Genomic DNA, 285033 nt, shown 5'->3' with positions numbered 1-285033 from the left:
TCCATCAAAACCTCTTGGAAATTTAGTTTCTAGTGCACCACAGATAACTCTTCCAGGTTCTGAGGAGCCACATCATCATGCCCTCAAGGTGATGCTCCATATCCAGTTTGAAAGCAGTTTTCCCAGGGCATCACACAGCACTACAGTAACCCATGCAATACAATCCCAGAATCAACCAGGTTGGAAGAGACCTTCAAGATCCTCAAGTCCCACCAATAACCCTATCTAATCAACTAGACCATGGCACTAAGTGCCTCATTCAGTCTTTTCTTAAACACCTCCAGGGACATTGACCCCACCACCTCCCTGGGCAGCCCATTCCAATGGGCAATCTCTCTTTCTGGGAAGAACTTCTAAGATCAAGCCTAAACTTCCCCCTGCACAGCTTGAGACTGTGTCCTCTTGTTCTGTTGCTGGTTGCCTGGGAGAAGAGACCAATCCCCACCTGGCTGCAACCTCCTTTCAGGCAGCTGTAGACAGCAATAAGATCTCCCCTGAGCCTCCTCTTCTCCAGGCTAAACAACCCCAGCTCCTCACAGGGCTTGTGCTCCAGACCCCTCACCAGTTTTGTTGCCCTTCTCCGGACACGTTCAAGCAACTCAACATCTTTCTTGAATTGAGGGGCCCAGAACCAAATTATTCCAGAAGTTACTTTTTGACCTTGTGCAACTCAGTAAATGCAAGTACAACATGACAAAGTATGCCAGTTTAGAATGTCTTCAAGATCATCCACCCAGCTCCATGAAACCCAGGAAATGGTATGAGATTATAGGCATATCTTCTACAGTCACTGGCAAAGGTGGGTATCCTTGTAGAGTTCAAAAGTACATGTAAACAATTTGGATCTATCCACCACCTATATATCAGGTATGCAGGGAAAGCATCTGGAACAATGGCAGGATAGAAACTAATTCTAATGCCAAAGTTGGGACATACAAATCACCTCACCAGCAGAGATGTAGTATAGTTTTATTTTAGCAGACAAGTTCTTGTAGATAGCCAATGTGGATGTTTACAGCAAGCCCAGACAATTCTGATATTCAATGATGACTACACTATGCATAGTATAGGTAGAAGTTTCTGCCAGCACAGGACACCAGCAAAATGTGTGTGTTAAAAGCAAAGAGATTTGCTTTCAGCTGAAGTTAACCCAAAAACCCTTAACTGTTCTCACATTGATCTGCCTCATTTCACATGAGCAAAGAAATAACCTACTATTGCTTTGAGACATATCCCGTTCAAACTGGAGGGGGGAGAATCCTCCCCAATTAACAAGCTTTATGCAGAGCCTTAGCCTACTCTATCTTTAAAAAGCTGAAGAAATAGTTTCCCTTACACTTCCATGGAAGTAAAGTTACTCCTCATGCATGTAAGGCTGCTCTTACACTTGGCTGGAACATCACAGCAGAACACTGCAGCTCTCAGCACAAATGTGGGTGGAGTAGGTGTCTTTTTAGTAGACATTAATATTTGTTCCTATGCTTAGCTATCATAGTTCATGGTGAGTACACACAAGCCCTGCTTTTGCCAGGGAAGAACTTCAACAACAAGAAGAACAAATACACGCACACAAAACCCACAACTCTTTAGTCTGAACAGAGGGTAGGAAGCATAACTAAGTTAGCATGGCTCCCAGGTGTACTCTGCAGGAAAGGAAAGCAGTGTTTGATCTTTAGAGTTTAACTTGCAGCAGAGACTCAGAGTGGTAACTACTTTTTTCATAAGGTTTATATGATGGGACAGCATTAAATTTCACTACTAGCACTTCCAGACTTTGCTTGGAGTTCTTAATGATTTATTGCAAGTTGTGTACCTACCCAGTGTCAGTATATTATGTTATTGCCTCTTGCTTAGGACTAAATACCAGGTACTACTACTGATCCAGTCCAGCTATGGATGAAGGGAAGAGTTAAACTAGCCTTTGAAAGCAGGTAAGAAGCTCAGCTTCTGACACAGCAGAGGTGTACCTACTGTCAAGTTGAGTGTCCAGTCACCAAAAGACAAATTGCAAGCAGACAAATTGTTTTTATTAATGATTAGCTTTTAAGAAGCTATTTCAAAAGTTAACCTTACTCAATTCACTAGAAGGTTTAATGAAAGAAAGAGCTGAAGCAACTACAAGCATCTTAGTTGGTCAATCACCAGAAGTGCTATGTCAGTAGGAACAGAAAGAGCCTGTTTTCAGCATGGTCCACCCCTACAGCTAGCACAGGCTGGCTACCAGGAACTGCAGTATTATAACGAGTTCCTATAGCCTAAAAGCTCCTCACCTTTCAAGGTAAACCAGTGCTTCAGCCAGGAGGCTAAGACTGTCCTCAGTAGCTGTTCTTTATCCACCATCTTCATCTACAGCTGTCCTTGACCACCAAGGCAAGCAACTAAATCCAGCTTCAGCCATCCGATTGTTAGGCAAAATTTAGGTGTCAGTCCTGCCCCAGCCAGACTTGTCTGGCTGTAGTTCACAGTAGGCCAAAGCAACAAGGTCAACATACTTGGATCAGACAATACACTTGGACATGAGCTTGGAGACACAAGCTCAAAGTATGGAGGGAGCATAAATGAGAGTTTTTTGGGCTGAAAATCAGACTGGAACCAGGGTGCTGCAGCTTAGGAGTACCCAACCCAGCTTGTTGTCTGTTGCCCTTAACTGCCAACGATCTTAACACAAGCAGTGGTGCTTCTACAGCTAGGATAGACTTGGGTTTTTTTTCATAAATTGCTTTGATTTATTTAAAGCTTGAACCTTCCATAAAATTCTGCTAAAAGGCAGCAAGTAATTCAAGAAAATACAGTTCTATTATGTTTTAAAGTGTAAGGTGAGTAAGTGCTTGTGAATTACTGCAGTGGCACAGCCTTCATGTGACACTGAGAAACAATTTGATGAAGCCCTAAACCTTCAGATTAAACTGTTTGAGAGGATGGCTGATTCTGGAAACTTTAAAAGGTTTGTGACCAAAATGACTAACTTCTTGCTGTCCAGCAAAGCACAAAATTTCAAAACAAGGGAAAGTTTTACTGTTGCTTGACAGTAAAGCAACAATAAAAAACACACTTGTTAAGAAATAGGAGAAGTTTTGGTCTTTGACATACAAGTTATTTAAGCAGATAAGCTAAGTATTTGGGCAATAGCTTCTCCCTGAAGTCACTTCTGTTCAAGTATTTCATATTCCTTTCCATTATCAAGCACAGACTACTTGCGCTATTACATATCAAAGTTTCAGCACCTGCAACTTTAAGAGAAGAAAACTGCTCACAAATTAAAGCTGATGTAAAGTTTTCTCATGATCCTATGCCTCTCTCATGGCCTCACTGGATAGCACTGACAGAACTAGCTAGGCCTTTTGCTGATAAAGGCCAAACATACTTTCATCAGGGAATCAAAGCATGGGAGCTTTGGGGTTGGATTCTAATGATGTAGACACCAGATCCAGATGTTATGTAGATGCTTCTCCAAGTTTATGAGGTTGAAGTTTGTCAGGAACTACAGTATCTGACACTCCTCTTTCAGAATTACTCAGTACCAGTAATAGCACTCTGTGCTCTTCCAAAAGGGAAAGATGAAAAGCAAACCCCTAGGTTTGGCTGTAACAGCATTGAAATGTCATGCCAAGACTCATAGAGGCTCCTCACTGAGCCTCACTAATACAGAAATTAATAGCATCCAGGTGCTTGAATTCCTGTGGGATTTAGCACCCATCACCCACCCAACTCGCTGCAAAAGAACTTACATCAGTACCCCACAATCAGAAACATTAGTAATGTGTAGAAACTCAAAGAGCTTCAAGTAAAGGGATTAAGCATTCCCCTCCCTTACTACAGAAGTGACACACATGCCTACAAATCAGCTGTCCACAACCAGTACAGAACTGCAGTACTCTGGAAGCAAAGGCACTCCTATGCAAAAAAAGAGGAGCACAATCAATACCTTTCTGGGAAGAGAACCTGAAAGTACTCAGTCAATGTTAGACTACATCTTCTCCATCTTCTCCAAGTTTGTTTAGATGCATTTGCACATTTCACAACAAAACCATATGCAGCCTCTGTAAGAGATCCACACAGCATTGAAAAGGATTGAAGTAGCTGTCTTCAGGGCACAACCAGTTTGACTGACATGTGAACTCCACATTGGTGTTACTTCCAGAAGTACAGGCACATCCATTGCTGACTGTGCTGGAGGCTTTCCAGATCAAGGCAGCACTGCTCCTTCAGCCTGTAGGCTGACAGTGTAGAACCTGGTCTGACCAACTATGTTGGCTCTACATGTCTCAGTTTAAGCCCATGCAGCCAGCAACAAAGCAAGCCACTCAAATCAATCACTCCCACCCCCTTCCAGTGGGGTGGGGAGAAAATACCACAAAAGGCTTCAGAATTGAGATGAAGAACAAGGGCAGCACACTCACCAGTTATGGCCAGGGACAAAAAGACAGACAACTTGGGGTAAAAAAAAAACCCACATACAATTTAATCTAAACAACAAAACCACCATCAATTCACCAATTGAATCAGAGCAGGAAGTCAAGAAAAATCCCTGATGTTAGAAAATGCCTTCCCAGACTCACCTCTGCTCCTGATTCACTACCACCTCCCACTTCCAGCAGCACACAGGGACAGGGAATGGGGGTTGTGATCAGCCCCACGATGTTCTGTGTTGTTTCTGCCACTCCTTCCTCCTCAGGGAGAGGACTCTTCACAGTCCTCCCCTGTGGCTGTCTCCTAGGTCCTACCCTCTCCAAAACAAAAGTGCACCCTTAACAGGATATTCCCCTCAAATACCTTATTGCAGAGACACTGGCTCAGACTTGGCCAGAGGCAAGTCTGAATTGGAACCAAGGGAGCTTCTCCAAGCTTCTTACAGAACCCACACCAGTTGCAGCATGGTGCAGAAGTGGCCTCTGTGAGAAGTCAGGGGCTGCCCTGTGCTGGACACAGCTGGTTCCACAACATACCCACTGAAGACCAGAGGTGAGCCCATGAGCCAAAGTGGTGGTGCTTCTGAACACAGTTAAAAGGCAAAATGTCACATGACAGGGAGAGAAGTGAGAAGCCACCATATGAACGAGGTCAGAGAAGGAAGTGCTCCAGATGTCAAAGCAGAGATTCTTCTGCAGCCCATACATGAGATCAAGGTGGATCAGGTATTGCCCTGCAGCCTGTGGAGAAGATGCCATGCTACAACAGTTGGACATTTCCTGAAGGAATCTGCAGCCCCTAGAAAGCTCATGATGGAACAGATTTTTTTTTTCCTGAAAGATTGCAGTCCAATGAAAGAGACTCATGCTGGAGCAGGCAAAAAAAAAAAAAAGTGATGAGGGGTCTGGCAGCTGGGCAAGGTCAATCAACACCACCAGCAAGGAGAAAAGCACAAACCTCTCCAGCTTGCAGATTTCAGGCACCATTCTCACTTCAGCTAAGAACTACTCATACCATACAGTCCTGTGGATAACTTAATGCTATCTTACTTGTCATTAGAGATGACTGTAGCATAAGTAAGAAATAGACATCATTTGAAATCTGAGGAAGGAAGCTTTCCCTGGTATAAATTAGTAAGTCAGAAAATCAAGCAAGGGAAGGCACTGAAAATTAAGTGAATGCAAATGATTACAGTTCTGTCTAATCCTGTCACATTGACCCAGTCAGAGGTTGAGGAAAGCTGTTGACCTTTCAGGCTGATAAAGAAACATCTGCCTTTTGTTTTTCTTTTCTAGCCTTAGAGTTTATACTGCAATTACCAGAGGATTCCAAGCTTCAAGTAAGACAGACACTTGCCATTTATTCATTCAGACCTCCCCAAGTGCCTCTTTCATAGTCTGCAATGTTTGTTGAATCACTGCCATTTGAGTTTTAAAGTGGGATGATTTTATAATCTTAGTCAATTTCCACAAAAGACTTCTCCCAAGGGGGAAAACACACTTAAAGGGAAGCTTTCTTACAAAGTCAGGCTCACCAGCTGAAAGCAGATTGTCCAACTAAAACTGTTTAAGCTGAGCAGCCTCTGCATACAGCACCAGATTTATCTTAGATGTTACTCTATAATATACCTAAAAAGATTCCCAAGAGCCAGCTGTATATACTAACCATTATGAACTGTGAATAAGATGACAATAGATATCATCAGTTTCCTGCCCAGAAAATACCTAAGACAGAGGCATGTCTCTCTCTAAAGTAAGGGGAAAACTTTCTGGTATTTTCCCTATACTTCAGGAATTTAGACCTCCAAGTCAAGTACTCAAGATGAATAGAAGCCAGACAGCAGTTTGACAAGAGTTTCAGTTAAAGAGTTGACATTGCAGCCCAGCAACTGCTTTATCACCAAAAATAATGACAGAGCTGGGGAATGAGGAGGAAGAAAATACTCTCTACTCTTCAGGAAATAAATTCTTCCTCAAACCCTGCCCCTTGCCTATTTTAGGGTTTCCTCTATTCAGAGCCATCAAATCCTGATTGCAATTTAGTATAGGGCATTAACTAAACAAGCTTCATCAGTGTCAGCATTTATAAATGCTGTCTTCAGTTAGCATCTTGTTGAATCCAGTACTGATTCATTCAGATGCTTTCTGTAAACAATGCCTAGCACTGGTGTCAATCACCTCACAATAAAACAGATGCCAAGAGTCTCTTGTATTCTTACATCAGCATCTGCTAGTGAAACAAAAGCCACTAGCAAGTCCCACTAAAACAATTTTAGATAAGCATGGTTCTACCCATCAGAACACTGGCATGAGATTTAACAAGATTATCTCTTCTCACTTGATCCTAATTGGTTGCCTTAGGAAATGCATGGATATGCATGAACATTAGTCTACCATACAGTGAAGAGTTGACATGCTTGGCTTAGGCTGTTTGCAGTAATTCCTAGGTTTGCTTTCTAATAAATACTAACCAGAGTACAGCCAAAGATAACACCCTGGTTTGTCCTTTTAATCTAAGCTGACCTCATCATGTCTATCATCAACCTTCTGGCACTTCCCAAACACAAGTGCTTGTAACCTCCATGGTTTCATGCAAGGTGAAGACAAGGAAAGAGAAGTGAAAGTCTCTTTAGCTTTTGCTCCAACATGCTGCACTTAATCATTGCACTGAAAGGCTGGTTACACCTCTACACCTGAGAAGAGTTTATCAAAGCTGAACAAACTGAAAGAAAACATGTCAGGTGGAAAATGTATGTTCAGTTTAACTTGATTTACTGCCCCAGTGATTTCCAAAGAAAAGCATGAATTCCTGAAGTAGGACTCACCTTTGCCAGAAGGAAGGCTTCAGGCAAGGTTCAGCAAGAACTACCAAGTTCAGAACTGTTCTCCCACTCCTTGCCCTGCCCGAATAGAAGCACACACAGAGAACATATCTTGAAGGGTATAGAGCAGAATTTGACAAGAGTCTGGATGTAAGGAAAAAGTAGTCAGAAGGGTTTTGTCTATAGGTGTGACACCATCAGCAGGCTTTAACTTGGAAGTAGTTGTCATGGAGGGTCTGCATCTAAGGTCAGAAGTGGACATCTTGAGGCAAGCAACAATAAGTTAAGAGTTGCATGAGACACTTGAAAGGTATCAAGTTTAAGAGGAAGCACAGATAGTGAGATAAGATACCTACTTTTAACATAGGGAACTCAACATTCTTTGATTAAAGAGGAAAACATGCTGGCAGATGAAGTTAGACTTTCTATTTGGGACTCTTGCTCACTCAACAGCAGAAGTTAAGCTTCAACTACAGTCAAATCCTCCTCTTTGCAAACTGCATGGGATTTTCCTACTGATCCCTTCCCATCTCTTCTGGAGCTCTGGGTGAAGGGGAAGTCTCTAGGTTATGTGAAGCAATTGTGGAAGCTTTTCCGGGTTTAGTTTATCTTTATGCCACCAGAACTAGAAGCATATCTTGGAGGTAAATTCTTAGAGTTCCAACAGGAAGCTTCAAAACTTAGTTTACTTCTGACACTCACCAGCTATTCAACCTAGATCAGAATCTCAAATAGTACTTGCCTCATAACTGGGTTAATTCCAGAGATGTTGAAGGGCAAGTTTTAAGAATGCTCAGATTTACTCAAGTGTGACAGATTTTTTTTTTCCTCCCACTCAGTTCCAATTTCAGCACTAAAAAACCCTAGTGTGCTAGTAAACATACTGAGTTTTTCTGAAGTCAGCTTCACCGGTGAAACTCAGTTTGGGAGTTGGGACTTCTTTAAATTTTTAACTACTTTTATGCAAGAACCACACACAAATGAATCATGACAGCTTCATCCTCCTAGGATAAGAGCTAACACAGCTACACATTACAGGTGTTTATACACTGACATACTTTACAAAACAGAGCAAATGAATTAAGGTGCTTTGTCCTGTGGGTGCTTTTCCATCCAGAGTAGAAATCTGCAAACCACACATTGCAGAATGTTTGAGCAACAGATAGTTTCAGTTCCAACACTGCTGCCAAAGTGCTTCAGGTAAAGAAGCCCTTTTTCTTTTGTGGTAAATAAAAGATCATCTTCTTTCTGTTCTCAGTCCAGGTAATTTGGAACTACTTTAGGTATCTATCATTCACAATAAAACTCCTGAAATTCAGATAGCCTCGTTGGCAACTGATAAAGATATGAAAAGCATCATCAGCCCTAGTTTCACACTGATAGCTTCCCAGCCCCTCCCCATCCTATTCACCATCAGGAAGCACCTATACTAGTGACAACCTGGCAAAAATTTAACTGGACGATTTATTTAAAGCTCTATCAGCCACCGTCTTAGTTTAAACAGAATCCTGATTTCCAGAGTGTGCATACCTGATAGGTGAGCTGTGAAGTTCAAGAGAGTTCCTGCTGCTAGACTTTTAACAACAGCTGCAAGTTTTAAGAAGGGTAGTAGCTTAGATGACAGCTCTTGTACAGCAGAATACAATTTTTTTTTTTAATGCCAACACACTTGTTACTTGAAGTGAACTGAGGAGAGGACAAAAACTGATAGCCTTGGAAAACTGAAGTCTTCAACGGGTACAGCCAGTAACATCCAGAATTCTTTGGAGCCAACTGGCCCACTTCAGTATGAGTCCCTAATTGAAAAACAAAACAAAAAAAAAAAAAAAAAAAGAAAGCCCACCACACCCTACCCAAAAGGTTTAACCATCACCAGTGAAGTACATTTACATGCATTTCATACATGTCTGTAGAAATTGCAGCTACTGCTACTACTCCTACAGTTTAAAATTGAACTAGGGAAAGTAAAGAGTGCAAGACCAGTAACTGCCACTGAAGGAACCCTGTTGCCTCTAATGCTGCACAACCTTACTAGCTCTACAGAGCACAGAGCAAGCTAGAGCCTATAGAAGACAGATTTGACTTTCAATCCTGCACCCAAGGAGTCCTGCTCCTAAAAATACTGGCTGTACCTTTATAATAGTAAAAGATGGAAAGACAGCTTGTAGACACTGACAAAGTTAGAGCAATGCTGTCAGCAAACCTGGTAAAAATTCATAACACACTTCTTCAATGCTTACCCCCTTATGGAAAGCACAAGCCCTTCGTTAGGTGGCACAGCCACCAGCCACCACTGAAATAGCTCCTTCCACCCTTTGCTATTATCTGTTCATCTGCCATCCTCACTTCAGATTTTATAAATAAAGCTGCAGGACAGCTTCTGTAGAATTATCTGAGGCCTTTAGGTACAGCAGCATCATTCTCTTTGAGTCAAGAAGTAAGGCCATGAACTTGCACATATGTGCAGTGCACTGAAAATATCCTATCCCATGGGAACCACTTTCAAAAGCTGAGCTAAAGCTCTAGCTTTAACAGAGTTCTGTATTCAGCATAATTTTCAGAACTATTTCAGATGCATCGCATCTAAGTGAGGTCAAATAACATCATGAGCAGTGGTCCTGAAGAATCCGATTGGCTGCAGCTTACTACAACAGCAGGAAGACATGGCAGCAGTGCTGCATTACTGCCTTACATCAGATCCCACACCTGACAGAACTCCAAAGCCTTGGAGGTGGACAGTGGTACTTTTTAAATTAGAAGGGTGGAGCAAGTTCTTCTAGACTCACATATTTTCAGATCAGGACAAAACAGGAAACAACAAGTCAATCCCTAGAACTTTGTAGAAAGAAAAGCAGTGTTCATTGCAAGAAGTGCCCTGTTCATTTCATACATATAATTTTTTTATGGACTTAGAAGTACTTCGCTTCCACTGCGACCGAATAATGCACATGTTAAAACTCACCCTTTCCTTCCAAGTTTGGAGCAGATTATCCTCTCTGATGTTCCAGACACATACAATTTTAAAAGCTACTTTTGCACACAGCTTATCTACTTCTGCCACACTTGGCTGCCCACCTTTAGGTAGAGCAGCAGAACAAGCAGAGGAACAAGCCAAATGCAAAACTCAAGGCAGAAGCCAATGAGACTTACCACCATTTTGTATGGTAACTAGATCCAAATTAGAAGCAGCTACTTGATTTAAACAGAAACTCCTTTATGTGGCCTGTATCCACAATCTCCAACTCATTTAATATCCTTCACTTGGAAATTACACCCAAGAACTTCTGGCTTTTTAGTTCTTAACTTTTACATCATTCCACCAAGTATTTGTTTAAGCCTAAGTGCAGACTGCATGTAAATCTGCTTCAAAGAAATGGGAAGGGAAATGGTTTGATGTACCAGCTACAGTAGGCTCTTTAATCTTCTTGCTACTCCAATCTAAGCTTCAACAAAAGATTATCATCCTATCTGCTTCTGACTAGTGTGTAGCTGGTACACACAGAAGCAAGATCTAGAGATAGTGTACATCTGGACATCTTTCCTAGGCATGTGTCTCTGTTGTACATTAAAGGGTATCACCACCTTTCTTTACCAGGTGTTTTCATTTCAGGATGCTTCCTTATCTATTTGATTCCTAATTCACTCCCCCTCTGTAGAGAGGGAGCCACACTGCTGCTTCTGCAGCCCAAGAAGCAGACATCAGTCTACTTAGTTTCATTCTGGCCACAGAACAAAAGATAGTTACCTTTACATTAAGGCTGTATTGGACTGGTTTAATTTACTGAGCTAAAGCCTAAAGTATTAGAATTAGGGCTGAAGGATCAGATCTCATATTTTGAGTTCTCTGTATAACCCAATAAACAGTTCTTAATCCAGTATTCTGGAACTCCACAAGAGCATAGTATGTGCACTATTCCATGCATCACAACAAGCTTCATTATAGCAACTAAGATAGTGGACTTTTCTCATTGGAAGGCTTCAGCATGCCATTTAAGTGATTGATCTCAGTCATGGAACAGGGTAGAGAACAAGGACAGATAACATTTTCCACATTCCTTCTGGTCTGTGACCTAGCTAATGGGAACAGAGGACTGGTAGCCAAGAGAAACTCTGAAACAGAATCTGTCCACTAAGTGTTTGGAACCTCTCCTCCCTATTTGAGGATCAGCACTTCCCTCTGGATATGATTCCAATTATCATCAACTAGATCAGCAGCTAAGAAAATTCTCAGAAAACCAAGTCAGTTGATCTGTCCTACTCCCCCATTTTCCTTATTCCTATGCACCTTCACTTCCACTTCTTATGATTCTTTTTCTATCAAAATCTCACCCAGGAGAAAGCCCTTACCTTCACCAGCCCCTCGACCCCAGCTTTAATCAAATGTCTCAGCCTCACAGAAGAAAAGGCATCTTGCCTCTAAAAAGGCTGAAATCACATTATTTCACTTTGTCACATGGCTCAGAATAGGGAAAATTGTTAGGCCAATGCTCTTCCAGCAGTGGGTCAAATATAACTTTGGACTAACAAGGGCTGTCATGTAGCCCTGCTGGGCCAGTCTCAATAGGATGAGAATGCATTGCAGAGAAAGAATGCATGCAGATAGTCTGCTTCTTTCTCCTCAGCCACTGCAAATCAAAGGGGCAAGGCAACCCAGTACACAGAACCATGGCACAATGTGTAAGTCCTTACTCAAGTACTGTGCACTTTGGTACTCTATGGCACTTACCTACATACTACTGTTCTGCTCCCAAGAATGAATGTTCTCCATGCAGAGGCAGCAGCTTCTCATCAAGAACTCCAGCTCCATCTCAGGAGAAGATTCTGGGTGCCCATGGCAGAGCAAGCTACCTGCCTACACACACCACTGTCTGTATGGCTTCCTCCACCTGCAGGGAAGAGTCTGCCAGCAGCACTGATGGGTAGCTTGTCTAGGTTTTGCTGCCAGACCCTACTTGACAAAACCCTGAGCCAACTTTCAATGATGAAACCTCCATTCCTATCGTATCTAGTGTTATTTTCCCATCTTTAGGCACAGGTGCTTCCCCTCAAGGTCTAAGTTTGCTCTCATTTCTCACCTACCACTCACTTCCTTGCACAGCTACATGCCACTCCAAATGAGAACACCTGTCAGAGGGCCCTCCAGAGCAGCTGGTTCAGCCACAAGCCAGTGGGAGGCAAGAATGCACAAACCCAACACACAGGCATGTCCTCCCAAGTAGTCTACAGCTAGGAAACTGCCAGGGAGGTCCAACAGTGCAGGCAGTCGGAGACTTATGGAGGCTTCTAAGGCACTGCTCTAAGGAGAGAAGCACAACTGCCCCAGAGAGGCCAGCATGTGAACATCTGACAGGACAGCCTTCCACTAAGGCTGCTACTCCAGGGTGCTTCTGGCACCTTAGAGTCATCCAGTCAGGCCCAGGTCAGTCTGAAAGCTACCCTCAAAGGGTCACAGACCAGCATGTATCCTTTCATAAGCCAAAGTCAGTTTGCTCTATCACCCCTCCCCACACTGTAGGGACTGCATTTATAGCATGTAGGTCATACATGTACTCAAATAGTTCAGGCTTTCCTCAGAGCAGTTCTTGGAGGAGGTCATAACTAATTTGTCTCCTCAATTCCATAGGGAATAGCATTTGTGAGTGGGCAGGCCTGCTGCACAAGGCAAAGGAGCAGATGATTCTTAAAAATGCTCACAAATAGGAGTGACACTATCTACAGTGTTACCACAGCATCCCACAGGGGTCTAACTTCCATCAAGAGCCTACTGTGATAAGGAGAAAAGCCATCCAGGACAGCAGCCATAAGCCTGATTTCAAGGCAAGGCCTCATCCTGAGGGACCTGACTGCTCTCAGGCTGAAGAGCTGCTGATAGCCTACATAGAGTCACATACAAAGAGCTCCTTTGTATGGTGGGTGGTTGTTTTCAAGCCTTACACTCCTGTGTGACTAGCTGTGCTTTCCTCTTGTTATTCTCCAATAGCTACAACGCTTCTGGGGGAAAAAAAAAATAAGAAAAGGCAGAAATGCGCTCTTGGTCATCACCAGAAGGGCTTCAGTGCCAAAATACTTTCTCAAACGTTTCTATCTATCCAATGGAAGTGTTTAGAACAATCATTATTATGCTTTCTTACACCCAATAGTGACTTATTTACACTCTTTCTGCTTGAACTTTGCAAAGAAAAATTAAAAAGACCGTTTCAAACCATCGCACTCCTACAGGCAGTAAAGCCACCACACAAAGTTTCACAGGCTCAGGTGCTGAACACACACCTTAACTCCTCATGTGAGAGTTACATCCTAGTAGCTTCTCTGTGAAAGCATCTTACACACTGACCTTACCCAGAAAGATCCAGTGCAGAAGCAATTCACCTACAGCAAAGGCAGCCCTCAGTGCTGGGGCAAGAGGCTCACAAATGGAAGAGCTTCTCAAAGAAGCACAGGAAGCTTAGAGTCCTACCAATGCAACAACAGTAGTTAACCTTGTAACAACAACAAAGGTCTTCGTAGTTTAAGATGCCAGGTACCACATCTGCTTCTCTGCCAGAGCTTCACTTGATGATAAAACAGTAAGCTACCATGACTGCACACCCAGTTTGGAGCAAGATCTGCTGTGCCACAAAATCCCTGGACAATGTGCCAGCACCAGAGAGCTTGTGGCAGCTGCTGGGGAGCTCTGACAGGAAGCCATCAGGCTGTCACACAGCAGGCTAAGTGTGACAGTCAGCACAGCAGCCTTTAGGGATTAGCTTCAGTTTCACCTGTATTGCCTCTGTTTAGCTTTCAACACAAGCCTGAAGTTTATTGTGTAACACTTAACTGCACTGTCAGACGTGCCAGCCCCAGAAGAACTGGGAATTCAGCAGCCAAGAAGCAGACAAATTGGGTTTTGTTTGTTTAGGGTTTTTTTGACATAGTAATGTCACAATTAGCTCGAGATGGCAGGATAAGAACATCTGAGGTATTTAAACAGCAGTATTAGTATTTCAGAGCTACTCTACCACTGAAATTAAGTTTACAGTCATCTTACCAATTGCTTCAGGCCATCTGGAAATGAAAGAAGCCAAGACAGCATCTGCTCTGCACTGATGGCAGTGAAGATTACCTTAGCACATGACTACTGCTAGAAACTTGAAAACTAGTCCAAGAGGTTATCATTGTACATGTTCCACCAGCTACAAAGCTTGCCGCCACCACCCGCAGAAATACACAAGCAGTTTCTTTTTCTGTATCAAATCTTCTGGTGGCCAGAAACCTTTCATTAGCAGCAGAGGTCACCAACATGGCTATTCTCATAGCCAGCTCAGAAGCTCAGGCAGTTAAAACACCAACTCCAAGACCACACAGAGCAAGTCAGATGCTACAGTGTGTTTTCTCCTTTTTAGAACAGGACCCGCTGTTCCCCTACCAATGCATCGGAACACAATGTTTCAATATTCTCCAGCAAGTACTAATCCTGATCCCCAACATGGTTGCATAATGTATAAAAAGCAAGTCAGACCACTTACTTTTATACAGATCAGAGAACTCAGCTGTCTAACATTAAGATCTAAGTAAGAACAAGGAGAGGGACAAATAATTAGTATACCTCTAATATAAAATTAAAGTTTCAACATAAGCAAGAATATCTCACCCAACCAAAACAGAGTATCTGTAGCTAAAAGTAATTGCCATTGAGTAACAAATCTGTCCTGTGAGGGGTACTTACACCTTCCTTAAAATGAGTCTCTCCAACAGTAAGGAAAACTAAGACATCGAAGTCCTTCAGTTGCTACTTGTCAGTGTAGACCTTTGAGTAGTTCAAAGAAACAAAAGTCAGTCATTGAAAACCTAAGTTTCACTCTCTTGTTCTACATTTACTTCACATGGAGCCCTTTGCTTTATATTTTTATCATATGTCCTTTTCTGATTTCTTCCCACCACAAAGAACAGCCTCACAAATTTTAGTGGAGCATGTATAAAGACACCTGCTTCACGGAACCCTCCCAGCAGGGCTGCAGTGAGAACACACAGCAGATATATGGGATCCTTGGCACAAACTGATGCTGCTTGCTCCTCCAGAGGGAATGGCAAAACTGCAGGATCCTTTTCAGCACTTTTTATCAAGGTTCTTATTTGGAGTTCTAACTAGTAGCCAGCTGCAAAAGGGAATTCACACTGCTCTGTGGCACTCCAATTTATGCATCTGGATCTGTGGGGATCTTAATAGCTTTACTACCTACTACTTTCCCAACAGCACTGAACTGGAAGGCTCCCTCATCTCCAACTGGAATGCCTCTCAGGAAGGGATATGGCATACTTCCATGCACAAAACTAGGAAGAAAGTTAGTTCTCTGCCATAAGTGGAGCAAACTGATAATGATCACACATCATCCTAAAAATCAGGGGGCCTGCATAGACCTATCTTTGAGCTAGGAAGACAAAGGTCACAATTTGTTGTCCAGATGAGAGAAAACAGAGCTTAGTTGCACAATCTATTTAATCTGCTATAAACAGTACTGCTCAAATACACCACATGGTAAGAGATGCAGGAGCCAGCCCAGTCAAGCTTGCCATCTATCCCTTTGGGGTCAAAGAGGGGGAAACAGCACTCAACACAACTCCAGATGTCATGCCAGCAGAGAGAATATGACTGGAAAGCAAAGCCTTATTGTCTTTTTCCAGAAGGCAACACTTTTCAAACATTTGCTAAGCACAGTGCTTTTCACAGCTACAAGAGCAGAAGCAACCAAACAACTGCATAACACAGCAGATTAGTTTCTAGAGTCTGTGAAGTGAGGAAACAAGTCATACAACAACCTTGGGCTTCCAAGTTGTTTCTAGAGCATCCAAGATACCATTTCACTTGAGACAGTTGTTATTTAGTGTCAGTGGACCACAGCATATGTACAAAAGCCAGATGTTTCCTACAGGTCATTGATGCTCCCCAAGTGTAAAGGATTCATGTAACTGCCCATAGTTTTACTGTAACAGGAAACAGCAAGCTTTGTACATCTTCTGAGAGCCCAGGGTACCTCAGTAGGCCAGTAGATACTAGATGCACTTGTTATTTACTTTGGTAAATAACAACTCCATTCAGAAGTTTGATCCCTTATGGGCATAATAGATGTAGATATACCTGTTTCTCTTCAATAGTCTTAGGTTTTCATCATTTTCTGCAAGCAAGCCGTACTCCTCTTTTATACATTCAGAGACAGTCCTGGCTGCCCAGCTTAGCAACACCACCACAGTAGTAAAGGAAACACAAGGAGAAAGATCAAGAACTTGATTCATGCCTTATTGCCGCTCATTTAAACTCAGCAAGTAGGATTCAAACCTACTGCTCACCTTTAAAAGCATTTCAGCTTGCAAACAGCTTAGTTCTAATGCTTACCTTACAGAACAGAGTGTGAAAGGATAACCTTCACATCTATAGGATCAGACCCCACAACTGCAATGACACACCCCCACCCCCTCATCCAGGGTGTGTTCCTGACAGAAACATGGTCCTGATCACAAGTCAGTATAAAAACCACTGGTATAACTGGGTAATCATAGTTTAAAAAAATAAAGACATTTCTTGTGTACATTGGACTCTAAAATATGGCACCTTTATACTAATGACAACTTCACTGGCAATATCTAATCACTAGAGCAGCTGAAGCTCTGGGGCTTATGATATCAATCAACGTGGTTATAAAGAAATGTGGTAAACTCTCCACCTTCACATGGGCTCAAGCATGACACTCAGAAGGGTGAGAAAACAGGCTTCTCAGAAGCTCAGAGCCTTCCAGTTAAAAGCTTGTAAGTTAAAACTTTGAAGCACATCTTTCTACAGAACTGAAGACATTGGTGAGACGTACTCTTCCCCAGTCATGAAGGGAGAAAAAGCAAAGTCAGAGAAACAGCAAAGTTAGTTCACTTACTCCAAGCAAAAAGCAAATCAGTAGTCCTTTGTATATGGCTTTCCACTCTCCTGAAGTAGCTCCTATTCCAAAGACAGCACAGCACAGGGAGCAGTTAAAATGCCTGGTGAAGTGCAGTATATAAAAATGGCACATATAGAGACCGTTTGATAGACAGGCTTGTTGTGCAATTATTCACTGCCATCAGGAATTTTTTATTTTGTTATTTGTTTCACTTGCTCTTAAAGCATTTAGATACCAGTGCTGATGAAGGGCCCTAGTCATCCAGCCAGACTCTTACATATCACCTCAAAGCTCCTCTCTATTTGGCACCACTCCAGTTTGGAAGTTTATGCTCGATGTCAGGCAATACAGATATATGCATAGGCACTCTTATGTTTCCCCATCATTTAAAGCAGGTTTCCAAGAATTTATGGCACACACTAGTTCTGATCTGCCACATTCTAACAGTCACTGTTACACATCTGGCCATAAAAGAGGCTACACAGCACAGCTGAACAGAAAGACACCAGTGCCTCCAGTATAATTTCCATATCTCTGTGAGGCATTTAGTAGTCATCTTACTCATACAGCACTTCCATTAAAAAAAAAAAAAAAACAACCCACAACCAAACAAAACATTGCACTGAAGTCCCTTATTGTTATACTTGGGCTGAGCAGGGATTCCAAAGACTCCTGCTCTTGCCTAACCATGGTGTAAGTTAATTAAGTACCACATTTCATAGCATTTTAGACTGATCGGTCAAGAATGCACATGGTCAACTCATCCAACACGCCTGCAGAGAGATCGAGTTTTTCCACTTCCCCAGAGCTGTGCTTTCAGCGCAGCATTGGCTGAAGAACAGCTACTGTTTTGCAGTTTTGTAATTTAAAGCTCTGCTGCTACTCCGTAGTGGTGCTGCAGCAGTAACATTAGCTCACAGGGAGGACCATATTTAGAAAAGATGTTGGGTTCTCCCCCAGAGCAATGTAATAGTTTGGTAAGTGAAATTAACAGCCCCAGCAAGAGTCAAACATTGTCAGATTAAAAACACAGAGCTAGACTCCTACGGGGCGAAGTCTGGGCTGAGGGCATTGAGCTTTATTGCAGGGATTCATTTAATCCCTACTTGGGAACAGGAGAAGAAAAAAAAAAAACGAAAGTCCTAAAGCTATGTACTGGGAACAGGGGCTACATTAAATGCAAGAGGAGCACAATAAAAACCCAGCCTGCCAAACTCCCCCCTGCCCTTTTTCTTTTTTTTTTTTTCTGCAATAAATACCAACCAGTTAATACCAATGTGCACACTTCGTGCCTCCAGCCGGTACCCCGGCTTCCAACAAGCGAGGAGGCCCTTTGGAGGATCCGCGCCCGCGGAAGACGGTCGGGAGGCACTGGGGGACGGACGGGGCTCCCCAGTGCCCACCGCCGGGGCTTCACCTGCGGCGTAGGGATCGCGGGCCGGGAGAAGGCCAACCTGCCGGGCGGGGTGAGCAGGAGAAGGGCAGCCCCGGCGCCGGGGCGGCGGCTCAACTTACCCGGGGCCCCGTGGCTCGGTGGCCGCGACCCTGAGGCAGATACACCAGCAGCAGCAGCGCCAGCAGGAACGGGCGAGCCCCCGCGCTGCGCCAGGCCCGCGTCACCATCGTCCCTCGGGGGAGGGCAGGGGGATAGCGGCGGGACTCCACGGCCACCGGCGGCGGCTCTCCCGGGCGGCTGCCCCTCAGCCTGGCAGCAGCGTGTCCGTCAGCCCGGCTCTGCCCGCTCCCGTCGCAGCAGGTTAACCGCCTCGGCCATGGGGATGCCCGTTATAAAGCCGCGGCGGGGCGGGGCCGAGCGCCACTGACTGCGGCACGCACCTATCCCAACGCGGTCTCTGCGGACTGCAGCCAATAGCAAGGGGGAAGCGCTGTCCGCCCCGCCCAGCCCCGCAGCCGCTGCCGGGCGGGAGGCGGGAGGCGCAGGTTGGCCCCGGGCGGTGCGGTACTGCCGGCGAGGGGTGAGAGAGGCGGGCATCGTCCTCTGCCCTCGACTGCTGACGGGCTGCGCGGCTGCCAGGCAGCCCCGGGACTGGCCCCCGCGGAGGCCGAGACAGCAGAGCCGCGCAGACGGGTCGAGCAAATGTGTTAAGCACATCTGGCGTGGGAAGCTGGTCCACGTACCGCTCTCCTTCGGTGCGGCGCTCTTGGGTCACGGCTGTTGGAGAAACAAGCTCATGTCTCAGTATGTTTAGGTCCGCTTGTCGCCAGCATGCCAGAGCTCAAAGCTTGGCTGACACGCAACCACCTACACTATTTGCCCTCACCTACCCAACTCCAGAAGTAGCCTCACAATCCGTTGCTCTACACTGCCAAGCAAAGCCTAGAGATGCTGTTGCAGAGGTAATGTGTTTAGGGTCTTTGGTAATACATATCTTGCACCTGAAAAACTGTTACGAGATTAAGTGTGACATCTCTTGTGACAACAAACCTTATCATCCCCAGCTCAAGTTTGATACCTCTTTGAGACAAGCCCTTCTAGGCTGCAAGTGTGTCCCAGTAGATAACCAGGCACTCCAAACGGGAATCTTGAGTAGAAAGTGAGTGTTACACCACACAATAGGCAAGTGGGTGCAGCTGTGGAGCAGGAGCAGAGTTAGAATGGAGACACATCTACTGAAAGGGCCCAGGCTCTGCAGGTATGTCTGTCCCCTTAGGAGCTCAAGAGAGCAGTACTGTGGCAGTGTAATGGCAGTCAGCTGTAGACTCTGAGCAGCAGAGATGGAAAACAATACCAAGCCTCTATCTGCTTGAGTGAGTGGCAGAGGGATCTTGTGAAACAGACTGACTTGCACTTGCATTGAGTCCTTAATTTTTAAATTGCAACATGAATTTGATGGAGGGCAGGGCAGAGGCCAACATTTTGCAAAATAATGTGACCAGCATTCTTGAAAATAATATGCATAGGAGGTCAATGCTGTGCATGTAATTGTGGTAATAACCTTTCATAGGACTGTTTTGTGGTGTTCTTATGGAAACACCTAAGACATGCAATTTCTTCGTACATCATAGTTAACTTTCTCTACTCAGTGACCTTACAAGAGGCAATACTTACACTTGTGAAAATTCCCTAGAGTGTATCCACTAGGTATGGGGAGAGGCTGCTACACCCACACAAAGAACCTTGTTACACAGTAGAAGTCATAATTCTGGCATCTTATCAGAGCGAAGCAGGGTGTTTAGCTATAGTGGTTGCTTTAATGTTTCTTTTCTTTAGGAAGAAAAAAAAATTAAAATGCCAGGATGTAACATTTTGTCATTAGCCTAGGCAGGATAAGACATTTGTTACTCACACAGAGTTCTGCCAGTATTCATTATTCTTGGCTTGCAGATTTCTGGAGCTCCAAACCTAGCACCCCATACAAGCTTACCAATGTACCTTAGCCCTTACCCTCACCACTGTGCCATCCCAGTCCTAAGATTTGCCAGCTCTTCTTCAATATGGCCTTGCAGTATCCTCTGATTTTCCATTTCAAAGTCTCTCTGATCCACACCTGAACTTCTGCCATTCCACATGACATGAACAGAGACACCCTGAGGGAAAGAGTATAGAGAGAACTAGGAAAGCTGAGTAAGTGTCCTTGTGTACATCAGTATCAACTCTCTTGAGGTTGGACAAGTTATACCAGTGCACACCTGACATCTGCAAAAAGACAGGCAGAATCTAGTACAGTTTTGTGGAGGCGTTGATCCCACCACTGAAGCACTACATCACCTCATAGTTAAGTCTTGATTAAATTCCAGTCCAGATAATAATATCCCACTTGCCTACATTCCCTTCTCCGATTTCATAAAGGAGTTTTTTTTGCATCTGACCTATTTTGTTTGATGCCTTCATGTATTCTTTATGACTTGTACTTTAAACACGCATGTCTTTGTTAGGTGTCTTTTCCACAGACAAATCCAGGTATTCCAGGGTCTCTCTGCTATATAAATGCTCATTACCACAATGAAAATATGTTTGTTTTTCTATTGGTTAACAGAGAACACTAGTTACACTGGAAGCTTACCATCGTCTAATGCCTCTGAGACCTTGACACCAACAGCATCTTAATACCAAGTGATGTTCCAGAGAGGGTTGGAATTTCCCAGTAACTGAGCCCTTTTGTTCCTTTATGGTCAAAGTTGTTCATAATCTTGCAACATGCAATATGGCTTGACCAATATTCCCATAGCCAGGCTCTTCTCTGTAGGGGTATATCCTTCCTTTGCAGAGAGCAACTGCCTTAGTGCAATAACCAAGCCCAGAAGAGACTCCATAACCTGGCCTATGTACGACAACCATTATATTTCACTGGGCTGCTCTGCAACTAAAAACCTGAGCAAAGCATCATCCAGGTGGATGGAGCACATCCAGCCCCAGTTTAAAGACACCATCAAGAGAGAGAATACATGTCTTTGTTCCAGTGGTGAATCACCTTCACTGTTGAAAGTGCATGCCTCACTCTTTGGCATACTGGGCCTGGTACTCCAGTTGGCATAGGTGCACTTTACTGGTGTGTCATCTTCAGAGAAAAATCTGGCTAAATAAAACAGAATGCTGAAACAAAGTTGTGCCACTAAATCGTCTCTTAATTCTCTCCAGGTTGCTGGCAAGCAGGAAGTCATTGCCTTGGGCATCAGTGGGATTCCAGAGTTGCTGTGAGCCAAGAGAAGACTTCTGTCCAAGTGTAAGGGCCTCCAACCCTCACTTGAGCTCTTCTGAAAAAACCTCTGCCATCACTCTGAGGATGCAGTGCCAAACACTGCACTGGCACTGTGCCACTTTATTCAGTGGTGTCTCACCAGCAAAGAACTTGCCCAGGGTGTTTAACTGAAAACTACAAAGAGAAAAGGGCATGGAACTAGAAGAGAAGTTGTTCTTCATGTCCAGGCATTCATATACCAGGCCCAACATTTGGATCTTTTGGAGAAAGATAGCCATAATAAATTCAACTATGCAATGCTGCTGGAGGTAGTGCTGAAACTGGTACCGTTGGGGCTTGTTGGGTATACCAGATACAGCCTACAACTTGCACCTCTGAAGACTTACCCCAGCATGTGCCTGTAACTGTTGATGATTAATATCTTGTTGCTATGGCACCTGCATATCATGTGCACCACCACAAACCCATGGCACAGGATGTGTATATTGGTGGTCTTGACAACTGTTCTGAGAGAGCTGTTTGATTGCTTTGATTATTTGCCTCTGCATCTACTTGTCTTGTCCTCAGACAAGTTTCAGAAGGTCAATGTCCTCTTTTGAACAATTATTGGCACCCACAACAGAACTGTCATGGGATCTGTCTGCCACAGCTTCCATCAGGGAGTGTAGCCCTTCTTGTAGACATTTCGTAGAAATGATTACTCACACTTTCAGTAAAGAATAATTTGCTATCTCCAAATAGGAGCCAATTGCTTTTAGGGACCAAGTTAATGTTAGTGGCTCTTTTTTAAGTCAGTGGATGCCACAATTTCTCCTGAGGCAGGACTGAATTTAGTTCACTTTCTGTCACAGAATTAGTAAAGAAGAATAGGGGAGTGTATGTGGGTGTGGGGATGTGGGTGCGGGGGTGTGTTGGTGAGTGTGTGGGTGTGGGTATGGTGTGTGTGTGTTGTGAGATTAATCGTTACAGGTTGTAGAATTTAGAGAGTTGGGTTTTTTTAACATTGTGTTTAATGGATCATTTGGATAATCATAATCAGAGAATTACCCACTGCTTCCAGACCTTAAATTCTGAGAACCTGCAGCAGTGGAAGAGCATAGTAGAAAACTACTATGCTGGCACCCCCAAGTCTTCATCCAATGGCAAATTCAGGGTAGCCCCAAACAAAGACTCAAAAGCCACAGCAGAGCACACTTATGCCTCTAAACCTGTTGGAATAGCAGCCACAGATCGAGAGAGCCTGTGCAGTTACCCTAAAAAGAGATGGAATACAATTTCCCCAGCTTCCCAAATCCAGCCTGAAGATGAGGGTAATAGGATGAAGTAAGTGTGACTCAGTGATTATGAGACTGAAAATCAAAAGTCATTGGCAATTTTACACTCATACTACTGTCAGCACAGTTGCTGCTTTGGGCAAAGTATTCACACTCGCTAAGATGTAAAGACACATTGCTATTGGTATAACTTGGGGTGTACTTCTGGATTATGCTACCAAAATGGAGGCTCTGCCTTTTATGAAAGCTAATTATATATATGCCTGAACGAAACAGAAACCTCATTAGCAAATGTCCTGTTAGGCTTTTCATCTCGGAAGCTGTTTGCAGAATGTTCACTTACCCTTGAACAAAAAGCCTGGTTAAAAATGTGACAGTGTATTGCAAGTCTTTTTCTACTAGATCCACCTCGAGCCCACCACTTCATTCATTATACTCTCTACTGTCTGCAGACCTTTTCTCTAAAAAGTGTATTAAATTGTGTGGCTCCTGGCTGTTCTTCTTTGTTTTCCTGAAGAGTTGTTAGCAGCTCAGGTTATTTCCCCATCACTGCCAAACCCTCACCTCTCCCTGGTGCCCATCTATCTGATCCTGCTAGCCAGCAAGATCTTCATGCCCTGATGTTATTCCACCACAGGAAGAGGTTGTTGGCCATACACCAGTATTGTTATGAAAAACCCAGAAGAGGAATGTAGTGAAGTGCAAGATGTAGTAAAGAGGCAGTAAAGCCCATTTGAGCTTCAGAATGTTTTTTCATGGCACTGAAGCACACACCTATTTTTAAGGGTGAAACCTCTACAATAACCTGGCTGATGTTAGCCTGTAATCTGCCAGCTCCTTGAACACAAGGGTAGTCTCCTATTTTGCCTTTTTACTCTCACTTAAGTTTTGCAGATTCAAGGCTATAATGTTGAGAATCAGTATGAGACTCAGTGCAGTGCTGCTGAATGTTGGGTATTTTTGTAGCACTGGAAAATTAACTGACTCTTCCAATAATTTAACAGATTTCTAATGTTCATTGTGCTGCCCTTTTGTGTGTGTGAAGTAAATACAATATCTCTCCAGGCTGTAAAAGAATGTCAATTGACCATATCTTTAACCCTTGGAATCTTTAAATCTTTAGGTATTTGCCAGGTGGTTTTGGGTTTTGGTTTTGTTTGGTTTGGGCTTTTTTTTTTTTTTTTTTGAGTCAGCTATGAGATTGAAGTTGGGTTCATCTCCATATGGACTCCAGAAGAGAACAACTCTGTTCCAACCTCATTTATCAATCTTATCAAGGCAAAGATTCTTTCTGCTCATCCTGTCTACCTGGGTGGGATAGATGGAAAGTGGGTGGAGAAAGAAATACCTCCATGCTAAAATTTTGAGGACTGGGGTACTCTGGGCAGCAAATGTGAGAGAGAGCAGGTGGTGAATTTCCCATACACGAGTGTGTTCAAAAGCGCAAAAGAAAGAAGTGCGTGTGGGGGAATCGTGCCAGGGCACGTGGAAGGCAGGACCCCCCCTCCGTGTGACCCTACACCAAACACAGGCAACAGCAGCTGAGGGAGGAAGCAGCTGAGTACCAGGCCCTCTGAGCTCAGCTAGTCATGACATTTGGATTACTTTTTGTTGCTTCTGCATGTTTACCTTGCTTCAGAGAGATGTTCAGATGAAGGGAATGAAGTCTTTTGTGCCCCAGGTTAGCACCCCCCCTCCACCCCCTGCCCCATCCACCTCCCTCTATCAGCACTCCTTATCCTCAGGAAACTCAGAATCAGAATTGCGTCATAAATGGCATGAAAGCAGCCCAGAAATGCACTCTAGAAAAGCTCTTCTTCTGAGCTGGGGAGGCAAGGTGGTGACAAAACAGCAGAATACAAATTCTAAAATGCCTCGATCCTGCAATTTTTTCATTGGGGCCAAGAGTAACACTCGTTATCAGGCAGGCAAAGTTTGTTTTTTAATTCCCTACCAGTTTCTTAGCACTGATTTAGGCTCCACACTGACACCAGCAATACTGCACTTAAATTACAGCCCTGAGAACATGTATCCAAAGCTGAGCAGAGTTCAAACCTCAGCCCTGTGCCGATACAGAGTCTTTTCTGTTTTAAATTGCCCACCCACTCACTATTCCCAGCTGCCTGAGCCACATAACCTTCAAAGACCACACACAAGGTGCAAGAGCAATAGGGGCCTGTTGAAAATTAAAGTGTAACAGCTTAGTCAAGAGGATAGGCTACAGCATTGCTGCCTAGAAAATGGGGGCAAGGAATGAGGATGGAAGGGCAGACAGAGACCGTGGGAGATCTGTAGACAAAGTGATGGGAACATACATCAGAGTGTGTTTTACAGAAATCCCCTACCCTCAGCTCACAGATCAGCAGAAACACATCACTTCCTGTATGAAGACAGGCAAGAAGCAGATCAGGAAAGGAGGTGGTGCTTTCCAGAGGACAGAGAAGATACTGGGGTCCCAGGGTTTGCTCTCAGCTTGCTTGTTGGCTTGCTAAAAGGACCTGGAGCTGGTAAAAAAAAAACATCTCTATTCCTATTTCCCCCTCTTGAGCAAGCGTCAAGAAGTATAAAAGCCTCACGTGAATGTTGTGCTCTCTGCCACAGCCCCTGACAGACTGTGAAATTGTCAAAGACCTCCAGTTTCTTCTCTCCAGTGCTTCTGCTGCAGGAACCTTGCTCTGAAAAGCATTTGTTTGAATGCCATATAGTAGCATTGCCTATTCCTCTCCACCCCATTGTAAGAGCACATCCCCATCAAAAACTAGAGAGCATTGCAATACCACTCAGCAGTGACACAAAGGCAGGAGCAGGTCAGCACTGTCACAGCACCCACACGTTCAGAAAAGCATGGGGCCCTTCTGCCCCTTGGGCCCTTGGATTCCCAGGGTCCAAGGCAAACTGGTGAAACTCAACCTTATCCCAAGCATACCTGCTCAGAGGGCTGAGTTTGCCAGGAGTTTGCACGAAAAGTTCATCCCCAAAGTGCTTTAAAAACATTCTTAAGCTCTGTCCCCTTGCTTCTATACATAAAGAATGTATGTTTGTATGTTTATACATCAAGATGTTGTGCCTAGTCGCTAACCAGGGCTAAATACTTGAAGGCTGAGTCAAGCTGTCCTCTAAGTGTGGGCTGTTTTACCCATCACTAAATGAAACAGCTTCACTGCTGAGACAAGGCAATGTTGTAACAGCGCACGGCGCAGCCCAGCCGTCGGAACAAGAAACAACGAAGGTGGTTTCTGACAGAAAGTGCTCAGGGTGTTTGAAGAGGCAGACTGCCAGGGTTCTACGGGTATCATCCTACTCCCTAGGCCTCAGTTGGGACAGCAGCTCAGGAGAGAGGAAAGGAGGAAGGATGAAGCACAACATGCCATGAACTTTCTCACTGCCGTTCTGATTACTGCTGGCAAAAGCAAGCAAGCCAAGGAGGGAGTGGAAGGAAAGATTCAGTCAAGTACCCTGAAATGGTAGTCTGACCTCACAGCCACATATGGTAATTAGCATGCGTGCCTGTAATGACCTGAACTAGAATCACAGATACAAAAGCCCTTGCAGCATTTTCAGGCTCTGACATTCGATCCCAGATTTGGGTTTCAGAACACATTCAACAATAAACAGAGCAAAAGATACCACGACTGGAATGTTGGTAGCTGATGCTGTTGCTCTATTGATTTCATCACCTTCCTTAGAAAATGGCAAAGGCACCAAAAAAGTATAGGTGTGCATGCACGACACTTCCTTCTTCTGACCCCTGCCGCCGAAAGAAACCTTCCAGCACACAATTGCCTGCAACCAGGTTTTTGAAACACCCCGCTGGGATACGTATCAACCTTTTCCTTTTGATTGATAGACCTTGCTAGGGAAACACGGTGGAACAGATGTGTATGCATGGGTGCCATCAAATGAATTTTAATGCTTTCTTCCCTCTAACCACCCCCCTCCCCCCCCCCTCCCACCCACAGGCTTATAAAATTATTCTGGAAGACAATAATGGGGGAGGGGAGAGCAGGGATTAAGGGACATCTGAAGAAAGTAGTATAAAATTGCACTGAAAGCAAAAATCCTCCCACCATAAGCTACCCTTTTCTACCTCTGTGTCAACAAATATGCAACCAATTAATGTAATTGCAGAGTTATTTATGGCTCACAGGAAAGTTTAGTCAGGGACCCTGAGAAAAAAGGTTGTAGGGATAGGAACGCCTGGGTTTCCCCCCCACCCCCTTCTTTGCAGATGTTTAAGTTGACTTGTGGTGTCCATGTGTCTCATAACCAAGAGCCTGTCTACTTTGCAGGTGTGGCTTAGTGCATGGGGGTGGGTAAAGAGGATGAAAGGAGACCTGGAAAAGAGTTGGGGTCTTCTGATTTCAAACTGTGACCAAAACATATTGGTTGGGTTTAGATATTCCTCCCCCACGACCCCACCCCCAAGACTTTGCAGCCTACAAAAGCCCCATACTTAATCCCTTCAGATGACCCTTCCAACAGCAGCAACAACATTTGAACACAATAGGGGAAAAAAAATTTCTTAGCTCCATGATTTGATTGTTCAGGGTGACAGGTTTTTTACTGTTCAGTGCCCTGCACAAGAGAGGTTTTAATTAGAGCTATTGAGTGGTTTGAATTGGCACAATTAGGGTCAGCATTAATGACTGCTGCATGTGTTCTTTTGAACAGTAAGGGCTTTTTTTTTTTTTACCCATGGACAGGAGGGGGTAGCAGCTAATGAAGTAGGAGAGTGCAAATTATCTCTGCAAAGCTGGGGCAAGTGTAATACACACTGGGGATGAAGCAGAGAGCAGGATGAGAGACCACAGCATATGGGGCTGATCTAGCAGACTTTCCAGCACTGTGCTGAGCACCATCATGATCCACTGCTTGCCATTTGCTTCTTCAGGGGCTGAGGCTATATAAATCACTAACAGAAATGTGTTTCTTTCATTGCAAGTAAAGACTTCGGAGAGGTAAAGCATATTCAGTGTTTTCTTACTGAAAGAAAAACATCGCCTGAGAACAGCAGTCTGCTTCAAAGACAAGGACGTGCTCATTCAGATTGGTACTGCTATGAGTAGGCTTGTAGGCTTTAACATCTCCCGTCCAATTCAGTGGGACACTGGATCAGTTCAAAGAAACACAGCCACATAAGTGAGATACACGTATATACATATGTTTGTGTACAAGTACCCTTCCTCCCTGTGTATAGAAATGCCTCCAAACATGCAGACCTGCCTTAACAGCACTGCAGGTGGATGCCAGCAAGCTTCATGGATGTGACAGCTGTGCCAAAGGCTGCTCCCATCCCTACTGAGAAAACAAGAGTCCTCACAGCACATGTAACTTGACTTCAAGAGAAGATTACCTGGGGGCATACCTATGGTCTCCTCAGAACTTGCAGATCTCCTGAAATGTGCTCATGACACAGCCTCTTCCTGACTCACACAGACTGTGAAGGTGTGCAGAAATGCTCCTGGGTTGCAGGAGGAATATGCTCTCAAGCCACTTCAGCAAAATCAAAGAAGCCTCACTTCCACTTAGCCTCACTTCCACAGCTCTTGGAGAAAGGGCAAGTGACAACAACCAAGTGGGTGCAGGGACTGACTGGTGGCACAGGACCTGTCCCACTCCTGTAAAGAGCCTCTGTTGCCTCTTGGCCATGCAGATCCTCTCTAACACATGAGCTTTTTCACTCCCAGCCTGAAACAAAACTTCGGAGTGCTCTCCATTTGTTAAAGTGAGCTTTTGGTCATGGGTTATATTAGAATAACAGTTCTCTCTGCACTTTCAAACTACAGAAAGAGTTTGTTTACCTGCCAGCTCCCCAGCACAGCAGTTCCTCACTGCCCTCCACTGTGTGCAGCAAGAGACAGCCATTTCCCACTTACATACACAACCCTGTTCTTCACTGAATCAACCTACAACTACCTTCTGGCCTCTGAAACACAGAGAGGACATCACTGGCAAGGGTGCCTGTGGGTCTGTCTCAGAACTGGCAATACATGCTGAGCCAGATTTTATCTGCTGTAGCAATGTCTCCTGAGCATGGCCCAAAGATGGAGATATTTTGTCAGACAATATGCATCAAAAAGTTGATTCTTTTTCTAAGTTTGCAGATGACACCAAGCTGAGTGGCTGTGTCAATCTGCTAGAGAGTAAGGAAGCTTTACAATAGAGTCTGGACAGGTTAGACTGAAGGACAAAGGCTAATTGTATGCAGTTCAACAAGGCCAAGTGCCAGGTCTTCCACCTGGGTCACAATGACCCCATGGTAAGCTACAGACTTGGGGATGTGTGGTTGGAAAGTTGTGACTCAGAGAGCAAGCTGGGGGTATTGGTTGACAGTCAACTGAATATGAGCCAGCAGTGTGCTCAGTTGGTCAAGAAAACCAGTGGCATCCTGGCTTGTATTAGAAACACAGTGGCCAGCAGGAAGAGGGAGGTGATCATCCCCCTGTACTCAGCACTGGTGAGGCCACGCCTCAAGTACTGTGTTCAGTTCTGGGCCACTCATTACGAGAGGGACACCGAGGTGCTACAGCATGCTCAAAGAAGGGCAAGGAGGCTCGTGAAGGGCCTGGAGCATATGACCTACGAGGAGCATGTGAGGGAGCTGGGGCTGCTCACTCTGGGGAAGAGCAGGCTGAGGGGAGACCTCATCATGCTCTACAACTACCTGAAGCGAGGTTGGAGCAAGGAGGGGGCAGCCTCTTCTCCTTGGTGGCTGGAACAGGACTAGAGGAAATGGTTTCAAGCTGCACCAGGGGAGGTCCAGGATGGATATTAGGAAATACTTCTTCACAGAGAGGGCTATCAAACATTGGAATGGTCTGCCCAGAGCAGTGGTGGAGTCACCATCCCTGGAGGGGTTTACGCAACGTCTGGACCTGGCACTTACGGACATGGTTTAGTGTTGACCTTTCAGTGCTGGGTCGAGGTTTGGACTGGATAATCTTTGAGGTCTCTTCCAAACAGATGTTTTCTCTCATTCAATAAATGTAGCTAGTTGGTAGAGCAGAATAGAGCAGCACCTCTGCATGTACATTCTGTTAAAGGACTTACCCTCCTACACTTTTCAGAAAAACATTTTCAGGGAGTCTTTCTGCAGCCATCCCAGAGCCAGAGTGTGCCCACCAACAACTAACCACTCAAATTTTTGAAGCCAAGCATTAGCATCAGCCAGGGCCGCATGCCCCACCAGTGCTTTCGTTGGCAAAGCAGGTAAAGCTGCATGCATAAATGGAGCATAGAAGCTGGGTGGAATCCTGGGTGTGCAATCTCAGTTGAGCACTAGCCAAATACTTCACCTTTCATATCTGCAGAAGAAGACAAAGGTACCCAAAATATGGAGAAAATGGGACTCTTTGGTGTGGTTGAACAGAGGTTTCTGTGTATATCTGTTAGTAGGTGTTCTCAGATGTTTCAGTGTCTCCCACTATCTCTAAACATAATCTACTTCTCTAAAAAAGAAATCACAGTTATCTGGCTTTTTTATGTAGGTGATGCAAATTACATTATTCTTACTTACATATTTACTTGCAGAAGTTTAGTCTGTAACAAGAAGATTAACCACGGATGCTGTTGCAGTCCATTTGTAGCCTCTGAGTAGATGCAACCCTGATGGGTGCTCACAACTGTGACAGTTTCACTTAGTTCTCAAGGTAAAAAGCAGTAGTCTGGACTCGTTTTTCACTCCTGTGGCTTCACAAATTCTTTACCCTATTATTTGTCAGTGTTGGGTCAATGCCCGAAAAGACCCCCAGGATCACCAAGTCCAACCCATAACCCTACTCTACAAAGTTCACCCCTAAACCATATCCCCAAGCACCACATCTAAATGACTTCCAAACACATCCAGGGTTGGTGACTCAACCACCTCCCTGGACAGCCCATTCCATGTCTGGCCACTCTTTCCATGAAAAATTTTTTCCTAATGTCAAGTCTAAACCTATCCAGTCACAGCTTGAGGCTTAAGATCTTAAAGGTCTTTTCCGACTTAAATGATTCCACGATTGTCAAAAAACTTTGCAGTGCTAATGTCCACAACCCGTGAGAGTCAGTCTTGTAAAAGATCTTTACCCAGATGTGCCAGCCTCCAGGACACACAGAGCCCAGGCAGGCATCTGCTGTTGCTGGCAGGAGCTGGAGTCGAGCAGGTGGGTGGCAGGAAGGTGAGAGCATAGCTGTGGTAGCTGCTGAACCATGGCAGCCACCTGGCACAGGGCTTTACCCCCAGCAGGGCTCCATCCCTCAACAGCAGCGTGGCCCTCTCTTGGGAGTGAGCAGCACAGCTGCAAGTGGCTTCATCTCAGCTGGCACCCCTGAGTGAAGACAACCCCCTGCCCTCAGCTGGCCAAGAGGAACGAGTTCCACTGGCACTCAGCAGAGATGCGAACTGGAGCACCAAAGAAAGGACAGAGAGCATCTCATGAGTGCTTTTCCCTTTTGCCATTGGTTCCTTTCACCTCCTCTCCCTCAAATCTCTCACATAAGGCCTTCAACTGTTCCCACAGCCAGCAATTTGGTTTGGGCAGACATCCAGCATCGCTTAGCAGATCCAAATGACACCTCACACATTCTTGAATGTGTGAAAGAAACAACCAAGTTGAATCACTTCGCCACTCCTGGGATACTAGAGGTGATACTGTAGACCTGCCAAGGAACAAGTAAGGACATCCACAAACATTTCATGACCACCTTCTTTGAGCCTGCTTTGTTATTAAACAGCCATAGGGTTTGGTATTAGCTGGAAAGCTGAACTTAGAACTGCTCAGAGGTGACTTCTGCCTTGACTTCCTCAAAAATTCCTTGAAAAGGCAAGACTTTACAATAACGATTTAGATTTACGTTGCCAAATAAATAGAGATCACTTACAAGCAAATAATAATGTTGCAGCCTAGAGCATGGGGATGTGGACAGTACTGCAGCCACCAGGCTGTCACCTGGACCCACACCTGAGGTTGAGCTACCTGGAAAGGGTGTGGAAGCTAACAGACATGAAAGTGTATGTGACATGGAAAGCTGGATGTGAGAGGAAATATTGTGAAAAGCTGACAAAAGCTACAGACGGTGGTGTGAGGGCTGGCTGCACCCTGGACCCCTCAGCTGGTTAAGGGGGGACATGAGAGAGCAACAGCCAAACGACACAGACAGCTGGAGTGGAGCACTGGGGACATTCTGGGAAATATTGCCAAGCCAATGTGCCTGGTGTCCCCAGCCTTATGAGCACATGAGGTCAAGATGATCTTGCTAGCAGTATCAGAAATAAAAAATCCAGGTATGGATGTGGCAAGACTAGGACAAATGAAGGAAAAGTAGTTAGATGCAGGTTGTCCTTCTCAATTGAGAGAGAGATGCAGGAGTGGCAAAAAGAGGGGTCAAGAAACACAGAAATAGATCTGCAATTCATGTGGCCAAGAGGGCCTGGGAGCATTTGTCAAGCAGTCTTAGGCTTGATCACTGCAGCTGGAGCCAGACAACCAACCAAACCCAGCAAGAGGGGTTGGCAGTGCTGGGGAGGTGCTTTCACTTGCTGGAAAGTAAACACCAGACAGACTGAGCTTCCCAACATGAGCATGTTGGTGTGCATTCCTAGTTGAAAGGCATTAGCAACTGCTCACCACTGTGCAACAGATAGGATTTAGGGGGTTTCTCATTTCTTCATTTTTGGTTAATACAGATAAACTCTTGGGACTAAAGAAAGTGCCTTATCTACCTTCAAACTCGTGGTCAACACCCAGGAAAAGTGTCTTCCAGGAAAACAGTTTGAACTGAGAAACCAGTATTGCCTCTCCTCTGCCTTAGTGCATGCACTCCTGGGGAAATACAAAATGTGCAAGGAGCCTATCTCTGCAGTGGCACTTACTAAGCAGTTCAGCAAGCAAGCCCTCCCAGTGGAAGCTATGAATGCAGACTTCACAAACATGTCCAGAAAAGCAGACTACTCAGAATCTACTTACTCTGAGCTTTCACTGAAGGTTTGATCCAGTCTTATTTTACCAGAATCAGTCAACCCATCTCCAACTTAAAAGAAATACATTTGATTATAAGCTTCACAACATTCCAATCACTGTCCCTCAGATCACCTATAAACCAGCAGAGACTTTGCTTTTCCTAATTTCTCTGTATTGTTTTTTGCCACACCACTTCACTTCTGTGCTGCAGCCAAAGCAGCACAACTTGTGAGCTGGTGGTGGTAATGAAGGACCATTGAGACTAGGCTGTGAGACATCTCTCACTGGCCTGAATATTGAGCAGGTTCAAGGCCTTCCCTCTATGTTCTCTTTCCCCTAGCAGGTTCAGACTTTGTTGTAGCTTGGATCTTGTGTAGGAAAACCAGTAGCCCTCATCACCTGGAGCTTTAGCTCTTCTTTCCTAGGACAGACTGCTTTCTCTTACTCCCAGAGCTCCTGTTTCCTTGCCCTCTGCTGTAACCTCTTCTAAAGGCAGTGTGTGCTCCAGCCTCACTACAAGGAAAATTCTGTACATAAGAGCACTTTTAAAAACTTGAGTGTTTCCATGACACTGGGAGGAGGATGAAAGAAGCCAAATATTCTGCTGAATGCTCCCTTGCTAAAGAGAAATATGCAGAGCCATACTCAGTACAACATCAAATTCTTCATATAACCAATGTCCACTGCATCGGTGTTTGTAAGAAGGCAAGAGAGAGCTGGGAACCTTTAATACAGCTGGCAGAGGCAATAACTATGAAGAATTCTCCACAATTTGAACTATTTATCCAGTTGCTTTTTTATTGAATCCCTTTTGGTCACCCCAGGGTTGTGGGTTTTTTCTTTCCCACTGTTATGGAGATTTTTCAATATTGTTGCCTCAGTTTGGGGGAAGGGTAGGTTTCTCCTTTTGTCATATCAGGCTCTCTTCTTGCACAAAAGAGCAATGTCAGGCAGACATGTTCTTGGTGGCCTTGAAAAATGTGCAGCTGATGGTAGGAAAAAGCAATGAGAAGAGCAAAATGAACTGCACAATTATTTAGGAATATAACCGGGAATTCTGATGTAAACTGTTCAGAGTTTTGTAAGTAAATCCATCACTCAATCCATAGCCACAATGAGCTTGTATGCAAGGGTTTCTGCAGTCTAGAAGGACAGCAGATCTTCCCACCTGCAGTACAAGCTGATCAGCACCTTTGAAAGGTGCCCAGCAGTCCAGCCCCTTCACCAGGGGTTCTAATCCCATGGTAGGTACCACAGACAGCAGTGGAGCTGGCTGGAGAAGAGGGACGTCCACTTATGACTTCTAAACATCTCAGAGTCAATCTTTGCACCAGTTTCTCAGCAAGCCTGAAAACATCTGCCACTTATTGGAAACCCTACAAGAAAGGGCAATTTGTCATCACAGAAGAATATTTCATGTTCAGTATCAGTTTAGCGTGGTGTGAAGAGTCTAAAAGTTCGAGCTACAGCTATGGTCTTGAGTTTAACACAATCAGTTGGGGAGCCACATCCTCTTTTTTTTCATCTGTACCATTTTCACTGCCTGCAAATCATTGACCTTCCCCTAGCCCCATCTCCTCCGCTCTTGAACAGAAGCAACTCAACATAGCCTGCACTGGATTGATGGCAACTAGTGTCTGAAAAGCAAGATCTTGCACAAAAACTGTAGGAAGTCCTGAAAAATCAGCCTTTTATCTCAGTCGTCAGTTGGCAAACATCAGCAAAGCTGATGCTGGTGATGTGACATCAGGTCCTTTAGCTAGGAAGGACCAAGGCTGAGGAATAAACCAGCACAACCCTGCTATCCAGGCGGTCCTAAACCAGAATGCCTTAGGGCTTCAGCACTGTCATGATGGTCAGGCTCAAAGAAAGCCTCCCACAGGGTGTTACAGCAGGAGTGTAGGTAGATGGTAGAACCTGAACTACAGTGCAAGTAAAGATACAATAGTCCAATTCTAAGTAAAAATGTAGGATCCTCTAGATGATGAAGTATTGCAGCCTTTCTGAGAAACCAGTCTTTGTTGGTGTATCATGTAAGGTCCAGTTACCTCATGCTGCAAGAGACACAGAGCCTGTTTGGAGACAGTCCTTCATTGTCTGCAGTAGCTGCTAGGGTCAGGTGTCTGGGGAGCTGATGTCCTTGGCTCCTGCAGTCCACTCTCTTCCAGTGGTTAAATTGATAGCTGTCCAACTGGTGACATTTCCAGCACATTAAACTTCCTCAATGAAAAGCAAAATCGTAAAGATGAGCAAACGCCTTTCAAAATACTGACTCCACACAAATGACAGGAGAAACAAAACCAACCAACCAACCCAAACAACAACAAAAAACCCCAAACAACAACAAAAAACCCCAAACCAAACCAAAAAGCAACAATAACAACAAAACCAAACAAACAAAAAAAGCCCTAAACAAAAGGAGGACTTTAAAAGCATGAGCAGCAGCTGGCCAAACACGGGCACCCGTGCATGGAATTCAGGGTGCTGAGAAACAGCCATATTGCAGCAAACCCAACACTCTTTCCTGAAAACTGCATAAAGCCAGTACCTTGGGATTTGTCTGGAGCACCAAGGCTAACTCATTCTTCTGATAAACATCACATTCACCTTGGTGAGAAGAGCCACTACAGAATCAACTTATTTCCAAGAGTTTTAAAAAGAACTTCCATGCACAGCCCACAGGAAGAAAGTCTTTGCAGCATGAGCTTTCCCAGAGGTAGCTGCACTCCAGAAGGGAAATATCTTGATGCAGGGAGGCAGAAACAATGAGGGGGGGGGGAGGGGCAGGCTGAGGGAAGAAGCAGCAGTGGTACTGATGGTCGTTTTTGGAAACAGCAGTCCCTCAAGGAGGTTATAATGCAAAAACTGTTATTCATCCCTGCTGAGGGCGTGTAAGATAAGAAAGGTTCGGCACACTCTGGGGTCCCAGAGAGAAGCAAGATGAGTGGCTTCAGCTATATGTCCCCAGCTTTTGGGAAGCTCGTTAGGCAAGGAGGGTCCCATCTCAAGAGCTGCAGGATTGGACTCCCTGAGATGTGCACTAGGTAAAGCCTGTGTCATGCTTTCCTGCTTCTTATGAATTCAGATATCACTGGGCTTACGAGCAAAGAAATTTTCCTCTTCTGCCAACAATCTAGCTGAGCATACAAGCATTGCAAGGTCACATTAGTACCTACACAGCATCTTTCCCACATAGCCACTGCTGTGAATTAACAGAAATCCTCTTTAACTGACACAACCAGAGCCAGAAGCAAAACTTCCACTGCCCGAGCTCAGTAATTGCCTGTGTAATCTCAGCCCCACATCATCCCTTGAAGGCAGCAATAACCACCACCAGACTTTTCTCAAAAGGGTGCTGAACTAGCCTGTCATATACTTGTAGGTCACTGAGCAATGTAAGTGGATGATCTTCCAACAGTGGTTAACTAAGCTCAACTCTGAATTGAGGTGAGATTTCTGCTGGGCATACCAGCCTTCATGGTTTCTCTGCTGATACTTCATGCCCCTTCCTCACTACCTACTTCATCTCTCCAAGCCAGAACACCCTGCCTTCTGCACAGCTATCTGCACTGCCAGACCAGTATCAGTACCCTTTTTCTTCACCAGGCCAGCAAGAATCCAGCCTCACTTTCACATCTACAGGCATGTTTGCAGTCATTCTGACTTTTCTAACTGTTACATTATGTGAGGGCTGCAGTAGTCTAGGGAGTGCAAAGCTGGGAATCTCAGCACACATCTGCACAGCACCCCTGCCAAGCTGCCCAAGCCAAGAGAGACAGGGAAAGAGTTCCCAGCAAACAAGAAAGAGCATAACAGAGTCCAGCAGAAGCACTGATATTCAGGCTAGACCTCATCAAGTTCTGTCTTTCTCACATCATTCTCCTGAATGGGAAAAAAAAATAATCAGGAACCTCGTCTGCTCTTCACACTTAAATCCTCTGTTTAGATACAGAGGACCAGGCTGGTACAGGGAACATAATTTAAGAGTGCTTGGTAGATCGGGTCCGTTATACAAGCCCCTGTCTGTATCACCTTACATATAGAGTACATATTGATGAAGGGGAATTTTTGCACACTGAATAATATCCATAGGTTACCCAGGAGAAGTTTCCTGTTCTCAGTGCTGTCTCATTAATTTTCCTACTTGTTTTGACTGTTTATCTCTTGAGCTGAAGTGTCCAGAACCACGAAAGCCACAGCCAAATAAAAAAAAAAAAAACAGTAATACAAACATCATCAATATTCACAAGGACACTCAGATCAAAACATTCCACGATGCAATGCCTTGTTTTCCACAGAGCTTGCTTAGGGCTAGGATGCCTTGGAGTTGTATTCTGCTTCGTCTCCTTTCCATTTTCCTCCAAGTAGCGAGGGCACTTCGAAGCAATGAGGATTCTCTGGCCCTTTAACAATCCCCTTGTTCACCAGACTTCCTCCTTTCATAGCCCCCCGTGTGCTCCCTCCCCTCTCCCCCAGGGTTAGTTAATATGTGCCAAACCCTGACACCCTGAATGGTTTCCCAGTGCCGACACTAATCACGTTTTCGGGAGCAGGTCAGCAGTGAAGGAGCTGAAATTCGTGTGAAAAAGTCCCCGGGATGGCCCCCGTGCCTCACACCTGCATGCCCTATTCATCTGCACTGTTTACACATTGTCATCCACAATTAATTCTTTCCAGGGACGCTCCACTGCCTGCCCTCCCATCGCACAGGGACCCCATTCGGAGCTGTTGTGTCTGTTAAATTGAGCATGGGGTGCTGCGATTAAATTAAGTTTTGTGGCTCTCTCTTTCTCTCCCTCCCCTTCTCTTTTCTCTCCATTAATAACGATGCCTGATAGAAGATTGCTGGCACTGGAGTAAAGAGGTAATTACAGGCCCTAAAAGTAGGGGAAGAAAAGTTTCTATGTGGAAACGTGAATGGGGACATCTCTTCTGGCCAGGCAACATCACCCTCAGCATGAAGTGGGAACCACAGCTCTGTGAGATGTCCAGGGGATGAGAGGAGAGGAGGGCATGGGGCTGTGCATGAAGGTCTTCCACAGACAGAGCAAGCCAGCAGAATTCATATCTATGAGAGCCTGTACCCACTGGCCTGAATACAGGCTTTCTTCAGCAGGTGGCATTCCCACCTTCTGCTACAGTTGTGTTTGCACCTGCATGTGCCATACACCAGCCAGACTGCTCTTCTCCCAAGATATCCAAGTGCACTGGCAGAAATTCCCTGACCTAAGGGGCTACCTCTCCACACTGACATGCTTCTGAACTGTGGAGTAAAAGACTGAACAAGAACTGTACACCAGAGATGAGGAGAAAAAACAAGATGACAGAAATTTGACCATATTCTGCAAAACCTCCACGAGGCAGCAACATTTTTTTGCAAAGCCTTTTCCTCGGGCACCAAGTGGACAACTGGTTTTTATTACTGGGATGTCTGCAAAGCCAAAGAGCCTTTCTTGGTGTCAGCAAAAACATGCAGCTCTCAGAGCAAGTGGAGTCAGGTAGATTTGACTTTACTCACCACTCGCAGGACTCAATCAGGCTGCAGCCCTCCAGCAAAGAACACAAAGTGTCCCTGTGGCAAAAGGGGCAGATCTCAGACCCTTCCATCCAGCAGCCTGGACCAGAGCTACAGCCAAGCTACAGAGCAGACTCCATTTGCTGTTTGCTCATGTCAGACAGAAAAAAAAAAAAAAAGGCCCAAGAATCACTTAAGTTCTGAGGCCCCAATAGCCAAGAGACACATTAAACATAAAATTCACTGGCCACAAGCACAGTGTTTTAAGGCTCGGAAAATTGCAGTCTCTGTGATTTTTATCCCTATGCAAGAAAATTGTCCCTCTAAGAGAAAAATCTTCAAGGCAACAATTAAAAAAAAAACCCAGCCTCCCCGTAAACACTGATGTACTATATTGATACATGCACACATGAAATGTGCTAGAAGCACATGCTACATCCCCCTCTAGTGCTGAACTGCTACAGAGGAAAGACTGACTCTTCCTCCTGCTTTCTTCAGCTGAAGCGTAGACTTTTTTGTGGCAATCCATGATTAAGCCAAATAAACAAACCAGGAAGGTGACTGCCACATGTGAAGGCATCTTCATGGGATGACTGCTCTGCAACAGATGTATTCACAGGGACTGTGAGGCCTGAGAGGCCTTAAAATGAGTAAGGTTCTAATACCTTCGACACTCCTAAGTATCGGTGTGGACCCAGGGCAAATCTATTTTGTTTTGCAAGTCTCCTTATTCATTCTGTGCTTCCACTTAAAAGCTAGAGAGTTGTGCACATCACACACCTGAGCAACACCCATCCCATTCCATCTACCTCAGTGCTTCCTACAAAGCAGTATCTGAGGAAAGCAGCCTCTCCAAGAGCATCAGCTATAGTTATTACCCTTCCAACCATCCTCCATCACTGCAGTTATGATCCTGCGAGCTTTAGGGAAGGAGCCTGCCTGAGTCAGGGAGCACCAGCTTTCAGCAACTGCCTGTATCCTATTGCATCAGCCCATCTCACCACCTGCACCACTAAGGAGAGTCAGGCTTGATACTGAGGTCATAACAGCCCTATGGGTCTCCAAGTGCATGACAGCTCACACCAAAGCAGTTCAGACTGCAAGTCTCATTTCTCAAGCATACAGGGCACTGTGTTGCATGTCCTAGACTCTCCTATGCTTGGCGAAACAAAGCTATTCAGTTTGCATTTGCCTTGCATCACACCTTGGGATAGTCTCAGCTTGTTAGCAGAAGGGGGAGGAAGCCAGAGAGAGGGCAGGCATCAGGGACAGGGTGCTACACAAGTGCTAGCTGATTTTGTGCATTTACAGTTAACAGTGTTTGAAGAAGGTCCTGGGGAGTGGAGGGAGTGGAGGGAATGGGAGGAAGGCTGGCTTGCACAGGTCAGGCTGGGCAGAGATGAGGATTCACAACCAGCACGATCAGCAAGGCAGACGCAGCACCAGCAACATGCTCCTGTTCCATACCTCCTCAAGCAGCCAACACAGCCTGCTTGTGCAGTCCTTCCAACCAGGCACAGAACACACAAATTTTTAGATTCCATAGCTTCCTGACAAAAACACTACCATTCAATAGGAGAGCAGCAGCTGAGCCAAGAAGTCTCCCTGCACCACCAGGCATGCTGCAGCACCAGCTGCAAACACTCCCCCAGGGCTCCTCTCTTTATCCATCCCCCAGAAGAAGCAAGCCTGATCCTTCATTCCAGGTGGATGAAATCTGCCAAAGAGCAGCTGAACACAGGTCGTTATAATGGAGTCACTGGAGCAGCCTCGGTGGTGGGTGTTGAGAGCAGCCCTACCTACCCCCCATCAGCTTCAGGGGAAGGTTCACGTTTAAATTATTCTCCAGAAGCAGAACTGCTAGTACTCTGGAAGATACAATGAGCACAAAATCTGCAAGCTGCCTGCCACCCAAACCAACGAGAGAGGAGGATGCTCAGCAAATCACACCACTTGCCCAGCCAATAAACAATTTACTGAAGGATGTGCCGTTCTGAAGCGCTCCATAAACATATATTAATCAATCATTAAATAATTAAGATGATTCTCTGTTTTTTATCTCTGGCACTCCCCCAAGTTGATAGATGTTCCTATAGCAACAGAGGAGCAGGGCTCAGGGCCGGGGAATGCAGGGCTTGGGGAGGCGTTGCAAGGAGGGGACCTTTGGTCTCCAGCCCTCCAAAAGTCATGCAGGGCAAGCGGAAGGGGGCTGCAAGAGGTGACATGCAGGAAGGAGGCTTTCAATTTTAATGGAGATTCTTACGATGACAGTCTATGCAAACAGGTACATGAAAGGGGAGAGGAAACGGACTGGGGGAAGGGGGCAGAAATTAACCCTGGTTCGGATTTCAAAGCAAAGCCAGGAATAATTTTCGTAGCTACGACTATTTGTGATGCACCTTGTTCTCCTTGGGTTCAAACCCTGCATAATCCTGAAGCTCGGGGTCTGAAATTACAGCCGTGGAAGAGGGACCCCAGCCTGGACAGTCCAGGAACTGTGGCTGTCCAGGCTGCAGCCCCATCACCTTTATGGTTCCTTTGTGTCCCCCAAAGCCACTACTTAACAAAGGCCCCAGCCTTCTGCTTGAAGGGCCCTTGCAGTTGTTTTGCAAATGAGATTACTTGATTGGTGAGCAAAATCGGAGATCTTTTGAAGCTGTTGCCCAGGAAAGGGGGAGGGAGAAGGGTTCAATTATCCCCTACAATAAGTAGTAGGATGTGCCTGGTCCTATTGAGAGCTGTTGAGAATGAACCAAGGCAATTTTTTGACTCACTTTTAGGTAAAATTCTTCAGAATTCTACATCCACTTCTATTACCAAAAAAACCCCCAACAACAACAATAACAAAAAAAAAACCCAAAACAAACAAACAAACAAAAACTCCTGAAGCACAACTCCAAGTCTGCTGATGTCCTAAAAGAAACTCCTGTTCTTATTCCAGCCCTCGAGGAGCAAGTGAGCAGGGGTCTTCAGCTTGTTGTGCTCAAGTGGCCCCTAAAGGACAGCTTCACTGCTAAGTCCAGGGGAGCAGTCTGCAGCCTGAGGAAGTTTATTGGCATAGTTCATGTCAACACCTATGCAGACGCTCACTGGGAGATCTCCTCCTTTTTACCATCGGAAAACAGCTTCTGCAACACAAAAAGTGCCTGTGGGAAGACAGGGGTGCTGCTGACAAGAAATGCTGTGCTGTTGGGGGTGAACCGGAACGGAGTGCTTTGCTCCAGCTGCCCCCAGATTTTTCATTTTAATCGAGCTCAGCATCAAAACGAACTTTCCCAAAAAGGCCTCTTCTTTCCTGTGCATGGGGCTTGCGGCTGAGCTGCATTTACTGAGAACAACGTGGACTTTGCCCAAGCTTTATGGGAGCTGGGCAGAGCTCCCAGGGAGCACAGCCCAGAAGAGAGAATGGGACACAAACCCAAGGAGAGGCGCTGCCTACTTTAATGTTAAGCAGACTTGAAACTAAGCATTTCATGTCAGTTCAACAAATTGAAACAAAACATTCCTACCTCTGAAACGTCAAAATGCTTCACTTTGATCCCAAAAATGTCAAAACAGAACATGGAGGCTTTTCTGAACATGACTGTTTTAATTCCAGGAAACAATTTTTTTCTTTTTCTCTCTCTCCTTTTTTTTTTTTTTTTTTTTCCCTTCTAGTTTGTTCTGTTCTGGAAAACAGAAGCAGAAATTCAGCATTTCACACAACTGTACTTAGACTCATTTATCACAGGAGGGACCAATATTGCCTAAACACGTGTGCACTCCCACTCACACATGCAGCACATCCATTGTGCCTTTCAGGCACCTCCAGGCCTCTCACCAGACTGGTTCCACCACCCTTATATCTGCCAGGCCTCCAGCCCCACAACCAAAGGATGCCTTTCAAGTCTGCAAGAGGTCCTAAGTTCCAGGGCATACCCAGTACAGCTGCCAAACACAAGCTGTGGCTATCCACAATGTACCCCAAAAGCAGGCTGTTTAGGGCTGGCACAGCCATCACTGCAAGAATTGCAGGGTTCACACACAACTTAGTTCCTTTTAGAGTCCTCCTGCTCTCGGCTAGGGCAGGCACAGGGTTTGGTCTGACCCATTTCAGACCCTGTAGTTTGGTGCCAATGTGAATAGCAAGGAACCGGTTTGAACAATCCACTGCTTTGGGGAGCAATGCTAAGAACAGCACTTAATGAAAGAGAAGAGGGAAGGGTGTGGGAATTTCACAACTTGAGCATAATTTGACCAGTGATCTTAATTTATATTGCTGAGGATTATGGATCCTGTCCCCTAGGCAGAGTTAAGAGCAGCAGAAAGGTGACTCGCCTCTAATCATGTGCTGCATGCCCAAGGTGGGTCCACAGGTCTATTTTTGCCTCAGGAGGTGTAGTCCTAATACTGCATCTAGTAACAGTTTGATGACTATGTGTGAACACAACCTGAAGCGTTCTTGCCCTCCAGCAAAGGGCTGCAAACGTGGCTGGCTCTGTCACTGTCCCCTTGGAGAAAGTGCTCCTCTCCTCTGTGCCAAGTAACAGCCAAACCAGGCAATAAAGTCTTCTTTCTGTGCTCCCTCCACTGTTATGTGTTCCTCATATGCTTGGGCTAGCCCTCTTCTTCCCAAAAGCTAAAAAACGTCCTAAAATATCTTTGTGCATTCATTTTTCACAGACTTTCAGTGCTGATTTCCTCTCTATCACGTATCTCCAAGGAGGGTCCCTTGATGCCAGGTGGTGGGACAGCTGTTGCAGAGGTGGGATAGTTGACGTGGCCACACTAACCAGGTACACCTTAGCCCTCTGGACCAGACTGGCCAGGACTGGGGCTCCACACTCCTCTCTCAGCACACATTGCCTAGGTTTCCCTACTACAGACCAATATTTCCTTGGTGCCTACATCTGGGGGAACTTTTCCATATTTTGGTGTCTTCCTTACTGGGGGAAAAAAAGCTTTTTTAAAATATTTCCCGATAGGCATTAGTGCAAACACAACGACTCCCATCACTCCTGGACATACACTGTCAGACTTGGAGACACATTTCTCTCACTTTTTATGAATAACCCCTAATAATAATTTGTTCTACTAATTTTCTGGTTCTCTCCAACCCTTCCAAACTCATTCACCCCCTAAACATGTAAAAATAAACTGCAGGAACAATTCATACTGCATCTACAGCTAAACAAACTCTCTTGGGTTCCACTCTTACCCAAACAGTACCTTCCAGGCTCATTCCCTGTGGGTTGGCAGTAGCTCAGCACTTTCAGGCTCCCTCAGAGGCTTGGATCCAGTGCAAAATCAGTGTTCTTGCTGAGACCTTGCAGTCTCTTCACAAGGCTCCTGCCACAGCCTAAAAAAATATCCAGAAGACTTTATCCATCACTAGGCTGTCCTGGGCTGGGAGAGGAGAGCGGATCTGAAATGGGCTGGCTTCCAGGTGATATTATTCCCACCTCCTAGGAACAGCTTGCAGCAGCCTTGCCAATTGCCAGGACAATTCCTAAATATAGGAAGGTTTTTAGGCTTTAAAATATGATGCATGTGATTAGGGATAAAAGTGTAGTGACATTTCATGGAGGCAGTGAGGCATCACCTCTGAGAAGCAAGGCATGTATTGTTTTTAAAATGAAAGATAATAGGACAAAGAACGAACCACAGGAAGACAGGAAATCAGCACATAGGTTATGCTCCAAAAGTCTCCTCAGTGAAGCTTCAGATGTGCTCTGATGCCACCATCCCCCTTAAGATTATTTCAAGGCTGTACTAATATGTGGATGATGAGTGTGGTTGTTTCCATGGGCACCTATCTAATCAAATGGGGCCTAATTATGCGTATTACCCAATCTGGCACTTCAAGAGCACTTCAGTGATGATTCTTCTGCTTGTCTGACAAACAGCACGATTCTTCAGCAAGCTGCATATGTTTTAATTTTCTGTATAAGAAACTGTCTAGCTAACAAAAAGCATTTTTCACTTGCAAAGGCACAGCTAATATTAGCAACTAAACTCAAACAATTATGCTTAATAAGCTAATAAATATATTTAGGGCTCTTTGTGCTATGCTCAGTCACCTTTAGCAAACACTTCATCATTAGTCACCAAAAATTAAATTATCTCCTTTCTCCAAGGATGAGAGCACTCTAAAAACTGCATCTTAAGATTATAAATTACAATGCAATTTGCTTTATAAATAGCTTTAGAATTGATGCTTCTCTTTAGCTTCAAGACTGAAAACAGATTCTTTATATGCGTCTGGAATTTATGGGAGAAGCAAGGAATTTTTCAGGAACGTGCCCGAAACAAGTCAGTGATGCTCATTCTTATGCCCCCACTAGATGAAAACAGTGTAAAAAAATCCTGCTCCTCCCACCCAGGTACGGCGCTTCCTGGCTCAAGCAGGAAACAAGGCTTTTCCTCTGACACCCATGGAAGGAAGGAGACTACCAGCAGGGCAGTGGGATGGAGGCTGCAGAGCTGAGCCATGCTTTAAGTCATCCATGACAATGAGCTGGGAGACAAGAGCCTGTCAGACTTGGGTCAGCAGGAGTCAAGCTTTCAGGGAGATGAGTCATGCCCACCTGCACAGGTATGGCTGCACAGGGCACCACACTTTCACTCTCTGCCCTTCTGCCAACATTTTACTCGCTCATTTTTCATGAAGTACACTCAGGGAAAGGACAAAGAAAGGTCCCTCCAGAATTTGCCCTGACTCCATGTTGGTTTATCTTCTATCCCCATCACACCCACACAGCTGCCAGGAGGAGGACACGCAGTCAGGAGAACCTGTGAGTTTGAGCAGCCTCTTCTGCCTCTTCCATGCACTGAACAGATAATGTGAGGAAAAAGAGACCTTGTAAATCCCCAGATCACCAGAAGCACACCACCTTCTGCACAGTTCTTCTTATGACAAAGATTCCTCAAGTCTGCAACAGACAAACATGCAAAGTGTGGAGTTAACATGCTGGGTATGAGAATGAAGTGAACTGCTGGACTGCAAGGGAACTGGTGTGACAGAGTAGGAAACCAACCAGACTGTGAGGGATCTAGTGAAGGCTAACAGTACAAAAGTGCTTTCAACCAGAGCCAGTGACAGCTAAGTAAAATCATGGCAAGAGGTCTTAGGAAGCACCTAACAGGATGAGCCACATGATGGCCAGACAAAAGATCAAGTGATCACAAACAAAAGGTTGTGGCAGGATGGCTTTGGGGAATTGTTTTGGAAATCCATTAGTGAATCCAATTACTGATCAGAGGGAAGACAAAGAACCTTTTGCCCTTGCAACCCCAGTGCAGATGGGCAAAAGACACCCAGGTCAGCACCAGTTGAGAGGTAGTGGCACTGCTGCAGCTGGTCAGTCAGTACATGAGGGCTGGGTGTCAAGAGGGAAAGGACAGGCTCTTCTCAGTTGCACCCTGTGACAGGACAAGGGGCAATGGATATACAGCACAGGAAGTGCCAACTCAACATGAGGAGGAACTTCTTCACTGTGAGGGTCATAGTGCACTGGAACAGGCTCCCCAGAGAGGTTGTGGAGTCTCCTTCTCTGGAGACTTTCAAAACCCATCTGGACGTGTTCCTGTGCAACCTGTGCTAGATTCTATGGTCCTGCTCTAGCATGGGGGTTGTACTCAACAATCTTTGGAAGTGCCTTCCAACCCCTAACATCCTGTGACCAAGCCAGTATGACTGGCTTTTGTATGGCTGGCACTGTAACATTTAGGTTAGGAGCTGTTTGTGTAAAATTGAAACACTACTAATAAACCACAAGAAGGTAGTTGTAATGTAGATATCCTGGTAAAAGATGGGATCTTGTCATTCAGCATTCCCTGTGCTGATCACCATCCAGTTTGGGCAGCGGGTGGCCTCTGTGCAAATCTACCTTGGATTTCCCAGCTTTACTTGCTCTGTAACACCAGCGACTGCACAGCCTCCTCTCCCTCCCCCACATCATTAAAAATAATTAAACTCTTGTCCCATGGTGTTCAGGTGTGACAAGACACCCAGTAAGTTTCGCCTCTAAGTACCCACTCAGCTGTGCTGGAATAGCAGTGCTGCAGATGCTGCCCATGGGGCTCAGCCCACTCCCTCCAAAGTGCTGCTGGTGGGGCACTCCCAGCTCTGCTCTGCTTCTGCACAGTAGGGAGCCACAAGTTAATCAGCAGTGCCTCACTGCAGGTCAGCATACCCAGCTATCTGTATTTTCCCTCGTTTGTCATTTTCCATCAGCTTCCATTTTCTTCCAAACCTCTTTGGATTAATGCAGAGGGTTTCCATTTGCTTGGGCTGTCCAAACCCAGCCATACACAAGTACACCACCCCCACCCCCAGTCACTGCCAACAGCTCGTAATGCATTTTAACTGCTCCTGGGCCTTTGATGTGTCAGCCTTCTGGGCAACGTTATCATTACCCTTCATATACCTCCGTAGGTGAATGCAGTGCTGTGTGGCAGCTCACACGTGCTAAGTGCGAGCTGGGGCTTGCTTCTGTCTGAAATGAAACACATTGTCCTAAGAACTCAGCCAGCAACCTGCCCTTGTGGCCAACAAGGCCAACCCTAGCCTGGGGTGTGCTTTAAGATGTGCGGCCAGCAGGTCAAATGAGGTTCTCCTCCCCCCCTCTACTCTGCCCTGGTGAGACCACATCTGGAGTGTTGTGTCCAGTTCTGGGCTCCCCAGTTCAAGAAGGAGAGGAAATTACTGGAGATAGACCAGTGGAAGGCTGTGAGGATGATGAGGGGTTCTGTAGCGTCTCTCTTACGAGGAGAGGCTGAGAGACCTGGGGGTGATTATCCTGGAAATGAGAACACTGAGAGGGGATCTCATAAATGTATAAAGAGGTGGTGAGGAAGGGGCTGGGCTCTTTTCAGTGGTGCCCAGTAATAGGACAAGGGCCAACAGGTACAAACAAAACCATAGGAGGCTTCACTCAAACTTCAGGAAAAGCTTCTTCAGTTTAAGGGCAACAGAACACTGGAACAGGCTGCCCAGAGAGGTTGTGGACTCTCCCTCTCCGGAGGCTTTCAAAGCCCACCTGGACATGTTCCTGTGCAACCTGCTCGAGGTGAACCTGCATTAGCAGGGCAGTTGGACTAGATGACCTACAGAGGTCCCTCCCAACCTTTATTATTCTTTGTGATTCTGTGAAGAACCATGTAAGAATTGTGGCCTCTTTGTTAAGCAGAACCCTAAGCAAGCCCAAAATAAACACCAATAACATCCTGGGTTTTGGCGAGCTTATTACCAAAGCACATGAGTGAGTTTTGGAAGGAAGAGGACAAAGCAAAAGAGGCACTTACCTGGGGAGAAGCCTTAGTGGGCACCAGGTTAGAGTGAGCAGATACTGTGCCTTGCACCCGTGCATGTGCTGGAAGCATCAAATACAGCCAAATTCAGGAAAACACAATAGCAGCTTTTAGGGAGCCTGGCGCACTGCAGTCCCAGACTGGGGTATTCTTTGCAACTTTGGAGACATTTAGGGCTTTGAGGGCTCTCTTAGTGGAAATAGTTACAATTGCATTGCTCAGGGAGCATAAATCAGCGTGGGTGGTGTCAGGCTGATGATTTGGAAGGGCGTTCAGCCTGACTAGGAAAATGTGAAAACGTTCAAAGCCCTAAAACCTTAGTCAAAGATGGTACAGGTTAGCTAAGAATGTTCCCCAGGGGCCACACAGCTTGGGTTTCTCCACCCTCTTCCTGCAAAAAGCTGTTTTTGTGAGAACTAACGGGTACACAATATTAACATGGGTGCACGCAGAGGGGTCAGGGGGAGGTGGAGCAAAGTTATTTCTATTGAGAGTTGTCAGAATCTCCGAGCTCAGGCAGTGAGGGGAAAGCTTCTGGCCAGCAAGGGAGGAGATCGTGGTCAGTGAGGGAGGAGAACCTGTCCTTGCCTAACCAGGCTCTAGCCTCTGAACTTTTCTACTCACCTTGCCATCTTTTCTGACAAATGGTGGTAAATGGCTCCCCTGGTCTCCACCACTATCCTAAAGCTGCAGAACAAAGCCCTGCTCATCATTGCCCTCCTTTATCCAGAGGGCTGACATTTTAATTTTTGTAATTTGAAACTATTTTTGGGCAGACCAAACACAATTTCCCTCTTGCAGACATCATTCTGAAAAGGCTGGGCTGTGTCCCTGCAGCAAAAAAACAGGCATAGGGAGCATGGCTAGCCCCAAACCCTGCAGTTCTGAAAGGGGCTCATGCTGAATTAAACTAGGACTGCCCCAAAACGCTGAGAGGAAGGCAGGAAAAGGGGCTGCTTGCAACATGTTGATGCATGGGCCCTTAAAAAAAAAGAGAATGAACCCAACCCCACTTCCCCCAAAGCACTGGGGGGTAAATAGATCACAGAAAGGAGCTGGGGGAACACGGTTTCAGGCAGAGCTTGGGACACTGAACAACAGGCTGCCATTTTGAAGCAGCTAGAGCCCAGGGTGTTCATGGTGATGTGGTGGAAAACAGCCTTGCAGGGTATGACCCTGGCTTGCAAAATAAACAGGCCCCTGAGGGTTCATTCTGCAGTGGTTGCTGACGTGCAAAGCTGGCACTGAAACACAGAAACTGTGCTTTCTAAAAATATAAAAGGGCAGTGCCCAGGGGAGGGTGGCTCAAGGTGGGAGAAGCAGAGGAAAGAGACCAGTGTGGTTACCAAATCTGTGTGGGATTTCGGGGAAGGCACCAAACCTTTCCATGCTCCACCAAGAGCAGCATCATGCTGGGGCACCTGCTCACAGGAGCCACCACACCATGCAAACAAGCCCTCCAAGGAAAGATCTTCTTCCCTTCAGGAGCCCTTGGAGTAGTTTGCATCCTTACAACAAATTCTGCAGGCTGTGGCGATGATCAGTCCTCCAACCAAAGCTGTTGGTTTCTGGAGGAGGAGCTGTGACCCCTCAGTGGAGCACAAGGGGTTCTGCTGCCTCTGGTGAGCTCCACAGATCCTTTCCCCACCAGGGCAAAGACCTTTGAGACCTTGGAGAGGTTCTGCTGCCTGGCAGGTCTGAAGCACATGGCCAGATGCAGGGCAGTCTGGAGCATTCCCAGCTGCAGCCACCACCTGCAGCTGCCCTTCTAAGCCCCCAGAGATGGAGAGGGCTCCTCAACTGCAGGAGGGGCCAGCCAAGAAGGAGAGGCAAGAACAGTTAAAGTCGATGGTAAATAAAATTACCAACAGAAAAACATGATCTGGGCAGAGAAAAACATCCTTTCCAGCACTGCCAACCCCACATACTCAAAAATTATGTGTCAGGCTCCAGAGAACCACGGCTTAAAAATCACAAGAGTTTTTCTTCTGGTTTTCAAAGAAAATTAGAAATGTTTGAGCTTTTTCTAACTGCACTCTGGCTTCTGGAACTTTATGATCACGTTTTCCAACTTTTCTCTAAATCCCTGAGGGCTACAAACTTCTATATTTTTTATTATAAAATAAAGTTGAGAAGCTCACCTAATGCCCACAGCTTTGGGGCAAACAGCAAAGATCAAAAGACTCATGCTAAAATGAGGAGAAGAGGAAATACTGGAAATCTCCAGAACAAACACCCTGCACTACACATGGCTTTTACTATTTTTCTCTAGCGTTGCGCAAAAAAAACACTTTAAGAAGATATTTTGCTGTTTTAACAAACATCATATTGCTCAAGTACTTTGTTTGCCAGCATGAAGAGCAGGTCTTCAGTGATGTTTCCCTCCAAGAACAATGTTGCTAGCAACCAAGGGCTGCAGAAAAGCTAAAACTGAGGCTGCTGTCCCAGGCTAAGGGGACCAGAGGAGCGCGCTGTTTCCAAGAGTGCGTTGTGTGTTCAGGGATGCTGCTGTTCACAGAGCAGGAAAGGTTGGGAAACATTATTCAACATCAAACCTTCCATCTTTAGCCTGATCCATACCAAAATTTGCTACCCAAAATGGGTAGGTGGGTGCCAACCAACTTAATTTCTTCATCTCCAAAGGTGCTGAAAGAACTGCCACATCTCCTTATGGGGATACCTGTGTTATGGGGCAGAGAGACTGCAACAAATAGATCAGCCTGTAAAGAGCTCAGTCATTCTCCAAGATTAAAGGCTGATCCGAGTGCAGATCCACTATTGTGCCTCCTGGAAGGATCTGGCTTGTAACAGACTGATTATTGATTGCTGCCTTTAAGAGAATGTGATAGTCTCTTTTGCACCAGTCCTCTTAGCTTTATTTACTGTCACACTTGCTGAAACATCCTCTTGTAGAGATAATGGCTTCCTTTCGTGGCTGTCAGAATGAACAAATGGAAATAAAAACATGCCACTAATAACTGTGTCCTACTCCAATTAAAGCAAGACAAAAGCATTGCACTGCTGGGTTTGGCTCACCATTGCCTGGATGCTGGGACAAGCCAAGCACAGGGGCTGACCACAAGAATGCCAATAACCAAAGGACAACAGTACCTAACGTGCTGGTGGAGATCAAAACCCTGAGGTTTCCACCAGCCCAGAAACTCAGCAAAGCATCCAAGAGGATGACAAAAACAGTTGGTGACCAGATCAAGATCCAGCATCTGGAGGTGCTGCTCTAGGGCAAAGCCCAGCACACATGGGCCTAATGGGCTGCAAAAGGTTTTCATCACCCATCTGCACCATGCAGAAAAGCCAATGGCTCAGTTCAGACTGGAGGCAACAGAACTTCTGCAGAATGGTACATCCCATCTCCCAGGGTGCTGGGGACCCTGAGCCCAACCCCTCTCAGACCAAAGGATGCACCTAGAGCCCTTCACAGCAAGTTCCCAGCCTTCCCAGTGCTGCATCAAAGGACATTGGAGCTCAATACCACATCTTACATGTTCCAGGGTCTTCATCCTCACCACCAGGAAGCAAAATGCCCCTGACTATATTGGTGGAAGAGAAGCAGAAATTCCTTGCCTGTGTGGTACAGCTGGGATATGTAGAGAAATAGGTCCAGCTCTCCTCTGCAAGTGAGCATCACAACTCTCTGTATGTCCTTCCTCTTCAGGCTGAATCAGGGTCTCATCACAACAGGTGCAAGTTGAAGAAAAAGGCAACAAAATAGGGGAGGGGATAGCAAAATTCCCCTCCAAATCCACACTAAAAATCTGTGGGATAACCATGTCACCAAGCACTCATAGAGCTTGCCCTGTAAGCAAACAGGTGACCACACCCAAGTACTGCTGTGCACCCAGATACTTATTTAGGATTGCTCCACATAATGATTGTGGATCATTCAAGAGCTGGGCCAGTATTCCAGCACTGACCCAGGGCAGCCAGGCTTCAAAGATCCCTTGGGACGTGGTTTCAGGTGTCCCACCTCAACTGCAGTGCTGCTTTATGAAGCCCTGCTGTCCCCCATGCCCACTCAGGGTGCTCCCTTGGGCTGGCACTTTTGGAGCAAGGAGATAGGGGTAAAGCAGGGAGCAAGACCTGGACTGACCTTAGCCATCCACTTAATGGCTTTCTTGGTCCTGAGCCTCATGAACAAGTGTGGCACATCCACTGCAGCTGTTTCTGCCTCTTAGAGAGATCTTCACTGCTCAGCAAGCTAGCAGGTCCTCTTCTTGGAGGGGCTAGCACACCTATGGGAGAGAAGTTTGACCTTCTGACATGCACAGCTTCCAACTTTCCCACACAGTCTGTGAGTAACCACAAGAGGAAGAGAGAAGAAAGACAAGATAATTTCCAAGCACTGCAGTCAACAATGCAAGGATGACAAAGGAGCAGACACAGAGCAGGCAAAGCCACAGGCTCCACAGTGGCACCACTGTTTTCCTCCTTCTTGGCTTTGTAACTCCAAAATGTCAGCTTGGCAGATAATTTACCCCAACTGATTCACAAGTGAGGGTTCAAGTTTCTAGGTGGTTAAAGCTGTCTCGTTGCTGGCTGGAGCATCATCTCAGCAGCTCAAGGATGATCTCCAGAGCTGTATCAGGACCCAGTCTTTGCTGGCATCCCACCACCACCTGTAAAGGCACTGAGGAGCATGAAATGCTCTCCTCTGGCACTGCATGCGTGCCACAAGGGAACCCCAAGCATTACCACTGAGCCCTTGCAAACAGGCACCAAGCCGAACGGCTCTGTGGCACTGCTGCTCTGCACCCACTGAAGAAGTCTCCAACACAGCCACCTCAGGGCTTATTCCTAAGATTAAATTCTGTTGGAAATTTCTCTCTCTTATCAAGGCAATTTGGCAGCCCTTCAGACAGAAGTTTGGGAAGCAAAGGGAGAGGAAAGGCTGGGTGATGAGTCCACCTTTTCACAGACCCCCTGGTTCTTCCCTGGGGTTTGCATAAGGGTCTCGGACTCCTTCACTAATCCTTGGCCATTTCCTACCACCTTCTTTCTTCCTTCCCACTTTTCTAGCCATCCCCTTTATTAAATCTTCATATTCATCGTGTAGGAAGAAAAGCTATTTCATGTCACTGATGGAGCAGTTTTAGAGCTGTGGAGGCAGAACCCAAGCACAATCTAACCAGTGAAATAATGTGAAATATAAGCTTTGACACAGGTGAAGTACACTCACCTCAGCTCCAGGTGCAATTGCCCTTCACCGGTGTACAGCATCCACAGCTGGAAGCTGGGCAAGGTACTGGGGAACCTTCTGCCACCCAGATCTGCTCTCCCAAGTCCATGCCAAAGAGGCTTCTCACAGCATTTTCTGAATAGCTATCGTCCTGCAAAGATCAGAGGAAGAGCAGACAAGGCTCATTTCTCCCATAAAGCTAAAAGCAAGAGATCAGATACAGGCTCAAGGAAGGTCCTGCTGGCCTGCCAACAGCATTTCACCAAAGTTTCAAGGAAACAAAAGCACTCAAATTTTTATGAAGCTGTCTCTGACATCTGGTCCCTGAGGAAATGAAACAGTCAAAATTAACTAGTCCTACTAATTACAGAGTTAACAAGTGACTACAATAGACAATAAATATATCTTTTCTCACTGGGAAAAATAAGCATCACAGATACAAACATGCTCCCTTCTGTGGAGTTGCTCCCCAAAACATTCACCCTTGAGGTGAACCCTTCCTGCAGGCATAGGTAGCAAAATGAGAGTCACCTTCTGCATCTGGGAACAAGGGGAGCCCCCAGTATTCCCCTCAATACATGCAAAAATCCCTCTCCCATCAGCAGGGGGTTTCCTACCCCAGACCTCCCCACCAAGGGAAAGCAAAGCCTCTCCCCCACGCATTACCATGTTGCACTGGCTGCTATAGGCTTCTTAGAGAAAAAGCAAGTGGCTGTTACTGTGGTCTGAAATCCAAGGCAATCTGGGTTTGCTAATAATAAAAATGACCCTTCTCCAGAAGTAGAGCTCTTTCTCTGGAATTACTTAAAACTCCTTAGGGTAGTAACACTGCTGAAAGAACAGGGCAGGACCCTTCTGTGATACCAAGATCCTTTGGCATTTCATGGTGCAGGTGGAAAGCTTTGCTCTAGAAGATAGGAGGAAGAGGCCACCTACTCTCAATGGCTCAGTGTTAGTCTCAGTTGCTGAAATGCCTCACTTACACTCTTGGGAACAGCTTTCCTTTCTCCAGAGCTCCCCACACTGCTCCAGGCATAAGCATGTCCACCTGGCCAGCAAGCTCAAGTTTAAAACCACCTTTCTAACACAGAGGAGAGGTTTCAGGGTCAGCTTGGTTTTCACTGCTGACTGATGGGAGCATGATCCAGCTGACAGTTTCAAGTCCTCTCTGGGTCTCTGGATTAGACAAAGCTGTCAGTAAAATCAGAGACGGGGTCACTATCCCCTCCTCTGGCTGTTTAAAGTAAGTGTCACTAAAGCAGCCAGATGCTGGCACTCTGCCTCAGCAGGTGCTAATTTAGCCCACACGGATTGCTCTTGCATCATTTGTTCTGGGCATAGATTAGTTGCAAAATTAATTATTTTCCTATCTAACAAAGTTGTAGAAGAGTCATGGGATTTTGAAGCCTGAGGGATGCTAAATGGGATTTGTATAAATAAAAGCAACTTTGACTCCTATCTGCAAAGAGTAGAAGCACTAGGACAGGGAGCCAGCAAACACACAGCTGTGGGGAAGAGGGCACAGCTGCCACGCAGAAGGCAGGGGTGTGAGGTCCCAGCCACCCTGCTGCAGGGCACTGGGATGGGGCCCTCATCCCTGCCAGTGTGCTGCAGCAGACACAGCCAGGCAGTGAACTGCAAATCACACCACTGCCCATCACCAGCACATCCTGGCAGCTGCAGGAAGCCTCCAGTAAATGCTGCTGGTATCACAGCAGGGCTTTCAGCCTTGCTGCAGAGAGCCAGCATGATGGCACAGAGCTGGGGAATCCTCTCCAGCTCCCCCTCACCCAGTCCCACTACGGATGTTCCCATTCCCTGCGACACGCTGGGTAGCCTTTACCTGAGCCAGATGCCAAGGGCATGTCTTGGATTATGGACCAATACAGTGCAAAATCTGACACAAATCAAGCCACTGCCATTTCTGTGGGGATGTCTTCTGGGCAACCACTGGGCTGAGCTCAGGTTACATTAAATTCTGCAAAAACAACAAAGAGGTGAGAGTCTCAGCTGCAAACTGGGAAACTGGACCTCACCTCCTCACCACTGAAAGGGGCCTGTGAGCCATTTCAGATTTACAAAGCTTCATTATGCAAGCATGAAACGGTGACTCCTTTGGTGTCTTTAAAATAACAAAGTCCACAACACAGCTCATTTTGAGCACCAACAGGAAGCCTGCAAACTTATATACATATTTTTTTTTAATATCTCCTTCAATGCCTCAGGCGTGTTAAGCATCCTGTGATGCCTTTTGTGTTAGACCGTGTCTCTGAATTTGGCAGTATCTGGCTTAATAAAAACGATCTAAGCGAAAACACCAACAGTGAGACTTGTTTTATGAGGTCTTTCATCCTCAGAGAGCGACGAGGCTCTGGGCATGCAACCACTGCCCTCAAGCGGCATGAGATGGGCAGGACCTTCCACGAAGCTCAGCTTTCCTCAGAGCAATGGCACAGGCAGAGCAAAGGCTTTTGCACAAGGGGCAAGCTGCTGGAGCGTGCTTGAGCTGTGAGGGGAAACATTTTAAGAATATCTGGAAATTTACTTTGTGAGAACTGAGGACAGGAAGCAGCCAAAGGAAGGAAAAAGCAGACATTGCATAGAGAGGGAACGAAGGGATCGCTTGCTCAGCAGGTGGCTTCTCCAAGGACAAAGCCTCCTCGGACCAGGAGTAGATAAATATGGCCATTAGGTCAACAGCAATCCATCATGTACCAGCCGCATGCCCTGCACCACCTGGGCCCCACTACCCCCAGGTGTGGAACCCTGCTCCTTCCTCAGGGAGACTTTATTGCTGTCTACAACTACCTGAAGGGTGGTTGCAGCCAGGTGGGGATTGGTCTCTTCTCCCAGGCACCCAGCAACAGAACAAGAGGACACAGTCTCAAGCTGTGCAGGGGGAGGTTAGGCTTGATCTTAGAAAGAAGTTCTTCCCAGAAAGAGAGATTGCCCATTGGAATGGGCTGCCCAGGGAGGTGGTGGGGTCAATGTCCCTGGAGGTGTTTATGAAAAGACTGGATGAGGCACTTAGTGCCATGGTCTAGTTGATTAGATAGGGATGAGTGACCAATTGGACCTGATGATCTTGAAGGTCTCTTCCAACCTGGTTGATTCTGGGATTCCTCCAGCCATGCTCCTCAGTGGTTCTTCCTTCCAAGTCCCACAGCACGAAGCAGCAGTTTGAGAGGTGAGATACATTTGTTTGGCCATGTCTGAGTGCATACCCCCAGCTGCAGTGCCCATGGATGTCCCAGCATGAAGCATGGTGAATAATGATCCCAATTTATTTTGTTTCCCTTAATGAGTCTGTCCCTTGGCTCTTGTGGTGTTTCCTACATTAACTACTGGGAACCAGCAGGAACACTTGGAGAGCAAAACACTAGCAGGCATTTTTTTAATTATTTGGGGTAGTTGAAATGTTCTTCTCCAGCCTTGCAAAGACAAAGGATGAGAGGGTTACAACATCATGGCTTTAAAACCCTGGGCTGCACTGAGCTTGCCAGAGGGTGGTCTGGGCACTGTTGAGGCAATGAGGCTTTATAACCACTTAATCGCCTGGCTTGACCCTTCTCACATCTCCTGACAGAAGTCAGTTTACAGCTAAAAGGCAAACACAGTGAAAACAAGCATTTCCTCAGGAAAGCTGGGGATCTGCAGGGGGAAAGAAAAGCCTGAAGGGAGGGCTGAAAGTAGTTGTGGGCTTTCCTCCTGTATTTTCTCCTAATTCCTATGGATCTTGCCCATATGCTACCTGGGCAGTCCTTACTTGTGTCTGGAAATCTTGTAGATATGCAAAGAAAAGTTGAACATATGCAGGCCCCCTCCTGCTTGCTCAGTCATGATCCCAGGAAGAAGGCTGGGCACTACCCTTTGCCACCACAGGGACAGGTGGGTCTCAAAGCACCACCTGTGATTTATGGGAAGGGCCCTTGTTCCCAGGCAGGGCATTGTGGTGCTCACAAGTGTGCAAGAGAAGCTGCAGGCACAGATGTACAGCAACCAGCAGCTGCTGGAATGGCTCTGTCCCACACGGCCGCAGGCACCACTCCTCCCACCCAATGTAAGATGCCTGTGATGGGCTCCATAGCTGTCAGTGCTTTTCTGGCCTGGCTGCTAGCCTGGAAAACAAAGTTCCCAATCAAAGTGAGAGCATGTGGGGAGGAGCAAGGAGAAGGGCTCTGGCATCGTTGCCTGCTGCCACGGGTGTTTCCAGAGTGATGGGGCTGGGGAGGCTGAGCCTGCTGATCTCCAGACGAATAGGAGTGATGGACACATCACTGCAGCAGCACAATGCCCTTCAGCAAAGGGATTAGAGCTTGGCCATATTGCACCAGACCTCCCCGGTTAAAACCCCTTCCCCTGCCTCCTACACACAACTGCCATATAGCAACTTCTCTAGATAGGAGGCTCTTTTAGAGACAGGTTTTGTATTCTGCAAGATTTTGCCAAGGGGGAAAAATTTTGTTGAAGCAGAAGGATGAAGAGTGCTATTGCTTACCAAGCTTAGCCAGGAAGGGATGAAGCAGCAGGTTCTCACTGAAGCCTTCTATAGCTGCATCCAAAAGCATGTAAGGTAACAGCATTTATTTCACTCTAATTGAATGTGTCCAGCTTTGTATGCTTCTAGGGACTCACACCATGCCTAGCAGCTGGTTTAAGTCAATTTGAAGGCAATAAATGCGTTCAAAGAAAGAAAAACCCTCAGAGGGATCAGGGAGTGCAGCACTTGGGGATGAGGTGGGGAACCTGTCTTTCCCCAGCATGGCAGATACAGGGAAGAACATCCCCTTTACAACCAGGGACAAGGAGCAGTGAAGAAATGAACTGAGGTCATCCCTGCAGCACCTGGAGGAAAAACCATCTTCAGACACCTCCTCAGGTCCTTCTTCCTGCCTAAGTTGCAGCTGCCCAGCTCCCATTTCACTGCACACCAGAGCACTGAGCATAAGTGCCATGCAGCCTTATACTAAATGCGCAACACAGCTACCAGTGTGGGGTGAGGAAAAGCTGCACGTTTGTCTCTGCTTGGAGAGCTTGGGTGATGCCTGCACCTCTGGTTGGGTCATAGTGCAAAGCACCTCAGGTCCTGAAAGCAGAGAACATTGGTTGAGGCTCCTGCCATGCAGAACTTCCTCCCAGTGCTAAGAAGGGAATAATATGTTGGGTGCTGCTAAAGCTTGGAGAATTCATTCCTATATGCAATCAAAAAATTTCTAGACAGCAACAGATTTACCACATCAGGAAAAGAGACATGAAGGCATCTAAGCATTTATAAGAGAAGTTACTCACCCATGGAGGAAATTTCTTCCCAGCCCTTCTATCAAGAGATTGATTTACAGCCAGAGGCACAAGCGTTTTATAACCCTTGATAAAAATCAAGTACCATGGATGCATCATATTTGTAAGCATTGCCCTTAGCAGCAGCTTGTGGACAAGAGTTCTTCTGGTCACCTTTCACTGTGCAAAGAGTCCATCTTTACCGGTTCTGAGCAAGTCTCCCTCTTGCTCTCATCAGGTATGTCCTCATTCTCAGAGTGCAAGCAGATGCTGCAAGAGGTGGAGGACCAGAGCAGAAGCTACACAAACTGCACAACATATTATTGAGGTGAACGTGGTTCACAAGTGATTGCTCAAAACACGGATTTCTTTTTCAACCCTGGATGGTACCCTGAAAGAGAGCTCATGCTTTGTTTGCATTGATTTGATGCTATTTGGACTTCAGAATCAATCTCTTCCTCACCTCTCCAGCCACTTACAGAAGAAGGGACATCTAAATCCTTCAGCAGGATGAACAAGACCACAGCAGCTTTTGAGATCCCAGAGCATTGGAGCTCAGGTCGCACAGAAAGCATCTCTGTGACCAGCATTTACATTCAGCAAGCAGATCGTGGACAAAGCCCGGTTGGGATCCTGTTGTGGTCCTCTTTGTCATGATATCTCTGGGGTGTACAATGGAGATAGCAAAGATCACAACTCACCTCAGGAAACCCAAAGTTTGCTGTAAGAGCTCAGTATGGCATCATGCCCTTGACAGCATTTACATTGGGCAAGCTCTTCCAGCTGAGTGCTACAGAATCCCTCACCATCCTCATCTGTGGCTGCTGGACAGGGCAAAAACCTGTCCGACATCTTCATTTTGGCACTGAGAGGGGACATGACTCTCATGTGAGGAAAGCTCATTGCCCAATCCAGTCATATCATTTGTTCAGAAATTAGTGTGATCGACACTAGCAATCTCCAAGAAGCTGGACAAAGACAGAAATACTAAGTCTAGAATATTTTTAAAGCACCCATATTTCTCAGTGAGCAAATTTGTCCTCATTTTAAAATGAGATGCGATTTTGTACCTTTCTCTGAAGCATATGGCATGCTACTTTTAATAAAGAGATGGGTGCAGGAACACTTTTTCACTGAAATGTGATTTGCATCTATAACGAGGGTCCCATCTGAGCTTGTATACAACTTGAGTCATTCTCTCCCTTCTCTATTCATGTATCTTGTACAACCTGACAGTGATGTTGGGAAAGAATGGTGTGAAGTCTTATATCAAAACTGTGTGTCCAGGTTAGTAAGAAAATTAGCACAACCCATTTAAGAAAGCTTCCTTCCTCCACTGAGGGGTACTTTCCTCATCTCAGCATTGTAATCACCACACGTTCAAAGGTCCTGGCAATTGGACTAATGCCTCTGCTTCTGGACCTTTACTCAGAAGGACTCTACAAGACTGATTTGGAGAGCAAGGTACCTTACAAAGGATTAATCACCTCCCTGGTGCTAATGCTAATCCCTCGTACCACTAGCATCACCTTGAATGAGAAGAGAACATAGTACCCTGGCTTTATCATCAAGGTAAGAAGTATCCTGTGCTAGCTGCCTTTCAGCCAAGGGCTGCAAGAAAGTTTTCACATATAGAGGCACAGAAATACTAACTTCTTTAAGGTACACCACAAATCAGTGAAAGGACTGAGGGAAGAACTCAAGACATTCATGTCAGCATTTCGATCATTAAAATATTTGCCCAAAGAGAAATCCTCCACCTTTTCCAGACCAACCACATTTTGTAGGCAGCTTCCTATCTTGCTCTCCTTTACTGGCTTCAGCTTTGTTTCCTTTTGCTACAAGCAGCACTAATGAACCTCTTAGGGACTGCTCCTGACTACTGCTGTAACTGAAGGATACCGCAGATTTAGAAAGCAAAGCCAAATAAAACCAGCCCACTGTTCTCAGTGTTCTAGCACAGGGCAAAAAGTCACATCAGGAAGCTGCTGCTTAAACCAATGAGATGTCTACTCAGGAGAAGATCTAAGCCAGTAAGCACCCACTAATTCCCCTGCCTCCTCTGTACTGTTCAGGCATTCCAACAGCAAAAGCAAAACCTGGACAACAAACTACACTATTGCTTAACTCCAGAGCTCCACTAGCAGTATTCAGAGAGCTGCTAACAACTTTGCAAACCTGTTTTTCATAATTTATTTCCAGAGGACCTTCACACACATGAATTCTGCAGCAGCTGTTGTCACAGGTCCTTCAGGATCCACTTTTTGTAGCCAGCTTACGGGTCGCCCGCAGTTGTGTCCACAACTTTTATCTACCTGTATGACTTTTCACAAGGCCACAGAGCTATCTGCACCCTCGGTTACTTCCTGCTCCAGACTAAGCTTCTCACAAAGGAGACTTCCAAGTCATCATTACAATCCTTTAGGACACCTTAGGAGCCACAATTCTAAGCAACTGCCCCCAGTTTTGTCTATATGAAAAACCACTGCCTGCATCAGTTCATTTGTTTAATGTCATTTACCTGTAATTGTCCTAGTGGCATGTGTTGGAAGCAGCTGTTGAGGACATCGCTGGAGATTAAAGCAATTTCTCTAATGAAGACCCAAAACGAGGTATGAAAGTTTCTCGGTGCAGGATCCACCCTGACCCAGCGTGCAGCAGAGCAGCCCGTGGACTGCCAGTCACCTCTGTTCCCAAAACCCGAGTGCTGTGCAGTGCACCACTGCTCTCCAGCCAGCAGAGGCCAACAAAAACTGAAGGTAACTATGCAAACTGCTGTGGTATGTTCAGTCTGGAGAAGAGAAGGCTCCGAGGTGACCTTACTGTGGCCTTTCAATACCTGAAGGGGGCCTACAAGAAAGCTGGGGAGGGACTTTTTAGGCTATCAGGGAGTGACAGGACTGGGGGGAATGGAATAAAGCTGGAAGTGGGGAGATTCAGGCTGGATGTGAGGAATAAGTTCTTCACCATGAGAGTGGTGAGAGCCTGGAATGGGTTGTCCAAGGAGGTGGTTGGAGCCCCATCCCTGGAGGTGTTTAAGGCCATGCTGGATGAGGCTCTGGCCAGCCTGATCCAGTGTGAGGTGTCCCTGCCCACGGCAAGGGGGTTGGAACTAGATGATCCTTGTGGTCCCTTCCAACCCTGACTGATTCTATGTCAGGGTTGGGTCCAGCAAGCTGTATATCTGGAAGCAGGATGAGCCTTGAGCACGCTCTTGCTTTATGTAGGAGTCAGCGCCCAGTGCAGTTTAACATCTTCGTCAGCGATATGGACAGTGGGATCGAGTGCACCATCAGCAAGTTTGCAGATGACACTAAACTGAGCGTGAGTGCTGATCTGCTGCTGCAGGCAGAACCAGACAGGTTAAACCAAGGGGCTGCGGTCAGTTCACTGAGGTTTGACAAGATCAACTGTCAGGTCCTGCACTTTGGTCCACAACCCCAAGCAACGCCATAGGCTTAAGGGCATAGTGGGTGGAAAGCAGCCTGGTGGAAAAGGATCTGGAGGGCCTGGTTGACAGGCAGCTGAACATGAGCCAGCAGTGTGCGCAGGTGGCCAACAGCATTCTGGCCTGTATCAACACCAGTGTGTCCAGCAGTAGGGAAGTGACTGTGCCCCTGTACTCAGCCTGGAGAGGCCACAGCTTGAGTACTGTGTTCAAATCTGGGTGCCAAGGGGAAGACATAGAAGTCCTGGAGCATGTCCAGAGAAGCACAACAAGGTTGGTGAGGGGTTTATAGGGCATGTCATATGAGGAGACGCTGAGGGAGCTAGGGTTTAGTCTGGAGAAGGCTAAGGGAAGATCCTACTGCTCTCTACAACTACCTCAAAGGAGGTTGTAGTGAGGGGGGTGTTGGTCTCTTCTCCTAAGTAACTAGCTGTATGACAAGAGGAAACAAGTTTAAGTTGTGCCAGGATAGGTTTGGATTGGACATTAGGAAAAACTTCTTTACCGAGAGTGGTGAGGCATCAGAACAAGCTGCCCAGCAAACTGCTAGGGTCACCATGCCTGAAGGTGTTCAAGAGGCTTGTGGATATTATCACTTGGAGATATGGTTTAGTGGTCACAGTAGTTAGGTTACAGTTGGACTCACCATCTTGAAGGTCTTTTTCAATTTCAATGACTCTATGACATGACACCAAGCTGCATGGTCTAGACAGTTGACATGCTGGAGGGAAGGGATGTCATCCAGAAGGACTTGGACAGGCTTGAGAGGTGGGCCCAAGCCAACCTCATGAAGTCCAACAAAGCCAAGTGCAAGATCCCACTCCTGTATCCCTCTTCTTCCACACCCCTTCACATGACCCAGTGTCTTAACTACCAACATCTAAGGCCTCCCACTCCCCAAAGCCATCTAGTAACAATGCAATTAACTCCCTATGTGACCAGCTCTCAGTGCCTGCTCCCAGGAGGGCCTGGCAGGTTGATGCGGTGTCCTCGTAAGAGACCAATACACAAGACACAAAAGCTTGTTCTCATTTGTTAGCCTGGCACACAAGAACTCTGCAGTTGTGTGGAGAAAAGGCAGCAGTTGGTGTCTGCTGAAGACAGAAGACTAACCTTCTCCAAGGAGAGACCTCGCTCTGAGCAGAGCCACCTTGCACTTCCTAGAAAACTCATCCAAAACCCAGCTTAATCTCTGAATGCTTTCTAAAAGTTTCAGTGAATTACTGGAGTAAGTTTGTAAAGCAGCTTAGAAAAAAAAATAAAACACACCTTAATTTTAATTTTCATTTAATTAAATTCTAAAGCTGGCTCCCCTAACTTGGGTGAGGGCTTGAAAAAACACAGCGAGCGCAGAGAGTTGCCACCCCTGCAAGGCACAAACATTAAACCAGTCTGCATTACTCCCAGCCCACCAACTGAAATCCCTCCTCATTCTCTGGAATAAAAACTAATGCCTATGAAAAAGCTTTATGCACACCTCCATTCTCTCTCACACGTGTATTCATACATACACTAAATCGCTTTGGATAATAAAACTTAAGAGACCTGTCCATTCCACTTTTTGCTGTAAAAATAAAAGATGTCTAAAGCACACAGCATGATGTGTTTACACACATACACATACAAGTATGTTAGCTCTCCTCCATGCTCAAATCACTCAGTGATTGCTTTATCTTAGATCCATGCTTAAGGAACACTTACACACTCTCCAACAACATGAGGCCCAATCACAATAAGACACTAGAAGCAGATACATGTTTCTTTATACTTCATCAGTTATTTAATTCGTAAGTATCAAGAATTAGGGTACTTCATAGAATATCATTACCACAGGGCAGTGAAATGGGCGTCTTTAGTGTAGTGCAAGTCATATTAAATGAAAAGCTTTAAAAATAGATTTATTACCAGTACTGACCAGCAGGTAATCTGCTGACCTGTAAGTGAAACAATGGTACTAAAGCACAAAAAAATACCCTCTGAAATAAAGCTTTATGTACAGCACATGTAGAGCTCTTAGATGTCTAAAGCTGTTAGTTTGAGATATTAAACTAATGTTGTTCCCAGCTGCTACTCACCATTGAGTACAATGGGATTTAAGTGTTCAGATGACTTTTAAATACAAAACATTTGTTTGCTTTAGTTATAAAGAGCTCTACCAATATACACAAACTATACACTTCAGACATTCACAAAAAAATGTGAGCAAGAAAAGGGTTATCAAAAACATTTAATACAATTAGTCAATAACCCTTCCCACCATGGTCCACATCTACAAAGATCTTTCCCCATCCCCCCCTCCTCCCCATCCAAACCCCTCCCCACAGAAAGTCACATACTTACCACAAGTTTTAGCAAGTATGGTTTAAAAAAGGCCCCGAGGGCAAGTTATTTATAGTTCAGTTGCCACTGTCAACAGATCTGGACCTCGATCTAGACCTTTGCCGATCCACAGATGATGGAGACTTAGATCTGCTAGAAGAGCCACGTTTCTGGCTCTTTTCTGGCACTGGAGATCTGCTAACTGAACGAGACTTGCTCCGGCTCCTGCTCCTTGACCTGCTGTAAGACTTGCGGCTGCGGGAACGGGAACGGCTTCGAGACCTGGAAGAGCTTCTGCTACGAGACCGTGACCTGCTTCTGGACCTACTGTGAAACCAAAGAGTACTAGTGTTAGCAATGAAAAGTCACAGACCATGACAACAACCAGACAATTCACCACATGCCAGTCTGGTTGCCTGGTCACTGACTTTAACACTTAATTATTCACTGAGAAAGCTTTGACTAAGAACAGAAATCCATACCTGTATCTTTTGCTGCCTTCAATTAGTTTGATTTTCCTTCCATTAATTTCTTTACCAGACAGCTTTTCAATAGCATTCTTTAAATCACCATAAGAGGCAAATTCAACCACCCTACAGAAAAAAAAACACCACCACAGAACACAGAGCTCACTATTAGAAATTGTAGTTTCAATGACAGAGCAAAAACTAACTTAAGCAAACTAGGCAAATTCCTCAAAAAAGGTCACACTACTCAGTGTAGTCATCCTTTGTCATACTCAAGCATGAGCTAAAGAATCCCCCTCCCTCAATACCAGTAAAAGCCTTTTCAAAGGGCAGCTAAATTAAACTAGAAAATGCTGCTGAGCACTGAAAGTAGCCACCTTCCCTCCCCACATAGCATATACACAAATTACTCTAAAGATTCCAAGAGATGATTTCAGGGTCTTACCCTTCATTTAATTTAGGTCTGTGTGCATCTGCAAAGGTTACTTCCCCAGCTTGTCTCATGAAGTCTTTGAGATCCTAACACAAGACCAGTTATGTTATGCAAAGTAGGAAAATTATAATGTCTCTTAAAAAAATAGTTTAAAACAAATGAAATAAACTTATGACTACTGAAAGAGAAGATGTTAGATAAATTACAAACATGGCTATTGCCACCCTTGTATTCTACCAAAACTGAATTATCTGTATCAGGGCATGAAATACATGAAGGGGGGGGAGGGGGAGAGAGAAGGGAAGCGTACTGATTAAACCAAAATGCTAATAAAGTGTCTTAATATTTTAGTATATGAAGACTATATAGCTTAAACAAGAAAAAGAGAAAAGAGACAAACAAGAAGAAAGAAATCAGAAAGTACTTCAGGATAGTTATACTGGACTAAGTGCGAAATGCTACCCATATTTTTGTACTACTTCAGCCTTGATTTATATTACGAGTCTTATAAGCATACAGATTTACATTTACATAACACCAATTATTTTGTGCCCCGTATGTCATTAAAAATATAGTTTACTTTACCTTTATTAACATTTCCCTAGGCTAGCCAAGCGGCAAACTGCATTAAGCGACCGGAGATACCGTCATGACATATGCCCGACTGGCTCTTCGCCACCCACTTGTCGAACACTACCCAGTCGATGGAAGCCATTAATCGCACTGCCCTCCCTATTAGGAGACTATTGATGGATCCAGACATTCTCTATGCTTGATGTTACCAAGGACCACTTTACTGCGATCAGGATTCCAACGACCACCTAATTTCGTATCTTTCAATTCTTTTCGACCGGGACCTCGTTATTCGGAAGCGTTACAGAAGAACAGCTCTCAACTTAGGAATCAGATCTCGTTAACGCTCTGGGACCGCTGCAATGTGGCACTTTAAGGAGTGCATCGATTACGTCTAGACCGGCAAACACAGATCTAGAGGTGGCCAAGTGACATTGTAGGAGCTGACTGGAAAGTCAACCAGGCCCAACCAAGAGTGACCAAGACAGAACGATTAGGATAACCCACAGGCACTCCTCGTCATAAGGCCAACGACACAGATAGGCTGGCAAATAAAGGGTTTAATACGTGGTTAAAATGGATTTTAAAAAACAAGAAAAAAATAAATATATATCCTCAAATACATTCATTAATAATTATTACAAATTAAAATTAACTAGTTTTCATTCAAAACAAATTTAAGTTACAGTAGTTAAAATTACATTAATTATGTAAAAATAAATAAATTAATTTAAATTTTAACTAATTATTTTTACAGAACAATTACATTACATACCCATTAAATGAAGTTAAAATAGTTAATTGTGTGTCAACAAACCTGCCAGCTGACTCGAGAAGACAGATTTTCTACTATGAGACGATTTTCTGTTCTTACAGGTGGGGCATTTCTGTTTGGAAATAAACAATTCAGATTTTTATTAACAATTAAAATAACCACACTAACATTAAAGGCTGAACCAATAACCAGCATCAGCAAATCATCATTATTACTACAAGTTAACTAGGTTAATGCCCTGAGTAATCTAAAACAAACATTAAGTACTTTGGGGAAGGAAATATAAAACCAAGTATATTCAAGAAACTTTATAATCCTCACTATCCTACTGTCACTGAACTGGCAAACTCATTCTAGCTCAAGCCCTTACATTGGATGAACACACACTGTTCTTTTTTAAAACCCTTCAGTTCAAATCTATACGTACCTCCTATCGCTCCGTGGACGGCGGCTACTAAAACGGTCAGAGTACCTCCCTCTGCCTCTACCCCTAGAGCGTGCCCTTGCATGCTCAATTGTAACCCTAAAGGATTAAACAGAAAAAGAAGAAAATCAATAAGCTTCTGAATTTTCCTTTTTATGTTTTCCTTGACAGTTACATAAATTACAAAGAAAAAACCCAAACCACAACATAAACAGTACAGATAACACAAGCAAATACAACTCACTTTTAGGTTCATATATTTGTGAAATAGGGTAATCACCTCTCACTGCAAAGCTCCTTTCCATCCAATTCATAGACAGCATCATCTGCATCCCTTGGATCCTCGAATTCCTGCAAAGCCACAACAAAAACATTAAAGTAAAAAACCCTACATCTCTAAAAAATTAACAAGCACTAATGTGCCACATAATACATGCTTCGCTGAAAACGTACTTTATTAGTTTTATGCACATGAAAACAGTGTGACCATCACCGAGAGCCCTGTAGAAGGGCGCACTCACCACGAATCCAAAACCTCTCTTCAGGTCGATGTCCCGGATTCGGCCGTACCCTTTGAAGAACCTCTCTACATCCTTCTCCCTAGCTGCCGGGTTCAGCCTCCCGATGAAGACGCGGCAGCCGCTCATGGCCGTGGTTGCGAAGCTCTCTGTGGAGACACGGAACCCAGCCCCGTCAGCGCCGCGGCCCCGCCCAATGACTCAGCTCGGCCCCACCCCGCGCAGCCGCACTCCCTGCCGCAGCCCGAGGCTGGCCCAAGGCCCGGCCCGGCCCCGCGCCCGCCCAATAGGGAAGAGACAGGTGAACTCCGCCTTAACCTGCGCCAATAGGATCGCGATGCTCGCCTACGGCCCCAACCACATCACGCTGAGGCTCTGCGTTACTCCGCCCCCGCAGAGCAAGGGGGGGGGGAAAAAAAACATACGCCATTGCTTCGCCACAAAATGGCGGCTCTGGCCGCGCCCAACAAGGACCCCAACGACACCCACTCTGGAAGACCACTGCAAGAAACCTGACGAGAAAACTGCCCCTAGTCAGAACCTACCCGGCTGCACAAGCGAGAGCAGTGCCGCCGACTCTGGATCTCCGCGACCACCACCCGACACCACCCACCTACCCACCTACCCCCCTCCCCCCCGAACTCCCTGCCCGCTGCGCTCTACCGCCAGGTCCCCGCACTCCGCTGCATCGGGCCCCTGCCTTATCACGAACCTGGGCTGCTGGTCTCGGTGCGGGCCCAGCCAAGCGGGCGTACGGGACAGTCAGCGCTCAGCTAGCGTGCAGCTCTTTCCCTTCCTTCCTTCCTCAGCGATGACCGACTCCGGACTGCTGCGCAACTCCAACACTGCCTTGCGAAATGGAGGCGGCCTGACGCGTCACCGCCGCTCCGCGTGACGCTGGCGCGGCTCGGCCATTGGACGAGGCGGTGGCCCCACCTCTTCCCCAGAGAATCTAGGTCAGAGCGGGGAGGGGGAGCTGCTCCAGCAGGCTCGGGCAGCTGCGGTGGGGTTGACCATCCCCTGCCGCTTTCTCAGAGGGCTAGCCGGCCGAGGCCTGCCTGGCTCTGGATGCGGAGAAGTGTGCGGACGGACCTCCCACACTACCTACCCCCGTGTACTCGGGCCTTCCCCAGACCCTCCTCGGTGCGCGGAGGAAAGATGGCCGCTGGTGTACTCGTCCTTGGCTGTCGCGGCCTGGGTTAAGTAACCGATGGCGGTGTGCTAAAGCTGCCTGTGTAGAAACAAAACTAAGGGGCGTTAGCGCTCGTCCGGAGCGTGGAAAGAACAGTGTGTTACTTTATCTGGAAGCCGTTCTAAGAAGGCAGTGAAAGCGTAAGCAAACCTGGATTTTTGGTGTTGCACAGCATAGGGCTGTCGTTAAAGCTGAAGGGATAGCTTAAACGCAGTCATCGGGCACTTTCATTCGTACATGGACTGAAAAACGTGCTGCACCTGTGTGCCAGGTGGGCACAAAGCGGGCAAGGCCTTGCAGAAACAGGCATTTCTTGCCCATGAGGAAAGAAGAAAAACATGTGAGGAGTACCTGATCTGTCTGCATCCTCCTTTGGAATAAAGTGTGTAATGGCAGCTATGTTTCTGTGTTACATAACTGTGATTTATTTTTTTTTTAATATTTTATCTTCTAGGTGATTGGAGTAAAGGCAACAAATTATCCCAAGGGGTGTTCTAGTTTAGGAGACAAAGGTTGCAGCCTCTGTAAGGGTCATTGCTATATTTGTGCCCTGCTGGCTCTACAGGCTTTACGCAGGATTAGCTGGCACTTAGAGCTATACCAGGTTGACCTGAGAACAGTACAACCCTCTTTGATAGCATTGCCCTGACCTGCAATCCCATGCTGCCTCAAATCCTACCCCCTGCCTATTCCCCCTGTGAACTGTGAAATGCCATCTTTGTTACACCCAGTGTCTATTTTTAATCAGCTTTATGAGGAAGGACTTCTCTTTTTCATGCCTAGTCACTGACGCAGATTGAATTTCCCTGGAACAATACCGCACATGGTGGCACTGACATCATAGCTTTATATGACTGCCCCCACACAGAGGTCTCAAACTGCAACAGTATGCACAATCCCCACACCAGGAAAGTTATCTCCACTATGTGTAGGCAATTATGAGAAAGGCTACAGTGTAGCTAAAGGTTTACAGACAGCAACTGGCAACATTCCCTGCTTTTCTCTTTGGTTACAAAGATGCATACTTCCATTCTGGCAGCCTCTGAGTCTGTGAGAAAGCAAGGAACCCATGGGAGAATCTGCAGTAGAGGAAGGACTCTGAGCAGTGAAAGGCAGCACTTGTGATAATCCCTGTGGATCATAACCTTTACGTGGTGAGGAAGATATATTCAAGTATGCCATACAACACCAAACACTAAGAATTTCATAATGTGTTACGGTGTGCTAACAGGTACCATGGGAACAGACTCAACACCGGGGCTCTTCTGACTGCAGTGAGCTTGTTCACAAGTTAAAACAGCATAAATTAACCCTGGAAAGGCAGCAAGCAGTTTTCTGCTGCTTGAATTCCCTGAAAACCAGGTTGTAGTGGGATAAAACCAAGGGCTAGCACTGGACTGAGAGGAGAGGAAGGGGCAGGAGCACCCTATCAGGGAAGAGGTGTTCGTTTTAGCAGCGTGAAACAGCAGCCTAAAAAGCCTTGACTGTGTTACTGCAAGGCAGTGATCTCCTCTCTGCGTCACATTTATTTAGACCACTGGAAGAACAGAAGCAAAAGTCAGGAGGGGATCCAGAAAACCACCATTTAAAAGGTTCTGTTGTTACCAAGGGTGTCACTGACATAAGGTCATGTGCTTTTTTTACTCATGAGAGCTTCTCACATACAGCTCATGAGGAGGCACATCTGTTTCCTACCCAGTTTTGCTGAGTTTTATGTTAACAGGAAAGACTATTTCTCCCTTTGGCTTAAGGTTGTTTGAAGACCACCTAAAACTTGTTAATATTCTTGCCAGTACCTAGCCCAGTAATGTCCACACCCCTACCTTCTGGGCAACTCTGGACTGCTGAAAGCCATACAAGCAGGCTGAAATTCCTCTGGGTAACTAATCCCATCATGGTAACTAGGTAAATACCATCACTCTTCAGAAGTAAAAAAGGGCATGTGCCAGCAGAAGAATAAAGGAAAGCTGAAATAAAGTCCCAGCCAACATTATAAGCCACTGTCACTGCTATCTGATGCTGCTTGTGGAATAATGGCATGAAATAAAACTAATGAAGTTCAAAACAGGCAAAGGTAGATAACGTTTCTTCACCAACTGGAGGTAAATCCTCTGGCAAAACCTTCTGGAGGATATTTTGTATACAGGAAGTTCATATAGTTTCATCCTACAGATAGCCTTAAATCAAGGAGGAGAAGGAAACAGGAAAAAAATAATGATAAGCATGAGAAAAAAAAAGAGAGGCTCTAATTCAGAGAGACTGTCTGCTGTTGCTGAAGACTCTCTGCAGAAACTACTACCTCTCAGATTCATGGTGAAACTGTTTGTATAAACCAAAGACTCCAGCACTTGCCTGGATCTGCCACATTTCAATAAATGGAAGGAGAAATACATCCAGCATCCTCTCCTGCTGCTGGTGGATATATTTGTTACTACTTTTGCTGTTGTTCTCCATATTAATCTTCTCTATCTTTCTTTACTTCCTCCTTTTCTGTACACTTGTTTACTTATGCATTCTCTGTCATTTTTTCCAAATCCGTGAAATAACCTGTTTCTGTTCTCAACTAAGCAGCTTCCTTAAAGGTAGCAGGAATAAGGGCTCAAGAGCTGCTTTGCAGAATCATAGAATCAAGAAGGCTGGAAGAGACCTCAAAGATCATCGAGTCCAACCTGTCACCCTAAACCTCATGACTATCTAAACCATGGCACCAAGTGCCACCTCCAATCCCCTCTTGAACAGCTCCAGGGATGGTGACTCCACCACCTCCCTGGGCAGCCCATTCCAATGGCCACCACTCTCTCTGTGAAGAACTTTCTGCTCACCTCCAGCCCAAACCTCCCCTGGCGCAGCTTGAGACTGTGTCCTCTTGTTCTGGTGCTGGTTGCCTGGGAGAAGAGACCAACCCCCTCCTGGGTACAACCTCCCTTCAGGTAGTTGTAGTCAGCAATGAGGTCACCCCTGAGCCTCCTCTTCTCCAGGCTAAACAGTCCCAGCTCCCTCAGCCTCTCCTCATAGTCTCAAGGAGAGGGCAAAAGCTAACTAGATAATTTAATCTTTAACCACAAATTACTTCTCTTCAAAATATTTAGAGAAAGAAAATGGAAATTGACCTAGAAATAACAGACATTCAGGAATAACTTTGTCACTGGGTTTTTCTAATTTCCCATTTTCAGGTAAGCTAAACTTTCCAAATTGCTCAAATCCAGATTTCTGAAGTGTTAGTGTCAGGCTGAGAGTCCTCACCCACCAGCCAGGAACAGATTTAGCGGTAGCACTCTTTATTCACTAGAGTGTGACTCAGAGAGAAAGGTGCTGCTGTGGGGTTGTGTTCCTGAGCAGCCAGGGAGAGGGAGCCTGGCTGAGGGCAACTCAGTGAACAGATCCTCACTGCCTAAACAGCCTTGTTTCAGGTGGCTCCTGTTAGAACCCCTTGCATACAGTTCCTCACGCTCATCTTTCCTAACCAAACATGATAATTAACATTCTATTAATAATAGCTCAACAGCAGTATTCAACTAGTCCTGGAGGTGCCATACGATAACAGGGGAATCTGTAGCTCATGACTGAAGTTGCAGACCTTACCTCAGTTCAGGTAAGTCTATTATTCACGACTGTGCTAATGGCTGTGGCTCAGGAAAAAAGCAGTGGAGGCAACAACTGATCACATCCTGTTCTCTAGGATATGGAGCCTGTGTCTCTGCAGCTGTCTCTGTGTGAGGCAGTAAGGCAGATTAACAGCAGAACAGCACATTGTCACATCAGATCACGTCCCAACAAAGATTTGATGCCCAGAAGGCATTACACACCATCACAGTTTTTACATTATCTAGTACACGCCACCAAGTTTAGGTTAGCCCTATGCTTTTTATGCTGAATTTATGCCAGCTGCAGAAGGTGCTACTTGGTCCAACATGAAGCTCATGGGTAGGAAGCAGAAAAGAATTGTTTTTTCTCCTTGGGTTAATATTTGAATCGTCAGGAAAAGTTTACAGCAGCTTAGTGTGCTTAGTTGTAGTTGCTGAATGTGAACTCATGAGGAAATCTCACAACACTCTGAGAGCAAGCTATAGATTGCTACAAAAAACAGTTTACTGGGTCAGAGATGTTTATAAACCTTCAGAGGGTAACGAGAGCTTCTACAGGATCACGTGTCCTTCCTTGTCCAGTGCTTTCAGACCTTTACTGAACGGCACTCGAGCCCCTTTTGGATTTAACTCAGCACTAGATGTACCCCTAAATACAGCCACCGCTCTCAAGGCCATGGTCTCCTACTGCATTTCCAAAAACCATACCATGTCTGTTTTGACAAATCATCTTCTTTGTTTACACAGACCCAGGGACTAACCTTGGCAACAGTTTTTGTTTCCTCACACAGCAGATTGCAAACACTGAGCTTGGAATGTCATCTTCACCTTTTGCTCAATTGAGACCCAGCATTCATCTTAAAAAGAGCCTGAAGAGCATAAGTTGCAATAAGGGAAGAATAATGATGAAGAAAGTTCCCATATGCTCAAGCAGCCACCCTGTTAATCCTTAAGAAACTCCCTGAAGTAACTAATGAACCATCTCTGTGAAATCTCCAGCACTGTCCCAAATGCTTAACTTCCTGATTTTTTGACTGGTAGGCTGAACTTCAAAGGTCAGAAAGGCAGTGGAACCAAAGATTAAATCAGGAATTTATAAGCACTTTCATTCAGTAAACTGCTCATGCCAGCAAGGCAGGAAATCAAAAACTAGCTGTTTCAAATTAATCCAATACTCCTTATTGGAATAATGAAGATAGCAGGCAAGGAGGGGTGAAACCAGAGTTGTTAAACCCAATTATAATAAAGAATTTAGTCCATTTTTCTTAAGAAAGCAGGAAAATCCCATGGTAAAATCCACTGTAAATTGGCAGCACAACTTTTTGTGTTTGCATTCAAAATAGCTCCTTGGCAAACTCGAGGACAATTCCTTTGGGGAACCAGGGATCTCTTCTTAGCACAGAACCATTCAACACTTGCATTAGTAATTTGTTAAGCAGATTAGAGCACGCAGTGTTAAAACATGCAGATAAGTCAGCCTGGGAAGTGTTTCAAACATTACGAAGAACAGAACAGAAATTCAAAATTCAGAAACTGAAGGAATGACTCAACAAAAAGATGAAATTATGCAAAAGCAAGGGCAGCCTATGTTTAGGTAGTCTAATCCACCAGCAGCACAAAGATTAGAAATAGCAACAGATTAGAAATACCCCTGTAGGAAGTAGCAACAGCTATGAAGCCTTGAGCCAAAGTGGATTGCAACCTGAACAGAACAAACAAACTCGCCCTACAGAGACAGATAAAACCCACTCTGGAATGTGGCAATAGAGGGTGGGATATTTAAGGGCCAAATGATGATGTACACAATGACAGTAGATAAGGAAGATTTAACAATGACCTTGGTTTCCTTACAGCACAAGCCTGCTCCAGCATGCTTATGGCTGCCACACAGTTTATGAAGAGCAATATACATTGCTTTCTCATATCTTTAAGAAGCAGAGGTCAAACCTGTGTAGAAGGCTGGAGGTGTTTTAATGCTTTAAGTGTCTTGTCGTGTGTATATCATCTACTTTGACATGCTTGTCAAGTCTCAGGAGGAGGGTATGTGTCCCATCACTAGTGGTTTTATTTTCTATATTCAGGCATGATACTAAGCAAACCCAACATTAAGATGATATACCATTCACAACCCAGGAAAACTGCCAGCAAGCTGTAAGCACAAGAGACTGTTTAAAGGAGTACTCACACTACACAGGGGAAAACACCAAGTAGAAAGGGCAAAGTTTATATATATCGTATGTGACATCTATATGACATCCTGATTCCTTCAGCATTCTGATAGATGCTGCTGGGAAACAAACTGTAATTTCACTGACTGTTTAATCACCCAGGAATTATGCCTACCCTGCACAGAATTTTTATGCCACCATAGTTACTATTTAAGCAACATAACTCTTTGAAAGTACTTGTGTCATTGCAGAAGTCTTTCATATTGTCTAACAACTCAAGAATTCATGGTCTTTGCATAGATAGGATTTGATGCTACAGTCAATTCAGTAGCAGACTTGGTTCAGGAAGTTCCATTTCCCAGCTTCTCCTACTTGCTTTTTTCTCTCCTTCAGTTTTACTGACTCAACTTCCAGGGCTACTAAAACATCAAACTACTTTGTTTTTTGAACCAGAACTACCACTGCTCCCCCTTGACAGGTCTCTGGTCTCAGAGGAGCAGTAACTAGATCTGCCTGTCTCCATATCCACACCAGAGAGTTTACCTCTGACGTGCTCTTTTCCTCCTGGGCACTGTGCCACCGTGTGCTGTCAAGCCCTTGAGCTTTAAGCCACCCTGTGATCTGTGACAGGGATAACATCACACAGCTAGAATAACATGGGAGGACACTGGAATCTGCCCCTCCCCTAGCCCATAACACTAGCCACCCAAGCCTTCAAGAAGGTAACAATTAATTCTCTGAATATTTCCCTCGCAACCACAAATGGCAGAAAGATTATTAAAAAAAAAAAATAAACCAACCAACAGCAAATAAGGGCTCACATCCTCAGACACAGGCTCTTTCTGCAAGACACACTCCATCAGCATAAGGGGAGTTTGGTGCTACAAAGCACTCTCATCTGCAGGCATTAAGAAGTGATTTATACCAGCAGATGCAGAGGTCAAGGTGGGACAACCCCCAGTGTGCAAGGGCTGAAAGGCTCAGGGGAAGATATCACATGCATCTCTTAATCAGCCTTGACTGAGCAACACTACTCTTTGTGCAGACTTTAAAGGCCAAGATTAGGGCACGAGGGTCAGGTTGTACCAAGTGAACCTCAGAGCCTCACAGATATCTCCAGTGTTGCCTCCTCTTCTCGGTCACCTCAGTAGGCTCGTGAGGAGCTGGTTGTTACCCAGCTGGTGCCAAGCAAGCACAAACAGCACATGGAGCTGATCAGCATAATCAAATCTTTGCCTTCTTCAGGGTTTACTAAGATGGTTAGTTAGATTTCACAGGCAGATTCTAGCCATGCACTAGGTTCCAATAGCGTAGCTTCATGTTTCAGAGCCAGAGAGGAGCAGAGCTGTGCCTCTCCAGCACAGTCAGGCATCGTGGGCACACTGCAGAGGACAAGGCCAGGAGTAGTGGTGTCTGTTTCCAGCCAGTGAATCATTATCTGTTTGTATTAGTTCTGGTCCTTCTGCAGTTCTTGCTCCAAAACACCTGCTCATTTGGCACAGGAATTGGTGTCATCTCCCATAAGGCAATGTGCTGCTGCCTTCCCAAATTCTGCATTCAGATCAGTGACTGCTACTTTTTCAGCATTTAGCTGGTAACATCCCTGTTGATGAAAAATTTTTTTTGTTCGGATGCATTCTGGGCTTTGCTTATGAACACAATGGCCAGAAAGCCTACTGTTTAAATAACATTCTAAATTGTTTTATCAAGATTAAAAGCTTTGGGAAACAGGCATATTTTCTATTTGTTCTTCCCCCTTGCCCAGAAGCACCTATTGCTCTAGAAATAAGCATCTGGCCACCACAACGCCCTGACCATGTGTCTGCCAGCAATAAAAGACATGATTATGCAGATCTGTCTTCTATTTGGCACCATTTCTGCAGCTCTGAAACAGCTTTTCTGCTATACAACCCTCCAACATCCCCAGCTGCTAATTCCCAGCACATACACTGGCAGAAGAATTTTCTTTTGTTACTGTCATCACATTCAAGCATGGGATGGCACACAGGATAAGCAACGGGCACAGGCTGCTATTTCTGGCAGAGAGAAAGCTGAAAGACAAAGAGCCTGGCAGGCCAGTCCACTGTGCAGTGCTTGTCCTGTCTCCTCACCATCACCTCCTGCCTTTCCTAAAGCAAAGGAAGGCAGGTTCCCTTCCCAGCATACAGGCAAGTCTAGAGCCTCAGCTTCCCCCATTCCCTGTAGGAAATCAATTGAATAAGTGACATGACAAGGAACATTCTTTTCTTAAAAATACTTCACCTGTATTTCCCTTTCAAAATTTCTCCTGTCACCAGTTACCAGCCCTTGAAGCAGGCTATAAAGATTCCCTTTTCCTCCCTGGGGACTCTTTCCTTTGGATGGTAATACCAGCCTTCCTTAGCTGTCCCTGCTCTGCTGAGATAGACATACTTACTCCTTTCAACTTCTCTTGTAAGTCCTTCCAGACTCTGATCATTTCGTTGCTCCTGTGTGACCATCTCTCTGTTTCCCTGCATTTCAGGCTTAGCTGCAATACAGATGATTAAAATAAGAAATATCACAAAGCTTGAATATGTGGCTATTCTCCTGGGTGCCTCCCACCCCTCCTTCCCATCTGCTGGTGAGAGTCAACCTCCTGGCAGCTGAAGCAGCTTTCTTTTCAGGCAGGGCTGAATTTGTGTTACAAGGCTGACCTGATCAACCTCTGCTGCTCTGGGCTGCACTGCTAAGAGAGGAAGGAAAATGGATTCCCTGTCTGGTGAAAAAGAGCTCTCTTGTGACCCTAGCTGAGATGGAAATACAGACATACAGCACTAGCAGACAGCTCCATGGAAGAGGAGAGTAGTGACCTAGGGAAAATGCTGCCAGGCTCTGCACTCAGGGTGTCACAGGCTGTGACCAAGTGGTACATGCAGGGAGACTTGCAGCAGTCCCAGCAACTGCACTTGGGGCTCCATCCGGTCCTGGTTTAGAACGTTTGTTTTGGGTTTCCAAAGCTAGGGGAAAAAAATTAACAGTATTTATATATGCATTTATTTCACTGCCTATTTAAAGAAAAGACAACTTCTAAGCTTTGCTGTTTCACCTAATTATTTCCACATTCAAGGAGAAAAAATGGTGGGTTTCTGGTTCAACCATCAGGCACCTCACCTGCAAAGGTAAGAGTAGCCATGGCTGTGTAATAGCCAAGTGTTCCATGATCTAGGCCTCATGCTCTAATAAACAGGTAGGTACCCAGATGAAAATTCAGCCAATATCTGCCTTATGTGACTGTGAAGAACGAGCCACAGGACAACACCATGAAAGCTTATGAAAGAGGGAATGGAGACCCTTGCCAAATAGTTGCACTCCATTTTTGTTATACATCCTTTTAACTTCAACAGTTGAATGACATACTGGCTCACAGCTGCCTTATTTAAAGTTGCATTGATCCCACTCTGTTGGGAGCTCACAATGAATACTAGACCCTCTATCCTTAATATTTTCTATGGAGACAGGCAGAAGCAAAGCAGTTAAATCAAGGCAAGTTTTCTTCAAGAAAAGGGAATCCCCTTCAGGCATTAGTATCCCCTCCCTGCTCCTTCAGACTAAAAAAGGAAGAACATAAAAGTTGTAAATAATTTTTTTATGTTCATGGGGGTTTGGTTTTATTAAGGAACCCAACAAAATAAGAAATATATTTTGAGTTTTTGACATTTAAAAAAATCATATTTCATGGTTTTTGAGAACTTCAGAGGAAACTGCAATGAATGCCCAGAATGGCATCACATCTGCAGAAGCTGCTTCCTCTCATGTAAGAAAATGACTGCAGGTTGCTCTGGCAAAGAAAACTGCTAACTGCAGGGAGCAGAGGATCACCAAGAACAGTGAAAGATTGATTTTCCCAACAGCATTTAGGTCCCACAAACAAATTTGACACCTTCACACTGAAAAGATTAGCAGTATTTTGGCCCAACAAAACCAAACCAAAACAAAACCACATTCCACCATCAAGTCTTTGTTCAAGGGGCTTCTGGCTGAAGGCTGGACCCAGTTTTGGGTGACTGACGTTTCATAAAGTAATCCCACTACAGGTTAAAAACTAGTCAGCTTCTCAGCTTCCCCTAACCCTGCCACAAGGCTTTCCTATTACCTAATGAATGGTGGTGATCCTGATTTCTGGCCTGATGTCCATCATGACTGGTTTAGACACATTTATCCCCATGCCAGCACGCTGAGTGCTAAACTAGATTTGTTCCGCTCTGGTGGTTGGGGGTTTTTGGTTGTGGGGTTCTTGTTTAATTTTGGTTGGTTGGTTTTGGGGCTGATTTGGTTGGTTTGGTTTTGTTTTTTTGTGGGTTTGGTTTTTTGTGTTTTTTTTTGTTTGGGGCATTTTTGTGTTTCTGTTGTTTTTGGGGCTGGTTGGTGAGGGGGGGGGCTTGTTTGTGTTGGAGGTTGTTGTTTTTTTTAATGTTCATTATTTTGATCTTAAATACAAATAACCTTTCCTGTTCTCCTTCCCTAAATAATTTCTCTGGTTAGAGGAACCCATCGCCGTTTTAAACTCCAAACGCAACCCTAGGTCGCCACTTGGCAGCGCGGCGGGGCGGGCGGGCGCTAGGTGGGGGTGTGGGACTGCCGTGGTGGGCTTGGCAAGCAAGTGCTGACCCAGGGAGGAGACAGCGCTGATCACAACCGAGACCACCCCGGACAGGTTTTAAACAAGACGAAACGGATCCTCATGACATTAGGTGGAGGTAGATTGGGTGGCACGGCACACAGCCTGTGCCCCAAAAGATCGCGTTCGGGTTGCGTTGTGTCGCTGCTGCAGGGAGGCTGGAGCGACTGCCTTCCCTTCACCCCTTGGGGTGCATCCCTTCCTTCCCACCACAGCTTGAGGGTCAGCAATAAGATGTTTCCGGGTGGATTTGTGCTCCTGTGGGAAAGGTCAGGATGCAAGGGTGACTTGTAGCCTCACAAACCGACTGGAAAATCCCTGGTATAAAGTGATGAAGATGACTGCATACAGAACAGAAGAAACAAAGGGAGAAGCATTTAGTCCCCCTGGACCTCTCATAACTGCCTCTGCCCATGACAGGAGGAGATTGCAAGGCATCAATCCTCGGTTCTCAGCTCACCCCTGTGAGGGCCAGCCCAACAACTGATAAACCAACCACAGCAGCACCATACTTTGCTCCCTATTGCACTAGTAAAGAAGAAAATCCAGGTCCAGCACCTGAGAGGTATCCCCTCAGGTACCATGTGCCCCTGCATCCAGAGCCCTGCCATGCAGTCACATTTTTACCACCTTATTCTGAAAATCCTGGTTTTGCTGCCAGCACACAGCAAAGAAGAAAACTAACTTTTTTGCATGACTCTCCCAGGATCCTCCCTGATCTTAAGTCTGGGAAGAGCAGGGCTTCCATTTGATTCCCTAAGGCATGGCTCTGACTGTTTATCTCAAACTCATTAGCCACAAGGCAGAACAAGAAGAGAGCGATTATGCAGCAGGTGTTGTCCTTAGCCTTATGGTGAGGAGAATCAATATTTCTGAATTACCATTTCACTCATTCCCTTCAGGCACAGCCTGTGCTGAAATAAAGAGGCCATCTCCCAGAGTGATGCTGGATCATGACATACAGAAGCAGCAGGAGCTCACAGTTAAAGCAGAGGTCTGGAAGGAGACAAGCTGAAAGTGTCATCGAAAGCCTTTGTTTCCCCACCTGCAACGCAGCCTCTGGTGCCATCTGGAGAAGGTTACTTCGGTTGTCTGTGCTTCCTGTTCCCACCACGTAATCAGGGACAGGGCGGGCCTCCCTGCACAGAGGTGCAATGGAAATAAATTCCCAGTTATTTGTAAGGCTGTTGGAAAAGCACCAGAGAAGCACAAGAGAAACACTGAACAGTTTCAGCAGCAAATAAGCTACTCTAAAGCTTCCCTGAGGAAGCAATTATTTGGAGCTGGGTTACCTTTATGAGGGGAGACACAAGTCTGTAAGATGGTAACAACTTTGTCTGCAGAGCTGACACTGTGATCATAAATCTCTTGCAAACAGCCATTAGAGGGACATTTCTGCCATCCTGCACAGGCAACTCATGGAGATGCTATTCTGTCCCACCCACAGGGAGCCCAGCACTGCCCTGCAGCACCCAAGGACAAGAGTACAAGGTAAGAAACTCAGCACTGTTGCCTCTTAAGTGCCAGGCTTCTGCTTCTGGCTCCCACTGGGCCAAGAAGACTTCGCTGCCTGAGATTTTCTCCCTAGGAAAACTCTGCTACTCCCAAATCTGGCCCCTGGTGTCCTCAGCATGAGGAGATTTTAAACTTGGGTTTAAAGATAAACATTATGTACTTCCTGAGTATGAGCAGTGCATTATCTCTTTTTAAGGGAGGGTGTGCCTGATGGGCACTGCCAGTGCAGAAGCAAATCCAGTTGCCTGCCATCTGCAATCAGCAGCTCTGCGCACCTCAGCACCAGCTTTGAGAACAGCATCCCCAGCTGCTATGGACCTGTAAGGAGGGATAGAGAATGTGCACCACCACTGCCAGCTCTCTGTTGTGCCCTTCTCCCACCCCCGGCTACTGGCTGGCCTGAAAGACAAACACTGCTTATTCTGCTGTCTCACAGCCCAGGTCTCACTGAAGGTTAATGTGGGGAGTTTGCTGTCAAATATCATCCTGCAAAAGGGAACACAGAGAGTCAGAGAGCCCATTGCCTGTGTTTGTTCATCCCTTCCCCTGTGCCCTGGATGCCAAGAGAGACCACTGCAGTTTTACCAAGTACCACAGCTGATGAGGGATGGTGACTGGCAGTGTGTCCCAGGCAGATCCTGCTCTCCTCCAGTGTAGTGCTCCTAAGAGACCTTCTGCATGGCCCTGGCAGGTGAGGAGGAGTGGGTAAAAGCCTCACAAAGCATGGGGTTTGTTGGCATGTACTCTGCTGGTATTTTTCTGCTTCAGCAGATTCAGGGGGAATCTGCATTTTGTGGCACCCTTAAAACCAGGCCAGAGGCTGGGGAGGTTCCAGCAGGGTAAAACTGCAGTACATCAAGGGATGATTTGCTAAGGCAATCCCACAGCAGCACTTTGCCGTTGCAGCCTGCACCAGCCAGAGCTGGTGAAGGCAGGCTCCGGATGCGATCAGGCCTGCTGGGGAGCTAAGAGCATGTGGCTGGAATGGGGCTGGGGTGTCCGTGGCTTTGTGCTCTTGGAAAATCCACATGTACAGAACATCCTGTTTTGGAGCCATGCAGTATAGCGTGCCTGCTGGCAGGACGCCTGGTCTTCCTGGATGGGCAGGACCCCATCTGTCCCCTTTCCTGAGCAAGTTCCTCAATGCTGCTTTGTGGCAGGGTAGAAGTCCTTGTGGTGAGGCTTCCGGAAGCGGAGGTGTTCCTACGTGCCCTGGCGAGCTGTTAAGGAGGATTTCCCAGACCACCCACCTCAGGCCAGCTTCCCTCCGGCTTGGCTACCACAGTCGTTTCTCATTGCAAGCACCAACAGAGGTGACAAATCATTTCCAATGAATCTAATAGATAAGAGCTTCAGAACAACAAGGCACATTCCTGGCAGCCAGAACTGCTGTGGCAGGAGACCACAGTCCAATAAAAAACAGTAATAATTTAACAGCAAATCCTGGAGTCTACTGACTCCTACATGCCAACTCTCTGCTAAAGGAGGGAAGGCACAGACCACAGAGCTCCACTTTGGTGCCAGAAAAACTACAGTAAGACCAGCTTGCTGTGTGGGAATAATTTAAGGAATAAACTGAAATGGGAGGAAGACAGAGGTCACCTCTTTCATTCTTTTTAACCTGCCTGTTCTCCACAGAGAATAAAAATCATATGTGAGTACACAAAATCTCCTATTAAGGACTTGGAACAAGTTGGCCAAAAGAATCTACTCTCTCCTTCTCTTCACCTCTCATTTCCTTACATGACCAAAAGATTTCCTTAAAAGAAAGGAATGCTCACTAATAGTACACTTGCTTTGAAGAGCAATGTTAACTTAGGTCCTCAAAGCAAACAAGAAATAAAAAAAGCACTGTAGCACTAAAAGAACAATAGGTGTCCACTCCTCTGCCATTTCTGCTTCTGCCTCCCTTCTAGGCAGTATGACTCCCTAAAAGAGGGAAGAGCAGAGCAAAGCCTGCACCCAGCTTCACCTCTGCCCCGAAGACCTGCAGTGCCTGCACCTATGTATTTGAAAGATCCTTCCGGTGTCTCCTACGCTGTCCTGCTTTGCACTAGTATTTTGCCAATGGGAACCATCTTCCCTCCAAAAAGATCATCCTCTTCCCGTATGTATTCTCCAAAATTAATGTATTCCCATATTAATTAGCTGTTTATTACATTCACTCCTTCCTCCTCTCTGAAGTTCTCTCTTGCCATACATCATCTCTTTAAATCTTTCTCCCCCTCCCCTTTCCCATCATTAACTACGTGGCCAGACTTCCCAAGGGCCCCACCAACAAATGGTGATACCACGGCAGCCATCAGTTTGGTGCTGTAGTCATTCCACGCAGGTTCCAAGCTCAGCAAGCGGAAGACTGGAAGAAAACCATGCAACAGTTGTTTCAAATGCTTCCCAAAATGCATCTTCTTTCCTTATACCAAATCCAGACCCAACTTCATTCCCTCTTTGAGGCCCCTCCCATGGCTTTCATCCAACCCACATCTCCTGGCACATTCAGCCCCTCTTGCTTTATATTGCTATTGCTTTTTCTCATGCACAGACCCAGCAAGCATGTTTCCTACCACTGCTGTGTCCTCTTCCCAGTTTGCATCCTTCCTCTTCATCACTGACTGATCATTGCTGCTTGCTCCCAAGACAGCACAGACTATGTTTTATTGCAGGGAGCTGAGGAAGGAGCAGAGCACTTGTGGGGATTCCTCCATTAGGAAATTGCTCCATGTGCACACACTGCTATAGAAACCAAAGGCAACCTTGTGCAGTAAGCTGGCAGGATGAGGAACATTTGCTAAAACCAACTGCCATGAACATCAGCAAAGACAAGAGGTCCAGATGGCACCTGAGTGATCACAGCTCTCCCAGAATGGCCCTCAAACCATCCTGGCCCTGTCTCTCACACAGTTATATGCAGGCACACCAAGGAACTTCCTTCTGACAGGAGAGGATGAGCTTAGAAACAGACAATTCTAAGGCTGCCCCAAACTCTGTACCTCCTTCTCCAAGCCATTTGAGCATCCCTAGGTTTTAGTTTCACCCCGATTTTCACATGATATACTGCACTACTGCAACAAAATTCATTAGAGATCTGCAAGATTTTCAGTCCTCAAGACCCAAGCAGTTAAACAAAACCAACAAAACAAGCGAAAGATGAAAGCTTCACTTCAAAAGAATTTTTTTAATTTAGAAATGCAGTTATATACATAGAACAATTAAATTAAACTTTGTACAAATATTAAAATACTATCTTCACACCCACTGCAATGTACAGGATACCTGAAAAATATATATAAAATAAAGCAAAATAAAACTGATCGAGTGACATCCTGCACAGCATCAATTATGGTTCTGTTGTGAAATCCCACATATATAAGGAGTACCATTCTGCAAATAATTCCATAGTGGTGCAATTCAGATAAAAAAAAGAAAACAGACAGGAAAGAAGGAAAGAGTAATGCACAAAGGCAATCAAGCTCCCCTTGCATTTGCATCAGCAATTACCATCAGCCTACCCACCACATCAGAGGACATCTGCTCCACAGACAGCTTCGTTTGTTTTCTTTTGAAGGGAAGCAAATTTGAGAATCAGAACTAAAACATTTTCCAGTGCAACTCAGTTGCCTCTGTCCTTGCTTACTCGAGGGCAGAAGCAAAAGCACAGCTTATGGAAAGTATATGCAGAGCATCAGTAGAACCCACTCTGGCAGGTACATCAGACACAGAGGGTCGAGTTTGAAGAGAAGTGTGGGAATTGTGCTCTGCCCTGGTGTGGAAGGGTGGGATGAGGGAATGGAGGATTGGGGGGGGGGGGAAGCTTATCTCCTGTATAAAAATATGTCTTAAAATGAAGCCTGCTCTAAGAAACCCCTCTGCATTTTCAAAGATAATAAATGTTTTCTAATTAAGTTCTTCTGCAAAACAAGGCTTTTCACAAAGAGCAAGTTCAAACTGCAGCTCCCTGGTAAAGGGTGAGGATGGGGTGAGACAGGATGTGCAAAGTGGATGGGATTTATTGCATTTATTTACAGAAACCAGAAAGTGAAACTGATTTAATTAGTTATCTGGATAGAATAAGAGTTTTTTGCCCCCCCTTTTTTTTCCCCAAAACAACTGCTACCAGAACAGTAAAACCAGGTTTTGCAAACACATTCTAAAAAGGTCAGCAAGGACATCTCAGTGTGTTGTATGCCAATATTTTTTTTTTTATACAGCAAGCCTGCTGGTGTCTGCTAAACCATCTCAACAAAGCACAAGCTCCCTTACAGCACCCTTGTTAGCCTGCAGCATACCCCTGTTTTCAGTCACAGCTCTTCCTTAGTCCCCATTTTGTGTTTCCTTTTTTGTGCTGCAAATGCAGCACAGAAAAATGTTGCCAATCATCCCAGATTAATTCCAGTGGCTGAGCCTTTTACTGTCTTACCCTGACTCTTCAGTACTGGCCCATGTCATCTACCTCTGGGAGCACCTTCGGATGTTTCCTCCCCAGAACAGATTTCTTCCTAACACACCTGACTTCTCCATGCGTTGAAAGGTCGAATAAAAGCATCACATCCACACTGAAAGGCCACAGAGAAACCTCAGGGAAGACATTCAACAAGTAAACAAGCAGCACACTTGCTGACAAGCATTCTTCTACACACCAAGTTGCCTGGTGGTCAAGGAAAAAGGACAAACCGCCTTCCCCCCTCCCCCATGCTTTTCTCCCTCCCGTTTCATGTCTGCAACAACTCCACAGGCTCACGTGTTGCAGCACATCTCTCCTGATTTCATTTTTTACCTCTTCTGTTGGGGAGCTGCAAGCCATTTACAACCAGAACACACAAACTCATCTCTCTCACCAGTACCACTGCTGACCCCCTTCAAGGTGGCAGGAGGCTCCAACACAATCCAAGTTGGCTTACTGTTTGAGCTGAGCTTCATGATGCAGATTGGCAGGAGACTGCCTCACTTCCCCATGGGTTACTGTCAGCTTCACTTTCTGGCTCCCTCAGGCTGGTCCAGTTCTGCAGTGCCTGGGCTGTAAACACTGCAGTAGGTTGCATTTTATTTTTTTAAAACAAACCCAACCAAAACAAAAACCAGACAAACAAATAATAAAAATAAAAACCAACCCCACAAACAAACTATGTAACTGAAAGGGAACAAGGAGGTTTTTTTCTATTGCACATAATACACCAAATTTTTGAAATGCCCTGTTTTTGTAATCTATCAGACTCCAAAAAATAGCATAAATGTTTGAAACAAGTGCTATTTTATCCTTCCAATGTAATTATATCATTTTAATGTTCTTGAATGTCATAGGATCCAGCATGACAAAGAGGATGAGATGATTATGTTGGGAGTGTTAAATAAGACAAAAAAAAAAAAGCCTCCCTTTGAATTCTTTTGCCAGACATAGGTGGGGAAAAAAGGCAAAGAAGTTGTGGCCCCATCATAAAAAAAATAATGGTAAAAAGAATAAATCAATGTTACATCTTGCAAGGCTGAACCCCTGTCCTCCCCATCTACCACGCTGAGATCCAGGCTGCACATACCTATGGCAAGAGCCATAGATGACGACAAGAGAAAACTCTACTCAGAGGTAATGAATGCTCCTGAGATTGAGCAGAGCTTGCAACACAGGGATCTTTAAGCCTCAGCCCTCACTCCCATCAGTAAATACAGGACTGTGCAATTTATAGTTCTTCCTAAATCTCTGCCAAAAATATTTCCCAATCCTTCAGCCTCTGCATAATGAATAGAAACATGAATGAATAACCATCACTTGATAATCAGTCAAGTGAGGCTTTGCTCCCCCTCCCCCTTGAAAAACATTGCCAAGTAAACATCTCTCTGGTTCCTCCACAGCCATTCTACCTCATTTTATATGGAAACTAACTCTAAAGCTGAAGATGTGAGCGAGACGAATGTGACGCCCCCAGACCATGTTCCATCTTCAGGCTTGCACGGGTCCTTGGGGCCTGCTCCTACAAGTGCTGCTGCAAGGGACAGGCTTTCCTGCAAGCACTGCACAGCAGAAACTGGCCTGGGAGCTGATGATTTACCCTCAGCAAGCCAACAGAAGGTGCCTGTTATGCCTGATCACAAGATCTACGCTTGCATATTTTCCTCCACCTCTGCACTTCCCCCCCACTTCTGATTAAAGCTGTTTCCCACAATTCTATAAAAAAAAAAACCAAAATCAAAGCACTCTTCTGTGCAGCTTGCTTCCACCTCTTCTCCTAAACTGAATTTTCTCTTCCCAACTGGCATCTGATTGCTTTACAACAGCAGAGGCAGGAGACAGAGTGACATGGTACATGCATTCTGCTGGTGGAACAAGCACTCGACCAGGGCAAGGTTAGGCCTCCAGCTCTGTTGGGGGATTCTCTCACCACCCCAGTGCTAACACTGAGTTAAAGCACTGTCTCTTGCAGGAAGGCTTCTACACCTTGACTGCTGAGGGTCAGTTTGAGTAGACAGGACCTTAAATGCATAAAGAGCAACTCCTCCTGCTCCAACTCGGTTAGGTAGCAGGAAAGAAGTCTTGTAGTCTTCCCTCCATGCTCCCTAAGACTACGGTCACTGAATTCCTCCATCTGTCCTGATAAACCAGTGAATGAGAAAATGTGCTTGAGCTTAGGTCATGTCCAAGGTAGGAGCAAAAACCAAAATACAAACCTCCCCATACTGATTTTCTACAACTCCAACACCAGATGTGTAAACAACACTTGCCCTGCACAGTGCTTGAAGCTGAGACACTGCAGCCCACTGCTAAAGAACATGGCACTGTCGTCATTCAAACTGAACAAAGCATTACTCAAATGGCATTTATCAAATCCTTGTGTTAATGCAAGGTATCATTTGCAACAGGGAAGGGAGTTTAAAGCACTGCATTTTTAAATTAATAACATCCCTCTGAAACATGGATAGGGAAAATGGTATTCTTCCATCCCCAGGCACACACTCTCCCAGATGTCCTGGGACTTAACAGCTAATCAGGAATGGAAGCAGCAGTAGGTAGCTGGATACTATGGCCAATCTCCATTTCCAGGAACTGGAGCTCAGACATAGTGATTTTATGTATAAAGGTGTTGTGGCACTTACACCAAGTGCCATGATGGTATGTTCCCAGAGCAATGAGGACAGTGAGGATCATAAACCAAAAGCAAAGCTGTGAAGACAGCATCCCTATTTACCTGCACATTACCACACCATGTGTAAGGCCATGACATTTTGCTCCTTCAACTCAAATTCAGCAGCTTCTTAAAGGGCAAACACTTCCCTGGTTACTTCAAGACAGCTATGACAAAGTACATGCATCTAAGAAACCAACTTCTTGCTGAAACCAATCCCACAGAACAGTGTCCAGACCTCCTCGGTGTAGAGAATGCTTTTGTGATTGGATCACCTAGCCCAGATGAATGTGGCTTCCAGCAAAAACAGAGTCCTATTAATAGCAACCAGGATGTTCTGACCTGCTGGGGATAACTTTTGCCAGGGGGCAGAGGTATACATAATTCTGGGTTTTCTTTTCCCTGCTATCAGAACTTGAAAGATCTTCAAAACATAGGTTCAGGAATAAGTTATGGTGTCCTCTGGCACTGCTGTCAATGTAGCCAAACTTGCCTCACAGAAACAGGCAACTGTGTTGTATTTCTGAGAGACTTTATAAATGCTGCTCACACCCAGCCCCAAGGAAAAAGCCCTTCTGTGGGTCCAATGAAGCCCATAAGGATAAAACAGCAGACTCTTGCTGTATGATGCTGGCAAGACACACAAGCCTCTGAGAGAATAGTTACCATCTCAAAAGGGTTGTTTCTGCCTGGAGATCTGACCAAAGGAACCCAAGATTTTGTGCAGAACCACCTTAACTGAAAGAGCTTCAAGACACAGAGCTTATTCAGGAGGGCAGGGGCCATAAATTTGGTTCCAGTCCTGATGTCTCAGTGAATGGGGCCAACAGGGTTGGGTTAACATCCTCTAAGCTTTCTGGACCTTGCTAACCACTGGCAATTCTGCAAGGCTCTTCTACAACCCAATACCAGGAGCTGCTCTGGCACCACACCAAAGCCAAAAGGATTGTTTTATTGGCAGCACAGTCCCAGCCCTAGCTTCTAGAAACACAGCATAATTAAGTGGGCTGCATGGGTAGAGAAGGAAGGAGAAGGTGGTGGTGATTTTCAGGAATGGACTCCTGCAGATGGTTTACACATTGGACTCTCAGCCTTCAGCACTCTAGCAATTCTCAATGAACTGTTATTGCACAGCTAAGCTGTCACAGTCCATCTCATCTGAGGTGCTTCTAGACATCACAAGCTGCCCCTTCACTGGGATCCCTCCCAAGCCCAGCTTCAGTCCCAGTGATGCATTTTGTCTTGCCCTGTGACAGAGGACGCTGGAAGAAGAGCCTATGTAACATATGCACTATATATAAACTGTGTCTGCAGCCAGTGAGCAAGGAGCTTTAGCCCCTGCTCTCCAGGCAGCAGAAGGGCTGGAAAGGCTGATAAGCTGCAACAAGCCGGTGTGAGGAGGAGAAAGGCACAAGAAAAGAGCAGCTCTTCTGAGACTGCTGTCAAACATCTGGCTGGGGAAGAGGAGAGTAGAGCTCAAATCCACTCCGTTCCTTGAGCCCCTGATGCTTATGGAATGGGGAAGCCAGCGCTGCACCAACTCCACTGGTGCATCCAGGAGGCAACCTGGCAACATCCTTTGGATCTTCAGCTGAGGGCATCTCTGCTTGGAGGTATCCAGGGCACAGCTTGCAAGGATGGGGAAGGCTGCACAGAGTGCTTCTGTCCTGAAGGCAGGTGCAAGAGAGGGAGGAAGAAATCCAAGAGGGAGAAGGCTAGACAAACACAGCAGGCCTCATGCTTCCTTCAATAATGGAATATCTGAATGGTGGGGAGAGAAAAAAAAACCAAAAACAAACACCAACAATATTAGTCAAACTTCTGCAGCTCAACACACCCCAGAAAATCTACTGCTGAAAGCAAGACAGGCTTCTATAAGATGGTATTGCAGTGGTCTTCCTGGCATTACAACAGAGCAAAAGGGACCGCTGGAAGATTCTGCTCCAACCTAGCCCAAAGAGCAGGATCATCACCAGCTCCAGACTTGAAAACCTCTGAGGACAGAAACTCCATTAACTCTGAGTGCCCATCTGATCCTGCACTACCCTCCTAGCACAAAACATTTTCCTAAATGTCCAATATGAATCTACCAAGTTACACAGCTTGTTACCACTTCCCCATGTTATATCACCTGGCAGAGAAGAGTTTGGCTCCACAATCTTTTCAACTCTCTATAAAGTAATTATAATCAATTGTTGGCTTTGCTCTCAGCTGTTGCTTCACCAGACTAAAGAAGCCCAGCTCCCTTGACTATCTTGGCAGGCTCCAACAGAGCCTGTCCAGTTTCTCCACATCTTTCTTGAACTGGGGGTCCCACAAGAAGATACAGTATTTGCAGTAAAGCCTCACCAACAATGTTTAGATGACAGTTACAAATGACAGTTTCCTTCTTTCCCATGGCTTCATCCATCTTAGTTCCTCAAAATGCCTAAGACATGTTTCTTACATGGCAGCAAGGGCTGGAAATGCCAGGATTACCCTTGTCCTTACCTAACCTTGAGAAATGCATCCTCCTCCAGCTGCAGCTTTCTTATCTTTGAGCTATGAACACCAGCTTTACGGTCTCCTGCAGTGTACAGCAAGCCTTAGAGACAATACATGTATCCAGGCAGTGCTAAAGATGACAGAGTGCAGTGGTAACACCCTCTAATTTCTACACTCTGGACAGTTTGTTAAGCTTCACTTTTGGGTTTCTGCTGTTCACACAGCAGATGTGGATTTCATGCCCATATCTCAGGACTTGTTTCCATTTCCACCTTATAGTGGCAGTCCCCTCTAACATTTTTACTGCACAGGTTCTGGGTAGCACTACTACAGCTGCAAGGCTTGATACCATGGAAAAGAAGTTCTGCCCTGACTCATCTACAAGCCAGTTACACTTCTTGCCTAAGACACAGCGGTTTCTACAGAAGCTACCTTAAGCTGCAGCTTCACATCAGCTCTGTCATGATAAAGCTGCTCCTTTAGGGTAGAATGAAAGTGAAGAATGCAAGGGCAGTGACTGTTCAACAAACCTGCACCTCTGCCCTGCACAGTAAATTCAAGCACATCCCTTTCAGGTTTTCCCACATGCTCAGGCTGCAGCACTGTATGCACTGGGGCAGTAAGCTGCTTACAAAAACAGTCTGGAAATGAAAGAGCCCAAACATCTCAAAGGATTTTTATTCCAGACATATCCTCCCACTAACCTGTTTTCCACAAACACAGCTATTTTACTGCATTTGCACTATGGTGCTGGAGGATGCCATTTCTCTGCAAATCCTCTGCTAAGACAAGAGTGTGTAAGCAGAACGTGAACAGTCTTTCCAGTCTGTCCTGAACACTCAGTCTCAAAGTGCTGCATGCTTCCAAAGGAAGCATTAAACACTTGGCACACCTAAATTGTGAAACATGTCATGGAGACTGGAACACCTCTTCTCAAAAGCTCCTCTCCTGCCTGGAATACATAGGGGCATTCCTTATTTTCATCCTAGACAGTCAAGTACAGAACCTACTCTTTTAAGGGTCTCATTCAGTGCTCCTTGCCCAAGCCACGTACCATCTGTGTATTCCTCGGAGGAAGTGAGTGATAAAAGGCTCTGTATGTCACTGCTTTCTGAATCTTGGACTTCTTTGTGTACAGGTCTACTGCTAGCCATGCCAGCTACCCAGGAAGAGGTGGCAGCCTGATGCACAAGAACTGTTTCAGAGCGCCGAGAGCCACTGGCTTCACATAGTCCAGAATGTCCTGGGGCTTCGTCTTCTCTTTCGAAGCTATTGCAAGCCCCTTGGTCCTGCTGCTGCATCTCTCTGGCTCTGTTCTGCCCAGCTCCCTCTGAGAGCACGATCTGCACCCGGGAGTCCGAGGGTGGGATGCAGTTCCCTGCGCTGCCATACACTGCTTCCTCGTAGGAAGGCAATGCCACCTGGACACCATCCACCATGATAGAGACCTGATCTCCAGACACGCCTTGGTCTCGCCTCAAAGAAAGAAAGAGAGAGGGAGGAGATAAAAAACAAAACAAAAAAAATAAGGATTTATACTTATTTTTATATATATATATATGTATGTATGTTCTTGAGAACCTCATTAACCTCCCATAAGAGAGATCTTATGCTCACCACTGACTTATCTGGGGAGAACAGACAGAAACGTGAATGGTGGTTTAATGAGGGCAAGCCCTACTGTGAACTGCCATAGCCATGAGCAGGGGCTGTAATCCACAGTGCTCAATGGATTTAGCAGCAAGAGCTGAAAAGGTTACATTGCTTCCCACCTCACCAGCCTCCACAGTTATATCTGACAAAGATCATGACTCAGAACCTTCTGCTGTCACAGCTGGCAGATAAAAAAAAGAGCTCTGACCGGTGCTGATTTGGGTTTCTTACACTGCCACACCTAGCGCTGCCTGTTCTGCCACATTTGCTGCTGGCGAGATAACCTCTGTCAGAGCAGGGCAGACAGCTCTTGAACTGGCACAGGGCAAATCACCCAGACCCATAAATCAGAGTCCTGAGACAGAATTTTTCTTCTCCAGTGGTTTAGACTTCTCCAGAAAAGGGCAGACTCCAGGTCCCCAGCTCTCAGCTTCACTGCTGAGGGACAGCCATGTCTCTGCTCTTACTGAAGGAGCTGGTTTGGAAGAGAGAGTCCACAGCGACCCTATTGACCTCAGCTGGGTCCCTCTTCTCATCCACAAACCCAGGCCATGAGGGTTCTCTGCCCACAGCAGGGAACAGTGTCAGATTTGTACGTGTATCTAACCAGCAGTGTTGTCTGAACTCATCTTCACAGGATCACACAAAACAGGCTGGTGGGGTGCATATACATATCCAGACATCCTTTGGTAGCTATCCGAGGACACAGTCTCAAGCTGCGCCAGGGGAGGTTTAGGCTGGAGGTGAGCAGAAAGTTCTTCACAGAGAGAGTGGTTGGCCATTGGAATGGGCTGCCCAGGGAGGTGGTGGAGTCACCATCCCTGGAGCTGTTCAAGAGGGGATTGGACGTGGCACTTGGTGCCATGGTTTAGATAGTCATGAGGTTTAGGGTGACAGGTTGGACTCGATCTTTGAGGTCTCTTCCAGCCTTCTTGATTCTATGATTCTATAGCCAGGCTAGTAGGGATCATTAACTTCTCACATTCGAAGCCAAGAGAAAAAAAAGAGTGAGGAAGCCACTGAGATGGTGGGTTAGAATGGGGCCTGCACCTGCATCACAGACCACCTTTCCAGACTCCTGCTAGACCACAGGGCAGAAGTGCCATGGAGGTGATTAAAACAGGAGCAGAGAAGCAAGGAGGTAAGTTGCTCCAAAATGAAGGCCTAAACCAAGTACCTCAACAGGTTTCTTCTGCACAGAAGCAGGATGCCTCTGAGCCCCAAACTCCAGCTACACTTACCTGCTATGATGGAATGACTTTAGCTTTGGCTGCAGCAAAACAAACAGCACAACTAAGAGCAGAATCAGGGCGACAGAGCTTGCTGTGGAGGCTACTATGGACAGCGTGGGTACTCCAATTGTTGGAGGAGATTCCTTTTCTAGAAAATCAAGAGGAACACAAGGTAAAATGATCTGCTCCCTTAAATCACTGCCAAAGAGAAGGAAAAACACCCACATTGCCTGCTCTCAGGAGCTACACTCGGGTGCACAGGTGAGGAGCCCAAGTCTCTGTACAGTCACAGCACATCAGCTATCTCTTAGAGGACAGTTCAGAGCTCAGGCTGATACCTCTCCAAAGGGAACCTAAACCTAAACCAAAATATTCCTATACAAGGGTCCTGTGGAAAAAGAGAAGCCAGACAGCAAAACAGTGCAAACAGGCCATGGGAACTAACAGATGGCAGCAAGGGTCATGTTTTATATAGATATGGCTGAGCAAAAGCCAAAAAAGTCCTGATGTCACCAGCAAGACCAATAATTGTCTAGCACAATAAGCAGGATATTTTAGGCCAAACAATAGGAAAAGTTCCAAATAACATTTTTTTCTTGGCTAATGGAACAGCCTCCCAAAGGAAGGGGTGGAAGTCACCCAGCTGTGTATATTTAAGATGCAGCAAGTATTCGGTTTTTCTCACACAAACAAATGCCAGGGAAGGCAGATACTGCTTCAGGACCCTTCCTATCCTTCCTCAGTTGTATGACTGTACAGGAATCAGCTTGGCTTTTAAAGGTCCCTTCCAAGATAGGAATAAACTGGGAGCAGAGAGTGCGGCCTGCAGCTGGTATTGCTGTGTACTACAGATCATGCCTAGAATGCTATACTCCCTAGAGCAAATGACTCTTGTGTATGTCGCCTCTGCCCTTAATTTCCATCTTTAGGCAGATCTGAAAAACCTCCCCTTCCCACTGCCAAATGCCCTCCTGAATTTCACATTCAGGACTTTTCTATGGACCCGATTCCTCAATCCCCTTTTGCTACACGCAACACACTCTTTAGGAGCATGGGTCTCAAACTGCAGGGTAATGCAGGACACACATCCAGGTAGGAGTGAGGGGAAGAAAACATGCAAACAGAAGACAAAAGCTGAAGGACCAGTTTGCATTTTCTGCATATTCTGTGGGGGGTCAAACGCCCAACTGTTGGCTTAGTAGTTTAGAACTTGTTTTTCTCAAAATTTTCAGAAGTAACTTGACCTTCCCCCAGTATAAAAAACAATGTCTGGTATGTTTTTCCTTATGGCAAAGAGAATCCATTTTCTGCATCACTTAGGGCACTTCAAGTACACTCTATATGGAGCTGGTGGGATCTTACCCATTACCAATCATTTGAAGACCTACTGCTGCCTTCTCTACAGTTTCCCACCTCCTCTTCCTTTCAGACCTGACAGTAAGACTGGTTAATTAAGCCTCAGACATCACTAATCCTGGCCAGTTATTTCAAAGCCTGTGCTGTGAAAGCAATGTTTATTTCACTAGGTCAGTTTTTTTTCAGGCCCCAAATTTTTGACAGGGTCACTGGATCCTTCAGGATGCTAAATAAATCTGAAGGGTTTCTGCTCTTCACAACACTGCTTTAGCAGGGAGATCAGACCAGATCTCCAGAGATCCCTTCCGACCCCTAGCAATTCTGACAGTGCAATGAAAAGCAGAACCATCAAGCGCTCTGCCACAGGAGGCTAACCGTCCCATTTGCAAGGCAGATTGGCTCTACACACACACAGAGGGGCAGACCACTGAGGGGGAAGCACTGTCAAACTCCTCAGGAACAAAAGCAGGTAGCATGGGAAAGGCTTCAGTTAGAGCCTCCCCTATTTCTGGGATGACAGCTGTCAAAATAAGAGGCTTCACATAAGTAATAAGTTGCCTCCTTTATACTACTTTCCATGGGTCATCTCCTCGTGTGAGGGACTCTGAGCCTGCATCTCATGGACTGCTATAGAAAAGATGTTTTAATAAAGAACTGTGAGCCACATTTATGGAATTGCTGGAGCCATGAGAGGCAGCTGTATGGACTTCCTCAGCATCACACTGCCTTGGTGTTCAAGGATAATCTGAGAAGCCAATTCAAGGGCAATTCTGACTGTCCCTTTGGAGTCAAGGGAGCACTCACCTGGGCTGAGCCTGCAGCTGACTTCCATGGCTGGGTTCCACTCTCCATTCTTGCAGGTCAAGTATTTATAATCTCCTTTCAGCATGTAGCCTTCTACGCACAGGTACTCTATGACGCTGCCTGAAGTCAGAGGGTTGTTGCAGGGGCTTGGGTGGCATTTGTAGCCTCCATTCTCAGGCTGTGGTGGCTGGGGACAATCTGGAAAAAAACAAAAGGCATCAGAGGGTATCTCAGGGGATGAGAACTGTTGCACAATAGGTAGGGCACATTGTAGTGGGTGTCAGGCAGACCTTCCACCTAAGTTAAGAAACATCCAAAACTGAGAAGAAAGGCTGTAACACAACAGCAGAGAACACTGCTCAGTTTCAACACTGTTTGTTATCCCAGTAGGACAATTTAGTTTTCAAGCACCAAACTGGTGGCATTTCTGAGATTCCACAGGAGAGAGGCCCACAAAACCCTTGATGCTATCTCTTTCCCACAGACATTTCACTAGAGACTGTGAAAAACCAAAAAACCAGGCTCTATTATCCTGATATGGAAAAAACATGAGAATTCCTGCTGCAATCCATGAAGGAGGCAAGCACGGCACAGTACTACAGGTACAATGTCAAGGTACAGAGCTGTCCCATAAGGCACCTGGAAAGCCTGTATGAGCACACTGATTTTATCTATTTCACACAGGTATGCCACTGACACTGTGGGGAACAGAGCTTTGCTGCAGCACAACCAAATATTCTAACCTATTTTTAAATAGGAATTTGTAATATTAAAGACACTTCTAATGCCCCCGTTGACCTTATGTGAAGTTTGGAGTGCTGAAGGAACTTCACCTTTCTTCCTGTATCTCCCTTATCCCTATAGGTATAAGCATAACACATGCCAGAAATTTTCACGTAGGATTTTCAGTAGCCACCCAAATAACACCAAACAACCACAAATGAGGAAATTGCATGGAAAACAGAATATCTGCAGTGCTTAGAATTTCCTTTCCTCTGGCAGGTCACAGTGACCCTGCAGAGCAATCCCAGCACCCCCTGCTGACACCATGTAGCTGCCTGGATGAATGAGGGACAAATCTAAAGTTCTCTCTTTAAATCTGCATCAGTTTCCCGAATCTCACAAAAAAAAAAAACAAAAAAAACAAAACACATCAGAGATGCCTCTTGAGATATTTTGAGAATGGAAAACCAGCCAACCTCCCTTCCCTCTTCTATCACAGCATGATGATCCAAGCCTGCCCTTAGACTCCAGAGCACATATTCCCAGATTCTGCCTCTTAGTGTTTGCTTACTGCAGAACAAACAGGGAGAAACAGCTGGGCAAAGTTCAAGTAACTGGAGTTTGGGCTAGATTTAAGCAGCAACAGAAAACTTCAGCAATTCATTCCAGTGTGGAAAAATTTGCAACACTGCTGCAGTGCAAGTGACCCTTGAACCACATTCACATGTGTGAATGCATCATATAGGTAGTGCCTTGTAAATGCCAGCAAACCCTGACATGAAGTGCTGAGTGAAGCCAAAACTCCTCTGATATGAGTTCTGCCAGCTTTTTAAACTGCAATTCAATTTACTTCTTGAAAGAAAAGGTTAACAGGGGTCTAAACAGCAGCTCTTGAAGAAGACTTTGTTCTTGAGGAGATTTATTCTTAAAATAAGCTTCAGAGAAGCCACCGTTTCCTTGGCTCAAGAGTATTAACTGTTGCCTCTTCTGTGTTTTTTTTTCCTTTTTTCTTTGTGCAGTAATTTCCCATTTTGTAACCAACGTTTTAATCCTCTGCCTTATGAGGCTTTCACTTCAACACTAAAAAAAAAAAAAAAAAATCAGCTGAAGTGACAGATTCATGGCACATAGACAAATTCCCTTCCTCATCTGCAGCCCAGGAGGGGAGTTTCTTGCTAAATTGCAAGGACCTTTTGAGCACCAGAAATAGTCTCCACAGCCCAACAGCTAGTACCTCACTAGGCAACAGCAGAGAGCTGTGGTGAAAAGCTACTGTTGCCAGCAGCTGCCAAAACTCAGGAGCAGAGAGGACAACTTCCCTACACCATTTTGTGCCACAGAAGGTACCTGGAATGGCTTGACAGCCACACTCAGCATCCTTCTGCTAACCAAGTGGAGCAAACAGAGCTTGTTCCCTCTGTTCCCCCATCTCCTGAGCCATACCCATGGCAGCAGCTCACTGCTTAGTACTAAAAGTGCCACCTATGCAGATGAGGGTTTTGAGTAATGCATACAAATCAGCCAGCCCACAAGAAACAAGCACTCCTTTACGTTGCAGTAGCACTCTTAAAGGCTTGGAAATACCACTGCATCTGTCACCTACAGAACTCCAGCTTGGTTCCCTCATACAAGGGCTTCAGGAGGCGCACAGCCACACAGCTGCAGATCAGTTTCCTCCTCACTTCCGCAGCCACTTGGCATCCAGAAAGGAAAGCAGCAGCTGATAAGTGCATTCAGTCAGTTGTCCTTGACTTGTCCACTTCACACAGGGAAGAGATTGCAGAATTAGTCACCTCTCCCTTTTTTTCCCCACCTCTTTAGATCATTTGACGTCACAGCATGCAAGAGCATCACAAGTATTTTAAATGTCACCTTCACTATGATGGAAGAACATTGTTTATGTGGTGGGGAAACAAATTTAAAAAATATGTGGATCAGGCAGCCAAAACACCAACACTCAACCTAACTGAGCATCTCTGGCATTTCCAGCTTGCCTGAAAGACCACCTGAACTATTCTTTGAAAGGCATCCTCAGGGGAACAGAGCATCTGGGCTGGGCTACTAGCCAGTGCTGATGACTTTAAAGATTGCTGGAGATGGCCCAGACAAGGTTGGGTGGTAAGATGATGGATTGGTGGTGTCTAAAAAAAACAAGAGACCATCAAACATTTCTGCTTCCTGCTGAACCAGCTCCCTTTCCCTGGTAAGGCAGAGCTCAGCACCTCTGCAAACCAGGGCACAGGCACCCAGAAAGCTTAGGATGGACAGCAACCTGTTCCTAAGTCTTCAGTACTTCCAGCTTTCACATGCTGTAATGGCTCTCTTCAATTGCCTCCATCTGTGCTCTACACTGAGGCTGACAGAAGAAAGGTAGGGTCTCATTATACACAACCCTCACTAAACAGCAGCAATGTTCATGCCCCAAGTTTGCAGCACCGGGATACCCTTGTCAATACAGAACCAGGCAGGGTAGCCTATTTACCACTTTTGACAGAATAAACCACTGACACACCACAGGTGAAAAGAGCTGGGTGCCAGCTGATCCTTGATGCGTGTCCAGAGCGGCTGCACTTCGCAGGCTGAAGATGCAGCCAGAGGGGAATAGCTGCCTGTGTGAACTGTTTATTAGCCCTCCAGAGCATGGCTGTCTCAGGATGGTTTGGTACAGAGTTGTTTGGGAACAACCTGACCCAGCTTTCCTTCCAGCCCATGCTTCACAAGTGGGCTGCTTAATGGCTCAGCTCCAGGCTACAGCACTGCTGTTTGAATACTGCTTTGGCACACTGATGCTTTCTGAGGCATGTGATATAAACTATGAGAGGGGTTTGCTGGTTGTTTCTCTCCCCCCCCACCCCGAGTATTTCAGCCCCAATTAAATCTGGGCAGATTTCAAGGGACACAGCAAATCCACCACCCCCAGATTTACTCCTTCCAAGTTGCAAAGATGTGCATCAGCTAGTGGATACATTGAAGCTCCCCAAAAGGTTACAAGACTTCCTTTAAATGTATGGGACACTAAGTACAGGTATGGTAACAATTGACCCCCTTCCCAACAGCATCAGCCTACGCTCACAAGGGCACTGCATTACACCTGAAATAGAAAGAAACACCCAGGAATTTCATCAACTCCCTCCATGAAACACACGATCTTGGAAGTATCCCAGAGATTATGAAACATCTTAAAGCAAATGTTCACGCCAGGCAGGGAAGAGAAAGAGCCAAGTTACAGAAGTTATCAACTCCCTAGGGGGTTAGTGACATCCTAAGCTTGCAAAGCTATTCCCAAGCATCTTGATTCATCAAGTTTTCCAGACACACAGAAACTGTGGGTTTGAACATTGCAGTGCTCTATGTGAAGGGGACAGAGCTCTAGTCCTTAAGTCCCCACTCCTAAGAAGTACTGAAGTTTGTTATCCTGAGAGATGGTTCTCTGCCAGCACACACTGCTGCAGAACAAGGAGGAGACAACAGATGAGAAGTCCAACTATTCTGAACATCACTGAACTCTGTTCAGAGGTAAAGAAATTGTAATTTCCATATTGGCAGGCAGGAAGAAAGTTATTCAGGAAGTCTCTGCAAATGCCATTCCAAAATACTAGGTACTTAACATATAGACCATTTTCTATACACCAATTAGAAAATAGTAAGCCAGTACACACCTTGACCCAGTTTCCCATCAAATCATGGTAAGCACCACATTTTTTCCTGTGTCTAGGTCACATGAGAAAAAGACTGTCCTACTTCAAGAAGGGTTAACTGTTATGTTCTTTCAATAGCTGTTACTAACATGATACTACACAGCACACCAGTAAAGAACCTCTTGTTGCAACCACAATGTCACCACAACATAGTTTCACTGGATCCCTTTCCCATGGCTCCACTAGTAGTAGAAAACTCCACTTAATTTCTCTTCTACCAAATTCTTGAAATATGGCTTCTTTTAGAGACAGTAAGAGATGCCACTAGTTTACCTAATTACCAAAGGACAAAACGCATCTTCCACATCTTGGCTGAGCTGAAGCTGACCCATGGTCTTGAATGTCAATGTCATGCACAACTATAAAGCTTCTCTAACAAAGTAAAAACAACACGACCCCAAGCCACAGTCAGAGGTAACAGCACAGAGGGAAGTAAGCAGCATTTTGTGTGCTGAGGTGAAAGCCAGGGATTTACACACTCAGGACAAACCACAGGAGCACAGTTGAGCCTTGTTCTCCATGACTGAAATCCATACTTAAGCAGATTTCCAAAGCCCAAGAAAGGTGAGCCTGTTGTGGCAAGGATCAAAGCACAATACACTCCACTTACACATACAATGCAGGATTAAGACATGCTTCAGTGTGATGGGGTAATTGCCACAGAACTGCAAGAGCTCTCCAATATTGACCTTCTTAACACAATCACAACAAGGGACCGAAAGGCTTCTTGGCTTGATGCTGTATTTTTTCAACTAGTAAGACTCCCAACAGAGATCTTACTACACCTTTTATTCTGCACCAAGCACCTGAACTGTACTTCAATCCCTCACCTCCTTTGCTGGACAGTCTGGCCACCAGAGATGAAACCCAAATCCTCCTTAACTGAATGCATTCTTACTAAAAACAAACAAACCCCAAACCAACCAAGCACCAACAAGTAACAAATAAACAACAGAACAGGACAACTATTACTAAGCATCATCTGCTAGAGTGTATAACTACGAGTTTGTAACTGAGGGAAAGCAAATTACTGCATTGCTCACCTTACGTGGGTGGACAGATGAGTATAACATTGCTTAACAGAGGGATGTTTTGCACTGAACATCCAGTAACATTTCTTCTCCTTCTCCACAGAAAGACAAGAAGGTCACTAACGTTAGGGTGGGAACAGTTTTGGCAAAGTTGTTGTTTATACTTGTCAGGCCCAAAATTCTAGCAACTTCAAGAGCAAGCTGGAGTGAGCCTCAGGTAAATTCCTCAGACTAGACAAGTGCTCTAGCATGTTTGACAGTCCTCAGAGCAGTGTCAGAGGCATCTTACATGTCATGGAGGCAATTTGGGGAAGCAGTAACTGCTTCACTGGATCCCCTGATATGTTAATACCTGGGCTTTCAGACATACCACAACTTTTGTGGGATATGAAGACTGGAAATGGAAGATCCTAAGCTAAGTACTTCTCTTTCTTCCTCTACAAGATCTACTACATTTAACCAGTATCATCAAGATTCACAGAGGAACAACATTCTGTGGACAAAAAATCCACCCTCCTGACCTAACAAGGAGAACATTCCCTGGCTAGTCTGGTTAAACCTGTCACGATTGTCACATGCCATCATGTCCTGCCTGGTGAGCAAACATCTTTGTAAAGCAGAACACATAAGCACCCAGTTAAACTGTCACAATACTAGAGACCATACCATTTCCTTCCTGTGCTACCTTAACTCCTCTACAGTAGGGTTTTTGTGAACAGCTTAAAAAAGGTTGTCTTGCCTTAAAATATGTGGTTTTGTCTCTTTTGATATCTCCTGTTGCAGAGGAAGGGTTTCTCCTCATCACAGTCACTGCCTTTGCCCATTTACTCTCTTCCAAGTTGTGCTCCAGTACATTCTGTGGTGGCAGGGAGAGCTTCCCTAGAGGTTCAAGTTCCTGATTCTACCATCTAAAGATTTCTGTCAGCCAGGGCTTGCCACTAGCCATAGAAATAACATATCTAGAAAAGCATCCAAAACACACACAAGATATCCCCATCTTCCAGTTACTTGTCCCTCCTATGGAGGCCTCTGATTTTGAACTTGGGTAAGTTGTGTGTCCATTGCTGCAGTACAAGAGCGAACTACAAAAGCTATTACTAACTTCTGGCAAGGACTTTAAAAAAGTCTCACATTCCCTAAAGCACCCATGAGAGTAATCCTCCTTCTCTACTCCCCCCTTCAGCCTGGGCCCAGCTAAACGGGTGGTCTGAAACACCAGCTGCATCTGAAGCCTTTTGCAGAGATTGTGTTTTTTCAGCATCTCAGACCTGAGGCTCAGGTTTAATTAACAGCATGCTGAAAACAAAGGTCACCATTTCTCTTCTCTTAGTGTCCCGAATTTGCTTGCAGCAATAGGTTTGGGGTTTTCTTCCAATTGCTATTAGTTTATAAATTCATACACAGAGCTTCATCTTTTTTACACAATGCTTTTTCACACAAAAAAATGTGACAGCCTGACACAGACCAGACAGACAGCTAGAAGTGTGAGTTGGAGACCAGCAATAATGCTCACTTAGGCTTCTAGAGGGTCTGACAATCCTAGCAGAGTGCTGTCCACAGATCCCACTCAGGGGTGACAATGAACATTAGTTTCTCCTTTGGAAGCAACAGAATCAATTTGCTAGCAAGAGCTCTGGACACATTTGCTAATAGGAGACAAGACCTTGTTTTCTATTTGCAGAGTTCAGTTCTTGCCAGCAGGGCACTACCCTGCCTCTCCACTGATCTCCTGGTTATTTAGTAAGCCAATAAGGAAACAATTCACCCCTCCCTTAGCCCAGTTCTTGGATCTCTATTTATTGGACATACTCCCAACCTCTGTCACTGGTACTCAGAGAAGCATGAATGTGACCCGACCAGATAGCAGCGTCATTACTGTCAGCCACAGCAGCAGGGTAGCCAGCTAGAGCTGCCAAGCTTACTTAGCAGCTTCTTGAGCAACAAAGGCAACACATCAGCCTCCCAGTGCTGCAGACAGACTACAGTGCCTCAGCTTGCACCTAATAGAACACACTGTCCCAGTCTTTGTGCAAGCAAAATTTGGTATGGTTAAGCTTAAGTTTTTGCTCCTAGAGAAGTGGTTGTCTCTCAAACCCTACAACATTTACTAGAGCAGGACAGATCCCTACCTGGTATATGATGAACTCAAACCCTACTGAGAGAAAAACGTGGCACCAAAGCAAAAGGCATACATACAACTGGCAAACAAGTCATTTTCCACATCAAGCACTTCTTTCATGAATCCTTCCCAACAACCAGACTGGAAATCCTCTGTCCAACTCTGTTGCATTTCTCATGAGAACTTCACCACCTACGCCCTGAAGAGTCTAGGCTAAAAGTGGTTTGCTGCCTCAAGGAGTAAAAATAAATAAATAAACACATAGACTCATTTGATTCACAGAGCATTCAGATCTGTCAAGGCTCAAGCCTCTTGCTGCATCACTCTCTGGGGGAACAGGGGAAGACAAGTATGTTGCAGTGAAAGTGACCACAGAACAAAATGATTCCACAAACTCCTCTTAGGTTCAGGACCTTTTCCTCTTAAATCAGGACATTCAGTCACACTTCTGCCTGAGGTGGGACTGGGGTTTGGACACAAGAGTCTTCTGCTCACAGAGAGCTGATGGGTGGAGAAGACTAGCCAGCTTCACCTTCAGTATGAAACCCAGACAGGCAACATCCTTGTTTTCCTTCTCTTGTCCTGTGCACACAAACCAGCCTATAAACAGCAGAAGCCACTTTGGGAGGGCCCTCCCTCAGAAGGAGTTTGGTTTTAGTAAGAAACGAGTCTGTTACTGTTTCATATCCTTTTTAGACTAGCTACGTCAACTAAAGACCATCATTTACCAAAGAAAAACCACTTCCCAGGCAGCTGGTCTGCAAAGAAAAAGCACCTAGGCAGGCTTTCATCAGCAGTACTGTCTCTTGCCCACCCACAACTTCCTTCCTGTTGAGAACACAGTGACAAGGGGATGTGCTTTAGTAGTCACCTCCACCCACATGCCCCAGCTAGTCAGGGTGCAATCTCAAGTGATAAATAGCTTCAGGTTTCCAAACAGGGATGTTTGCCTGGATGCAATCAGAAGTTTTGAACATAGCAGCTTCCCACCATGCACCCTCTGCTCCTGCATTTTCCTCCCCAGTTCAAGCATTTGGATTAATCACAGGATTGTCAGGGTTGGAAAGGACCTCAAAGATCATCCAGTTCCAACCCCCTGGCATGGGCAAGGACACCTGACACTAGATCAGGCTGCTCAGAGCCCCATTGAGTCTGACCTTAGAAACCTCCAAGGGTGGGGCCTCCACCACCTCCCTGGGCAACCTGTTCCAGTGTCTCACCACGCTCATGGTGAAGACCTTTTCCTAACGTACAATCTGAGTCTACCCACTTTCCTAGCCTTATATGACTATTAGGCTAAGAAAGGGCTCATTAAGTGTTCAACAGATAGACATCACTGTTTGTAACACCAGGTCTGTGCCAAACACAAAGAACCATGTGCTTTGGACTGGGGTTTTTTATGGCAAGCTGGCTGCAGGAAGCACACTAATGGCAATCGTATTTGAGACTTTACCCTCTTCCAATATCCAGCATCATGGGGACATTTAGGGAGACGTTTTTTAGCCCATTACATTTCATCAGTCTCTTGCAGTATTTAGAAAGCCTCCTCCTGAGAGGACAGGTAGGTCTTTCCTGCTGGACAGGAAACGCTCCTTGCTCCCATTTCAGGCAGATGAAAGTGTTAGTGGACAGCTGGTTTGGGTGGGGGGGGTTTTTTGTTTGTTTTGTGTGACTTTTTTTTTTTTTTGCTTATTGCCTGGTTTTACTATAGAAATACAGTAGCTGCAGACACAACATGTGATAAGGAACCCAGTCTGAAACTATCCTTTGCCATCTGGAGGCAGCTGAGAACTCAGTGCATCTCCAGCCAGAGACATCATTCACACTGAAAAAGACAGATTACCAGATGCCCAGGTTTTCCTCTGGTCTGCAATTTGTGGTAGAAATGGGGACTGGAACCAGGAGAACAGATTTTGAACCTTCTCCTTTTCAGCACTCTGGCTTTCTCTAGCACATGAGCAGATGGGCCATTTCCCAGGGGGACAAACCCGAGACTGCAGCTGCTGCTGGGGCCCAGTCACAACAGCTGAGACTAAAGGACCTCTTTATATTTCACTTACAGGAGGCAGAAGTCAATAAAAGGCCTTCATTGTGAGCACACACACTTCTCACCAACCCTGCCCCTAAAATATTTTAGGTTTTCCTAAGAACACACTGCAAAACATAACCCTCTTTTGGGCTCTGTGTATCAAACGGAGGCCAAACTCCACCGAAAAATAAACCCTCTGTCTTTACTGGCTCCAGATGCTGCCTACTCTGAAGTCAGAGGAGCAAACTGAACAGGACTGCAGCCTTACAGGGAAAGTACTTTTTCCCTAGGAAGGACATACCCTGAAGAGGAGACTTATTTTTCTGTATGTCATAATGCGAGTAAATGAGAAGAAACCAAAGCAAAGGGATTTGTATATATAATCATACAGCTTTGCATTTATATAATTACACACAAGCACTTGCACTGTGTACAGTAACAGGCACCCCTCACACAGCCACCCCATACACACCAAAGCTGCCTTTCTTTTCTCTCTCTGTTGTCTTTTTTTTTCTTTTCTTTAGGGCAGGGGAAGAAAAAGCAAGCAAGAAAAGACACTAATTGCAGCCTTCCACCAATGCAGTCACCATCTGGTAACTCAAGAGACACATGGAGCCAAATTATCTTAATTAACATGTTACAACAGTATTTTAAAAAACTCTATGCTTATTAACACTCAGCTGTGATTAGGCAACCATAGAGGAAGCATGCTAGTGCAACATTAATTATGAGTCTTGTCTGTCTTTCTAATAGAAATAACGATTTTTTTTTCCCAGTGGCTTATCTCTCTCCTAAAAAGGAAACCATTAGCATCAAAGCTTGCTCGAAAATGTAAATTCTATTTACATTCTACAAGACTTGAAATGTTTAGGCTATATGAAGCTGCCACTGGTGCCTCCACAGTGCTACAGAATGTCCTGATATAAAATATAACTCTCTGCTTGCCCCTTAGAAAGCTTTGTTTCAGTTAGACAACTCCCTCTTTCACTGAAATATTAGCAGAAAAATAAATTGTACACCTTTCAAATTCCTTCCCCACTCCAGAACAGGAACACAGACTTTGCTGTATGCTCAACAGGGAAAACCAAGACACAAAATCCAGGGCTTACAGAACCCACATCTGTGAAAGGAAGATTTCTGTGATGGAAAGCAGCAACCAAAACACAACTACACTCCAGCAGCAGGTCTGCCTCCCTACTAGAATGCTACTCACTATGACAACTGTATTATTTTCCCTGTGTTAGGCCCACCTATAATACACTCCCCAGGGACACATTCCCAAATGATTCAGCCTGGAAGGCCCCAAGATGAGCACTGCCAAGTTTTCCAGACCTGGCTTCACATTCTGTTTGTGCAGGGCCGGCTGCAGCAGGGCTCTCATCCACAGCAGGCATTCTGGACATCAGGATAAGGCCAAATCAGACAACAAAAGTCTGGTGCTTTTAAACAAAGCCAGGATTGACAAATTAATTCCGGAAACATTAACGAGGAAGGGGAAACAAACCAGGAACAACTGCAGAAGTGCTTTTAAGATCTTCCGATAAAGCAATCTCCTTGTTGCACAACCACGCAGGGAAATGAAAATCGCTGTTGGTCATGTCTGTGGGAGCTCATGCAGCTTGCTGAGGTCCAGTAAGGATGAAAGTCAGCTGACCAGTGCTTTACAGCATCCCATCCTGGCAGGACAGCATAAACAGTTTGCATCTGGGCTGCAGCTGGAGCCAGCTGCACAGACACCTCAGAATAACCAGTTTGATACAGGCACTCAACTCCTCCCCCGGGGCACAGCACAGCTTTCAGAGTGGCACACGTTTCTTTGGCTTTTGTTTTCCAAGGCTGTTTCTGGTCTCCCTGTGCCTTCTTTCAGCCACCACATAATTACTTCCATGTGTTTGGAGAAGAAAATTAAGCAAGTGCTGTAATAACATTTCACATAATTGGTTTCAAAAGCAGAATATGGGATGATTCTGCTTCTGAAACCCAGATCCACTACCACAAGTAGCATCCACATACTTCTGTGGCGTTTTCTCCCCCTTCAAAGATTAAGAAGGTTCCCCTAAGAAAGTTGCATTAGGCTAAAATTCCCATTACCAAGAAATACAAAGAGTTTAAAAGTGTTTGCCATATCAGGCAGAAGCAGCCCCAACACTCATGAGGAGCCTCTCTTCCCCTCGCTGGCTGCTCATCCAATCTTACTAAAGTGCAACAAGATTATTTTAAAAATAAAAAAATAAAAATTTGATATTCCTACACAAAAAGAACAGGCAGTTGTGCAGGAACTTACAGCATCTTCTGTGTGGTGGCAGGTTAGGAAAAAAGATATTAGCATGGCATTTGAAGTCAAATAACATCCACTGTCCTTGACTATTGGTCCTAATTTTAAACTTCAACTGCACTCTTCACACAACTTTGACTTCTCATCTTGTCCCTGCTCACCTCTTTCCAGAAATCTGCAAAACCAGAGAAATTGCTCTCAATTCCAAGATAACCTGTACATTTACCCTGCTGTTTCCTTGGCTGATTCTAGATGGGTTTTCAATTTAGATATAGTAATATCCCAAGGCTGCCTTTTTAGTATAAAAGCCTGACACACACTACGGGTCCTGCTCTCAGGAAAACCTCCTCAGCAAACACAATGACATGATAGGAAAAAGCCTAACTACCAGATGTTCATGCTGATTTTGGACATCAGGGTCCGACAGAACAGAGATGACCAATTTGTGCTGCCTGGTCTTTAAGCCCTGACTGAAATAACTACAGCCCCTCTACTGATGCTAGCTGAGGACACAAGGGGAACACACCTTCAGGATACAGCCAAGCCAAACTAATCTCTACCAGCAAGTGATAAGAGGCCTGCAATTGAGCAGTGCCTCAGGAAGCTTCATTTGCTTGTAGATTTTCATGACTACAAAATGCTCCCCCTCCTTAACTTCAGCCTACTACAGTAATCAAGTTCCTTTCCCCAATAAGGCATTAAAAGTCCTTGCTATGGCAGTTTCCCCAAATACGTCCCTGCTGTGGGCTCCATCATGGCCACTCAAGCTCTGGATGACACATCTGTGTTACCTGCCTGGTAACACAGCAGTAGGAGTCCGTTGCCTCCCTTCCCCTGTGAGGTTGAACTCAGGCAGACACCACAAACTTCCACAACAGGCAAACCTAAACTCTGAAGGAAAATAGGAATCTTTGAAATAAGAATTTTAGAGCTTCGAAAGGAAACTTGGTTTCTTATGTGTGCACTGACAGATCCCTGCAGTAGTCAAGTCATGTTAAAGCTCTGCCCTGGTAGGTCTCCTTCGTTCACTAATGAGCCTTTTGCAGCCAAATTCATTTTTCATCCTTTCAGCAGCAGCAGCTCTGCCTCTGAGTCAGCCTATCCAAAAAGTACTAATTTAGAAGCTGGGCCAAGGCTGATCTAGCAATGGCAGGCACACAGGAGATCACCAAACTGGGAAGCTCAAAGCCCTGGATTACTGACGACTCCCTCTGCAGCACACCTACAGGCGGTTTTGCTGGGGAAAAGTGGGCAGGGAGAGCAATCCTGAAACATCAGTCTGATACACACACGACAATACTTTTTCATCCTGCCATGCCATTTCTCTTCTGCCCTTTGCCTATGTTCAGGGCCATTGAATATATCAGAACCTAGTATCTGGGCAGATTTGTTTATCCAGTAAGAATGACTCACTTCTGTCATGGGACTCGTCAGAACAAGCACTCAAATCATTCACCATTGGCTGGGCAGAACTGCAAAGAGTTATTAGTCCTGTCTCACTGGAAAGACTTTCTTCAGCACACTTCATATTTTCACTTTGGATGTGGCTAGGCTAGCTGTAAATATTAAGTCATTTTTCTACTAGCTTTACAGGAGCTCAGCATCTTGAGCAACTTCTGACAGGAAAACAAAAATTGCCCCACTTGGCGTGGGGTAACTCATCCTTTTCCAAGCGAGAGGCATCTCAGACTGCACAGAGACAGAAATAATCCACATAGCAAACCTAGCTTTCCCAGAGACCACAAAGTCTTAGAGATTCTCAATTATGCTGCTAGTTCAACCAATCTCAGCTACGTTTTCCAGACATGATTAGTTGATTCACACTCAATCCAGAATAATAATTCAAAAGCTCTAAGATATATCAAGTGAGGTTGAAGAATTAAGCCTCAAAACAAAGAAGTTCCTTCTGCTGAGAAGAGCTAGCTGGGATACAACGTTTCTAAATTGCCTAACACTGTTAACAGCATTGAGCGACTTAAGTGCTAGCAAGGTGACAGTAGGAAAGATGGTGTCAGACCGTATATAACCCCCACGGAAACTTGACACCTACTCAGTATGTGGCCTTCTCTATTTACTGGCAATGCAAATAACTGGAGAGTGGGTTTTGGAAAGAAGGCAGGTAACCCTAGCTATAGGCAAACTTGCTTTGTGACTGGGGCATGGCTGGCAAGAGGCATTGAGGTCTGGTGGGATGCTGCTGCTATTTGGATTTACCAGTCACAGTAAACATCATCAGTTCTGGCAGAACAGCCAGGGTCCCACACATTCCACCCACTCAAATTCTGCTGCAGATCAAAAGCCACATGGAAAGTAAATGGCACCTTAGTATAATCCTTACAAATGCAGTGTATAAAAGAACTCAGGTTTTCTACCACCTCTTTTGAAAAGACAGTCTCATTATACAAATGTAATAGCTTCCCAGTACCTACCAAGAGTGCTTTAAGCAACTTAATAAGTATAAATTAACAAACTGTCAAAAGCATACCTAGCAGCAAACAAAATCTTCCTTTCAGACTAAGCTCCTCATCCCAAACACCCACAAGGTAAACAGCACTGAACTCAAGCCACAATTGGGAATTTGTTCAAAAGCACAAAGCTCCTTCCACAGTTGGCAAGAAAAGTGCTCAGCAATAATATGCAGAAGCAGCTCTCACCCTTTGAAATACTGCTTGCCCTTTGACGCTTTCACTATAGCCATTGGAATCAAAGCACAGGCAAGTCAAAATATCCAGCTGAAAAAGCACATCATAAAATAAGGTTAGAAGTAGCAACTGCCAAGACACCATCCATTTTAGCTCTAGATGCCTGACAAAAACAAAAGAAGAGATGAAATACTACTCCTTTTGTTTGACATAAAAAGAGATGATAAAACACACAACCCCAAACCCTGCAGTACAACTACTTTCAAAACAACCTTCACGTAAGCAACCAGATCACCTCAAGGACTGCTAAACTTCAACCCCTCCTCTCTGTACTTCACTGCTTTTGAGCAACAAAACCCAGAAAGCTATACATATTCTTTGCTTCTTATTCCTATTCCCTGGTAACCCAAGCAAGTTCTTCATTCAATACCACAAGCTAAAGCTTAAAAACCAAAGCCAAACAAAAAACAACCCCCAACAAAACAACAAGCAAGCAAAAATTCTCACATGCTTTATTATGCGTAGTGCTTTTTGCCTTTCCTGGTGTTTTTGATGGACAGCTGGCCTGACAGGTGCTCAACAGCCTTGGAGACAACTCCAGCCCCTACTGAGCCAGGCAAAATATACCCCACTGCTGACTTGGAGGTTATGGATCCTTACAACAGAAGCTGAGATTTTTTTAGTCGGGGACACTGCAGCTTTGTGCCTGGAACTAAGGCCCAGATACAAGGAGACCTGCTCCACCAATAGCTAACTTGAGGTCTTACCTTCCTGCCTCAGACTTCCTCTTTAAAGAGCTTTCCTGCCTGCCTCTGTGAATATTTGATTTCAGGTAGTCTAGAAAATCCAGTGTAACGATTTAAGGGTTTTGTCACCAATGTAATTATTTCAAATGACAAAGATGTACAGATTAATTTGACTGCTTCCACATCTGTGTAGGTTTCTACACAAAGAAACCCAACTCAGGTGCAGGATTTCACAGTTCAGTAATTCTTCCCCATAGGTCTCTCTGGCCTGGAGTTTACTTCATCCTTTATTGTCATAAACAGGACCAACACGAGGGGTAGGGATGCATATGTTGCATTACCATCTTGCAGTGGTACTGTCTGGTTTTAACTGAACAAGGCTCCTTCTGTACCAGCTGGATTTCATTATTTTTGACATTTCATTAAGTTTCATTTATTGTTCTAAGACACTTATTTGCTCAGCTCTCCCCAGTGGCTTCCTTCAGCTGTATCTTATCTATACAGCATCATCAGTCATGTCAGAGCTTGCAAGGCCAGCAAGAGTATTTCTCAAGGCAACACACATTTAACAGGATAACAACAGTGTGGAAATGCTCAGTTGAGTTTTGGCTGCATGAAGTACCCAGAATCACACCTTTACAGTAGCATTTTCTCTGGATCTCTCTTGAATTCAAAAGGCCAAGCAAGACCCCGGGGGCTAGGACACTGCCTTATTGAAAACAGACTGTTGCAGGCCAGGTTCCTCCAGACAACTCAGCTGAGTTTCAGATGCTATTACAAAACCTGATTTCCTTGAATACCACAAGAGCCAAAACAACATGAAACCATTTTTATTGCTTGTTGTCCTATGCACTTTCCAGACATCATTTACAGGATCAAGTTGAAGAAATTTCAAGTCCCTCTTAAGCTTCTTAACAGTTTGGCATCCTCCTTCCTAGAGTCCTGCTTCTCCTCACAGTCCTCTTCCATCAAACATGCATGAGGAAGTTCTTGCTCAGCTCTAGCATTCTCTCACATCAGACAAGATTTTCAACTCCTGTTTCAATAGCTAGCTCCATAAAAGAGGATGCTATGGTTATCTGGGTTTTCAGGGGAAGGTGTTGAGTGGGATTTTTTTTTTTTTTTGCTTTATTACTTTAGTTTTCTGGTTGTTATTAGGTGGGTTGGTTTTTTTTAAGCATTTACCCACAAGAACAGGTTTTGTACATTTCAGTGATATTTAGTGGATAACAACAGTGTTCTTGCTCCTTTTTATCTGAATTGTCTGTCCAGCAGAACATTTCAAATTTGGTTTTGAGAGCTGCAGAACCTAAATGGACATTTTGTCATGTCATGATAGCAGCTCAATTCTACAGTATTCTGAGAAACAGAAGGGGGTGGATGGACAGATTACTCCAAAAGACAAATAATTGTTTACAGGAAAATTATTTAATTCCCTATCACATAAAAATCCCTTCCACTACTCTGGTCAACACAGAATACATATGTATAGACACTGATCTAGCAGGCAGATTTCATAACCACCTTCTGATTCAGGCTTTGGAAGGGAAACATTAAGCAAAAGCAACCAAGACAGTAGGAGAAGTTACAGCCTGTCAGCTAAAGGCAACATAATCTCTCCCAAAACATGCAAGAACAAAGCCATTTCAAGAAGTTCCTTACAGAGAATAAAGAGTTTTTCAGATGGTCCCCAGGGAAGAATGCAGTACAGGAAGCTGTTGCAGCATGCCTGAGTCCCACAGGAAGCGCTCTGCTGAGCACAAAGTGGGGAAAAATTCATGAGCATTCCCAGCTTCTGCAGAGCCAGGGCTGGAGCTCAGAGGAATGCTGAGAATACCCTGGGGACTCCCCAGCATTCACACAGCTGGACCCAGAACTACCTCCCACATCATCACATGAACACATGTGGAAGGAAGCAAATGCCCAAATCCCAGCTCCCCCCAGGTATCAGTGCTCTGATCTCATACCATCTCAGCATCACTTTTTCTCCAGTAAAAGTGCTTATACTATCAAACGCTGAAACCCGGGAAGGGCAAAGGTTATGCTGCTCTTTTTCTCTGTGTTCTCTCACCAGAGGCCTCAGTATTAGTACCATTGCCAAGGTGAAGTTTCTGCAGCTAGATTTCCCTCCCTGTACAGATCCAGCCACTGAACCTGCCTTACACACACCTTCCCAGGCCTCACTAAGCTTCTGCCCATGGAGCCTGGGTTCAAGCAGACATCTGCAGGCTGTGGGCACTGACTCAGCAAGCCTCATTTCTGTAAGAGGCAGCTCACAAGCAGATCATCTGCCTCAACACACAGAACATCCTAGAGCTTAAAAGCTGACCCCACGCATGTTCCCATTTTTTCAGGAAGATGAAGCAAGCACCACTTGCATGGGGCTCTCCAGGTCGAGGTTCAGTTTAAGCTTGCTTAGCTCTGCAGCAGAAAAGCAGCTGAGGGCCAAGCCACATGTGCAGGTCACTGATTCCAGCCCACTAAGTCACCATGTCTACATCTGAACACTTTCCATGCTAATGAATTCAACACCCCTACTGCTATTTCTCTGCTGTCATCCAGCCTTACCTCCATGTCTCCTACAGAACTCTGAGTCTCTCTATGCTCCATAAATTTCCTGAACTGCAAAGTCTCTCCTCCTCATTTAAACAGATGATTCACAAAGTTAATGCATTTTTTTCTCCCTTCTCTGTACAACAGATGTTTGAATTTCTCCCATCGCACTCTCTAGATGGTAGTTGGGTAGGGAGGCAATAAGCCACCAAGCATTATGGCCAGATGGAGTTTACAAGTTGACACAAACAAAGACTCCAGACACAGCAAAAATAAACAGTACACAGATAGTGCCTCTATACCAACTGTTTCCAAGATGCAATAATTCTCTGTAAGGCTATACCATGATGTCTCTTCAGCTCCTCAGCAGACCTCAGTCTATCAGAAGGGTTTGGTGAAAATGCCCAGACAGCTTGCATGTTCCTTGGCAGAGGAGGGAAAGCTTTCCATGTAACTTTGAGATCCGCTTACTGTACAGTTCAGCCTCTTGCCAGTTAGCGAAGTTTCTCACACAAAGGAAATGAAAGACTCAAAGAAATCATGCTAAAAATAGCAGAAATGCTGCCTCCCCCCCACCAAGACACATACTTGGGAACTCACAACTGTGTATGCAGACTCCTTGAGAATACTTAAATAACAGATAGGGATGCCTTATGCCTGAGAGCTAGTGGGACGAGCCAGCAGGGAGAGAGGTTATTTTGAAGATAAACGAGCATCCGAACTGGAAAATAGAGTTCCAGACGTTAAAAAACAAACCAACAACAAATCAGTTATTGTTCTGTAGCTGATCTCATACACCAACACAGAATTTCAGAGAACAGCACCTGCATTTGATCAGGAAGAATAAGCATTACAGGGGAAGTAACGTAAACGGAAACTGGAGTGCTCCAAACTCAAACTTGATCACTTATGTCAAGCTTGCTAGGAAGATAGTATCTTCAACACATACTGTTCATCCATAGGCTTCCTAGAAGGTAAGTATTGACAAGCCATTCTGATACTAAAAGACAGAAACAGTAGCTCCTTCAGCAGAGCCTTCCTGGTTTTGTTCATTTGTTCCCCCATCTCCTCCATATTATTTGGGGAAAATGGGATTTGAGTTTTTTTTAGGGGAAGGAAATAACAGGAACCCCAGTCTTAGTAGTAAAGCAACAAGTACTGCAGAGCCCTGCTCAGCAGGCATCAGGGAGCTACCAGGACAAGAGGTGGTATAGGAATCCACAGCCTGTTCTTGCAAACTTAGGGTATTTTTCCTTTATTCCTATCTCCTCCACACCCCTACAATTTGCTCAGCTCATAGGAGTTATTCCTCTCACCACATATATCCCATCAAGGACAGGCACTGTCAGAACTTTCCTCCCATTGCCAACATAATTACAGTCAAAGATTGCCCAAGGCTGTTGGCATTCAGTTTCACAGTGATGATCATGTCAGACAGCCTGCAGTGCCATCCTTTATGCTGCCCCTTGTCCACTCCTGCTTTTTCTATTCACTTTTTAGAAAAGCCTACTTTAGCCACACTTAGGATCTAGGATACTACTCATCAGAACAGCTATATTCTGGCAGCTGACAGCAGAGGACAATATTCCTAGGAAACAGCTCAGACTTAGTAGAATGTAGATTAAATTCAAGAAAGACAAGAGAAGCATTAGAAGTATCTGCTTCCCAGGCAAACTTCCTCAAAATAATTTGTATGCTCCATCAGTACTGAAATACTGAGCAATCCAAATTAAACTGAGAGTTTCTGTGTCCCCTCCTCCCAAATTACTGCTCTCTCATCTGAGCTCTCGACTGGATTATGACCACTCATTTTCCAGCTAACACCACATTCCCTCTGTGCATGCACACAAGAGCCTTCTAAAACCTCACCAAAAAAAATCTTATGTTAGAATCAAAGTACAAAAACTTCTGCAAACCCACTAGATCAGATCTTTACTTACATGAAGCAGCTAGGGACTTTGAAGTCACTGCTTCTTAAATACATGTTCAAGACCTAGCACTACCAAGAAACAGATTTTCGTTCTCCCAAAAGGTTACCCAGCAACAAACCTTAAAATAGGTTCTCATTTCTGATGCTGCAATTGTGCAAAAGGCCATTTTATGGCAAAACACCATTGCACTCCACCCACTCTCACCAGAAGTAAAGGCAACTTCCCGAGAAGTATAAACAGAATTTAATGCTTGGACAACCACAGGGTTCAACCAAAACCAAACCTGCTGCTCTTCTCCATTCTGTCTCTCTCTCTTTTTTTTTTCTTTTTTTATCTTGCCTGATGACTAAGAAGTCATCCAAGCACTGGGATAAATGATCTGGGTCACACTTGACTTTTTCTCCCTTTTTCCTTCCCCTTTGGTATGGCTTCATTGATAAAGTGGATGAAAGTGCCTGTCTTGTACTAAATGCCATGATCTCTTTTCACAGCCCTGCCCCCCACAAGAATCAGAACTTAAAGCCATGGAAGCAAATCACATGAAAACACAACCTACTTATTGCACAGAGCTGTCACTGTCACTCTTACTCTCAGGCATGGATGAGACAATCAGACAGTTGACATTTACTCTTTAGCTCAGAAGGTAAACAGAAATCAAGTTTCAGTATCTCTTCCCCTGCTCTGGAAGGACACTGATCTCACTCCACCCTGCAACAACCCTTCTGAGGTAACATCACAGGGAAGAGCAAACTACCCAACTGCACATCTCTCTTTTCTTTCAGTAACTGGGCTCCTCTTAAACTCCTCATCAGCAATGAAGGTCATTTCAGTGTGTAAGAATATAGGGGAATACTCTCATTGAAGTGTAAGAGGCAGTTTGTGATCATACCTTCTTACTCAGGGGCACACACCTCTGCCAGTCACAGAAACTGCGTGCACTGGAAAGCCAAAACACATTTCAAGCTCCACCTTAATACAACTAAAGCAGTTTGAAAGTAAGAAGCTGTCATCATGTGGCAGGCAGAAATATGTGGATTTTACTATGTGCTCTGAAGCTCACTGCTTGGAAACTTCTAACCCCAGTCTAGCACATTTACTAGCAACAGATTTTCAGTCTAGACTCTGCAAAAAGCTTACAGAAAAGGAGTTTTTCCATAACAATGCTCCATTCTGAGAGGAGGTCATACAACTGCATGTACAAAATCAGGACATATTAAGAGACCTATCACTCCTCAGCAGAAATGGTTACAAACATTCAAAACCAAGGTTCACAGCAATGGGAACATAACATGGAAATCCTCTTGAGTAATCACAACCTATTAGGCTGAAGTTAGGTCCGGTCTAGAAGTGCAAAATACCTTCACAGACAGAACTATGTTGTGGTTAAGAAAATGTCCAGGGCTGTAGTAGCCCACAGGAATTCGAAGACTGGTTTTGCATGGGGTGCACCTAGGACAAGAATGATCAGCTACAATTTTGTTCTACAGGATCTGTACTGGCTGCAGTCAGGGAAAATACTTGTTCCATGGTTGAGCACCTGATGAGACTGACCAAAACCATAGCAAGTTACTCTCAAATAGACTTCTTGACGACCTAAAAGGGTCACTAAGAAAGCCAGAAGGAACTGCCCTCATTGCTCCATAAAACTGCTTTATTCAGCATATTTTCTAATAAATCCTGCCCTGAGAAGCCCTCCTACTGGGTCTCTTGCTACTGCTGAAGATAGCAGAAAAGCCTGTTGCTGCTGGGCAAACTGGGAACACAGAAGCATCTTTCCAGGCAGAACTGCAGTGAGAGAATTTAAGCTCCCCTGCATCTGTATTCAAGGCCTACACAGCTCTGGCAACATCTGTTCTCATCACAGAATTGGGAACGATGGAAATCGGAAGCTCTCTTGTACTGCTAGTAGATTTTTAGTACAGATAATTAGTATTGTCCGGGGGTCCACACCACCAAGAAGAAATTAAAATGGCTCTGTCCTGCCTTTCTGAAACAACTCAAGAGTGGGCAGCCAACACTGCAAATGAAGGCAATTAATTCATACCTTCTTCCACATGCTGCCTCAATCTGCTTATTCATCAAGTAATCTTTGGAGAAAGCTAGCTTCAGTTTCTCTCTGTGGATTTCCAGATGCTACTGAAACCAAACTGCACCATCAAAAAGGGAGCAATTCCTGACACAAGCTTTATTACACAGAGATCCTTTTCTGGCATTCTGCCCTACCTCCTTTCTCCCACCTCATGCACTCTTGCTGCTAGTTACACAGAACACCATTAATCTGCTCAGCCATTTCCTCTCCATATTTGTCTCTATTTCATGCTGACAGGAACAAAAGAAAGAACAGCTTTATTATAAGGACGTATTTGAAAGCCAGTATCTTGCTTGCTTCCCTGCATTTTGAATTGCATCTTCTTGCTCTGGTTTCTCCCCTTCCAGTACATCAGAGGTATATTAATTCAGTTCTCTAAATTCTACATTGCATTCGCAACAGGGGATCTTCAATTATTTCTACTGAATCGCCTCTTTTTCTTTTAAAATGTGTAGTCTTGTTAAAAGTACATTTCAATAAAGCCCCAAGTTTGCTACTAGCTAGTTCCAAGTAATTAAATTCATTATTCCAAACAGGGAGCAAGGGAAATATAGCTACTTCTTCATGCTCTTTCCCCTCCTCTTATTCTATAATAATTATTAATGCTCTTATCTCACTAAGTACTATAACCAGCACTTACTCATTCTAGTTTTTGCTGTCCTTATTTCTCTTGCAAGCCTAAACCCATTAATTGCCTTGAAATGGGAAGCAAAGACAGAAGGTTCCCCTCACCCCAGTACCTAAAATTTCATCAGCCATCACAAGCCATGCTGTTTGTTTGCTGCATTCTTTAGTTCATAAGTTTTTGGTTCACAGCATTCAGATTTACAGTTTTACTTCTTCTCCAGTCTGCTTCTGCCATAATACTAAATATTTCATTTCTATTGTCACTACCAGAATAGGAGTTTCAAAAAGAGGACGCAGAAGTTCATGCATCACAAAAATCAGTCAAAGATGCACAGCAGCTAAGTTAAACTGCAAATTCAAAAGCCTGTCCAGCTAGAGGTGGTTGCGGAGTGGCTCAGTGACTAACTTCCCAAGAGCTGGCAGATTTGCATAGCTGGTGCATTTGCAGAAAGAGAAAAGGGAGAGGACAAGACAGTGACCACAGCAACTTGCAGCTCTGCCACCCTGTGCTTTCTGTCCAGCTCACTTAAAGCACTGGGCACCCAAAAGCTCCAGAGTATCTAATGTTTAAGGCACCTCATCCTTACTGAAGGGTATAGACAGTTGTGTGGTCTACAAAAATAAGCAGATTAAAACAGGTCTGGAAACTGGTGGAGTCAGAAATATGCTGAATTGGCACACACCTTAGCAGCAGCCACCACACTGCTGGAAGGCCTTCCACAGTTCCTGTTTTCTTGTGAAGAAGTTAAAAGCCTCCCTCAGCATACCAAATTATCTTCGGTTGGAAGACACCTTCAAGATGGTCTAGTCCAACCTTTGGTCCTGCACCTCGAGGTCACCACTAAACCATGTCCCGAAGCAGCAGGTCCACACACTGCTGTTTAAATACCTCCAGGCATGGTGACTCCACCACTGCCCTGTGCAGACCATTCCAACATTTGATAACCCTTTCAGTGAAGAAATATTTCCTAATATCCAGCCTAAACCTCCCTTGGTGCAGCCTGCATCCATTTCCTCTAGTCGCCTGCCACCAGGGAGAAAAAGCTATCCCCCTCCTTGTTCCAACCTCCTCTCAAATAGCTATAGAGAACAATAAGGTCTCCCCTCAGCCTCCTTTTCTCCAAGCTGAACAACCCTAGCTCTCCCAGCTGCTCCTCATACAAGGAAGTACCATGCACTATGTTTACAGATGAAACTACTTCTGCTCCTGCTTGGTGCCCTGATGTACAGTTTATCTATGGCCCAGGCTTGCCATCTCTGAGGAGGAGCTACACAGTTCTTCCAGCTAGTCTCTGGCTGTTTGCCCCACTGCAGGAGCTGTGACTCAGAGGCCTGACTCCCGGCTGCACCCAGCAGCACCCACATCCAAGGGACAACTGTGACTCCAGCCAGCACTGCTTTGCAAAATGTTTGGTGAACCATATCCTACGTGAACACACAAGGGCAGTCCAGTCCTTATGAGCACACAGAGATCAAAGCCTGGGAACACTTCAACCTACACATATAAAAATATCTCTTCAAAATATACCTTTCCATCCTTATTCAACATTTCAATACACATAGCACCACCAATACTGCTCAGGATGAAGCTCCAGGCAACCATCAGCATTTTCTGCTTACATGCCTTCCAGTCATGCTCATACACTGAAGCCAAGTGACTCTTATTTGAATACCGTAGGACAGCTACTAATTTTAGGGCCCATACATAGTTAAACCCTGTTGACTCTCTCTGGCAGCCAATTCCCCTTCTTCTCTTGACACAGGGACCAGAGGACCAATATGCCTGGCTTGGCTTTCTTGTGGAAATGGAAAGAAGATAGCAACTGTGGGTATTTTCCTCTAGCCCAGTGCATATAGAGTCTTAATGAAAGTTTACAACAGAAGGATTATCTGAAAAGGAAAGTGAACACAGAATCACAGAATGGTTTGGGTTGGAAGGAACTTTAAAGATTATCTAGTTCCAAACCCCTGTCACCAACAGGGACACTCTCCACTAGACCAGGTTAAACTTAGTGAAAAAAGAACAACTGAACAATGATCCAAGGTAAGGGTACCACACCAGAGTTTTAAGAGTCAGGAGTTAAGTTTCCTCAGAGAAATTACTAGTTTTAAACAAGACCTTCTATAAACAGTCATTTTCCCAAGGAAGTGCCCTGAAATCCTGTGCCTGGACACAAAGCAGGTTTTAGTACCACAAGAGGTGTGGAAGGCAGACAAAGAATAGGATGCACATGATGCCCAATTACTTTTGCTGAAACACACAAGACAACCCAGTATCATTACCTGAACTTCTTCCTGCAAGCATGACTTCATACAGTTGTGATCTCAACGCAGACCCTTTAATTGAAATTTTCCACTAGGAAATTCTCAGTCAGTCACTCTAAATTGGCAAATAAAAGAACGCTATCAGCAGTAATTTTAGATCTACCAGCCCACATTTAGGCCAATGAGCAACTATTTTCCTCACAACAGCAACAACCCACTTTAACGTGGTGTGGCCACCTCAATAACCCTTCAGTATCCACATGAAAATAAATAAATAAATAAGTGGGGGTTGGGGAAGAGGCAGAGAGTCAGAAAGCAGCTTTTCAAGTAACAGAAAATAATATCCTCCCCTCAGAAGCTGTGGGCTGTGGTAATCCCCTTTTTGAAATGCTAATGTCATTACAACCATAGCACCAGAAGACAAGCAGTGGGGTCTGGGTGACAGAGCCTTCTCTGTGCCCTTACACAGATGATTTAAGCTGGGCCTTTTGTAACTCTCCTCCCTGAAGCTCCCTGCCCGGCATCATGCTTGACAGGAGCTGCAGCTGCCATCCGACCCTCCCGAGGAGCAGGGGTGGAAAGATCAAGCTGATGAATTCATGCATGCGAGGAGGGGGCCCCGGGCGCAGAAGCTGTACACTGTGGCCTTGTGCTCTCCAAAGGCACACACGAGGACAAAGATGAGCTCAGGGGAGACTTGAAAAAAAGCAAAGCAAGAGGTCCCTAACTGCCTTCTTGCTACTGCTAAACAATTGCACAACGGTAAAAATTGTTACAGCTCCTCTTTAAATTGGGCACAACAAATACTGGTATAGGAAAGCACAGCTTAAAGAAACCAAATCAACATAAATACATCCTCAAAACCCCAGGAGTCAGCTCAGCCTTGGGGAGGAATCCCTTCAACAGAGAAAGCTACTCCAAAAGGATGCAGTGCAGTTAACTTCTCTGCAAAAGCAACTGGAACTAGTGGCTGAGGGGAGATCAGAGTCCAGACTGGGCACCTCAAGTTTCATCCTGCCACAGTGCACAACTGACAGGTGGTTACCAGAGGTCTTGCTAGTTTTGTTTCCAATTTAGTGTGCAGTTTTCATTGCTTCTGATAACAGTCAGAAATCCAATTAACTTTAAATTTATAACCACAAAAGCTTCAGTTCCGCAGGCACCCTCCCTTGATACTAACTAACCAATGTCACAACAAAAATTCCCTCCACTTTAAGTGACTAATTAAGAGATCAGTGGATGGAAACAGACTTAGTGATAGATCTTTCCCTGCTGTCAAGAGGATGCAGAACAGACATTCATTTTTACCCTCTCAAATCCCTCCATGGCACCTAACATAGCCAAGCATAAAATACTCCTCACCTGCCTCAGACAAGTGGCAGGTAGCCAGAGGTATGCAGTAAAATGGTTAAGTCTGTAGTCAGAGAATGAATCTCTTCACAACACCCCTAATTAGCAGCTTCCACCAGCCTCTCAGTTTTAGTGACAGCAAGGATGCTAAAAGCAGTCCTACCTAAAAGCACGTACCCGGTGACAGTCTGCAGGGTCCCTTTTCCCCCATGCCACTGCTCACTCAAGGACTCAACTCCAGCATAGGATCAGCTCATGACTAGGAGGAGCTGGTTAAAGAAGTACCAAACATGACCAAGGCAAGAAGAAAAGAAGAAAAAAAAAAAAAAAACAGTTCTCTGAAAAGGTGATCCAGCCCTGAGGAGTCTCCACAGCTGGAGGGCAAATGCAAAGAGGCAGTCAGTTCTCCAGGGTGCTAAGAGAAGGCAGAACTTCTCACAGGGGCTGTACTTGAAATGTGCTTGCCCACCAGAGGCACTGCCTTACACCAGCAGACAATGATCTGGCCACTATTAAACACACCTCCTTTTCTACTCAGCAGAAGTGCACTGCCTCAGACCAAACTTGCTGAGTATTTTTCAATACTGCTTCAGTGACAAAATTGAGCCAGGATCCTGCACCAATAGAGAGCTCAGCTCTCCCAGTGCTGTACATCTCCACTAACTATTCCAAAAGTGCAGTCTAGTTGAGTAAACACAATAAACTGTCACAGAGAACTTGTATTTGATAAGTAAATACAAATTAAAGTGGGGAGGTCCAAAAGCTGGCTCAAGAACTCTGCAGCATCAGGTAAGTCTTCTGAAGATAGATCTCCAAGATGCTGGTGGTCCAGAAGAGAGGCAGGCACCTGAAGTCCCCAAATACTCTGGTAGCTTCATTCCACACATGCAGTGACACGCAGACCCCACCTAGAAAGCATCACCACCAGCACAGAGTGGTAGGTGGGTGTTGACAGGGATCCAGCACCTAGCAGCTTTAATAGGTTTATCACATTGTTTACAGGAAGGGCTCCTCTACCATGAGTGTAGCAGCCAAAACAAATACAGGATGGAAGAGGACAACAAATCAGCTTTTAACTATAAATCTGAACACAAAGAACAGCAGGACAGTCATGGATATTTCTCTAAACATGGCACCAACTTTCACTTGAAATTCCTGTGTCTTGTTACATAGTTGCTCCACAGTGTTTTGTTGTTTCTCTCTCCCTTCCCAAATCCCCAAGCCTGATGATACAGCACCTGTAGGCAGACAAGACCAGTAACTGGCATCTTCACCCTGCTCTGCTCCTGCCCTGAGGAGATTCCTGCCCTGAAGCTGCAGTCCCTGGAGGGCACACGCACTTTGTAACCCTCAAGTTCTTAAACAGTCTGCCAGTGTCTCAGTCAGTTCTGTTGCATAGATAAAAGCCTCAAAAGCCCAATGTCGTAAGGGCATATTCTACATCAACACCTAACCATTAAAAAAAATAAACACAGCCGTATTTCCACAAAAGTCTTCCCTCCCAAGGTTATACTATTCTCAACCATTCTGATCTGCTTGCACAACTAAAACACTCCCTTATTTCAGGGCTTACTTAATCAAGCCATTCACCAGCTGACTTCTTTAACCACCAGGATCTTTTTCACAACTCCACCTATGGACACCGTCACCACTCTGTTTTGCTATGCTACTGCTCCACTTTGCCCTCACATTCCTAGAATCTTGTTCTCTCCAGCAATCTGTTTGTTTCTAGTCCTTTTCTTTGCCTGAAGTCTCTCCAGACAACTCCATTTCCCTCAAAATATCTTATAGTTCTATCTAAATCAGAAAAACATCTCCTATTGCCTCAGCAGCTGACATCTCTGCTAAAGAAAAATAGAAGAAAACACAACGTTGCCTAAAACTTTTTAAGACCACAAAACAGTGTTATTCTCTCTGATGCATAGTTTTAAGGGTGCCTAAGCATATGTCTATATGCTTGCTATGCACTGTGTTGGGTTTTTCTCACCACATAGATGGTGTTCCTTTAAGGCAGAAAGCCAGCAGTGGCCTCTGGCTTTCTAGTTTCTGTATGTGTCAGGCCTACCACATTCCTTCCTTGTCTGAGGGTTGGACTCAAGACAACACCCACCAGAGGTGCTTATCTCACTCTACATCCGTGCAGTATTTTTCAAATCAGACATGCTTCTCCCTTTGCTGACAGGGTAAAAGATATACCTCAAAAGCAGCAGCAATGTTTCTTTCTGCTCTCAAAAAAGAAGCATTTCCCCCACTGCATTAAGATACCTGCCTAGATCTAAAATGGAGAACCCAGAGGTTCCGTTATTTGGGTTCTGCTTCCCCGGAAATGCTTCTTACCATGCCAAGGGGACAAATGCTCTTATCCTTGCATTCATGATATGGGCCCTACAGGGAAGAAACACAAGAGGCATCTCCATCCAGCACCAGCCAGTACACAAGCAGTGAGGAAGCATGCCCACAGCCTTTAGAGATTAGGTAGTCTTCTCAGTGCAGAAACTCCACAAGTTCCCCTCCCCCTTCCATTATAAAAAGATCACTGTACTTGCTGGGCCAAAAAGCTCCTTTTATTATTCACAGTTCAGCAGCAAGCCTCCTCTAGCCCAATCCACCTAGCACATCCTACAACTTATCTAAGCAGCTCCATACCTAAGGGGTTGCTTCAAATCCCTTCAACAACATCTGGAAGCAAGCAATTCACCAGTTCTCCAGCTCCAGTACAACACTTGGCAGAAGCAGAGCCTCAGGGGAATTCCTGCTTGCAGAGGGAGATGAACACACCCCAGAGGTTTCAGTTCATTAAAAGGAAAATAGTTTAAGATGTAGGTCAGTGCACACGGATTAACAGCTACAACCTCTTAAGACAATGCCATAATTCTGTCACTTGCTTCCAATTACTCTCATGAAGGCACAAGCATTTTTTGAGCTTGCTCTTCACCCACCTTCAGTAACCTACCTTCACTCTTGACTACCAACAGCTTGTTACCAGTGTTTTAGCAGTCCTTATATAAAACCCAGCAGTCTGTCAACATAGGGCCTTGACAGATTCAGCCACAAAAGCTGAAGGCTCTACAGTCTGCAGCTACTCACCCTGCCCTACCGCTTGTTTTCCACTTATCCATCTAAGCATACTGAGGACATATCTACTCCACAGCCTAACATACCACACACCAGCTATTCTAGCAGTACTTGCACAAGAGCCCAGGCTGAAGCTTGCCTCATTTCCAGAGAGGATTTACTCTTGTTCTGCCATCCCTCGCTGCAGAGTCAGTAACAGGCAGCACAAACAGGAGGTGGTAAGGTGCTTGTGCTGCTGCAGTTAACCCTCAGGCCTGGAGAAGCAATAGCAGACAGGGGTTGCACAGATGACACACTCCCAACATACCCTAAAAAGGCAATGCTTCAGCTGCAACAGTAGCCAGGTTAGGATACAAAAGGGACAAACTGAAAATGAATTGTCAAATGGCACAAGGTGATAGCAAGCAAAACATTCTTCTGTCCTACTGGGAGGACTTCTCCCATGAGACTAGGAACAACCCAAAACTTCCCAAATGATGGGCTCAAGAAAGAAAACAAACAAACAAACAAAAGCCACCAAGAACAAAACAAAAAAACCAAACAGGTGGAAGGACTTGGTGATAGAAGGAAGCTGCATACGAGGGCAGTCAATTCCATAAATTCAGCCTAGTGGGCAGGAGCCATCAAGGGACACCAGGATGGTGAGGAATCAGAACCTGGACTGAAATTCACAACTACTTTCTCTTGAAGAGCAAACCATGCCATTCAGCACACCTCCTGCTTTCCCATGAAACTTCTACCAGTTTCCCACTTTCTTATTCTAGCCCAAGAAGCTAAAGGGAGTTGGAACCAGACAACTCTTGAGTTACTTCCTAAAGCAGTTGATCTTCCTGCTAGCAACTGTGGCATGTGTGATAGTCCTGCCATGAATAAAATTCAGCCATTGGACAAAAACTCAAGATCCAGAGGATTTAATCATCTCTCTCTCTCTCTCTCACTCTCTCTCAACCAAAATTTGCTAAGTGGTAAAAATCCCCTCCCACATCTTTAAATACCTCATTACAAATTTATTCCCCTCAGGTTCTGCTCCTGGTTGGTTTGTTTGTTTACTTGTTTGAAGGAGAGGGAAAAGTTTAGTCTAAACAGATCAAATTCCACAGTTCAAGAAGGATTTAGACAACATTTATATATTTAGAACACAACCAAAATATGCTTCTCAATGTGTCCCAAAGTTATGTACATATACAAACATGTACAGGAAAGATTTTAGACTTTCCCAAGCCCAGGAAATAAAAAGCAGGAGTATCAATGGGTTACATCCAGAATCATGCTCTGTGACAAGATGTTTCCCTTTCTTAAAGGAAAGGGGTTTTGCCTCAGCTTGCCCTCCCCCATCTTCAGTCGTCTCTGGCACCCTCTCAAAACTGTCAAGCAGCATCTCTCCTTGTGTTTTAATTAAATATTTATTCTATTTGTTTTGTCCTGAGTCATCCAAAGCTAAATGCTATAGAACGCACATGGATCCCTTCAAGCACAGTGAAACGTATGAAGTCAATCTCCCTCTCTCAAAGAGAGGGCAGTCATCTTTCCCAAATAAAAAGGAGAAAAATGGAAATGGGGCACAGAGATACATCTCACTCTATCCAACACAACAAAATCATAATGAGAATCCTAGCTCACAGCCACTTATATTGGCCAGTAAAATATCACATTCATTTCTCATAGTATAGCAGTGAACAAAAGTCTACTCACATGCAGGTCTTTTGGATTTGCTGAGCCAACCTATGATAGACAAAAGGAAAACTCAGGATTACTATTGTGATTGCTTTAACTCATCCTTCAACCATTAGAACCAGTTAAAATTAAACTGGTTGTGCAGCTCCCTGAAATTCCTATTACTCCCTTCAAGCCAGCTGCTTAGATACTGACACTGAACTAGGTAGTGCTAAAAGTAAATGATATTATTTGAATAGTCTAATCCTGGGCCCACATGCATCTGCTGCCTAACCACCTTTGCAGCCTGGCCATTATTCTGCAGCTCCTCACCATGCTCTTCTCTACCACACTGTTTTCACTAAGCTCTTCAAAGTGACTGGAAAGAGGAATTGCAACTGAAACTGCTCCCCCTTTTCTTCCAAGCACAAAGAGAGGCTGGGCCAAGAATGGATATAGAGCAGTCCTGAGGGGAAGGACTTTGAGGTACCGGTTGATGAGAAGCTCAACATGAGCCATCAGTGTAGGCTTGCAGCCTAGAAAGCCAACCAGACACCAGGCTACATTAAAAGACGTGTGGCCAGCAGGTCAAAGGAGGAGATTTTGCCCTTCTACTCCATTTTCATGAGACGCCACCTGGAGTACTGTGTCCAGCCCCAGTCCTTTCCAATCTAAACCATTCTGTGATTCATGGAGAGTTCATGTGACCCTGTAATTTCTCCACATCCACGCACACGAGCGTGTGGGTTAGAATCCACATCTCCTGTTCACACACAAAACCTCCCTATGTTTCTGCCTGGCCATCCAATATTATAGTGTCCTTGTTTCCTTGACCATCGAATTCATCCCTAGCTGTATAAACGCCTTCCTTTCAGCTGCATAATCAGAGACAAAGGAAACCTCTGTTTCGCACAGATTCCCAAAGAATAGGAACAAGTCTGAATCTGCTCAGTGACTGGAGTGCGCTCTAACAAGCTGCTCTGTGCAATGCAAACAAATACCGCCGGTATACAAGAGCTCCTGTGCAGAGTAACTGAAATGACCTTACAACAGCAAGCAGCAGATTGGCTGCATTTGTGTCAGAGACAACACAGGAATTAAGTGGTTTCAGTTAATTCAAGCTCAATTTATCACTTCAATGGCAATCCTAAAAATTAAAGAGCTAGCTTCACAGCATTTCACATGTGATCGGTCAACACAAACCAGGTCGTGTTTAAATCTGAATGGACTTAGATTCACTGAGCCTGCATTATTAATAATATTTGAAGGTGAATATTTAAATTCTCTGCTTTATGAGATTTGATATTTGCTTAATACTTCTACCAACACCTTTACTTGCATTTCCCAGGACTAGGTGATGCCATTATCAATAATGAAAGGCCCAACCTATGTTTTGATAGGTTTCTCAAGAAGCTGCTTATGAATCCAAGAGAGATTACACCATCTGGAACACAAACGATAGGAAGCTTTCAGAGTATTTTAGAGATGTGTTAATATTTAATGAACAACTTATTCTAATCCACTGCCATCCTTCCAAAAATAACCTGGCCAGACAGGAAGACCATAAATGCCAGGCCTTTGAGAGCCTGGGAATAACTTGAAGAGCCAGAAAGGAGAGGGGAAATTTAAAAAACAAACAAACAAAAAGCAAGCAAGAAAAAATTCCCATCTCCATCTATTAAGTACGCTGGCTCTTAGCTACATTCTAAATGAGCCCTCAAAGAAAACAGAAGAGACAGATGAAGACCTAAGCCTCAGCATTTCAGGTCCTTGCTTTCCAAAGTCTCCTTGCCTTCTCATTCCTCCGTTATTTTCCCCAACTAATCTTTGAGAACTTAACAGACAGGAAAAAAAAAAAGGCACAAGCCTAAAAGCTCACAAAATATTTCTGAACAGCACTGAAGTTTACATAAATCCTCCTCTTTTGACATTGCTTGCTCATCGCCAAATGCTGCATTTATTTTGTGCTAAGATGTGTGCAGCAGTTATTTTCTCCAGTGAAAAGGGAGCAGTTTCCCAAATTCTGCAGTGTGCTTAGTGACTAAGCAACCCATCATACTTATCTCATGGTATTCCAGGATATTTGGATAGATTGCTTGAGACAAAAGACTGAAGACTTTTGTTTAAAATCCATGCATAAATAAAATCAGTTTATTACCAGAGGACAAACCAGATGCTTGCTGACTGGAAATGAGTCTGCCCTCTGCATTAACCACGTGGCAAGGAGAACACATTCCTGCCCAGAACACGAATATGTCTCTAGGCCTCCTGGAACTCAAGCTGTAGAATTTCTTAACAGCAAAACTATTGCAATACGAAGTACATCATAGAGTTTTAAACTAATGAATCACAAGCTCTGCTTTCTCACTTGGAGATGAGCCAGCCATTGTCTCCATGCTTGTCTGTCTTTTTATGAGACCATTCTTCAGGTTTTGTAGCAATTGTGAGCCTGTCACATCGGCCCCACGTTCGGGAGAAGCATTACCACCAAGAGATTTAATACAATCTCTTGCTTCGTGTTAACACTGCTTTGCTCTGCCTGCTCTGAATATTTTTGCTGTGTGAAGTAATAAATTGAGGATGGTGGGGTGGTCAGGGTACAAAGATGAGGGAAAGGTAATTTTCCAAGCACCTCACCAGTATTCTTTGTTTCTCCATCTGGCTCTCAGCTCCTCGGCTGACTTGCTTATTAATGTTACTCATGGCTGGTGTGCTGCTGCAGGTGCAGTTCTCTGGGCCCACGACACATTGCTAAGCACCCCCATCCCTCTCAGCAATTGGCAGTTGGGCTGCTACCTCCTAGTTCCAGAAGACCTGTATATGGAAGCACCCCTCCCCCAGGATTTTTCTCCTGCATGTCTTGCCCTCTCCTGTAATCTGGGGCTCCCTTCCACACACACACACATTCTCACTTCCCTTGCAGGAAATGGTTCATGCCTAGCCACTATAATCCTATTTAGCTGATGATCCGCCTTCATCAGTTTACCACAGCTGGTTTCAGATCCTGGAGCAAAAGGAAACTGAAGGGAAACAATGCAGAACCACTCACAGGCCTTCTGACGTGCTTAACTAGTGCTTTTGTTAATGTGACTGGATGCCTCAAAAAATGACACTAAAAAGGCTTGCCAATATTGTGGCTGCCCGTGCCCACCCAGCAGCCCAATGCAGCACCATGCATTTGCATACTGATTACAGACTCGACTGAATGTGCTGCAGTGTGCAATGGGAGTTTCAGACAGGGATAGTGCACTCCAGCTCCAGGCTGGGAAGCATATCTGACAGGCCTACATTTGAAATGAGGCAGTGACATTATCACTACCAACAGCAAGACTGGAAAAAAAAAAAAAAAACCACAAGGATAGACCAGATTTTAAAAGACTTTGCTCCTTGCCACTCTCACTATTCGTTCTTGTCACTTTGTCACTCCCATGTGTGTCCCCCAAGTTCCTCATTACCTACAAAGCAAAAATCAGGCCAGAAAGACATACAAGTCTGAGATACCTAATGTCAGCAGTTTCTCTCTCACAACTCAAAGAGCCAGAAACACTAAAAGGAGATGAACTCCTCCTCTAGCAGTTTCTAGCACCAGCAGACTTTTCCATACAGGATCACCTGACCTTTGTGTGCATCTGGCAGCTAACATTTATTCTGCTCTACCACATTGAGGACAATGCAAGCTTCACTGATGTGTTGGTCATGGGACATTTTCACATGCCACAAAATGTTAAATAAATAGGACTTCTCAGAGTTACATTGAGAACTGAGCTTTTGTTGTCAAAAGCAAACTACTGCCCTGCTATTTACATTATTCACACCACTTGTCCATCAGATAATCATTAAGAAGTCAGAAAGAAGAGGGGGAAAAACTCAAGCTGCCAAAAGTATCCAGTGAGAAGGGTGCACTTAGCAGGTGCTGAGATATCAAAAGATAGCACACAAAGAAACAGATTCATCAGCTGTGCAAAGAGCTGAAGACAGTTTGTGTTTCCAAAACTACTTCACAGGAGCAGTTTCTACAGGGAATACAGATAAGAGTGTCTACATGAGAAACTCACTCAACCAAAACATGGTCCATGCTCAAGATGGTCCAATGTGCCCACAGCTGCAGCGAAGGGATGGGAAGGGACAAAGCTAGGAGAATCAAAATGACAGGGAAAGCACAAGCACTTATTCACACAAGACTTGTTTGATCCACGCACCGCCTAACGCTTACAAAGCAGTGATGGAATTTTCCCTGCAATTACTAAAAGATGTGCACAAATGCATCAACCATCACCAGCTTCTCCATGAAAACATAAGGAATCCACGCGTATACATCCCCCTCTCCCTGCTGCATATGCAAAGTTTCCACTTACCTGTGGCCTCTGCTTCCAAGATGAAGGTACCAAAGATAACTAGCAGAAGAAACAACCCATGGCTAGTCAAGGCAAGAGACGATCCTGTGTTGCTCTTCGGCGCTACCATTCCATGGCACATCTTTCAACCACCAAAGTTTCTTTTTAAAGAAATCCTCGAAAGATCTGCTTGATCAAGAGCACCTCAGTCTACAAAAACAAAGAAAGAATCAGTAAGTGTGGAGCCAAACACCTACAATATCCAGGGAGGCAAAGAAAAGGGGAAATTCAGAAGCAAACAAGAGCAGCCAGTTGCATGTTCTAACATTTAGAAACCTGACCAAGTATTCATAGTTCATAAAGTAACAGAGCAGAAAAGGCAATCTTCCACATAACAAATACTGAAAGATGCTGCTTTATAGAGAGACCAGAACTTTTCACTCACCCGCTAGTATTTCAGGTGTGAAAACTCCCTAGCTTACAATTAATTTTAGCTTTTTTTTTTTTCCCCCTTTTCTTTTTTCAAGATAACCCCAGAGGATACAGCATCTGGAGAATTTGTTCCAAAATAACTTCAAGAGAACCAGTCTTCCAACACTCCTACCACCTTTCAGAAGGTCTACAAGACCCAGCAGACTGTACTAGATAGCTAGGATAAATCAAATGTTTCTCCAGCCACCTGGAGATGCACAGCAAACCTGACAGCCAGCCAGCAGGCAGGCAGGCAAACACATGCTTCTGAGGAGGAATGTAGAACAGCTTGCAAACCTCAGGTATAATGTTCTGACAGTACAGAGCACAGCAATTAAAACTGCAGGATGTGACACTGCTCATACCTGAGGACTGAGGGATTCAGCCATAGCCAATCAGGCACTGTCACAGCAAAACCAGACTCATACACAGGCACAAAGCACAGCTGGGAAACCAAGAAAGCACAAAGTTAAACCCCTGTCTAAAGACAGGGGAAAGAAAAAGACCCAGTAGAATGTGTGTCACACCAGCTTAGCATAATTTTAGTCCATGAGACCTTCAGTGGTAACTTTCAACCTGGATGAGTAACAAATCCCAATGCTCATAAAAGAGAGTTGGGGCTAAAAATCTGTGTACTGTTTTTGCAAAGAAGGAAGGAGAAATTGGGATAAAAGGAGGTAAGCGATCGAGCAAAAAACCAAACAACTAACCACAACAACAACCACCAAAAAGCACACCACCACAAAAAAACACCACCACCAAACCAAAGCAAAAACAAACACCACAAACAAAAAAAGCCCCACACAGACATTTCAACGCTTCTGTCATGGTAAAATTGCAGAAATTCATGTTTCTTTACACTTGACCACAGGAATATTTTTAATTTTGAGGGAAACCCCATTCAGCCACAGCTTCTTCAGTTACATGGATATTCAGACTGAAAGGGATTTTTTTTTTTTTATTTACTTTATTTGGCCAAGCTTCCCATAGAAATTTAAAACTGCTCGATAACTCCAAATGAATGAGAGAGGTGCAGAGGTGGGTTTCATACTCTTTCAAACCCTGTGAGAACACATGGCAAACCTGGCCAGTGCTCCTACTATCAGGGAAGTGAGAATGGCTTTCAGATCCTTAAGTACTTTGGGGATGAAGTTAACACACCAGCACACCACAAAAGCACACAACTCAAACAGCCACAACTCACATTTCCAGTTACTCAGGGGAAAAAAAGCAGCTGCATTATGGAAGGGAACACACAGAAATTAAATGTGGAAGTCATACAAGTGAAAATAGGGTTTCCTTAGTTCCATGGCACTACTTTGCTCATAACTGCTTCACAAAAGGGCTACCTTTAAAATTTGTATCTTTCAAGTCAATTAGTCTCTACCAAAGAATCTTTGTCTGCACACACCCCCGCCTTGAAATGTCACTTCAAGATGACATTTAAACTGCCATGTGGCAAGTCTGGATCTGATGCTACAATAAACTGTCTGCTCTTTTTGTTTCTTGCTTCAGTTGGAGAGGAAGGGAGAGAAGAAAAGCTATCCCACTCTGTACCTGTAGCACAGCCTATAGATTTCTCATGTTTCCCACAGACAAGGAGATACTGCTTGTCTGTGCAGAAAGAAGTAAAAATTGTATCACTCACCTGCTAGAATTCCTTTAGCAACAATTAGACCATGAAATGAAAAAATAGCCCTCAGTGAAAAAAGCCAGGCCAGACTGTAAATCTGCTCTTCCTTCTCAAGTCAAATCTGCATGGATATTAAGTCCATATTCAACTGGAAGAGGCCAGCATCCGGTCTACACTGCAGGCCAACAGTTGACTGTTTTCCTCTACTACTCACTTCGCTACACCTAATTACAGCTCTGACAAAGCAATGAGCCATCTTCAGCAAATGGCCCTCTTGATTAGATCAAGACAGGTCTGTCCTCCCCATTCCAATTTAATGATGTCTGATTAGTATAACAAACTCTGCAAGTCTTTCTAAGGTATCTTTTAAAGGTGGCCTTCCCTGCCCTTGGAATTGTTTGCCAGATGACAGAGGAGCAACCAGAAGGAGAGGTAGCGCAGAGGGCACACGATTACCGGAGTGCTGAGCCATCTGAGGTGTGCTACCTTGCCCAAGAGGCATTTTCCTCTGACAAAGATTATGCATGGAAGTCCAATACTGGTCTCTGAACAACCAGTGAGAAATACCTGAAACAAGAATATCTTCTTTAGAAATTGATTATTGCTTATTCTCAATTTGCTAATAAGATTGCTCCAAAACACAGTGCTGTTTCTCTTTCTTCTGAAGTCAGGCATGGTCCCTTCCAACTCAAACTGATCTCTTTTCAGCTACCAAGCCACTTGAGTCCCAGGTTACCAGGGATCCTGTCTATCATGGCACAGGGCTGTCCAACAAAGAATGCTGCCATTTGCTGCTGCTAAACCTACAGTAACATCCCACTAAGCTCATTTAATTCAGTTTGGGATTTGAAGGAGACACAAAAGGCAGCAAAACCATTCAGTGGCAGATAGTACAGATAACCCCCTCAGAATTGTTAGCAGACAATGGGCACAGGTACTGCCTGTGAGGATCCTCCCTTGGGCTTCACCCAAGTTACAAAACTTGTTCCCGGCCTTGACTTTTCTTTGGCAAAATTAGAAGATGAAAGAGATTCTGGCTAGATAAGAAGATATCCTTTCTTCCCAGAGGGAAGCTGGTGGTTGGGAAGCTATTTAGACAGACATTCAATTCTCTGAAAGTTGACTGTTGTTTTAGCACATTCCTCAGACCTACAGCTCAGCAGGAAGCAGCTTCATAACAACTCATCAGGCCTCCACCTCCAGAAGTTAACTGGAGTGCACTACAGAGTGCACACATTTGTCAGTGCACACAGAGCCAGTCTCAGGAAGGTAGCTTAACAATTCACAGATTCAGGTGAACCAAAGCAGTAAGGAAGGGGCTGGTTTCTTTAGCAGATCCTAGAAACAATGAGGCAGAAGCACACAGTAGCACAACTACATGGAGTGAGGACACTTCAGACCCATTCCATGTACCACAGCCTAGGCTGAAGGGTTATGGGAGGATTAAGTTTAAGCAGAGATGTTTTCAAAGATAATACTTAGCATAATACAGGAAGGAGGGAGAGGAGATTCTTCTCTGTTGAAAGTACAGCAGAGGCATGCTTTCCTTGATTTTTAATGTGCACTTTGAAAAACACCCACTAAACAGGGTTAAGAAAATAACCTGTTCTCTGTGGCCACAAAGTCACTAAGCCACACAGCCTCTCACGAACAAGGCAAGTACTCACTGCTCCTGTCACTCATTGCCATCCCCAGCTCTTTCTTTTATTGAAGCCTTGTCATCAAGCAACCTTTCCAGTGATGCTTTGGCATTTGTCCCCCTCGCCAGCCCTGCTCACACAACAAGCAGTAGTTGATTTCTGAGGCACGGATCAGCTTCCACTGCAGCCGTGCAGGCCAGACTCCCTGCTCGCTCTGAAACCACAAGCAGCAGTTCCAAAGATGACACACTCACATGTGGCAGGAGGGGTTTGTTCTAAGATAAGCTGTTTGGGGACCTCTGCCATTTGTCTTCTAGACCTTCAGAAGCTGCCAACTCCTATCCCTTGACTCAAGATCCCTTCATAAGCATGCATACATTTTCCCAGGATTATGACTAATTTTCTAATTTTTTTCTCTCCATTTCCTCACAGCAGGACTCCTAGGTCCTCACAGAGAAGTGCTCTTTAGAAGGTCACACGCTCAGGACATCAAGCAGAACCAGATTTGGGCAGTTCTGGAGGCAGACAAACAGAATGGCCACAAGGATGAGCAGAGGGCTGGAACACCTCTCCTATGGATACAGGCTGAGAAAGTTGGGGTTGTTAGTCTGGAGAAGAGAAGGCTCCAAGGAGACCTTATTGTGCCCTTCCAGTATCTGAAGGGGGCCTACAAGAAAGCTGGGGAGGGAGTTCTTAGGGTGTCAGGTAGAGATAGGACTGGGGGGAATGGAGCAAAAACAGAAGTGGGTAGATTCAGATTGGATGTTAGGAAGAAATTCTTCACCATGAGAGTGGTGAGACACTGGAACAGGTTGCCCAAGGAGGTGGCAGAAGCCCCATCCCTGGAGGCTTTTAAGGCCAGGCTGGATGTGGCTCTGAGCAACCTGACCCAGTGTGAGGTGTCCCTGCCCGTGGCAGGGGGCTTTGAACTGGATGATCCTTGAGGTCCCTTCCAACCCTGCAATTCTGTGAACCAGTCTGAGGCTCTCCATTTGCTCAAGACACCAGTCACATGTATGCCCTGTGCCACTGCTGGTGGAAGACAGGCCTTGGACTGGGTTCTCCACAGCTTTAGGGAAGTGTTCAGTATGGTTGGAAGGCTACTGGCTTGATTTCAAATACCATACTTGAAACTTGCTAACAGAAAATTAGTTATCCTCACCTACATTGCTTTATCCACCTACTTTCCCCTTCACAGAATAACATCCAAATTGTTTGCCCTCTTCTGAACACACAGAGCAAAGCTCTTGGCAGCAGGATGAGTGATGGAGGTACACAGCACACTTTCTGAAAGGTAAAGCACAAGAATTGTTCTTGCCTCGTGGTCATGTTTCAGGTGAAACCTAATGTGAGCAGTGTGGTTCAGAAGATTCAACTTTCACCCCTAGCTGCTGGTTGTATTGCATCCTTATTTTGTCTGTGTTGAATGAGCAGTCAAGCTAAAAAAAAAAAAAAAAAAAAAAAAAAAAAAATACCTCTTGGCTGCTTTAAAAAGTAACAGAAAAATCAAGTTTCAGCAGAGGAAAAATCCCTGATGCTACTTATTTCTGTAGCTAAACCAGTTTAATTGAAAGCCTTTAAAAACAAAGTTGTATTTTTAACATTTTGTGATAATTTTGCAGCTCAATTATCTGAGCTCAATTATCTGTTCAGTTTAACTACACACAAAGAAACAACAACAATACATTCAAAGTTACCTGCAGGCATCTTAGAAAAATCTTAATCATTACAGCCAGCTATCAATTATCCTCGATAACTGGAAAAGGTGGAACAGGAAGAGAGGAAATAAGGAGAACCAAGCAACCCATGTAAACACTCCCAACACACAGAGAGAGTAACCAGATGATTTGGAACATGTATGTTTGGTACGCTTATTTTACACCATTGTTTTGAAATTTGTGTCAGTGTGAGCTGAAATTCCCCCCCCCCCCCCACCAACAATAACCAGGCTAGCCCAGTCTGGAAGCAAATGAAGGCTGTATTTACAAGCAAAGTCTAAAATCTACGATGAAATGCAATGAATATGTACAAATATACAAAATTCACGACATTCACAAATATATACAATCAACAGAAAAAGCACAATCGATCTCCCTTTGCTTCCCCCCAAGGGGACCCTCCCAAAGGGGCCTCTCTCTCTCCCAGGAGCTTCCCCCCAGACCCCCCTGGACAGAGAAGCAGAGTTAGTTAAGCAGAAAGTTGTTAACTTAGCTGCCAAGGTCAGTGTGTTATCTTCAGCCAGAAGAGAAGAAGAAACAGCAGCCAGACAGCCCAGCAACTGCCCCCACTGCCGAACGCAGAATGTGCAGAATGCCTACTTTGTTTTGGGTAATAGTTCTTAAACATTTCTCTCTATCCAATGGAAGTGTTTAGAACAATCGTTATTTTGCTTTCTTACACCCAATAGTGACTTATTTACATTCTTTCACTTTCTCTGTTCTGAACTTTGCAATGAAAAATTAAAAAGACAGTTTCAAACCATCACAAAATTATAAAAATGTAGATGTCTGCAAAGCACAGTGTAAAGCAGCGGGCTGAACTGCACATATCCCCTGCTAAAAAGAGGCATCACTAGGGCAGACTGACCTGCTTATTCCAGACACTGGAATCAGTGCACATCCTCTTGCAAACCAAGACCTGTTTGCAACTTAGGCAAATTCAGGTGTTTCTTTCACACAAACATCTTGGTTTAGCGCTCATCTCCTCTCACTCATGAAGGTTTCTCAGGCACCAGTACAGTCGTTGGTGATGCAGAAATCCCATTTTCAAGAGGAAACACTAGAGATTGCTCAGACAGACACTTGCTGGCCAGGCTAAATTCTGAAATTGTTTTAATCTCTGATAAATAGCATGTGCCTATCCCTCCACAGGCCCACTAACGTATACTTAATGCTTTAAGCCGAGAAACTGCATTTTTCACTAGTGTTTTCTGTTTGACTGACTTGACTTCCCATCCTGTGACAGAGCAAAGAGGACACCACAGCAGAGCTTATTCTAGGACGTAGTTTTCATTCTTTCAAGTATCACTCACTTTTAGAAACAGAGTCAAATTGTCCCAGTGCTGTGAAGATCTTTCCCCATTTCCAAGCACTGTGGTTGCCAAGCCAGTCACAGAACACAGTCAAAGAGGATTTGACAGTGGGAGGGATCATGTAAATTTTCCTTCTCTTGGTAAGCCTGAGAGTCTGAGGTAAAGCCCTACATATTAATAGCTCCCCAAACAGCTCCTTGAAAGTCACAGAATTTTACTGGACACTTTTCCTCTTTTACTTGGGAAGATAAGACATCAAAATCCAGTTGTCCTTCCAAATAAGGGAGAAGCTAGTTATGAGCAGGCTATGAACTTCCAGGCACCAGAAGGAAGAAAAAGCAGAGCCACAGAGGAGCAAGGTGGAGAGTGAGAGCGCTAATGCTCACAACTCCAATGCATGGCAATTTTCTGCTTATAGCAAAGGGGTCATGTCACCACTGACTGAAGAGAAACCATTTATTAAAAAAAACAAATGATGGACCTGCTTTAAGGGATTTAATTAGTAAGCATACTGGCATCCCTGATCTACGAGAGAGAGACTGGGGGACAGTGAAGAATACACCTCATAAATCTTTCCCACGTTGTGTTTTTTGTTTTAATACTTAGAACAGCACTCCCTTTGGAAAGTATTGTTTCAGTATTTTCCCCTGCCACACTACATCAGAAAGGCTAGGTTTCATACTTCCAGCTTTAATCAGTACAACAGCACATTTATAGAGGACCATATGCACAAAATGTTCCAGAACACTTTCCAAAAATAATAAGTCCAAAAAAAGAAAACTCACAGTAAACTAAAATGGCTTCAGGGAAGGAGAATAAAGAAAAGCTGTGCAAAGGCAGACCCTCTTGAAACCACATACAAGCTTGAAATGTTACTTTCAGTAAGAACAGGGCTCTTAAGGCACCAATGGGTTGGGGTAAGGCCACTGGTATACCCAGGGTGCTTTCCTCTTTTATGCAGCTATGTTAATTTGTTTGAGGCAATGCACCACAAGGCCCATGTACAGTAAAGACTTATTTTATATTCACCCATTACTAGAATGTGCTTCTCCACACCCTTACCACTTGTGCTTTCATTTCAACTGATGTGGCTAAAAGCATCAGTTTACTTGACACACAGCTGCAATACCACCAGGCAGCACAGCCATGTGAAGAGGACATCTATTTGGGAAATCTTTTTTCCATTCAATGCTCTCTCCATATATGTAAACTTCAGTGAACCAGTCCAAAAATAAATAACTATACTTTTATTCCTAAAAACACAGCTGTAAGACAATTTCAGTTTATGATCAAGTTTCCCAGATACGAAAACATCCACTCACCCACTTCCAAGGGATGATGACAACTGCTGTGCAGTGCTTAATATTTGCATCATAGTTTATATAGAAAGTTCTCTGCAATAAACATGTTGCAGTATCAGAGCCTCCCAGAGTAACAAATACTTGATGTTTGGATGCCTGTCAGCACAAAAATCTTTTCAAAGATAAAAATACACGCAAAAAAAAAAAAAAACCTCTGAGAAATAAGATTGCCCCTTTAGTCCTCTGAAAACTTCCAACAACCAAACTGAGGAAAATCAAAGCACACAGATTCAAATCCTGGTTCTGACTTTCAGACTGCTTTTGGATTCTAACACAGCAGAGAACAATTTAGTAGTTCTCAATAAGGGGGAAGAAACATAGGCCTTCATAAAGGCACCATGGCTCAGTTTTGTATCCATTAGCTCACTATTACCCTTTTCTTTTTTAGTAGCAATGTCCCAAGATATTTCCTATTGTTTTTCCTCTTCAGGATGCACTGTGCTAAAGTCACAGATGCATATGCATTGTCCCAAACCATCACTGTGACAGTTAACACAGTGGCATCGCTCACATTTCACTCCCCAGAGCCCAGCCACATTACTCTTGCCAGCCTACAACTGAAAAAGGAAAAAAAAAAAAAAAAAAAACAAGTTTCTCATCATCATTCAAACCCCCCTTGCAATTGAAACTGTAGAACAATGAGCACACTGCTTGCACACAGACCTGCTCCTGGGAGGCCACATTCAAAAGTGGCTGCAGAAGGTGGCCCAGGCAGGCTCCACAGACTCTAGGCAAGATGCCATAAATTAATCTCAAAAGTCAATACTCAAGGGCTGCAAGAAGGGGTGGGAAATAGAAGTCCTAACAGCTTCCTTTTTTTTAAATCACTCTCAATTACCAGCTCACAGAAGACCACCACAGCATCTTCTAACCGGCTTCCCTCAACAGACTATGCTTAATTTGATTTTCTAACAAGGGATCACTTGTAATTATACAATAATTTGAGCAGCACACTCTAGGAGCATCAGGCCAGAGAGAAACTCCAAAATATATTGCTGCTCATTATGTGCCATGAGGAGACATGCACAGACACCATGAGGCAGCAAGGCACTTCAAGGACAATCCCCAGGACAGTTCCCTTTCTAAAAGGGTAGAAAATTGATGTCCTGAGACCTACAACCACCATTTAAACATTGTGCATTAAAGGATTTCCACCATTACATTATTGTGGGAAAGCAGCATGGCAGAAGGAAGAGTAGAGAACTCAGAGTCAGTCTGCAGAATAAAACTCATAATAAAAAAAAAAAACAAAACTCTGAATTGCATCTCATAGAACACTAAGGGAGGTGATTCTCTCCCTCTACTCCACTCTGGTGAGACCCCATCTGGGGTACTGCATCCAGTTCTGGAGTCCCTATTACAAGAAGGATCTGGACATGCTGGAGCATGTCCAGAAGGGCCACAAGGATGAGCAGAGGGCTGGAGAATCTCTCCTATGGATACAGGCTGAGAAAGTTGGGGCTGTTCAGTCTGGAGAAGAGAAGGCTCCAAGGAGACCTTATTGTGGCCTTCCAGTATCTGAAGGGGGCCTACATGAAAGCTGGTGAAGGACTTTTTAAGGTGTCAGGTAGAGATAGGACTAGGGGGAATGGAACAAAAATAGAAATGGGTAGATTCAGATTGGATGTTAGGAAGAAATTCTTCACCATGAGGGTGGTGAGACACTGGAACAGGTTGCCCAGGGTGGTGGCAGAAGCCCCGTCCCTGGAGATTTCTAAGGCCAGGCTGGATGTGGCTCTGAGCAACCTGATCTAGTGTGAGGTGTCCCTGCCCATGGCAGGGAGCTTTGAACTGGATGATCCTTGAGGTGTCCCTTCCAACCCTAACAATTCTATGATTCTTCGATTCTTCTCCCTCCCTTGGCTCAGTGACATTTAGACTTCACCTATGTATGCCTATTACTGAAAATAAGAATTGTAATATCTGTATCAACACTGTTTGCTGAAACTAGAACTACTCAGAGGTGAGACCTAGGATACTCTGACCTGCACATCCACAGCCTCCTGCACCCACCTCACATTACCCACTCTGCAAGTGTCACAGTGACCCATAGTCTAGTCTGCCCCTTGTACATCAGTGCTTTGCTTTTGCAGAGCCACCTGGGCTTGAGGCCAGCCCCTCCACCATCCAAGCATTTACTATCTTGGCTGAAGGATGTCTCCTTGATCCTGGTAACTAAACACCTCCATGCTGCTGTTCCCACACCCACTTTGTGGCTGATCAGCCCCTGCACAACGCTGGTGCAGCTTTCAGAAGCTTGTTGGGGAAACCAGGTCGTTATGCCAATACAGTTCTGAGGCTAGTGGAAGCAGAGGCTGTGGAAAGGTTTTAAACTCCCACATTACCTCTGCTGCCAAAGCCTGCAGTGCATGGAAACACTTTTTGACTTAGGCAAGGAGACTGTACAGCATGCTGGGTCAAGTAATTGCACAGGTTTCTTACTCCTAAAACCAGCTCCATTTTCAATGCATATTGAAGTGTGGCTGAAATAATTTACTAGGCATAAAGATGCTCTAGGTCTAAAACCTTCCCCTAAATCAGGGCTCTCAGCATCCTGGTTTCTATGCAGATTAAAATCCAGAAAGCTGGGTGAGAGTACTCCACAATAGCCAAAGGCAACACAGGCTTGCCTAGTGAGAGGAAGTCAGATGAAATTGAAACTGGAAGAGGGGGGAAAAGTTCTACAAAGCAGGATGGCAACAGCCTGCAACTTGGTCTGGCAGTAAAACTTAACAGTTCTGTGCAAAAGTGAGAAAGGCTACAAAGTGCTGCTGCACACAGGCAAGAACCACACACACATGCCCGTGCTAGGAGCTATACCCAGAAGTTAGAGGATACAGGTTATTTAACCTTCTGCCTCACACCTTGCCTCATTCACTAAATTACCCAGGACTGCAAAAGCACAGCTAGCCTTTGTCCAGTGCGCCTCAAAACTCCAGGGAAAACCATCCCAAAGATCAGATTCCCTCCTGATACTCATATGTGCAGATAAACTCCAGAAAAAGCCACAAGCACAGCCTCTTTGCCACTGGGACCAAAAGCTAGAGATGAAGCATCCTGCCAGTGCTTCCCTGAAAGCAATACATACTGCCTGCTGTCCTTCACCCATGCATGCTCCCAGGGGCTGCCTCCTGCCTGGCTCCAGGCATAGTCCTCCACCCCCTAAATGGGCCAGCTACACAACAAGCATCCATGAAACACAGGCAGGAACAGGAAACTAGAGTCTTCACTGGATTTATGCATTTTGTTACTTCTCCAGCATGCTTATATGTCAACAGATTGGGAACATGCTGTCCCAGACACCTCTTTTCCATGTTCCTCTTGCACACAAAGTGCTGAGAAGTAGAAGATTCTTCCCCATTCCCCCTAAAAATGGCACTTGGGAGTGGGTACATTTAATTCTTCTCTATCTGCAGAGTGGGAAGCAAGTTGCTAGCAGCTAAGTGAATAGCACATCCGTTTGGGAAACAGGTCAGTCCCATGTTTTGCTTGGGGTTTTGATGCATCTTCAAGCATCCTGTGCAAGCACACTCAATCTATTTCTCAAGAAAAAAATAAATAATTCTAGCACAGAATTCCCAGTGACCGCTACTCAGCCTCTTGAGAAAAGCACAGCAACTCCAGCTTCAACTGCCTTTAAAGGAAGATTGATTTTATTAATTTTTTTTCCCTCAGACATTTTGCAAATAAATATGAAGGTCCTGCCACGGCAAAAATCCTCAAGCAGTTTCCTATCTCTGGAGACTGGGTTCCCTCAGGGTGAATTTATCAAATAGAAGCTAGTAGCATCAATATAAAACAAGCTAGTTTAAAAGTCATCCTCTTCATGTTTTTTACCTGTAGTACAGTGCTCCAAGCAGCAGCACAAAAAGATCAGCTATAAGAACTTGTGGGATAGCAAAATTAATATGCAGAACACACCAAGCTGCAAGAGGAAGAATGAAAGTGATTTTCAACAGCAGAGGATTTTCATATTTGTTTAATCTATTTTCAAGTGAGTTTCTCAAAGAGTATTCACCCAATCCCATTATTACTGCTCCCCATTTTGTCAATCTGACATGCAATTCAGTCTCTCAAGAGCCAGCAGTCATACTCATCTTCAAAGCTGTTCTCCTTCTGCCTTTGCAGTCTAAGTCAAAACAATAGGCTAAATGCATTCCCTGCATCTTTCAGTGTTAGCAATTTCCTTTCCCTCTAAGGCCAAATATTTTAAATAAAACCCATCCAAAGAGCCAAGTGTTAGTTACTACAAATGCTACCTGCATGTGGAGGGAAGCAAACAGCTTGGCAATAGTATCAGACACTTGCTCAACAATTCTCTGGCATCTCTTGAACAGACAATAGGAAGTAACAGTAGAGTAACAGCACTGGAGCAACAGTGTAAAAGAAACAGAGCAACCTGCTTTAAAAAGGTGTGCTTTCCAAATAAGAAAACCTGTATCTTGCAGAAAGATCTACACATCAACAGGTTGGCAACTGCCTCACATGCACAGGTTAAACCAGCTTCTCATTCTTATCCACAAGAAGGAAAAAACAACCAACAAAAAACACATCATGTGGAGCTTCCAGTCCGGGACCCTCATACAAACTGACATTTTTTTTTAAGATTATTTCACTTCTCTTCAGTAAATGCACAGAGAAACAATTGTTGAAAAACACATCTGGATGTCATCCACAGTTCCAGTTCAAAGGAAGATGGTATTGTGATGTCATATACAGCAGAAGTATCCAGAGGAATTAGTGTCTGTCATTTGCAAGTGTCTGGGCTTCCATCAGCATCTTTTGAAAGGCCACTCACGAACTTTGCCTTGGGAAAAGGTGAGCCTCTGCCTGCTTTTGTACACATTCTAGTTCATCTAAAACTCCTTTTGGGGTGAGTTGGACATGACATTTAACAGATGGAAGCAACAGCTGCCTCTGGACAACTATCTTTTCTGTCTCCCTTAAGCACTTCAGGATGTACTCTTCCCATGAAGCAAAGCTACTGTTTCACAAGCAGAAGGATGTGGGAGGAGGACAAAGGCAAGTCCACATTAGGGAAAATAAAAGGCTTCACAGAATGTTGTAAGGCACATTTTGAGGAAACCATCCTCCTCACAGCATACTACAGAGCACAATAGCTATCAGAAACCCTTTCTCCAACAGCCACAGCCCCTTCCTTGGCCTCTAGCAAGAAACCGACAGCCCCCACCTCCCTCTCCAGGTTTCCCACCTCCTCCAAATCACACTCCTCAGAGGTGCTTGAGTAATAGCTGCTGGAAATCACTGCAAAGGCTGTTTCACACCACCCCTGCAAACGGAAAGAAATCCCCGTGAAACACTGTTACTGTCTCTTTTGAAAGGTAGGATCACTTGCTGGGAAGAACAGAGCCCAACAGGTTACTTCTGAGAGAGAAAGGTTAAGATTCATTTTCTCTGCCAAGCACAGCAACGCATCAAAGGCACCAACAGTTTTCACAAGTTCCTTGCAAACAAACCAAATCTGAAGAAGCTGGTTATGTTTAGGCCACACATGGTATGAAACAGGTGTCATCAGGCAGGAGGTTCAGCTCTTTGAAGCAGCATCCCTATTCAGAAATCTTCATTTCTGACCGAAGAAAGTTGTTAGGTTTTGCCACCAAACCAACAGCAAGTTTCAATCTCGGAACTCTGCATCACAAAACACTCTAGAAGTTTTAAAGAAGCAAAGACTCTCAGCAGGGAAGCCTCTGTAGAACTGATGGGTATACCCTCAATACCACCATCGTCAAGCAAACACTAAATGATTCCTTGCAAACACTGCAGGTAGTTTGACCTGCAAGGAGAGAAGCAGAGCAGGAGATGGCCTGCAATGCCAGCAGTTGCAAGATGCCTAAACTGAAGTTGTTGCCTGCTTGCTTTGTTGGGAACATAAACTTGACCATCAGACTTTCTAAGTGCATGATGGACTCCTGATCTCATGAGAATGAAGAAGAGAATACAACCTGCCTTGTGAGGCCCATGTCATTTCAGAGTACAGTAGTGCTTGACACCCATTTCTAAGAGCAGGCTACAAAACTCACCTAGAAAGCAACTAATGAAATCCCAGTTCACTTGTATGAGTGCTCACCCAGGCCTACACACAAAATGCAAATGGCTTGAGACTGGTGAATTAAGACCTATGCCAGTAATGTGAAAGACACTGCCACACAAGAAAGATGCATAATGTACAACAAGACTCTCAGACTTCCAGAAGCCTTAGAAAACCAAGTAAGCGACTGGAACAGGAGACATGCACATTACTGTCACCCTATCACCAATATTGAGAGACGAAAATAGCCAATTAATGAAATTAGCCAGTGTTAAGGGTTGGAATTATTTTTTAGATGTTAAGATTAACCCAAGGTCTGTAAACACCTTCTTTTCAAGAGGCAAAAAGGAATCCTCTGCTTCATCAGAAAAGAAATGCTTAAATCCTTACGTCCTTCAGACTTCTTTTTCTTCTGCTAGTATAAGCCAGCAAAAACGTATGAGAGGAAAAAGTTATCAGGGAAATGAACCAGACTTGAAGAACTTCAGAAGTGATTAACAATCACCACTTCTTTTTAAAAACACACTGTGGGGTGCTTTGAATAGGTGACTTGCATAAGCAATCGTTACCAGCAGTCACACCAGAGCTCTAGAAGCCTTCTGGAAGGGTTTTGGCTTACCATCAGCTGGGTAATACAATTATCTTGACTTGACAAATATCAGGCCTATCCCCAGCAACACTTGGCTTATTCTCCTCACCTACAAGTCACCAGCAGACTTTAAGCAAGCTTGTTATATCACTAGAATCAAGTTGGAGATGACTAGTCTTTAAATAGCATAAACACTGGCAATAAAGGTTGCAGCTACCACAGGTCTATCAGGTCTGTTTTCTTGTGTTTGAATGTTGAGGGTTGTTTTTTTTTTTAAATAAACAACAGTCATGTGCTTCCTTACAGCATGCTCTCCTGTGCCTTATATGGGAAATGCTTCTTGCAAGACACACAGGAAGAAAAGGTTGTATCAGATTTCAGTTGTGGGATCTTTTCATGCTGCACAATTAAAAGAGCACTGATCTCATGCTGCTGCTTCCTCCTTCCCTCCTCCAACAGAATGTCATTTCTGAGCCCCTTCTCTTTAGCATATGCTTTTTTTACTTCCTTTTCCATACAAAACAGCTAGCGAGTGTTGTACTCACTACGGAAGTTACTGCAAGGGGAGGGATGCAGACAGGAAGCATGAGCACATGCCAAAGGATAAACTTTTGTTTCAGACAGGTATGTGACTAGGCAAAAACGCCCTTCACAAGCCCTTCTTGCCTCATTAGCATTTGCTGGGCAAACAGAGGCAGAAATTAGAGCCTTAGGAATCAGACCACACTGTGGTAGGTGCTTATAAAAACAGAGCAAGAAAGACCACCGCTACAAAGATATCAGGAGCTACCATCACATGGAGAGAAACCATCTCTTTAATCTCAACCATGACTGGTTCCCTGTGATCTTACTTTCACAGCAGGTTTGTGCTACGTAACACCCAGAGAAGTCCAGAGCTGTTTGGTCCACTGCAAACATGCAAGAATATCTGCATTATGCCTGTTCTTAATGCTTCCTTTGTCCATTACAGCACATTCAGAAAATTGAAAAGGAAATTAAAAGGTCACTCAGACACATGAGCTATTTCTGTCCCAAAACATGCCAGTAATTCGGTTCAGAAGCAAGAATCGAAGAGCAAGACTGCTTGGAAACAGTCTTCCCTCAAATTACTATCAGTAAACATTTAACTCCCTTTTTATTTTTGTAGCTACAGTCATTGACATGAACCTGATACTTATTAATTTATAAACCCATACTTATGAGAGGAGTAAAGACTAAGACTTGCCCTTCAGTGGCTCTCCCTCTCCAGTTTCTAGCTCTTTCCTCTCATTTTCAAGTCAGTGGAGCCTCGCCCCCACTTAAAATTTCTCTTTCTTTCCTTGTTAAGATGACTACCACACCTCCTTACCCTCTGCACACACTCCTGTTCACACTTCACAGAAAAGAGTGAACCTATCCCACAGTTCCTTGTGCTGCTTCCTCATCTGAACTCATTAACAATGTCTCCAGGACTTCCCATGACTGAAAAAATTGCCCCTGGGCATATAGGAATGAGTTTGTAAGGTTTTGAAGGCAGTTACTTGGAGCATTTTGCAGAGGTCCTGTGCAGCTGCAGCATTAGAAACCCAGTGAGAGTCATGTGGGTGCATCACCCTCTCACCAAGGGCTGAGCTGTGCTCTCACTTTTGGAGCTCAGTGCAGAGGCAAACTGTATGCTTGTAACAGAGACTATATTCCTTCATGCAAGGGGTTAGCTATCACCACCATACAGATACCTGCATCAGACTTCCCTAAACAGCTGCAACTGGGCACATGGAATCTCCTGTTCCAGAGAAAAAGGAGTAAACTGGCTTCTCTCCTATGACAGATGCACTTCCAGAAAGTATACAGGTTTGGGGAGAGTGGGGAGAGGATGAATTGGTTGCTTGGTTGGGGATGTGGTTTAGGGATTTTTAGTTTTTACTTTTACATTTCTTTCCCCTAGTTTAATCACATCTCCTTGAGAGAATCTATGCAAAAGTGTGCTTCCCTTCTTTGAGATCAAGAGCTGCTCTTGAACATATCTTTCAAAGCCAAAGCATGCCTGCAGCACAGACAATGGGTGCTGCAATGGCCAGTGGGGAGTAGCCTACTGAGAGCAGTGGGACAGAACACAGGTTCAGTGTATAACATCTCCACTCATCTTTAACACTGATCTTGTCCACTAGTTTCAGCTTCTTTTTTTGTGTGTGTTTTTCCTGTCGTTGTTTAAAACGGTGTACATTTTGGCAGCACCTAGAACACCGTGGTAACTTTTGTGATGCAAACAAGATCATTAAGATGAGATCTCTCTCCTCGGGATGTCTTAGCATTTATCTGGCCTTTCCCTGCATTTTACCACCCCCAGTGCAGCTGTTCCTCCTTCTGATTAAAGGCAAAGATGAAATCACTGCCTCCTTGCATCCTTCTAACTGGCCCCAGAGGGATTCTCAGGGAACCCCAGCCCGCTTTCAAACGGCTATCAGCAGGTTTCACTCCCGGAGGTTTCATTCCTATGGTTTTGTCTTCTACTAAGAGCAGCATTAAAATTTTAGAGCAAAAAATAACTGAATTAACTCTACCATTAATCCCAATGTCCTCCAACACACCCTTCCTCCCTCAGACAGTCTTCTGGGTTTCAGTCTCCTACTCAAGGAGATGTTTAAAGCAGCATGGCCCATTGACCAGCTCTGCCAAGGGGTCACACTAAGTTTGGAACTACCTGTAAGTTACATTACTTTTCAGGTAAAGCTGCCTGCAAAACCACCTTGTCTCAGAGAATGTAGCAGCTACAAGCCCACACACACTAAGCAGCACTTGACAAACATCATCACAGGTGACTTACAGCCAAAAACTGGAAAAAGCTAGACCAAAAGCACCCAGATACAAGTGTTCCAGAAAGAATTAATGGTTTCTGAGCACAGGGAGTAGCTCTGCACCACAGCTTTCTTTAGTGCATGTTTCAGGGAAAACTCCTCAGGCCCTGAGATAATCACCTTTGCTTCCTTCACCAGAAGGACTGTTACAGTGTGAGAGCTGAAATCCCCCTCCCACCCCCTCCCCTCCTCTAGAGGCTCACGCTTTCCCCAAAAGGGAACTGACCCATGCTACGCTAATAAACCTTCCAAAGAAAAGCCAAGAGACAACACATCAGACTGGTCACAAGACATGCTATAGTGCCTCTTCCCAGTACTGCACTACCCAGTCAGCACAACTCACCCAACACCCTTTGGTACCATTGCAGAGTCATTTATAACACAGCGAGTCGGTACCTGCATTCTCTCAAAACAGAAATACAGAACTAATATTTGTTTTACCATACTTCAATGAGGTCTATGGTGAAGGTGTTTAAAAGATACAGAAATTTGGTGCTGAGAGACATGGTTTAGCACCAGACTTGATAAAGTTAGATCATGGTTGGACTCAATGATCTCAAAGGTCTTTTCCAACCCAAACAATTTTATGATTCTATGATTCTAAGTTTCTCGCTAAACCACAGCAGCTTCCTTAACAGCAAATCCTCCTCTCCCTTTCAGAAATCTTTAAGAATAAAAACCTACCACCAAATTCTTCTTTGTTTGACATGCTTCTCAGCAAAGACATCAATCCTGACTCACACTTCACACAAGACTAGCAGGCAGGGTCCCTGGCCAGGGCAAAGAAGGAAACTTTGACCATGGCTAGACTTACAGGGAACAGGAAAGGAGCTGTTGTCATCTACAGTGAGTCAAGGGTCATAACCCCACCTGTTCCACATGCAATAGAATGCATGGCAGGTCAGCATGGTAGCCCAGGCTTGGCTGGCTTAACATCACCCTTAGGGTGACAGGCCTCCAGGGACAAAGCAATGTGTCCCTTCCCACATGAGGATTATTCAGAATACACAACATGAGATTTAAGAACTGACTCATTTGCACCAGCAAGGACCAAAGTTTCTCTTAGAATAGACATTTTCTCTTAGATATAACAGAGCAATTGTTTGTAGGTGCAATCCTTCAATTTTTGCATCCAGACAGCAGAATGCCATGGTGTATCTGGTACTCAAATACTTTTCTGCTGCAGTCCATCATTTATCTATTCTCCCTTACTGAACTGGAACAGCAACTCAAGAATACACAAGAGGACAAACAACTACACTCAAAAAGAGAATACAAAAAATAACCACTCCTTTAAAAAAAAAAATCCCCTCTCTCACTAAAACACCGCTCTGGGATACACACTGATGCAGATTTGCAAAGAAATTGTATTCACCATCAAAACCAAATGAAACTACCACAAAGAAGGTGGGGTGGAACATTCTGTTCTGTGCTGAAGAACAAAGTACAGAGGCCACAAGTAACAGCAAATCAGGAGGAACTATTCAGCTGAGTATACTGACCTAGACCACAGGATTCAATTATCCCCTACATACACACACGCATCAGATCCACCACCCAAGCAACATTTCACATACTCCCCACCTTATTTGTAAATATACACTCAGAAATTCAGGGCAATAATCTGATACACTGGAGTTGAACACTAGTACAGCCCAGTTCAGGCAGGATAGAAGGAAAACAGAGAATGTGTAACAACGCAAAACACAGCAAGAGAGGACCATCTGCTGCTTTCCCCCGTGCTACCATATGGTCAGTATCTGAGGTACACAGAATAAGTTCATTCACATTTAAAAGTAAAAGGTCACTCCTTCCAAGATAAGAGCAGAAATGCCTCTTCCCCTTCCCCTTTTCCAATCTCATCATCCCTAGTCCAGATTTGGCTTTCTGAAGAGCCAGCACTGCCAGTGTTCTGGTCCAGCCAGTTCAGAACACTTTTCATGACCGGACACCAGAATGAGGATGAGAACACTCCTGCAGGAGTTTTGGTTAGCCCACACATGAGCCTGGTTTATCCACAGCCCAGTCAGAGCTGCAACAGTGAAAGACCAGTTTTGCCACTAGCAGATTACAGTCACACTCCAAAACTGGGAGGCATTTGACAGCAGCAAACATGGTTAGAGTAAATCTTGACCATTATCATGATGCTGTCTTCAAATCATGAAAGCACTGTCCAGAGTGGCAACACATTTTGTGGTCTTGGATGCTTTGATCTGAACTCTCTTTATTCAACAAATGTGAGGCCAAACACATAGCAGCACTGCTTTCTAGTACATTGCAGAACCCAAGCACACAAGCTGAGAAAGCCAGTGCTTCAGTGATGCTATCCAGTCTGCCATGAAAAGAAATTATAAGGCAAGAAGGACAACATTAATTCACCCTCCTTAGCTCTTTAAAAAAATGGATCAATAAGGTGGTTTCTGTTGCAGCAGCTGTAGGTGGGTATCATCTTGTTGTGAGAGTCTTGTGTAAGGGAATAAGACGCCTGGTAATAGCAAAGTCCCTCAACAGCTGTCAAGATAGAGCACACAAGTTAATTCACCCACTGTTAGAGTCCCTCAGTCCAAACAAGGCCTTGCCATGTTTGCTGGTTCCTCATTCTTCCTAAACCTGAATCCACACACGCTCTATCAAACTCAAGTATTCACTGTCAACTGAGTTTTCATTGCAAAAGAGACAGCAAAAAGGATTAGAAGGATTTTGCAGCAATGTGGAGCAGCCTAAGCCAGAAAGAGAACTTAGCAGAACAGCCTATTGCAACAATCAAGCACCAGGAGTAGATAAAATGGAAAATGACCGGCCAGATTAACCAGTGCCAGCAATACTTTCCAAATCCATCCAGGCCACATCATGTCCCACTCTCCCTGTTACATCCTTTTAAAATACTCCAGTCCAGGTTCAGACTGGACTCCATTATTGTCCTGACCCACACATCTCACTCTGTATTCACTCACTGCCAGTGGAAGATAATTTAGGCAAGAAACCCAGAGATGAACACTTCTGCACACAAAGCAAGCCACAAGTGTCTCCAGCAGAGCCAAGCGTTTGCCCACAAGGAAGACAAAGAGGCAGTATCCAGGAACTTGATGTAGTGCTCTCATGTGGACCTTCCATTCTGCTGCTGAGACAGCAAGGCTTTTTCAGCCTCCTCACAAGCAGTAAGGGGAAAAGCAATGCAGCACAGAAGAGACACAGCAGCTGTCTGGTTAACAGCCTCCCAGACAGAAAGTGCAGAGGGAAAAAGATGCAAGATCTGAATTTTAGCTATTGCCAAGCTATTGCTCCTCAAATACTTCCTGAGAGGTGGCTAGTCATCTCATCCTAGGACCAGTACCTGCATCTATATGCTTATAAAAGCCAGCTTTTGATGGCAAGTTTATAGAATGAAGTGTCATTTTCTTCCATGTTTTGCCCTCCTTATGCATTTCATTTACTGATCATCGTACTATAAAAGGATACATTTCACAGAGAGCAGCAGAAACGGTGCACTCAGGTGGTGTAGCAACCTCCTATGGAAGCTGAAAGCTGGATGCAGGCTTCTGGCTTTTAAATAAAAATAACAAGCCATGTGCAGAAGGCTTTAGGAAGTTCCATGCCACCAGAAGTTACTCCAAATCAGTTTCCAGCAAAATCTAGTGCCTACATCTCTTCCATGTAAAAAGGAAGATCTATTGGCTGCAAAAGTATCACAGAATTAAATGAAATTTCAGACACAAGGGGAAATCAAGTCTTGGAAATGTAAAAGGTTGGAGCACAGCTTTAAGCAAGCCAAAGATCACTGGATTAAACATGGAGCTCCATAACAAACATTTCTAGGTTCTTTTTTTCATCTAGTATCATTAATCCACTTGTGGCTACCAGTGATCAAACTACAGCAACCTTGATACTGTTTTCAGAAAAGGCAGATTTTGTGGAGACAAGTGAAATGTATTTTTTTTCTTGTGTGGAACTTGAGACAGCCTATCCATTCTAGAATCACCCGAATCCAGAGCTGGATGTGATGTTCCCTTTGCAGTGTGGGGCATAAAGCAGTAAAGCCCAAGAAGAAAATGGTCAGAGCAGACCAGGAATCGTGTGGGTAAACCAAACACAAGCACACAAGACTGCAGGAAGTGACAGTGGCCAAAATGACTCTGCCCATGGCTCTCCTACTCTGCTGAAGTTAAGGAGGCCAAGGGAAAGGCTGCTACTTCACAGGACAGACAGCTCTGTAGTCACAATATGAAGTTTCATTAGCAAGGAGAGCCATGAATACTTGAATATTTGGTCCTCATATTTGTCATCAGTTCAGTAATTAAAGGATTATTCTTTTCCTCCATAAATTAAAAGGAGCTTCAGGTATTAGAGATGCCCCCGAGCTGCTCTGCCATGGTCTGAACTTTAGATCCATGATGCTTAGTTGCTTAATACTTCATGTCACACAGAATAAAAACAGAAGCATAGCCAAGCCTTTAAACCTGGAAGGACCAGATTTATTCTGTGAGGTAATCAAAGTTACTTATGTCAATGAGCACACTATGATGTGAAAGGACAAAGTAACATTTTATCCTCCAAACTTTTTCATAATCTTACATGAACAGCTGTAAAAAGACAAAGGAGGGATTTCCCAATTGATCTAAGTCCCTTCAAGTAGTCACTGCTCATAAGGCATTCCAGAAAGCTCAGAGTAAGAGGATATTTTTTCTGAAGACCAAGTATTTCAGCTGTCCTGCCTAATAAAGCCTGGTGAGGAAATGCTTCCATGTGATACAAAAGGAAATAAGGTCTAGCTTAGCACTCAAATTCATCTTCCCCCAAAACAAAGCCATACACAGCCTCAGACATTTGGTATGTCTTAAGCCAAAACCACAGGACAAAGTATCCTGAGTTTTTGTTCAGCAGAGATTTATACAAATCTACCTCTGTAGATCTCTGATCTGGTATAGCTATCACTGCATGTTTGCATTCTAGATAAACCAAGTGATTTATTTAATGTCCATTGCAGTAAAATGCACATCTCCACAGCCTGCAACTCCACCAGGAGCATGGCACTCCACAGGACACCACCGGCTCAGGCAGCAGCAGTGGAGACCTCTCTGCTTCTTTCTACCTTAACATTTTCCCCCCAAATCCAGCATTTCTGCATTAAGATGTTGTTTTTCTTTCCAGGCCAGGTAGCAGCCCTGTATTCCCAAATCTGGCACTTACCTGAGACCGAATGACATAATGAATAAAGACTTCTCTGTCTGGCTACAGTAACGCTGACACCTGCCACCCCACACTGCACAGCACATGAACACTCATCCTCTGTGGCCACCCCATGCCCCACACATACACAAGGTCACCACCTCCCCGTGTGCCAGGTGTGGCTGGCACAAGCCCACACCAGCAGTCAAAAGCTTGACAACCTTACAGCCACACGCTGGGAACACCACAACATCATGAAGTCAGGCACCACAGTGCAAGGCATGCAGCAGCCAAGCGTTACACCCTGTTACACTGCAAACTGTCATTACTTGGGGAAGTAAATCCATCCACCATTTTTGTTTGATGAGCTTTTGCTTCTGTGCTTTAGCTATTCTAGTTCTTCTTGTTCCAGAAGTCATCAGAAAAGCTCATCCTGTGTTACAGAGGATTACTTATAAAATACAGCCAAGTACAAGATTCACCCCAGCAATGTCTTCTCCGTAGAAATACCAAGGAAAAAGAATGGAGTTTAAGCTTTTAATACTGAAGTAAACTGGAATTGAATTTACTTAAAACTTCTTTTGCCAAGCACAGCCTAAAGGGGGGAAAAAAAAATCTACAGTCAAATCATATCAGCCATACCCCCTGGGGTACCATTGACAGCATGAGAGACTGCAGAGGTGTTTATATGGATGGAAAAGTTTTATCTACTCTAAGACATGTATGTCTTAGAACACGTGCTTTCATCAGAGGATGAAGGAAGGCAAGAAGGCAGGGAGAGAGGCTGTCATATCTAAGGCAAGCAAAGACATTTCTACTTGATGCAACACAAGACAAGAAATCTTCCTTCTCTCTATGCTAAACACAACAACTTCTCCTGAGAGGACACCTACAACTCCTTGCCACTCCTTCCTGGATCTAGATTCTTCAAGGACAGGAATAATAATTAAAGGCCTCAAAAACAAGACCCCAGCAGCCAGCTGAATATCACCACAATGTGGATTTGAACAGACAAGCCTTTCCAATCCTCTTCCGAGTCTCCTGTTGCTCTCTAGCTAGTAGCAGTGATTTTGCTAGCTGAACCCAAACTCCTGAGGGAATGTCTCATGAGGGACACTTACATACCACACATAGCCCAAACCATTATGCAAAACATCCAGACCCAGTGCTTGCATCCCAATCTAACACAACCAGAGTGCCTGCCCTGAGTAGGAAGTTAGGCCTATAGGAGGCTCCAGAGGTCCAACCTTTACTACTCTGACTTTTCAAAACCAAAACTACTCTTTCTCCCTGGGAAGCTAAGGACAATGTCTTTGCCAAGATCTAGTTCCTGAACACAAGTAGACTGGTAGACTGTTGTAAGTCTTGTCTTCCCGACTGTACTTAGAACATCATCTTCTTAAGAGTAGCTTCACATAAGAGAAATAGATTAGTTTGGTTTTAATTAGTTCCACTTCTACGTGCCTTTTTTACCCCCCCTTCCTCCACTGCATGTTACTGGCCTTTAACTGTGATTTGGATGCCAATCCAAGAGCACTTGCTTAGCACACGCTGCACATGACACCTCAATTGTAGACAGATACACAGCAAGGAAATTGATATCTCCTCAAAACTTTCCCACATACTGGTGGACAAAAAACACACACACAACCAAAACAAGCTCATCTAGCTTACTGCTCTGTTTCTGCAGATGCTAGAGGCTTTTGATAGACAGGAAGCACATAGGGAAGCCCAGGCAACAACTACACACCACTCAAGGCACTATACAAAGCCCACATTAATGCTGTCTATGCTAATCCACCTTCCTCAATCACCCCTGGTTGTCTTCTGAGAGGCTAACAGAGCCTTGACCTCTAGAGCTGTCTGTCTCTGATGTCACAGGTAGTATAAATATACAATACTTTCCTCAACATCCAAGCTCTGAGTAGCAGACAGTGTCACACTTGCCAAGAGATTCTCCATACTGTGTTTATAATGTTCTTACTTTCCTATTCTCCCCCAAAAAGGGGAAAGGATCCCCACAGTAGTCTTTCAAATATCTGGGGTACAGAGTGTGTAACAGCAATCATCCTCACAGTGCAAGCCTCAAGCCCATAAATTCAGTAGTTATTTATCTCAATATAACCAATGAGTTAAGCCAGTTTTTAAAGGCCTGCTTAAAAATATTTTATTGACTCCTTATTAACCTCACCTACATCCAAAAATTTGCTTCAACTCGAAAAACATGCTGTCTTTTGCACTTACAGCAAATTCTACTATCACTACAGACAACATTTTTGTCTCCATAGCCAAAACCCAAAATAACCACTTAAGGAGATTAAATGACCTGGGGTGCTGAAAGGAAAGAAAGCATTGCCTTGAACTTCTGAGCAACTAGACAATGCCCAGTGATACCTTCAGAATTTAGGATATGCACATGAGCTTAAGACAGTACTGTATTGTCTAAGATGAATAATTTCTTTCAATAGCTCCAAGTACTACTTTAAGCAGAAAGAGGGTGAAAAATTTCCCTATGCACTGGGAGCCTGTTAAGCAGTTGGCATAAAAAAAGAAAAATCAATGTGCTCTTGAGACAGCAGGAATCAGTTACACAGCAATTAAATGCCCAGTGCAGGAGAACTATAAAATAACAGCTTGCTCTAGCAAATACAGTTACCTGCCACCAAATACCTCAGAGAGAAAAAAAAATAAATCTTATCACTCATCTCAAATTCTGCAAGGCTTGTCTAGAACAATGCTTGGAGAGGCTGAAGCACATGCATCATTGTGCAAGAAGCAGTATTTCTGACTCAAGTCAGCACCAACCAACACACTAATACACTGTTGGAGATGCTTGAAAAGACTGTGCACAGGTACACAGATCAGCCAGGGCAAGAGATCAATTTACAATGAGCAAGCAGGACTATTTTCTCAGCCATGCTGCCAGAGGTCAGAAGCACACTAGTGCCAACTGTCCACATGCAGTGGTTCAAGAGAATCAATTCCTTCCAACATGTGTGCTCAGGCCCTTTTAAAAGCCTGGAAAGTACAATACACATTTCCTCTCCCACCTCCATGTAAATACAGATGAAAAACTTAAGTCAAGAAGTACCTGTTACAAAATGTTGGGGGGAAGTGGGGGAGAGGTGATATGAAGATCAATCATCATAGCTTAAAAGGAACAATCTCTTCAGGATGTGGTGGCCACTGAAAACCCACCTTCATTCCTCTCTACCAGAGATTAAACCAGAGAGCCACGAGGGTTAAGATGGTCTTCAAGTTACCTTAAACACTAAAAGACCACAAGCCACTCTCATCTAAAATCCAAACTTTCAATTCATACCAGGCAGAGAAAGTCCTTTCTGGCCTCCTATTAGTGGAGCAGAAAGAAAAATATTTGGGGGGAAAATGACCAGTCTGGGATATTCTGTACTGTTTCCCTAATTTTTAATACCAACAATGCCATAAGCCTCTGGAGTTTCATGCTACAGCACACAACTTGAAAAGTGCATACTAACCTGGACAAGGTTAACCCCCAACAAGTCAAAATACACAGAAAGGAGAAATTCTGATACATATAAAACGATGCAAGTGAAGGCTGCCCAACCCCAGAGCAGCAACCACTGTTAGAACCACCTCTGTTTTAGGCTTTCAGCGTCACAAATGGCTCGAGCAGGCAAGGGGTGAAGGGAGAAGAAAGTGAGGTTAGAGAGCATCAAAGGCTTTATAGGAAGCTTTACCCAAGAGCTGTTCAGAAATGCTTCTGCCATCCTCCTGTTCTCACTTCATGGAATAAAAATAACGGGGGAGAGGAATCCTGTGTTCCGCACTGCAACTGGTCTGCAGTCTGTCACACCACCCCTCCTCCTCCTCCTCCTCCTCTCCCCCCCCAGTTTCAGAATAATTGTTTCAAATCATAAGAGATGAGCAGGATGTAGGACCAAAGTGATAGAATATGAATAATTAAGTACAAGACAGTCACTTGCAGGAAATGCCCTGCATACGCTAATCGAGAGTAAAGGGAAGATAACACCAACAACATCTACGCCTCCCAGATGTTATTTTCAGGACATAAAAGCAATCATCACTCTAAAAATGAGCATTTACTGGGATTTAACAACTGTTGGGTTAATAATGCTAAAAGAGGCAGTTATGCCTAGCCCACATAAAATGTGTCACACTGCATCTGTTACTGATCTCTCTTGAAGACACTGTCAACAGAATCAACCTTAAGCAACTCCCATTTGGAAGTGTTGATAAACTCCCTGCAGCTACTGCTTTCACAGAGGTTTGCATCAAGGAGCCACACTGGACTGCCTTTGTAAGGCACACTCTACACCTGTGCACAGTCACTTGCAAAAAAACACTTGAAATCAGTCTTCTCAGATGTGCATCTTCTGATGCAGCCTTTCTTCCTCTGCTCCAACGCCATTTTGCACACTTTTTAAAGCTTATTTTATCCAAACATTATGTTTACATAGCCAAAACTTGTGCAGTTTGCAAAGAGATCAGAGTTTTAGATCATCCCTGTAAGCTTTTCCAATTCTGCACCAGGAAAAAGCACTCTCCAACAAAATGAAATGCTTTCGTAGTGTTGTACTAATACTAGACCCCAGCTGTGTGGAGGCACTCAATCTCTGCCTTCTAGGAATGACCTTTAACTTGTCTAAATCCCTCCTCTATCCCTCTGTTCTGTAGTGATACTAAAGAGGGTCTCAAACTACCCTGCAGAGAGAACAGCCCCTAGTGAAAGACAGCAACTCCCTTACAAATTCACCAGAAGGCCAGCTCAGCCAGACTCAGGATGGATTATCCATGGGGGATTGCCAGCATCTATCCTCATCTATCCTCTATCCACTATCACAAACCAAACAGCTACTCTAAGACCTGCTTTTAGAAGCAGAATGAGCTTATCAGCCTCGTATTTCCAAGGAAAGGCTAAAGAGGCTAACTCAGTACACTTCTCCCCTTCCCTTCTTTATCTGCATGACATTTTTAACAGTTTTGTCTGATGTGAAATTATCACAGAATATATCTGGTTGGAAGAGACCTCAAAGAACATACAGTACAACCCTTGCACTAGACCATGTCCCTAAGCATCAGATTCATACACAATTTGATCACATCAGACCTAAGCAGTATCTTCATCACCACCTCCCAACACTTTCCCCACAGCCACAAATAAGATTTAGTGAAGACACACAATTTCAATGGATTTTTTGTGTGTCTACATTGTATTACATGCAAAGCCATATTTTGCTATACAGCCAGGCTTCACATTCCTCTCTACTGCTGAGAAGTTCATCTTTATACTGGGAGCAGAATACTGACATAAACCAAACCAGTATCTAGGCTGCATACACATTCATCCTAGAAAACATGCAGACCTCTCTGAACTAGTAATCAAAAGGTAGTCTAAGAGTATTTAAAAGCATTTGAGAAATAATACTTGTTTTCTCTGGCCAAGGAAGGAGGGGGAAAAAAAGAGGGAAGGAAAAATACCACCCAAGTTTCATCTCCATGCCAATTTGCATTCCTTTAGTTGCATGTCCTGACATGTAAAAGATGCCACTATATCCAAGCCCAATGTATCTTGCATCAACAAATAGTTTTATCTTTATGTAGTGATATAAAAAGCAAATACCCACAAGATATTTAACTGAAGTGTACAAGTATCACTCAGAAGCACCCAAAAACTCTCAAAAGATTTACGAGTTCTCCTCAAAACTCAAGTCAGCAGTTGCAGGAAGGAGGACAACGAGCCAGTACAGCAAGAAGAGTGGTAGCAAAGGAGGTTAATGCCTTATCTCAACTACAGGGATCTGAGGGGAAGAGGCATAGTCAGAAGAATTTATCTCTATTTGGATTTGCATCAGAACAAAGGCTCACAATAGTTCCTCAGCACTCGGACTCCCCTACAGCACTGGATAATAACATTGTCGAAAGCATTAGAGGGATTTCCTCCCCCCTCACCCCTCCCAATCTACATCCCTCCTCAAAAGGGGAATACAAAGGTGAGGTCCAAAAAACAGCTTTATGTTTAGTGCCCTGAAAGATGTATCGTTCTAGTTTCTTACCACTAAAACATAAAATACACAAGAAAGATCCTTCTGTGACAGGCTTTCAAAGGTGATGTTGAGAGCAGGTATTTAGGGTAAAGACAAAAAAACCCCAATCAAAACAAAATCCATGTGTTCAAGAGAAAAGGTCAAATGGCTTATATCACGCATGGTCAGCTCTGGAAAGCACGAGTTCCACAGTTTCTACAGCAAAACCAGGGAGCAAGAGAGCAAAGAAAACAAGGGAAAAAGCCCAGCTTGTGCCATCTGAACACCACAAAAAACAGGTTAACTGAGGTGTCAGTAAAAAGGCTAAGGCATGGCTACAAAGCAGTCAGACCCTAAGAACATTTTAGAACACTAGCTTTCAAAGCAGGAAGCAATGCTAACAGCAACTGGCTGTCTTGCTGCAGAAGAACATGGAAGGCAACACATTCTGAATTCAGCCTACAGAAAAGTCATGGCATTTGGACAAAAAGCTAGTTTAAAAAGTAAAGTCAAGAAAAATAACAGCATTAGCTTTCATCTTACTTGGTGCTGACACGCTGGCATACACTGGTTGTCAAGTTAGTGTGATTAAAGCAATGATTCAGTGAAGATAGGCTGATCCACACACCTAGGAATACACAAGGAAAGTATTACCTGTGAGTACAGAGGGGATAAAAATGACACTCAAATAAAAAAGCTGCAGAGCTGAAGGGTAGAGACAGCTCGATTATGTTTGGGGGATGCAGGCTCACAGCTATGCTTCAGGTATAGACATTGCACCCAAAACTCAAACCTGGGTCTTAGATATATTGCACAAATCACTCAGAAACAAAGAACAGAAAACTACCCTCATATATTCTGTTAAAAAAATCCTCGAGTGTAAGTTTCAGCATAGCAGAGCATTACTGAAAACGTTTTTCAGCAGCACTCAAGCTCTAGGGCATTTTGGTTTTTATTTGTTTGACTTGTTCTTTAAGGGGGCAGAAACTTATGAGAAGCTACTTGATATACAGAGATTAGAATTGCATCAAGTCCCAACCATCAGATATACATCTACAAATAACAACACAGTGACCACAAATACTGCATACATCCAAAACATAGGAGAAAGGAAATTCCTATGGTGCCAATAAAAGCGTAACTATGTTTTGTTGTCTCTTATCCTCCAACACACACCTTTCTTAGTCAGCAGGAATACTAAAAATTCCAGAACATAAATAGGAAAGATGGTAACCCTCTTTATAAGGTAACCCTCTCCACTTCAGAAAGGACAGCAACTGAGAACTGAGCAAACTGGTCATCCAAAAGTGAAAGTAAAAGCTCTGCAGCTGAAAGGAGTTTTTGTCTAGCCTGCTTAAGGATCTGCTAGGTGGTTAAACATTTCACTGTCACATTTAAATGTCGGCTTTTTGAACCTCAGAAGTGTGCAAGCTCTGCAAGACAGCAAAACAGAAATGGGATTTGCGATGGAGGTTCTCACAGCTAATGACATTAAAAGCAAACCTAGAAACTCCTCTTGGTGTCTCTCACTCAACTTAATCGCACACTTACCAAAAGAGAGAACCCCCGACCATACAAGCTTGCTCCCTATCCCCATGATGCAGTTTTTAATGGATCTCTGCTAGCAGGCTTGTACGGTTTAGTCTCCACTCACAAAGCCAGGGCAAAGCCTCCGGCACATTTCTGTTGCACAGAACCAGTTTGCAGCATTTCAGGATCACACAGCTCTGGGCAATAATGCTTTAGTTTCATGAAAATGTACTACTGGGCTTTCCTAAAGGGAAAACAGGAGCCTCCCTCTCCTGAAGCAAGCAGCGTGCCCTTTTAGGGCTTTCAAAAGGAGTGAGGGGCCCTCAAAGGAGCTGTGTTCAAAGCTTTCAGGAAGACCCCACATATGGTCACTAGGTTGCCAGTGGCATATGCAGCAGCAGATGGAGAAGCGAAGCTTTCATACTCTGAGCAACATTCTGCAATTTTGATGCTTCTCTTTAAAAGCAGAGCTGTCAATCACCCTTCCAGGCTAGTGTTTTGACACAGAAGGGATTCTCCTCAAGATATGTACCAACACCGAAGGATAACCTATACAGGCTATTTCAGGGGCAGTTTCTGTCTTACCTTTCAAGTACAATACATCCCCTCACAGCAGAGAATAAATTACTGTTTTCTTTAGCTTTTTGGCTCATTAGAGGGCAACAAATATCCAGTACTCATATTCACCTTCCCCCTGCCCATCATTTAAAGGGATTTAAAGCACCTTACCAGGTCTAACATAAAACTTTGTGAAAGCAACAGGCCCAAACAGGTTCCAATACCAAAAGGGGATTCGGCATACCCCACAAAATAATTATATTAGTGCTGGCTGATTCGTTATCTGTTGCTTAAAGACTTTCCAGAAGTTACTTACCAAGAAGAAAAAAAAACAAATCAAACATCTTAAACAGGTCAGACATTCAAGCATTTCACTCATCTATGGTTTTAAAACTGCACATACAAACTATAGCTCCTTTCAAAGCAAGCTGTCTTTAACAGCTACTATTTCAAATCAAGTAAGTTTAGCTGCTGAAGGATCCATACTTTTATATAGCCTAAGACCGTCAGTCTCAAGTTCAGTTACAGAAATTGGGGTTTGGGTTTTTGGAGGGTTTTGTTTGGTTTGTTGTTGGGTTGGGTTGTTTTATGTAAGACAGATGCATCAACAGGATTTCCCTCCTAAAACTTATGCTCCCTTAAGAGCCCTGCAGAAAGAGAACAAATTCCCCAGCATAACTTCTTATCTACATTTCCAAACAAGATGCAAACTTGGTTTTGATCAGAGACTCTTTCAATTCCCACTCGTTTCATTATAAAACTCCATTAAATCAATGCAGGGAAAACCCAGGAAGAGCAGCAAACCACAGCGACACTTAATTACAAACCAGGAAGAAAATTACTTGAGAGAGAATGTAAACAACTTTAAAGTTTTCAAAATTGTTCTGGAGCTTTTAAAATCTAAGCCAAGGAGACTACCAACAGAGACAAGGAGTACTGAAACTGGCTCACTTCTGAGCATGGAGTTAAAAGGTGCACATTTCAACCTAGCAAAGTTCAAATGTCTATGAGGAAGTCATTCCTATGGCAATTGAGTTTACACTGCTGGACTGAAAGCCACTCTAGTGTACAGCACAAGTAAGATGCAGCATTTCATTCTCCACATAGAAGTGCTTCCAGAAGCCAGTTTCCCTTTACCCTCCTCTAGCAGCTCCAGAAGCTACAAGGTAAAGCTCCAGAGGTGATGACCAACTCATTCCACTTCACACTCACTTATACCAGGAGGCAAATTGACTGCTGGGTGGGCTGGCTGCCAGGACAGCAGTTCCCCTCAGGGAATCACCAGAGCAGACATGAGACACATCACCCCTTTGCAAGCAGAGAAGGTTCTCAAGTGCACACTCTGCTTCTGGAACCTGCCCAACATTCAACACAGGCAGAGAAAGTCAGAAACTGGGGGCAGGGGACAACTAAAGCAGGAGTTACACCTTTAATTCCTGGTCCTGCAGCTCTTTGACAGAATGAGCTTCCTCAATAAACTGCCTTGAAATATCACACACCAATATCATCAGTTTAAAACAGATAAATAAGCAAGCAAAAACCAGGCAGGGCTTCCAGTGGGCTCTTACTAGCATCACTAGGCTCAGTCTGAAAACACCCTGTCTGCCAGCTGCCTCACAAAGCAAGTGGTGCGAGAGCACGAAGCTTCCCATGAGAGAGCACTAGCTGCCACTGCTCAGTAACAAGACACACAGCTTACAAATGACCGGCAAAAAAATTCCTCTCATACAAAAGCTCACTTCTTGAAATTTACAGGAACCATTCCCACTGGTCAAACTTAAAATCAGTTTTTGCAGCTGCTCAAAGGAGACTCCTAGCAGAGTGAAGGAAAACACTATGTGCATAACAACAGAAGAGCAAAACTGGATGAATAATACAAAAGGACTTGCAAAGACTGAGGGTGAGTGCTTGATCCAAGTCATTACCTGTCCCTAACTCCTACTTTTTGTGCTGGGAGTTACATCATTACATGTTAAGTAATTCCATTTACATCCAGAATAGGCTCACCACAGAGATTAAACACATATGATGACATTTCTAAAGACATGATGCTTCTCATGACAGCTGATAAACATAATTACAAATTACTTTGTTTCTGGCAAAAGAATATCTCCTGTAGCCAATACCACACTATAAGCAAGCACATTTGCTACATATGGGGTAAGTTCTCCATTTTCTTGTTCTAGGAAACACCTTCATGTTTCTATTCACATACTGCTAAAGCAGAATTCAATCCTGGCTGCCTTTTTGCCCCTTTGTTCCCAGGAGGGCCCAGCCCTGCCAGTGAATGATCACCTCTCTCCCAGCTAAGCCTGATCAGCTGGGATCTGCTGGGATCCCAGAGCGGCCAACAAGTGGCTCAAAGGGCAAGGGAGCTATGGGGAATCTCTGTACCAGGCATAGTGCACTACAGGATGCAGCCTGGGAAAGGCTGGAGCAAAGCTTCCAAGCTACTGACCTTTCATGCAGGTATCACCAGGCAATGGTTTCTCCAGGAGGATTTCAGGTTAGCCGGAGGAGATGGAACTTTCAAAAGGGCAAAAGAAGACAGCAGTGGTCTGACACAGGCTCCGGATGCAGCAACAAACCTTCCTAGGCTGACAGAAGCCAGCAGCTTACATCTGCTTTCTCATGAAAGCAGAACAAGGAAGAGATGTATTTGGGCGGTGTAGTAGTGGATGGCTGTGGTGTGAGCAAGCACACTGATAAAAAGCAGAAGTGATGCAACACAAACAGCCACAGAAACCCAAGTCTGCAGCTAAGAGGTTGCACAGCTGAGGTTAAGACTGCTGCAGACTGCTCCAAAAGATGAAACAATTCTCCAGGCAGGAACAAAATAGATGAAAACAACCATGATCACAGGACAGAAATAACCCCATTAAAATGCAGGCAGGACACACATTTAGTGACTGCAGGAGCCATTACTTGCTGACTCCCCAGGCAGCTTTGTGAAGCTCAAGCAGCCATTTCAAGTCCACCTTCACAAACTGCACTAAATATAAACTCTGCTGATAACAGTCTGGAAGCTGTTTCAGCAGAGACACGGTGCACTGAACAACTCAAGGACACTGGGCCCTCCTCAAAGACCAATTTGCATGACCAGCAGAGCAACAGTGACAGCACCAAAACCTCTGGTACAGTAACACTGTGGATGAGAAATTTCAGCCTCCAGAACAGCACTTTCCAAGACCCCTATTCCACTGAAGCTTTAAAGAAGGAACATGGAGGCATCTGGATTTTGACAGTAAGTCTAAGAGGAGGTTATGGCTGCCTTGTCATGCACTACTCTGTTCTCCAACAATGTGCAACACCAGAAAGTGGTAACAATCATCTTTGACTGTGAAAGCTAGTTAGATTAGGTTGCAGATGTTTCAGGCATATTTCCTTCATCCCAGTGGCCCCTTGAAGAAATATACCTTGCTACTTTTGGACAGTACTCTCTTCTCTAGTGGTCCATAAAACACTCATTTATATAACAAGATAAAAAAAAAAAACAACCAAGAGAGCACATGAAACTTCAAAGAAGGAAACAAAAAATATTTTCCTCCCCACATTTTGCTTACAGAATATTTACCAGAAAAACTGCGCAAGTCATAAAAAGACAGAGGGGTGAAATCTGTGGCCAATGTCATAACTGGCCACCAAATTACAATACAGGGTAGAATTATTCCTTCTGCATAGAAATATACCCCCCAAAAAATTAGAAATCATATGGCACAAAAAGAAAAAACGTAGGTAGTTTTGCAAAAAGATTCATGACAGACACCTGAAGAGGAGGGTGGTGGATGAAATCCACGATAAACTGCAGACAGAAAAGCATTGATCCTCAGAGCACTGACATTTGCTATGCAAATTCTCTCTCGGCTTAGGCGTTTTGCCTCCCTTTGATGTATACAGACAAGTTCTAACTAGATGTGTGGACTGGGGAGAGTCCCCTTTCCCCACTATCTCAAGTAGTTTTTTCTAAGCAACAGTGAAGTGCTCTGAAAATAACTATATCGCTTCTGTTCAGAGAGGAACAGAAAAAAAAAATCCATAAAAAAAGATAAGTATAAATATTATTACTAAGGCAGTATCTTCCCAGCTCTGATGCAGGATGCAGGCAGCAGGATGGTGTCTGATATCCATAGCACTGCCCAGGAGTAGAGTAAGACAAACTGAACAGTAAAGATACTCTGGAAGAGATACACATGTCTTGAGCTTAGTCCTACTGCATGAAAAATTGAAGAGGTTAAAATCTCCTCTTAAGAACTTTTCTTCCCATTGTTCTGACCACGACTCTCCCGAACAAGTTGCATTGCTCCAGAAACCTCAGGAATTACTGTGACAATAAACTCCTGCCAAGAGAAGCACCATTACATAATAGCATTTATGGGAATACCGACAAAAAGCCACTAGGAAGTGCAACCAGACAAGTGCAAAATCCTCTCTGCTCATCAGCTCAGACTAGCTCTTAAGCATTTCAGAGCAGCCCTCAGAATATTTTTAATTTATATGCTTACTTCCTCTCACCTCCTTCCACCCAATAAAGAGTCCATTCCCAACAATAACATAAGCCCCCTGAGAATAAGCCTACTTGAAACTACTGCATTTGTATTAATCTGTTTAAAACTATGCTACGGGGGGGTGGGATGGAAGGGGGGAAAAAAAGTGTAATTTATAAAAGAATTATGCAAACCACAAAAACTCTTTATGATGGTATTTTTTTCTCACCTTCTACTCAATTTCAGGGATACTTACAACAGTTACTGCTTTTCAGTTTCCAAAAGCCCAACGTGGCTGGTTTTGAGTTCCCAGTTCTCAAAAGGATTTATGATGGATTTCATATACACATACACAGGTTCAGCCTGAGCACCATACACATGTAAAGGCTACTGCCTGGGAAGCTCTGACCTCTAGGCACTGTTAAGGCGCTATAAAGAAGTAAGCAAAGATAAAGCCCTAATGAACACCGAGTTTCTCACGTTATATCATCTGCAGCAGTGCCTGCACTGAAGAACCTTCCTCTCGGAGCCCACTTTGCCAGTCACCAATAAATTCTACTAAAGGAAGAGCTGAAGAGAGCAACGAATCCTTCTCGGTTGTTACTCTCGGGTTTTTTTGTTTCTTGTTTTTTTTTTTTTTAATCCTGGAGGTTCATCCGCACCGAAAGGAGCCACCAGCCTGAAGAGACACCGCGAAGATCGCTGACCCCAAAGCAAAGCCAGCTCTGTTGTCATTACCGGCCACATGCTGCTGTGACACGAGGGAGAGGCCGGTACCACAGGTGACATTATGTAACCTACCCGACCGGGAAGCCCGGCGCCTTCCTCCCGGGCGGGGACGTGGCTCCCCTCAGCCCCACGGGAAGCGAACGCCGGCCCCCGGCCACGCGTGCAAAGGCCGGCGGCCCGGCAAGACTCTCCCTTTCTCGTTCTCCCTCTCCCGGGGGAGACGTTCTGCCTCAGTCAGCGCCTGCACCGCCGCCAAGCCCTCCGCCAACACACAAGCTCCCGTGGCAAGACAGGCGGTACAAGCTCCTCCGCTCTCCGGAGGCAGGCCCGGCTCCCGGCCCCGCCGGAGCCAGGCCGCTGTCCCACCACCCGGCGCACCGGGCGGCCCCCTCAGCGGGGCATGCCGCTGGAGCGCACTGCACACCCTTCCCCCGCGGCAGCGGCTCACCGGGCGGCTCGGCGGCAGATCGCAGGGCGAGGTCGGAGCCTCACCAGGCAGGCAGGCAGGCAGGCAGACGGGCGGGCGGTGCGGTGCGCTGTGGAGGGGCGGCGGGGCGGCGGTGCCGCAGTAGTTAGGGCTGAAGGTCGGCGGCCGCACGCCCCGGCCGCCCCAGCGTCTCGCCCGCCCAACGCCCCGGCCGCTACCTCCTGCCAAGCCCCGCCCCGAGAGCCCCGGCGGGTGGCGGGTGGGGCGGGGCGGCCCTTAAAGGAGCCGGGCGGCGGCCGCAGGTGGCGTGGCGTGGCCGCTGGGGGGCACTGTGGGGCTCCGCCTAACCGGCCGCTCCCAGGGGCTGCAGCTGGGCCCGGTCTGGCCGCGCCGGACGAGCTCTTTCCCGGCCCAGGGAACCGGCGGCTAAAACGGCTGGACCCCCACCGTGACCAGCATCTGGGTGCAGGAGAGGCTCTGCCATCGGCACGTTGCAGTGAAGATACCACAATAGCACAGCAGCTGCTCTTTCAGCCCCTTCCTTGCTCTGTCTCCCCAGGTCGCCCGCTGTCAGCCCCTTGAGGAGAACCTCAAGCCGGACGCTGCTGGCGGCAGGCCTGTGGAAGCAGCAGGCACACTTGGCTCCATCTTGCTAGGCAGCACCAGCAGAGGCAGGTTGTGGGCTGGAAGGTCCAAGGCTGAGCCGTTGCTGGAGGAGAACACAGTCACAGGGGTTTGGTGCACACAGGTGTAGTGGGAAGTTCTGCACCTTCTTGTCCCAAACAACACTGAAATATCCAAGAATGCCTGCAGGCAATCCTTATTTGCTTTGCTTTCACTTCCTTGAATTAACACTTACCTTACATATTGCTCATATTTTGCTATGGAGAGCAAGCTGTTCTCCCTCTTACATGGAGCGGGGGAAGCATACATAGCTCTCCTGTAAAGGTGGAGGGAACAATGATTGTTCACAGTAAAAGCCCATAATAACTTATAGAAATGGCTTACCATCACTTGATCAGATAGAGGAGTTGAATACAGAACATCACAAGACGTTCCTTATAAATGCTTCCCTTGTAAGCACCTAAAAAAAAAACAAAAACAAACAAACAAAAAAAAAAACCAGGAAAAAAACTACATGGTCATCCGGGAAACATGTCTGAGGGCAGGAAGGAAGAGAGTGGGAGCTGGAGCTGCACACAAACCTTGCGAATCACACAGCTGCTCTTTCTGTGAAATCTCGGACATGTGCCAATATTTTCACTCTTGTCCCTTCCACCTTTGGATTTTGCTCTGGTTTGACCCATTGGTCAGACTTTTCCTCCTGGACCTGGAGAAAAGGTTTGGAAACACCTCTGAAAGAAAAGAGCTGTGAGGAGGCTGCCAGGTGGCTCCCCCTGCTCATGGCATTAACACACAGAGAGGTGCAACTCCTGGCAAATTCTCACTAAAATGGCTTCTTGCTGGGGGCTGTTTCACTTTTTTGTTTTGTTTTGTTTTGTTTTGTTTGACCAGTTCAAGCTTTAAAATATTTAAAGTTATTTTTTAATTTCTATGCTGTACTTTGTTTCCTTAATTCTCATTCATACATAGTTCTCTTTAAAACTGTATCAAGCTGTAGAGTGAAAACAACTATGCTCTTACGTAGGGGAGCCTCAGGTGGCTGTGCTTGCTATTTTGTTTACTGTAGCAACACAGAAATCAACATTTAGAGACTATTTTATGTGCCCAAAGTATGGCACTGACATTACCTAATGACTTTTACATTGGATTTGCCATACTGCATCAGAGTAGCGATCTGTTTACTCTAATATCCTGTTTACAACATTAGCTAGCAGCTGAAGCTTCAGGGGAAGTAAATGCCACAAGCTGCCCTCAAAATAGGTATTTCCCTCCCCACAGCCCAGTGCCTGTGACCTACTGGTTCCAGTTCTTTAAGGTTCCAGGTTCTGAACAGGGAGGGGAAATAGTTTCCCTTTATTACACACATCAATAAACGAAGATCAGGAGCTGCCACCAACAGAATGCCTCTCTCCCAGGTGAAAAGCTTACAGTCTCAACCCAGGTATTTTGGTACCATTTTCTTGGATGTTCAAAGCCTTTCAGATTGCTTGAACAGAAATTAAAGGAAAAAATTCATTGAAACATTTAATTTTGAGCAGCAGAAATTTTAAAGCGTGAAAGATGCCAAACTTCCCCAGAAGGGCAAAGCATGTTTTTGTGTGGCCCCATCAGATTAAACAATTAATTTCTTATCTGGTGGTTATGGGTGTTGCTTTTATTCCACAGAAGGAGTATTTCTATCAATATGCTCCTTCCTGGGAGAGAAGTCAGTGGGCATTTTGTTGGGTTGTGACTTACTGGTACAAGGCTGGGATAAGAGGGCAGCTCATACATGGGGACCATGTGGTGCCCCACACTGTATTTTGCGCCAGTCCCTTTGGCAAACTCACATGAGTGGGATGGAGAGACTGAGCTGGAGAAGCCTTGTTTCACAGCAATACTAGTGCAGCAAGTACATTCTGTTCTGCACACCTTGATAGATCCCCACAGGGACAGTAGCTGCCCTCTAGATCCAGACCTGCCACTGGATTATTCAGGTAAAAGGAACATCTTTATAATCCCAGCTATGAAATTCTTATGCTCTCCTCCAAACTGCTGAAAGCCTTCCACATCCCCATGGAAACAAATGCTACCCTCACCCTCACACAGCCACTTGCCTGTCTCTTCCATCCTGTGATGGACTTCATAGGTTATCAATGTCTGTCCAGGTGTCACATATCTAACATGACCCCAATTTCAAGTTAATATCACTCCTGAGAGAGAAGCCTGATGATTCCTGATGGCAGTGCCTAGCTGAAAGAGATCTCATGACAGTCTAAGCACTACTGGAGGGGAAACAAATAGCCTAAGAGATAATGTTACCTCAGGTTGTGACACTACTTTCCCTGCCCACGAGCCTGGCAATGCTACCATCCTGTGCAACATCCTCCTCTCTAGCACTAAGTACTCCTGCAGACAATGAAGGAGTGCTGTTCCTGCTTCGTGTCATTTGCTCCCTCCTCTGCAGAGCTGCCCTGCCAGCAAGCTGAGACAGCTTCACTCCAAGAACAAGCTGCTACAGGGACCTTTTAGCACCCAGCTCAGTCACCAAATACTTTTTGGCTTCAAAGGGCTCCCACACAAACCTTTTCTGTTTAGTGAGACAGCTCTAAACTCTAATTACTAAGATGCAGGAGAGCTACTCACCTTTGACTGCCTCCATCAACCCCCCATGTCCAGATTCCAGTGGGAAAGCAGGTAGCTGGCATTACACCAGAGGCATCTTTTGTTCCTCAGAGTCAGCAGCATGCCAGACATAATTCTAGAAAAAGTACCTCCCACACGGGTGTATATGACAGCCACACACACTCATTCTCCTTTGCCTTCTTGCTGATAACACCTATGTGACCTATTCATTGGCAACTTGTTTGAAGTGGGATTTATGCAGCAGTAAATCAGTTTTCAAGTGCTCCTGAAATCCCCACAGCCCATCAGCCTCCTGTACATTTTACCTCTCCTGTTTTGTTTTGTTTTCTTCCACTTTCTTCTGCACACATCTCCTGTTTTGCCAGTCCTCAGTTCCACTTCCAGGATCAGACACTGGAACAGATGCACATTCTTCATGTTTAGCAGGGCACTATTAATTTTGTAATATTCAGATTAGATGTAAATGGAGAAGATTGTCTCCAAATGCCTACTGAAGCAACACAGGAAAAACAAGAGTAAAACAGAAATCTTGGCACACCATCCACACTTCTACCTTGCTGAGGCACTCTAGAAACAGGGAGGATGATGATGAACCCGTCATCCCTAAATCCCTTTAGCACTCTTTCTGCACAGTTCATAGCTTGCTGATGAAGGACAGGTGGGGCTAAACCAGGCTATGAACATCATTCCTGCCAATATATTTTCCTTCTTGGAATACCACCAGCTTTTACTGCATTGAGATAATTTTCCTTTCTGTGACTTGAAATGCAGTGCACAGTTGCAGAGCAGCCACTGGAGCTGTCACCCCCTTGTGGGAGCCAGAAGACCCAGCTCACAGCCTCTTACAGGAATTTGGGGCTTCAAGCTGTACAACGTTTGTTCTGTACATATAGGCCTGTACCAAAGAAGCTCAGGGAAAAAAAAAATCATCTACTGGAAAATACCCAGAGCTTTTCTCTCTGAGGGAAACAAATGAGGCCTTAATTAATTTTCTTTCAAACACAGCAAATTGACTTCTGCTCCAGTTGTGCTAGATTCAAGCCACACAGCACAATGGTTTTAATTCCACTTCACTTAAGGGCTAAATATTCAGAGCAAGTAAAAGAGAGTTTCCAGTAGATCTTGCTCATGTTGTGGTCAACAACTAAACCACCCTGGTTTCACAGGAGTAGCTTCTTCAGAGCCTGCATGCTGAAGCTGACTGTGACATGTACCTGGGTTAACACAGCAAAAGGCAGGATATATGAAAGGCAATGGCTAAGCAAGCTGCCTGGTCCCCTGTGTGTTCTTAAAGCTCTGCCACATCCTGCCTTAAATTTCATTTTACAGGCTTAAAGACTGTAGTGCTTTTAGTGCCCTGTCCTAAGGGTAGCTTAATGACTAGACCTGCTCTCTCAAACTTCATTTAACCTTTCTTAGCACCTGAGTAATTCCTGCAGGATTTCTTAACATGCAGCATTCTGGAGAGGGTCTCCTTGGTACCTCACAAACTGGTAATGTACTCCCCCATCTCTGCCAGTGACACTTTGCCCAATGAACCAGAAAATCACATTGGCATTTTCAGTATTTCCTTTGTATGGGTAGCTCAGAGCCGCCCTGCAATCGGCCCCTACCCCATATCCAAGAGAATCACACTCAAACCCCAGCAGAACAATTAGCCTAGGCATAGTGCTGATGTACAACAGCCATCCTGCATGGGTATCTCACTGTGGTGTTCCAGCTTCTTCAGCATCATCTCATGAATCTCATTCCTAGGCTACGCCAAAAAGCATGAAAGTTGGAGGGAAAAAATGTACAATAAAACCTAAATTACTAAGTCCAGTGAGACTGTTAGTGTAAGCAGAGAAAATACAGAATTTGACCTATACATATATATATGAAACATCAATTCTGCAAAACTGTTATGGGAAAATATCTATCCCTTTAGTATCTGTTTGATAATACAATGGCTTATGTGCTACAATAAAGAGCTACAGAGGACCTCCTCTCATTTGTCTGAGAGATTCTCTTTCCAAGAAGCTGAAGGACAATATCTCCTTTACTGTAAAATCCTGTGATTAATTTAAATTACTTTCCAACCATCTTGAGATCCTCCTGCTGCTAAATTTATCTAATATATATAATATATGGCTTCATTGTCACATTGTCTATGCACCACTTAGGGAAGGTGCTATTATTCCTCTTCACAAATGGAAGAGGAGATCCCAAAGATATCTACTCATTGCACTTATTTAGGTGAAAAAGCAACAAAGAAAATAAATGAACCTATTCCAATTCAACATTCATTGTCCTCAACCCTTCTTTCTTTCCAACCAGCTCTTTCCAGTATCTCCTGTGAAAAGCAGCCAAATTTACTCTTGGCTTCTCCTTCTATTGTAATTTTTGAAAACTAAATTAAGAAAGTCAGGCATCTCTTGACATATTCTTCATTTTTTTTTAACTTGTTGTTTTCCCATCTGTTCTTTCCATATGATTTTACATTGTTTGGCCACATACAGTGACTCCATATACCTCAAGGAAGTATTAAATCTTCCCTGTCTTCCCTTTTCTATAAAAGCTCATACCTTTTCAAGTTGCAAAGCTGTGTATTAAAACCACTGTCTGCTGACCTCCCTATTTTTTGAGGCAACATCTACATAAAAACTGATTGCAAATATGATCAGAGTTAGGAAGACTTCTTTCCAGCAGAATTCCACCTGGCTTTATTCCCAGATATTAGTACAACAAAGAAAAATCTATTTGGCACTGTCTTCAGTTGCTGTCTCTCCATCTCTCACTCTTCAAGTAGAACAGTTCCCTTTTCCAGGGACACTTTGATGATTCAGATGATGGGACCTGAACTGCACTGGAACTGGTATGGTCTCCATGGTTCAGGAAAGATGGTCTCTGATGCCTAAGGAATTAGGAATCTCAGCTCACGCTGTACAGAAATAATAGAGTTTATCCCTTCCAAAGTCTAAACTTACAGACAGAGCTATAATTTTTGAAGAATTTAAATGTAATCCTATCACTATAAGTAGTAGGCTTCACCTGCAGACATTTGCCTGTAATTAAGCAGAATTAGTCATATGGGGGCTGGCTGTAGTACAGACAGGTCGATAGCTCAGGTTATTGTTAAACACTGTCAAAAGAGCAGGGACAACTCAGCCCTCGCCGACTGCCTTGCTGGCCTGAATGGGTGTGTGATCATTCTGCCTCCACAGGTGTGATATTGGCCTGTCACTGCTCCTGAATTTGGGAGGCGGCATCATGGGCTTCATGCTTCTTTGTCTTTCTCCTCAAACCATACTGTACATCAATGCAGGCTGAGTGCAAAGACCCCATGCATCTCTTTTATGCTCCACAAGCATGGGTGTATGGCTAACGAAGCAAGGAAGGGTCTAATCCCAACTCCCAACTCATCTTGCCTGCTGTGTTTCACTCCCAGATGAAGGCAGAAGCAAACAGTGAATCTCTTTTGTCTATGAGCTCCTTAATGCAGCATCATCAGACAAGATCTAGGAATGGAAAAGTAGCTCACATTTAGACTGGAGTGTTAAATACTATACAATGGAAAACTATGTTTTGTTGTGGCTTCTGATATAGTAAGGAGGAGCAATGTGAAATTTTTGCAGCTCACCTAGAAATACCAAACTGATAAAATCCATGCCATGGACAAGGTAGAAATCATACCAGAAGACAAAGAACCTCTTACTATTCAGCTAATAAATGCCTCAGATTAATTAAAAAGAAAATAGTTTAAAATCTCCAGTCTCAGTCCAACCATTTATTCTGTTTGATTACACTTTGCATTTTACTTCCCCCAAGGAGTGTGACCAGCAATGTCACAGTTCCCTCTGTTCTTCAATAGCTTCATGTTGTGATTTCCAGGCTGTGCTAGAACAGACAGTGCAGCTTGGAAACTGAAGTGGCACGCAAGACTGAGCATTTGCTTAAAGCCAACAGTTTTCAAGTAAATTAATGGGTAATTGCATTTCAGCCTCAGCTTGAAAGTGTAACGAGTGCTAGCATTTAATTTTCCTGTTGAGTTTAAACGCAGTGGCACTTGCATTTCAGAGACGATTCTGGGTCACTGCACTATTTGTTTGTGGGTAATAGCTCATGGACATGTATTTTGTAGCATAGATCAATCCAATAGTGTACTCTGACCTCTCACATAACAAAGACATCCTCATACTAATTTCCAAGTGATTTATGTATCTGTTTACCTCAACTTATGTTTGCCTGTTTCCCTGGGGCCAAATCTATCCTCCATAACTCTCCTGCAACCCTTCAGCTCTCCATAAGAAGCCAAACCTGACCAGCAGAAATGAGTATATGAGGTTCAGCACCTGCATCTTGGATTTGGGTTGGGCCTAAGTATGCCAGTACTCTAATTCCTGTGGAAATACCCACTGACAACAGAATATCCCTAAAAGCAAATAAAATCTGTTCTCATATCTGTACTTGTTTCCATGGAAATATGCAGTGACAAGGTCTTTTCCCTCATTTTCACTGCACTTTCTCTGCTAGCCTGCCATATTTCTTTCAGCCCTGGTAACTGTTAGATTTACCCAAATACAAAGACAACTGCAGATGTGCCAAACTTGCATAAAGCTAAGTAGAGAGCTGTTCAGCATTGCTCAAGAAATCATCCATGCAGCAACATTGCTGCCAGTCCTCAATGCAGAGCACATCGTGTGGAGATCGCGTCAGCCAGGAATCCGCAAAACCTTTTCATTACTGAGGACAAAGTGGTTTTGGTGAGACACCAAACAGCACACATCATAGTGTCACCCAGAAAGGTGAACACTAGTAACAATGCAGTATCAGCACAGATCACGTGCTGGCCTTACACCATAGTTGTAAGGATGTAGTATTCCTACTGCAAATCTGTCTTCAGTGGCCACCTAACATTTTGCTTCTGGCAGCCCTCTTCATTACCCTTGGCCATATATTGCCATCTCCAGCTACTTCCTCACGCCCTGGCTCCTCTCTGCTCTGTGCATCTGCCCCAGCCAGAAGGTCCATTTCTCTAGGGACTCATTTGAAGAGGTTGAGATCACTTAATGACACCATTAAGCAGAGTCTCCAGGCTGTGAGCAATGGGGATGGTGCCTTGGCTTTGGGCACTTGGAAGACACTCAGGGTGATATGTGTTCACTGCACTGGAACAGCCTGGCAGGGGAGTGCAGAAAAGTGCCTGTGAGCCAAGGGAGGAGGAAGGCTTTACTTGCATCTCCCAGGCAGGTAGTTTGTGGCAACAAGAGCAAAGCAAACACCCATCCTCCTCCCCACAGAGGAATGGAAAGGCAGGCTGTGCCAGGGCTGCAGGCAGAGCGGAAGCAGAGAACAACAAAAGCCAAAGCACAGGAGTGGGTAAAAGGAGCCAACACTGAAATCTTCCAGAGGAGGACTTTGGTTTTATCAGGTTGTTAAACTGACATTAAGGCACACTGGGTTTCAGAACTTGTCTACCACACAGGGAATGTTATGTTCAATTTGTATGGAACTTTATGTTCAGCATTAGTTCAGAATGGGCTGCAAAATAACTCAGATGGAGGGGCTGTAGGACTGTAAACAAAGGATTATGGCATGTGGCAAGAGGCTGTCTAGAGGGAAGGGACCAAAGATATCACATGGGGATGAGGATCTGTTAGACTGAGTGCCTTATTAAAGTTTAAAAATAGTATTTAAACTGTCCAGCTGACAGGGGAAGGCTGTGCTGGAGAGGCTCTGTTGTGTCTGGAAAGGGTGCAGGAGCTGCCTCCAGGCAAAGAAGGGATACATTCATCCTCTTGCCTCTTGGGAAGGCATTGGGTGCCTGTGCTCAATCTGCAGCTAGAAAGAGGACACTACTGGGAGACACCAGCAGCCTGCAAACTGTCTCAAGAGAGCTCCTTACTCTCCTGTCCCCAAAGCTGTCACCTTCCTCCCATTCCCATGGCGCAGGAAGGTGCAAAAACAGGAGGAGTCCAAGCAGTAGTGAGTAGGACATCAGATGGGGTAGCTACAAAACAGCTAGGTCACAGTCCTCCCAACAACAGTGTAAACGCATTGTGAGACAGTAGAAATTACAAACAAGATGGAGATAGTATTCAACATGGAAAACAAAAGCTATTTAGCAATGAGGAAATAATTCACTGACTAATATTCTCCATGGTGAGTGGGGAGCAGCTCTGGAAAGTCAAAACGTGTTGAATGAACCGTAGGAAAGCTATCAAATTAGAGAAGAGGAAAGAAGGAGGTGTTAGAGAAGAGGAAGACAATGCACTGGAATCAGGACTCTGCACAGCCAGCACAGAGGTAAGTGCTGGGCAGGAGCCCACAGTTCAGTTCAGGGCAGCAGCTAGTGGGAGAGCCTGACACACTGAGAAGGCCAGAAGAAAGGCGATAGCTCAGTGTTTGACTACAGATTTGCAATGACAGTATGCTTTCCTTGGCTCTGAGGGGATATGGAAACAGTTTACAAACATTTGTAAGGCATAAATCCAAGCAGGAGGAAGGCCAAATTACTAAGATAAAACAAAGAGAGGAAAAAACAAAGCTGAAAGTAACTATTGACATTTTACCAATGAGCTCTAGTAGGTTGTGAAATAGCTTCCATGAGGAGAGCAGGGAAAAACCCAGATACAGACAGTTTTAAAGTTTTATAGGAAGAAAGTAATTAATACCTGTGCAATGAAGTGCATATAGAATTTCTTTAAGTGATGCAAATATTTCTACCCCTGCAATCTATTTATTTTCCACTGTGCTGCATCTCTTGCTATCACTAACAGAAACACAAAGAAGAACGTTTATTAAACAGGGGTGCAACCTTACAGTACTGCTCTGTCTGAGTGTATAGGTCTCTAGACATTTATAGTCAACAGAAAACTCTGTTTTATAACTGGGTGCATGAAAATGACACACTAGCAATGATCCTCTTCAGAGATCTTCTCCTGCCCCATCCCAAATCTCCTTTAGTCTTGATGAAGTAGGGATATGACTCCATGCCTGGATAGTCTGTGCTACTGTTTTTCCAAAGTCTTATCCAGCCGCTTCTAAAATCTCCTGGAAAATCTTCTTCCAGCTGCACTTGGGAGACCACTTAGGAGATGCCCAAAGATATCCAAGGAAACTTGAAAGATCAAGGCCCAAACACAGACCCAGCAGAGGCTTAAACAGCAACCTGGCCAAATCTTACCTAGCATATACGCTTACCAGTTTAATATTTTCCAGGAGGAGGGCACGCAGCCATGGCTTGACAGCTACAGTGCTGCAGCTAGTACTGACTAATGGTTTGGCCCATCAGTCAGTGAGCTGGGATCTTCAGACAGCAGGGAGTTGTTCCCCAGCCTGAGGTTTTTTCACATAACTCATTACCAAGCTTTATAAGCATCCCCTGCAGACTATGATGATGATGAATGAATGAAATCAGATTAGTCAATACAGTTTATTGGTGGAGTGTGCCCACTCACTGTGGATGCACCATTACTGTGTGCATTCATCAGCACAGCATTGAGAATGATTCAAAGTCTTTGCCTGTACAAGAGGAAGCCATGACCAACCTGCAGCTCTTCAGCTTTCTCCCTAGGACTTTCTCAGGTTCTCCTGTTGCTCTGTATCCTTGTCCTAGGCCACCATGGAAGTCCACTGGTGAGTGCCATGTCCTTCGTTCTTAAAGCAAAGAAGATTAACCTGCACCTGTAGAGATTAAATGAAGAACTGTTGAAAAGCACTGAAGTGGTAACATAGTGGCTAACAGTACATTTGCTGCTACTGTCCTCTGCCTGACAAAATCAGAGTTGCTCCGCTATGTGGCACAGATTCTCTGCAGCTCCACAACCTGCAATGATCCCCTTTTTGCTGAACAGTATTTCTAGAGCAGAGCATTCCTCAACCCCACAGAGGTTGTTGAGCCTAGGAACCTCAGAAATAAGGGATGTATCAAAGTATGCAACCAGCATGTTGAGAGTACCTGAAAAGGGGCACCCTATTGCCTATCACATCACTGCAATTCCCCTCTTTGTCAGTCCTGACACAGCTCTGCAGCAAGCAATACCTTATATTAGCCACTAAAGAGAACAGAGTTTCATAGCTGGAAACTGCTTTGAACTGAAATTTGAGAGTTGTGTCATTCCTTTCTAGGTCTGGCATAAATTCTCTAGGTAGCCCAAGGCAGGCACCTTCACCTCCCTGTGGCTCAGTTTGCAGTCTGTAAAACTTCCTTTTCATACCCCTTTTACCCTTGTTTATATTAACTGTAAATGCAGATGACCTTGATTGTGTACAGGTACACTGCAAAACAGAAAACACCAACCTGGAAGTGCTACTCATATAGGGAAGGTCTGCGGGGAACAATGGGTGCACAGGAAGGCAAGTGCACGGAGGGACGTGTGCATGGAGAGGCAGTTGTAGGGAGGGACGCAAGGATGGAGGGATGGAGGATGCTTGCAGGGAAGGACACACGCCGTAAGGACCAGGCGTTTGCCCACCGCCCGAGCGAGGCGCTCTACCGCAGCAGCGCCCGGCCCGGCCCCTCGCAGGGCGGGGGTAGGGGGACGAGGGGCGGGCCCCCTGCCAGACAGCAGCGCTGCCCCCGGCCCTGCCCGGCCCCGCCGCGGGGCTGGTTCCCCCTGTTCCCGCCTCTGCCCGCCCCGCGCGCGGGGCCTGCAGCGGGCAGCACGGGGCTCCGTAGCGTACGGGCCGCCGCCGTGCCCGCTGCCGCCGTTGCCCCGGAGGTGGGAGCGCCGCACGGGGCCCGGGGTGCCATGGAGGAGCCGCCGCTGCTGCCGCCACCCGCCTGATTCCCGAGGCTGCCAGCACCGAGACAAAGCGCGAGGCTGCCCGCCGCGGCCGTCCGGTGAGTGCCGCGGGCGGATGGGACGGGTGGGGGCTGCATCCTTAGTCGTGAGCACCCGTGTTGGGGGTGGAAGGTCCCGGTCTCGCACCCAGCCCAGCCTGACCACCCCGTATATCCCCATCCTCATTCACAGCGCAGACACTGCCATCCGCCGCTCTGCCAAGCCCAGTGCACCGCAATCATCCGCGCCCAGACCCCTGCTATCCCCCACCCCAAACTCCCCCATCTCTGGCCCAGACACTCGCCGTAGTGCCACCTCCACTCATTGCCGAAGAAACCTGCGCCTTGTGGCCAAACATGCCGCAGGGACTCTGAATCCACCCCACATCACCCCAGACACCCCCTTCACCTCAAACGCCCCCGCGCACAGCCCACGCAGCTTAAAGCCTCCCCGGTCATCCCCCTCCCCGTGCCCGAGCACACGCTCCAACACCCCCGCGGGCCGCCCAAACACATCTCACCCCTAAAACATCCCGCGCCAGGCAGTCCGCTCCCCAGTCTGCCTCCCTCCCTCCACAAACACAACCGATCTAAACTCCCCCAGCTAAAGTCCCCTGCCCGGTGCAGACCCCACGGCCCCTCCCTCGCCTGCCTCCTGCACTGCTTTTGCACCTTGCCGGGCAGACAAAAGGGGCCCGGGCGCTCACCCGCCGCCGCTTTCTCCCTTGCAGGCCGAGCCATGGTGGAGCCGCCGGCTGAGCCTCCCCCGCAGCCCTGCCCGGCTCCCGGGGGGGCAGCGGGAGGAGAGCCAGCCCGTCCTGGGGAGCAGTCGCCGCTGCTACACCTGGACCTGTACAACTTCGACTGCGCGGCGGCGGAAGGCAGCCGGTACGTGCTGACCAGCCCGCGGTCGCTGGAGGCCTGTGCCCGCTGCGCCGTGCGGCCGGTGGAGCTGCTGCCGCGGGCGCTGGGGGAGCTGCTGCGGGAGGCCCCGGGGCGCTCCATGCGGGTGGCCGCCGGGCTCTACGAGGCCTACGAGCGGGAGCGCCGCCGCAAGCTGCAGCAGTGCCGGGAGGAGAGGGAGAAGATCATCCGGGAGGAGAAGCGCCGGATCCTCGCGCCTCTCGGCAGCCTGCCTCCCTCGCCCGCCGCACGGGTCGCCCCCCGGGCTGCAGCCACCGCTGCCACCCGGCCCCATGGCGGGGGGAAGGCTGGGGCGTCGGGGGGTGCCAAAGGCAAAAGCCACTCTCTGGACTCGCTACAGAAACGCCGTGAGGGCAGCTGGGGCAAGACCTCCTCCGAGTCGGGGGCCTCGTCCTCCTACAGTGGGGAGAGCCTGCGGGAGCGTGGGGGCAAGGTGGGGGGCCGGGGCCGGGGGGGAGCTATTGCTGTCAACGGCTCCTTGCTGGGGCGCAGCTTCAGCCTGGGTGACCTCAGTCACTCACCACAGACAGCCCAGAGGGTGGAGAGGATCGTCCGGGAAGTGAAGAGGAGAAAGGGTCTATCAGAGGTGCCCGAGAGAGACAAGAAGATCGCTGCGCTGATGATTGCCAAGCACCAGGAGGCCAGCCTGCTGCGGGAGCAGCGGCAGGTGGCCCACCTACAGTGGGACAGCCAGAAGCGCCTGGCCGAGCAGCGGAAAGAGAAGGAGGAGAAGGACAAGCAGAGGGCCCTCTTGCATGGTCAGCGAATGTGGGAGAGCCAGGTGGAGAAGCGTCGAGGCAGGCTGACCCAGGAACAGGAAGAAGCCGTTTTGATAAAGCAGAGGCAGCGCCTGATGTGTGAGGAGAGGTGGCGAGAGCAAGCAGAGAAGCAGGAGCGGCTGCGGAGAGAGAGGCTGGAGAAGGCCATGCAGGAAGACAAGCAGAAGAAGCTCCATCAAGAGCACAACCTGAAGGTGAAGGAGGAAGGCAAGAAGGAGCACCGGGAAAGAGAGGAACAGCTTCTGCAAGAAAAGCTGTCCATGGCCGCACAGAAGAGGCTGAAGAAGGAGGTGCAGCTGCAGAAGGAGAAGAAGCTGCTCAACCAAGCAGAGAAGCTGAAGCATGAGGCTTTGCTCAAGGAACTGGCCAAGCAAGAGGCAGAAGAGAAGGAAATGCTGAAAGCTTCCCTAGAGATGAGTTTGACAAAGGCTCAGGAGAACTATGAGCAACTAGTGGAGAAGAGGAACCAGGGACTAAGGGAAAAAGCCAGGCGCGAGGACATGCAGATCCAGAGAGCCAAATTAGCAGCAGAAAAGAAGGAAAGAGAGCAGAAGGAGCACTTGGAAGCCCTGGCTAGAGAGTCGGAGAGAAAGCTCCAGCATGCTGCCCAGGTGGCTGAAGAGGTTGTCCAAGAAAAAGCTCGCAAGGTGGTCTTGAGCCGCATGGAAAAGGAGAAGATACAGAAGATGAACAAGCAAAAGGTGGAACAGTATGAGGACTTAAGGCGCAGGGAGATTCTCCTTTCTATAGAGAGGAAGCTGGAGAGGAGCGAGCAGATCTTCAAGGAGAAGAAGACAGTCTTAGAAAATGCCAGGTCTGTTGCTCGGGCATCCTTCCATGTTCGGGAAAAGGTCCGGGAAGAGACAAACGTGCGCACCTTTGACAAGATGGCCTTTGAAGCAGAACTGCATGCCCACCTGAGTAAGAAATGAAAGGTCTTGTTGTGGATGAGTGGCAGTACATCACTGGTTGTCCATCATAATGTGTCAGAAAGCTCCCCCACATCAACATTTGAGAAACAAGTAAGAACCACCCTAATTTCTTACTTTGAGGGAGCAGGGTACCGCACAAAAACATGGCAGCTATTTCACATACTGTTTAAAATGTGATTTTGTTCTGGCTGTATTTTAAGGACTGACCTTGGTCATCTTTGCACAGCGGAAGCGAGTTTTTGTGTCTCCACCCCACAAGCACACATGTTTTCTCAGAGAGGGCTGCAGAAGAAGTCTTCTGGAAACTTGTGAGTTACTGATTGATTGTCCGCACCACAGCTGATTACAGCTATGCTCTTTTCAGCTGGAAATGCAGACAACAGAAAATACTGGAGCCTGCTGACTACGAACCAAAACCACCCCCGGCTGATTCTGGGCTGAGTGATGGCAGCTTGGTTTAAGTTGTGGGACTTAAAGCCACTTTCAAAGCCACCACACTGCTGTGCTGAAGGTGAGGAGGGCTGGAGTAGAGTGCCACATGCTGAGCAGGGTGTGGAACTAAAAGCACAGATCAAGGTTTCATAACACTGTATAAGAAGACATGATCAGAGTTGGACAGAAGCTGGCAGAAGTTCTCACATACAGTTTCTCTTTTACTATTTGCAACTATTGCCCCTCCGAGGTATCCTCACATCTCCTCTTTTGGAGGTTTCTTTTACAAATCTCTGCACAATTACTTCATTTATTTCAGAGGAAGGGGAGAAGGAGAGAAGTGGGTAATCCACAAGTGGTGAGACAACCCAGTTGTTCATTAAGATACAGAAATGAATGAATCTGTGGAATCTGGCAAACATGGAGCTTTTGTAAATGAAAATTGCATAGAGAAGTTGCCATTGTAGGGAATTCTCGAAGCTTCAGGAGAGCCTCAGCAACTTTATCGAGATCGGCCTGCCTTGAGCAGGAGGTTGGACCAGGTGTCCAATGAGATATCCACCCAGTTCTAACAAGCATCTGCTTGAGCAGGGCAGCATTGATCTGTCCACTGGTGCTAACATTTGTATATATATATAGGGCACAAGAAGGAGTAGATGCATAAAATAAGGTACATGACAGATTCTCTTAGGCTTTTTTTTTATATGTATAACTCTTATCAATACTATTTAGAGGGAACAGAGTCCTTCTACCATTAATGCCCTGGAAATGTGAAAAGCCTACCTATGCTCTGTCCACAGTGTTCTGCTCCAGGTTTCTATGGTTACTTTCTGCTAGGTTGCAGTTACGAGCACATCCAAACCAGGTACTTTCTGCTGTTTTGTTCTGGCTCCAAGTAGTGCCAGCTCTGCTCTACCATCCGTGATGCCATGCTGTGTTGCTGTGGTGATCACATCAGACCTGGAGCAGGGGGAAGAAACAGCAAGAGCAGCCAGGATATTGTTTCCTTGAAAATGCCTCTCTCATACAACCCAGCAGAAGAGAAAAGAAGAAGGTGACATATGGCGCAAACATGCAGTCCTGGATGCATACATTGCTTACAAGAATTTCCCAGGTCACAAACCTCTTAGAAGGCTTTAAGGAAGGTGTTAAATGAACAGCAACAACAGTAGACTGGTGTCCTGCGAAGCTGGAGACATACCAATAGTGTTGAAAATGAAGCAAGTAGGGATTTTCTGTGATTTTGATACCATTGGTGCTGTTGAAGGCAGGCAGCATGAAAGTAAGAATTAGGGCACCGGAGCCATGTTTGCTATGTCAGTCATTGGCTCAGTGTGGAGTGCCAGGCATGTCCTCCTTGTTCCTGTTGAGATCAATGGAAGTGGAGTCAAGCCTTTGGGATGGCTGGGACTTGAAGGAAACAGTAACAGCCAGCTTGGCAAAACACTTCAAAGACTTTTGACAAATGATGCTAACAAAGCACAAAGTACTATTTTATTACTTTATTTATTTATTTATTTATTTATTTATTTATTTGAGTGGTTATCAAAGTAAAACATACCTGTTGGTGAAAAGCACTCCTTAACACCAAAATAGTGGTAGCTGTGGGGAGGGCAGCTGTGTTACTCTTTCCAGCTAGGAGACTGTTCTGTCATCCTCATCCTCAAAACTGCAATCAGTTTGAACAGCAAAATCAACCCTGCTCTAACACTGACCAAGGTTCCTGATAAAAACCAGTAGTCTTCATGTGTTTTTCATACCACAGTGCCCTTGTAGCTGCAAAGACCTAGAAATGAGATCCGCAATGGCTCAAATCCAGCCTGCACAAAACTTCCCTTGCTCCCTGGCAGCACTAGACAGGATATAACCTGCAGTGACTCCTGCATAGCTGTTTCATCTGGTTTGTAGCCTTGGGGGCTGCAGAGAAGGTCTGCCAGCATGAATGCGAGGACCTCTACTCCCCACATCATTACACTGTGGTTGAAGTTCACTGCTTGGTCCATGTGAAGAACACATGGAAAGGGCTAGGAAACAGTGGGAAAAAAGGCAAAATGTGGCGAGTGAATGAGCAGACAGTCTCTAACTGGAGCAGCAGTTTTCCCCTAAAGGTCTACTGCAATCTACCTGAAGGCTTTGTCCAAACCTCTATCCAATGGAGCATTTCCAGCATAGACTTAAGAACGTTTTACAGCCCAGGAGATGTGTCTTGTCCACTGATTGTGATTACTCCTGGGGTCCATCTCCTGCTGCTGACTGAGTTTGACACCTTGGGGCTACAGCCAAACTAATTAAAACACACCTACGTGGTGGTAATTGGATTGGGAAACTACTGTTCCTGTACCATTCAGTGTGCAGCTCGTTTTGAATGTGCAATCTTGAGAAAAAAAAAATATTTTTTTTTCAAAAGACACTACTCTGTGTATGGGTATTTTTTATTTCTGAAGTGGTTCCAGTCCAAACTCCGTGAAAAGTCAACGGACTTTATTAGTTGTTTAAAATTGCAGCACAGAAAATTAAGTCACTAAGTTGGGTGGTGACATGAGAGGTATTTCATGGGTCTGCTTATGCTTTTGTTTATTTGAGAAGAGGGTTTACTGCTGGATTCCTGTGAGAACAGAAATTAAACCCTGGGACACATGTAAAAAGCGTGGTCCTCTTAGATGAGGTGCATTTGGTGGTTTTGATATTGAGTTGCAGGCCAGGAACAACTTAAAGCAATCGATGTGTTAGCTCAGAAGTAGATCATAGCCTATTTAGAGCAGAAGAGCAGCTGATGACGTTTGGTGAGGTCCTGCAGAAAGATAACTTAGGTTGGTTCTCTCCTGGGATTTGAAGACACACTTTAGACTACTTCTCTATTATAATCAGAAGGCAATAATAAAGACTCTATTTCTAGACCATTTGCATGCATGCTGCAAAGTGACCACTAGACCTTGAAATACCTGCACTTTCAAGCAACAGCAACAAAAGGACAATTACCAGGAAACTTCTGGGACTGTTAACATTTCCAGGTTTCAATTCCTATATCCCTGGAGTCTAGCTCCAGGTTTCATGTTGGATCCCATAGATCTAATGGAACAAGCCAAAATCTGAATCCAGTGCCACTAAACATTCACATCTAAAGCCAGACACTGATGTGGACTCACCTCTAACCCCACTTGAAAACCATTGTACAGCTTACTACTGCCTGTTGAGTAGGACAGTACTAGAATTTGACCTGCTAGAAACCTGTCTAAATTTCTACAGGGTTTCTGAAACTGAGATACTGAAACACTAGGGAGAAAGACCCCAATACCATTTAATTGTTCTAAAAAAAATACAGGACGAAGTCCTGTGATTCATTTTCAGGTAAAACTTGTAGATCTATGTTCTCCATAGTGAGACATGATTGAGCACACACTGTTGCAAAAGAAGAGCCTGTCACTCTCTTTGCTGTATCAGAAAAAGACTATTTCAGAGGCCCTATAACTGGGCAGCCTGGTTTCCTTGGGTGGGTGCCCTGTGATTTTCAGTTCAGTGAAAACAAGGATCATCTTGTGTTGGGAAACTCATACATGGGGGAGAAACACTGGCCAAGGAGCAGTTTCTTTTGCTTAAGCTATGGATGACTCTTTCACATATTTTGAGTGTTCACAGACTCTGGATTTACGTGGATTATCTATTTTTTAACAGAATCTGGGCTAAAGCTGAAGCCCTTCAGTGCCAGTGAGAGCTCCGCTGTGCACTGCCTGTTCATACAAAGTTCATCACTAAAACACAATTTCAAGGTTAAAACTTGGCAGACACCTTCAAAAGCTATTAGGAGAAGCAGCTGCACCACCACTAGTTAATATTTTACAAGATGATTTTTTAAACCAGTCTCTCATAAATTCTTTCACCACATGGATAAAAGAGATGTGAGGATTAGATTTCTCACCTTGGTTACTTATTGTGTTTCCTTTGTTATGCTTATGGAGCTCCAGGCTCATTCTGTCGATGGCTTCTCATCACTTCCAGTTGTTACACCAGAGATTTGGTTTCAGCTGTGGGTTTTCTTCCCCTGGTGGTGATAGGTAGAATGCCATTTTGAAGGGGGGTGGTTGGTTTTTGATTTTCTTTTTAAAGCAGATACAAGAAATTATAAAGACAAGACACAAAGCTGGTTAGACACAGCACACTAGGGGTGATGACTGTGGCTCTCCACACACAGATCTGCTTTGCAAACCTGGGACTGTACTGCTGCTTAGTGGAGCAGCCACCACAACCAGGAGAGCAGAGGTGCTCTGGGAGGGATCTTCCTGTTCTCAGCTCACACAGATGCCCTTCAAAGCATGCAAGGTTAGGTTCTTTTAATGCTTTGCTAAGCCAAGGTCCTAGGGAATTAAGTTTTTTAGAAGGCTGTCACAGGCAAAGAAGAGGAAGACACTGGCTTAAGTCAAGTCTCTCTGGAAATGAGTCCCATGACATTTACTTTGCAGCTCAGTAAGGCATGTTCTAACATGAGCTGATGGTATGGTAAGAAAATGTAATGGTTCAGGAAGCAGCTCTGCATTTTGATTTGTTTTGGGGTTTTGGTTTTGGGGGGGGGGGGTTGGTTGGGGGGTTTTTTTGGATGAGATGTTATTAGGTGATGTGTTAGTAGGTGATGTCTTGAAGAGAAAACACTGGGAAGAAGAAAAAATTCCAAACTCTTCTGTATAAGATACCTGGAAACACATTCTCCATTTGTGCAGAGCAATCAACACTGCAGGGAATCCTGATGTTCACAACCTTCATAATGGGATATACACCACATCCCACATGCCTCTTAATGCTAGAGCATAAAAAAATGCAGTTCTAGGTCTGACTTCTTTGTCCTTAGCCCAATCTTTGAGCACAGCTCGACCTTGTTATTCTAAGATTCTAGTCTGAAAGGATGCAAATCATTCTCTGTCAAGTTTGCACTCCTCTTCTACATCCCTGCCCTTTATCAAGAAATCCCCCTGCGTTACAAAACCACTCTGGCAGTAAAAAACATTCTGCATTACAAAACCAAACTGCCTGTGGTATTTTGTTCTTTACACAGCTCCCTTCACCTAATCTCAGGACACGGCTATGAGGCAAACCAGTTATTGCCCCGAGTCTAAGTACAGGAAAAGTGAAGCAGAAAGAACTGATGTGACTTGCCCTGAGCCATGCTGGTCCCATGATTTAGCTGGAGCTCTCACTCAAGTTCTCCCTGTTCCCCAGGCAGCATCCTCATGAAAGATGAAGGTTTTAAGCTCTACTTCTAGGCATTGCTTAGAAGCACTTTCAAATGGGGGTAAGGGGGGGGGAGCAGACGAGGAGTGGCACAGGCAAGGCTGTGCTGGGAGTCCAGACAGAGGCAGGGTAGGAGGAAAGTGCATTAGGAGAAGTGGGCAGGAGCTACAGATGAAAATGTTAAATAAAAGAGCAGATACAGAATGAGAGTCTTTATACCATCCTGGCCAGGTACAGTCAATTACATCTCTAAGATGACAGCATACAATAATAACATTCTTACAGCTCATTAAAGTTGCAGGGCCCATTTCATCCCATTAGTTACCTCCCTAGAGCCAGCCGAGTTACTCCAGCAATGAATGCAGCCTAGATATATTAAACTTTTTATTATTTATGTAAACCATTGTGGCTTGGGATAGATTACATTCCCAAGAGCTAGGTGGAAATTTCCCCATCAACACTGTACCCAGGCAACAAGATGGGAGGGTGACATAGCAGCTGGTATTTTTAGGCTGGGTGACAAGTTTGTCAATACCCTGTGCTGTGTTCCTGGGTGCTTGCAAAGCAATGTCTGCTTAAACAGCTCAGCACAGCTGAGGGGAAGAGCAGCTGGCACAGGAGCACCTTGTCAGACAGCAAGCTAAACAGCGGGTAAGAGGTTTGGCTCTGTTGGACGCTGATGGAAATGTTTTGGTTTGCAAAAGAGTAAGAGGATAGTTTCTTCTCCTTTTTAATCACCTCCAACGTAAGCTGTGCTATTTCTGACACTTATTTAATTATATATGAGAGATGGGGAAATATATGAGAAAAAGAGCTCAAAACACAGATGTGTAGGTAAATCAGACAGACATATTCCTTTCCCTCCTGAAAAAAGCCTCAACTATTATGACATTAAACGAGAGTTTTAAGTGCCAAGCTGCACGGATTTTGTTAGACCTAGGAGGGGGGGACGCTCCACTCACACACTTTGATACCTGTGCACCTGTCTCCTGTACAAACTGCAGAGGCAGGCTTCATCTTTACCTCTCAGGAACAGCTATTTCTTCAGACTTCAAGGGAAAGGAGATCTATGAACACAACAGTCGTATTTTTACTGTAGAGGGACCACTACAAAGCTGTGCTGGGTGGTCTCAGCCCATGTCTGACTTGAAGCCCGATGGAGGAGTGACAGAGCATCAGAGGATTCATGCAGCTCTCACCCAGACACTGTCTAGGAGCCTCTGCGCTGTTTTCCAACCCCACCATATTCAAGCTGTCCCTGTTTCCTAACCAGTTTGGTCCTGAGGCTCTTGCTCCCATTGCCTGCAGCTAGGTACCTGGATAGACAGCCACAAAATGCAGGCAAGTCTCCACATGTCCGTAGAGGCTTCAAGTCAACTAATTTGTCCTGCTCTTCCTTAAACTGAGGCATGCTTGTGCATGAGAAACCACAGCAACTGTCTGAATCTAGGCTTTGGGCAGTGTAAATTGAAAACCTGCAGAACTAGGATGCTGTGGCATAGCAAAGGGAAGGTACTGTTTGATTTTTAAATAGCAGCACTGCTGCTACTTTGCTTCCCTTGCATTGCTTTCCCTGAGTGGGAGCAGGGCTTGCAGCTCCAGAAGTGATTAGGTGTTTGCCCTCCATACTTAGACCAGTGCTTGGCATGGGAAGTGGTGCCCCTTCTTGCATGAGAGGGAAGCTTTCCTTTCTGCAGTTGTCATCACCTGCACTCTGGGGCCAGGCTGGGATCCCAAGATGCACCCACCCTATTAACACTGTGATGGATGCTAGTGAGATGTGGATGTAACCAAGCCAGCATTAAGCAGACAGCTCAGTCACTGCTAGCGGTTCAACTGTACCAGTGCAGAGCCTTGGGTGGGCTAACTGGTTCAGTATTCTCCAACTCCTCCACCTGGGCTTTTCAACCCCCCCTGAGCTCTACTGGTAATTCATAATTAGCTTATATAGACCCACATGACCTGTCACAACAGGCATTTTAGACTGGTTGTAATCCTGCTGAGTCATGGCATGCCTTTTTTTTTTTTTTTTCCTACTAGCAGTTTTACCTACTGCTGTACAGGAGAAAGTAAAGCTTACTGGTAAATTCATAATTAGCTTATACAGGGCCCACATGACCTGGCATGACAGGAATTTTAGATACATCTTAACCATTCTGAGTCATGACATGGGTTTTTTTCTGGTAGCAGGAGGAAGTAAAGCCAGAGAGCATTGTTTCAGTAAACCTGAGCTGACCTGCCTGCTCTCAGAAAATGCTAGGCAGGTAGGCAAGCTGAGATCCTTCAGGGCTTTATGCTACACTAGAGCACCTGACGTTTTAAGCTCACTGTAGATACATTCCGTATCACTTTGCATGGTAGCTGTCACTCCAACTCACGTTTCTTAGGTGCAGTGAATCCTAATATTTTTCCAGGCAGAAGGCACTTGGCCATCTAACAGGTTTTTGTGGTTCTTGCAGCATTTCATCCAACCTGCACAGAACTCTTCATACAGTCAGGTATTGCAATGCATTTTAGTTAAGATTCCATCAAAAAATCTGGGAGTAGAGATTTCCGAAGGCAGTGATGTTCACATCCAGAGCAAGTGTCTCTGAACAGACTATATGATGTTGCTGTATAGATTTCTTTGCAGCTCCTGCAGTCTCTGGGAACCTGCAGATCCTGCCCTGCAAAGACACTGTACTATATAATGCAGATTCAGTCGCAGCCTGCAAACCCCCACATAAACAGAAAATTTTCTGTGAACTACCAGGGGAATTTCTGCAGAATGGCCTAAAATCTGAAGGGGTCCTTTCTGCTCATTCAGATGCCAGCACCGTGGAAACTCACATAGAAGTGCTGCCTGAATCCTCTGCATGACGACATGGCACAGTGTGAGGCATCCAGCAAGCAGGCAAGGTTGACCAGGGAGGCACTGTATCAGGTACATAAGTTTAGTACAAGTCTTTTGTATGAGGAAGTTGGAAGCACAACTGCAAAGTGATAAGATGTCTCCCCCAAAGGAAAGAATGCTGGACGTGGGAAGAAATGGTAAAATGGGAGATTTAAATAACCCTCATATCACAGGAGACATGGTTTATAGGTCTCATTCAGCATGTGCATAGTCAAACAGGTCCTTTCATGCAACATTTTGCAGGGAATGAAAAATGCAAATGGTACTTAAGACCACAGGTAAGAAAAAAGTGATATATTCCAACAAGGGTTGATGCTGGCTGGAAAGCTGAGTAGGGCTGTTTTCAAGGAGAAGCCAGGTCCATGGGGAGCTGCAATAAACACAGAGAGGACTCAGCTGAGTGGACAATATAATGAAAATAGGACTGGGACCCTACAGGAAAGTTATGATTTTTTTAATATTTTAAGGTCTCTTTTCTATTGAAGGCCTCTCCCTTACAGTAGCAGAGAAATACCTTCAGTAGCACACGAGCCCAGAGGGTTCCTCCACCCCAGACTCGTGTCAGTGCTGCTCCACAGGGCTGGAAGACAGCAACCCATGATATTATGAGGGAGCCTGAGCTAACCCACCACCTGTTGGTGCAGGTGGGGCAACAGCCAAAGGTACCCTCAGGGGGCTCCTAAAGCAGAGGGTGACAAGGAGCATTTCTCTTTGTGTTTGACTGTGAGCTGGCACTAAAAGGATTTTACCATGTGTCAGTGCTGGGATCAGGAGGGTGAGCTGCAGAAGAGGTACATAGCTCAAGAGCACAGGATGAGGAAGCACATTTCTACTGAAGATTGTTTTAATTTTTTTTTTTTTGGTCTTAAAGATCAAATTTAATGTCAAAATGCCAGATGTTGATAGATAATCACAACATGGCCATAGCCCTGTCTTCATCAGGCAGCTGGAGAGCTGGCTAGCAGTGTCACAAGAGAGCAGGGACTTTCTGAAAGGGAAAAGACTAAAGGGGAAAAGATTAAAGAGGAATCATAGTCCTCCCATCATAGTGACAGCATGGGAAGAGAGCGGAGGAAAAATACTTATAAACCTTCTCTCTATATATGCCAGCTAGCAGACAGGATCAATACACAAAGGGCCTCCCTGATTTCTAACATGCCTAAGCCGTCAGACGACTGTGGGGTTTGGCACCATATGGCTCTCTTGCTTGATAAAGCAGTGCCCTAGATACAGTGGTTGTTTTCCAGTCAGCCACCAAATTAACTTAGGAGGCTGGGCATAGTCAGCTACATTTTCTGCACTGTTGCCACCATTCCTGAGGTCTCCAGACCTATTGCAAGTCGCTGTTTTTTTGCAGCCCCTCCTCCCCCCCTCCTCCCTGGGACCAGCTACCAAAGGGATTAAGCATGGGTTGTTATCTACTGCAGTGGCTTAATCACTAAGCAAAGCGCTCATCCCCTGACCGCGAGGTCAAGGAATTATCTTCCTGACAGATAACTCTGCCAGCGCTTGGAGCAAAGGAGGAGCTGAACTGCCATTGCAAGCCCACAGACCATGGCTTTATTGCTGTTTCTAGGAGAGTAATGTCACTAAGCTGCCTCGAAAGTGCAATGTGACTTTTCCCACCTGCCCTGAGATGCCCTTTGGTGGCAGGGGAAGATAAACACAGGAAAGATTATACTCAGCTTTGTGCACACATAGCCCCTTCCCATAAACATGCCCTGTCCCTTTGAGAGCAAAAAGTTTTGATGGCTGGATATATTTGATACTACGTACTAAAGAGAGAACATTACACAAGAAGAGCTTTTAATAGACTGTGGAGAGCTAACAGAGAGCCACGTCTGGGCCAGAATAGAAGTGACCTCAAGGGAATCATGTATGTCTAGAAACACAGACGCAGAGAGCCTCAGTCCTATGTACGAGTTTAGGCAGAAAGGCAGAAAGTCCAGTCCCAGGTAAGCTAGCCTGCTGGGGCAGAGCTGCAGGGCCTGCCAGCTCCATGCCTCCCTGCATACAAGCACAGCCCCATGGGCTGCCAGAGGACAACTGAAGGCAGCACTGGAAAGTCTCTCCATTTGAAATTTAGATATAAAGGCTGCAGATCTGCTGCCATCAGAAGAGTGAGGAGAGCTCCTAGCACAGAGAGCTCCTAGCAGAGACAGCTATGAAACCAGGCTCTTACTATTTGTCATCTCCCAGCAGCTATTCTGTGGATCTCTGGCCCTTCTGTGCACATTCGGGCAGGATGAGACATGTTCTCCTGTCTGGGGGCTGCCTGAGATCAGCTCTGTTTCATAGATGAGGAAGCAATAAGATGAGAATGCAGAAAAAGGCTGAGACAGTGAGGTTGGGCGTTACAAATAGCTGCCAGCTCCTCAGCTGCCTCCTTTAAGGTCAAATATACAACAGTAACTGCAGAGAAAGAACGCTCATCTCTTCACTTTAACCAAGAGGCCAGGTCCCTAAGACTCTGGTTGAAATTACACGTGTGCTGAATCTTCCTTCTTATGCCTTTCAAAAGAAGCTAAGCAATCAAATGACATTTTCCCACCTCCCTCAGTACATCTTGCCTTTTGCAGTCTAGTTGTTCCCCAAAGACCACAGTTGTGATCCTCTGTTTGTGAACCACCCACACACCATCAAATCCATTTGCCTTACCTGTGAACAGCAAGGGCCACCCTGCAGCCAGAGGCACTTGTCTCCTCTGTCTTCACACAAGAGATGCAGCACCGGTGCAGGACACAAGAGAGGCAGCTCCTACCTGAGAATACATGTGTACTGTTCATCCTCCTGGGGCAAGGCACAGATATCAGTGCCCTTTCCACACATCCACCTCCAACAGCTGAGGCACAGCAGAGACACAGAGATGTTTAAATGAGCTACAGACAGAAGGGGAAGGTGGAAATACGTAACTTGCCTGCAAGGGGCCTGAATGAGCTGGCTCCATATAAAGATCCTTTCTCTGTGTGGAAACCAGAAAGCTAATAATGCTTCAGATTTCCCACTTGGCTACCTCTCCTCAGCTCCCCTCCCTTTCCCACCTGCCTTTGGGGAAATTTGACATTACATATATTTCTATATTGTGCTTAACTGGGAGGGAGGGGGGGAAATTTCCACTCTCTACTAAGTAAAATGTGCATTTTAGAGTGTCTGACCTTTTCAGCCTGCCAGAAGTGCTGTCCCATGGCTACTGCTCTTGCAGCCCCAGCATCTGCAGCTTACCACAACCAAAACCTCAAAGTTACTTTGGCCAGAGCAGAAAAATGGACAACCCTTTTACAAAAACCATATCTATGTTCTAGAGCATATATGTTCACTGTTTTAACTCTCCTTTGTGTGTTTTTCTCAACAGGGATACTGCTGCAGGCTATACCCAGCTACATACCCAAGAGCCTGTTGTGGCTGCCTTACAAAGTACTCCCCCTAAAGGGCAACGCCTGCACAAGTTTTCCAGGTCAGCTAAGGGATGGCATGATCTTCCTTCTCCTACCACAGCGCTTAGATTAGGTTTCCCCATTTGTTGAGCTTGCATCTTCCCTACAAGTAGTCTTTACTCATGACTTCTCCACATTTCCACCACGATTCACCTGACCAAGAACAAAATCGTCTCTTCCAGTGGATTCACCAGATGTCAGCCTCAAAAGGCTACAACAGCTTACCAGCCCATATGCTCCCCTGCCAGCTGCTGCTCCTGAACAACTTCTGGAAGATCCATGTTGGGGTATGTTCAGGTGTTGGCTGGTTGAGGATGCATTAATACAAGTGGGGAAATCCACAGCGAGTGCTGACGTGCCACCTATCCTCTTCCCAAGGATTTCTCACCGTAGATTAGAATAACACCAAAATTCACCCAGTGGTAAGTAGATAAAATGTACTCATCTGTGACAGAAGAGATAAGAGGCTGTAGTGTTATTTCCTAACCCTAAGCTTTTCAATAAATCTTTGAAGATTAAGGGGAGAGGAGACTCTATAAAATAACATCTGATTTGTGTTTGGCACAGCTGTCCATCCAAAGATGAGTATCCACGTCCTGCTTCTGTATAATTCACAATTCTATAGACACAGCATTCAGAAGGTGAGCTGAAGTCATGGCCTTACTACCATACTTAACATCTATAATATGGTAGTCTGTGCTTTCAGGTCTGTAGGGATGGCACATTTTGACTAATTTGTCCTTAGAAAGGCGACAGGATTCATTTCATGTTACCTTGAGGCCTCACATCCTACCACAGAAAACATCGGCAAGCAGGAGCAAGGGAACTAAAAACCCAAGCTAGTGAGCTACTCCCCCATCCCTCCTTGTCCCGCTGCCATCTCAGCAGTAAAGAGTCAACACTCAAAACCCCAGGAACCCAAAAGAAGGGATGGGATCAGGAAACCTCTCGTGTTATGATTCAAGCCCCATAATACTTTGCTCCAGCCAGCACTTTCATTTTATAGCTGTCATGAGGCAGGATGGTTTTTGAATAACAGCAGCAAACATTCAGCTTAACCTGTGACAGAGACAGACACTGGTTTCTCAGCCTGCCCCATGCCTTTGTAAAACACACTTGGACAGGACCTGGTGCACAGACTCTGAAAGGGCCCACATTGCTGAGAGCAAGGTGAGGCTGGACCACGCACATCCCTGCCCATGTTTACAGCCACAGAGCCTGGCCCAAGCCACGTGCAAGGTAGGCTGTGAAGCAGGGAAGGAAGGTGCCTAGTTCACAGCCCAGGGTGATCACTGCCTGTCTCTGCGCATTTTCTGCATGAAATGCCCAAGTCTGAAAGACTTTGTGAGTCGGATGAATGCTATTTTTCAGACAGAACACTAGTGTTATGAAACAGGCATAAGGAGTATGACCATCTAAAGGGCACATCTCACCTTCTTTGCACTGTCCAAGGGGAGCATCATCACAGCTCCACCAGGATAGGGTGGGCTACTCGGCTGCCCGGGGCAATACCATCTCCTCACCACTCCCAGGTGCCAGAGCCTGCTGGGGTGATGGTCATTTCCTAATGCCAGAAGAGCTGGAACTGGCATCTCTTTTGCTCCCAGAACTGATGCTGGAGGAACCAAGGGGAGCACAACCTCTAGGAGAGGACCTGTTCCTCTGCTTTTTGGTGGCACAGGTAGATGCAGTCAAGAAGATACCAAGGGTAAGCAGAGTTCACTTAGTATTTTAAGCAATGCAACGTTTGCAGTTTTCATGATACAGTAAAATAAGAACACAGAACCCTGAGGTATTATTGATTACAAAAGCTCTGCTTTAGCAAAAATGTGCCTTTACTACAACCACAAAACGGCCTTCATAATTTTCTTCCTCTGAAGTGCTAGATCTGCCAACATTAAAAACCAAGAAAAGGGTGGGGGGAAAAAAATAAAGGTGTTGGTCAAGCAGTACAGCGTATAATCAGTCGTGGTGGCAAAAAAAAGCAAGACAGACAGACCTGAATTGGATTTTTCACTTTTTTTGCTTTGGAGTTAAGCCTGTAGTAAGAGGAAGGTGTTACTTGATAAAGAAGGGGTGTTACATTAGTGGGAAGAATGGCACTGCAGGTTGTTCAACAAACCGCATATGGTTGCCAAACTCATACTTCCACCTCCTCTTCACTCATGGTGACTGTCACTCCAAGAGGCTACCCCAGACCCAGCTCTCAGGTGACTGACTACAGCCAAGTACACTGTCTTGGTCATTTCCCCTGTTCATGGCCATGGTCAAACTAGATAGATAACAAAATTGTGTATGGACTAGGTTAAAACCTGCACAATTGTCCTGGTGCAAGGTGCATCAGGTACAAGAAATGGCATCCTTAGAAGACACATCAGCACAAAGTGAATGTTGAAGCAAGCCCTAGGGCCTGCCTGAAGCTAAGCCTTGGACAAAACTTTCAGAGCATAGTCACTTTCCCGGGAACATACCTTTCCTTAGTAGGAACAACATAGAGTCCTTCTAGTAACCACATGAAGTGACCCTCTAGTAAACACTGTTTCTGTGAAAGACAGACATGCTAAAGTTACACTAATGTCCAAAGCAGAAAGCCTGCCTACCATCTTGAGCTAAAACCCAGCCATACTCTGTGATGAATATTGCTATCAGGCTGTGTCACTTGTGTGCTGTGCACAGCAATGCATAACACATGCCATCAACAATTTATCCTTTATTATTGACTTCTGACCCCAAGGGCCGTTCCCATTTCTTATTCACTTTCTCTGCTCTAGAAGCAGCACACATGGAGGCAGTAGGGCTGGCTGTCATTTACTTCTGTGCAAGAGCAAAGCCATGGGGTAGCAAGCACCAGGGGAGCTGTCAAACCCTGCCTTTCAGGAGAAACTCCTCTTAGACACCAGGGAATGAAACAGCCTGGACGCCTTGTGCACCTTATGTGGAAGATGAACTTAACCCTTAAACTGACCTCAGCAGAAGCCACTGTGGACCCTGGTAAAAGAAGGCAAGACAAACATAGAGGAGGATCACCAAGCCTCACAGTACGCAGTGTCTGCAAATGAAGCCATATCTTTAAAAGGCCTCAGGTGTCAGGAGGGAAAGTCTTCAGAAGAGTTCCTGGGTGATAACCATACCACATTACACTATAAATATAAAGACTGAAATCAGGAACTCTTTTCAAACAGAATAAAGAGAGAGTCACTTAACTAAGTGATGATGCATAGACCCAGCTTGAAGTATCCTCTGCAGGACTAGTATCTGCAGCAAGTGTTGGCAAGCACCTCACTGCAGGTAAGTGGGAGATTCTTTTTTTAGATTTGATACATCCTGACCTTAATGTTATCCACACTTTAAAAGTGGAAGTGGACAGAAGGGTGAAAGCATTTCACATACAGTCAGTACTTTAGAGAGGTGATATTAAGGACTTACCAGGACATAGCAGAACAGTTCACTGAAGCAGAGGAAGTGTACTGGCAGTAAGTGAGCATGTCACAATGATTTGTCCCTGCTCCTGCAGAGACCGTTTAACATCATTTCAGTGTATCAAGAACACACAGGAATTCATTCTAGTGTCAGCATTTATTTATTTATTCCTGTCAACATGCAAGGTAAAGAAAGACCAGATGTGGCTACCTCCCGAGTATGATACTTCTGCAAAGTCTGATATTGTGGCTTTTGATGGTAGAAGATCAAAGGTGCTGCATGCACAAACTATGGGGTGGTTTTTCCTAACTGCCTGAATTACAGCTACACTCTCTGGCTGTTCTGTTTTCTGTCCTTTCCACCATCACATGGTACAGACCTTGTAACTGGAAAATAGCCAGAGATTAAGTGAGGACATGTAAAGGGGAAAGCCAGCTCTGTATTGCTTTCTCACAGCCATTCAGCCTTGCAGGAGCAAGTATTCATTTGTGGCTTTCCAGTATGCAAGGCATAAGTGGGAAAATGACAGAAGGATCAGGTGTGCTAAAGAAGGGTGCAAATTCTCTTTTCACATTGCATCACCTGCTTTCTGAACCTTCTCAATGTATAAAACCTCCCATTGCCAGAAGGATATTGGTCAGTAACTGCCTGAAATGGAAAGTATAGGCTGTGCTTACATGCTTTACGTTAGGTCATATCAGAGTGACTCTCTCCAGGTACATTACACCTGCCCAGTATGCTCTTCCACCCAGCATCAAGGGCAACTCCACTGGTTGGCAAGTCAGAGCCCCCTTCCTAACTTCTCCGTAGAAACAGACCTGATCTGGTAAGGAATGACTTCGGTAGGCAGAAAAAAGAAAGAAACCTGGGACTGGACAATGTCACAGTCTGCATGGGACAAAGAAGCAGATACGCTGGTGTCATTAGACATAGGAAATACCCAGGGGTATTGATGAAGAATAGAGACCTGAAAGCTCCAGTAAAACTTTTGAGACCGCCTGAGTCTGTACCCTGCTGATAACATCACTCACCTTTGCATTGTTTATTCCTTTTTTCCCCCATTTATACCACAAGGCTGAGTGTCACTCTGGGCGTGCTTGTAATGCTCTGTAACCACAGGCAGGGCTGGTACTGCATCAGGGTTAACCGTTAGCCAGCTGCTTCCGTAAAGGAGGTAGGAGAGGTTGCAAGGTTTCCATCACAAAGTGGTTCCTCTATCACACAAAACTCCACATGTAGGGCAAATGCCCCTGTGCAATAACTATGTGGGAAGCCCTTGAGAGGGGACAGAGGGCAGCCATAAGCCCATTTCTGAAGAGGCAGTCCACAGTGCCTCTTCCAATCCAGCCTCGACTTGCCAGAGTTCTCAGTTTCAGCAAGATAGCCTGGATTGGCAGCGAGAAGACTGGTAGAGAGTAGCACAAAGCCTTGGGCACAGGCTAGTCAGTGTAGCACATACAGAGATGACTTTCACTGCCTTCACAGCCCTGACAGCTTACTGCTGACAATGTTTAATTCTACAAGCAGCAGTGGGTTTGGGTCCCATAACATGCCTCACCTTGCTGTTCTCTAGCTTGGTTTTACAGAGGTTATGAGGAGGGCAGAGTCAAAGGTTCCTCCATGCTGCATATTCCTGTAGATAACACCTTCTGCAGCAGCAGCTCTGCTCCTCCTCCTGGCAGAAACTCATCCAGATGTCCCAATGCAAAGAAAAGTGCAAAGGTGAAGTCAGCATGTTCTGCCCACAGGCAACACAATGCAATCCTCTTTTCTGCACATGACATTCCTTGGAGCAAAGTCCACAGCGTCCTCAGGTTGTCTTGTCTTTGTGTTGCTACCGTTTTCTTGATATGATGCAACATCAAGACAGTTGGCGCTATTGTGCTTGGGAGGCTGGGACTGCTGTGGTCTTCAGAGAACGTGTCAGGGAACATGCCCTGCTGAAGTGCTCTTTGTTGGGGGGTGAGCAGCAAGCCATTTTCTAGGGGGTATCAGGTAGAGCAAGGTAAGCTGTGTCCTAACTGTGGGTGCTACACTAGTTTAAGCATAGTTTGATAAAGGAGTTCCTCAGAAGCACTTGTGTTTGGCAGACACAGTAGACAGGAAAGGCAAGAAGAGGCACTTGCTAAGCTGTGGTCTGTGGTTCTCTTCAACACCGACCATGGTATCTTGGCAAAATATGGCTTAACATTAGCAGCTAAAGCAAATAGATCTGGAGTGGTCAGCAGAGAAGATCTGCTGGGCTACAGGAAGCATTCAAACTACTGCAAAGCCACTACCTGAAGGACTTGCCTACATACACACTTTCCCCAGCAAAGGACAACTCTGTCTTCTGACCCTAGTGCAGATGGTATAACTTTTGCAGAACTGAATGGCAAGTTCAGGTTAGAAGCCCCCTCCCAACAAGAGTCACTTTTCATCCCCTGAAGCAGAATCCTTTTGTGATCTCATGATTCGATGGAGAGTTGCCCTGAAGTGCTGGTCCCGGCTCAGTCTTTTGGCTGCCTCCTTCAGTTCCTCAAGGTTTTCAGCTTCTCTGTGAGAGAATATGAAGGACTGCGACTGCTTCACTGAAACAAGAGCAGGACAAAGGTCAGCATTCTTCCTCAGGGACACAAACTGAAGATAAAGCTTTGCTTTAGCACACAATCACTGTGAGCAACATGAGTGAGAGCCTGGCAAGGGATGAGCTAACCATTGCACTCTAACAGCCTCACCTTACTGTTTTCAGAGGAGGAAAACGCCATGGGAACACACTTTTCTTCTTTACAGCTGCCTTTGGTGGTGCCTCATAGAATCTGATCTGACTTTGCAAATGTTCCATCTAACCTAACTCAGTCTGTGGTTAAGCATTCAGATGAATTCAGCCTTGACCATGTATTTCTAGGGGCCCAGGAGTCACAGCAAGGACTCAGTGCTTGCTCTCCAGGTACAGAAGCTGAATTTTTCCCTGTAGCTGTATTCTGCTACTAGGGAATGTAGAAAATGAACCACATTTGAAGACTTTACTGTTCTCTCAGCCCCATCTGCACAAATCTACTCTTGGCAGGGTACAGAGCAAGAAGCTTCCCAGCACCTACAGTCATTCCACGAAGTGCTGCCTCTCCGGTGGTGGAAGCGGCAACTCTTTATGCGACGAGTGGCAGCCTTGTGAATGTACACAGAGTTCTTCATGATCACAGGCATCTTGGCCTCCAGCTCCGCGCTGCGGATGCACTCTTCAAAGAACTCTGAGGAGAGACACTACCATGAGCCATGACGGGATAGACACCTCAAGCAACAACGCTGTCACGAGGGAGTGCACTCACTGCTGGGCAGAGTCAGATAATGACTTACAGCATCTCCCTAGATCTTCACAAACAGCAATCCATGAAGTTCATCGGAATGAACAAGTTCAAAAGGACAAAAACCTCAATCGCCACCAAATGCATAATCAAATTATAGAAAAAGAACTTGCAACTGTCCATTCCCCATCAATCATTCCCAAATACCATTGTGATCCAACTGCCTGAAGTCTCTGATATTATGATAAAACTTCTCAGCCGTCTTGTAATGGTGGTGTTAGAAGCCTTCCTCATCACGCTTCCTTTGAAGACTTCTAAGACCAGTCAAGTCTAACTGCAAAAAGGGAAGTGCTGGCAGACACACAGAGACTATGTATTTCTTAATAGCATAGCAAATACCTGAACATACATTTAAACATCATAGGTTCCATGCAAAGCCTTAAACTTTGTCCAAACTCTGACAGTGTTAAAACCTGCTTTTCTTAGCCCATTTCTCCTCTTACCACCTTAACTGGCATATCTTCTGCCATTCCAGTCTTGCTGTACTCCTGCCTGTGGCTACTCCCTTGCTGCTGGGGGTTCTAATCAATGGGCAGCTGAATATGAGCAAGCCCAGGTGGCTAGGAAAGCCAATGGCATCCTGGCTTGTATCAGAAATGCTGTGTCCAGTAGGAGTAGAGAGGTGATTGTCCCCTTGTACTCCACTCTGGTGAGGCCTCACCTTGAGTATTGTGTCTGGTTTGGGGCACCTCAATACAGGAGAGATGTGGAGGTGCTGGAGCAAGTGTAGAGGAGGGCAATGAAGCTGGTGAAAGGCCTGGAAAATAAGTCTTATGAGGAACAACTGAAGGAGCTGAGGCTGTTTAGTTTGGAAAAGAGGAGGCTGAGGGGGGACCTCATCGCTCTGTACACCTACCTGAAAGGACATTGTAGAGAGGCTGGTGCTGGTCTCTTCTCACAGGTGATTAGTGATAGAACAAGAGGGAATGGCCTCAAGCTGCAACTTGGTAGGTTTAGACTGGACACGAGGAAAAAATTTTCCCAGCAAGAGTGGTCAGCCATCGGAATGTGTGGCCCGGGGAGGTGATTGGGCCACCAGCGCTGGATGTATTTAAAGGTCATTTAGATGTGATGCTTGGGGATATGGCTTAGGGGTGAACTTTGCAGAGTAAGGTTCTTGGTTGGACTTGGTGATCCTGAGGATCTTTTCCAACCTGAACATTTCTGTGATTCTGTTTGGAGGGCTTATGTACTAATGTGTGCCCACTCTTATATAGAAGGGCAGTGCAGATCTGCAGGAATCACTTGGAAGGACTGAGGCAGTCTGTGCTAAGGCTGATGTTAAAGAGAACATTTTGAACTGTGTTTTGCTTGTTGTTACATTCTTACTCTCTTAAATTATGCCCATTTGCCTCACTTTAGAAATCCGAGGTAGAAACCACTTAATAATGCTTATTTTACATATATTTATAGATATAATTTATGAGTATGTGTGTATACAAAACTGCAGTGCTCAGAAAGAGACCGAGTTTTCTATATTGGCACAATACATTCACCTTTCACTGAAATGATGCCAGATAAAGCATCTTCATAACAGCTTCCCCCTGCAATATACTTGAGGATGGAAAACAAGCAAGACTTCATCCAGCTGAAGCTCCCCATGTAAGTTCCCAAACCTCCCAAACCTGACTGAAGCTAGGTGCTTGGGTAACACCCCATCTTACAAAACCATCAAAACATAATGAAAAGGCAAAGGAACAGAGATGAGCTGTTCGGAACTTGACCTGTGGACTGCAGTCTTCTCAGCTTATCAACACTGTGCTGATGCAGTGATTCAACTCTGACTAACAATACAAACTTCACCTGTCGGTTAACCTACCAGCACGTTGCCACAGCAACTGCAGTCCTCCTTAAACTGCTGCTGTTCTTGTAAGCAAGGCTGAGAAGAGGTTATGTTGAAGGAAATAAGAGGACTCTTTCTAATTCAAGCCTAGTTAGTCGTTACAGCTCTGCCAGAGTTTCCTTGTTTGATGGTTTGGACAGCATGTTTGTTTCTGTCCCTGGGTTTGTCTTCCACCCAACAGGAAAGACTGGAATAATTGTTTTCTCCTTAGGGGGCAAAATACCAAGTGCCTGCCTAAAACATTCTAGCTCCTCAAAAGAGGGGTGTGGTTGAGGTACAAGGAGTTGGGAGAGCACCTTTGCTGATTTGAGAACTTTTTTTTGTGACTGGGAAGATGGCTAGAAATATTTCCTCTCTTAGACCTTGCTCATCAGTAGAGAGGGTGGATGACTGACTTACTTCTCAAGTTACTGACATCTGCTTTCATCTTCTCCTCTTCCTCCTTGTTGCAATCCAGAGAATTTAAGCCTCTTTCTAAACTTTTCAGCGCTTTCTCAGCTTCTCTCAGTCTCTTCTCCAGATCCATGCGCATCTTCACCTCAGCCTGAAGAAGAGAATAAGCATTACTGAAAACCAGCTTGCATCTCAGTGACCGTCCTGCTAACTCACAGGGTCTGCAAGGGACCCAGCAAGCAAATCAAAATGAAAGAACAACAGTAAGGGAAACCAGTAGAAATACTGTCAGACAACACAGAACAAGTTACTTCTGATGTCTTCAGACAGAATCTGAACTTGAAGTGCAGATTGTTTTAGCAGTTGTCCTTTTCTCGGAATTTCATTTTCACATCTTCCCTCTTATTATATAACCCATGTGGAATTTCACCATGTACATTTGTGCTTATGCAAGTACTTGCAGCTGAGGAGGAACGGGAGGGCCTTTACATTATTTAACATACTTTGTCCAATTTACCTTTGCATAGATTAAGTTGTCATTCATTAGTGATATAACAAAGCGTTGGTATCTCACCTGTGTTCCTCTAACTTTTCAACCCACATCCATCCAGAGCTGCCTGAAAATTTACAAATCTTAAGACAGATTCTCTGAACACAAGAAAGGGAAGATTTCTCTTCAATTCTGCAACGTTTTTTCTTCTAAAATACTCTTGACAGTGTCTACTTTCACAGTATCAAATGAAAATTTTTACTGAATGGGTTAGTCAGAGCTCAGAATTAATAATTCAACAGTAGTGCTGTCATTGGACACAAATGACAAATTCATCTGTTACCATGATATGAAGCATAGCAAATGAAGATTTGCAACCAAAAAAAAAGAAAAACAAAATAAAATCAAGACTCCGACTCAATCGGGGAAGAACTTAAAGGAAGATGACTCAGGACCACGGACCCAGGGACAGCAATACGCAAGGCTACCTTGAGGTCTCTCTCTGTCTGTTGCTTCTCCGCACTCAGCTCCGAGAGTGAGTGCTGCAGTGCTTGAGACTGGGAAGAGTAAAATTCTCGCTCCTCCTCCAGTGCTCGCGACCTCTCCTCGTTCTCCTTCATCCTGGTGCACAGTACAGCAAAGGAAGGAACAACTCACAGGAAGGCAGGCGCCCAGTGCTGTGCTGATGTGTGCTTTGCTACCTGGCTGCCCTTAATGGAGATGTGCTGACAGGAACACTGCCTGTGTTTCGCTTCAATGACACAGGCATTGCTAGAGAAAGCCAGGTGGACAGTTCCTGAATGGAACACTCTCAATCCCCAGAGAAGGTCCAGGAGCACTACGCACTTCCTATAGACAAGCCCATGAACACCAAATGGATTCATGTGCTTAACTTCTGCTTTGAAAGGAGCATGCCCAAGAAGCAGTGAGGAGTTCATCCGCCTTGCCTGCCATGGGAACCAGGAAAGCTTCCACACTTTTCTTGTGCTGGCAATCAAAAAGCAAGTCAGTAGATAGTAATGCCACTTGGCACCACTAAGCCTGAGCAGAACAAAGTGTCCTCTTTACTGCACTCAACAATGGAAATTGTAAAAGATCTTGTGCCTCTTCAGGTTTCACAATAAGCAGGAAATATTTAGCTACACCCTTTCTGATTGCCTTCCACTTGTGAAGAGGAAAACTCTCTCTTCTCCTACCACCCTCTTCACATTGGATCACATCACATCCTTGCCTCTGTCGACACCCAGACCTAGCCCCATCAACCCCTTTTCCCCTCCCTTGCCCCTCTCACCCCCCATTTCACCTCTTCTCTGCCAATAATTTCTCTTCCAGAAGCTGCTGCATCTTCTCTTCAATCTGTTGCAGGCTACAGCGCAGTCCCCAGATGGTGCTCTGCTCCTTGTTGGGGCTAGTTGGTGGAACCTGGCTCTCATTTTCTTCCAGCACCTTCAGCATTTCCTGCTTTTCCAGGGAGAGCTCCTAGAAAAAAGGCAGATTGAATGCATCAATCCTGCTTCTATTTCTGCCTGACTCCTCCTCCCTATTGAATACCTCCATACCTTACATACCCAAGCCTCATTCAGTTTAAAAACAAGAATAACAAAAAATTATTTTCATTTTACACCTGCTTCATGAGTAGCAAACTTTTGCTAAGCAAATGGGCAAGAACCTGCAGGCTCCTTTACATGAAATGCTAGTAAGGTCTCGGCTCAGGAATTAGAGCCTTGAGCATCTGCGATGCAGGTACCTTCCCTTGCTTCCCTCCTCATCTTGCTACTCAGTGGGAAATAGAGGCATCCCTCTGTGACGTTTCTAACCATGGATATATGATGCTATTTTCCTGTGTAGTGTTCAGTCTGCTCGTGCCACTAGAGCATGAATGGTCTCTCCCTAACTTTCCAGTGTTTTTTTCATACCCTCAACTTTAGGCAAGAAGAGCTCAAGGGGACATTAGCAACAGATTTTAGTACAAACTTGCAGAATCCCACAAGGACAGAGTCACAAATTCCACAAACAATACACATTTAGAAAAAACACGTTTTACCAATCCAACAGTGATAAGTAAGGATAGGTTAAACCAACACTCCATGTCCTAAATTCCAATGTGATTCCCTAGGAACTATGTTCTCTGCTGTGCATAAAGAATGCCTCTCTGCTGCTCGGATTTCCAATAGGACTTAGGGAGCCACAGTTAAACAAAAAAATAAATTAAGAAATTAGAAAGCTATCACAGACTGAGAGCCATATTGGCTGGAAGAGACTGTCTGGTATCCTCTAGTTCAGCCTTCTGTTCAGAGTTGGTCTGTCACACAGCAAGATATGGACAGCTGTGCCTTTCTACAATTGGGTTGTAAAAGCCTTCCAAGAAAGAGTTTTCTCAGCCTCTCCCCTCCCCCTCTGCCTGCCTAGGTGTCTGGTTAAAAGTCTCTCTCTTGTGAGAGAGCTTCCCCAACTGTAACTTATGGCTATTGTCCTAGTACTACTGAGATAAGTTTGGTTCTGTTGGTCTCTACATCACTTCTATTGCATTTTAGCAGGTGATTCTGGCCTTCATATCAGCTACCAAATGAACCTGTTGAAACACACCAGAAGCAGTGGGTGTTAAATTCCACAATACAGCTTTGCTTTCAGCCCTGGGCAGTTCTCATGGATCATTAGCAAAATAGTCACTTGGAGGGGAGAAGTGGTCACTCACCTCTAGTGTTTTCTGTAAGGACTCTGTCAGGCTTCGTAACTCTTTCTTTTCTTCTTCCACTCCTTTAAGGGAGCAGGCTGTGAGTTCTAGCTCCCTGAAGAAGCAAAAAGGGTGACAGATATTGCAGGGGAACAACAGCCCCATGGAAGTCATGCAGACTGCACAGGTTGCGGATCCCCTAGTGCAAGACCAGTGCTTGATACAGGCAGCGCTGGAGAGTCAGGAGCTTGCCAGAAAGCATCATGCCTTGGAAACTCTGCAGACATCCAAGAAACTTTACCGTGCCTACTGATCATAAAACCAAACCCATGAGTTGCTCAGGCAAGACAGTTATAGCTAAGCAGAGAGGGTCTATGAAACCCAAAGCAATTTGTAAAATTGCACTGTTTTTCCTGGGGTGTTATGTAGGGAGAGAAAAAGTATTTAGGGGAACTACTTAGGAAAAAAACCAAACCAAACCAACCAAACAAAAAACCCCAAACCAAACAAAAACAACAAAACAAACAAAAACAAACCAAACAAACAAAAAAAAAACCCACAAAAAACCTAGAGCAGTGACACTCAGGGCAAAGCACTTAGGTCTTTAATTTTCTAAATGCATAGCTATTCATATATTGCATAGTGCAACTCTCAAAAATGACAAAGTTGTTCTTGGTGAGGCAAATTCTTTATCCATCCAATGTTCTTAAGATGATGGTGGAAAATCAGGTTCTGAAGCCCACAGGATTCCATGGTTGGTCAATCACACTAACTGCCTCTCTGACGTGCTCTAGCACGTCTCTATTGCCATGCTACCCCAAATAATCTGGGGTTTGCTTATGTCTCAGCTCTTTGAAAATGATCCCCAAATGCTGCCTTCTATTGGTGATCTAGTGGTAGCAAATGCAGGTAGTTTCCAACTGTTCTTGTTTTGGTCATTTATCCCTTTCCTAAATGCACAAAATAAGTTTTGATCCATCACCAAAGCAGCACTTCTGCCCAGTGTGGGAATTCATGTCATTTTCCTGTGCTGTGTAGTTCACCTCCTCACCTTCTGATCTGATCCTGCTCCAGTCGCAGCTCCCGTACCACCTCCTCAAACTGCTGCTTCTCTGCTTCCAGGACCTGGTTCAGACGCTCAAGTTCCTGGAGAGAGAAAAAGAAGACAAGGAACAAAGTCTGCTCACACACAGTTGGAAAAGGCTTCAGTGTTAACACTGCCTGAGACTTTTAACCTGAGCAATGTAGAGTCATGGAGTGCTTGAGTCCACCAGGCTTTTGTCCTGGGGCAATTGGAAGGGATTGAATGTTGGTTGTGTATTTCAACAGCCAAAAGTCACAGAGATGTTACCAGCCACCTGGAAAACACAGACCTGCTCCCTGCACAGATCAGCGTTGCTGCACATGTAAAGAATTATAGAATCATAGACTTGTTAGGGCTGGAAGGGACCTCAAGGGTCACCTAGTTCCAACCCCCCTGCCATGGGCAGGGACACCTCACACTACATCAGGTTGCTCAGAGCCACATCCAGTCTGGCCTTAAAAACCTCCAGGGATGAGGCTTCCACCACCTCCCTGGGAAACCTGCTCCAAAACTTGCTAGAAGATCTGCACTCAACTTGAATGTACCATTTCCAGGCACCCACATGTGCAGATACAGAAAGCCTGGACAGGAATGTGACACTTGAAGCACTGCTGTGTCTTCTACTAGCTGAGCCTTGCTCTCCATTCCCACTGGGAGGAGAGAAGACAAACTTCACATTTACAGCTTTGCACAGTTGAATCAGCCTGTCACTGCCTTCATGACAGTAAACCCATGCCTAGACAGCACTGACTATCACAAGCTGTTGTCAAGCCCTGAAGCAGACTCTTCTAGACCAGAGGAAGCAATTACACTGAAACCTATAGCCCCCAGTCAGATGCCCCTTGCAGCCTCATCTGCTAGGGTGAGGCAGGTCACAAACCAGCAGTGCCAACAGATAAATTCATAGTGAGAAACTTGCTCCGTGGCACAGATAAATTGTTCAAGGTGTTTGTCCAACATTCATGCTGTGAGGCACTGAGGCTCACAGCAAGTCAGGCTGCCACAGCTCCATGAGCTATATATTCATTCCTTCTTCAACACAAAATTCCTTCAAACTAACCTGGCACCACCTGCTCTATGTGGGCAACGGAGGTCTCCTACATGGCTTTGTGTGAGCAGAAATGTGTTCCAGGGTCTTTAGAAAAGGGCATTTCCCTCCCTATGGATGTAGGTTGTGCAGACCAGGCTACCTCATGAGATAGAGGCATTTCCTTGAAGAGGCAGAAGCAGTTTAGCCCTCCAGGTGTGCCTTTGGACTTTAGCTCTGCAGAAATGTACAGAGGAAAACCACAGGCCTGAGAAGCCAAGGTTAGCATTGACATCTCTTGCTCAAGAGGGGCAACAGTCACTTGTGATTCACTGGAAAATGGCAGATGCAGCAGCGTGCAAGCTTGCAGTGTGGTGGCCTCCGGCCATGGAGGATTTCCTACTGAATAACAGGACAAACCATTGCATAATTTTATCATGGTCTATCAAAACTGAAACACATTTGGTGTAAATATAGGAATGAGCTCCTTTTATTGATTTAAGCAAATAAAAGGAGTAATTTGGAAAACAGTATTAAACTTGATCAATTAAGATGCAATAGTCACTCGCTCTTGAGTTTTCCTTAGTGCCATGTTTATTCTCCCCATCTCTGGTGTCTTCGTGCAGCCCTTTGGTTCTCACAGTGGTATTTCTCCACTAGAACAATGCCATGTTATTTGCATGCTGACTGTGGAGACAGACAAGCTCATTGCCAGTCTTCTTGAATCTGCTAAATAACAAGTGTATAATGGTGATTACAGCAACTATGAATTTAACCTGATCCTCCTTCCTGGTCCTCCTGGAGACATAAACACAAGCACACTGCATGGCAAGTGTCTGGGAAAAGGAATCCTCCAGTACTCATCCCTAATGGCTCTTATTAATTTTTTTAATTGACAGGGGTCAGAGGTTGTTTTGAGGCTCTTTTAGCCTCCAAGGAACCTTCTAGTCCTGCCACAAGGAAGTTGAAGGGAACTGTGTTGATTGCTCACCTCTTTTTGCTCCCTCTGCAGACACAGCTCTTCTGTTTCTTCCATTAGCTTATCTACAAACACACACAAAAGTCAGACACACAGAAAAGCATTTTATATCCCAGGAATATTTACGAACATGAAACACTGCCTGGTTGAAGCTTGAAAAACATTGCTGTCCCTCTTGCTTTCTGTGCATCTGTCTGGGAGGCTCCAAAGGCAGAGATGACACTAATGGGATGTTATACAGTTTCCCTCCTGCCAAATAACTTAGTAAACTAAGCAACCATATTGTTGTGTGGTCCTGCTACGGCTTCCTCTCAGTGTTTTTAAAGATCTTTAATGAACTAACCTTCCCAATCCTTTAGCTGGGCCAGAAAAATATTCTTATCTCTGCTTCACACGTGAGGAAACAAAGGCACAGAAAGGTTAAGTGGGTTGCACCCCTAACAGTGGTATAGTCTGCAGCTCAGAGCTCCAGCCCTACCCACCCAGCACATTGCTCTCTCCTTTGTGCTGCACATAACTGCCAGCTCTCTGTTGTCACCTTGGGATGTCCCAGCCAAGTAAGCGATGCCAGAGCAGTAGTGTCACATTGCTAAAGCTGTGCTGACCACCACTCCTGCCTCTCTGCATTCTTGCCCTCTTTTTCCTTGCCAGGACCAAGCACAGCTACACAGAACCTCTCTCACTTTCCCTCTTCTGCCCCTCCTGCCAGGTGTGGGGGCAATTCCAGACCTTGATGGGCTTTTTCAAAGTCCCTGCCTGAGAAAGAAACCAGCAGGGTGCAGGTGGAAGGTAACTCCACAGGGATTCACAGAATTCCTCAGAGCAACATTTGCTTCCTCCAGAGAGTCTTCACCTGCTGCCAGGAGCAGTCTCAGACACAGACCACCCAAGGTAAATCTAATGCAGCAGTAGTTATAGAAAAATAGATAGATCGTTGCTGTCAAAAGAAAGTAACCAACTGTGACACCTGACCAGCTCTGAATGTTCTTGTCGTGGATGAAAGAACCTAATGATACATATATATATTTTTTGATTTTCCAAACATCTCCTGTAGAGATCACATATTCCTCTTTCCTCTGTCACCTTGTCTAGTATCATACTGTGGCTCCCTAGTTTTGTAGATGCCGTAGTCTGCTCTGATGGTTGCAAAATAATGTTTTGACAAAACTTTCCTCTTCCTAATTTTTGTCCTGTGCCTCCAGGTCCTCCTTTCAGCACTCCCCATTTTCCCTTTGCCAGGTGTGGAACCACCCCTCCTTGCCTGGTGCACATATGAGCTCATCCTTCTGACCACAATGAATATGCCCTGACACTTGATTGCTGTTACACGTGCAACCATTCGCTGAAATCACCGCTGGTCAGCATGGATGCAGAAACATGAAAGGCTCTTCAAGATTCCTCCAGTGGCTTGATGGCTAGGAGCAGGTACCATGAGCCCTTGCTAAAGGCATCGGGAAGCTGGAACACCCAGGTTTGCTGCTAAATTGTTGAAAGCAGATGATTGCCCAGGAAAATCACTGGGCTCACACACGTGACCAGCAGGCCCCAGGTCAGAAGGGCTCTTATTCTTGGAGAATGCTCCAATTTAGGCACCCAGGTTAGAAAAGCTGCTCTCCCTTTGCTCTTGCTATAAGAGACATGGGGAAGAGGCAACTGAACCTCCCAAGTCAGTCACAGCACCCAAGGCAATGACAGCCAGAGGCTGTTTTCTGACTCAGGGGTTAGCCTAGATAGCCTCTAGAAGTCTCTTATAACCTAAATTAGTCTATATTCATCTGAAGCAACTGATCTCTTTTCTTTGCCCATGGAGAAAGCAATGACAAATTAGTCACTACCATTAGACACTTGAAGCAAGCTCAAGCAAATATTTTCACTTCCAGTGTGAGCAAATAGAGACGAGGCCAAGTAGAGCAAGACCACAAAAAAACCTACAAACCAACAACTAGAGGAGGAGAACTCATGCCTGAAAAGCTGTGATCAGCTTCAAAATACCAGCCCTGTGTGACTCAGGGAGATAAAGGTATGGGGTTTTGGCCTGGTGAGCAGCTGAAATCAGCTCATCCAAGCTTCTCAGAGGCAATGCACATCCAGCCAGGAGGAACAGCAGACCTGCAGCATGCTGGCCACAGCACGTTCTTCCTTTCACACTCCAGACAGATGTCCAGATCTTACCTTGACATCCACATCTTTGTCTTCAGAACCTGAATTCCAGCTGCTGACTGAAAATGCTTGTCCAGCTTTATCCTCACCACTCCAGAAAAGCAAACTGGCTATTTTGGGGGTTGTAACTTTGGGGAATAAAAGCTTCCTACCTAAATACTCTTGCTTTTCCTTGGCCAGCTGCAGTCCTTGGGCTTCCAGGCTCTCGATCATGGCTTCTCCCAGCTGGGCATTCTTCCAGGTCCTAGGAGGAGCAGAGTAAAGCAGACAATTAAGGAACAGGCAGGGGACTCAGCTGGGCAATCTACCAAGGAATTCAAGCACACAGATTCTCATCAGCTGCAACAGCAATTCTCTACATTTTTCTCCTCAGATTAATTTGAGAACTTTCCCTGATATTCCATATTTTTTTTCTTTAAATACAAGAGCTCTGTGTCAACACTGCAGCTATTCAAATGTGGCTTTTTTCCCAGTGTTTTGAAGACTTCTACACTGATCTTAGTCTTCAAGGCCTCCAGACAAACCTAGCACATACACAGCCTCCAACTACAAGATGTACCTGGAACCCATTAAATGGATCCTGAGAGACTTTAGAACCAAATTTTAGCTTTTAACTCAACTAGCTTCCCACAGGCCAGTGCCATCAGCTGCCTTTTCAATATTTTACTGCTACAGTTACTCTTCTTCAAACATTAACCATTTATTGACTCTTTCCTTTCATTTCTTTTTCCTTTCTGTGCCTTTCCTTCTTTCCAGGACAAGAACACACAAAACAAAACCAGAAGAAGAAATGGCATTTGCTGCTCACTTCTATTCATGTTCCATTAAAAAAATAAAATCTACAAACCTACAATACCTAAAATGCATATGCAACAGTCATCCTGATCTATTTATATAGATGCATACACAGGAACAGCAACTCTCTTATACAGGATGAATCTGCATCCAGAAAAACCAACAGCAAACAGCTCGGGGCAGGGGGAACACACACAAAAGAATTTATCAAATGGAGTGTTTCAACACAGCAGTAGCTTTTAAGCTGGCTGTTTATCAGAGTCACTTTTTCAGTGTTCTTTCCCTTCCCCAGCCTAACAAGATGTTTCCTTGTCTGTAACTCAAAGGTTATCACAGCCACTGCTCTGTAACTTGGTAGGTGCACCCACACAGTTGATTAGCACTGAAGCTTTCGGTCCTTTTAAGTGCTGCAGCCAGTGCCAGTGTGCAATAGCAGCAGCGGGGAGGCAGAGGCTAAGACTTCAGCTGGGAGGTGAGGAAGGATTTGTTTTGTCTTCTGTACCTCTTACCAAGTGAGTTTACATCAGAAAAAGCCACATTGCGTAAAGTGCTGGAAGGCACAGGGTCACCCTTCTGGTGAACTCTTGTAAAGCTGCACACCATTCCCGTTGGCTATATAGCTAAGCACCACCTGCTCCCAGTGCTGCAGGAGGAGTGGAATCTCTCTCTAGCTTGCCTGCGTTTTACCTTTCTTGGGAATACCCACAAGTGGTTTTTGAAGGCACTTTGCACTTCGTGGTGCACAGGACATATGCACTCTATCACCTGCTGGATTTTTTCCCCGCTGCCCACCATGTCTATTTTAAACACGTGCAGGGAATGCTACTACGGACAGAGAGAGCGAATGTGTGCCCCTGTCCCTGACTGGCAGCCTCTCTGCCTGGGAAGAGAAGCTGGACAGCTGAGAGTCAGGCCTTTGTGTGTTTCCAAAAAAGCTTTCAAGATCAGGTAAATGTGGTATGTCAAAGTCACAACACTTTGCAAGACCGAAAGGACCATTGGCTCTCCTCTCCTAAATAACTTGTTTCCTTATAAAACGAGGGGGTTTGGAAAACAGTGAAGAACTAAAGCAGGCTGTGATGGTGAGAGGCTAAGCAGTTGTGCATGCACACACACACACAACTGCCACCCAGCCCCAGATGGGTGCAGATGTAGAGAGATCAGAGAACATTTTCCATACTGGGTTCATTTTATCCTCTTTCCCCTGTTTAACAAAATCTCAATCAGTGGATTTAGGATTTTCTGAGGATGTCATGGTCTGTTCTTTTGTTTTGTTTTGTGTTTTCCTTTGACTGGTTTTAAATAATAAAGGGGGCTGTAGGAGGATGGCAATAAACTGCTGCTTTGTCATCATCTTTACCTAGGGACAACAGGGCACCTAAACAAGTTGACTGGAAGATGTCAGTTGCATCCTCCTAGCTTTCCTGTTCATAGCAGATGAGTTTACTGGCCCAAACAGTGCCTTTCTGGCTGCTGCTTTACGCCCAACTCAACCCTGATGACATAAATCCCATGTTCTGTGCTTTTCCTCAAACACAGTCTATCACCAGCTTGCACTGGAGCTGCATCAACCTCCTTTTCTGATGAAAGGACAGTGAGAAGAGGGAAGGGGAGTGGTTTGGGCAGATTATTGGCTAGGTGTGGGTAAGTCTGCTGCGTGACAGCTATTTATCTCCTGTTTATCAAAGCAAGGACTAGAGTCCTCCAAGCTGTGCTGCCACGTTCCTTCCTCCCCCTGCACACCTTCAAGATTATTCAGCCCTCAAATTTTTGTCTTTGGCAATAGTTAAGAATAACGTTGGTGAAGGCAATTGTAGACATGTAGTATAGGAGAAAAAACACTGAATTACTCACAGGCTACCTCTGGGTCCCTCCTCCCTGCAGTGGCCAAGCCTGCTTGTGTGGAATGGGTGACAGACCTCTGCCTTGGCTTTCGTGTCCCACGGGGCTCGTGCTGCCATGAAGCTTTAATGGACAGTATTGTGGTGCAGTTCATACAATGCCTGGGAGGTAACTGCAGCAAAAGCACCAGTACCAAAGCCAGGCTCACTGCAGCAGCACAGAGCTTAGCTCAGGCTGATCCTCCCTAACACTGTGTGAACGTTTTCAGTCTCACAGCATTGGAATTTACTGAGATATTGCCTTTACCATGCACACATTGGTATTACAAGTTAAACTTGCCTGAAAGAGCAGCTTTTGTCCCTCCAATCACAAGATACCACATACACATTTTGTAATGGAGCCATTTACTCTGCTGTGCCCAAGGAAAGGTAAAGAGCTCATTGTTCCAAGTCTTATAACTGAATAGTAAGCTCTGCTCTACAGACTCTAGAAGTTTCTGCCTGGATTGGGAGTGTCAAATTCCTGTTTAGAATCACAGAATCCTTTGGGTTGGAAGGAACATTAAAAAGTCACCTAGCCCAATGCCTATGCAGTGATCAGGAACATTTCCAACTATATCAGGCTGCTCAAAGTCTCATCTAACCTGGCTTTGAATGTTTCCAGGGTAAGGCATCTACAAACTCTGGGCAACCTGTGCCAGCGTTTCACCATGCTCATCATAAAAAATTTCTTCCTTAGGTCTAGTCTAATCTCCTCCCCTATTGCAGCAGGCCCTGCTATAAAGACAGTCACCACGTTTCTCATAGTTTCTTTGAGTAGTGAAAGGCTGCTGCAAGGTCTCCGAGGAGCTAAGTTTCAAGGTTCCTGTATCTGATGAGATGAAGACAGAGCCTGTTCTGGTTTTGCAGGACAGCTGTTCAGTGTACTGTCAGGCTCCTGGATGCTGAAGGATTGCTGTGCTTGTGGCAAACCAACATTCTGCACAAACTAGGAACTGAATGTTCTACTCATACAGCAATCAAACCCTCTCACCCCCACAGGTGGGCTGGAAATGCTTTGCTAACACCTCCTCCCCTGGGATTTAGTCTGCGTACATGTTTCAGAATGAAAGTGTCTTGAGAGGCTGACTCCTGCCTGCTGCATGACCCAAGCACCCTGGGATCTGGGCAGAAAGGTGCATACCCCACAGTGTTCCTCAGGGATGTTACTGACATCACAGAGTGACCAGTACTGCTGGAAGCAAGTGAAAAGTCTCACTAGAGTTGCCTGCTTCCCTACAATCCTTCTAGCCAGGCTTCTTCACACATCTATTGATCTGATTGAGAGAATAAGGTATAGAAAGAAAGCTTACACTTTTCCAGACTCCTGCAGCATCTCCAACCACTGAGCCTGCTCAGGCTCTGATTCAGCTGCTAGAACAATGTTACCCTAGAAGAGGGGAAGGGGGAAAAAAACCTGTATTAGAGAGGCTGGGGCCTAATGCACCTCTATACACTCCAGGCATGAGCTGGACACAGCTGCCACAGCTATAGTGGGATGAGAGCCCACCACAGGCTACCACCTCCATGGTAGCCACCACCCGGGAACAAATAGGACTCAGGCATACCACACGTTGGAAAGAGATGCACATGGCAAGCAGTCATAGTAAGAATTAAATGTTAAGACAACATGAGCTCAAGGGCTCCTGAATACCTATTTATGGGTCTGCTAGCATCATAAGACCTGATGTGAAAAAGAGCAAATTTCCTTGTTTGTCAAAGCAGGAGCATCAGCAAAGCCTTGAGCAGACTTGGGGCAGTCAGGCAGCCTCTCTCTGCTCACCAGCAATAACACATTCTGTGGTGCTTGGAATTTTTGGAGGAAGAAGTCTACTTACATGGAAGTCTTCATGAGAGATCTTTATGGCATAAGGCATGTTGGGCTCCTCTTTCGGCTCCACGATGCAGCCTCCCAGGGGTATGACACCCTAGAGATAAACCAGAGGACTTCAGTCAGCAAAATCAAGTATAACTATTAAATAACCCAGAGATGAACTTTACCCCTTGGTCACTGTGGGCCCTACCCTGTCTTGGCTATCACAGGAAAGAAAATACACAGAGGTCATGAAAAGCAAAGGGGCTGCCACCACTGGGAGAACTCTAACTGGTATCCTGCGTTTGGCCTGGAGGGAACAGAAATGGGAACTCATATCAAAGAGGAGATGATCTCCCTACAGGGGCAAACGTTGCAAAGTCAGAGTGTAGTACCATGAGGAAAGTTGTGCCACCATTCAAGTCACCACGAGTGGGTCATGAGCCCACATGTGCTGTGTTGGGAGGGTTGGGGAGTCTGCTATCCACAATCAGTCAGGGTGAAATCAGCCCCTCTGGAAGCACATGTTCTTCACCATCCCCCAGCAACTACAGAGGGTGAAACAGACTCTGAGTGTAGAGCCTCCTCTGTGACAGCTCCAGGCAACTTCTACAGAGGCTTCTTCTCAGGGCTGAAGGCATGTGGATAAGCAGGGGCTGGCTGCATCTGCTTACAAGTGCAAGTGCAGGTTAGGATCAAGCAGCAGTCAAAGCTGTTGGCCTTACAACTGGCTTTGCCAGCAATATTCTCACAGCCACAAGATGAGTTGATTATGAAATCATGAAAACTATAGAAAACACCTACTACCAAGTGGCAGACAAAAAAAAAGGGAAAAAAAACCCTGAAGTCATGTGCCTGTTGAATTATTATGGACCCTCAAGAAGTGCTGACATGATTGTCACTTTTTTGAAGTTCTATGTTAGGTTTGTGACATACCTCTCATTGACTTGCTGGCCCTTGGGGTTGGTAGGGAGGAGGAGTTAGAAAGGAATAACCCCTTCTCCCATGCCATGCTGCTCACCTTGGGGTGGATATTAAAGTATTTATTGCTTTCAAAACTCTTCTTTTCACTCTCAGCATAGTAGAGCAGGAAACTTTCCTTGATAATGAAGAACCTTTAAGACAGAAAAAGGAAATAAATTCTGCTACAGCAAAGGTTGCAAATCGGAGCACAAAAAATTCTCCACCTATCTAAAGCTGCTTTCTGAGCAGAGCAGTTTACTATTAGCATCTAATCCTGAGGTACCTCATGCTCCTGCTCATAACCATGAACTAGTGTTTGACACTAAGTATGTCAAGCTAAACTGCTTTGTGTTTGTGTTTATCACACCATGCACACACCAGTCTTCAAGGTAAACCATAGGACCATTTACTCACAGGGGACTGGAACTGGGGTCTTTGTCCAAGGCAGGAGCACAGCCAGAGACTTTTGGCATATTCACCACTAAGAAGCCTGGCTAGCCCATATGTTGGATTCAACCTAAAAAAAGTGGCTCCTTTATTTTCAATGGGAAACTGAAGTCTTTTTCAAGAGCAACTGAAGGCTTCTTTTGCCATCTACTCCCTGCCACCTTCTTTCCTCCCAGCTCAGCACAAGCCTGTACAGAGGTGTTCCCAGTGTATGACTGGCCCCTATCTCAGGGAGAGTCCCAGTCTAGAATCCCAGGTGACTCGATGCAAAAAAAACCCTTTGGCTATGACATCACTCTGGAGCACAAACACACTAGAATGATATTTTTAAGCAAAGATCCTGGTAAAGTCTCCTGTCATTGACCTTTATAACCACAAAGGAAATTGAATTCTTTTTTGCTCCTATGCATCACACTTCACTGTGCCTTGTTCTGCTCAGTTAGCCTTAGGTATGCTCTGATGAACACCGTACAGTGGCCACAAAATATCACAGCTTCTGCAAACCAAGGGTCTCCTGCACTGCAGCACATGATTGCAATTGAAGAAGTTGCACTTTTAGCTTATTTGGATGTTCAAAATACCCCTGGGAGAGTCCTTCTCTTTGAAGAACTGGGGTTGCATCTACCCTGCAGTCAGTGGTACAGGGGAGAGAAATCTCACGTGGCTTGAATTTGGTCTAAATGAAAAATGAGGAGTAGCTGAAAAAAAACAGAGACTAGTTTAGTAGGGAGGTTTCAAAAGAGTAACTGACAAAGAAAATATGTTAGACTATTCTGTACATGTTTTTTATATGAGAAAAGAGGGAACAGGAAGGAATGTGAAAGGCAATAAGGTAAAAATTACTCAATAATGCCTTTTTACATCACACAAACCACTGCTTTGTAACTCACTTCCATGTGATTCTCAGGAATTTGGAAAGGGTAAGGCATTTCTGTGAATAACGAGAACATCCCCAGGAAACCCTACTGCTTCTGGGCAGAAAGCCTCCACTGAGAAGGATCAGGGCGTCCTGGGGATTCCACCACCTTTGTCTGAAGCCACTCATAGTGACAGGCTTCATGTCTGATTCACAAGAGCAATTGTAACACTTCCATGTGCCCTTCCACCCCAGTGTGTGAAAGAGCCAAGCACTACCTCTAGTACAGATGAACACAGCAATTTGATAGCAGTTTAATTCCCAAAGATGAAAAAAGAGGTCAAAGCTGGTGGAGAATTCTTATCATCATAATAATATTATTAATAATAATTACCATTATTATACTTGGAGGAAAGCTTTAGCACATTATCTTTCTTTTCTAGCAGACTTTTTTCCATGATTTCTTTTGTAGCAGAGTATTTCCCTGTGCAGATATCAAAATACTAACAGCAGGTAAGTACTACTGCCCATCTTCAACAGATCTCAGCAGCAAACTCTGGATCACTAAATGTTTCTCTGGCAGTGGCAGGGTGAAAAATGCAAGTTTCTCAGCTACCAGTCTTGTAACTGAATCATTTGCCAACAACATCTATCAGCGGTGACATTAATCTGCCATCCAGGAACGTTGGAAGGTTTAATCCATTGGATCATGTACTCCCAGTGAGCACTGACAAAGAGCTTGTACCGTGTTTCTGTGCCAGTACCCAGCCATAAACAGTCATGTCTCATGATCTGACAACCAACAGAAAGCTCTCCCGGGAGATTCAGCGATTCCGATAAAGAAACCACATCGGCTTTAAACCTCAACCTAACCCATCAGTTCAATGTTATAGAACATACCTCTGGCCTTGGTAAGTAGCAAATGCTATCTAGTTCCAGACTTTCTGGCTGCTGGTACACAGCAGCTTACAACTCCCTAGCACCAGACAGGAGAGAATTCAGAACACCTTTCCACCAAGAAAGTCTGCAGTGCTGATGCTTCTCCACAAATCCTGCCAGGCTGTACACAGAATCTCAGAAATATTCAGGTTGGAAAAGACCCTCAGGATCACCAAGTCCAACCGAGGACCCCACTCTATAAAGTTCACCCCTAAGCCATATCCCCAAGCACCACATCTAAATGACCTTCAAACACATCCAGGGTTGGTGACTCAAATACCTCCCTGGGCAGCACATTCCAATGGCTGACCACTCTTGCTGGGAAAAAATTTTTCCTAGTGTCCAGTCTAAACTTATGCAGTTGTAGCTTGAGGCCATTCCCTCTTGTTGTATCACTAATCACCTGTGAGAAGAGACCAGCACCAGCCTCTCTACAACATCCTTTCAGGTAGGTGTACAGAGCAATGAGGTCTCCTCTCAGCCTCCTCTTTTCCAAACTAAACAGCCCCAGCTCCTTCAGTCATTCCTCGTAAGACTTATTTTCCAGGCCTTTCACCAGCTTCATTGCCCTCCTCTGCACTCAGTCCAGCACCTCCACATCTCTCTTATATTGAGGTGCCCAAAACTGGAGTCACACATAGTCCCACATGGGATATCATTCCCACCTAGCCATTTCACACCCAAAGGACTCAAAGAGTTCTAACAAGTGCTATTGACAAAAATCAAGTGGTTTGGGGGCAAAATGTACCAGCTGACTGGAAATGATGATAGGATAATTATCCAGAGGATACAGCTACCCTCTATTCCCACCCCAAAGAGCAGGTAGCACAGAGCAGATAACGGAGAAAGCACAATGCGGGGCGGGGGGGGGGGGGGAGCGGGGCAGTGTGTAAAGAAGACACAGAGCAGCAGGGAAGCCATGCCCAAAGTTTCTCTCCTAGTCTTTGCCTAGCCAGATGAACTTGAAAAACCAAGCACACAGGCTCTAACTTACCCCAGCACCCTTGGGCTTCATATTTCACCTCAGCATCCATCAGTTGCTGTGGCTTACCTCCTGGACCATTTGGCCGACTGTCTCCCGAAGGGTCTCTTCCAGAGCACACCATACAGCTGCACTTTGGTGCTGATGTCCAGAGCATCTGAATCTGCCTGCTCCATGGATGGAGAAGGAGATACGGAGCTGGATTTTGAAGCAAACATGGATGGATGTGATCCCAACTCTTCCCCTCGGCGTGGCAGCTCGGGGAATCCGATTAAATGCAATGAACCAGAAGCATGTAGGCAGTCACTGCGAGTGGCAGACGGAGAGAATGGGCTGTGGTTTGAATCAATAACTTGGCTGCTCAGCACTCAGTCAATAATTCTGTCCCTGATGCACAGCCAATGAGCATTTCCTCATTACGTATTACTTCCTGAAGCATTACAGACAGCACACAACACAGCCCAAGGTGGGGAGGGGGAGAAGGTGAAGAGAACCAGAGATGAGGAACACCAAGAAGCAAAAAAAAAACCCAAACCAAAAAAACTCTTCAGAGAGAAAGTTCCCAACAATCACTCAAGCCAAAATACTTTCCGCACCAGAGACAGCTTGGAAGGTTATTGCAGTGAATATTGCAGCATCCAAGGCAGAAATCAGGGCAAGAGAGACGTTTCTACTGTCAGGCATCTCTTTCTCTGACACATACCCCTAGAATCTTTCACTTGGAGACAGGTTTTTCTCATCAGTCCCAAATAAAAGTGGAGCAGGCAGGCTCCACAGGGAGGCTTTTGCTGTGCCAGCCAGGCACTGCCCACCCGGGTACAGTTCACGTGGCTGCTGGATTTGAACTGGGCAGTCTCCATGCCGCATGCCTTGCTCAGCCTTAAAGGGCCATTGCTGATCAAAGAACAGGGATATAGAATCATAGAATTGTCAGAGTTGGAAGGGACCTCAAGGATCATCCAGTTCCAACCCCCCTGCCATGGGCAGGGACACCTCACACTAGATCAGGTTGCACAAAGCCACATCCAGTCTGGCCTTAAAAACCTCCAGGGATGGGGCTTCTACCACCTCCCTGGGCAACCTCTTCCAGTGTCTCACCACCTTCACGGTGAAGAATTTCTTCCTAACATCCAATCTGAATCTACCCATTTCTAGTTTTGTTCCATTCCCCCTAGTCCTATCATTACCTGACACCCTAAAAAGTCCATTACCAGCTTTCTTGTAGATACCCTTCAGAGGCTAGAAGGCCACAACATGGTACACATGCCACACATCTCTCAGTCAGTGACTCCCAGCTCTTGACCAATGCAGCACTAAAGACAAGTATTAATGCTTTAGTGACCATTCTAAAAATGGTCACAAAACAAACAAACAAAAACAAACAAAAAAAACCCCAAACCAAACCCAACAACAAAACAAACCAAAAAACCAACTTAAACCCAAGATGGAAAAAATTCCCTAAAATTATATTGCACAAAGGGTAAAAAGCGGAGGGTCCAACAACATCACCTTTGTTTATTAAACATGCAGTGAAAAGCTGCACACCTCCCATGCAAGGATGATCCAGGGTCCCTGCCGCTGTGCTGTAGCAGCAGTGCAAAGATCTGACAACAGTGACTGCATTGAGGGACAGAAGAGAAAGAGCAACTTGCTTTTGTCGAGTGACAAAGAATGAAACATGGGCAGGAGCCAGCAATACTGGGGCAGTAAGTAGCAGTGGAAGGATTTTCTGTTTGCTGAGCAAAGGGCCTAGCCCCATATTCCTTTGCTTTGTGAGGTTGCTGCAAGGAGACTGTAAGAACAGAACAGAAACTTCAGGGCTGCCACTTCATCTGTGGGAGCTGCAGCAAGACATACGCAGTTTAGAACCAGAGCCCTGCCTTGGCCACATAACATACATGGTGAAACATTCCAGGTTTTAAGCAAAAGTAAAGGGGGTAACCCCATTTTCCTCTACTTTGTGAGGACGATGCAAAGAGTGGAACAGAGAATTCTGGGCTCCTGCTTTCTCTGCAGGAGCTGGAGCAAGACACAGGCAGTTTTGAACCAGAGCACTTACTTGGAAGAATAGTGCAAAAGATGGAACATTGCAGGTTATAAACCAAAGCAGATAATCCCAAATGCCTCTGTTCTATAAAGGATTTGCAACTTTTGCTGCAGGAGCTTGACCAAGACAAATGCTGTTTCTAATCAGAGGCCTTCCTCCACCAAACAGCACACATAGTGAAACATTCACAGTATCACAGTATATCAGAGGTTGGAAGGGACCTCAAGAGATCATCGAGTCCAACGCCCCTGCCAGAGCAGCACCACACAGGAATGCATCCAGGTGGGTTTTGAAACTCTCCAGAGAAAGAGACTCCACAACCCCCCTGGGCAGCCTGTTCCAGTGCTCTGTCACCCTCACTGGAAAGAAGTTTCTCTTCATGTTGAGGTGAAATCCTTTATGTTCAAGTTTGAACTCATTGTTCCTTGTCTTATCACTGTGAACCACCGAAAAGAGCCTGGCCCCCTCCTCCTGACACCCACCCCTCAGATATTGATAGACATTGATCAAATCCCCTCTCAGTCTTCTCTCCTCAAGACTAAACAGCCCCAGGGATCTCAGTCTTTCTTCATAAGGGAGATGCTCAAGTCCCCTAATCATCCTCATGGCTCTTCCAGGTTGCAAGCTAGACTAAAGGGGCTAGCCCCAAATTCCTCTGCTTTCTGAGGCAGATGCAAGGACGCAGTTTTGAATGCCAGTGCTTACTTGGCTGAGTAGCAGACACAGTGAAACATTTCAGGTTATAAGCCAAAGTAAAGGGGGTGGCACCAAATTCCTCTGCTTGGTGACAGAGTTGCAAGGAGACTGTAAGAACGGACCAGAGAATTCAGGGCTATCACTTTCTCTGCAGGAGCTGTAGCAAGACATAGGGATTTGTACCTGTGGCTTCACCCTCTGGAGGCAAGCATGAGAAGATGCCACAGTAACAGTCAGGTTAGTACCAAGGCTTGTGAGCAGCATTTTTACTGCACCTGCTCAGTTCAGGATAACCACAAATATCTCACCTGAAGTGACTCTTCAGACAGCAGAAGCACATTAACTTCCACAGGCTCCCAACATAACGATGATCATATGCCATAAAGTAATTACCACTTCAGGCACTGGATGGGCATGCATATCCAGAACAAGCATTTCCCCCCCTTTAGAGTAGTTTTACCTCTTCTTTTACATCGTCTAAATGCCATATAGCTTTGGTGTCAGTCAGCATGATAGAGCTTACTTTTAATTTGTTTTACAATTTTTTTGAATGAGGCATTTTTCTTAATCCCTTATCCACCATAATCTCTAGACATGTCATAAAGAGTGTGGAAAGTTATACAGTTCTGCCTTCAGGGATATTTGGATAAGGCTTGTGCATATCAGTAGAATCATAGGATCACAGGATATTAGGGGTTGGAGGGGACCTCCAAAGATCATCAAGTCCAACCCCCCTGCTAGAGCAGGACCATTGAATCTAGCACAGGTCACCCAGGAACACATCCAGATGGGTCTTGAAAGTCTCCAGAGAGGAGAGACTACAACCTCCCTGGGCAGCCTGTTCCAGTGCTCTGTGATCCGCACAGTGAAGAAGTTCCTCCTCATGTTGAGGTGGAACCTCCTGTGCTGTAGTTTATATCCATTGCCCCTTGTCCTATCACAGGGTGCAATGGAGAAGAGGCTGTCCCCTCCCTCTTGACACCCAGCCCTCAGACATGTATAGATCCCCTCTCAGCCTTCTCTTCTCCAGACTAAAATCCCCAGGGCTCTCAGCCTCTCCTCGTAGGGCACATGTTCCAGTCCCTTAATCATCCTGGTAGCTCTCCGTTGGACTCTCTCCAGCAAATCCCTGCCCCTCTTGAACAGGGAGAATGGCTTCATTTGTAAGCTGGAACAAGAGATGACAGTGCATCTTCAATGAATCTCTGATCAAATGCTGATGAATATTTTTTTTTCCTTAAAAAACCCAGTCATCATCAGGAAGTTTGCAGTAGAACAGCTCCTCAATATTTGTGATCTTGCTGGTAACTGTTGTAATGTAAATGAATCAGAAGGTGACAGTTTTATTAAACACACTTAATGAATGCTCATGTACTGAGTAATGCTTCACCATTGAAACTAAATGTTACTGGTCTAAAAAGCCAAGAGCAAAGCACTGTCTTCAAATCATTACTGCCTTGAACCTGCCTGCACTAGGTGCAATAAGAACACCTAGTTCTCCTACTGACTTAATATAGAATCACAGAATGGTCCAGGTTGGAAGGGACCTTGAAGGTCATCTAGTCCAACCCCCTCTGCAGTCAACAGGGGCATCCTCAGCTAGATCAGCCTGCCCAGAGTCCTGACGAGACTCACTTTGAATATCTCCAGGGATGGGGCCCCAGCCATCTCCCTGGGCAACCTGCTCCAGTGTTCCACCACATTCATAGTAAAGAACCTGCTCCTAACACCCAATCTAAATCTGCTCTTCTCTAGTTTGAATCCTATCAATCATGTTCTCTTGCAATTAAGCCAGTATAAAGAGACTACACTTTTGGCTAACCACATAAATCCTGTGAGCAACCAGAAAAACCAAAACCAACTAATTATCTAAGAAGATTGCTTTTTTGCTCTAGTGAAATAGCTGTTTAACCGAGAGGATGTCTGTAGCTAGCAACTGTAGGAGAGAAACAAACTTTTTTCTAAATGAATTGTTTATAAATCATCTCCTCTTACACGGATTCATGAATTTTGGGAATGAATACATCAACCGTCCTGTAACAGCAGCATTCCCCTTTCTCTTTTCTGACAACCTACATCTAAAAGCCACTCCTCCTGACTGGGCAGCTGGAGAGTATGGAGAGCAAGAGCACTTATGAAGTGCTGGCAGCCATAGGAGAGATCACATCAACGCACACAAACAGCCTAAAGGAGGAGGGTGCACAGAGAATAAACCCAGGCTCTCGTCAGCACTGTGCAGTGACAGGACAAGGGGCAATGGACACGCACTGAAACACAGAAGTTCCCTCTGAACGTTTTTTTTCCACTGTAAGCATTACTAAGCACTGGCACAGTTTGCCCAGGGAAGTTGTGGATTCTCCCTCCTTTGAGCTGTTCAAAAGCCTGGCTAGCCCAGGGCAAGTAGCTCTGGGAGGCCCTGTTTCAGCAGGAGCTGTTAGATCAGATGACCTCCAGAAATGCTTTCCAGCCTTCACTACTCTGCAATCAGTGCTCCAAACTATACCCAAATAGCACCTTCCCACCACATATTAAAGAATTTGACACAACAGCCTCCATCTCAGGGAGGTGGAGATGAGTCTTTAGTTACCTGTCTGCATGCTGCTTAAGGGGTTGCTTCACTATGAAATTGCTTCAAACCATGTGCATTGCCCAGATTTCTTCAGCTGATGGTTTTATCCTGTAAGGTCCAGTGACAGAATTTCAGCCCACTTACATGCAAGTTTGCTGATGACACCGAGCTGTGTGATGTGGTGGACACAGTTGAGAGAAGGGATGCCATCCAGAAGGGTCCTGGCAGGCTTGAGAAATGGCCCAGTGACAACTGCAGGAGGTTCAACAAGTCAAAGTCCTGCATCACGTCAAGGTCCTGCATCTGAATCAGGCCAATCCCAGGCACAAATACAGGCTGGGTGCAACGTGGGTTGAGAACAGCTCTGAAGGAAGAGACTTGGGTGTGTTGCTGGAGGAACAGCTCAACATGAGCTGGTATGGTGTTCATGCAGCCCAGAAGACAACTCATATCCTAGGCTCAAGAGGAGTGTATCCAGCAGATCAAGAGAGGCTCTTCCCCTTTGCTCTGCTCTTGGGAGACCCCACCTCAAATACTGCTTCCAGTTGTGGTATCTCCATTATAAGAAGGACACAGAGCTGTTGGAGCGAGTCCAGAGGAGGGCCACAAAGATGATCCACGGCCTGAAACACCTCTGCTATGAGGATAGGCTGGAGGGAGCTGGGGTTGTTCAGCCTTAGAGAAGACTCCACCTTATGGCTGCCTTCCAATACCTGAAACCATCCTACAGGAAGGCTGAAGAGGGATTTTTCATAAGGGTGTCCAGTTACAACACAAGAGGGAATGGTTTTAAGCTGTGGGAGAGTAGGTTTAGATTGGATCTGATGGAGAAATTCTTCAGTACAAGGGTGGTGGGACTCTGGAATAGGCTGCCCAGGGATGCCTCCTCCTTGGGGGTGATTAAGGCCTTGAGCAACCAAATCTATGTGACATGTGCCCCTGCCCATGGAGGGGAGGTTGGAGCAGATGATCTCTAAGGTCTCTTCCAAGCTAATCCATTCTATGATTCCAAAAATATGGCCTAAAGTCTCCTTTAGAATTGTGCATTCAACTGTAGATGCAGGTTCAGTCCTTTACACGCTGTGGAGCTTGAAGGGCTTTTCGAAGACATTCTTTAAGACACAGTTTTAGAGCTGAGGGATTATATGACCTCTAGATAAGAAAAACAGCTCTATATGGAGGCTGTTCCAGGGCTGGAGTTGTGTGTTTTAGTCGTACTTAGAGACAGTTTGGGCAGCCTGTAACGGAGGGATTTATTGTGTTCGCTTTCGGACTCCTCACTCCAGAGAAGGGCAACAAAGCTGGTGAAAGGTCTGGAAAAGAGGTCTGGTGAGGAATAGCTGAATGGGTTGCTCAGTCTGGAGAAAAGAAGGCTGAAGGAACACCTTCTGGCTTTCTACAACTCCTTATGGCCCCCCCCTAAAGCAGTCTCTGCCTTACAAGCCACACATATTTCCATGGGGATGAGGTGGGGAAAGAGACAGCTTCAGGGCAACACAACAACAGAAGCTGTCAAATGCCCTCAAGCAGGGCTGTCAAATAATTTCTCTATTTATCTGTCTAAACCCATTCATACCCATGTCCAAATCAACTTGCTAGACTGCATCCCACCATTCAGTTTCACACTTCATAATGTCTGAGCACCTGGAAGCCTGAAGAAAAGCAGCAAATACACTTACACAAAAAGATCAAGTATTGTCTGCACTGCTTGCATCCCACTGAAACTGTCATTTCTCTTTGTCAGAGCTGTCACAAAACCCCCAGGCAGTAAATGAAAAGCCAACTCCAAAGCACTGCACCTAGTAAAAATTTAATATAATAAAACAAATTGAAAATGCAACGTTCACAATTAAAGTGGAAAAAATTATAAGGCAGCCATTCATGGAATGATTTTGTGTACAAATGGTTTGGAAAAAAAGAGACATTAAAATTACAGTTCCATAATACATGGAGTCAGGTAAACAGCGATGACCACGCAATGTTTGTCCCTGGAAAGCCAAGGCTGCTAATAAATGTAATAAAAGGACAGCAAGAAAAAAAAAAAAGGAATTTATTTTTAGAAGTTTGAGGTGAACAGGAATCTGAAATGAATTATAAAGAATCTGAAATTCATCATAAACTTTCCCACCATATCACAACCTCCTCCATACCACTCCTCCTCCTTTCCCCCAGAAGACAGAAAGTACAGTTCCCTCCTCTTCTTCTCAAGTCCCAGCACCAAACAGGAAGGGAGCAGCAGAAACATTTATGCCACAACTCTCGTGCATTCTACGGAGCTGACATCATATGGACACATCTGCTACTGTCAGAAGCTCCTTGAAGGCTCTGAACTACTTTTTGAATAAACATAGCAGTTTTCCTAGGTCTCCTGGACATTAGCCATTTACACAATCCACCTGGAAATGGCTCTCTGAAGCCAACAGTGGGTGTCTGTGTTTTACACCTGGCCATCTGACATGCCACAACCAGCAAAACTTCCTCTCTTGGTGTGACAGCTCTGACATCCTCACTTCAGTTCATGTCAGTGCAGCTTCTGCATCTGTCCTCAGGTGCTGAGAAAGAAACATCTTCCTTCTTTATATAATGAACAATAGAAGAATGGGAACGGTAGGAGGGTAAGTACCTGAACACAATGGGATTAACAGACAGCTTCAGTCCAATTCCTCCTGCCAGTTAAGAAATCAGTAACCCAAAAACACAGCTGAAGAGAAAAATCATAGATTTCCTAGAGATTTTCTAGATTTCCTAGAGATTGCCTTCCTAGAGAGGGAAAAGGGGGGGGGGGGCATGCCTGGCACATGGTTGAAGTGTTACCTGCTATACCTGCTGCCACCTCACAGTAAAAACAAAGGCAGAGATGGCTGCTACAGAGAGAGACAAAGGAATCTGTCTGCACCAAGGTCCCCTGAGGAGTAGAAAATGATACCAGATGGCCCTGACTAGATGCAGTGCTTGGATTTACTGTGACAGATGGGGAGATAGGTGGAAAAAAAAAGGTTACGATACAGTGGACCATTTTATTTAACTCATTAAAACACTCTGCTTCAAGAGAATAATCCTCTACGTGGAACTAACAACTTGAAAAGGTTTGATCATTTACAATTTCTATTTTCCTTATATGTAACTAAAGGCTTCCTTAGTCACTGCAGTTTCAGCTACAGAATTGAAAATAATAGTTCAGCAGAGAAATGAAAGGCAGCCAAAAGAAAATAATGCTAGCTCCTTAAATGCATAGGGGAAAAAAAAAAAAAAAAAAATCACAGAAGTCTTCTATGACTTAAGTGCCAAAAGAAAAGTATGTGTCACCAGAATTTGGTCACCAGAATTTGTGCCCATTTTAAGTTGCCAGTGCTTTCATTTAAAATCCCTCACCTGCTGCTATTAACTTGGCCTCTACAACTTATGAATCATTAAACTGAATATTAGCATTTCTGGTGGCTTCCCTCAGAAATCAGAAACACAATCTGAGAACCAGGAGAAAAGACAGACAACGTGACCTCTCATGGCTGATGGGCCAGAGGTTAAGCTGGCAGTGAAAGGCTGGCTGCCACCTCCTCATTCATACACACTGATCCATAGAAGAGGGTACTATCCACATGCTCCAGCACTGGAACAAAAGGCATGGAATGAGACTTCACCTAGGCACCTCCCTGCACTGTTACTGCTGTTATACACAAAAAGAGGCTGAAGCAGCCAGCATGCCAGAATAACCAGTGGGATGGGATGCACCTGCAAGCGACTGCTGATAGTTTAAATTAAAAAAACATGAACAAAACCAATCTTAACAGTTTTACACAATGTAAGCATCTGGTGCTGCACTCCTGCTTTCTCCTGCTTCTGCTGCAGGTATTGCAAACTCTCCAGTTTTTGGAAACAGTTGTGGGAAGATTAAGCCAGATAAAATAGTGAGATTATCAAAGAAGAAGGTAGGTAGGGAGAAGTCAGGAAGAACACTGGGGGCTCTGGTGTAAACAACACTGTTTAATCACACACACATCAGTAACTTGTATCACTGTACTAGTTGCTGCTGTATATTGTGAAAAAAAAAAAATCAAAAAGGTTTAAGAATGTGTAGGAGAGGGATCTCACCCACATCACTAATCTTAATCAAAACAGAATTAACTTTCGAAGGTCTAAAGCAGAAAAAAACAAACAAACAAACTCGTTTCAGCCTGATACACTAATTTCATCTGCAAATAGCATCACTGGAAAATATGATTTCTATTAATCTTGCATTAATGTTATATAGGAAGACACAAATGAACAAGCACTCCTGGGGTTCACTACAAAGTTCAATCCAGGGATACACTTGCATTGTTTCAAAGCTAACAGACAAAGCAATCACTAGTCCAAAAGTCAGGCCCTACCCATTATTGAACTAGCAAACAAACAGGATAATGCCAAAAATGTAAAGAAGTTAAGAAGCACAATGGCCTGTGTAGCATCAGTAATAAATGGCATGAAAAGCAGACACATCCATTCAAGTGGAAGCCAGAAGCACTTCAGTTAAAGAGATTTCAAGCCTTGAAAATCCATTGGGAGGAAAAAAAAATATAAAAAGAAAAATATATTTGGCAACGTTACCTTTAAAAAGTGCTGACAGAGTATAGCTTTAAAAGGGTATGGCATTAAAAACCTTTTCCCTACAGAAAGGATTTTATGTTCAGTCTGTGCCTGTCAAGCATTCCTGGCTTTTCAGTGACTTACAGTTATTAAATTAAAACAGATCTGCTTAAGCGAAATGGTGGCTGACAAGAGAAGGATGTGCCTGGGAAAAGGAGGGATCTTTTATCACTCTTCTGCAGGGAGAGGCATCAGCAGCTGGCAACAAGCCCTCCAGCAGATTCTCCAAAACTAACATTCATCAGCAAGAGGCAAATGCACAAAATTCCTAAGAGGTCCAATGAAAGCCTATCAGTTTAGGCTTTGTTTGTTGTTGTTCAGAACCGCTTTAGAAACACTTTATCTGCAGTATAGATATTTAACTAAACATCTTAGTTTGTTAGCCTTTTATTTAATGAAAAAAAAGAAGAAAAAAAAAGGAAAAAAAGAAAAAAAAAAGAGAAAAAAGGAAAAAAAGAAAAAAAAAAGAGAAAAAAGGAAAAAAAGAAAAAAAGAGGAAAAAAAGAAAAAGAAGGGAAAAAAAAGAAAAAATACAGATACAAACCAAAAATCAAAAACCCAACCGTACCACCGATTTCAGAAGTTCAGATGTTTGACTATGAGCTAGTAAAGTTCCCTGGTCCCTCAACAGCTGTCTCCATCAGATTTCTACTCCTCAGAGCCCAGTAGAGCTTGATTTCAAAGGACACTGAGTGTCTCTCTCAACAGCAGCAGTAATGTAATGCCAGAAGCCACTATCTAACCGCTGAAAACATTTTTGGTGCCTGTGCTTTACTGACCTGGCAGAAGACCATCTCTCAGGAAATACTGCCTTTTAAAAAAAAAAAAAAAACACCTATGTACAACTGCATAAACCATCCAAACACTACTCTCCTCGCTTCTCTCCTTTGTATTAAATAAGGGAATATGCTGCAAAATTCATTTGTACTTTTTTAACCAGCTGATTTCCTACTCTAATCCTACACTTTGCCTACATCATTTCTCTCCCATCCATGACACTTCTGTAACAATAACAGTGCTGTCCAGAGTTCCAAGTGTAGCCCATTTTTGCAATACAATTAGAGAGAAACATCACAAGGACCAGTAATGTTGTCAGGACACTCTAGAACCGAGGGGGGAGAACCCCCTTCTTCATTAGTAAGACTTCAAAAGACTTCAGCCTCTCTCAAGGCAGCCAACCGTTGTTCAGCTGTGAAAGCTGAACTGCAGGATACTTTGGTGATTGCAATTTCATGATGAGTCACTGATGTTCTTTCCTGCTCACCTTTCTTAAACTCCAAATTCCATCTTCCCTGAGAAATAGGGCCAGAAGTAACAATTAAAATAGCAAATGTCTTCAGAAAAGAAAGTTACATAGAATTTGTGTCCAGCTGTCGAAGCACTAAAAACTTTCCCAGTATGCCTCATTTTGCAATCAAGGCTTCCTCTGAACTCCATGAAGTGGATGGTGTGGATGATGTGTAAGAGACAATGATAAAGGGAGCAGCTGACATTTTACTGCTCATCTCAGATTGAGGAGAACGGTGAAGTCTGAGCCTTCAGTGATGGTGTCCAATGGACAAAACTAGAGGAATAAGGCATCCTACTACTAGGGCTGCCACCTCCAGACGACTGAGTCCTTTCCCTCCAGTTGATTCAGGTCTGTGGCTATGAGCAATTCCTCCCACTTCTGGGAGGACATGAACTGTGGCAACATAAAGAAAAGTCCCAGCAGAAAAGAGCATAGCAACTCCAGTGGCATTGACTTCTGAAAGGGCTTCTTTGCTGCTCTGAAATGATTAAAAAAAAAAAAAAAAGAGTGAAAAAATTACGGTAATTTTTTTTCCATCAATAATAGAAATATTCCCTAAGTGTTTGGACAGAGCAGGGTTTCTATCAACTCTCCTTCCTTCACAATGGCAATGGTTTGTCTTGCACCTTATGTGTAGCAACTGGCATTCTGAAGTTGATGTCAGGGTCAGAAATACACTTCTCAATTCTAGTTAAATCAGTTCAGACTTCTAGGATCCCTTACAGCAGAAAAAATTCACAGTGTGGACAAAAGCATCTTCTTTGACCATCTCCCTGGTTCCCTGCTAGTCAGAGCAAGATTTACCAGATAAAAGTCCCAAACGATCACTCATTTAATATTGCATTTTTATGATTTGCATGTACAAGTAAAGACCCAAAACTATTCCAGAATTTCTACATAAGCTTCATAAAGAAATATATCTTCTGGATCAAAAGTGAGCACCTCTTTACTTTCTAGTATTAAGATCATGCTACACACCAAAAATAATGAAATGCAAATCCATTCATGTAACTTTCAAGATGTTTCTTTAACAACTTCCAACCCAAGTGTGATGTTAGATCACTGGTGTACTCAAATTATTTTTCCAAAGAGCAGCAATACGCCTTCTGCTCTGGAACTATACAACCACTGTGACAATGCTTATACTTCACCAAGTCTGTTTTCTCTGAAGCACAAAATGCAAAACCAGTTCTTAGTGAGTCTACATCAAGAGAACGCCCAAACAGCGAATTCTCATTTCTATTTACAAACTAAACTTTTTTTTTTTTCTGTACTGTAATATCAGTATAACTCTTTTCCAGCAAGTAAAGGGATTAGCCCAGATGATTACTTAGCCTTCCTTCTCATGCCTTGAGTTTCATGAGGTTACATGGTAGATTCTTTACACGCAACAGCAGTCTGACGCCAGCATGGAGCAGAGCAGTTAGAAATACCACAGTGTCATAAGGAAAGCCTTTGAGAAGCAGAAACATTTAATTTGGACAGAGATGATAAACTCATGTGCCATTTGCTGTATAGAGGCAAGACAAGACTATGCTTTAAAGAGGCAGAAAGGCTGTTGTAGCTGAGGATTCAACTCCTGCCAGTGTGAAAAAGGCTTTGAACATGTAAGATCAATTCTGGAATGGTGGAGGAAATGAAAAAAAATACTATTTTCCACCTGCATGTTAAAATAAGAATGCAATAATTGCTCAGTTATGCAGTCAGATACAACCTAGAAGTAAGTCATTCTCAGCAGGGAACAGCAGAAAGGAGAGAAGACAGAAATCAGTCTTCAAAGAAAGCTGAACAAACCTCTATAGATGAGTTGTATCACTGGCTGTAAGGGACAGCATGGGTTAGTTTTTGTTTCACATATTCATATTGCTACCTTTTTACCAACTTTATTAATCTCCATTCTGCTAAGCTTTTCAAGGAGTTTGGAATTATGCTCTACGAAACTCATACAATATTCCTTTTCCCAAACTCCACCATGAGGTCCCATGTTGGGCAGAAGAAAACGAAGAGACCTACCTTGCTTAGCCCTAAGTATGTCACCATCGACATAACAGGTGCTGCTAATGCAAACACCAGCAAGTGTTTTCTAATTCGATTCCGTTCCAGCCCAGCGTGCATCAGGAAAGAAACCAGGCCAAAGGCAGCTGGTGCCTGCAAAAAACAATATTCACTGGTAGTACAACACCTTCTAAAAACCCCAGGAATCAGAGATAAAGCTGAAATACAAGTTCCTACAGTACAATGCACTGAGCTGGAAGAAATTCAGGGAGACCGCTAATATGTTGCAGTTAACTCAGATCAATAGAATTCTGCAGACTGTCCTACCTTAATATCAGTACCTAATGGAAACTCATGTTCTGGCTATTAAGATACATGTGTTTGTGTAATCATTATAAATATTTAAATGTACATTCTGCCTAGAGTTTCTCTCTCCATTAACTTCTGTAATTTTGGCTTTTTGTCATCCTTATACTACTATGCATCCTTAGAAGGACAGTTTCTTTTGCTACATCAGAAAAGTGCTACAGCTAGCACAGAGAGGCTTCTCTGAAGTTTTTGTTTGTGGTTTAATTTGTTGTTGTTGGGGTTTTTTGTTATTTGTGGGGTTTTCTGGCTTTTGTGTGTGTGCGTCTGCAGTGTTTGGTTTCTTAAAAACAAGCAAACAAACAAAAAAAAAAAAGCAACACCACACTAGCTTCAGAAAAAGTCAGTGTTCATTTCAATGGCCACTACACAGCTCCATATTGCATCACTAAGGAAATCTGAGATCTTATGTAACCTCTGTCTGCTTTAATAGTCCCTTACAGAACAAGTATGATTTTTCTGGGTGAGGACTTACCTTGTGCAACATAATTGCAACAAACACTATCAACTGGACACTAGTCTGAGAAGTAGAAGCTGCTGCACCCAATGCAACACCATCAGCTGAAAGAGGAGTGCACATTCACCCGTTAGTCCTCATCAGTTTCAGCTGCCCCACCCCCCCTCAGCAGCTGACCCTACAAAAAAACCATGATGATTTGAGAAGTCCCACTACTCAAAACGCCATTAACAATCCCAACCCAACACGTGATTCACTTTCCTTTGTTAAGCCACATCAATTTCAAGATATCAGATGACCCTCAACAGGAGCTGTCTCCTATTTCCCAAGACCATATAAATCAGAGAATCTGTTCACTGTTGGCACAGTCTAACAAATTAGAACCAGATAACAATTTCCCTTATTTTAGGCTTCTGTAGAAGTGTCTTCTTGCCTAAATTTTAAATCCTGCTTTAGATTCTAAGCACTAAAAGAATTTTAATCATTGTCCTTTAATTTCCCAATATAAATACTATTGTAAATACTATTTTCTACCATTTTAAATGAAATAGGAAATAGCTACTGCATTAATCCTTAGTATATATACATAGTTTTAGTGAAGGAATATGTTTTAGATAGACATCTTGACTCATCTATACAACAGCCTTCAGCAGGAGAGATTATAAAACCAGATTTGTACTACACATACATAGTCAAAGTTATGTCTGCAACACATGCACAAATTTTTCAGCCTTTACAAGTCAGTCCAAATGCATTTCACTCAAATCTTTGCCCTTGACTCTATAATGTCCTATTTTCCACAAGATATTCTTTTAAACTTTTGATAAACACAGGCCAACTGACAAGGAAACCCAGAGGTGTTTCATGCTACTTATTAAATGTATTAGCATTTACTGAACTTCAACAGCTAAAGCAGTCAAAGGAACTGAAGAGGGAGGGACTGAGCACTCTACAACTTTGCTGATGGGAAAACAGAGTGAAAATACTGTACCCAAATAAAACTGCATGGAAAATTCTAACCACTGGAGTATGTATTCCCAGTAAGTCTTGGGGAAGATTCTTAGTTTCCCGTGCCCTCTATTTTTCTTTTTTTTCCCTAAACCCTATATAAAAAAAAAACCACAACAAATTCAAAACCAAAACTCAAGTGTTTCCATCACACTGAAAGATGAGCCACACGGTAGAGGAAGTCCTTGTCAAGTGCTAACAATAGGTCCCACATTACCTGCAGCGTGGACTACTAGTCCCAGTGTTGTGGTGATTTTGGAGTTGCCTGATCTTGCAGCTTCTGGATCTGAAAGAGTCATAAGGCAAGTCAGGATAAAGAGAACACATGCATAAATTATGCTGAAAGGAAAAAAAAATTACTACTGCAAGTCTCTGCCAGCTGCTGAGGCAGTTAGATCAAGAAACTAGCAGCTTTTGTATTTCTGCACTAAATTTACTGTAAAATAGTTTGATTCCTAACACCTTCAAACCACCTGAAGTTCTACCATCAAACAACTGCCAAAACTACAAAGACTTCTTTATGGTTTACAGGATGACTGATTCAGGCAGAAGCATTTGTTTTTCTTAATGTCCTGAAACCAAATGCTGAAGTTCTGTGCTACCTAGGAGAAGAAAAGCTAGTTTTGCACTCTCAGTACCCAGAGCTGCTCCAGGAGTCAGAATGATTTCTGCCCACATAGCTCAACGTTGGCATGGTCCTTCAGGTGACACTCTGGGGCAGTCTTTGTTGCTCTGTTCTCTGGCAGTTCCTTGTAAATAATAAATTCTGCTTGTCATTGCAGCAGTTGCAAAGATCTTCCTCCAATGTTACACACCACAGAGGAGAAATGCAAGCAATGCTGCCTGAGATCCAGTGCTTTGACTGCAATGGTTTTGACAATTGCCTGAGGACATGTTCAGGTTAGCTCATTATACAGGGCAGCAGGGTAATAGCTGCCATTATGAGTTGTGCAATTGGTGGTGGAGCTGTAGCAAAGAATCACAGCAATGAACAGGGCAGGTAGGCCCTACACAAGTGTAGAAATACCTGTTTAATTCCAAACAGTTGACGAGCCATTATTTAACTATAGTAGTGGTCAGCAAGCTGACTGAAACTGCACTTGGTTACTTTAAATCTGCACCTCCACCAGAACAGAAAGTCAGGTCCTGTTGCCTTCCTCCTGCCTGTCTGCCAACTCTCCACTCTTTATGCCAAGGCACCCATGTAGCTGTCCAGTGGGTCAGATCAGGGAAGTGAGCTGGCTAAAAACAAATTCATTCTCTTTGACCAGATTGGTCTTCTGAATGAAGGGGAGCTATTTGAGCAATCAATTGCATCAGGTACATGGGGATGATGGCAATGGTATACTCATACCATATAGGAGATATTCGCCAAGAATATCTGAATGTATTTGGTTTGGACTGACCAGAACTAACTAGAAAAATTCTGTAGAATTTTTCTAGTTTAAACATAGCAAGATTTATCCACTTGGGAGATAACAAAACTACAAGACATTTGTTCAATGTTTTACTTCAGTAGCTTTAAAAGCATTACAAAAAAACCACTGCTACATGTCTTGTAACGGAGGTACAGGCCAGATGAAACTTTATGTAATATTCTAACTTGTAGTATGTTCCTCTAACACAGACCATAGTCCTGGTATTAGCTCTGACCAGAGACACAGGAAAGGGTCACAAACCCATACAAACCAAAGATTCTCCTGGCAGTTGCTCACCTCCATCCCCTTGCCATCTTCACTGCCATCGTTTCCTTTGAACAGCTCTGGAAATCAGCGAGCCATGGCTGTGGCTCTGTTTGCACTCCTCCAGTACACAGGTGACATAGCCCCTGCACTGGTCTCCCATCTGTGCCATCACACTCACCCCATACAAGCATTTGTGCAGCTACACTGCGAACTGCCAAGGATCCAGCCAAAACATATCTCCTCTCCTTTCTGTGTGTGTGCTTTACCTTTCCTTCAAGACCAATTCCTTGATTTTTACGGGCCAAATTCCAACATCAGAGGAGACTACATGGGAGAAAACGAGTAGCCAAAGGCAGTAAAATACCTTTCCAGACGACAAAACACCTTTGGTGCGTTTCAAGCTAGAGCCTGAGCATGAAGCTGCAGGCAGGAAACAAAGGCAATTGCATTTTTAGAGTCTTCTGATGAAGCTGAGAAATCTTTGGACTAAGCAGAAAATATTTTGAAGCAAGCGAGGTTCCAGAATAGTGTGGGAGTGTAGTTACAGTAAAATACCAGAGCTAACACCTAGTAATTTCTGCAATCTTACTGAAATCTAACTATTAGTTCTTTGTAGATTTTTACCTGCATATATGACAATTAAATAAGAAAAACAAACAAATATAAGACTAACCTGAAGGCTTTTGAAAAGCCAAAGAAATCCCCTATGGGTGATACTAATTAAGGTTAATCGGCAAATCTCCCCGAAGTGAATCTTTACTTACCATCTGTAGAATGCACATGAGAGCTGCCTATCTGATCCACCAACAGCATGAAGACAAAGCCAATGACAAGGGATACACCAATGAAGGCATGCAGCCTGGAATGGTCATGGCCATACTGGGATACAACCGGCATTTCCGCTACCTTCTCAGACTCTATCACATGCTGCATCTCGTTTGCTGGGTGATGCTTCCCTGCAACACACAAGCAAACAGATCAGGAGACAAAGGACGAAACATGACATGGCCCTTTTTCTCCTCAATTCTGTATCTCTAGTTAAACAAGTTAGCACTGATACAGCCCATTGATATGGCCTACAACTGCACAGTCAGCACACTGTCCTAACAAAGGTCAGCACCGTCTTAGAAGCCTGGAGTCCAAGCCCTGGGGTTGTTTCTTTTCCCTAAACATATCTTAATTCCACGCCTCCCACCAAGACATTTACTTTGTCTACTCTGGAATTAGATGAGCTCCAAATGACTCTAGAAATCTAAGAATAGGGAAGAAGATAGCTGGGTAGGTTTTGAATTCAGTTTCCAAACTATAAAATGTTTTATTTGGTGCACAGTTTATAATTGAAAAATATTTTCAAATTATTTCACAGGTTAGTACAGTGACACATGTCTAACTACAATGACTTTTTAGGGAGCAGATGTAATATAACTTCACTAACTTCTACAGGTTGCCATTTGCCCATCAAATACTCAACAAACAAAATTCCCACTGATTTAAACAGAAATTACATCAGCCTCACTCTGAATTTACACAGGCTTAATGAGCAAGGTTTTTTCTGGCACATGCATTTAACATTTCCAGTGGCCTTTGACCTAGTGGCTCCCAGGACAGATCCATGAGATCCTCTAACCTTGCTCATGGCCACAAGAAATTACTGCTTCCACAATCCCATCTGACACAGAGGGCAAACAGCATCCAGAAGTACGAAGCTTTTCAAAAGTATTAGCCAGCAAAGATTAGCAAGAGTTGTCTTAGTACATTTATATAAGATAGATTCAATAAACTATTTTCCAGCAAAATTCTAGGTATTGTTTCTAGGTGATAAGCAAAGAATCACCTCTAAGCCACCTTCTGCCAACAGCACACAGAAATACACTGCCAGTAAGGTTATCAGCAAAGATCAGGAATAGGGAATTCTAAATTAAGTTCCCAAATACCATATAGAGCACAGTAAACATTTGACCTCTTGGTTTCAGACTCTGCTCACCTGAATCATACAACAATCACAAAAGCAGTTACATGGAAAAGAACCTTGTAGTGCTCACGGACACAAAATTTATCATGAGCTACCAGCGTGCCCCATGGCAAAAAAGGCTGAGTCCTGGGCTACACTAGAAAAGTGTTGCCAGCAGGTCGAAGAAGTTGATCCCCTGGAGTGCTGGGTCCAGTTCTAGGCTGTCCAGTACAAGAGAGGCATGGACAGAGCACAAAAATGACTACAGCACTGGTGTATCTCTCCTGTAAGAAAAGGCTGAGAGAGCTGGGACTGCTCAGCCTGCATAAGAGATGGCTCTTGAGGATCTTATCAATGCATACAGATAGCCAGTGGGAGGGTGCAAAGATGACAGAGCTTTACATATTAATCACTTGGTTTTAATTGCATTCTTCTTTATTACATTTAGCAGTAAGAGGACTAACAGGGTAAGCATACAGCACTTCAAAGAAACTAGGATATTAACTAGATTGTTTCACTGGGCTAAGAACAAGCAATATTTTCTCAGTATAAGAGCAGACAAGGCTTTTGAAGGAGTCGTCCCTGAGTGTTGGAAAGCTGATTTATTCTACTTGAACTAGAGATATTAATGTTTTGGTTCATTATAATAACTACAGTTCAACACAGATTTTTTTTTTTTTCCACACCAGTGACAGTGCAACTTTCACGCACCTAACTTCATTAAAAACAAGAATGGCAACAAACAAAACCAAGCACAGTGAAACCTCAGGGCTTTCCCACCACCCCTGGCTCAAATGACAAAAGTAACTTTTGCTATTTTGGGGAGGTCTTTTGGTTGACAACTACTCTTCAGAAGTTTCAGACGTTAACATCAAAATGTGACTCTATCAAGCCACCTTCTTGCTGGATCATACCTCTTTTTGGATTAGATATAATGGTATATCCATCCCACCATACAAAACGTTGGCACAATGCCATTACTACAGACAAAGCACATCAGAATCTGCTTGGTAGCCCTTGAGTGATTTCACAAACATTGATTGATCAATGCAATAACTTTAGACCACGCAAGATTGCTGCCACCTATATTAAAAAGTTAACTTTGCTTTGGATTATTTCAAGCTATAAAAAATAGTGAGTAACTTAGGGCAGTCTTTCTGAAAGTGATTATACTGTTTCACCAGTTACAACAAAAGGACTGAAGTTGCCAGAGGAATTTTATTTACTTGTAATTACAGAATCATAAAATGGTAGGGGTTGAAAAGGACCTCTGGAGAGCATCTAATCCAAGCCCCCTGCTAGTGCAGGTACACCCAGATCAGGTTGCACAGGAATGTGTCCAGGCAGGTTTTGAAAGTCTCCAGAGCAGGAGATCCCACAGTCACTCTAGGCAACCAGCTCTCCAGCACCCCCTCAAGTAAAGAAGTTTCTCCTTGGTAATACACAAACCAAGGTTTCACTACATGCCTACATAAGTTATGATCAATTAATAATCGAAATCATGACATGCTACTTGCTACATGCAAATAATTGTAAGTTATTTATTCTGTACCTTGGGGGAAAATACAGAAGTAAATGGCTTTTGTATCAATGTATGTACTGTACACAAATATGTACTGTGGTTAACAACCAGTATCGTAGTTAAATTACACTCCAAACTGGGAAAACAAAGACCTCTCTCTTGTTTATTTCTCCCCAGTTATATGAACATACCTCAGTGTTCCTTTAGGCACCTTTCTAGGTTTAATTATTTAAATGGATGATTTTTTAAAAGAAAAGGGAAAAAAAAAAAATCAAGCAAAACCAAAAACCAACTGTGCACCAAAAGCTGTTATTTACCATGATCTTAAACTGCACTTGAATATCCTACTTTTCTAAGAAAATAATACCAATTATTTTTGCCTCTCTGCAATTAAAACAAAATATATTAAGAGACAGAGTGGCTTTAGATACCATACTGTGAGTTTAGGAATGGAGTCTGAAATCATTCACATAAATTCTTTTTTCCTAAGTAAACACTTCTGGGAATTGCCTTTTTTCTCCAGATACTAAACTTTCAGTTACAGAGCATATAACTCTGAACAGCAGACTGTAGATTTCCTATGTGAACAAGCCCCATTTAGTTAAAAAAAAAAAAAAGCAAACATGCACAGTAATTGTATTTACTGCTAGCCATATCATTACAAGAAAATTTTAGTCTACTTAGAATTAAAATTGAATGGAGAGCAACCCACAACTACAGCTCATTAGAGTGTACAAATTACAGTACAGTATAAAAGCATAATCAGAGGTTCTTTCACTTCTTGATAAAGGATGATTTTATATATATTATCTTCTGTTAACTTTAAATCTAAGCAGAGTAACAGAAATACAGTGCAACTAAACCAAGGAAAATTAAAGCATATTACCAAAAACAATATTTAAAACAGTGTAGAAACAGGGGGGGGAAAGTGGTAGCATTACAAGTATTATAATTACTTCTCTATTGTAGATTAGCAACAACAATACATCAGACACTTGCTAAGTTCTCTAGAACCTCAACTTTATAGCTGTCTCCCCTGCAATCACAAAGTTGTTGCTCTTGACCTTCACACAAATCTCTGATTCTGAGCATACTGGTAATGAAAACAGCACTCCAAACAGAGGTAATGGGCCCTGACTACCTAAAATAATGTCTTAAACTCCAATTGAGGTTTACTAGGGCTTTTGGGTATAAAATGTGCTCCACAGTCACATCCCTACAGGACACATGATTGCTGTTAGCTCTGAGCTACTCATTAGAGGCTGTGAAGTTCCGAGGATCAGCAACAGCAGACTGGAAGTGGATGCCTGCATTTTGAACCACAAGCCATCATGTATGTGTAATGGACACCACCACCCAAGAAATGCTTCCTATACTGTGAATTAGCCCCATATAACCACAATTTTCAGGTAACTTAATTCCAAGATGCTCTTCGGCTTCAAAAGAATAAATTCTTATGAGCAAAAGTATAGATCTATAAAACACCTCCTGTGATTGCTTTAATGAGAAGCAATCTAAACTACAAAAAGCAACAGCAAATAGTTCACAATTCCATTCTCTGCCAAAGGCATTGTTATACCTCCTTTGAGATTCCAGTGGAAGTTAAACTAACTCTTCCCAGAATAAGGAACACTAGGCATAACTTGTCATAAAAGACTGAGGTCCCATGTACAGTACAGTACCTGGACCCACAAATGACTGGATCACCCAGGAAGAGTCATCAATGCACAGCCTGATCACATTCCTCTGTCAAATCACATAAACATGAAGTATCATGCCCATGGAAGTTTTGTGATTCTGTGATGGTTTTGCGCCATGACGCTGTGAAACCCTTCCACCAATCTCATGGTAAAAGCTCTAGAAACAAGCCCCCATACATGACCCAAGTTATCTTCAGCAAGGCCATCTGGGTTTGGTTCTTACCCTCCAGAACGTCTTCATAAAGTGCATGTACTCCTTCTGGCACAATGACAGCTAAAGCAGTTCCACACAGCAGCCCAGCACCCAGAACAGTCACCAACTTTAATTTCTCCTGCAACCAAGTACAAAACAAGCATCATCTTTAAGAATGAAAATGCTTTCTTTACTCTCCTTCATTAACAGAGGCTGGGGTTGGGGGAGGAAGGAAACAGAGAATGATCCACAAAACCTCTTGCTGATTTTTTTCAAGAGCCCTGTTTGCAGAGTCCTATATTTCTAATGATTAACTTTCTGAAAGGTGAACATACTCAGTGTCTGATGCAATCAGCTGAGGTAGGAAATTAAAAGCAATCCATTTGACTGTTAACATCACATAAGAAATGACATGTGGCATGCCTGAAAATGGCAAAAATTGCTATGGTGAGCACTAATGATCACTGGGGTCTAATTCATTCTCTAGAACCTCATACTGTAAGGCATGCAGAGGCAAACAAATGTTGGAAGTGCCTGAATTTTGAAGCATGTTTGCAACTCTATGTTTTAGCTACATCCCAAGTTTGTATTGAAATATATCTTTCCTACTAGAAATCATATTCAAACTTGCAAGTTCCCTAAAATCCCTGCTAGGTATAGCACAAGACAAGTTGCCTGTTCTCCAAAATTGCTGATATAAACAGAAAATACCAGAAAGAAAACTAAATTACCAAAGCAAAGCCAGAAAGACAAGAGAAACAATCATGTACATGCATCTACAGATACAAATTCAGTGGTCAAGTGCAAGTGTAAACAGCTAAGTTTGTAACACAGAAAAGGGCTAAGAAAAGTTTAAAGGCTACAGAAAGAAAAGATGGTGATATCAGGAAAAAGTAGCATGAGCTCTACTTTCACCTACAGGGTTAGAGGCACAAAGGAAATAAAGCTATGCTGTTATAAGACTGTGACATGACAGACAAAAACGGTTATTTCAGGCTAAACCAAATGCACTACTCTTGTGCAGAAGCTTGTCCTTAGGGTTGCCATACTTCCATGGCCTTGGATTTATTTAGGTGTCACTGAAGGACAAACTTGCTTAAAAAGCACAAAACTGCACCAAAAAGTAATTTATGAGAAAGGTAAATTTCTACCCAAAAGATCTGATGATGTGTTTCATGCATTAAAAAAAAAAAAAAGTGTGTGTATATATATATATATAAGGTCTTGGGCAAAGTTTTGCAACTACAGTATTGCACCACTTTGCAGCCCTCAGGTAGATGCAAAGTATGGCTGAAGGGACTGTACCCCAAACAGAACCAAAGCCAAAATAATTGTAAAAGGCTTACTCAAAATGATTTTTTGATAAATATTTCACATCAACCTTTTCTTCTTCTTAATTTGATTAGGAGATCCATAAACACGGAACACTGCTTATTGTTTTTACAAACATTTCTAAACCTTCCAGAACTATTTTAAATGGAGTTCAAGACTGTAAAGGTATTTAGGGCAATATACAATATTTCACTTTCCATGATGACTGGCTGTGATGATGCCCTTTCCACTCTGAAAAAAAAATAGATTTTAAAATCTATTTGTTACCCAAGTATTACAAGTTTGCAATTAAGCCTTAAAAAAATAAATACATAAACAATGTTTTTATGGTAAAGTAAGGAATAATAGTTTAATTCATATTTCAGGAAGAATTTCTACAAGGTTAAAACACACATGAAGACTTCACAAAGTAATTAGTAAGGGTTATCTTCCCAATTGAATTCTAATTTCAGACAAAATACTTACACCTATCACTGCTCCCAAACTAACTCAATACTGTTTTACCAACAGAAGAACAGTTTATTACTACTTTTTGCCTGCTTGTAAGTACCATATTGACAGGCTAACATCAAAGCCATGTACTGAAAATCCAACTACATAAACATCTAATAGAATCTAAAACACCACAGCATGCACAGCCTGTTTCTCACCATTTCTCTGAAAGCCCTTATCACATCTCAGGTAGCAGACACAGGATTTCAGATCCTCGTAACAACTCCGTGGCATGCACTTTGTGGCAGAACCATCATCTTCTATGCACAATGAGATGTTTGAGAGCTACCAAAATACTAACTACTGAGGACCTGCAGGCAGAGATCAGTGTTTGACTAGAGGGAAACCACTTGCTGGGTATCATTACGATGCCACCCGTTCTCCTTCGTGCACCATCATGACACAAATTGCTTAATCTTACCAAAATAGGCAGCACTTGCATATAGAATAGGAGGCTGTCAGGTGATGCACAATTAACTGTCTGAAAACAAGCCAAATGTGACCATAAGGAAACAATTACAGCATTACTGGAGAAAAATCTGAGAGATGAAAGCACCTCTAAAGTTTCCACAAGCACACACTTTATAATGGCAGATATAGCAATTACAGTTGGTAAATTGTTACACAGGGGCAATCTACATGAAAAGATAATCTTCAATACCAGGAAGTAGTTTTGCAAAAACGTAGGATCTTACAAGGATTCTTATACTGCAGCACTGTAATCTCTTTTATACACAAATTAAAGACACAAAAATGATCAGAAATAATACTGGTTTATTACTGCTGCAAATTCAGAGTACTGTTTGCTTTCATCGGAGCACATGTAAATGTTAAAGCTCCATAAAAATAATACACACTATTTCAAGAGAAGTCTCCATCTCCTTTTCAATACAAAAATACTTCCACACAATGAATACAGCAATAATTGCAGACAAGTCATCTTGTTTTATCCAAGAAATTAAACCATTTCAGTTACAATAAAACACTTGTGTGTCTCTTGTTAAAAAAGAAAAGCAACACAGTAAATAGTGCTAAAAAATGCATGGGAAAAGTCTTAAATTCCTCAAATTAGCAAACTGCTCTACTGTTCAAAATTTGATTTAAATCTGCACACAGCATTGAAACTCTCACTTGGACCTGTCAAAAACTCACACCTGGTTTCAGCAGGAAGCAGTCCCAGTCTAGCCACCATCACCTGCCTGTTACATCACTAAGACATTCGAACTGCTAGAACATGATTTTTTTTTTTTAACCTGAATTTAGACTACAACTTAAGACACAGTCTCAAGAACTTGTATAGTGTTGTTTCCAACTCAACATTAGCCCAACTGTAAATTATGACTAGGATGAATGGGTACTTCCACATACAGAAATAAAGTGGAGCTCTGCTTAGCCTGTACCTTTTTACCATCAGTGTTTAATCATACTTCGCTTTGCTGGAGTTCTATGCTTTCAAGAACATCCAAATCAAATTAAAAGAACAGAAACTAATATGAAATCAAAACACAGCCAACAGGTTCCATAAAAAAAAAAAAAAGTCATCTGAAGGAATGGATTAACATTAATGAATAATTTTACTGCTGTCCAGCATCTGGGTTATATTATGTAAAGCATTTGTTTTGTGTTCTCCTTAACCAGTGTACGTGATCAGAAGAGGCATTTTTCCTCACTAAAAAAACTGCAAAACATTTTGCAAGCCACAGAATGCACAGTCCAAACAGTCCTTTCAGTTTGAAATTGCCCTTGTTGCAGAGCCCTAAGCAATCATTTAAAACAAAACAATTCTACCTTCTAATTAGACACTTCCAGGATTAGCTAGCACTTGCATGTAATTTGCAGAGATTCCATTCCCTTTTTAATCCATCATAGCATGTGGATCCCTAAAATATGTAATTTAAAGGAAGTGTAAAACTGACTCAAGAATTTCTGAGAATTTGAGATATCACAATAAACTGGACTGCAAGTGTATGTGTGCACACAAAAGGCTAATAAAGATATGATTACTGTTTATGCAAAAGTGATGGTTTTGGATCCACAACACATTTGTATTCCTCCAGCTACTGGGAGCCCAAAAGGTTTCTGAGCCTACTGAGTGGGCTATATCAGTATCAATAAATCAGAGTTCCCAAGCAAATCTTCAGGCAACACTGGACTGAAAGTCAGAGACAACAGGTGACTATCAAGCACATATATGAGGAATTGCAAAATTAAGTAAGAAGACACTATTAGTGTGCTAGGCACTGTTCTCAGCAAATCTACAAGAAAATTCTTTGTAGGCTTCAGGACAAAAGTAAGTTTTGAAGAGCAAGGCAGTAGAAACAGCACTGAAGATGTGCAAGGGAAGGTCCACCAAAACATCAGATGAAGCACTGGCAAAACAGAACTATGCTGATGTTTATGCAAAAACTTCAGAACAGATTATCATGCTTCAAACCATTGAGTGGAATTATACCGTCACCAAAACGAACAGCCTCTCCTTCCATGCTACTCACAGTCTACTGCTCCCAAAGCTTCCCAGAAATGGTGAGACCAAAGGGCAACTACAACCAACGCTGTGACCTGATGGAACAAGTCACATCTCTCTTCCATCACTTTGCTTTCCAAAAGAAGCATTGTTCCCAGCAGGAACAGGAAAACTAAGAGAGATCCTACTACCTCAAAACAATTAAAATCACACTACACCATGCCTTGACACAACAGTCATAACTTAGAAAAACCCCTCAGGCATCAGAGGGCATTAGGAGACTTCCAAAGACTGGAACACTCATGACCTCATCACCAATCATTTCTTAGAAGCACTCAAATGTTTACTTCTAACTCCTTCACCACTTGGAAGCTCATTAAATCTATAGAAGTCTCCCTCTCCTACAGAGTGGGAATCACAGAACCACAGAATGGTTTGGGTTAAAAGGGAGCCTAAAAATCATGTAGTTCCCAACCCCTGGGATGCTTTCTGCTAGACCACATTGCTTAAAGCCCCATCCAACATGCCCTTGAACACTTCCAAGGATGTTCCAGCTTCCCGATCATCTTTGTGGTCCACCTCTGGACTCACTCTGACAGGTCTATGTCTTTTTCATATTGGTGGCCCCAGAGCTGAACACATTACTCCAGGTGGGATCTCACCAGAAGAGTGGACTATGTTATGTATCAAAGATATTTTTCTTAAAAAATGAGTTGAGTTACATGGGACAGTTACAGATCTTAAAGTTACATTGTAATCAAAGAGCTAAAGTTTAATTTTGGGCAGCATAAGCAAAATACAAAGTTATGAACCAAACTTCTCTGGGAACATTTGTAGAATTGTTTATAAAAGCCCTAACTTGAGTAGCCCATTGGCACATAATAGCAGTTAAAACTCTGACTTCAGCAGTTTCTGACACAAGCTTTTAAGAATAACCATATCTAATTCATATCATGTGTTTTTGCCACCTGCAGAGACTTTACTTCATCTGTAGCTAAGACACTTGGTTAAAATTTGACATGTTTAAATTACTTTTATACATACTGTAAAATAATTTCACACCACGATTATGAGTGAAAATTAACATCACATTCACAACTGCCTTAAAAATTGTTTAAACTGCAACATTCCCTCTAACAGCACTACCACACATGCAAGGGGCCAGCCCGAACTCCTCCTGGCAAAGCTCTCCACCTAGTTTTCTCCCTTAGCAACCAACCAGCAGTTTGGTGAAGCTGCCTTACCTCGGAAAAATTAACTGCCAAGGGGATAATTCCTGCCACATAGCAGGCGACCAGCATGGCCAAAGACAGCAGGAAGATGGAGCGGAAGTCATCCATTTTGCTGCTTTCTGTCCGGTCCCTTAAAGTGAAATTCGACAGCAACTTTTCCACCTCGCCCCGCACGCCTTAACCCGTGCATACACCGAGTTGCCAGGAAAGGCCTTCAGCCATGTCTCTTGCCTGGCGGTTCCGGCCGGCTCGGCTCCCAGTGGCGGCCCCTCTGGGCCTGGCGTGTCAGCCGCTATTATGCCGGGGCCGCCCGATACCGTTGCAGGGGGCGGGCAGGGTGACACCTGCACGGCTAGGAGTCGGGAACGGCCCGGTCCCGGTGCAGGCAGGCCCGGCCCTCACCTGAGCAACTGAACCTTCCCCTGCACCCCACTGACCCTAAGAAGGGAAGCAGTGGGCGCCAAGGCAGCTCCCTACAGAGGGCCGGCCAGAAGCGGGCCGCGTCCGCGGGGAGACTGCGGGACCGGTGCGCACCTCCCCCTCAACCCACCCCCGCCGCTGCCTCGGAAGCCAAGTGGCACCTCCACTGCACGACGCTTCCCCTTCCGGGTCACGTAGCGCCCCACACTCAATGGCGTTACCCATGATGGCTTCCCAACTTCAAGATGGCGGACGAGGTGGTGGTCGCCATGCAGCCCTCGTAGGCCCTCGACGGGAAGATGAGGCTTCCCTCATCAAAGATGGCCGCGAGCCCCGCCCCCTCCAGCCTGGCGCCTGGCTGGTTGCTCCCGGCATCCTCAGCGCGCCGCCGTGTGGCGGTCAGGCAGATGCCTGGGCGTTCTGTTTGTGCGCACGCGCGCGCGACACTCTGGCGCAGCGCGCTCTATGGTCAGCCGTTAGCGCTGCGCTTCCGGCGGGCGCGGCGGGTTGTGGGTGATCGTCGCGCGCCTCTTCTCCGCGGCGGTGCTGAGGAGCGGGAGCCGTGATGGTGAGTGGGGCGAGCGGCGGGCCGGGCCACGCGGCTCCCCGCCCTTCGCTGGGCGGAGGGGCGGGCGCCGTCCGGGCTGCTTTCCCTTCCCGCCTGGGCCAAAGGGCGGATGCGGGCGCTGCGGGCGGGAAGGCGCGGCGGGGAGTGGGCAAGGCCGCGGTCGCCGCTCTAGACTCTGGCGAGCAACAACACGTGCTGGCGCGGCAGCGGCCTGCGAAGGGCTGGCCCCGCCGCCGCCGGAGTCTCCCCTGCACAAAGCAGGGTTGCTCTCGAGGAGGGAGAGAGGCGGGAGTCGTCCTGGAGGCCCTGGCGTGGAACGGCCTTGCCCGGAGTCTTCACCCCAGTTTCAGGGCGCTTCTGGAAGTGCAGCTTTTCCTGGCGAGCGACCCGTCGAGTGCGCATACCTTAAATGGATGATTTGCTTTAATTGAAGCAGTGGCCGCGTGTACTGCTTTCCGTGCTCCTCCCCAGCACTTGGAGCAGAGCAAGGCGGTAGCTTGCCCTGGTGGGCTGTTTGAATGGCACAGCAAAGCACAAAGGCCTGCCAATCACAGCAGTTTGTCGCATTCATCTAGTAAATTTGAATGTGGTGAGACAAATCGTCCTGCAAGGGAAAGACAGCTGCTTCTGGGTTTGCAGGAAAGTTCTACATCTATCTGGCACTTGCTCAAAAGCATCTAGTTTCTGCTAGTTTCTTGTCCGTAGTGAAAGGTGGCACTTAAACCAGTTGATCTGCCTAACAAGTAACTGAAAGGCACTTAGATGTATGTAATACTACTTGCAGTTACATCCCTGAACATCTTATTCTTGTAGTACTTATTTACCTTCTTTTTAAAACAGGAAGAGTTTTGGGGTTTGTTTTGTTTTTTAATTTTACTGTCGAATGGACTACAATTGGTGTATTTTGGACAGATGCTGCCTAGTTTGGACAGATGCTGCCTAGTTCCCAAGTCCTGGTGGTTTGGCTGTCAACACCGCTGTAACCTTTTTTACACTGTTGTGTTTTCAGCAAATGGAGCACTTTCTAAAGGACTCTGGAGATGCTGAAAATTGCTGTAATATAAATCAGTATCTCAATCAGTGTCCTGCTTAACAGCACAACTGTGATTTTAAGGAAAATGCAAGAAAACTCAACATATGCATCACAGAATTGTGTTGATAATACCTTTAAGATCATAAGATCCAACCATTAACTCATCACTGCCACGTCCACCACTAAACCATGTCCCTAAGCACCCTGTTTGCAAGAGTCTGGATTGGGCTGTTCTAAATAACCTGACCTTGATGTGTGAATGCTTATGAATCTCCTCTTATTTTGGCTTGTTTCCTAACAAGATTTACACCTGTGGGAGAACATAGTAGTTACTAATCACATTGAGTTTTGTCCTGTCACATAGACATGTACTCTGTAGGGAAGGTAATAATTGGAGGAAACTTTCATCAGGCATCTGAACTTGTCCTTTTTTTTTTTTTTTTGCCCCCCACTTTTGTGGTAGGAGAGGAGGAACAATGTTATGTAATCAAACAATTTTTTTTTTTGGCCTTTTTAAGGTAAAATAATGGGAACTTCCCAAAGAAATGTTTGAGATGTAATTTTCATAATTTCCAGGCCAGTATCTGATACAGATATTACGAATTGTCTGAAGTGACAAATGGTTTAAAGTCAGAAGCCCAAGTAATTTCTACAGTAAAGGTCTGAAAGAACTGGCTTACATGTCTGGCTCCCTGATTATTTTTTCTTTCTGTAATCTAATTATTGGGATAGTTTCAGGATGTATATATTCCTTTAGTGGGAGAAATAGCCTGGGCATTTATAGGCCAGAAAGCCTAAAATGATTCTGAGAGACCAAATTGAGAATTCAGTTCTGTAACTGCTGAGTTGCTTGCACAGTTTTAGCTGTGCTCCCCTAGGTTTTGCCAAACACACACAAATTCTTTTAATACTGAGTTTAGTTGAAATATGTAAATAGGTGCATGTAATCAGACACCACAAATGTAGTTTACAAGACATTCTGATGCTAAAATAACACAGCTGGTTTTGGAACACTCTGACTGAAGTGGCCAATACACCTCTACCATTGTCATTAATAAGAGATCCTTAGATGCTCTCAATAAGTTAGAGTTGCAGGTTCTGGAACAAAGCCTTCTCATCACTGACCAGAAAATAAAAATGATAGTGCTGGAAAAAGTGTTTTATAATAAAGTTTGGCAGTCATTTGGACTCTTGGGTAAGATGGGCCTGGTCAAGCACAATGCACTTAGGAACAGTCAGATATCAGCTCCTGCTTGGGAAATTCCTTTCAAATCTAGCATTCTCTGGTATACATGAAAATGGATTTCAACAATCTAATATTTTTAATATGATTTTTGTTACAGTGTGTATCTCTAAATTCCCACGTTATTCCATTTCCAATTGGAAAAGGTCTTGCTGCTTCTGTTCCTCTGTGTAACTTTTTCCTGGCCTTCTCTGGATTTCCTTGTTATTTGAGACAGAATTTAAGAGATGAAAACTATCCCAGGCATGTGAACACTACCAGCCATGATATAAAAATTTGTATTTTCTTATACATTCCTTGGAAATTCTAACGTTTACCATTTTTCTTACCTGTCACTGCATTTGATGAACACTGAACCTGCTCTCTTGACTGATATGTCCAAAGTGTTGGTCAAGAGTTGTTTTTTTTTTTTAATCAGCAGTTAATTCGTTTAAGCCAAATAATACACTTTGGTGTTTGTTTCCAGTGTCTCACTCTGCAGTTGCTTCCATGAATATTACATGTTGTTTGCTCATCTCATGTGTTAGCCTTGAAAATAATGGATCCGAGTAGCAGCACTGGAAATGGTGCTTTGTAAGCATGCTTGCAAACTTTCTGTGCTGTGTAACCTGTTAATTAGATCACAGATTGTGTACACTTCAAAGCCTTACTTGCTGTTTGCTCAAATTACTTGCTGTAGCCAAGTGAAAAATACAACAGAAATTACACAAGCTGCAGATTGTACAGTCATCTTCAGTCTTCCCTGCAGAAGAACAAGTATGCAGACTCTTGACAGTTGCAACAGTTCTCTGTGCCATAATTACTGCTTCAGCAGACTCACCAATGTAGCAAAAATCATTGCATCCGTTTGTCAGGAAATAATCTCTAACACAGAGTGCAGGTTTGTTGTGTAATTTGTGTTGCCTTTAAGTTTAATGAGCTATTGAACTATTCCTATTAAAGTCTTTTAAGGCAAGACTGACAGCAAAGTTAAGCTTGACTCCCTCTTTGCTCTTTAGTCAGCATATTTAAAACCTTACTGGCAGCTTGCATTTGGAATAAAATAAGTAAATGCAGCAATGGCGTAGATTTTATGCATTTACTTCACTGTTTTGCTTTTGTGTTTAAACAGAAACCACTATTTCCACAGTATTTTTGTGTCGCAGTGGTTGCTTCACTTGTCAGTTTTGCACATTTTGAAGTGAGGATTGATAGGACAGATTAAAACCAAAAATTAACACGTTGTATACGAACAGTAAATGCTGTTTGGAAAATGCCTTCATTGATAGTTCAATATTATGCTTTTTTTAGTGCTTCATTCAGATACATAACTTCTATCAAAAATCATTTAAATTTTGAAAGTAACCTGTTTTCTTGGGTTTGTTTTTCAGTCTCACACAATTCTACTTGTCCAGCCTACCAAGAGGCCAGAAGGCAGAACATATGCTGACTATGAATCAGTGAACGAGTGCATGGAAGGTGGGTGCAGACATGGTAGTCACAAATTATAGGTCAAACCCCATATTTGACATGTTCCCAAACAATACAGTTTTAAGATTTACATGTGGAAGTTCACTAACATTAAAAATTCTAACCTGAAGAGATTCTGAGAGGCAAACGAAAGTATAACAAAGACCGTGTAAAGCCTCTGTGCTCACTTAAGTATTTTATTCTGCTTAAATATACCTGAATTATTTATGGGCTAGCTTAAATAAAACTGATTTAAATTCATATACAGGCTTGTGCTGTCCCTTTTACCTCAGTAGCCCTGTTTAATCAAGAACTTTCTCAAGAGGTTTGAGTAGCTTTGACATTAACTCTTCTCTTCCTTAGGTTTTTGTATGGTAGGAATATATGTTGCAACTTCTGTCTTAAAATTATTAGATGGAATTTCATGTTTCTCTTGCAGCTTTGTGTATGGAAAGCTACATCTTTGAAAGTACTAAAAAGCTTTTTCCCCTAGAGGATGGTAATGCTTCCTGCCATGCATCTCATCTGATTTTATAGTAGTATGTTTCAGTGCAAATAACTAGAGCAAAAGTATTTCAACTCTGCAAACTGAGTTAAGAAGTTTCTGTTTTCGTAATAGTCATCTCTGAACTTTCCTGATATCTGTGGTGCAGCAGCTGAAGAAGTTTCAGTAGATACAGTTGTTGAGTGTTTAATATCACTTTGTTAATCTCCATAGGAGTCTGTAAAATGTATGAGGAGCATCTGAAGAGAATGAATCCCAACAGTCCGTCCATTACATACGATATCAGCCAGTTGTTTGACTTCATTGATGACTTGGCAGACCTCAGCTGTCTTGTGTAAGTTCAGTGGTGAAAGTCTTTTTCACTGACTTAGAGAAGTCCAATTAACTGAATTGGAATAAAGTATCTCTAAAGAAAGCTTAGAAACTGATGGTTCCACTCAGATTGGTCACATTGAAGCTCACAGAATTTCAGATTTTGAAGTTAATACAGCAACACATTTTATTAATACTAGAACCTCTTTAAATGGGACCTGTATCTGCTCTGCCTTTGATTCTTGAGGAGGCAGAATGATTACAGAAGGTTATTCAGCAGAGAGCTGTACTAGTACAGTAGAAGCCTACAGAAGTGCATTGCGGCCAACTCAATCAAGATACAGCAAGATGGAAGTTTACCTAAGTCTTAATGAAGTGACTGAGGAACAGATCAGCCCTCCAGAGAGCCCTAGATAATTAAGTGTTGTGAATACGTTATCTCCAGTTCTCATCTGTGCATTAAATTGCAGGCAAGCAGAGGTGGTCTTATGTGCTTTCCCTTCTGACTGCACTGTGAAATCCAATGTTACATTTCATTATTTAGGACATAACACTGTAACTTAATCCCTTCCTGCAGATAACGAGTACTTTCCATACCCTGAATTTCAAGGTAATGGTTTGGTATGACAGTGGTACCAACTTTGGAGAAATTCTGTGGGAATAAGGATACAAATCTCATATTCAGACATAGCATTTGGCTTTTCAGTCTCAACATTCCAGAAACTTTAACCCACTGAGCATCTGGTGTGGAAATGACTGCAGCTATGCTACTCTTTCTGAAATCCCAGTGCATGTGCTCGTGTAGCTGCACAGTGAACAGCCTTTGCCAGTTAATTTCAGTTTAAAAGCAAAAGCCTCTGTGCATCACATTGCTTTCCTTTGCATTTTGATGTACATACAGAACCTGTGCTACAGATGGTGGCTTAATTACAACTGCCATTTAACAGTTTTCAATAGAAGTGGAACAGGATTGTAGTTGCTGCAGTTACCTTGTCCCTAGACATTCTGCCACATTTTGTTTTCAGATGTCATACTGCTGGACTGGTGAAGTGAAATATACTCTTTGTTTTACATTATGTAACAGTCTGAGGCTACTTGCTTTAGGAAATAACAACTGTTTTCTGATAGTCTTGTACTTCATGAGGCTTGTAAACTTAGTGTTATGCTGTGCTTCAGCTCATAGTTTTCCACCAGATGGCATACATAGCATATAGTGTACCAGATGTGTCTTGTGCTCATGGAGATTCCTAAAGTACTTGCTATCTGCTCTTGCATTGCTGCATTATGAATGTCCAGGGGTGGGGGCAGAAATCAGTACTTTTTCCTGAAATTAGCATTTCTTAATACCACACTGGAACTACTACTAACTATGAGTGTATCAGTATACACTGAAACTTTAAATCAGTCTTACTGGGCTTTAAATAACAAGGCTTTCATAGAAACATGCTTTTTTTCCTCTCTAGTTACCGTGCTGATACTCAGACATACCAACCATACAACAAAGACTGGATAAAGGAGAAGATCTACGTCCTCCTCCGCAGGCAGGCCCAGCAAGCAAGCAAATAATGGAGGCACCATCATTACATGGGTTTGGGGGAGGGCTTGGACAACAGGTGTGTACAGAGTGGAGTAGTGAACGTTTTGTATTATAGTCATCCTGTTGCCATTTTGTTAAACTCTTTTAGCCAGGACTGAATGTATTGTTAGAGATGAAAGGATTTTGTTGGATTTGACTTCCCCCCCCCCCCCAGTGTAAATGGTGAAGAAAATGCAACATCTTCAGAGTTTTGGTTTGGTTTGTTCCCCCTGCCCTCTGGTTAGCTAATGGTCCTACCTTATTTGAACCCCTGGGGCTGTTCACATCATACTTCACCACATTCACTGTATGTGCCCTCATGGGATTTCCAGTGTTTAGTTATATCCTTGAGACTATCTTAATGGGGAATAAAAAAAATACCCTTTAGTTAAACTTGAGTGCTGAATTTTGTGGATTTTGCCAAACAAATGAAATGTTTCTTGCCTCTCTGCCAAGAAACAGGGCTTAAAAGTTTATGTGGACTGAGCCAGCACTTGTTAGTTGTATTATAGAATGGCCAAGTTAGCTTCACTGACCTGGTCTTAAATACTGTCTTTCCTGGGGATCTTTGGGAAACAGTAACCCACTTGCACTTACATTCAGGTAGGGGTGTCTCCTCTAGGACGGGTGATGCTAAGAGCAGGCTGAATGTATCACATCACAGACCTCACCAATTTAGTGTACTTCCAACCTTCTCCCGAGGAAGTAGGCAAAAAATATTGTTTTGATAGTGATATGCCCCAAACTGCATATCCTCTTTACAAAGGATAAGGACCTAACTGTTAGCATGTATTGTGGAGTTACATCTGCCCCTGGATATTTTGAGTGCTGATCTCTCTTATTTTACTGTACTGATAAATTTTGGATTGGAGGAAGCAGTCCAAAAACTATACAGGTAGAAAAGCAATGCTGGCCTGGTACTTTGTGCCTTTGTGTTAGTTCAGAGTTTGCATACTACAGGTATAGATTTGAGTCTTAGACTATATCAGTATACTTAGCCAGAAGCAGTTCCAGGATTAACAGAGGAATGCAATTCTCTCCAGTGCGCTTAACTTCCGAAAACCTCAATAGTTTCTGATGGACCTCACAGCAGATGGATTGGCTTAACAGAATCTGAGGTTTAATTGACTGTCTGTAGTAAAGCTTTAATGAAAATAGCTTCACTTAAGTGGTAAAGTAATAGCTGCCGAATACTTGGAATCAAATTACTGAAGAGACAGAAATCCTTAAAGCTGCTGAAAGGGTGTGTTGAAGTCTTTTCTCAACACGAATACTGATTGGAGATTAGACCTACTAGTGCTGCAGTTCTAGTGACCATGAATCAATTCCATCTGCTGACATCAAAATGTGCTTCCTTTATACTAAAGAGCAATTTTCAAAGCACAGTAGGTCAGAAGTATATTAATCCAATTAAAGTTACTTAAATCTCTAAATTCTTTTGTGTGGAAGTTCTACCTTTATATCCAAGTGCAGCTTGACACAGTAAGTAAAAACTTATAAAATTCACTGTTGTCCTATACAGCAACATTCCTGTTCAATATAAGCAATGATTAAGAGCTTATATAGTTTATCCTGTAGAGCAAGTAGTAAAATAACATGCTCTTTCCTAATGTGTTTGAGGTTAATTTCTGGTAAACATTTACAGTTTTTAAGGTAAAGATGCAGTATTCTCAAGGTGCTAAGTAGGATGTGATTTTTCAGTCTTTAAAATGAATCCACATAAACATCCATTCTCACTTCCTGTTGCATTAAAAAGAGTGATTTAAAGTTCTCCTTCTGTGAGCTTTTTTGCAGTAATGTGAGCTCATAGTGCAAGAAGTGCAAGGAGCTTGCTGCACCTGTTGCATCAGGAACTTGGAACATAGAACAGCTCTTCCTTTGAAGTTTGGTCTGATTTAAAAAAAAAAAAAAACCACCAACAAAACCTTCCTCTTTCTTGGTTTTTGGCCCTAGTAGAATAACTACAAACTACAACCAGTAAACAAGTGCAAATCAGGACTTTCTCAAGTTAGAGCAGAAAATGGGAAGAAGGTACTTTAAAGCAAGTGGTAATAAACATTTCTCCTTTATGAGAGGGACTTTGAGAAGGTAAGTTTTGTGGGTAGGTAAACAAGCTTTAACTTTGGGGTTAATTCACCTTGGGGTTTGGATTTTTTTTTTTTTAAGGCACTTTAACGTTGATGTTTTACTTGTATTTTCCAATTCTGTGAAATGTTCCTTTTTTACCTCTGGATCCAGACTCAGCCTTCTGATTAGAAAAAAAAAAATATAGACCATAGACCACTTTAAGAAAAGTAACTTGAGCATCATCTCTCTTTTCCCCTTTGTCAGTCAGAGACAAGTCTTCTTTCCTGTGATTTTCTAGTGCATACATTCTTGAGCTGCTGTTCTCCATATTCTGCTAGAGTTGCCCTTTACTTGGTTAACTATTCATTAGGCAGCAACTTTGTTGCTTAGTGTAGCAACTGACAGATTACACTGGGAAGGGGGGAAAATGCTTCATCATCTTCCTGATGTGCAGCTGGTTAAGAAGAAGAGTCTGGAAAGCTGTCTCCAGCTAACATACTGCCTTCAGAAATACGCTACAGCAGGTTATAAGCAATTGGAAGTGTAAAATGGGCAGGTAGTCTGGCATGCCAGTAATGCAGTCCATGCGAAAAAATTACTCTTAAGTTTACCTCTTGGCTTCTTTCCCATAAAGGATGTCAGCAAGGTGGTTAGGACTTTCTCCAGGTGCACCTGTCTTTGGAGTCATAAGGCAACACTTCCTCTACAGGATATCAAGCATTTCCCAAGTTCAGCTACTTGAAAAGTGAGGTTGGACAGCAGCATTTTGCAAGTAAATCCATAGCCAAACTGATTACAGAAAGTATGTCAGAAGATAATTGATTCATCCCACATATGCTTCACTTATGGCTATTTCTGTGGGAGAATGATTCAGGGATAAAGAGTAGAATCCAGAGACCTCATGTTTCCAAGTATGGAAATGCATAAAAAAAGTCCATTCAGCAATCCTAGCCTCAGCCCAATAAGAGGTATGAGCCCACATCCATTTGCCACAAGTGCAGAGCAACTGAGGTGCACAAAGCAGGACTGTATCTTGCTTTCTTCTTTGAGGGTGAACTCAGTAGTTGAAGTTATTTGTGCAGTTTCTTCCATCACCCCATTCGTTGAAAACGGACTGAAATCACGATAGCTGTCACGGTGCATCATAAGCACAGGAGGAGAGTAGGATCCCTATTGTTCTGTCAGTCCATTCCTATGCTTAACACCACTGTCACATACAGCAAGGAAAAACAGGAAGCACTAGGCAGGACCACCTTGTAGTTGTTAGCAACTAACCTGTGTGCTTTAGAAAAGCCATTTTAAAGCAAGAGGAGACTTGACCAAAGTATTTGTGTCAGTGTGAGCTGAAATTCCCCCCCCCCCACCGACAATAACCAGGCTAGCCCAGTCTGGAAGCAAATGAAGGCTGTATTTACAAGCAGAGTCTAAAATCTACGATGAAATGCAATGAATATGTACAAATATACAAAATTAACAACATTCGCAAATATATACAATCAACAGAAAGAGCACAATCGATCTCCCTTTGCTTCCCCCCAAAGGGACCCTCCCAAAGGGGCCTCTCTCTCTCCCAGGAGCTTCCCCCCAGATCCCCCTGGACAGAGAAGCAGAGTTCGTTAAGCAGAAAGTTGTTAACTTAGCTGCCAAGGTCAGTACGTGTTATCTTCAGCCAGAAGAGAAGAAGAAACAGCAGCCAGACAGCCCAGCAGCTGCCCCCACTGCAGAATGCAGAATGTGCAGAATGCCTACTTTGTTTTGGGTAATAGTTCTTAAACATTTCTATCTATCCAATGGAAGTGTTTAGAACAATCGTTATTTTGCTTTCTTACACCCAATAGTGACTTATTTACATTCTTTCACTTTCTCTGTTCTGAACTTTGCAAGGAAAAAATTAAAAAAACAGTTTCAAACCATCACAGTGTTTTTCAGGTTGAAAGAAGCACCAGATTTTTCACTTGAATTAGGAAAAGGTGAAGAAAGTCACAAAGTTGGTGGTTGTGATCCCACATGCCAAGCAATCTGCTAGTTTGTGATGCGCCAAAAGCAAGGATGCTTAAGATGACTTGCTCTCAGAGGAAGGAGAGTACTTTGTGATTTGCTTTAGATTATATAAACAGTGCAATTGCCACTGATTGTACTGAAACTCAGCTATGTTGGAAACTCAATCCATCAAGAACGCTAATAAACAGAAAAATCAAGGGTAAGTAGATTACATGTACAAAGCCACTTCAGGCTCCTGTTTTTCAGCTGCTACAAAACTTTGCTAGATCTTGGAAAGCATTAAAACATGTATATTACAAATTTGCTGTTTTACCTTTACCATAAGGTATGGGGGGAGTTGAATCTGGGGATCCAGGTCATATAATTTAGCAATTCTCCAGCAGGAGACAGGGTATGGCTGGTGCTATTAACTGAACCTGAGATTCTCACCCTCAACAAGCATTTGAAACAGACTTTTTAGGTGCCCACTTTCCCTTGAAGTCTGGGAGTGCTGACTTCTTTCTTTAGATAAAATAGTAAATAATTTGTACTAGCTATCCATAAACTGCAAGGCTAAAGCTATTAGAATAGAAAAATATCTTAGATCTCTGCTGTGTTCGTCAATTCTCCCTGGTTTTCTACTCCTGTGTAGCCTGTGGTGGGTGAACATAAAGATACCATTCACTGGATTAGCAGAGGAATGAATTTGTCACCAACGTACATCAAATGGAGACAATTCGTTTGGCGTAGTAGAAGGCAACTCTACTCCCACCCATTAATACATACTCCATGCTTGCTGTCTCAAAAGGATTAAAGTAAGCTCCCTCTGGATTTGTTAACAGGGAAACATCAGATTTCAGCAATTAATTTCCTCATTACTGTAACCTGAACTGAGCCTGTGTGAACAGTTTATCCAGATGAGGTTTGGGCACAGCTCCAGTTTATAGCCTTTATTTCTACTATTTTTGCTGAGTCTGCATGTTACACAAGTAAACTTGGGTGCTGTATGTCCCAGACAAGTGCCATCCCCAGTGGAGCATTAGCAAGGCATTTGTTAACGATTCTGAACACTCCCTAGTTGATCTGCTGCTGCAACCCCTAGCAGGGTCTCCATAGTCCTTCCAACCAAGACTGTTACTATGCACTCTTACCTTAACATCAGCCATTAGTAGTAACACACATAGCTTCTGGAACTGTGTGTAGCTGCTGCAGGCTTTGTGTTTGTGCCATGTAAGTCAACAAGGGCTGCAGAAGAGAAAATTTTGGCTCTGTGCTTGGAAGTTGTGTTTCTGGACTCCACCACTGGTTAAATATGACACTTGAACGACCTAGATCTCTAATGCACCAGTGCTTCCATCTGGTGTATTTAATTCCTGTTCAGACAGCTTCCTGCACTGCCCCATTGACTGCAGGAAACAAGCTCCTAAGTTTAAACTGTTACCTTCTCAGTTACCTGAGGAACTGGATTTCACACGCTCCCAACACAAATTTGTTGCCCTGAGAGGCTGCGGAATATCTGTCCTTGGAGATGATGAAGACTTGACTGGACACAGCACTGAGCAACATGATCTGGTTAGCCCTACTCTGAGCAGAATTTGACTAGGTAACTTCTGGATCTTTCTTCCAACTATGTTATCCATCATTCTACTGGCCTCACTACCAGAGCACCCCATATCATGAGAATGGGAACCCTAAGCTTCAATATCCTCCTCTGACCAATCTCATGCAAGCATTTGAGCTCAGTGTTCCCAGGTCTCTTAAGACAGTACTACAAACAGCAAACTGTCAAGTCCTTGTGCAGCTTTACATGACACAACAGTAGCATTAATTTGGCTACAGAAAGTACAACTAATTCCTACTGACAAAAAACAGGGCGCAGAACAGTCAGATTTGGTCTTGTTCTCTTTGAATGAGTGAAGGTTCCTACGGCACACTGAGAATAGTGCCTTGTCATAGAGGTTTCATCCCCAAAGGTCATCACCACAATGCAACCACTCCACACACCCCACAAGCTTTTTCAGCCCTCAACAAATTAAAAAACCAAACTGTATAAAAGATAAAAGGCCTCAGAAATCTGCGATGCACTGATAGGGAAAGCTCAGGGACATCATAAAATACCAGGGGAAGATAAGAAACAGGCACACTGGAGAGAAAAGCAGTCACTCTGTGCACCTACCTCCCCCAGCACCCTCAGCTAATCTCACTGGGAAGCAAAGGCATCCTAATGCAGTCCCCAGTAAAATGTACTTGCAGCAGGGAATAGGAGAGTCAGGGCCACTAGAACTAGAAATAAACCTTGCTCCACATTTCACTTTCAGTTGTGTTGACTCTCAGGTTCTGAGCAGGAAGCAAATAGCAGAGTGGGGAAAAAAATCTCAATGCAGTAGCTTAATATCTGAGGGAACTGTTAGCTTGTACATCTGTTCTGCAGGAACACTGGAATGTAGCAGCAGCACTGAAACATAACTGGAGTGTAGCAAGCACAATCAGTATTCAAGTATTCTAATCTAAGAAGTGCATTTCTCAAATCCAGAATGGTTTCTTCTCCATCCTCATCATCTCCAGAAGTTGAGACAATGCCAAAAATACGCTGCTTTCCTTATCGGGCCTATAATGCTCTTCCAGAATGCATTTCTCAGCTCATTAGTGTTCTTCTAAAATTCTGGGCCAAGTGAGTTTCATTTCAATTTCTACCCACTTTGCACTAGTAGCATCTTTTTATATTGTTTTTGCAAGTACTTCTCCCCTCATCTCCCAGGCAAACTAATCATTCCCCATCTCAGTTTCGCTAGACCAGTGGCACATGATTGGTAGATTTTTCTCGTACAAGTTGCTTTGTCTCCTGCTCATCCTAGTAGTTTTCTGCAGCTCTTCCTGGTTGATTGAACACAGTTATCATCCTGGGCACCTGCAGCTCTCAGTTTTCCAGCCTTTCACATTGTGGTAATGACATGTCTTTAGTCTTAACCACAAATGAATCCTTTAACATCTCCTAAAATTGCATATGTTATTTTCACATTTACAACACAGTGGATTTTTCACTTGTTGCACCTTCTATCCCTTTCCCTTATCATCTCTGAGTAAAAGCCCTCATTATCCATACAAAGTGAGACAACTGCAGCTAAAAACCTTCAGAAAGAGACAGGCAAGAATAACCAAGCATTTGCTCTTTATGATGACACTTACCTCAGATATTTTGGAGAGCTCAAAGCCTGTCCCAAACAAGCAGAGCAGGAGCTACACTATCCTCAAAATTGTGCTTCTCTGTTTCTTGGCAGAAAGGCACTCCCATCAGGTCAGCCATAGCTCCATGAAGTACTTCCCTTCTGAAAATCCTAAGGAAAAGTAGGCACCTTCCTCCAATTTATAATTATTGGCCTAATCATCTTGTTAGCATATTGGATAATCTAGGCACCATTCTCTTCAGCTGACTTCTTACTCCTAATACCCTCTTCTGCTCAGGTGCAGGAGGCCTTGGCATCTCACTTGGAGACCTAAATTTCTCGTGTGAGGGAACAGCCACCAGTAGAATTTTTATTAACGTCCTCCTGCCCCCCAAGATATCTCAAATAAAATATTTTAAGCTCCATAAATCTGACTTCTCCGTTTAAACTGTTCCTGTAGAAAATTCATGACTACCTTCAGGCATGCTGCCACAAGGAGTTCAACATCACTTAAACCTAGTTGCAGAGAGAATGGAGCTCCAGCCTCAAAGGTGTCTGACACATATTGCAGATTGAAGAAAAAAAAAATCCTACCTATGTGACTCGTCCAGGCTCTCTTTTGGCTCCTGGAGTAATGTAAGAGGTCCTAGCCCAGCACCAGCTGAGCAGCTTAAATTCTGAGCACTTCAGTCCAATTCCCCCTTTCCCTCCTCACACATCCTTTGACCTAACTGATATGTCTTGCCTCTACTTTCTAGCAAAAAACCTTACATTCACCCTAACTAATAAGTAGTGCTAATAAGTTAATGCAGAAGATCCTGTGAGAATTGAAACACACCCCTCTTCCTGTTCACCCTAGATCAGCCCCATAATGAGAAATGCATTAATGGTTGTTAAGTGCAAGGATGCCATCCCTGTCTCAGGAAGTCAATGCATCAGAATTTACTGAGGGCTCTAAGAGTGTTTTGGGAGAGTAGCAAAACGCCGTCACTCTTTTCTCACATTTCCCCCTAGACGCTTGGTGTGAGTCAGTGACAGAAGCAGGCTAATGGGCTGGATGGGACTTTGATCAGTTGTACATAAGCACTCTCTGGAGTTTTTTTATGATCAGATGTACATAAGCACTCTCCGGAGTTTTTTTATATGGGACTTATTTTACTTGACTGATGTTTTCCATAGATGTTTCGGAAGGAAGATCTATGCAGACCAAAGGTAGATAAGGAGTTGCATGAGGCAGCATCTCTCCATATATTTTCCCATGTATTTTTTCTTTGTTTCCACAAGCTTGGTGCTTTGGGCATGGTGTTATGAGAATGAGAGAACTCTAGCCAATACAGTTATTGTTTAGGAGCTGTTTGCTCAGAGGCTTCATGAAGACTCAGAAAATAAGTGCCCCAGAATGCACATGGTACTATAAATTGGTTGAAGTATCTATTTCATGGCACTGAGTGGTTTTTAAAGTGACTCTTGAAATGGCCAGTATCTTTTTTTTTTTTTGTACACTTAAATGCCATTGATAATACTGATTTAGACACATTCATGTTTCTTTGAAGTCCAGTGTTTCAGCACTCATACAATTACTTCTCCAGATGAGTTCTAGGGACCTTGGCAATTGCTTTCTGCTGCTATTTTGATCCTATGCCCTAGGAGTATAAACTCAGTTACAGAAACTCCGTCTGAGTCCATTTAATGAAGTGCATGAATCAGAGCCTGGCAATAAAACCCAGTTAGAAATGAGAACACAGAGAATACTGATCCCCTTAAAACCTTTTACAGCTTTCAGGATCTGCTTGATCAACTTGATCACTACAGCAGGCACTGAGCCTTTCCTGCCAGTTCCCTTTCTTGAGCTTGCTTGGGATTATGGTCACATCAAGGCATGATTGAACAGATCAGCTCATAGCAGCCCTGGAGTATAAGGGAGAGCCCCCATATAACCCTTCTCACACATGCTCAAGGTCCTCTGGGTCAGGTTTTATTACTATCTAATTCAGAGGAAATTTCTACAGCAGTGCCTGCTGCTCCCCTGAGCAACACCCTTTGAGATTCTGTAATCTGTTTTACTAATGGACATGGAGCCTGGATGCTCTGAGTTCACATATGATCATGTTACTGTGCACAGCACACCTGTGCAAGGGTCCCATGACCTCCAACTACCTCAACACCTTCAGACTTGTTTGCAGTACCTTAGCAGGATAAAGAACACCTGTGGTAATGAAGCACACATTCAAATGAGGCCTTTGAGTGATACCTTTGAGAAGTGTGTGTTAAGATAAATGTATGGCATCCTAGCCAAAATTCAGGCCTCAAAGCCAGATTATTTCAGACTCTTTTCTAAATTGCACCCTAGATGAGCACAGATCCAAAGGGTGTAGGTAGGATTTGAATCATTAGGTCTCACACTGGAATCAAATCTATTCAGCTCTTGTCCAAAGCTGGATTCACCTCTGACGTTTACACCAGTCTTCACAGTTCACACCCATCCCAAGGTGCTTTATGCCAGCTGTGTTCAGACCATCTCTGTAAGTGCTAAGGGATCTTATAACCAAGGTGCTCCTCCATCGCCCTTGCTCTGGTAAGCTTTCTCAGAGCACAGCCTTTGTGCTCCATGAAGCATGTTTGCATTGTGAATAAATGCAAAAATCACTCACTGCTTTCTCTATTTCACCAAGCTTGTATAGGGCTGACAGGAGAGATCAGAGAGCAAAACTCCAAACCTCTTATGGCGAGGCTCTTTTGAAATCCTTGGTATGGAATACCTGAGGATGACCTGAGGCTGGGCAGTGACTGGCTTGAAAGCAGCCATGAAGAAAAGGACTTGGGGGTGCTGGTGGATGAGAAACTCAATGTGAGCCACCAGTGTGCACTTGCAGTCCAGAAAGCCAATCACATCCTGGGCTTCATCAAGGGAAGTGTAGCCAGCAGGCTGAGGGAGGTGATTCTCCCCCTCTACTCCACTCTGGTGAGACCCCACCTGGAATATGGTGCCCAGCTCTGGAACCCTTATTACAAGAAAGATATGGATGTGCTGAAACATGTCCAGAGAAGGGCCCTGAGGATGATCAGAGGGCTGGAGCACCTCTCCTATGGACAGACTGAGAGAGTTGGAGTTGTTCAGTTTGAAGAAGAGAAGGCTCTGAGGAGACCTTATTGTGGCCTTCCAGTATCTGAAGGGGGCCTCCAAGAAAGCTGGTGAGGAACTGTTTAGGATGTTGGGTAGTAATAGGATGAATGGATCCAACCTAGGGAGGGGATATTTAGATCAGACATTAGGAAGAAGTTCTTCACCATATGCGTGGTAAGACACTGGAACAGATTGCCCAGAAAGGTGGTGGAAGCCCCATCCCTGGATGTGTTAAGGCCAGGCTGGATGTTGCTCTGGGCAACCTGATCTAGTAGAAAGTGTCCCTGTCCATGGCAGAGGGGTTGGAACTAGATCCTTGAAGTCCCTTCCAACCCTGACAATTCTGTGATTCTCTGTGATCTGCATCACTATTTTCTAGCAGCAGCTGGGGCATTTGTATGGCAGGAAGGTCCTGCATTCCAGGCACTGCACCAAAGGTTGGTTAAAAATTTGAAATTCAATGGTTATGGAATAAAAATGGAAAATACTTTCTGAAGCAATTTCAGGCTCCATGCCTCGCTGCATAGACAGAAACCTCTTGAACCACTAGGCTAGAATCACACCTCATCTATCCAAATTAGCTTTTAGTGTCATGCAAGGTGTACAGTAGAGCAGCCTCAGCAGGCAGAGCTAAGAACCTTGAGCAACCCCAGTTTCTCAGAGGGTCTGTTGCTCTCATCTCTCTGTTGCTTGCATTGGTCCAAGGGTGGGAGTGATTCCTCCCAGCAAGCAGACCCGTCCTATGAATTGCCCCAGCAGGGGGCTCCACTTGTCATGGGAAAGCCACTAACACTCCTGCTGCGGCAGCCCGGTGGGCTTGAGATAAACGACCTTGAAGGTCCTTCCAACCTAAACCATTCTGTGATTCTACAATAGTTCAGCCTGTGCTGCAGATGTTCCTGGCCAAAGGGGCCATGGCCACGCTGGCAGCTGCTGGCTCTGCCAAGGGCTCTTGGATGCTGCAGACCATCGCCACTGACCCAGCTGTGTCCTGCTCTGACCTGGGAAAGAGGAGCTGCAAAGACAGGTTAAAGCCAGCTCCTGCGCCTGAGTGCTGAGCTTGTCTCTGATTTGGGTACCCAGCTTAGGCTGATGTTCATGGACGCTATTTACTTTTAATAAGATCAAAAAAAGTCTCTGTTACAATTTGCTATTTTTCCTCAACAACCTGAGAAACTACCCAGAAAAAAAAGACTCCTGCGTCAGAGAGGTCCCTCCATACCTGAGCTGCTGAAAACCATTTACAGGCTTTCCATCCTGCAGCATATTCAGCAGCAGAGGCAGTCTGGATGATAAATCACACAGAGTCAAGACTTCATCTACACAGCTGCTGTCATTGAGCTGATTTTAAGCATTGGTGTGTTGAGCAGTACTGCAGATGAGCAGCCTGAGACAGGTTGGGTGTTTCAAAGGGAGGTGATGCTGGACACCAAGGGAGGAGCTTTACAGAGCATCCCTTGGACTCTCAGTATGGAGGGCAGACCTGCTCCAATGAGTAGCTGCATTTCTCTCCTTCCTTGTACACACTTCAGCATTTAAATGCTATATTACCAGTTTCCCTGTGTCTGTCACTGAAGAAAAACCAAGCAGCATAACCACTGAACTCCCTGCTAGCCCTCGGTCTCACCTGTCTTGGGCCAGCTTTCTGCTGCTACTTCTGCCATAAAGGCAGCAATGGCTGTCTGGCAACGTTCTCCAAGCCACTCACGTTTCTTAAAGCCAAGAAAATGAAAATGCCAATCCAGAAATGTTATCCAAGCAGGAAAAACTATTTCCACTGAGTCTGTTTCCCAAGTCTGACAAATGCACACACTAAAGAGCAAACCCCCCGCAACAGGGGAAACCACTGCAGTGAGGAGAAAGCCCACCATCAATTTCTGCTAAGAAGAATGTTTCTCTGTTCCATCTCCTTACTCATAAAGTCTGGCTTAAGAACAGAAACAAGGCAAATGTAAGTGAAGATGATAGCTAAACACAAGGACTAAGCAAAGCAAGGATTTCACCCTTGTTTTCCTGCCTGGCTGGGCACACAAGGCAGGAGGTGTAGGTGCACACAGCAGGTGCAGGGCAGTTGCTGCCATAGTTAGCACAGCAAGGGGGCCAGCCCAGGCAGACTGCCCCAGTGTGGCAGTTCAGGAGGCCTGTGCAGCCCACCCTGAGCTGCAGCCAGCACCAGCTGTGTTCAGCTGCTTTCCGAGACCAGTGCCCGAGGGAGGGTTTGCTTTCTTGCATTGTGAGCACAGCAAACTCAGAGATCCATTGAGCAAAGAAAAAAAAATCATGAAACAGCTTGCAGGAGAAGATTGATTAGGAAACATTGACAATAAAAATTGGTTCCTTTCCGCTCTGGGGAAAGTCACAGAACCATAGAATGGTTTAGATCTGAAAGGACCTTAGAGGTATCTAGTTTCACCACTCCTGCCATGGGCAGGGACACCTTCCACTAGAGCAGGTTGTTCAAAGCATCCAATCCGCCCTTGAACACTTCCAAGTAGGGGACATCCACAGCTTCTCTGGGCAACCAGTTCCAGTGTCTTACCATCTCACAGTAAAGAATTTCTCCCTTATATCTAACCTAAATCTACCCTTTTTCAGTTTAAAACCACTACCCCTTGTCCTATTGGCACACCCCCTGACAGAGTCCCTCCCCATCTTTTCTGTAGGTCCCCTTTAAGTTAAGGTCTCCTGAAAGCCTTTTCTTCTCTAGGCTTAATGACCCCAAAGTGCTTTTCTAAAGTGGATGAATTAAAGTTCACTTCATGTGGCAGCCAGAAGGAACTGTTCCCAGTTCAGAGAAGGAAAGAGAGTACTGGGAGATGAGGTAGTCACTGAGGATCCCAACTGACAATCAAACAAATTCTTTTTACCCTCTTCCTTTGTAACAGGAGGCATAACTCAGAACTAGCTGGCCCCACTGTGTTCTCTGCTAAATTTTTCACTGTTGGCTATTGTGTTTATTTTAAAAGGGAAGGGAAGAAGAGTGGAAAAGATCTAGTTCAAATCTGATCAGCCTTGGACTGTCTGATCTTCACTGAGATCCTGAGAAATAAGACCCAGGAGACAGAGAGACACAATGAGAGAAGCAGGTGGACGCAACTGGGTCCAACACCTGGGCTAGGATATCAATCTCAGCTCACCCCAATGCCCTGCTTCCTGCTGCAGCCTGAAATACAGACACCCTCACACCAGTGCAGCCCCACTGCCAGCTGCATAACAGCCCTCTGGTGGGAGGCAGCTTCAAAGTCACAGCCTGAGCACTGTTCATCCATGTCCCACTGGATGCTCAGCGCAGGCCAAGATCTCTCCTGAAACAGAAGGTGAACAATTTGCAGAAGGGCTGAATGCAGCAGGAAATAGAAACAAAAGACAGGTCTCTGTTGTCCTCAGAGCCTGACCCACAGTTTTGTTGTCCTAGAAATACCTCCAGCTGACTCCCACTCCTTTCACACCCCTTTTTTTCTTTGCCCTGTTGCTCATTGGGCTGAAAGGCAAACTCTGGTGGCTCATCAGCCATCTTCCCATTTGCAGTACTCTGGAAACCACAGACACATCTGAGTGCCTTCATACCTTTTTAAGAACTTCCCCTTCCATTGCTTTTCTGTTTGCCACAGCACTGGGAACAACACTGCTTCTCTTTAGTAAAGGCAAAATGAAACCATCACCTTGAAAACATACCAACATTGACACAACTACTGTTTTAACCTCATTGTATGTTGGGAGGACTGGCAAATGAGGCATTTTTGATGGGTAATGAAATTCACACAAACACTGGTGAAGTCCAAAAGAGGTTGCCTCTTCAAATGAGCTCTTCGCTCTGCTTTTTTTAATGCAGCTGCACCACTTCTTTGAAACTTTTGTGACCACATCCAAAATATTGTAGATATACTGCAGGGCCAGTTCTGGTTACCCAGCTGCTGAAGGGAAGCCAACTGCAGACAGCAGCAGGTCTACAGGTTAAAACTAATTAACAATCAGGAGAACCTCATGACAGTCCCACCCCCTGTGGCATGACATGCCAGGGTGTGAGGTGAAGAGGGAGCTCAAGAGCTGGGGTGAAGCTTGTGAAAGCTCACAACCACCCCAGGAGTCAGCAGCCACCATGCTTACAGGAAGCTCAGGCTGATACAGCGAAGGTGACACTGAGATCCAGCCATCAACTGAGACTGAGATGGAGACAAGGCAAAGCAGCCCTGGGCTCTGACCAGAAATTTTAGGGAGAAGAGCCGTTGGGAAAAGAAAACTGAGACAAATCAGGGAGTGCAGAGGAACCCGTGGGTTGCTTCTTGGGTCAGTGACCCCATTTTGTTCAGTTCACACTCATGAATTTAATGATCTCCCTAGGCACTAGACAGCTCATCACACAGTGCACTGCTGCTGTTGTTCCTGCCAAGCTCAGCCTTGCTGCTGGCAGAGGTAAGCAGCGTTGTTGTACTAGTTTCCAAGGAAATAAAAATCAGAGAAGATATTTTCAACCGAAATCACATTAAAACACAATTTTGTCCCAGGTGGATACTTTTTTTTCTTTTTTAGTTCTTCTTCTTTTCACCATGCAGTACAGATGAACCTGGATTTCTTTAAATGACTCAGATTTGTAAAGCACAAGTTTCATTGACGTGTCAAGTAGAAGCCACTACTACCATTTGGATGGGATGTCCCTGACTCAAAAAATAAGCAGGTCTGAGCACTTACCTAGTGTTATTTCCAGCACAGGAGTGCTACCATTTTGTGTCCTGGTTTCAATTATTGGTCAGTCACTGGTTGAGATTTAAGCAGTATTTTTCAAATAGAAACAGAGCAGTCAAAAAAGCAAATGGTTGCTCACTATCCCCTGCCCTGTACCCAGCCTCCTACTGCCCAGAGGTACCTTTGCAGCAAGCTGCAGCAGAGAAATATTTTTGACACAGCTGTGGGCTGTATTACAGATGTTTGCTTGACACCTTACAGAAACACAGCCCTAGAAACATGGATGACAGCCCTACTACCTTGTGCCCAAGCTGGGAGAATGGCAGAAGAGCAATGCCTCCCACCTACACATGGGCATAGAGTTCTGAAGTGCAGAAACAGAGGCAGAAGCCCAGTATGCTGCAAACACCCTGAGCCCAGTATGCTGCAAACACCCTGAGCCCAGTATGCTGCAAACACCCTGAGCTCTGTATGCTGCAAACACCCTGAGCTCTGTATGCTGCAAACACCCTGAGCCCAGCATGCTGCAAACACCCTGAGCCCAGTATGCTGCAAACACCCTGAGCCCAGTATGCTGCAAACGCCCTGAGCCCAGTATGCTGCAAACACCCTGAGCCCAGTATGCTGCAAACACCCTGAGCTCTGTATGCTGCAAACACCCTGAGCTCTGTATGCTGCAAACACCCTGAGCCCAGTATGCTGCAAACACCCTGAGCCCAGTATGCTGCAAACACCCTGAGCTCTGTATGCTGCAAACACCCTGAGCCCAGTATGCTGCAAACACCCTGAGCTCTGTATGCTGCAAACACCCTGAGCTCTGTATGCTGCAAACACCCTGAGCCCAGCATGCTGCAAACACCCTGAGCTCTGTATGCTGCAAACACCCTGAGCTCTGTATGCTGCAAACACCCTGAGCCCAGTATGCTGCAAACACCCTGAGCTCTGTATGCTGCAAACACCCTGAGCCCAGTATGCTGCAAACACCCTGAGCCCAGTATGCTGCAAACACCCTGAGCCCAGTATGCTGCAAACACCCTGTTTATTTTCACAGGGCAGCGGACTGCTGATTTTTTTTGCTACCAGAGCAGCAAAACAAACACACTGATACCAAGGTTGCATTTGCAGTCCTCCAGAGTTCCTCTGCATCTGTTTAAAATGCTCACAAGCCTGAATGAAGGAACAAATCCTAAAGCCCCTAAGAGGGAAGGATACAGGAGCTCTCCAGCTGCATTGGCTAAGCAGTATGAGTCTAAAAGAGAAAGGATCCAAGAAGCGTGTTAGGATGCTTGCCTGAGGGCAGAGCAGTAGTCAGATTTCCAGGTGTTTCTGCAATTGTATATTCTTCCAAAATACTGAAGAGGTCTGATTAGAAGGATAGAAATATCCCCTTCAACACACTCTGTGACCCAACAGCAGCAGGTTTTGAGAATGAAGAGACACTTGCATAAGACTGAAAAGAAAAAAAAAGGAGATCTCTTCACACCTAACTTTCTTACTGAATGTATCCTGGAGAATATCTCTAAGAAAGTAATCTTCTTTGTGGCTGCAATTATTAATTAGTTGAGTGTTTAAGGAAAAAAACAACAAAACAAAACAAAAAACCCACAACCACGACAAATCCAGAAAACACTTGCTTTAATCAAGACAAAGCATTTAATAAATTTGACCCAGCTGTGTGACCACTGTGGATGTGGTGCTTCTGTGTTTTTTAAACTCCTGCAAAGAAATTACTCCCCCATAATTTCCCCCACATGTGGTCCTAGTCCCCTTTGATGTAACCATTTCCACTTCAATCTCTTCTTCACCCCATCTACGTGCCAGATCACGTCTGGCATTTTTGACCCTCTCTCCTCACAGAGAAATCCATCCTACCTCCTTCCCCCTCAGCCCTTCCCCCAGTTTGGCTCTTCAGAAGATCAATATTTCATTTTTTCTAGACAGGACTAAAGTCTTCCTAGCTATCACTACAAGCCTGAGAATCTCCTGGCTTCTAGAAGGCTTTGGCAGTCATCACTCAGGGCATGCATAGCAGGACTCCAGGGACACAGCCCAGCTGATGTCCTGCTACAGAAACAGCTCGAAGAGAAAGCCCAAACTCTTTTCCTTGTTATCAAGTTCCCACAGTACTGTAACACCAGATAGATTACCAGGCAGCATGGGGCAGCACTGGGTCCCCCCACACCAGCTAACCACCAGCACATCTTCACTTTCTTTCCCTAGGTGGAGGCTCTGGCGCAGCTAATTTCTGCAGAGGCAGATCCAGTTAATCCTAGTTTGAAAAAACCTTTGTGAGGGAACTGGCAAGCAGTTAACCCCTGATTTTAAACTCACAGCCTTCAGGCTCAGATTGATAGCTTTTCCAAGTAAAGTGAGATTAGGAAAGTTTCCCAGCAGACTTGGGGAGTCAGTATTTGAGGCTCAGCAATGCACATGCTAGGAGGCATCTGTGGGTGGTGATGGTTCTCTGCCCTCAAGCTAGAGGCAGAAGAGAGACCTCTGGGAGTCTTAGTAAGGAACAAGCAGGCTAAGATGAAGGAAGGAGTAACAGGACCAATTAATTTCCCCCACCCCCAGCTATTTAACTGCTCTTAATTGTTGCCAGAAAGAATACTTACCTCTCTAGCCACCTAAGGAGGGCTTCTTCACTTGCTTTCAAATGATAGGCCACATATCTTAGGAATCTCTCTGTGTTCTCCTGCAGCATCCCTCTACACAGGACCCATGCAAAGACCCAGAGTATGTATGTTTGGGTGGACAAATCCAGTGAAGGACAGAGGCAGGGACTAGATGAGAGGACGGAAGCTGTTTTCCAAGGGGACACAAGGGAGAACAAGAACAGGCTGAGGCACTTGTTTCAAAGTGGATTTTATTCCAGGCATTAAAAAGACTCTGGCTCATGCTTTCAAGAAAAGGGAAAACAAATCTGGGCTCTACATAAATTACATCTGACAAAGTGCAACTTGTGAGTGGGGAAAACAAACCTTTTCAAAGTGATTTCCTTACAGCAGTAGTTTCAGCTCCTCTTAAATAATCCCCCATTGCTTCACAGCACATGAAATTACATTGGATGATCTGATACAGTAACAGCTTTCTTAAAAGGCATTAACCAATGCAAACGCTCTACCTCGACAGTCTAGGGGGCTGTTTAAAGGAAAACAAGGGTGAGCAGCTGCTTATTCTGACTGTTAAAGAAACAAGTCACTGGGCCAAAGTTTGAGGGCTCAGTCAGTTTGCTTTCCAAAACCCCACCGAGTCCTGTTCCAAAGTATGGCACTACATGGACTCTGGCGGGGGGGGGAGAACAAAAACAAGACGACACCACCCACCCCACCCCCACCCCCAAATAACATCATTCCTTCTTCCCTTCAGTACAAGGGAAAGGGAAAGTTTGCTAGCAATGAGTTTGGACACGTGTTCCAAATTTGCCCACACTTCAAAGTAGCAGTTTGTAATACACCTCCTTTTCAGCAACTGCTAAAATCCATTGGAAACCAATGGCTTCCAGAGGATGATGTAGGGGGGAGGTCTGCAGGGCCTAGAGGAAGGTCCTGTGAGCTGTTTTCAATGACAGCAGATTTTTTTTTTTTTTTTTTGTGGGGAGGTGACCTCAGGAGAACATGTCCACAATCAGGTAGAATTAGGGCTCTAACCCTAACTCTAGGGCCTAACTCCAGGGCCAATTTAAATTACTGACATCTAGCATACGCCCACCTTTTCCCTTTTCTCCCCTAGACTGGAGTTCCTGAAGGAGGACAGCATCCAGTCGTCAGCTGACAGTCCCAAATGGATGCCAGTTCACACCCTGCCAGGCGGCGAGCAGCAGGAAAAGAGGCACAAATCACCACAGCTAGTCCAGGTACTTCTGCTCCAGAAGCTGTCAAGTAACCCCCAATATTGGAGCCAAGCAAAAAGTCAAGGGCAGTGGCCAGAGTGCACCTTCCCCCACCCCTGCCCTGAGACCTGGGCATGGACCTGTCTGACTGGGGAAAGCAGGAAACAGCAGCACACAGCCTCCTTGGTGAGGACCACCAGCCCCCTACAAAACCATGGATGTTCCTAGTAAGAGACAGGGCCCCCAGAGCAGCCTGCCCCCACACTGGCTGAACAAGCTTTGGTAGGTGTTTCTTAGGTAGGAAGGCTCATGGGCAGCCTGCTCCCACTGCCCTAACCTTGCATCAGCCCAGCCAAGGAGAAGGAAAGCCAGCAGGACCACCCTCCTCCAGCCATGCTGAAGGGCATTACCTGCAGCCGCTGGAAAGCAGACAGGAGTGCTTGCATCTGACTACTACAGGTTTTATTGAGCAGGGCAGCTCTGCGATGTGGCTGTATGTGAGGAGCCCTGGCACCCCAGTTCCCGCCCCTTCCCCATGAGGAGGGCTTCCGAGGCATATTCCCTAGCCCGGACTGCTCTGTGCCAAGGCTGGGACAGACACAGACATGCAGCTTTGCCTGCCCCAGCTTTCCTTCCTCCCCAGCTGCAAGGCGTTGGCAGGACAGAGCAATTCTGCAGCTGCAGCCCTCTGAGCCATCTATGCTCATCCCCCAAATGACACTGTCCCCAGCCTGCTCCAGCAGCACATCCACCAGCTCTGCTCCTCGCCATCCCCAAGGTGCACTCAGACACCAGCACGCTGCTTGAGCTCCTGATCTTCAGCCCCAGGCCTAGTCATGGGTCCTATTCTGCTGATGATGGTGCAGATGGGGCAAAGGAGTCCTCAGTTCCAGGCTGTGTTACCACCAGGGCCAAGCAAGGGTTCAATCAGCTCTTCCCTGCCAGAGTCCTGTTCCCCACCGCTGCTTGGAGGGGCACCCCACTGGTGCTTGGAGGCTACCTGCGTGGTGTGCCACATCTGCAAAGAGAGCATGACGTTGGGTGAGCACTGCCAGCATGGGGAGACACTAGGACCCCTCAGTTCACCCACTCTGCCCTCTCTCTGCCTGGCCCCTCCAGCACTGAATTGCACAGGTGAGGACCACAAGCAACTTCTTCACTGTGGGGAGTGAGGATAAAGGGGCTGCAGGCCCTGGCTGTGACCTGAGCAGCAAGCTTCAGACAAAACAGGGAAATGTGTCACAAAAGTGCCAGACAGGTGCTCAAAAGTGCCCACAGTGAGTCCAGTCTGCCCTGTGACAGCAATGTTAGGGGTTGGAAGGCACCTCCAGAGATCATTGAGTTCAACCCCCCTGCCAAAGCAGGATCACCTAGTGCAGGATGCACAGGAACACATCCAGGTAGGTTTTGAAAGTCTCCAGAGGAGACTCCACAACCTCTCTGGGCAGCCTGTTCCAGTGCTGCATCACCTACACCATGAAGAAGTGTCTCCTTGTGTTGAGGTGGAACTTCCTGTGTTCTGATTGTACCTGTGGTATCTCGTCCTACCACTGGGCATCACCAAAAAGAGCCTGGCACCTTCATCTTGACACCCACCCCTCAGATATTTACAGACATTGAGAAGATCCCCTCTCAGCTAGATAGCTGATACAAGGTACGAGACTTAACAGCCCCAGGTGTCTCAGTCTTTCTTCATAGGAAGGGTCAGGAACCCAAACAACAACCAGTCAGGGACAGCAGGAAGGACACAGCTGGCAGCAAGATGAAGCTGAAACTAGAAATTCATGGCTCCAGGAAACTCAGCATGGTCTGTGATTGTGATAGAACTACACACCACCAAGTCACCCAGTCCATTCGTCTCTGCCTTGAGTGGCACTGGCCAGCTTTGAGCAGCTGAGCCTGGGAACTACTGAGCATTTATTAAGCCTTCAGGGAAAAGCCCATTTCTCCACAGCCACCCACTGTTCCCAGTGTCCTGCTTTCTCCTGCATGTGCTCTGCATAACCGCGTCCCTGCTCACAGTGTCAGTAAAGACTTAAAGGCTGAAGCTACCCACCCCAAAGAAAATCCGCCCAGAAGACACCACCCATACCTGCCCCTACTCACAGTTCACAGTCTTTACGTTTCCTCTTGTCTTGCCTTCTCTTGCCTCGGCCCTTGGACTTCCTCCTTCAAAACAAAAGTACCACAAGAGAGGCTGATGCATGGGAAATGAGACCCACAACCCCAGCTGGTTATTGCCACCCCTGATGTCACTTACCTTGCCAACTTCATCAGGTCCTGCCGGGGCCTGTGGGGCAGCAAAAGGACAGGGTGAGGTGGTCACTTGAGCAGTGCTGTCTATTGAGCTGCTGGAGGTGGTTTATAGAGAAGTCCCAGTGCACAGCACAATTTACACCTTATTGCTCATGCTTAAAACAGACCCAGTATGAGTTCCCTCCATGCTATCAACTCCTCAGCCAGGAGGTGATTGCAGTGGTCAGTAGAAGGCAGAGACAAAGGGGCAGTGGATGGTTGGCTTCGGAGACATGTCTGGGGATGTGACATTCTGCCCCACGAAGCTGGGAAGCACAGGTTCTGATACTCTCAGTGACAGCTTTCTTAACCCAGCTAGTTAAACAAGACCCAACATCCTGAGTAAACATAAGACTTGTTGCAAAGTCTCAGCAGTGGTGCTCAGACAACAGCCATGACACACTTGGCTTAAGCGTCCTCCTATAGGTGCCAAGGACAGGACATCCACCACACCTACACTAAATTTCAAAGGAGAGCAATGTAAGGGTATGGGAAACAGCTTACAGAGAAGTGGAAAGGTGCTGCATAAGCAAGAAATTTACTGATTCAAAGGCAGCCTGTGCTTGTAGGAGATCCCCTGGGAGTTACCCTAGGTAGGAAAACCACAACAGACTCAGGAAATTCCCTGCATGGAAAATAGCTGGAAGCAGAGAGGGGAAGTAACACATGTGCTTCTTCCCACTCTCCCTTCTGCATTCACTGACAGATGCTCCAGAAACAGCATGGAGCAGGACAGACCTTTGGGTCTGCTCCAGCACAGCCACTCTTACAACTGCAGGGGAATACCAACCCGGGGATCCTCAGGCTCTTCTTCCAGGCAAGAATCATGCCTGACAGCTGCCCAGCAGGACACTCAGTCCCCAGTTTTCATAACACTAAATTGCCCTGGGATCATGATGGAGAGCGAACACCAGGGCCCCCCATGCAGAAGGTGCTGGAGAGGTTTTGTGGCAGGGATGCACTATGGGCGACACTGGAGCTGCTCACTGCTTCCTGCTCCCACAGCACTGCAGCCCCTGGGCAGAGGCCCAACCCTGACCAAGCTTTCACCAACTCTGGGACACAGTGAGTACCCCAAGGGGTTAATTATTTGCCAGGATTCTGTGGCATCCATCCCAGGCCAGCGCTGCATATCCGTGCCAGGTTGGTGCTGCATGTTTTAAGCTTTTATTTGTCAGCTTGGATGTAGACCTCTGCTCTCCAGCCCTGGACAGGGCAGCTTCCCCTAAATGGAGGTACAAGGGTCCAGTCCTTCATCTTTCTCTTTGGGCCGTGGTCAGGCTCAGGTATGCCAACCCATGCTCAGCCACCTCCTTGGGCACACTGCCCCATACCAAACATCTGCCTCAAAGCCACCAGCTCTGTTACCCACAGGCAGCTCCTCCAGCCAGAGGAGGACACACACCAGGCATGCCAAGGCAGCCACAGGGATGGCAGCAGGGGGATAATGCACAAACATCACTGTGCATGGAACTGGGGTGCTGCAGCAGTATGTGCGTGGTGTTCAACCTGGCTGCACAACACTACACATCCCCCTGGCTGCAGGGAGCAGGCTGCCAGAGGCACAGCAGCCTGCAGCTAAGCAAGAGCCACAAGCACCAGTAAAGCCCAGTATGGAGACAGTAGGGGTGTCACAGCACAGCTGAGGTGCCCCTAGGGTACCCTTTTCCATCATGCAGGGTGAGCTGTCAGGCATGCTTTTGCTGAAGGGGCAGAGGGGTGCAAAGGGAGCCTGGGGTCCCTACCTGCACTCGCACTGCTTGTGCTCGGTGAATGCCATCTCCACATAGGGTGCCTCCCCATTTGGCTTTATCTTCAGCAGCTGAAAGAGGAGCAAAGGTTACTTCCCAGGTGGCCAGCGGCAGGAGGGGGCTGGAAGGGCTCCCACCACACTGCCTGGCCACCCCAGCCTCTCGGGCAGACGCGTGTCTAACCTGTTCCTCGGGACCTCCGGCAGCGGAGGCTCCACCTCCGCATGCAGGCAGCGTCAGCCCGGCCCGGCCCGGCCTTCCTGGCAGCTTGGGAGGTTCTGATAGTGCTGCCCTGCATCTTCAGGGCTGTAATTTAGTCTTGTGGTAGTGGGATTTCCCAGCCTTAAAGGAGATTTTTCTGTCCCTGCCTTTGTGAAGAGCTTTCACATACCTGACCACTTTGTATATCTCCTTTCTCTGACAGAAATATCCCCCGATTGTGTATTCCAGACCATTCTCATTGCTGCTGTCTCCTCCTGACACCTTTCCTGCAGCACCTAACCTGAAGATCATACCAGAGTGCATCTCCAGCCCAGCAGTACAGGAGGTCAGGTTGAACACCCAGGGGCTTCACAGGATATGCTCATCATTGGTGTGGTCCATACTAGCCCCACAGAAGTGCCTGGCCTTGCCACCCCATGCACAACAGCAGGATCTCTCCCATGGAGGAAGACCTGTGCTTGTGGATCTGCCTCCCATTTATGTCAGGTTCTTGCTCCACCTCAATCAAGATGTTTTTGGAGACTCCTACCCTGCCTTTCAAGCTGAGAGGCCAAAATCACTAGTGATGTATTGCAGGCACTCTTTAGTCCATCACCCATGGCAAAGTAGAGCTTTTCCCTGCTCCCTGTAGCAGCAGCAGGTCGACAGCACAGCACGAGGGCTGCAGGGTGAGGCTGCCTCGTACACAGGAAAGAGCCAGACGGCAGCCTGTTCCTAGCCCAGGATCTCCCACTTCACTTTGCACAGCTCCCACAGTGGGGACTGGAAACAGAGCAGGCACAGCCCTTCATGCTCACCATGCTCCCAGCACTTATTCACTGTCACCACCACTGCAGGCATTTCCTGATAGATGAAAGCCTTGCTTCTCCCTGCGATTCAGGGGCAGAGCCATTTGCTACAGCAGGCGGAGTAATAGGCAACTGGGACACCCCCCAGCCCACTGCAGGATGGGTCTGGAAAGGTGACAACAGTCAGAAAGATGGACCATGCAGAGAAGCACGGAGCAAAGCCAGCACCACCACGGGCCTCAAGGAGATGCCCAAAGAGCAGGTAGAGGGAGCCCTCCTGGTTTGGTATGCATTTGAACAGTTTAAGTAAACCCCCTGCCCCATTTTCCATGCTGCTACTACACACTTGACAAGTAGTTCCCCCCTACCCAGTTCAGTGCTTACCTGCATGGTGACCGTGCTTGTCTCTACAGGGACACAGAGGAGACCCTCGTCCCCACAGCAGCCTCCGCAGCGCTGCAGGGAGACGCAGGAGGGTCTGAAAATATACTCCACCTCGTTGGGAAATTCGGTAATGACGTCCACCAGCTGCTCCAGAGGCCGGCAGAAACTACGATTCCAGATCTCCCGAAAGGTCAAGACTGCAAGAGGCAAGGATGGGGTGCTAGAAAGAGGTGCCCCGGAGAGTCTGAACCCAGCTGAACCACTGCTGAGGCAGGGGCAGCGGCCGCGGCAGGGTCCTGCAGCCGTCACAAGGGCACAGGGGTGCAGAGGACCCTCTTCTGCCCTCAATAAGCTCATCACCACACTGGCATGGGAGCTTGCACAGCCACTACAGCCACCCCGATCAACTCTTTCGCCGCCTGACCGCCCGCTCCGTCTCAGGCAGTTCACCTTCCCTTTGCCTCCTACCAAAACGGGACTGCCCCATGCCCTGCCTTCTCTCAACAGGCACAGAAATCCAGCCCCGCAGCAAGCAACTGTCCCCTCGGGTTTATCAGGGGGTAGCAGAGGGGCACCGAGGCGGTGTGTTCCCGCTCAGGACCTACATCGCAGCTCCGGCGGGACGAGCCCGGGGCAAGGCTGCGCTCCGATCTGGCCCGCAGCGCTGCCCTCTGCGGCAAGCGCCCGGAGCGGGCTAGGGGAAAGGGGTTGCTCCGAGCCCCAGCACAGCTCACCACTCATCGCCACGGGGCTCCGAAGGAAAAACGGCCCCGGGGGAGCACCGAACCTCCCACGGCCCTGCGCGCAGCCCGCCCCGGGCTGCCATCCCCTACCAATCAGGGCATCGGCTGCCGCCCGCTGCCAACGTACCGGGCGGCTCCGCGCTGGCCGTTCCTCGCACCTCCGGGACCTGCAGGGAGGGAAAGGCGGACGCTGGCAGGGGCGGCATGGGGGGACCCACAGCCTTTTCCCCACCCAGCACCGGAAGCAGCTGCCCCGGCGGCCACCAATAGCCCGGGCAGGAGCACCGGCGAAGCCAGTCTGCCCCACTTCGACCCCCCTCCAGACCTCGGTTCTCACCAGGGCGGGAGGCGCTCCCAGAGCCCCGGCCACCAGCAGTCGTAGGAAGGTGCCGAGCAGCCGCATCGCCGCTCCCGCCGCCCCGGCACCGGCTCAGCGCTACCGCCCCGCCACCCCCAGCATGCCGCCCCCTTGCCGCCGGGCCACCGGCCCCGCCGTGCCGCCTCTGCCGCCGCCGAGCCATGGGAGAACGCCCCGCTCCGCAGCCGTATTTCACCGCCACCGCCCCGCCCCGCCCCCGTCCTCCCCGGCCCCGCCGCGGGGCGGGAGCAGGTGCCCGGCCCGGCGGCCGCGGGGATCGCTAGTGCCCACGGGAGCGATGGAGCGCCCCCGCCTCCAGCCCCCCGTACCAGTACCGGCCTTTTCCCCATCGGGCTGCACCGGAGTTTCTAGGGACCAGACCATGCCCGGAGCATCCCCGGGAGTCGGGAAACACTGGGGCTGTATCGGGGCTCCTTAGCTCGCCGAGCTCCCCCAAGTCCTGTCTGTCTCTTCCAGGGTCGGTGTGTGCTGGCCTGTGTCCATCCAGCCGCCCAGTGCCCACCCAGCAGCCCCCTTCCCATCCATTCACCCCATTCTCCTGCTGTTGCCCTGTATTCATCCAGACACCCCATGCCTGTCCCACCTACCCCATTCCCCTCTAGCTGCACCATGCCTCCCAGCCAGCCCCTGCTGTCACAGCCCTGGCAGGGGGTTTCCAGCTCCCTCAGCACCAGGTCAGCATTCTGGTCCTGTCCACCATGAGGGTCCCTCCAGCTTGTGAGGGGAGGGGGCACAGCATTTTGCTGGAGCAGGTCTGGGGCCAAACTCTGCTGGCAAAGAGCAATGTGGCCTTTTCCATTCTATTTTTAACCCCTACCGGCCAGGGAAGCTGGAGCTACGGGAGGTGAGAAGAGATGCCAGTGGGCAACATGATCCCCTGTGGGTTGCAGGTCCCAAGGAAATGGCAGGCTCTGTGTTCCTGTCAAGATTCACATTTCTGTTCTGGGAGAGTAAGGAGGCTGCTCCAGGGCTTCCCTGCCCACCTCTGTGTGAGGTCTATCTCTGTGGCACGAAAACCATGGGGTCTGCCTTTAGGGGAAGCAGGACATGTCAGATGTGTTCCCCTAGCCTTGCCAGGCCATGCAGGTGCCAGTGACTCAGGTTTCAGCAGGAGCTGGGCTTCATCTGGAGCTTCCCAGCATTGGTACCACTGAGTGCATGAGCAAGCTCCTGGAGTAGGGCCTGGCAAATGAGCAGAGAGATGCTGCAGAGATAAACATGCAGAAATCCTGACCCCTCAGGGGGCAGGGGGGCAGTTCTCTGCAGTTCACCACCCAGCAGCACAACAGAGCTGGGGGTGCCAAGAGCTGCCACAGCAGTGTTTGATGTCTGTTCCAGCTCTCACCCCTGGCATGGCAGCAAGGAATAGTTAATGTCCACACTGCAATAGCCGTAGCATACCTGTGTCCTCCTTCTGCCACCCAATAGACCCTCCTGGGAAAAAGGGACTCCCTCACCTCCCCAGGGATGTTTATGAGATGGGAGAGCAAAGGGAGTATTTCCTCCCACCTGAGAACCCAGACCAGAGGCCACCCTGAGCAGCAGCTGCTGTCAATTTGCTGGACAGACAGAATCCTGTTATTGCAAAGACCGTGACCACACTGGGCCTCATGCCTGTCCTTGCAGGAAGGTCCCTCAGGGCCACCTCTCAGACACAAGGCCAGCCTCTGGCGCTGGAGCAAAGGGCACTCCCCCAGGAGTGGTGCGGCTGGGGAGACCAGCCCTTAATTGCTGAGTGCAATCCTGTTCCTGGTCTGAAGCTATTTCTTCAGAGGCCTTGGGCAGAGTTTACATTCCTGGGATGAGCATCCCCTTTCTAGGCAGAGCGGAGCAGAGACAAGAGCAGAGAAATAATATTTGGACACTGGTAACCTGTGACCAGCAACATCCTCCTGCAAATGGGAGAAACGTCCAGCTGGCTGGGGCCACAGCAGCTTGCTTTCCCCTCTGCTGTGCTCCTTCCCCAGGGACTGAGCCTACCATTCCCTAGCTGCAGGACAGGGATGGAGGTTGATGCTATAAATGCACCACCGTGTCACTTGCACCACCCCCCACTGAGCTCTGGGGAGCCAAGCTATGCACTTTGGGAACAAGGGATAGAGGAGGCTCCAAGGACCAGCCAGGGATATAAACCCAACAGAGACATTTCCTTAAAGGGCAGATGCCTCCCCCATGGTGAGCCCCATGCAGCATTGCTTCAAATATGCCATTGCCTGTGCCACCTCCCTGCCCTGCTCACAGTGCTGGAGAGGGAGGCAGGTGAGGAATGATGGTGCACCCCTGCTGTGGGTGAGGGCCAGCAGTGCTGCAAGGATGGCCAGTCTTGGCACCCAGCTGCAAGCACAGCATGGCACAGCCCTCTAGGGGAACAGGCTCACCTCCATGCCTTTTACACCTTCTGGGTGACAGACAAGAACAGGGGCCCAGGCTGATGGAGTACTGAAGGAGTTCAGCAGATGCAGCCATTCTCTCCCACAAAACTTCACCCTGCTCACCACCGATGAGGATCCTCTAAGTTCCCTTTTCCATAAAACAGCCCCATTTGAGCATCAAAATCCTCTCATGGGCATCTTCTCCCCTGCACAATCCCACCTCTGTCATCTCAGATGAAAAGAGCCCAATAAAAATTAGTCCCTGTGTCACTCTTAAGCCGACTGCAGCCAGCATCACCCCTGAAGCCCTTGGAGAACACCCCTGAAGTCTTCAGAGTGCCCATATTTCAGCCTTAGTGTTTTGTTGCTTGCTTTCTCAGCCCTATGATCTGGCCCTTAGACTCCTCAGCTCCCTCCTAGTGAGTGTGGAGGACTAGGTTCATAGCTAATGCTGAGATAAAACAGGTCAATCTTCTGCAGGCTGTCTTCACAGTGGGGACGGAAAGCTAAAGGCAGAGGGCTGGAGACTGGCTGGTTGGAGCTACATGCACCTGTGTGTGAGAGTGGGAACAAGGATGGGCATGGTCTGGTAGGAGCCTCCCCAGCAGCAGCGCCTCTGCACAGGGAAATCCAGGCCTCTCTGCCTGGACATTGCCAGTGACTTCTGCTGGGAAACACAGGAATCTCCTGTGCCCTTGCAGGCTGCACCGTGAGCCCAGGATGGTCAGCACTGCTCCTCAAGCAAACAACGTGCAGACAACCTGCCTGGGTATCTGAGCTCTGAAGAAGTCCCTCAAGCCATGCCATGGTAGCTCTGGCTCTGAGAGGCAAGGGTGGCAGCACATCCCTCGCTCCTGGCAGCTGGATCTCGTGGCGTCAGTGCCTCCTCCCGGGCCAGGTGTGCAGGGGGATGTGTTTGCCGAGGGAGAGGCTGACAATAGGGGGAAATGAGCCGTGCTGCACACCTCGATGGTGGTGGCTTGCGGCCCCAGCCGCTGCTGCCCGCGGCAGACGGAAGCGTCCGGCCTTAGTCAGCCCTGGCCGCACGTGGCAGGAACTCTGCTGTTTGTTTTGGTTTCTCAGTTGGGGAGTTCAGCCTCCCTGGGGGCCTGTGGCCAAAACTGCAGGCACCTGACGGTCCGTCCCATGCCTGGGAAACACACAGTCTGGCCCCCCTGGGCTGCAGGCCCTGGGGCCAGCGCAGGTCAGACACAAATTTTGGAGGGGCACAGAATTGGACACCAGAGTTGTCCAAGAGCTCTCAAGGAAGGAGATCCAGATGAGAGGAACTCGTGTCAAGGCTGGCTGCTCCTCTCAGGCACAGCTTAAAGCCCCCGTCAGGGCCGGGACAATACCACCAAAGAGGAGGTCCCCAAGATCTCCAGACCCAAACCCTGGGAAGCTGTGGCACTCAGCCAGCCAGTGCTCCAGGACCAGGTCAGCGGCTGACAGATCCAGGGCCACTCAGCTTCATGCTTCACCCTTCAGCACACACCTAGTTTATCGCCAAGGCTGAGCCCAGGGCAGAAGACAAGACACCTTCACACTAGAGCAAAGCTGCAGGCAGGTGGCAAAGTGGACAGGAGAGTTACTGATGACCAGCCATCTCCCAGCTCAGTCATCCCAGCAGTATCCAGTGGAGAAGTGGCAGAGCACACACCACCGGGTGCAGTGCTCAGCAGCCAGCCAGCTGGGCAGCCCCATGCAGCAGGGACTGGCTGAGCCATTGGTGTTTGCAGTAGAGCACAAGCCAGAAGCAGGGTGAGGCACTGAGAGCTCAACCACAGCCCCAAGCATACGTGGGTGCCTACAGGTAAGCGATTCATCAGCAGCCTCCACAGGACGTGCAACCACCAAAAAAACAGTGCCTTGCTCTTGAGCTGCCGAGAGCCCGAAGTGGAGACACAGCACCCACCGCACAGCTCACCCTGCTCTGCCTGAGCTCCTCTGCTGAAGCCCTGGGTGGGAGCAGAGCCCTCAAATCCCAGAAAGCCCATTGGAATTCCTCTCTGGCAGCTGCAAAGTCTTGCACTTGGGAAAGCCCAAGCAGGCTGCGACCAGGACAGACTGGTGCAGCAGCGTGTGTGGCCCTCCGCCACCGGCAGCGGTGACACACCCTGGGCCCGCACCAGGCAGAGGTTATGGCAGCCCCGGGAGGGATAGGACTCTCCCAGCAGGAGCGGAGCAGACCCCCAGGAAAGAGGCAGAGGATATGCCTCTACCTGAAGGGTGGTTATAGCCAGGTGGGGGTTGGTCTCTTTTCCCAGGCAACCAGTGACAGGATGAGAGGACACAGGCTCAAGCTGTGCCAGGGGAGATTTAGGCTGGATGTTAGGAAGAATTTCCCATTGGAATGGGCTGCCCAGGGAGGTGGTGGAGTCACCATCCCTGGAAGTGTTTAAAATAAGACTGGATGAGGCACTTAGTGCCATGGTTTAGTTGATTAGATGGTGTGGGGTGATAGGTTAGACTTCATGATCTCGAAGGTCTTTTCCAACCTGGTTAATTCTGTGAAATTCTGTGAAAGATATTTTTCCAAGCAGATCCTGCACTTCTAACCTGTTTCACCTCTCCTGGGAAAAGGGCAGTGAGCACTGCATGAAGAGGTTCACAGGCACAGATCTCCCACTGCTCTGCCGCTGCCTCTCACTGCCCAGCCCTCTCAGCCCAGCCAGCTGGTGGGCAGGGGCTGCCAGGGCTTCTCTCCCCTGCCAAACTCAAACTCAATCCACGCCCAGGCCAGAGCTTCTGGCTGCTTATCACGTGGATGCAGTTCTCCTGCTTTTAGCTGTCATAATATTGACACAAAGCAAAATAATAGTGACGGCAAGACTTTGCCTAGCTCTGGAAGGCAAACAGGCAAGGAGAGGGGGAGCAGCAGACTCCAATACTGTGCAGGATGGGGCAGCAGCCCATCTACTTCCAGGCTCTGCTCCCCGGCATCATGCCTGCTGATAAGGGGTAGGGGAATTGGTATGCAGGTAGGGGGAGGGATGCAGGCTCCACAGCAGTCTTCCTGCTGAGGAGTGAACGTGTGCATCGGCAAGGCTTCGTCTCGGAGGTTTTCCCAGAATGTGGGTGGAGGAGTTGCTCATCTCTCCCTTTCCCTGAAACCTGGCAGCTGCTGAATAGCTGCCATCACCGAGAGCAG

At 45.1% G+C, this 285033-nt stretch overlaps 7 protein-coding genes across 13 annotated transcripts; 2 read left to right on the top strand and 5 right to left on the bottom strand.

Moving 5' to 3' along the window:
* Window positions 1-63392: 63392 nt before the first annotated feature.
* On the bottom strand, window positions 63393-68114 carry SRSF5 (serine and arginine rich splicing factor 5). Of its 2 annotated transcripts, XM_054400751.1 has the most exons (8): window positions 67959-68114; window positions 67250-67395; window positions 67009-67079; window positions 66732-66827; window positions 66347-66416; window positions 64969-65042; window positions 64539-64649; window positions 63393-64383 (listed from the first exon to the last, which is right to left on the bottom strand). In XM_054400751.1, exons 2-8 carry the CDS (start codon window positions 67373-67375, stop codon window positions 64134-64136), a joined length of 798 nt encoding a protein of 265 aa, XP_054256726.1. In that variant the 5' UTR covers window positions 67376-67395; window positions 67959-68114; the 3' UTR covers window positions 63393-64133. The 2 variants fall into 2 exon arrangements, with proteins under 2 accessions (XP_054256726.1, XP_054256725.1); XM_054400750.1 differs by lacking the exons at window positions 63393-64383; window positions 64539-64649 and having other exon boundaries at window positions 65040-66073.
* Window positions 68115-83539: 15425 nt separating this feature from the next.
* On the bottom strand, window positions 83540-166712 carry SUSD6 (sushi domain containing 6). 3 transcript variants are annotated; one of them, XM_054400117.1, is made up of 8 exons: window positions 166675-166712; window positions 159469-159553; window positions 130147-130335; window positions 125831-125860; window positions 94986-95183; window positions 92835-92973; window positions 90995-91416; window positions 83540-89217 (listed from the first exon to the last, which is right to left on the bottom strand). In XM_054400117.1, exons 3-8 carry the CDS (start codon window positions 130265-130267, stop codon window positions 89192-89194), a joined length of 936 nt encoding a protein of 311 aa, XP_054256092.1. In that variant the 5' UTR covers window positions 130268-130335; window positions 159469-159553; window positions 166675-166712; the 3' UTR covers window positions 83540-89191. The 3 variants fall into 3 exon arrangements, with proteins under 3 accessions (XP_054256092.1, XP_054256094.1, XP_054256093.1); XM_054400119.1 differs by lacking the exon at window positions 125831-125860; XM_054400118.1 differs by lacking the exon at window positions 159469-159553 and having other exon boundaries at window positions 166675-166710.
* A 12628-nt stretch (window positions 166713-179340) lies between these two features.
* Window positions 179341-181301, top strand: CCDC177 (coiled-coil domain containing 177). Its single transcript, XM_054400811.1, has one exon. The coding sequence runs from the start codon at window positions 179406-179408 to the stop codon at window positions 181299-181301; it is 1896 nt and encodes a 631-aa protein (XP_054256786.1). The 5' UTR covers window positions 179341-179405.
* A 17808-nt stretch (window positions 181302-199109) lies between these two features.
* Window positions 199110-219587, bottom strand: PLEKHD1 (pleckstrin homology and coiled-coil domain containing D1). The gene is made up of 13 exons (XM_054400578.1): window positions 219439-219587; window positions 216204-216297; window positions 215208-215297; window positions 214683-214759; window positions 210847-210938; window positions 208547-208599; window positions 206496-206590; window positions 205466-205559; window positions 204074-204249; window positions 203259-203391; window positions 202287-202431; window positions 199781-199930; window positions 199110-199270 (listed from the first exon to the last, which is right to left on the bottom strand). The coding sequence occupies exons 1-13, from the start codon at window positions 219585-219587 to the stop codon at window positions 199110-199112; spliced, it is 1509 nt and encodes a 502-aa protein (XP_054256553.1).
* Window positions 219588-219647: 60 nt separating this feature from the next.
* SLC39A9 (solute carrier family 39 member 9) lies at window positions 219648-247106 on the bottom strand. 4 transcript variants are annotated; one of them, XM_054400338.1, is made up of 7 exons: window positions 247005-247100; window positions 241503-241611; window positions 236871-237062; window positions 234639-234707; window positions 233432-233517; window positions 232609-232743; window positions 219648-219675 (listed from the first exon to the last, which is right to left on the bottom strand). In XM_054400338.1, the coding sequence occupies exons 1-7, from the start codon at window positions 247098-247100 to the stop codon at window positions 219673-219675; spliced, it is 690 nt and encodes a 229-aa protein (XP_054256313.1). In that variant the 3' UTR covers window positions 219648-219672. The 4 variants fall into 4 exon arrangements, with proteins under 4 accessions (XP_054256313.1, XP_054256314.1, XP_054256311.1 ...); XM_054400339.1 differs by lacking the exon at window positions 219648-219675 and adding an exon at window positions 230843-231073 and having other exon boundaries at window positions 247005-247106; XM_054400336.1 differs by lacking the exons at window positions 219648-219675; window positions 234639-234707 and adding an exon at window positions 230843-231073.
* An 815-nt stretch (window positions 247107-247921) lies between these two features.
* ERH (ERH mRNA splicing and mitosis factor) lies at window positions 247922-254255 on the top strand. The gene is made up of 4 exons (XM_054400528.1): window positions 247922-247980; window positions 251627-251714; window positions 252424-252544; window positions 253986-254255. The coding sequence occupies exons 1-4, from the start codon at window positions 247978-247980 to the stop codon at window positions 254086-254088; spliced, it is 315 nt and encodes a 104-aa protein (XP_054256503.1). The 5' UTR covers window positions 247922-247977; the 3' UTR covers window positions 254089-254255.
* Window positions 254256-273932: 19677 nt separating this feature from the next.
* Window positions 273933-279534, bottom strand: PGF (placental growth factor). The gene is made up of 7 exons (XM_054400584.1): window positions 279469-279534; window positions 279259-279298; window positions 278389-278585; window positions 276989-277065; window positions 275209-275238; window positions 275055-275117; window positions 273933-273966 (listed from the first exon to the last, which is right to left on the bottom strand). Exons 1-7 carry the CDS (start codon window positions 279532-279534, stop codon window positions 273945-273947), a joined length of 495 nt encoding a protein of 164 aa, XP_054256559.1. The 3' UTR covers window positions 273933-273944.
* Window positions 279535-285033: the final 5499 nt, after the last annotated feature.

The sequence above is a fragment of the Indicator indicator genome, chromosome 4, assembly GCF_027791375.1.
Source record: "Indicator indicator isolate 239-I01 chromosome 4, UM_Iind_1.1, whole genome shotgun sequence".
Lineage (NCBI taxonomy): Eukaryota > Metazoa > Chordata > Aves > Piciformes > Indicatoridae > Indicator > Indicator indicator.
Note: the sequence above shows the minus strand (reverse complement) of the source record. Positions and strands in the feature narration are given on the sequence as shown.

Coding starts and splice junctions, on each gene's coding strand:
- SLC39A9 (XM_054400339.1), bottom strand. CDS start 247,100: ATGGATGACTTCCGCTCCATCTTCCTGCTGTCTTTGGCCATGCTGGTC. Junction 241,612..247,004: donor TGGCAGTTAATTTTTCCGAG/GTAAGGCAGCTT, acceptor ACTTGGTTGCAG/GAGAAATTAAAGTTGGTGAC. Junction 234,708..236,870: donor TCATGTGCATTCTACAGATG/GTAAGTAAAGAT, acceptor TGACTCTTTCAG/ATCCAGAAGCTGCAAGATCA.
- PLEKHD1 (XM_054400578.1), bottom strand. CDS start 219,587: ATGTTTGCTTCAAAATCCAGCTCCGTATCTCCTTCTCCATCCATGGAG. Junction 215,298..216,203: donor ACTTTAATATCCACCCCAAG/GTGAGCAGCATG, acceptor GTTTATCTCTAG/GGTGTCATACCCCTGGGAGG. Junction 199,931..202,286: donor AGATGTCAGTAACTTGAGAA/GTAAGTCAGTCA, acceptor GTCTCTCCTCAG/AGTTCTTTGAAGAGTGCATC.
- ERH (XM_054400528.1), top strand. Junction 251,715..252,423: donor AGTGAACGAGTGCATGGAAG/GTGGGTGCAGAC, acceptor TAATCTCCATAG/GAGTCTGTAAAATGTATGAG. Junction 252,545..253,985: donor GCAGACCTCAGCTGTCTTGT/GTAAGTTCAGTG, acceptor TTTCCTCTCTAG/TTACCGTGCTGATACTCAGA.
- PGF (XM_054400584.1), bottom strand. CDS start 279,534: ATGCGGCTGCTCGGCACCTTCCTACGACTGCTGGTGGCCGGGGCTCTG. Junction 279,299..279,468: donor TGGGAGCGCCTCCCGCCCTG/GTGAGAACCGAG, acceptor CCCTCCCTGCAG/GTCCCGGAGGTGCGAGGAAC. Junction 278,586..279,258: donor GGCCAGCGCGGAGCCGCCCG/GTACGTTGGCAG, acceptor TGCCTCTTGCAG/TCTTGACCTTTCGGGAGATC.
- SUSD6 (XM_054400117.1), bottom strand. CDS start 130,267: ATGTGCCATGGAATGGTAGCGCCGAAGAGCAACACAGGATCGTCTCTT. Junction 125,861..130,146: donor CTTGGAAGCAGAGGCCACAG/GTAAGTGGAAAC, acceptor TGTCTATCATAG/GTTGGCTCAGCAAATCCAAA. Junction 91,417..92,834: donor AAGTCATTCCATCATAGCAG/GTAAGTGTAGCT, acceptor TCTTTCTTTGAG/GCGAGACCAAGGCGTGTCTG.
- SRSF5 (XM_054400751.1), bottom strand. CDS start 67,375: ATGAGCGGCTGCCGCGTCTTCATCGGGAGGCTGAACCCGGCAGCTAGG. Junction 64,650..64,968: donor AGACCTAAATTAAATGAAGG/GTAAGACCCTGA, acceptor TTTTTTCTGTAG/GGTGGTTGAATTTGCCTCTT. Junction 64,384..64,538: donor GAAGGCAGCAAAAGATACAG/GTATGGATTTCT, acceptor TTGGTTTCACAG/TAGGTCCAGAAGCAGGTCAC.
- CCDC177 (XM_054400811.1), top strand. CDS start 179,406: ATGGTGGAGCCGCCGGCTGAGCCTCCCCCGCAGCCCTGCCCGGCTCCC.